This window comes from Thrips palmi, unplaced genomic scaffold (genome assembly GCF_012932325.1).
Source record: "Thrips palmi isolate BJ-2018 unplaced genomic scaffold, TpBJ-2018v1 HiC_scaffold_15, whole genome shotgun sequence".
NCBI lineage: Eukaryota > Metazoa > Arthropoda > Insecta > Thysanoptera > Thripidae > Thrips > Thrips palmi.
In genome coordinates this window covers 8,765,389-9,009,181 of record NW_023144624.1, presented here as the reverse complement: position 1 = coordinate 9,009,181, position 243,793 = coordinate 8,765,389, and the positions used below count along the sequence as shown (strand labels likewise).

General features: G+C 58.4%; 26 protein-coding genes and 6 non-coding genes across 36 annotated transcripts; 19 read left to right on the top strand and 13 right to left on the bottom strand.

The window, feature by feature from the left end:
* The first annotated feature begins 14,167 nt into the window (after positions 1–14,167).
* Positions 14,168–14,251, top strand: Trnal-cag. Its single transcript has one exon. It is a non-coding gene; the product is annotated as a tRNA-Leu (tRNA).
* Positions 14,252–16,834: 2,583 nt separating this feature from the next.
* Positions 16,835–16,918, top strand: Trnal-cag. Its single transcript has one exon. It is a non-coding gene; the product is annotated as a tRNA-Leu (tRNA).
* An 84-nt stretch (positions 16,919–17,002) lies between these two features.
* On the bottom strand, positions 17,003–17,074 carry Trnae-cuc. The gene has a single exon. It is a non-coding gene; the product is annotated as a tRNA-Glu (tRNA).
* A 1,397-nt stretch (positions 17,075–18,471) lies between these two features.
* On the top strand, positions 18,472–18,553 carry Trnas-uga. The gene has a single exon. It is a non-coding gene; the product is annotated as a tRNA-Ser (tRNA).
* A 292-nt stretch (positions 18,554–18,845) lies between these two features.
* On the bottom strand, positions 18,846–18,927 carry Trnas-cga. The gene has a single exon. It is a non-coding gene; the product is annotated as a tRNA-Ser (tRNA).
* A 2,547-nt stretch (positions 18,928–21,474) lies between these two features.
* On the top strand, positions 21,475–21,558 carry Trnal-cag. The gene has a single exon. It is a non-coding gene; the product is annotated as a tRNA-Leu (tRNA).
* A 46-nt stretch (positions 21,559–21,604) lies between these two features.
* Positions 21,605–23,561, bottom strand: LOC117641453 (probable cytochrome P450 4ac3). The gene is made up of 2 exons (XM_034378784.1): positions 22,349–23,561; positions 21,605–22,243 (listed from the first exon to the last, which is right to left on the bottom strand). The coding sequence occupies exons 1-2, from the start codon at positions 23,551–23,553 to the stop codon at positions 21,742–21,744; spliced, it is 1,707 nt and encodes a 568-aa protein (XP_034234675.1). The 5' UTR covers positions 23,554–23,561; the 3' UTR covers positions 21,605–21,741.
* Positions 23,562–26,675: 3,114 nt separating this feature from the next.
* Positions 26,676–30,544, top strand: LOC117641364 (gamma-aminobutyric acid receptor subunit alpha-1-like). Its single transcript, XM_034378620.1, has 12 exons — positions 26,676–26,743; positions 26,853–26,926; positions 28,053–28,120; positions 28,202–28,425; positions 28,502–28,584; positions 28,661–28,795; positions 28,879–29,031; positions 29,109–29,341; positions 29,417–29,668; positions 29,760–30,004; positions 30,103–30,251; positions 30,330–30,544. Exons 3-12 carry the CDS (start codon positions 28,094–28,096, stop codon positions 30,485–30,487), a joined length of 1,659 nt encoding a protein of 552 aa, XP_034234511.1. The 5' UTR covers positions 26,676–26,743; positions 26,853–26,926; positions 28,053–28,093; the 3' UTR covers positions 30,488–30,544.
* Positions 30,545–31,137: 593 nt separating this feature from the next.
* On the bottom strand, positions 31,138–31,899 carry LOC117641363 (cytochrome c oxidase assembly factor 4 homolog, mitochondrial). Its single transcript, XM_034378619.1, has 2 exons — positions 31,656–31,899; positions 31,138–31,382 (listed from the first exon to the last, which is right to left on the bottom strand). Exons 1-2 carry the CDS (start codon positions 31,761–31,763, stop codon positions 31,275–31,277), a joined length of 216 nt encoding a protein of 71 aa, XP_034234510.1. The 5' UTR covers positions 31,764–31,899; the 3' UTR covers positions 31,138–31,274.
* On the top strand, positions 31,885–33,858 carry LOC117641361 (elongation factor Ts, mitochondrial). Its single transcript, XM_034378617.1, has 7 exons — positions 31,885–32,017; positions 32,342–32,512; positions 32,582–32,833; positions 32,901–33,054; positions 33,132–33,275; positions 33,373–33,515; positions 33,594–33,858. The coding sequence occupies exons 2-7, from the start codon at positions 32,357–32,359 to the stop codon at positions 33,672–33,674; spliced, it is 930 nt and encodes a 309-aa protein (XP_034234508.1). The 5' UTR covers positions 31,885–32,017; positions 32,342–32,356; the 3' UTR covers positions 33,675–33,858.
* Positions 33,859–33,885: 27 nt separating this feature from the next.
* On the bottom strand, positions 33,886–37,406 carry LOC117641362. Its single transcript, XM_034378618.1, has 3 exons — positions 37,032–37,406; positions 35,352–35,535; positions 33,886–35,103 (listed from the first exon to the last, which is right to left on the bottom strand). The coding sequence occupies exons 1-3, from the start codon at positions 37,289–37,291 to the stop codon at positions 34,978–34,980; spliced, it is 570 nt and encodes a 189-aa protein (XP_034234509.1). The 5' UTR covers positions 37,292–37,406; the 3' UTR covers positions 33,886–34,977.
* Positions 37,407–38,499: 1,093 nt separating this feature from the next.
* Positions 38,500–40,676, top strand: LOC117641653 (PI-PLC X domain-containing protein 3). The gene is made up of 5 exons (XM_034379147.1): positions 38,500–38,814; positions 38,911–39,085; positions 39,166–39,358; positions 39,440–39,692; positions 39,774–40,676. Exons 1-5 carry the CDS (start codon positions 38,682–38,684, stop codon positions 40,022–40,024), a joined length of 1,005 nt encoding a protein of 334 aa, XP_034235038.1. The 5' UTR covers positions 38,500–38,681; the 3' UTR covers positions 40,025–40,676.
* Positions 40,677–40,795: 119 nt separating this feature from the next.
* LOC117641654 (28S ribosomal protein S14, mitochondrial) lies at positions 40,796–41,669 on the top strand. Its single transcript, XM_034379148.1, has 3 exons — positions 40,796–40,959; positions 41,096–41,236; positions 41,377–41,669. Exons 1-3 carry the CDS (start codon positions 40,885–40,887, stop codon positions 41,557–41,559), a joined length of 399 nt encoding a protein of 132 aa, XP_034235039.1. The 5' UTR covers positions 40,796–40,884; the 3' UTR covers positions 41,560–41,669.
* A 354-nt stretch (positions 41,670–42,023) lies between these two features.
* Positions 42,024–43,892, bottom strand: LOC117641655 (60S acidic ribosomal protein P1). The gene is made up of 3 exons (XM_034379150.1): positions 43,693–43,892; positions 42,928–43,183; positions 42,024–42,100 (listed from the first exon to the last, which is right to left on the bottom strand). The coding sequence occupies exons 1-3, from the start codon at positions 43,762–43,764 to the stop codon at positions 42,087–42,089; spliced, it is 342 nt and encodes a 113-aa protein (XP_034235041.1). The 5' UTR covers positions 43,765–43,892; the 3' UTR covers positions 42,024–42,086.
* Positions 43,890–47,286, top strand: LOC117641647. Its single transcript, XM_034379142.1, has 9 exons — positions 43,890–44,258; positions 44,363–44,484; positions 44,579–45,045; positions 45,218–45,460; positions 45,550–45,678; positions 45,749–45,856; positions 45,953–46,645; positions 46,724–46,926; positions 47,020–47,286. Exons 1-9 carry the CDS (start codon positions 44,058–44,060, stop codon positions 47,128–47,130), a joined length of 2,277 nt encoding a protein of 758 aa, XP_034235033.1. The 5' UTR covers positions 43,890–44,057; the 3' UTR covers positions 47,131–47,286.
* Positions 47,247–52,183, bottom strand: LOC117641648 (rab-like protein 6). Its single transcript, XM_034379143.1, has 12 exons — positions 51,894–52,183; positions 51,452–51,728; positions 51,264–51,370; positions 50,961–51,187; positions 50,722–50,862; positions 50,425–50,634; positions 50,189–50,336; positions 49,827–50,112; positions 49,576–49,744; positions 49,248–49,481; positions 48,940–49,165; positions 47,247–48,841 (listed from the first exon to the last, which is right to left on the bottom strand). Exons 2-12 carry the CDS (start codon positions 51,588–51,590, stop codon positions 48,653–48,655), a joined length of 2,076 nt encoding a protein of 691 aa, XP_034235034.1. The 5' UTR covers positions 51,591–51,728; positions 51,894–52,183; the 3' UTR covers positions 47,247–48,652.
* A 522-nt stretch (positions 52,184–52,705) lies between these two features.
* LOC117641186 (putative inorganic phosphate cotransporter) lies at positions 52,706–56,188 on the bottom strand. Its single transcript, XM_034378331.1, has 9 exons — positions 56,009–56,188; positions 55,674–55,892; positions 55,384–55,592; positions 55,149–55,266; positions 54,682–54,829; positions 54,439–54,573; positions 54,008–54,267; positions 53,397–53,532; positions 52,706–53,276 (listed from the first exon to the last, which is right to left on the bottom strand). Exons 1-9 carry the CDS (start codon positions 56,186–56,188, stop codon positions 53,182–53,184), a joined length of 1,500 nt encoding a protein of 499 aa, XP_034234222.1. The 3' UTR covers positions 52,706–53,181.
* Positions 56,189–58,688: 2,500 nt separating this feature from the next.
* Positions 58,689–62,582, top strand: LOC117641649 (esterase E4-like). Its single transcript, XM_034379144.1, has 14 exons — positions 58,689–58,832; positions 59,030–59,089; positions 59,181–59,308; positions 59,388–59,471; positions 59,552–59,692; positions 59,875–60,034; positions 60,290–60,475; positions 60,775–60,833; positions 60,917–61,069; positions 61,161–61,332; positions 61,404–61,576; positions 61,645–61,801; positions 62,080–62,218; positions 62,324–62,582. The coding sequence occupies exons 1-14, from the start codon at positions 58,799–58,801 to the stop codon at positions 62,517–62,519; spliced, it is 1,842 nt and encodes a 613-aa protein (XP_034235035.1). The 5' UTR covers positions 58,689–58,798; the 3' UTR covers positions 62,520–62,582.
* On the top strand, positions 62,560–69,300 carry LOC117641646 (prominin-1-like). Its single transcript, XM_034379141.1, has 16 exons — positions 62,560–62,586; positions 62,835–63,198; positions 63,713–64,007; positions 64,093–64,213; positions 64,488–64,554; positions 66,606–66,770; positions 66,849–66,961; positions 67,038–67,151; positions 67,234–67,421; positions 67,497–67,610; positions 67,692–67,910; positions 67,986–68,223; positions 68,298–68,390; positions 68,505–68,720; positions 68,813–68,971; positions 69,042–69,300. The coding sequence occupies exons 1-16, from the start codon at positions 62,575–62,577 to the stop codon at positions 69,129–69,131; spliced, it is 2,568 nt and encodes an 855-aa protein (XP_034235032.1). The 5' UTR covers positions 62,560–62,574; the 3' UTR covers positions 69,132–69,300.
* Positions 69,301–69,349: 49 nt separating this feature from the next.
* On the top strand, positions 69,350–72,087 carry LOC117641652 (retinoid-inducible serine carboxypeptidase-like). Its single transcript, XM_034379146.1, has 8 exons — positions 69,350–69,489; positions 69,645–69,871; positions 69,945–70,175; positions 70,852–70,965; positions 71,050–71,476; positions 71,554–71,631; positions 71,704–71,858; positions 71,937–72,087. Exons 1-8 carry the CDS (start codon positions 69,438–69,440, stop codon positions 71,997–71,999), a joined length of 1,347 nt encoding a protein of 448 aa, XP_034235037.1. The 5' UTR covers positions 69,350–69,437; the 3' UTR covers positions 72,000–72,087.
* Positions 72,088–72,209: 122 nt separating this feature from the next.
* LOC117641650 (gustatory and odorant receptor 63a-like) lies at positions 72,210–77,227 on the top strand. Its single transcript, XM_034379145.1, has 8 exons — positions 72,210–73,192; positions 73,394–73,549; positions 73,793–74,047; positions 74,232–74,423; positions 74,870–74,956; positions 75,054–75,125; positions 76,140–76,229; positions 76,308–77,227. The coding sequence occupies exons 1-8, from the start codon at positions 73,007–73,009 to the stop codon at positions 76,407–76,409; spliced, it is 1,140 nt and encodes a 379-aa protein (XP_034235036.1). The 5' UTR covers positions 72,210–73,006; the 3' UTR covers positions 76,410–77,227.
* Positions 77,228–78,585: 1,358 nt separating this feature from the next.
* LOC117641178 (proteoglycan 4-like) lies at positions 78,586–85,912 on the top strand (the record flags this gene model as incomplete). The annotated part of the gene is made up of 4 exons (XM_034378318.1): positions 78,586–80,074; positions 81,766–84,345; positions 84,437–84,822; positions 84,909–85,912. Coding segments are annotated over 4 exons (4,659 nt in total), but the record flags the coding sequence as incomplete, so codon positions are not given.
* Positions 85,913–87,572: 1,660 nt separating this feature from the next.
* On the bottom strand, positions 87,573–90,705 carry LOC117641127 (vegetative cell wall protein gp1-like). Of its 4 annotated transcripts, none has more exons than XM_034378241.1 (3): positions 90,675–90,705; positions 90,005–90,342; positions 87,573–88,800 (listed from the first exon to the last, which is right to left on the bottom strand). In XM_034378241.1, the coding sequence occupies exons 1-3, from the start codon at positions 90,688–90,690 to the stop codon at positions 87,769–87,771; spliced, it is 1,386 nt and encodes a 461-aa protein (XP_034234132.1). In that variant the 5' UTR covers positions 90,691–90,705; the 3' UTR covers positions 87,573–87,768. The 4 variants fall into 4 exon arrangements, 2 of the variants coding, with proteins under 2 accessions (XP_034234132.1, XP_034234133.1); XR_004587478.1 differs by lacking the exon at positions 90,675–90,705 and adding an exon at positions 88,977–89,115 and having other exon boundaries at positions 88,662–88,800; positions 90,005–90,143; XR_004587479.1 differs by lacking the exon at positions 90,675–90,705 and adding an exon at positions 88,977–89,115 and having other exon boundaries at positions 88,662–88,800; positions 90,001–90,139.
* A 910-nt stretch (positions 90,706–91,615) lies between these two features.
* LOC117641176 lies at positions 91,616–93,841 on the top strand. Its single transcript, XM_034378316.1, has 6 exons — positions 91,616–91,819; positions 91,893–92,051; positions 92,320–92,568; positions 93,137–93,256; positions 93,324–93,395; positions 93,483–93,841. The coding sequence occupies exons 1-6, from the start codon at positions 91,616–91,618 to the stop codon at positions 93,708–93,710; spliced, it is 1,032 nt and encodes a 343-aa protein (XP_034234207.1). The 3' UTR covers positions 93,711–93,841.
* A 132-nt stretch (positions 93,842–93,973) lies between these two features.
* Positions 93,974–95,155, top strand: LOC117641573. Its single transcript, XM_034379030.1, has 3 exons — positions 93,974–94,132; positions 94,221–94,483; positions 94,561–95,155. The coding sequence occupies exons 1-3, from the start codon at positions 94,076–94,078 to the stop codon at positions 94,931–94,933; spliced, it is 693 nt and encodes a 230-aa protein (XP_034234921.1). The 5' UTR covers positions 93,974–94,075; the 3' UTR covers positions 94,934–95,155.
* A 613-nt stretch (positions 95,156–95,768) lies between these two features.
* Positions 95,769–98,592, bottom strand: LOC117641062 (aminopeptidase N-like). Its single transcript, XM_034378165.1, has 11 exons — positions 98,535–98,592; positions 98,324–98,462; positions 98,171–98,252; positions 97,897–98,083; positions 97,583–97,814; positions 97,359–97,496; positions 96,946–97,276; positions 96,693–96,866; positions 96,454–96,600; positions 96,274–96,352; positions 95,769–96,195 (listed from the first exon to the last, which is right to left on the bottom strand). The coding sequence occupies exons 2-11, from the start codon at positions 98,427–98,429 to the stop codon at positions 95,821–95,823; spliced, it is 1,851 nt and encodes a 616-aa protein (XP_034234056.1). The 5' UTR covers positions 98,430–98,462; positions 98,535–98,592; the 3' UTR covers positions 95,769–95,820.
* Positions 98,593–98,821: 229 nt separating this feature from the next.
* Positions 98,822–100,468, bottom strand: LOC117641175 (endoplasmic reticulum aminopeptidase 1-like). The gene is made up of 5 exons (XM_034378315.1): positions 100,433–100,468; positions 99,755–99,943; positions 99,403–99,572; positions 99,172–99,321; positions 98,822–99,095 (listed from the first exon to the last, which is right to left on the bottom strand). Exons 1-5 carry the CDS (start codon positions 100,466–100,468, stop codon positions 98,822–98,824), a joined length of 819 nt encoding a protein of 272 aa, XP_034234206.1.
* A 917-nt stretch (positions 100,469–101,385) lies between these two features.
* LOC117640984 lies at positions 101,386–104,290 on the top strand. The gene is made up of 4 exons (XM_034378058.1): positions 101,386–101,406; positions 102,802–103,011; positions 103,102–103,496; positions 103,566–104,290. Exons 1-4 carry the CDS (start codon positions 101,401–101,403, stop codon positions 103,963–103,965), a joined length of 1,011 nt encoding a protein of 336 aa, XP_034233949.1. The 5' UTR covers positions 101,386–101,400; the 3' UTR covers positions 103,966–104,290.
* Positions 104,273–114,009, bottom strand: LOC117641174 (leucine-rich repeat extensin-like protein 3). Its single transcript, XM_034378314.1, has 4 exons — positions 113,900–114,009; positions 111,449–112,200; positions 111,260–111,371; positions 104,273–104,329 (listed from the first exon to the last, which is right to left on the bottom strand). The coding sequence occupies exons 1-4, from the start codon at positions 113,957–113,959 to the stop codon at positions 104,273–104,275; spliced, it is 981 nt and encodes a 326-aa protein (XP_034234205.1). The 5' UTR covers positions 113,960–114,009.
* LOC117641377 (calcium/calmodulin-dependent protein kinase type IV-like) lies at positions 104,604–127,798 on the top strand. 2 transcript variants are annotated; one of them, XM_034378641.1, is made up of 10 exons: positions 104,604–104,877; positions 119,069–119,175; positions 119,617–119,689; positions 120,818–120,886; positions 123,612–123,767; positions 124,966–125,110; positions 125,376–125,451; positions 125,564–125,723; positions 126,181–126,324; positions 126,522–127,798. In XM_034378641.1, the coding sequence occupies exons 2-10, from the start codon at positions 119,069–119,071 to the stop codon at positions 126,681–126,683; spliced, it is 1,092 nt and encodes a 363-aa protein (XP_034234532.1). In that variant the 5' UTR covers positions 104,604–104,877; the 3' UTR covers positions 126,684–127,798. The 2 variants fall into 2 exon arrangements, with proteins under 2 accessions (XP_034234532.1, XP_034234531.1); XM_034378640.1 differs by lacking the exon at positions 104,604–104,877 and adding an exon at positions 114,487–114,733.
* A 967-nt stretch (positions 127,799–128,765) lies between these two features.
* Positions 128,766–133,413, top strand: LOC117641416 (cytochrome P450 4C1-like). Its single transcript, XM_034378709.1, has 11 exons — positions 128,766–128,902; positions 129,856–130,060; positions 130,408–130,514; positions 131,014–131,293; positions 131,360–131,429; positions 131,520–131,646; positions 131,893–131,953; positions 132,025–132,212; positions 132,352–132,547; positions 132,617–132,796; positions 132,884–133,413. The coding sequence occupies exons 2-11, from the start codon at positions 129,901–129,903 to the stop codon at positions 133,054–133,056; spliced, it is 1,542 nt and encodes a 513-aa protein (XP_034234600.1). The 5' UTR covers positions 128,766–128,902; positions 129,856–129,900; the 3' UTR covers positions 133,057–133,413.
* A 47,601-nt stretch (positions 133,414–181,014) lies between these two features.
* Positions 181,015–189,251, bottom strand: LOC117641732 (cytochrome P450 4C1-like). Its single transcript, XM_034379310.1, has 12 exons — positions 189,030–189,251; positions 188,679–188,785; positions 186,756–186,846; positions 184,726–184,911; positions 183,860–183,932; positions 183,603–183,729; positions 183,181–183,346; positions 183,000–183,106; positions 182,815–182,883; positions 181,830–182,001; positions 181,576–181,755; positions 181,015–181,478 (listed from the first exon to the last, which is right to left on the bottom strand). The coding sequence occupies exons 1-12, from the start codon at positions 189,187–189,189 to the stop codon at positions 181,249–181,251; spliced, it is 1,668 nt and encodes a 555-aa protein (XP_034235201.1). The 5' UTR covers positions 189,190–189,251; the 3' UTR covers positions 181,015–181,248.
* Between the last annotated feature and the right edge of the window lie 54,542 nt (positions 189,252–243,793).

Here is a 243,793-nt window from a genome sequence, read left to right as displayed (position 1 = left end):
ACAAAGTAAACTCTATTCCAAAATTTGTTACAATCTAGTCCTGTTGGAAACTAAAGGGATGCTGGTGCAGGTGCTGCTGCTTTTAAGTGTGGTACAGCTGCAGTTGTAGTTGTTGATGCTTTAGTTGCGCCTCCTCGTGTACAGCCCTTCTTCCGTGACGTTGAGGGTTGATCTGTTTCTTCTTTGGCGTGCCGTCGTCTCACGGAGAGTCTGAAAACATCTCCACGCCAACGCCCAGGTCCAGAACTTCGTGTTCTTGGGCCCAAAATGGGGATCGGGATGGGGTCAGACGCAAACCAGAGAAACGCACAATAACGAATCTCATGGTTACACAGGGACAGGTCTATGAAAAGACACAGGTCTGACAATCAGGACTCAGAAGACTGAAAACACTATCACCTCGGTCCACAGAGAACCAATAGAGGTCAGCGGTCCTTGAAAAGCGAATGTACAAGCGAACCGAACTACTCGCTACCTCAGGCTTTTAATCCATGAACAAAAACACAAGCAATCAATTAAGCCAGGCTGATTTAAACTGTCTTTTTTTTTCAAAATCCAACGAACTGCACCCACTACTGATTGTTCAGACTTCCAAAGAAAACACACAACCAAAATCCAAACCCCAAAGAACATGAACGGTAGAGCCAGCATCATAAGCTGACCATGGGCTGCCCTGACCTTGCATGAAACAAGGTGTTGGGGTGGTGTCAGGACACCCAACAGACACGCTACATGATCCAGTCGCCGTCAGCTCACTCAGAATCTGCCGGATTGGTGTTGGCCGATTTGACTCCTACGTGCCACGCGTGTCATCCACTCACAACTAACTACAAATCTAGCTACAGGCCCTCGGCCTTGGACCGGCGGCACAGATGACGTCCTCTGTCCGCATCCACATGTGAGCGTGCCTTGCACTCCGGATACACCGCGCACTGAGCAATCGCACCACCCTTAACTGTACCTCACCGCACAGATCTGGGGGCCTCGAACATGGCTGAATTTTCTCAAACAATTGCACTCAACTGACAAGATGCAACAGACTAAATTCCAACGGAACAATCATCTTAACATTCGAAATCAACGGGTGAATAAAAGAGAATGCTGCCACTTTTGAGGACGCTAGTCCGTACCCAACGGTCCTCTCCCTCCTCCTCAATGAAGGCATGAAATCTGTACGTTTGAGAGCCAACCAAGAGGGTTGCAGACGGGTGGTCCATGCGGACACAGCACCGGAACATCCCCAGGTCACAACTTGGAAGGCTGGACAGATTCATTTGGCACTGTTCTCAAGTAACTACTGAAATAAGGGCCCATGTGTGTTAAACACATCAATCAGATTCGACATTAGCTTGATGGACCAGGCCGTCGACCTGTTGATTCAAGCGGTCCAGCTTGTCACTTACAGAAGAGTCACTATCACTAGATGAGCCAGAAGACGCAGAAATCGGCGAAAACGAAGATTGGCATTCCACTGCCAGCTGGGCAACCTTCAATGATGTCTTCCAGGAGGCCGGCATTCGCGCGCAAACCAACTGACAAGCCGCGAGGGCCTCTTGCATGGTCGCATACGCGACGCCAGCTACCGCACTGTGGATCTCGGGGGCAGTGAGACCAGTGATAAAGTGCTGGACGGCGTAGCTTTCCACGCGAGGAAAAGGAGTGTCAGGGTAAGCCCTGCGAGCAGCACGACTGACGCGTGCGCTCCACGCCTCCAGTGATTCCTCCGTCTTTTGCCGCATGGACACGAGACTGCGCATCTCGGTCCAGGCATGAACGGGCCGACTGTACGACAGACGCAAGGCCTCGTCCAATGCAGCATAGGTCCGATTAGAACCTAGGTCCTCCAGGACCTGTTGTGGCTCGCCATGGAGAGCGGCGGCCAGAAGTTGACACTTCTGCTGCTCAGTTAGTCCGGGGAAGGTGGCTGTCAGGTCATCGAACGTTGCTTTGAAAACATCGTAGGTGACCGTCCCATCAAACTGCGGGACGGCTTTGCGGAGGGCCAGCATGGTTTGAGGGGTCACAGGGTCAAACTGGACAATCTCCTCCAAAACCACACTCTAAAAAAAATTGTGGTAGAAATCCTATAAAAGTATCGGACGCATTTAACCTATTCGGTATAGGATTTTTCCCACACAGGACATGGTAATTTTACCATATGTCGATATGGCAAAAATCCTATACATGTTGTTAGGTTTCTACTATATTAGGGTGTGGGAAAAATACTACACCGTGTATGGTAAAAATCCCATACGAATTGTGGGATATTTTCGTTACGTGAGGTGGTGAAACTCCTATTCAAGCATAGGAAAGCTTGTTTAGTGGATCATCATTCGGAAGAACATGGCGGCACATCTCACAGGAAGGCTTTACCAAAAATGAAGTAGTGAGAGTGAGGACTCCAGCAGAAGTAATCTCAAACTCGGAAGACAGTTCAGACCTGTCAAGGTTACCCTTACACGAGGTGGACCGCGCAGCTAGTCATGAAGAAGATCTTGCGTGCACCCAACCTAATGGCCGACCGCAGTCGCCAGCGAGTGGCAACATGCAGATGCGTTTTTCTCGACTATAGTGTCATATTTTGTTTAAAACTGAAAGCCAACGGCTAGGGCTGACACTTACTTAGGCAACAGATGATATAGTTGTCGAAAATTATTTTCTTTAGTAACATAAATCGGAAATACTTATTGGTGAACGGGCACGGCGCTCCAAGCGCCACCTAGCGGCAGGTTTGTGAAACCTGGCGCCAGGCGGCTGACAGTGGACCATATACCCTAACCCACAGTTTACGTTTTGCAAGGTAACTTAACAAAAGACGATGTCAAAATGCTTTGGAGCGCTACGTTTATTTTCAGTCTCATTATAATATCACGTAAAATTTCGCAAGGATTTAAAACCATGGCTCATTTACATAAATAGTTCTCAGAGTTTCCGCGACTTTCAGAGACTTACCCATTTCAAGTTTTACTGAAGAAGTCGAAATAATCCAAAACCATATGAGATAATGGGGCAGAACAAGATACAAAATAACTTTAAACCAGTGTTAACGAATCGTCTACAGTGCCAATTTCTATACAACGGTTTGACACACATGAGCTTTGTTTACTTTCCTCTGGGCAGTTTTGCCGCCTTGGTCCTTGTGCAGCCTGTTACCAATATTGAATATCCGTTTTCTTCCCCTCTCTCCTCCAAAGATTTTTCAGAAATGTTTGGGATTCTTACTAATGCGTTGTAGGAAAAGCACTATACAACGGCCTGAAGTAATAGGATTTCTACTAAAAAGTGTGGCAAAAAACCGATCACGAGTACAGGAAATCAAATTCCTATACTCGGTTCGGATTTTTACTACACCGCATTGGCAAAAGAACGAAAAGCATAGGAATTTTCCAAATCATGTATAGGATTGTCATTTCCCATACCGAAGTTGGTACTTTTACCATACGACGGTGTAGTAGAAATGCCATTATTTTTTAGAGTGCAACGCATCGCGACGGGGACCGGCGTTAGCAGCTACGGTCGCACGAAGAGCCGCGAGGTCAGCCAACACAACCTGCTGCAAGTCGGGCTGTGCGGGTACAGGGCCCGGACCTCCGACCAGGGCGCCAGCGCCACCAGGAGGTGCGCCGCCATTGTCAGCACCGGCCAGCGGGCGGGGGCCGCCGAGCGCACGGACCTCCCAAGCGTCAACAATACGCGGCCGTCGTGGCGGCAGGAGGGGGGCTCGGTGCGGTCGCACTGGCCGACGCGGCCGACGTGGCCCACGCGCAGAGCCTTCACGACGCGGCATGGCCTTGTCTCCCGCGAAAAAATGATCATATATGGTCCATATATGATGAGTCATATATAGATCATATATGGATCATATTAATTGGGCATATATGTTTCATATATGTTGCATATATGAAACATATTAAAATCATATATGACACATATATGACCAATTAATGTGAATCATATAAGTTTTCATATTAAGTTCATATATGTTATGTTACATATATGAGCCATATATGACAAAATTATCATAAATCAATAAAAAATTGAAAATTTGATACTAAATTAAGGGTGTGAAAGGTTCAAGATCAAATACTTATGCATTTTACAACAAAAGTACAGAAAGAATGGCCGAAAAAAAATGTCACGGAGTAGGTTTCGAACCAGCGATCTTTGATTCCACAGGCGGTTGCTTTACTTACTACGCTACAACGCTTCCTGGCAGGACCAGGGCTCTGTGAAGGAGACCTTCTAGAGCTGGTCGATATCATATATGACACATATATGACTCATATATGGAGTATATATGGAGGGACTTAGAAAATAAATGATGTGGACGGCCGCGAACCTAGACATTGTCATATATGGTTCATATATGGTACATATATGACCAGACCATGTTCATATACGATGATGAAATCCTCATATATGTATCTAGGAACACCATATATGCAGTGGCACTGGTCATATATGGTACATATATGGTACATATATGACAAGAACATTTTCATATATGATGATGAAATCCTCATATATGTGTCTGGGGACTTCATATATGAAGCTGAACCGGTCATATATGGGCCATATATGTGACAATATAACCATATATGACCGTAAAAAAGGCATATATGTGCCTAGAAATATCATATATGTAACATATATGTAACATATATGGACCAAATTTTTGCATATATGATATCTAAATACATATATGATACATATATGGAGGATGGCCTTCCATATATGGCGTGCGTCTCGTCATATATGAATCATATACACTCATATATGTACCATATATGAAACATATATACTCATATATGTACCATATATGAAGCATATATGATCCTTTTCCCACGGGCTTAACCTCAAAAGTGCGGTCAAAGGTCACTCAAGAGGTCACGCGAAGTTTGGGACCGTCAAAACACGTCGATCACAGCAACGGTTGACACTTAAGACTCACTCAGAAACTCAAGGATGCACTCGGGGGTCAAGGGTCACACTGGGGTCAGCAATTGGGGAAGCGATGAGGTGACCACAGGGACTCCAGACGGGCGAGGGTCTGGCCAGGGACGCCTCAGGGACTCCTCAGGGAACGCCAGTCGCAAGGTCACAGATGAACGTTTCCTTACAGTGCACCAGAGAAAAATAATCAGCACAAATACGCTCCACTTCAGCCACCGACTGCGCCAATTGTAATGTTAGCTCTGAGGGTAGGTAACTGAAGAGAAGACGTAGATGTTAGCTGATTTAATGAGGCTAAGGCAGGATCCAATACAATGGCTAGAGACGATCCAAGCGCGGCGGGCCACCGCTTGCTAACAAAGCTACTGCTTCTGTTGAGGCCGATATGAGAAGCGCGCGCTGCACGCGGCTATGACAATGCCAGCTGAACGCTGGAGGCTATAATACTACAGTATTATTATGGCGTTCTTTTGGTGAAAAAACGAGCCTTTTTAAACTAAAAAAACTCCATAATAACGCCGCGTTGACACCAAATGCATTCGATGTAATTATGGAGTTATTTTAGCGTGCTTTTATGGTGTCCTTTTGGTGTTAATTTGAAGTACATTTGGAGTCCGAAGAACGCCAAAATAACACCATCTTTACCAGGTCTCGGGCCACACGGGGCAGGATGTCTCGCCGGCAAGCCCGGCAAGCCAGCAGCACGGCGATCGCCGCTCTCTTTCATTTCCGGGAGTCGACCTGTCACGCAGACAGACGGAGACAGAACCAGAGTCCCACGCCGGCCCGCACCGCCCGCACGCAGCGCGCACCGCACCAAGCGTCCGCGCGCTGCTGCCCGCCAGCGCTGCCGCCGCCTCGCCGCGTCAATCCCATCTCTGCCGGTCCCGGTGACGGCTGACGGCTCTATTTTCGGCGCCGTTACGTTGGTACAATGGTCGTTGGGCGGTGGGCACACACACTCACACACATGTACACGCACTAACGCACACACACAGTGCACCTGCTGGCGCGGCGTGGCGCGCGGCGGCCCGCCAAAAGCCCCGCGGCGCCCCAGCAGGGGTGCCAACAGTGCCGCCTCGGCCGCGCCGTCGCGCCCATGACGGTCGGCAGTGCCAACCTAACAGCGTAACCCTAACCTAACACGCTGGTCGACGGACTAACGGCCCGTCTTATCTTTTATTCGGCGGTCCCCGCGGCGTAACGCGACTGGGGCCCCGTGGCGTTAGCGGCGAGGCGGTCGCGGGAAACCTAGATGCCGCCGTAAAGACTAGAGAGAGCCAAACTGCGGCGGGGCGAGGGGGAAGGGGGGGGGGCGGAGAGGAAGTGGTTGGCGGAAGTGCGGCGCGCACGCGCCAAGAGCACCAGTGCTCCAGATGGACACCATCCAGGGCGGCAGGCTGGTCGGCCTGGTCGGCAGGCATGTGGCTCGTGCCGCCAGACCGGGTCATGCCTTGGGTCATGCTGCCAGGGCGTGCCAGGGCGCTGCCACGCAACAGGCATCTTCCGAGCCGCCCTGTCAGAAACATAACCGAAGGCACTCGATTGTTCAATGCCCGCTCGGTCGCGCTGGTGGTGCATTGCCTATAGCCTCCAGATGCGGTGCCGTGATTCCATAACTTTCACAGAACGGGCCATGGATCACAAACTTTGCGTGGCGCGGCGTGGCGCACATGGCGGTGGGGTTGCTTTATGAGGTTCGGGGCCCGCCCCGCCGCCCCGCCGCCCCGCACATGGCCGCGCGTAGCTGCTCGCCGCCGCGCTGCTACGTGACGTGCTCGCGGTGCCACGGCGCCGTTTGTCGTAACATTGTGAGGCGTCACGCCGTTAGGCAGTGAGGCCGTTAGGCGCTCCAGGCCGTCGAATCCCCGGCTATCTATAGAGCAGGAAGGGCAGCACAAGCATGAGATAAGCTCTCCAGAGCAACAGCAGCCAGCCGCACTTGACGCCTCTGGAGCCTCGGCCCCGGGTTCAAGTCCCCGCCGCAGGGTCCGCAGGGGTGCGTGTGTTTTCTCTCGGGGTCGCCGTCGACCGCAGTGGCACACAGGAAGGGGTGCGCAGGCGGTGGCTCGGCCAAACCAAGCCAAACCTTGCGGGGCCTGCGGGGCTGCGGCCTGCTGGGTGCAATTTTGGGGGCGGCTGGCGGAAAGGGGCCGCGGGCCGCCTGAGCCGGAGGGGCGCGGAGCCGGTGCGCCCTTCGCTAAGCCCCCGCCCCATGCAGCCCCATGCAGCCCCATGCAGCCCCCGCGGCCCTCCGCCCTTCCGGCCGCGCACGTGCTGCGGCTAGGGGGCCACATGGACGGCCAGTGGCAACGTGACAACCGCACCTAGCACAACATGGCCGCTGTTTTTGTGCCCCTGTGGGACTGTGCAGCTGTTCTGGATTAGCATGGAGACGTTTTTCGAGACATTTTAGCATTTTCATACGAGTTTTGAACGCCAGCGGCGGGCAACACAAGCATGCACCGTACTCGCAGCAGTTTCGCAGAGATGATTCGCGAGATGATTCTTGGCAAAAACAAATAAATTGGAGTTTTCAAACGTGATTTCTTCCAAACTTATTTTGCTGGCAGCACGGAGACCACTCCTTGGTACTTAGCCACCCCGGCGGGGCCCCCAGCGCGGTGACCTTGAGGCACGAGCGCCAAAATGCCTGCATGCCTTGCCGGCCTTGCCCAAACTGGCCGCTCGCAGAGTGGAGAATGGACAATGCCGCACCGCCGGCCCAAGCACTCTCCCAACATGGGCCGCCGGGCGCCGGGCCTGGGGATGAATACCTATCCGCGGCGTCCGCGGCGTCCGCGGCGGCACATCTTCAAAAAGCCGGCAGCACGCCCCCAGCGCCGCCAACGCCTCCGCCCCGCCGGTAGCGGATGCAGCGCAGCACATCCTGTCGAACCCTTGCGGCCCGTGCCTCGCGTCGCGCGCCGCGCCTCAAAGCCTGGCCACGCCAGCCACGCCAGCCACGCCACGGCAGCGCGCGCCTCAAGACTTCTTTAATATTTCCAGAAATGAAATGAAAAACATCCGATGGCGCTGCTGCCTGGTCGCGCCGAGCACGTGCGCGTCGTCGCGGTGAGGGCGTCCTCCACGCCGTCCGCCCGTCTCCCTTTACGACCTCTTCCTTCCGTCCTGCACCCTGCGCCCTACGCCCTGCGCCCTGCGCCCTGCGCCCTACGCCCTGCGCCCTACGCCTCCTGCGCCCTACGCCCTGCCTGCCCTCGCCCTGCGCCTGCGCCTGCGCCCTGCCCTACGCCTACGCCCTCGCCACGCCCGGCCTACCCCCCCTACGCCCTGCGCCCTACGCCCTGCGCCCTACGCCCTGCGCCCTACGCCCTGCGCCCTACGCCCTGCGCCCTACGCCTTGCGCCCTACGCCCTACGCCCTGTGCCCTACGCCCTACGCCCTGCGCCCTGCGCCCTGCGCCCTGCACCCTACGCCCTACGCCCTGCGCCCTACGCCCTGCGCCCTGCACCCTACGCCCTACGCCCTGTGCCCTACGCCGCCCTGCGCCCTGCGCCCTGCGCCCTGCACCCTACGCCCTACGCCCTGCGCCCTACGCCCTGCGCCCTGCACCCTACGCCCTACGCCCTGTGCCCTACGCCCTGCGCCCTCACCGAGACCACGACTGTGGTGTCCCTGCGGTGTCCCTCCGGTGTGCCTGCAAGATGGTCTTCCCCGAAATCGCACTTCGTGCTCGTCCTGGTGGCGCTGTTGCAGCAAGCGCCTGGCGCCTTCCCGCAGGACTCCCCGGGGAGCAGTTTGCTGCACCTGCAGCTTTGCACCGCTCGGGACCATGCCTGCGTCCCGGCCTGCTCGGCCTGCTCGGCGACCAACAGCGCGCTTTCCAGCCGTCCCGGGCGCCCCAGCCCCCACACCTCATCGTCGGGAAGGTGTCCGCCGGAATCTTGATGGGGCGGCGGGGCGAGCGGCAAGGGGCCGGGCCGACGGCCGGGACGCACGAGTCCCCCGGGATCCCTTGGTGTTGCTTATCCCTAATTTGTACGCCGTGGAGGACATCCCCATCCCGACACCCTTCGCCGCCCTGCGCGCGCAGCCCCGGGCCCAACGTCCACTTAGTCCACTCTCAAAAAGAATTAATTTGTACAGCTGCAGTCCGCCCTCTTCGCTTCAGGAGCACTTCGCGGGTACGCGTCGTGCAAAGCGGCCGAAAATCAGTCCTCATGGAAACACACATGATACACTTTTGAACCCAGAATCTCTCGGTCAGAAATCGACTTTATGATCCCACGTCGCTGAGTCGTTGCAACTACCACGTCATTTTAGAAAATAGAGTAATGGATCCGAAATTTTGTACTTTGAAACCCGATCTTTAAAAGGAAATTGCTGCAAAATATTATTCGAGGCCGGGCAGGATGCCATGCAACACCGGGAGCTGGCTGTTGCGTCGCTTTATGGTTCGGGATCGGATTTCGGCGGGAAGAAGCTTCTGGTGTCCCCGAAAGGCCTTGCCCCCGCCTAGCCCCGCCCCGCCCCGCCCCGCCCCGCTGGACCAGCATGTTTGGCATGTTTGGGTTGTCGTCCCGTGGACACGAAGCAGACGCGCTCCGTTCTGGGTAGCCGCTTTGCGCGCCAAAACACTTCTGGAGGCCAAACACCCACAGAAGCTTCTGCACCCACTCTATTTCATACTTTTAAAATTTTATATTTCGGTATGAAATCACGCGCGAGCGAGCAAGATTTGGAGGGATGGTGGGCGGGGGCGGGCAGTCGTAGTGGGAGGGGCAGGCAGAGGGGCGCAGGGCGTACATCTGGAACCATGTGTGGTTCCTCCAGGGACTTTAAAAATCCCGTCGGCTGACACACACACGCGCGCAAGCACACGCACACACACATGCTTGCGCGGCGAGCATGCCTGCCTCACATGCTCCCTGGTTACGCCCCCCGCACGTGGGGTAGGAACTATAGCGGGGAATTTGAGGGGGAGGGGGAAATTGGATGGGACCGAATAGTTTGACGACGACATCATAATCAGGGCGCCAGAGATGGCCCCTGTTTCACGGTTTCGAATTTTTGGGACTCTGAGACTTGGAGGCTTCTGGCACTGATTTTCCCTAGGAATTGAGGCGACAGAGACCAATCTAATTAATTTAAAATATGTCCGAAGAGTCGGGGGGCGTGGCAAGAGGCCTCCCCGACACACACAGACACGCACGCACACTGACACGCCCCCGCTTTTTGTCGGCTCATTTTCCTCCTGAAATTTCCTACCTTTCCAGATGGCTGCGACGGCGGCGGACAGCGCGCGCGGTTGGTGCGTCCCGGGGGGCACCGAGCCTGATTCCGAACCCGCTGCTTTCGGCGGTCTGTCTCTCTCGCGCTCGCGGTGAGTTCCAAAGGGGTGCGGCGAGAGAGACAGAGCGACCAAACACTGCGGCATCGCACTGCTGCTGGAGGGCGCGGCTCGCTTTTTCGAACGCGGCGACGCAGGCGGGCCCCGCGGGGGCGGCTCGGGTGGCGGGGCGGGGCGGGGCGCGGTGGGGCGGGGCGGGGCGGGGCCGGGCGGGGCGTGCACGTGCGGAGGGGCTGGGGGCCGCGCACGTGCACGGAAGGGGTGAGCTGGGTTATCAAGACCGCCCCCGCGTCGCCCAGCCGCCCCGGCCGCGCCGAGCCGCCTTGGGTGCAGCAATGGCGCAGCCTCGCACAGGATGCACTTGTCCCCCTACGCGCGCTACCTGCCAACATGGCGGCGGCGCGGAAAACGCGACCCCAGCGCGGGATTCGAACCCAGGCCGCTCACTGTGAGATAGAGGGAGAGAGAGAGAGAGAGAGAGAGAGAGAGAGAGAGAGAGAGAGAGAGAGGAGGGGGGGGGGTGTGGGTCGCGCCGCAAGCGAAGAAAGACGAAGACGAAGAAAGAAAGCAATGGCGATAAATCAGGGCCTTGACTCTTGATCCTTGATCCGAGCGCCTCGCCTGTATCACGCGCATAATCAGCGCGGCGCGGGCCGACCCGCCGACCCCAGAGGGGGCCGGGGGGCGCGTGCGGCGTCTGGCAGCCCGGCAGGGGCACACCTGGGCGAGCCCCCGCAGCCCCGGCAGCCCTAGCAGCCCGAGCCGGGCAATCAGGGACGAGGAGCCGAGGAGGTCGAGACGAGAGGGTTAGACGACGCCCAATTGGCCCGGCACCCGGCCGCCTCGCCCCGCCAGCCTCGCCCCGCCAGGCTCGCCCCGCCAGGGCCCTGGCCTGGCAGCACCCTGGCACCCGCGGGAGCCGCGCGGTTATCAAAACGCAACGCGCCCATGCTTCAAACATTAAAAATAGCCCCCACTTCGCGGAGTGGACCTGCGCGCGAGGTGCGCGACGACGCGGCGGCGACGATGCTTCGCGGCTCCGCGACGCCGCGACACCGCATCGCGGCGCTTGGGTCGTTTGTGGAAAAGCCACGCCCCGGCCCGCGTCCCCACTCATAAATTTCGTGCTAAAAGCGTTGTCACTTCTAGCGGCTGCAGGCTGCGGGCCCTACGGGCCGGGGCCGGGCGTGCACCGACGCTATAGCACGCCACTGCCCCGCTGCCAATCCCAGTCGCAACTCGGGCGTGGCGCGCCGGGCTAAACATAGCGAGCACGGCCGTGGCCAGGAGCGCCGCGAGGCACGCCACGCCATGGGCGTAGCTAGCGCGCGGCTAGTGGACTGCTGGTGGACTGCTAGGCTGCATCGTTGCGGCGTCTAACCTTGTTGTGGCTACAAAACGGCGACAAAGAGTTAGCGCGGATCGGCCATCGGCTGCCATCGGCTCGGATAACATCGGGTGGCACTGCGCCTCTGCCTCGCCTCGTTTCATGAATATTTGATGAGGTCGCAGCGCCATATATACCGGGCAACGTGCCGTGCTATGCGACTACCGTTGTCCGCCTGCCGGCCCGTCCGGCTGCCTGGCCCTCGGCCCACAGTGGGCCAGAAGACAGGTGGAGGCGGCCAAAACTCTAGACGCGTTTCCAGCTAACCAGGACTCGAACCAAACGTGTGACCCTACCAACACTGCAAATGCAAAGGCGATACTTGAGTACATTTTTCGGCGATACAATTAAGTATCGACCAATAAACGGCCTTACGGAAAAGTATTGCTTTCAGAACGGCAATACACAGAAGTATCGCCAAAATTTGGCGATACTTTTTGGTATTGCCAAAACCACGGCATTGAACTTGGACTTGTCCCCTTGATTTGTTCAACGTTTAATACCAAATTGTGGCAATACTCCGAAGTATCGCCAAATTGTGGCGATACTTTTGTGTATCGCCGTTTTGAAGGCAATACTTTTTCGTAAGGCCGTTTATTGGCAATACTGAATTGTATTGCCAAAAAAGGTACCAAAAGTATTGCCTTTGGATTTACAGTGAATGGATTCCTCGTTCGGAGAGCAATCCATTGGTGGGGTCACACGTTCGGTTCGAGTCCCATCTAGCGACTCTGGAGCTCAAAACGCGACTAGAGTTTTGGCCGCCTCTACCGGTCTTCTGACCCACTGTGGGCCGCCTCGCTGCGAGGCAGTGCGAGGCACCAGGACGCCCTTTGAAGGCGCAGGCCGGCAGGCCGCGAGGAGAGGGCGACTCCCAGGGCGCGTCCCGAGTCCCAGGACCATTGACCAATCCCAGTCAATTGAGACTGCTGGCCCCTCTCCCCTTTCTCCACCGCGCTAAGACGCTGCCCCCCCCCCCTTCCCCCTCGCCGAGATGCGTGGATGGATGCGGGGCCGGGCTTGACAGTGCAGTCAGGGCCTCAATCCGCTCAACTCCAGGATCGCCCGTGAGGCAGCGGACGGCGCGAAGCGCAGCGCCGAGGAGTGGGGATGCGACTCTCTGCTTCACTTGAGGTCACTGTGAATTGGGAGTGTAGGAGCGCGCTCTCGGTGAGAGTCCGCGGCGAGGCGCCTGGCGCGGTAGGCAGCCCGTCTCGTGGCCCTGCGCGCCGCGTGGCCCGCTTCTCGGGCGCTCGCCGGCGCGGCGGCGCGGACGTGATGTGCGCCGCTGTGCGCGCGGAGGAGCGGGGCTTCTGCTTCTGGACGTGTTTTTCTTCGCCCCGTTTTTTCCTTTTCCCGCTCTGCACCCCGGTTCCCTTATTTCTGTCCTTCCTCTTTTGTTTCGAACGCGCGTTGCGCTGTACTTCCTTCTCCCGCGTAAACGCAGACGGCTTGGGGCGACGCGGCGCAGCCTTGGCCGCTGCGCTGCGACCCAAGCGGCGAAAATAGCGAAAAGCCCCGGCGAAGAAATGGGGGACTGGTACTCGAACCCGCGCGCCCCGCCGGGCCGCGTTTTTACGGTTCTGCCATGCAGGCAGATTTGGGCGACGCGTGGCGCGTGCGGCGTGCGGCGGGCCGGAAGTGCTTCCGGCGCCCAGCAGAGCGATTCCGAACCGCGTGTCTCGTCACTCCGTCTCTCTCGCACCCCTGCGGCACGCCCCACGCGTGCGAGAGAGACAGCGCGACGAACCCCCCCGGACGTTGCCTCCCTGTCCCCGCTGCGCTGGCTGCGCTGCAGGTTGGGGCTGCACAGCCTCCCCGCCCTCCTCAGCCAATCAGCAGCGAGGGCAGCGAGAGGATGCAACGAGACACGCCGACGACGTGCAGCAAACGCGACTGTCGACTGCTGCCGATTGTTTTAATTTCTTTCCGAGGGGAGCGACGGGGCGGCAGCGGCGGATGTGACTGGGAAGTGTCAGCAAAGCGGTCCTAAAAAAAATTCACTTCCGAACCACGGGACACAGTCTGACACTGCCATGCCGGAGAAGGGGGGAAGCCAAATTTGGTTGCCGAAGTTGGGTGCCAAATTTGCGCGTTTCTCTTAAACCTGAAAAAATCAAAATGTGACACACAAAACAAACTTGCAAGAAGAAGTTACACCGAATTTCGGCACTGATGGGGCACCGACTATGTAGTATTTTGTGGCCGAAGACCTTGCCGCAAGAATTTCAGTAAGGATACTCTGCAATGAGATGTAGAATATTGCTTCATTCTTGCACGAAAATTCGTAGAGCTACTGTAAGTTGCTTCCCGTTGTGCCCTCTCGGCCCTAGACGTTGGATTCGATTGCTGTACTGGCTCTCTGGCACCGGCATGGCTGCCTGCCCCGCCCGGCCAGTCCCCGCCACGCCCCGCGCCCCGCGCCCCACAGTCCCGCTACGCTGGTCCCCCACTTCACGGCGTAGCCTCGCGAGCGGCATTACATCGTTAGGGTCACCCACCTCTCCTCAAGTGTCAGGATGGCCGAGCGGTCTAAGGCGCTGCGTTCAGGTCGCAGTCCACTTCTGTGGGCGTGGGTTCGAATCCCACTTCTGACAGATATTTTTGAAGCCCCAGGACAGTTTAATTACTTTTCCAAGAGTGTTTCATTTGCGCTCTGGACTCAGCGGCTTTTCCTTTACGGTGTGCCACGCGGCGTTGGACCTGTCAGGCCCGTCTTGAGATTGTTGCTAGTCTGGGTCAGCGGTTCGGTTCGGCGGTTCAGCCGAGGGTTCGGCCATGCCGATTGGCGCTTTGTCGGAGCCGGAGATGAAGATGCCTCACGAGATACGCGGCGAGATGCATCATGGACAGACACGTGCGGCGAGGCAGCGCTTGTCTGCTTGCCCTTCTTGTCGACGTGCGTCTTTGCGGTGAGGAACGCGTCACCGACGCGTCCGTGTCGCCCGGATTCGGAACCACTGCCATCTTGCATTGTCTAATGCCTGCAATCGGGAAATCCGATCTGTACCTGCGCCTTCCCTGCTTCGTCTTCCTCCTCCTTGCACACGGCGCTACGCGGCGCCGGCCTGCCCTGCGCCCTGCAGACTGATTCCGAGAGTCTTTTGCGTCGCTCTGCCTCTCTCGCACTCATCGGCCGCCTCGAGTAGGTGGGAGAGAGACAGCCACTGAGGGATCCTCCGAATTGCCGGGCGCTTCGGCGAGACCGCGAGGCAAGACAGGACAGCGAGGGCGCGTCTGCATTGTCGCCCAAAGGGCCATCGCGGTGTCGTTGTGTGTCGGCGCAGTGGCGGTACCGGAAGTTGGTCATTTCCTGGCGGGCCGCGCAGCCCCGCGTGGCTCGTCCTCGAAAAGGAGCATTCTATTCGCGCACTTACGAACAACCAGGCCGCGGAGGCGTGGAGGGAAGAGAGACAATGCGCACTACCCCACCCACTTACCTACTGCAGCAACGGCATGCATGCATGTTAAAGAGGGATGCACCCCCTTCCCCCTCCAACCCCAACCCCACACACACAACTCACACACAGCCTTCTCTCCGGCACATTAATTCTTCCCAAATCGCGCCGCGCTGCCAACGAAATTTGTCGCAAGGCAGTGAAACGAGCGCGAGACGCCTTCATTTTAAAATTATACCTCTAGCATCCGGCTGGCCCGGTCGCGCCATCAGGCCGCCCAGGAACCGCCAGGAACACGATCAACATCCCCATCCCCTTCCCCATCCCCTTCCCCTCCCCCTCCCCTCCCCTTCCCCCTCCCCTCCCCCTCCCCCTCCCCCTCCCCTTCCCCTTCCCCCTCCCCTTCCCCTCCCCCTCCCTCCGCGGCCGTGTCCCGCCCAGCCAGTTTTCCCCAGGAATCAAGAAAAATCAGCGTTTATTTTAAATTTGATTTATTCTGAAGGGTGACATATCCCCGCGCGGTGCGGCACGCCAGCAGACGCGGCGGACGTGGACGAATCCGAGTCGCGGCAAGGGGCTGACGTCCCCGCAGAGGGAAAGCAGGAAGGCGGCAGAGGCCTAGCAGCCTTGATGATGATGATGACGATGATGACAGAGGGGTCAACGGTCAACGTGTTGCTTTTCTCGTACCTTTCCGGCGGTTAGAGCGGTCAAGGGGGCGGCCCGAGGGCAATTGTCCTTCCCCCCCGGCGTGGGGTCCGCGTTTGCATGTCAACACTCGGACACGGCGCGGCCGTTGACGAATTAATTCCCATGTCGCGACCGAACACGCGACGCCATGGCGACGCGCACGCGGCACGCGACGGGCGGATAGAGGACGGCCCTCCCCCCTCCCCCTCCAACACTTGAAATAAAAACAATCACGTAACGGAAATCGCGGCACGGCGCGGCACGGCGCGGCACGGCGTTGTCGCCAGCCGCTCGGACAGGATGTTTCCGTGGCGCCTCGCGCGTGCCGTGTGCTGAGTGCGCTTGCAGTGGCGTGCCAGTTAGCCGGAGCGTCTTCCAATCCGAAGACAGTTTTCTCGACCATGCGGCCTCCCCGCCCCGCCCCGCCCCGCCCCGATGAGCGCAGCATCCCGCTGCATCCGGTGCAGCAGACGCGGAGAAAAAAGAGCGGCCAGGACGACGTCCCGTGCGCGCGCGTGCTCGCGGGGCTGCAGTGCTGCAGCAGGAGAAGACGTCTAGGACGCAGTCATGGACGCAGTCCGTCCGGCGGCCGCTTAGAGGCCGCCACGCAGGGGGGCTCATCAGGCATCGGCTGCAACGGGGTTGCGCATTCGGCGCCGCTCGGTGCACACGTGCTGCGCACGCGGCCGCACGCACGCGAACGCACGCGAACGCACGCGCGCAACAGGAAACTGTCGCCTAGGCGTGAGGCGCCGCGTGCCGTTCGGGTCGGGGGGCTTCCGGCGGCCGGGCTGCCCCGCCCACTTCACCTGTCGGCGCGTGGCATGGCGTGGACGGCGTCGGTGCGGTTCACGGGGGCAGCAGCGCGGTGGCGAGGGGCGGCCGTCCGCGCTCTTATTCTCGGACTTTGCACCTCGCCGGCCATACGCGAGGCTCAGCAGCGAGTACCCCTCCCCCCTCTTCTCGCTGTCCGCAGGCCCGTCCCTTTCGCTTCGTAGGGATTACCACGGCCCAATCAGCATTATACAGCCGGCGGACGCGGGCCTCGGGCAGCGACCACCGGTAGCGCCACGGTGGAATCGTATGACAAGTGTCAGGATGGCCGAGCGGTCTAAGGCGCTGCGTTCAGGTCGCAGTCCACTTCTGTGGGCGTGGGTTCGAATCCCACTTCTGACAGAACATTTTTGTCGCACAATCGACTTAGTTGCGAGGGGCGTGGAAGCCACTGTTAGCGAGACTTTGTGCAGCTTCACCAAAAAGTTCCGATACCGGGAATCGAACCCGAGCCTCCTGGGTGAGAGCCAGGTATCCTAGCCACTAGACCATATCGGATGTTGAACACTATTGGCCACAAGCCACCACCACTTGCACGAGGCGAGCCGGGGCCGGGGTCCCGCGCGGAGACCGGTTCGTCGGCCGCGTTCGCCGGGCGCCACGCTGCGCGGTGGTGGCGGTGGACGTAGTAGTAGCGGCCGTTATGAATGAAGTCCCTGAATGAATGAGAGTGTGGTGGAAAGGGGAAGGGGGAGGACGGTAGGCGGGCGAAGAGGTCGCAGCAGGTGCATCTGCATCGCGAGGCTGCGCGGGGCTGCGCGGGGCTGCGCGGGGCCGGGTTCGTTCATCATCGTCCTCATCCACATTCAGGGTCCGCGTCCATCCCTTTGGCCCTTATTTATAGCGACTGCCCTTCCCCTTCGGGCCCTTCGGCGATAGAGGAAGTTGTGATCGGACCGCCGTGCCGTGCAGCCGTGCACCGCGACGTATATATTAATAGGACGTTCTTGCAACATTCCCTTCCCGCCCGCATCGCGGCATCGCGGCATCGCGGCGCGTGACCGGCCGTGCGGGGCGCATTGTGGGACGTCCTCTCGCTCCCCAGTCGACTGCGTCGACGTCGCGCGTCGCAGGGCTCAACTTTTTCGGTACGGAAATACGAAAGCCCCTTCGGAAAAAGAGGCTTGCCGCTGCGCTGGGCCGCTGGGCCCGGTGACCTGGGGGGAGGAGCCTCGGCCGCGCCTGCCGCGCCTCCGCGTTCGTGTGCTTTACCGCCACGCGTGAGTTGCGGCGGCAAAAGACCGCGACGCCGCCGCGCCCAAGAGTGCCGCGTCCCGCGCCGCGTGCGGGACTGGCGAGACGCAGAAGGTCGCCTTACAAAGTTGTTTTCTAAGTTTACACAAGTTTGGGGGTTCGGGCTTAATGTGTCGTGGCAGCCAAGTGCAGCGCTTTGGTGCGGCGGGGGCGGCCGGTGACGGCCTCAGCGGGCCGCAGGCGGATTCCGAACAGTGCTTCCTCGCTGTCTCTCTCGCACTCATCGAGTGTCCCATCAGGGTGCGAGAGCGAGACGAAGTGGCGACGCCCGCAAATGTCGAAAGATGCAACATGCAGGCGGGCTGCCGCGCTACTGGCGCGCCAGGCGCCACCAGCCTCATTTGCAAGCCATTTGCACTTCGCGCGTGTGGGGAAGCGCTCCAAAACCCGAGGTCCGAGTTAGACGCTAGAAACACCACGTGCGCTTTGGACAGTTTGCTGCGGAGGCTCCCACTGTCGCGTTCCTCGTTGCGCGCGATGGCGTGGCTCGGGGGCCGGGTGAGGTGGGGTGAGGTGCGGTGGGGTGGGGTGGGGTGGGGAGTGGGGAGCAGCGTCGCTTCCCGACCGACGCGTCGCGCAAGCGGTTCCCCCACTCTCGGGCTTGGATAGCAAGCCGCTCCGGCTCGGCGGGAGAGCACGCAGCTGTGGTGTCCGAGTGGTTAAGGAGTTGGACTTGAAATCCAATGGGCTCTGCCCGCACAGGTTCGAACCCTGTCCGCAGCGTACACTTTTTGTCGCTATTTCAGCGAGTTTTCGCTTGTTTGTGAACTGTGGAGGTAGGGTATAGTGCACATGCGACCGCATTCAGTTAAAATCGCCTTTTATTCAGAAAAATAAAAATGTATAGTGGAAGGCACGACAAGCAAATTGGTCAATATTCAAACTTTATGTGAGCATAAAAATTTTAAACATTTTTATTGACGGGAAATTCAACTCAAAACGTGTGTTGCATTGTTGATAGCATTCCAGTGGAGGCCCTGCAGCTGAAACCCGTCCGAAAAATGGAGAAAAAAGACGCTGCGGACAGGATTCGAACCTGTGCGGGCAGAGCCCATTTGATTTCGAGTCAAACTCCTTAACCACTCGGACACCGCAGCAGAGTGGGGGAAGGCGGGCAAGACACGGTACAGTCCATGCGCGGCGCGCGCGGCGGCGGAGCCGCGGAGCGCGTCCCCACCAGTTGCTTCGCCCCCCACCACTCCCCTTGCGCCGCCGACGCGCGGAGATGCGTTCGAAGCGCCGCGCGGCGCGGCATGGAGCGCCTCGGCTGGCCGCGGCGCGTCGCACTCCAGCCTCAACACTTCTGGACGCAGCCAGCGCGCCGGGCGGGAGAATTCGAACTGCTCGAGTTTTTACTTTGCCGAGAGGCGAGACAGAGACAGGGCGAAGGGACTGCCCACCCATTGTGGCCCTGCTTTATGGCCGCTGCCTGACTGCAGCCGAGTCGTCTCGTCGCTCTGTCTCTCTCGCACGCATTGGAACGCCCATCGAGTGTGAGAGAGACAGAGCGACGAGAGCCTAAAGCGATGTTCCGGATCGCTCTTCTGGAAGTGGTGAATCATGACCGCGACGCCGCCTGATGCCGCCGCCCCTGTGCCTCGCCCGAGGTGGGGAAGGGCACTAAGTCTCTCACCAAGTCCCGCGGCGCGCATTGTGCTCGCCGACGCACGACCTCCACCTGCACGGCCTCCACGGCGTAAAGGCGTCGTCGCCTGCCTCGTCGCAATTAGCCGACGACCTCGGCGACCGCCACGGCCTCCACGGCCTCCAAGACCGGCGTGACAGCTTTATCGTGGCGTCGATGTCGTCGATGAGGCCCGAGGTGCGGCCGGTTCGGGGGGAAGGGGTCCGCCCTAGCTCCCCTCTGCCGGTGCAGGACTCTACCCCTGGGGGAAGGGGACGGGGAAGGGCACAGCCAATGGATCGGAAACGCGTACGGTATGAAGGCCAGACATGAGGCATATGAGTTTCCCGGGGGGAAGTTTGTCTCGGGCCGTCGCCGCGTGCCCCGGGGGCTTTCAAGACGCTTTCAAGCCCGTAACACACACACACACACACACACACACACACACACACACACACACACATGCACATACAAACGCGCCACACTTTCATACCGGAAAATCAGTGTCGCCTGAAAGGCACGTGACAGATGGCTGCGCGCTACGCATCCTCACGGCGGCCCCGCCATGGCAGCCCCAAGGCCCCGCCGCCACATCCGCGCATTCGGGAGCACTTTGTGTTTTCGTTGTAAATTTAGCCGGCAGTCATTTTTCCAGCTTTCTAGTTAGCGTGCAGAGTGGCCGAGGGGAGAGGAGGGGAGGCGGAGGGGGGGGGGGGGCAGCGCTGTTGGCCGAGGCTCGGCGCGGGGTTCACACAGAATATCAATTCATGACATTATTTTTATTTTTATAATCGCGCGGCGCACGGCGCGGCCAGCTTCCGGCGCGGCCGAGGGAGGCTTCGAGTGTACGTCCCGAACGTCCCGAACGTCCCGCGGAAGGGCCGGGATTTATGTCCCTCCGGTGTGACAGTGAAAGCATCCTGAGAGACAGCCCTGCCGACAGCACCGCCTGCACCGCCCCATGGCCGCGTAAGTCTGAATTATTCAACTAGATTTGTCTGGCCCCGCCCCGCCGCCTCGCCCGCCCTTGCTCGCGGTAGCAGCAGGGGCAGCATTACAGAAGTGGTTCCAGGTAGAGAGGGGCGACGCCCGTTTTCGTGGACTTAGTTGCAGTGAGTGGTCGTTAGCTTGCGCCGCGCTGCCCGGCGCTGCCCGGGAAGGCAGCGGCCTCCCGATAAGGACACATGCAAATGCAACACGCCGTGCAACGACGCATCCCCACACCAGTCCCCGTCCCGTTGGCCGCGCGGAGCTCGCTGCAAGCCAATGAGTGCCCAATCGTCGCACGGTGGAGCTTCCGAAAAACGCCTCGGTTTTAATGGAGGCTCGTTTTCATTCCCACCTTGTTAACAGTGTAATAAGCGGGCTGCTTTCAACGGCGGCGTCAGGTGACGCTGGGGTTGAAGGAGCATGGCAAAGTAGTGTGTAGTAGCGCGTAGGGCGGGGCGGCGAGGGCCTCTCTGATGATAGCGATAATCATGGCCTTTTCACGGCCACTCATTCAATTTTCGCGATGGGTGCGGAAACATGTCGCGCCCTGAATGGCCGAGGGCGGGGCGGGGCGGGGCGGGGCGGGGCGGGGCGGGGCGACACCCATCCGCGCGCATGACGGCGTGCACCTGAGGGTGGCACTCACTCGGCACCCCTTCCTTCTGTAAAGGAAATAATCCGAGGCAGACACGCTTTTTTTTCGCTATCGGGCTGATTGCTTTGTCGCCGTCGTCTTCCACCCCATCCTCGCCGAGCTCGTCGTCGTCGTCCCTCGCCATCCTGCAGTGCAGTGCGGCGGCGCGGGCGGCGCCAGTCCAATGAGTCCGCAGCCTGTTCGAGCCCAAGCATCACACGTTTATGACAGTGGCCTATCTGGCCCTTACAAGCAGTGCATTCCCCCGCCTCGACTCCGCAAACCTCATCTGAGCCACCGAGGTTTCCTTTATCTGTGTGCTCCGCCTATTGATAAATGTAACCGCGCCGCGCGAGTTTCATACAGTAGGCTTACCGAAGCCGCATTCATCAGCGAGTCAGGATGGCCGAGCGGTCTAAGGCGCTGCGTTCAGGTCGCAGTCCACTTCTGTGGGCGTGGGTTCGAATCCCACTTCTGACAGACTATTTTTATATGTAAGGAAAATGGTAAAAAATTAGAAAAAAGGTCAACTTTTCCTTTTATTCACTATTCCGTCATCTGGCCTGAACCAGCCGTCTCCCCCGTACTGGATTCGCGCATGTGTAATTTAAAATATTTTAAATATGCAACTTGAAACTGGACCCCGAAATTTCAGGGTCGAAGTCAGAGCTTGTATTCTTGCGAACTGTGTGACGCGGCCGCGAAGCCACTGCCTCGGCCTCTGGGCTGGAAGACGACCCTGGTGCCCCCCACGAGCCTGCTCGCCAGGTCGAAGGCCAGGTTGTCCAGGAGGCTCTGGATGTCTTCGTGGTCCCGCACGGGCAGCACCCTGTAGGCCCGGACGACGACGGCGAGGAAGGTGGTGGCCACCATCATGGCGTACTTGCCGCCGATGCAGTTGCGGCTGCCGATGCTGAAAGGCACGAAGGCGCAGCGGTGGCGGCCCTGGCTGTTCTCGGGCAGGAAGCGGTCCGGGTCGAAGACGTGCGGGTCGCGCCAGTGCCGGGGGTCGAAGTGCACGCCCTGGAGGTTCAGGATGACGGTGCTGTAGGCCGGGATGACGTGGCCGCACAGCTCGGTCTCTCGGGGCGACTGGCGGCCGACGAGCGGCAGCGCCGGGAACATGCGCAGCACCTCCTTGACCACGCAGTCGAGGTACTTCATCCTGGGGAGGAGGAAAAGCAACGACTTATGACATCATGGAGGTCGTTTCGAACAATCTGACGGTGCAGCCGCTCGCACTAGCACGCAACACAGGCCGTGTACTTACCGCGGCAGGTCCTCGGTGGTGACGTCCCTGTCCCCGAGCACGGCGTCCACTTCGGAGAACACGCGCTCCTGCACCTCGGGGTACATGGACAGCACCTTGAGCGCCGAGCTGAGCGTGGACACCGTCGTCTCCACGGTGGCGCTGAAGAACGTCTTGACCTCGTCTATTACGACGTCCTCCGAGATGTCGCCCCTGTCGTGCAAGTCCAGCAGGATGTCGGCGAGCACCCTCCGCGCCCGGTCCCGGTGCTCGCTGTCCCGGCATCTCGCTTCCTTCTTCTTCTGCGCGAGGCCCCTGCTGATGAGCGCGTGGACTCCAGTCTTCATTTTGAGCACCTTCTTGCCCGACGGCGTCATGTAGAACAGGCGGTCTGACCACAGCAGCGGGTTGAAGGCGCGCTGGTTGGAGGTGCGGAGGAACTGTTCGAGGAAGTCCATGTACGGCCTGGCCTCTTGCTCCATGTTCGTGCTCATGGAGGTCTGGAGGAAGTTCCTGGAGATGGCCTCCCTCAGGGGCTCGGTCACGTCCACGGGCATGCCGGTGACCACGCGGTCCACGAAGCCCTTGGCCTCCTCGTTGAAGGTCTCCATGAAGCTGTTGAGGACGTTCTTGTTGAAGCCGAGCTCCAGGGCCTTTCGCCGCGCGCGCCACTCAGCGCCCACCAGCTGCAGCAGGCTCAGCCGGTTGTCCAGCAGGTGGTAGGCGAACTGGGCCTTGCTCTTGAAGTCCGGGTGGCGCACCAAGCACTCGACGCCCTCGGCGGTGTTGACGAACACCACCAGGTGGTTCATGAGGGAGAAGCGGCTGAGCTTGTGCTGGCCGCCGATGCCGCCGGTCAAGCGGCGTACTGTCTTGAGCACGGTGTCGGGGGTCGCGTTCACGAAGTCCATGGTGTTGCCGAGGAGCGGCAGCGACGGCGGCCCGGGGATGGCGAGCTCCAGCTTGCGGAAGTGCCAGTACTTCTGCAGGAACAGGGCCAGCAGCGTGGCGACGCCGCCCAGGGCGGCCAGCACCAGGACGTCGGTCACCAGGACCATGGTGCGCGCTGTGTGGTAGTGCCTGTTGGAGGTAGCGCCCCTGGAGGCCGCGGAGGCGCAGAGTGAGACCCGGGCCACTGAGCAGTTCCCAAGATGTAAGCTCGGCGAACCGAACCGAACAGACTGGCGGACTGGGCGCATCCACTCCACTCTCCGAAATATGTGCATCCCAAAATGAGTAGATTCTCGCTCGGGAAACAAGGTGTCAGTCCGCGTCAGGCACAAAGGTGAACCCGTGAGAGACATGTCTTTCAATACGAAGAGTAGGCAAAAAGCGGGCACACTCTAACTCTCCACGGGCCTGCCAGCACCGGACGTGTTTGCGCATGGAATGTTTGAGAGGAGTACTTCTAGTTTTTGCTCTCCACGATATGCAAAAACTTTGTTGCAGTAAACGACTGTCGGCTCGAAGCGGGCCGTGCCATGGCGTACTACTTCTAGTGACGCTCAGCGAAGGCAGTTTTGCGCGTCCAAAAATTGCATCCCTCGTGGTGTACCCTCTGCATAGTCTGATTTGAGGGGATGATTATTTTTCCTCTCGCAGGACATTTTCGCGTTGACGTAGTCCGTTTGGTGTTGCTGCTGCAGCTGTCCAGACAGGCCTGGCTCTCACTCGCCTGTATCCTTGGAGCACCGCCGCGCCGCAGCGCATCTAGGCAAGGCAGCACGCTCTGTCCCGATAAGCCAAGGGGTGACTTCCTCGCTCGGCTCCACAACAGGCTCGTGCTGGCGGTGCTGGCAGTGCTGGCAGTGCTGGCCAGACCCAGGGCGTCTGCTCGCGCCTGAACCCTTCATGTTGTGTTCTCACCTGAGTGGCCATCGGTCAACAGCAGTCAACAAAGACCCTCCCTACTGCTGCTGGATCCTGCAGAGTGACTGACCCATCTTGGCCCGTGGACAGCCGCCAGAAAGGTAGGCAAAAAGCCAGGATCCGCCACTGCTGGAGGCCGGGCCGGGTCAGCGGTCATCATAACATAGCGACTGCGGGCGCTTGCACAAGACAAGGGCAATCATTACCCTTCGCGCTTGCTGCGCTTGCGTGTGTCGTTGCCGTGGTTACCACCCGCCATCTGCCACCCAGTGCGGCCGCGCTGCGCTGCATACAGATGGGACCTGTGCAGTGCATACCGTGGTGCGCAGTGGTGCGCCAGTGACGCGCTCAGCTCCCACCCTCACTCAGCTCCCCGTCGTCCCCACTTCACCCCGAATCGGGTAATTGAGCGATGATATACTCCCAAAAAGAGCAGTCCCACGCAAAAGTGTCCTCGGCCTGCCAGAAAAAAGCGCCCTTTTTTTCGCGTGTGTCGGAAACGTGGATGTCGGCGCGATGGCACACTGTAAAAAATCAGTGGTAAATATGTCTTCCCATTCCGGAGTAAATTTCTCCTCGTGGTCAGGGTATACGCTTCCGCCGATACATGTATGGAGACAAAGTGTTTACGTGTCCATCCGGGAAATTTGCATTGCCATTGAATAAGTAAATTTACTCTGTGGATAGGTAAGTTCTTATTCACGTTCATGATAGTAAAATCACTCATTCCATTACGCTGTGAATATCTGCGTTTGGATGTGCGAAACATCTTCCTCGATCCAAGGGGGTAAATTTACGCACGCGTGGACGCGGTGAATATCTGCGTTTGGATGTGTGAAATATCTTTCTCGATCCAGGGGGGTAAATTTACGCTCGTGTGGACGCGGTGAATTTCTGCGTTTGGATGAGTGAAACATCTTCCTCGATCCAAGGGGGCACGCGCGGACCAGGTTGGATAGGCTGACGGCGGGCCGGTCTAGTACCGCGCCTCTCCCGACCTTCGCAGGCAAGCGTCGCGGCGCAATGAGATGCGGTGCGGAGTCCGGAGCGAGAGGATCATGGTTCGAGACGCGGGCCCATCACTTCAGACTAAATGGATTTCATCACGTGGGATGTACTCTGAGGTACAGTTGTTCTCTCCCATCACTCTCATGCATACCCTTGGCCTCGTGATCGTGTAAAATTTCAATTTTGCCCCCCGCGAACCCACCTAACATATTTTTCACACCAAAAGGACAAATTTACCCCCGTGGATCGAGAAAACATAATTTACACATCAAAAGGACAAATTAACCCCCGTGGATCGGCAAAGTCACATTTTCAAGTCATGTATGCGCGAATTTGCTCTTACACAGTTTAGCATTTTTTCCCCAGTCATGTAGGGTTACTTTTACCCTCTAATGAGATGCGTGAATTCGCCAAGCCATGGACCGTTGACAAGCGTTGCGCGGTCCAGATTTGTAAATTTACCCTCGAAATTTTTTACAGTGCATCCAGGCCACTGTGCAGTGCACTGGGGGTGGCAAAGGCTAGCGCTACCTGACGCCGTCGGCGTGCCCGCGTGTCGGCCCGATCACGCCCGATCACCCGCACCACTTTGGCGCGGAAGAGATTAACTTCATCCGGCGACTCGTGGCCCAGTTCCCCCGTCCCGGCTTTACCTGCGACACTGCGAGGCGCGCGGGGACGCGGCAACCGTGCGAATCGTGTCAACCTCGGCCACCCTCGTACTGTACAGTGGCTGGGTCCAGGACCTCCGCAACGTGTGCACGCCGTGCGCTGAGCGGCGCGCTGCGCACGCTGCGGCAATCGCCGCGAGGGTAGGCATCCCAACGCACGCACGAGTGTGGCGGACGGACGCTGGCTCGGCGCTGAGACAGACTCGACTTGACGTGGGAGGTTCAAGGCTGGACGTTCAACAAACGTCAACCATGAGCCTCCCACTGCTGGAACACAAAGAAACGGACTGGGAGAGGTGTGGTTCAAATCTCAATCTAAGCTATGGGCCTTTTTTTTTTTTTTTGAAAAACGTAACGACACGAGTAGTTGTAACGTAGAACCGCATGGGGCCGGCGGCGTTCCAGTCTTAGAATTTTTTCTTTACAACCAAGAGGCTTCTCCCTGTGCAATTTTTCAAACCCGCCGTCGCCAGCTTCCGAAATCTATTTGCTGGGAACACGTTCATTTACTGCTGCAGCATAGCCCAGGTCGAGTTCCACCAACCAACACGTCTGGTATTTATATATTTCAGTAAGGTGAGCGAGAGCAGGAAAGGGGGGTGGTGGGTGGGGGGAGGTAGATGAACAGGTGCCGGGGCCGCGTGGCCGGCATCCATCCCACTCGACCGCAAGATCTACCCCTTCATCTACACCGCACGCCGTGGAGACGCCGCGGCCAGTGCCCCCGAGAGTCCTACAGTGCCGCGCAACCTGGCCGTCGACGCGGACCTCGGAGCTCCCTCCCTCCCAGTGGCCGCGAGGACGTCGCACAGTGCACGTGCACGTCGTGCCGCGGCGGAGTCCACCCGGTGGACAGGCGGGCAGCGGGGTATGCGCGGTGCGGTGCTCGTGGTGGTCCTGCTGCTGGTGCTCGGCCCGCCCGGCCTGCCCAGGGTGTCGGCCGCGCCCCGGCTCAAGGACTTCCGCCTCCTGTCCAGGAACATCTCGTCCACCCTGGACGCGCTGCTGGCCCCGGGGAAGTACGACAAGAGGATCCGGCCCGAGCTTGGCGGTAAGCAGCGAGCGCGGCGTCAGCAGGTGACACACTATGGGAGCGGTGTTTGGTTTGAGATCCCCGCCTCCCCCTGTTAGTTTGAAGAAAGCGAATGGTTTGGTGGCAATGAACAAACAAGAATTTCACTTATCGGGACTTCCCTCAAGTTTGCCTCAGAGAACCAAACACGGGCCATAACTTACCCCGCCTCGCAGTTTAGCAGGTTGGTAACATTCGTTAGTTTGGAGGTCGCTTTTCCTCCTGACAGACGCCCCCGCGTTTCCCGGGCGGTCCCGAGGGCGAAGGCTACAGTGTAGTGGCAGTCTGGCGTGACGAACTGACGGGCCGCGCTGGCCGCGCTGTCGCGCCGTGTTCACGGAGTGTCGCGTCACATAACCCGGGCCCATTCACGAACTCATCCCAGTTTTCCATCTCCCCGCTATTTCGGGTCCGCGCGCCACCCGCCGCCGGGGAAGAGGAAGACGGACAAGTCGATGATTCAAAGAATGAAACGTGGTCGTCGCCATGGCCCGCCTGACTTGCGAAAACAGGGAGGTGCCGGGATTCGAACCAGCGCCGGCGCGCTGCAGTGCGAAAATTTGGCGGCCAGACGGGAGCTCATTAGCCAGGGCACGGTACCAGTGTACCGGTGAACAATGAACCCTTTACCGCGCTCTGCCAGTGGGGCGGGCTGGGCGAGGCGACCGACTGGGACTTCCCCGCCAGCGCGGAGATGGCTCCTCGGATAGGCAGTCGGCAGCACGGCACGCGGAGGCCCGGAGGGTGGCGCCAAACTGCCAAGCCACCAAAAGAGTGGCCATTGTTTTCGGCAGGTTTTGACGGTTTTGACAGCAAATACGGTGCAGTCGGGGACCGCGGTGCGCGACTGCACTGCGTGTTGGCCGCCGGCTCGGTCCTCGCGGTCCTGTCGGTGTCGGTGGTCCGCGCCGGCCGCGTCGCCGCCCTTTTCACATTAATATTCGGGACCGCGATCACTCTAGAGCAGCGGGGCGTGGCGGCAGAACGCGCCGAACAGGTGGTGGCGGGGCTGCGCCGCGCCCCGAGGGGAGGACGGCGTCGGCGTCGTCGGAGGTGTCGCCCGACTTGGAGCCCCTCGCCTTTCCTTGCGTTGCTGCTGTTGCAGGTCCGCCGACCCTGGTCACCGTCAGCATCTACATCAAGAGCATGAGCTCCGTGTCGGAGACGGACGAGGTAGGTGGCCGCGCGCTCTCGCCGACCTGGACTCCCGCGTAAAGACCCTGAAGGACCTGAAGCACCTGGCCGCCCTTGCAGAAATACTCGATGGACACGTACTTCCGGCAGTCCTGGTTCGACCCCCGGCTCCGCTTCTCGCTGCCCGGTATCGACGAGTTCTCCATGTCGTGGCTGTTCCTGGACCGCGTGTGGAAGCCGGACACGTACATCGTCAACGGCCACCGCTCGTACCTGCACCGCATCACCGTGCCCAACAAGTTCGCCCGGGTGCGCTCCGACGGCTTCGTCACCTACTCCATGAGGTCGGCAGAGGGCGCCACACTTGGCGGCACCTTGGTAGGCTTTTGCACGCAACCTTCTCATGCACTTTTTCTCCAGGCTCACCCTCCAGGCCAACTGCCCGATGCACCTGCGAAAGTTCCCGCTCGACTCTCAGCGGTGCCCGCTCCTCATCGGGAGCTGTGAGTCCACCACTATCCGCCATACACGCGTTGCGTTAGCCCTTCCCAGTCCTAACACAGTGTCTCTTTCCCCCAGACGGGTACACCGCGTCGGACATCCTGTACGCGTGGCACCCCACCGGCGTGGGCCTGGAGCCGGGCGTGGAGCTGGCGCAGTACGACCTGGTCAACATCACCACCGTCAACGCGCAGCTCATCCGCAGGGGAGCGGGTGAGGAACACGCGACCGACGCGGTACGCCCTTTTGTGTAAATTGAAAGAATCTAAAATCAATAAATTCAATTTTTTCTGCAGATGAGTACTCCATGATCTCGGCCTCCTTCAACCTCAAGAGGAACACGGGGTACTACACGCTGCAGGTGTTCGTGCCGTGCGGGCTCATCGTGTGCTCCTCCTGGGTCAGCTTCTGGATCGACCCCGACGCCGTGCCCGCCAGGGTGTCGCTGGGTGAGTCCCGGGGGCCGCCAACGCCGCCGAGGCCCTGAAGCAAGCGTGCTTACGGCCCTCGTCTTTCTCCCACCCAGCGGTGACGACGGTCCTGTCCATGACGACGATGGGCTTCGGCGGCCGCGCCTCCATGCCGCGCGTCAACTACGCCACGGCGCTGGACTGGTTCGTCATCATGTGCTTCGCCTTCGTGTTCGCCGTCATGCTGGAGTACGCCGCCATCAACTTCATCGACAAGGTGACGGAGGACCTGCGCCGCCTGTTGGAGGAGCGGAAGAAGAAGAGGACGAGCGTGGCGAGCGCCGCCAAGGTAGGCTGCCTGCGTTGCCAGAGCGGCGTTACGTGATTTGTGGACGACCTTGTAACCCCGACAGTGTCGCCGCAGGTGGAGCCGCCACCCGCAGACGGTCGCGCTGGTCCCAGTGCCGGACAGCGGTCCCGGACGCCGTCCCTGGCCGCGGGAGTCGCTGGTGACGCGAGCGACTGCGACTCCGTCTACGCCCAGCCTGCTCCGCTCGCACCTCTGGCGTCCCCCGGACATGCGACGTCCCCGACGACGACACAGGGAGAGGGCGTCGAGGACGCCGTCGTCACTTCGAGAGCGGCCCCGCTTGTCGTGAACACAGCCTCAATTCCAGTGAGATCAGGGGGGAAAATTCGGCATTGAAGACAGACCTGGCGACCCCGACCGCCTCTAGGGCAACCTTGACGTGGACTTTTTCTCGCAGAACCCCAGCCAGCCCCCTTCCTCCACGGACGAGATCGAGTACGCCGACGACGCCGTCCTTTCCGAGGTCGTCGACGTCCTTACCGAGGTCGTGGAGGTCCTCGCCGCCAGCACCGGCAACGCGGTCGGCGCGGACTGCGCGATCCGCATCGAGGTGGACGAGGTGGCCATGGTGCAGCTCGCGGTCCCCGACGTCCCCGACGCGGACGGGGGAAGTCCGAGCGGGCCCAGCGCCACGTTGCGCAGGTCAGGCAACTCTCTCACTCGCACCGAAGTGCTTTCTCTCTCCCTCTCACGCACCCCCATGGAACAACCCCGCGCTCCATCTGTCTCTGCCATGACAGGTCCCCTTCTCTGCGGCGCTGCCTCTCGGCGCCGTACCGCCTGTGGGAACAGGCGCGCTTCCTGCCCAACGAGGAGGACGTCACCAAGCTCATGCAGAGCGACGAGGAGCCGGACAAGTTCTCCAAAATCGACATCGTCTCTCGCAAAGGTGAGTCGGAGTCGGGCAGCCGAGCTGGCTTCTCACCATTCACCTCGACAAGAGTGCAATGCATTTGCCTGGTTGCAGTGTTCCCCATCGCGTTTGGATCAATGTTGGTGTTCTACTACATCATGTATGGCTACTACATTTCCGACGTGGTCCCCGGAGACGAAGACAGAGTTGTCTTGTTTGACCTTGCTCGCCCACACAAGAGGGTCTCCAAGGGAAGTCCCTTGTTACCCTGAAGGGAAATTATGTTTTAAATTTAATGATGGAACCAGCCAAATAAATGGTAAAATCTATTCTTTAATTAAATAAATACATTCAACATGTTGCAGCACAAATGCATCTTCTTTAAGGGATACTCACAGCACATGTAACATTACATGATGTAACTGACTACATACTACTTTCACAAGCAAACAAGTTGTAACTTGGATGAAAAATAGGCACTATATCCACTATATCATTGGACTAGTTTTTAAGTAACAATTATAAAGAGATTGTAATTATTTATAAAATTGCTTAGTAAAATACTTAAATTAATTTTTTAATAAACTTTGAGTTTCCCTGTTACTTCATTAATTAATGACTCTGGCCCCGGCCCAATTCCTGCGACAGTTAACGTTCCTCTTCGGACTTGTGTGTGACCGGCATCAATGACAGTACTTGTAAGGAGGCCTTTGCGCTTTGCTTGCTGAACGTAGCTCAAAAGCGCTGCCTCAGAAGAATTGTCACACCTCAAAACCACCTTCTGTTGTCCTGTGCCTAGCCACATCTGGCACAACTTTGGTGCCTGTTCTTCAGCAGTGCGGTATGAAATGACAGCTGCATGTGCACATTGTGCTGCTACTTTGCCGGTGCTCATGCCTAAGTCTGGACGCACTACAATAACAAGTTTGATTTTATCTTGATGCTGTAGCACCTTCCTATGCCAAAGTGCATGACAAAGTCTGCGGGACGCAGGACTACCTAGGATAAGGCCAGCAACGAGTCCTCCCGCTCCAATAATAAACGCGTCCATCTTTGTCTTCACTTCAAGCTTTCTTTTCTCTTGGCGTTGTAAGCATCCATACAACTGCGGAACTTCTTCACCTCCTCTTGACACAATCTCCAGTCTTTCCGCTCAGCAATGCAATACTGCAAAAGACGTCAAACACATGGTTGAAGATAAGCCAAAGCTGACAAAGCAAAATATGGTGCGGTGCTTTAGAGAAGTTGTCCAAAAACACCGAAGAGAAATAGTTTAGTCTAACCTCTAAGGTATTCTGCTTTAAGTTTAAAGATTCAGAACGAAACATAAAACATCTTTCAAATCGATCTTATAAGATAAAACTATGTTTGTCCAGAAAACGGGAAGGCTACGAGCATACATCAAATATTTTTAACTCTAAAATGACAACAACGAGTTACCTGCACTTCGTGATGCAACTCAAGACAACCCGTCTGCTTCATTAGTCTCGTCACAGGGTCCTCGTCTTCGTCTTGTTTTGGTTCCTCTTTCCTCCAGAAATCTAACATGTTGCACAGACGAAAATGGGGAAAAATCAATATAAATTTAAATATTTACCCGAGAATGCGAAATCCAACTACAAGGAGGAATCTGAGACTGGGCGGCGCCGAATGGCAGTGCGTTCTGCAAACTTTTTCATTTGATGCAACAAACTAGCAGATGAGAAATTGGTGTATCAGCAGAAGCTGTCTGCTGGAGATCTAGCTGTCTTCTGTCTTGTCGACTAGTCCGCCTCAATTTTTTCCCTTATTTGGTTTGACAGGTACGTTTGTAAATATTTTCACGGAAAGAACATCTCTTTACACCAAATGCAGATATTGCAATGATAGTTCTGGCTTCACGTGATGCATTTATTCTTCTAAACAAAAAGCACTAGAATATACCTAACCTGTAGCGGCAACATGTTCAAATGATCGGAGTTTTAAATAACATTGAACTATCAATTTTAGCATTGAAATATTCGTTGCACAATCTTTAGCTTACCTTCGTTTATCTCCATGTAGTAAAGTTTACAAAGGTGGTCATCTGAATGGTGGCACATTGGTGGTGCTGAAATTTCATCAGCTACTTGGGATTTTTTTTTCAGATTCAGTTATTAGTTATGTTTGCTTCAAAGCAACTTGTTCGTTTCTTTGTGACGACACCATCCAGCTGGAATTCAAGCAAAGCGCTGCTAGCAAAACTTCGCAAAAAGACTGGTTACTCATTTGCGAATTGTAAAAAGGCCCTTGATAAGCATAACAATGATGCGGAACAGGTATGTGTTGTGTGGTACTTTTCTCTCGCATTAAATTTCTATATTCTATTGGTATTTGTTGCTTTTCAGGCAGAAAAGTGGCTCCACGAACAAGCTCAAGCACTTGGTTGGTCGAAGGCCACAAACGTAGGAAACCGCAAGACCACTGAAGGCTTGGTTGCAGTTATTGTTAATAAGAACCATGGAGCGATGGTGGAGCTTAATTGTGAAACGGACTTTGTTGCTCGCAACAGCTCTTTTCAGACACTTATTCAGATGATAGCAAAGTCCTGTGTGTCTGTGGTGCCTGAAGTTTGTGGCAGCAACAATTCAGTTACCAAGGTTTGTGTTCTGATTATAACCAATGCTATCTTTTGAAACATCTCATTAATAAGCACTTGAATTTCAGGAGCTCTTGGATGGTTCCAAACTGAGTTCACTGTCAGCCCCTGATGGTAAAACATTGGCAGACCACGTTGCACTTAATATTGGCCTTCTTGGAGAGAATATGACGTTAAAAAGGGCTGTCCTTGTCTCTACCAAAGATGATATCCTCTTGTCAGGTTAGTCTTTCATTCCCTCACCATCAGTAAAAATGTAGTATCATTTGTATCTTACATGAGTCCCATGTATTTTACAGGATACTCTCATCCTTCCCCAAAGGAACAAAACGAGGCATTGCTCGGGAAATATGGGGCAATAGTTGCCTTTAATAGCAAAGACCAGCAGCCATTGTCAGATGAACAAATTAAATTGGGTCGGCAACTGTGCCAACATGTCATTGGTGAGTCTAGTTTACACCCTTATGTTCAATGTTCATCCTTATTTGGGAAAAATTGCCCATTGATTCATCCTACCATCTTTTCATTCAATTTGCCAAGGTATGAACCCAAAATCTATTGGAAACAATGAAACAGATAAACCTCAAGATAATGCAGATGATGAGACAGTAATGATCTATCAAGAGTATCTCTTGGATCCTGAAACAAAGGTTGAGGCGGTGTTACAAGAGGGAAATGTGAATGTAAGTTTTTAAATCTGTGACAAAATTATCATCTATGAAGTTTAAAATAAGTCATAACGTTTCTCATCTCTTTTATAGGTTGTGGATTTTGTACGATTCGAATGTGGGGAAACTGATGTTGTTACTGAAGATGTCTCAGCTGCAAGGGCGCAAGCATGATTATTTAGTGAATATAGTGACAGTGTCACTTTGGTCAAGCTTCAAAGTGTTAAGAATTCTACTCATTGCAGCTGATAATAGTACTATACTGGTACCACCATTCACTTTTACTGTACAAGTCACATACTGTATTTTGGAATTTTCCAACATGTGAATAGAAGCAAACTAATATCATATGAGAAAAGAGGCATTTGAAATAATAGTTAGTACGTTTATCAAAATACACACAGTCTATTTTCTTTGCTCATACATATATACAGCTTGCACACCAAAAAACATAAAGAATTGATATTTTGATGGTACATAACATCAGTACAATTTTGCAACGTGACTTTAATATATTGAATAAATACCTGGACTCAGGACTTTCTTTTAACATGTGCTGGTAAAGGCCATTCTAATTTAGTGTCCTAAAAATATACATGGTATTTTAGCATATAAATTTAACAATGACAGTCTTTCACAACTTATGATGAACTGAATTTTGGACTATTATCAAAAGAGCTCACAGACACAAAGCCTTGCTACACTATTTCAAAAAGAAAACGGTTTGTAATGTAAAATGTGCTATTGGTACACTGAACAAAGCAATTTTGATTCAATGACACACAATTCTCTCAGTTCCTTTGTTTTTGTTACATATTTTTCTTTTCCACGGGTACTGTGGCTGAACAATTATGTTCTCTGAAGAGAAGTTATTGCTAGAGATTGGATAAACATATCAATACCCAACAAATCACATTGGAAACAAAAGTTAAAAGTTAATTTTTCTTAACTTAATATCTCATAGAGACCTAGATCAGTATTTTTTATCATAAAATTTCAAATTTTGCTCCTTTAAAAATCCTTTCTAACTTCACAACACACTATATTGATTTTAAGTTCATTATCGCTTGCTTGTCCAAGCATACTAACAAATTTATTTGTTGGTGGTGGAAGCCACTTATTAGCATGTTTTCTAGTTGGCACCTAACTGTACATAAATGCATGAATATGGTAAATATGTACTTTGACTAGATAATTATTCCCCCCAGTAGATGGAGCATGTTAAAACCACTTAACTAACCATTATTGATAATTATTCTTATGCCCATTGATTCAGATAGAAAATCACTTTGGCATTAGAAGTAAATGATTTAAACTCAAATCTTTCTCTTAAAATGCAACAGTACTATCTAAGTGCTTAATTTAGTGATAATTTTCCACTGACAATATTGGTTCAGTGTATCAGTCTCTTACACAAAGTAAAGCTGAGCATTTTTCTAAACTTTGTGGACCTATCACTTTTCAATTTTTCCGTAGCTTAGGAACTGCGACGATCCTTGTCACTAAGCTGTATTCGCTTTGGCTTCTCATTGGACTTCCACAGCCATGTTCGGCAGTCCTTCTTCCAGACAGGAGCAATATCTTCTGGACAGTAGTGTCGGCCCTGTAATCATATCCGTAAATTACATCAGGAAAATCCAATCATTAACGCCTCATTAAATGGATTGAGATAAGTCAAAGCGATGACACAAAAACAGTGCGTCACCAGAAATATGTCGGTGAGGAAAGGCATGTCTCAAGGTAATGTCACCCCTTGGCTGGCACACGCCGGCGTCACTCTGCTGCACGTGCGCTGTGCTCAGCTGTGCTGTGCATGACCGACTCTCCTAGGCCTTAGGCCGCCACACTCACCTGGTGCCGAAGAACCTCGAAACCGAAGGCACGGTCCACGGTGTCGACATGCGCCCCGTTGCGGGTCAGGATCTCCTTGGTCCTCATCCTGATGGAGTCCCTCTCCTCGTGGAAGTTCTGGCCAGGGCATCCGCAGGGGCAGCGGTGCTCGCGGTCTCGCTGATCCATTAAATCCAGTTGGTACCTGCAATGGCGAAGGCGAAGGCAGGTCAAAGGCGGAAAAGTACTGAAAAAGTGAGGCTCTGAGCCCTGTCTGGGCCTGGGCCGTCTGGCGCCGGGCCGGGCGCGCTGCGTGTGTGGTAACGGGTGGAATTGTTGCCAAAACCGCTCAACCGAGTGAATAGGATTGTTAACTTTAGTAGCTTGTGCACTCACGGACGCTTGGAGAAAATGCAGAACGGCATTATTGCGCCAAAGAGGTAAGCTGCGGCTGCACTTGAGAAACCATGCGACTCTTGACCATTCACCCTCCAACAGGTTTCTGCTTGTTTATCCCTTTCCCCCTCCTGCCTCTCCCGCCCATATTGCCCTCCAACCCCCACCCTTCCTTTCCTGCCCTGAGTAACAGAAACAGCGGGCGGCACAGTGCACGGTGGGTTGCCTGCCTCATAGGCGCTCGGGCCAAACTTCCTTATCCCGGCCTGAACTTTGATGGGCCCAGGATCACAAGTTCAGATAACCCTGACTAAGTACTTTGAAGGCGTTTCCTTCAGAACCCCCCACATTTAGAAGAATTACCGACAAGGGCGGACTCGCCTTCCCCTTCACCTACTTCCTCCCCTTCCCGAACCAGTACCACAGTTTTGCATCAATGCGTCAACTTGACCCTACTACTGGTATTTCGCTCTTTCATGCGGATCCCTCTTGATTCAACAAGCGCTTACATCGTTTGCGTTTAGCACCTTCAGATATTCATTTCACTCGTCTCTCCGCGATGACCCAGATCACCCAGATCGTTAACTCGCAAAAACGACGTTTTAACCTCAACTTCCGCGGGGCCCGGGGCCATTGACCTACACTACACTACGGCGGCGCCCTTCAGGTGGGGGTGCGGGGGCCGCGGGGGCAGCGTCGGGCCCAGAATCGGCCTCGGGGGCACAAAGCACCATACAGCATACGTAGTTACAGGGGAAAGAGTGTCTTTCTGTGGACCCTCAAAAGGCGCGATCAAACTTGCTTAAAGAAGGGTAAAATGGCCTGTTGCCCCCCCTCCCCCGATCTGCGCTCGGTAAAGGAAATGTATAGTTCTCAGTTCTTTTATATTTTAAGAAAATTCTGTTGTTTTTTCTCGGCAGTGCGTCGGCTGTTAAGGAACTGTGTAATAACCCCTGTAATTCCTCGTTCAAAAGGCGTGCGCTAGCATCAGCCAGGCGTGGACCAATTCTACTAGCAGATGTGGGATAGTCATTGAAGCGGGTAGGTGGTGGTGGTGGTGGAGGGAGGGCAGGCTCTTTCAAAACAATGCTCACCGCGGCGGAGCGGTGGACAGGGCGGGGTTTGCACCGTTTGCACCCTTAAGCCGTCACACCGTTGCGGACACTGCCGCGAGCAAGAGGGGCACGCAGTGAAGTACCCGCCGTGTTGCCGGAAGGGCTGACGCGCCGAGAAAGGGTCAGGAAGGGGCCGCGGCGGGTGGCGGGGCTCGGGTGCGGCGGCGAGGTGGCGGTAGTTAGTACTCACTGCATGTCCTCATCCTGGGTGAACACGGAGCTGTTGTTCTCGCTGCTGCTATCATCCGTGCTCAGGCTGCGGCTCAGAGTGTTCTGCGCGCTCTGCGTCTCGGCAGGGGCGTGTGTCGACCGCGTCGACGCCGCGTTGGACAAGCTGGCCGTGGCCGCGGCCGAGGCGGCGCAGCTGTAGTCCTTGTGGCTCTTCTTGGCTCGCTTCTGCAGGCGGAAGGCGTTGTATATGACGGTGGGCGTGCAGACGGCCCAGCCCATTTTCAGCTCGGCGATGAAGGTGGGCTCCGGCGCGATGCCGCGGTGCACTCCGGGCAGAGGGTCCGGCGCGTAGCGCGTAGCGCGTAGCGTCGGCGGGGTGGACTCGCGCTGGAGTCGGCCGCTCAGCTCGGCGTCGGTGCTGCGTCTTTGGGCGGCCGGGAAGGGGGCGAGGCAGGGCGAGGGCGACACCTCGTAGCCGGGCTGGGCTCTGGCTGGGGCTGTGCTAGCTGCGCCGTGGCATCGATCCGGACCCCCGGCCCCCAGTGCCGCCCCCAGCCCCCAGCCCCCAGCCCCCGGGCCGCAGCATCCACGGGGCCTAGCCCACCCTGCCCCCGCCCTCTGCCGCCCTCGGCCGCCCTGGCCCGGAACGCCGCGCATCCTCCACTATCCGACCATCCGGCGCAGCGAGCCACCCCTCTGGGCACTCTAACCACCCCACTAGCCACCCGCCACCCCTAGCCACCCCTAGCCACCCTCATCCCTATCCCGGCCGGCCCCAAGCGCCCCACCCTATCCCCACTGCTGGACTGCTGGGGCATCGCGGGGCATCGCGGGGCATCGCGGGGCATCGCGGGGCATCGCCCTGGCCTGGCGCCGTGAGCGCGCAGCACTCGGTGCAGCAATGGCGCAGCAGGGCACCGAGTGCCGCGGTGCTCACACCTGGCTCACACCTTCGTTCCGCGTTCTCGGTGCGCTGCACCGCACAAAACGTTTCGTCTCGTCTCTGCCACTTCGAGTGCTCTGCTCAATGAATCTCCTACCGCCAACTGACGTTGAAGGCGTTAGTTTGGGGCTAACACGGTCGGATTTTTCATTTCCCTCAACCATCATGAACACTCTGTCAGAAAGAAACAACAGACATCTGCACATTTTTGTTTCAGATTCATGAAAATCTCGGCGCAGTCGCGTAAGTTGAATGAACGGACGGTGGTGGTGGCAGCGCTGGGCATTCCCTTTATGTAAACGTCACTTTTTCATAGTCAGCACGTGGGCGCGGGAATCTATACTTGGAATGAAAGCGGAACTGGATAGGGTAACGAAAACTACCGACAAAAAGCAAGGGAGCTGTCGATTGGGTCTCTACTCTAGGTGCGGGTGGTGAGGGTAGTTGCCCGAGTTGCGCGTGGCTGCGTGCGGTGCGGGGAAGACGTGGAGTGTGAAGTGGAAGGGGGAGGATGAGGGCGAAAGGGAGGGGGAAGGAGGAAGAGGGGGGAGGGGGTGTGTCGTCTGATGCAGCTGCAGTGGCAGCGTCAACGACAACAACACTGGCAAACAGTAGCAAAGGGGGGCGGAACAAGTAACAACAACGTATAGTGACATTGCAGACTTACAAAAGACATTTTCTAGTAGGTTTTCGGTTTAGTTGTGAGAAGAGCACTGCCAAGACACAATGACTACCAATATGGAATTGGGCATTACAAAGTGGTGTGAAAGCATAGAGTCTTCCAGTAATTTTGAACGCTGGATGGGTGAACTGCCAGACTGCTTAAAATCCATACCAATCACTTATTTGGCTATACCAGGTAAGACATTTGCTCATCTGTGTCTTGCTTGATTGAAATTTGTAGATAGGTTATGTGTTGCAGCTTGTGATGCTTTGCCTTAACCTTTGTTTGCAGGAACTCACGATTCAATGAGCTGTGGAATTTCTAAGGCCTCAGGTATTTCACCAGATTCAACAGCCGTTGTTAAAGTCTTGGGAAAATTCCTTGGACCATTAGTGAAGCCGATTGTTCTCAAGTGGTGTGTGACACAGCACAGAGCGATGGAAGAGCAACTTATTGCTGGAATCCGGTATAAGATTTAATTTTGCTGCTTCTAGTATTTAATTTCTTGAGTCCTCAACCAGTACATACTTCTTAATTTATTTTCAGGTACTTTGATCTAAGAATAGCTGTCCACAAACCTAGTGGTCAACTCCAATTCGTGCATGGGATGTACGCCCAAGAGATAACCCAGCCATTCTTGGAAATTAAAAATTTCCTTTTAAGTCATGAGCAGGAAATTGTTGTTCTTGATATACAACATTTTTATGACTTTACCTGTGAAGACCACAAAAAACTTCAGGTAATTATCTTTTTGTTTTCATAACTTGTCAAATCTTAGGGTGCATCTTTATTTTTTGGTGTATTTTGTTTAAACTTTCAGAGCTTTTTTCACAACCACTTTGGAAATATGATGTGTCCATTAACCATGGACAAACACATTTCAGAGATTACTCTGAGATGGATGATCGAGCAACATTATCAAGTAATTATTATTTACCGCGATCGAATGGGACATGGAGATTCTCAGCTGTGGCCCAGTCAAAGCTGGCCCACACCCTGGCCCCAGACAACTTCAGTTCAGAACATGATTTCATTTTTACAGAATGGGCTCTCTCATCGGCCTTCAAATGCAGGTACAGATTAATTTATTTCGTGTTTATTCAAAACTTTTTCGCCCTTTCTTTGAACAATTTGTTTGGTGTCCTTTGTTGTAGGATATGTTACGCAGTGTGTATTGACCCCCAATGTGTGGTTTGTGATTCGTCATCCTCTTTCAAACCTGCTGAATAAATGTGCTGCCCCATGTAATTATTCTATTATTTCATGGCTGGAACAACAGCAACCTGGTCAAAAGGGTGTGAATGTTGTCATAACAGACTACTTTGATTTTGACCCAGCCAAGTTTCCATTTGTAAAAACAGTTGTCCTGCTGAACCGCAAACATGAGCTGCATTGTCACATATAGCAACTGGTATTGCAGATGAAGATTAAAACAGTTTGTGCGTAAATGCTCAATCTCTTTGGAAAATTGTAATTGAAGCATGTAGACCGACTTTTGCATTTTCTTTGTGCATGAATTTTTTTATAAAGTATTATATTTATTAATTTTAATGTTCAAACCAAAGCTTTGTACACACATTAATATTTCAGGATCTAAAATTTTATAAATTTAAGTGGGTATAGTATTTTAAGTTCAAAACAAGCCAAAGCAACAAGTTAAATTAGATTGTAGTCACTTAGCCATTGAATCTAATTATGGAATATTAAGATTGATGTAGTGACTGGTATATTGTGATAAAGCTGTTTTTTACAGTTTTCTTTTTTTAATGTGATGATTTTATGTGCTGTTTAATTGTCATTCCAAAACAGATTGTTATCTTATGCCTCTGATGTGTTTTTGTGGGCTTTGTGGCTGTGAGCTGTGATATAAGCCAGTTAGGTTTGGTTCACTTTGAGGTATTTTAAACTAGTGCTTGCTGATTCTTGCTAATGAAATGTGATAAACTGGCTTACAAGTCGATTTCATGTTAAAATACTGAATGGTGTTTTGATGCATGTATGTACTACCTTCACAAGAGGAAAGGATTCGTCAAATAAAAAATGTTTTCCTCTTTTGATTTATCATGACTTTTCTTAACCATTTAAACAAAAAACACGGGCATCATACATGTTCAAGTTCAAAATTAAGCGCCATGGAGAGTGCCTTCCCTGATTCTTTTGTTTCTTAGTTGTCGTCTGCGCTCGCTTCCCCAGTTTGACTCGAGATGGCGTCCTAGACGCTCCATCAAAAACGAGACGCAAAAATATCAAATTTATGTTTTAAACATGGCATTCTTGCAGAATGGTCTACGCTCCATGGCCTCCCTGTTATTCCGTGACACACCGCAAGCTCTGGTACAGGTAAGTTATGCCAAACCTTTGCAAGGTTTGTTCACCATTCACCGGAAGGGGCACGCAATAACCTAGTTTCAATGTTGTCTGCAACTGTGTATGTACCATTGTGAACTTCAAATTTTGATTACTTACCATTTGACAGTCCCAGCAAGTTCGAACCAAGTTTGTAAATAGAATGCAAATTAAGGACCAGAAAAGGCGAATCACTGTCAAGAAGTTTGGAAGAGAGAGGATGTTGTTGAACACTTTGTATCGGTGCAAAGGCCTTCCGCCAGAAATTCGTGTAAGTATATGTTCACTTCCTTCTTTGAGTGTTTGAGTGGGACTGAGAAGGTGTTGATAAAAAAATAAAAAATGGATTTGTTTTTTGTGTGGAATGGATTGCACCCACCCTCATTGATGATTTGTATGCTCTTTTGACAGGAAATTGCTCATGAAGATGTTAAAGCCCTCCCCAGAGACTCCAATTTCATTCGTTTGAACTATCGCTGCTATGCCACATCAAGGCCAAGGGCATGTATTAAAGAGTTCCGTATGAGCAGAATTGTGTTTAGGCATTTGGCAGACTACAATAATTTGGCAGCGATTCAAAGAGCTATGTGGTAACCCTGTATTAGTTTCAGTAATAAATTCTACGTCATGTAACATAATGTAGCATGCATTAATCCTGCTGAATGAAAACTTTTCATTAAATTTGTTGAAAGAATTATCCATAACTGAACTGCATTTCTCATAATTTTAATTTGGCATAGCCCACGTGAGAAGTCAAGTGACTGTTGGGAAAGGCAAATTATTAGACTAAATCCACCTGACAACGAAGCCTAATGCCAAAGTCGATGCCACTAGGTAACTTTGCCGGCAAGAATGTCAAAGACACTAATGTAATGAAAGTTTAATATATAAAACCATCTTTACTGAGCACTCTAAACAAATCTTAGTAGTGGTGGAGATATCAGTCAACATTGTTGCATTCTTGCCACCCTTGAATGCGAACATACACATCCAGTAGCTGGTCACCCATGGCTCTAGTGTTTTATTGATAAGTGGTGTAGGAATCATTAAAGAAGGCATTGATGTTTTTATAAGTTTAATTGCACATAAAACTGTACATGTATAGAAAACAGGAATGAAGTCTAGTCGAAGAGACCTGTAACAAACAAAAATGAAAGTTAGAGAAAATACAGACAAATTCTTCACAGCAACAGAAAAGCTGGTTGTGTAGTGTTACTATCTACAGCAATGACATCAAGGCCGAATGCCGTCTATCATGAACACATCACTCTTCCATGCTTTACCCAGTTAAGACGCCATAAAGGGGCGAACAACACTAATGTCATGGATCTCATTTCTGAAGGGATTTAACTTCCTTAACAGCTATGGAAGTGTAGTGCCCAATTCTACGGCAATGACACAAAGACTAATTGCCGTCTATCAGCGACACATCGCTTTTCCATAGTTTACCATGTTAGGACACCATTCATAGGCGAGCTACACTGATGCCATGGCTGATTTCAATCCTGTTCATATGTCTCAAGGACGATAAAGATCAGCCAATGTGCCTGACACTCCTTTGAAAAATGAGGACTACCCCATCATCATACACATGGTCAGAATTAATTTACCCACTCTTAGCACACCGCCTTGGCATGGAAAAGCCAAGCACAGCCGGCTTAATAGAATGGGGGTTTGGCTGGATAAATCATTATGCATAAAGATGTATCTAACACTCCTTTGAAGAATGAGGACTACCCCATCATCATACACATGGTCAGAATTAATTTGCCCACTCTTAGCACACCGCCTTGGCATGGAAAAGCCAAGCACAGCCGGCTTAATAGAGTGGGGGTTCTACTCCACATAGGGGCAGAATAGAATATCCCCTGAATGTATTGCAATATCGGGAATCACACAACTTCAACATGAAGAGGGTAGGGGCTACATGGTAAGTCAAGTAACAATGCAACGAACACCTACCGAAGCCCATGTCATCGTCAGTCTCAGGGTCGCTTTCGACCTTCTTCTTCTCCTCCTTTTTCTTTTCCTCAGGAGCACCTCCGGCGGCAGCTGCGGCGGGGGCAGCGCCACCAGCGGGAGCAGCACCAACACCAGCACCGACGTTGGTGATGAGGTCCTTGATGTTGATACCCTCCAGGGCCTTGGCGAAGAGACCAGGCCAGTAGGGGTCTACATCAACAGACGCAGCCTTGAGGATGGTCTGGATCTTCTCACCCTGCAACACAGACACAAAAAAATGCATTCTTTGTAGACTGGATTTTGAAGCAAAGTAAGGAAACGTGGGGCACATTACTTTAAATTGTCATAGTGACGCGGCTAGGCTGACACACAGACACTAGGCTTAGGTGCGTGTTGGATAAGGGCCAAATACGTAGTCGAAATTGCAAGCAATATTGCGAAATTCAGCAAAGAGCTTGGGTGTGATAAAAACAGTTCAGACAGTTGGAACTGTTTGTGCAACGACCAAAGCATGGTCCTTGCTCCTCCGCGTGTTGACACGGACAAGCTAAGCAAAGCGGTCGGCAAATGTGGTGACAAAGACACGCTTTCAAAAAGCGCAGCGACCAAAGTTCCGTTCCAGAGGGGAAAAAAGAGGGTCATGCAATTAAGACTCGCTTCCAATGGCGGAAACTATGACTTAGTGAGAAGACAGCAAGATCTGAGTGGAAAATTAACAGAGCAAAAGTAACACGTACACCGGCTAGGTTAAGTAGCGACACTTACCGTGACTGCGACATCGTCGTCAGCCAAAATCAGGGCGGAATAAACGCACGCCAATTCAGACCCGGTGCTCATGGTTGAGTTTTGTGGAAATATTAGGATGGATGCCTAATAAAATTTGTGCAAGTCGCCGATACGGCCTTAGCTCCGGAGAGAACAAGCACGGTGCAACTGATTCCAAACGGAAAGAAGAAGGAAGATGAAGAAGGAGATGGTGCAAGTTGAATGCACCCCACATCCGGTCCCATACGGCCCACCGCGGTCACTTTCAAAACACATTCGCTCTAGGTGGCCGTGCTTGGGCTCGGCTCGGCGGCCAAAACAAACTTCGTGTAGCAGACGACAGCAAACCAAGTAACCTAGTCGAAATGAGTGGAAATCCTTGCAATTTCTCAGTATTGCCATGGCACATCCCGAAGTCAATTGAAAACTTTGTTCCTGAGTATTCGCGCTTTTTCGTTTATAACGAGTACAGCCTGTTCTTTGCTTGGCGTTCTAATTTATCACTTATCTTAACCCTCCGTCGTGATAAAGACGTTTTGTCATCACAAAAACCACTACAAAGTCAGGTAATAAACCATTCTTTTCACACGTCATGAAAATTAATTATCTTTTGATGTATTCCATAAATCCCTCACGACAGCAATGACAGTCAGAAAATTTATGTTTACAGATTATAACATCAACAGAGCCCATCCTAGATATACTCCTCTTAGATAACTTTATTTATTTTGTAAGTTCTAGTGGTCTTTTCCAAGTTTTAAGCTCAACTGGAAAAAATAATTCTGCTACAGTGTAAGTTTTTTTTTTTTTTTTTAAAATTTGTTAACGAATCTAATGATACTGTTGACTGTTCTGTTATGCCGTTTGAAAATTTGTATCTGTTCAGGTTGAAACATCTGGACACTTGCAAGTCCTTTTCACTGAACACAGCTTTTAATTTATCAGCTGTGAAGAGGGTTTTAGCTGCGACCTCTATACCAAATCACTCTCTCCAGAATGGCTTTGCCGTCATTACTTGTGCACAAGACAATGGGACACTTAACGCAGAAATATACTCTGTGTCTCAGAACAGCACATCTCAAGTGGATTCACACCTTGAGTTTTCAAGTAACATCTACAGTGACAGAAGTCCTCTGGATGCAGGAAGATGCACCTGCCATTTTCTTGAGCAAAGTCAAGCCACTACTCTTTTCAGTGATTGTAAAGATGCGGATGTTCTTCTTGTTGGCCTGAGCTCCGGTCAACTTTTCTGCGTGCCTTTCCTGTTGACTGCTAAAAAGTTGGGGATAAGGTTGTCTCCAAGACTGATTTTCCAATCCCATTGGTCAATCATTGGACTCACATACTCTCCAGGTAGCTTTAATGATACTATATTTTCACTTTGAGGGTCGTACTCAAATATCAAGTGGAAGGCTTGGCTTGGCTTACTTGCATGTGAATGCAGGTGGGAAACCGCCTAAGGTCTTTCTGTTCTAAAATTTTCTATTTCTTTTGAACTTATTCAACAATATTTGTTTTTTGACAGATGTTTCCAATATATTTGTGTTCCTACAAGGTGGCACAGTTTTGAAAATATCACCTGTATTAAATAGGTCGATGAATTCAAATAGTATTCCACTGTCATTCAACTCTTTCACACTGTCTCATCCAGTGAAATGCTATTCTGCTCCCACATGTGAACAGTTAATAGTCTCAGATGGCTTTAACACAAGTCTAATCCACCTACTAGCACCAGATCAGACTCAAGTTGATATGATATCTGTCAAAGGTAAAATCTGATTATTTTTTTTTTTTTTGCTCTTTATGTTGCCCAAAGAAATACTTTGTATGATCAACATCAAATTTTCCACTCACCAGGGATTACTACAATGAGTTCAGTTCTTGAGGACAATCTTATAATTGCGTCATCTTCTCACAGTATATTCTATTTGCTGAACCCTGCAAGCACATTGTTCAAAGAAGAGCAAAGTCACTTCCCCTGGGCAGGTACAGTAAGTTTTGTTCTCACTCCTAATTGCTCGAGACTTTTTTCATTCTCTTAATTTTACCCTTGTAGGGTGTGACCTTGATCTGTCACTGCAGCTTGTACAAGAAATGCAGGCTCAAACAGCAATCCTCTCTGAAGTAAAAAACAAGCTAAAAGAAGAAGATGGCCTTATTAAAGGTCGGTTTAAAAATACCCACAACAAATCCTCATTTTATGTCTTGGTTAGTTATTTTTATCATTTTGAATAATAATTTCAATTGGATTTGATTTCAGCACTGTCTTCAGTATCAAGATCTCCTCTTATGGCCAAGTTTTTTACAATCGATGTCAAAGTATTTGGCAATCATGAAGAACAAAGTGGGCAAAGCTCAGAGACAACAGATTCTAATGACTTTCTGGAGAAAACTTATACAAAGTTTGTTATCTCAATTCAAATTAACAATAACTCACCTGAGGATTTTCCCTCTTCACTCTGGAAGATGAGTCTGGAGTTTCGAAGTGCAGATGGTTTGGCAGCAACAAGGCATATTCCTCTTACAAGGACATTTAGTAGTGATTTTCCATTTTGTGCCAGATTTAACATTCCATTTGCGGTTGAAATATCATCTTTACCCCTTGAAGTCAAAGCATACCTTTTGGCCGAGATCAAAGAAAATAAAGAGAAAAGGGAATGGCTAAAAATGAGCCTTGCAACTGCAGTTTTGGATGTGTCTCACTTTGTGTCTGCATTCTCTCAGGCACCTCAAGTTTCATGCATAGAGGCATATGATATTGCAGATTGTGTTAATCAAATTCATTCACCCATGTCTGGTTCTGATTCTCAGACAGATGATCTTCAGGAAAGGTGTTTAGTTTCTTGTGTGATCCCTGTCCCTGAAGAATTCCGTCAGCACAGTAAAATTGTTGATAAAATTTTGTCTAATTGTACTCATTGCAATAGTGCCATCAAGAACAAACATTTTTATGGTAAGTTTTGCAATTGCTCAACACTTCAGAGTGAAGATATGTTACAACAATATCATCATTTTCTTTTGTCTATTTTAGAACAAGGTGATAAAACTGTTATCTGGCTGAAGTTTTCACATAAAACTCTGAATATTGTATTAAGAAAGTCATGTTCCTCTATAACCATAAGCAGTGCTCATTTGGACTTCTTCCACTGTTTCAAGTTGCATTTAACGTCTATTTTCAAAGACTGCAAATCTGATTGTGACAATGAACATGATGTTGCATGTACTAAGGCTAAGGTAATGTAAATGTGAGATTGTATGGAACAAAACGAAAAAGAAAAATAACCTGTAACTTTTTCGAATCAATGATTTTTTACTTGTGTGTTGTAGAATCTCAATGCAGTACTGGAAACATTATCCCTTGAGGAAGCTCTGGACCACAAGAAGATACTTGCCATCTATCAAGATCTTAGAAACAATGTATCTCCTCAGATGTACTGACACATCGACTTAGATGTAAGTTTTTGGGCATTAAAGAAGTTTATTAAAGAAGTTATGGGGTTGGCGAGGTCTGTTCTCAGATGCTCTTTTGGGATTAAATGATTACCACAGAGAGATTAGCATAAATAAACAGTCACGTTTATTTTGAAAGAAATAGTAAATACTTGTTTGTTTTTTTCTTTTCTTTTTCTTTTGTTAAAGCTTTCAAGTTAAAAATGATAACAAGTTTAAAACAAAATGAGAGAAAGAGAGCAGATACAATAAACCTATTTTCACAGGGGTAGAATCTCACTGAAGCTCATCTTTCAACAAGAACAAATTTTGATACCTGCCATATTAATGATTTGCACACACTGCCTTGGGTACCAATTTAAAGCATAAACTTAAGCACACTTGTATAAAATTGGATACTAAGATGAATATTATGCTGTCAAGATAAATGATAATGTACCAAATTAAAAAAATTACCAAGAACCATCAGTGTCACTTTCATGTGATCTCATTTTGGGCAGGGGCAGATTTACATAGTCAATATGCAAGAACAGTAAAATGAAGGACTACTTTTAATAAACAAATATATGCCCAACAAAAATAAATTTACTGGCGCTGACTGAAGTAGTCCTTCATTTTGTGGATCTATTAAAAAACTCATAAGTACTCTTCAAGATGGGAAACATTAAAAAATACCCTTATAAACAACAGATTTTCTAGTCACAGCCACTTCTAACAGGTTTTATGTCAGGGTTCCTAAAGGCTGCTTCTGGGACATTCATCATTCGCAGAACACAGCTGGGGAGGAACAAGCTTTTGTAGAAGAAAAAATCACTTTATCAGAGATAGTAAAAAATAATTACTTCCACCAGCTCAGTTCTCTGTATCAATATCCATAACACAAGAAACCAGTATTAATTTAATATCAACAAACTCTCTGCTGTCTCTTACAATAGCCAAACCATTATGTACTTCTTAATGCACTTCAAAAACTTATTTTGAACAGTGCATCTGACTGAAATAGTAAACAGGGTCTTCCACCCCACATTAAAATTAATGAGATTTACAAACAATTGCACAGGTTTGGGCACATGATTTAATAAAAATCCAAAATTGACAACATCTGGCAATTCATTTCTCACACAACTGCTGAACAAGAGTGGAGTAAGTACAGAAACACCAGAGGAGATATAATTAATTTTCATTCTGGTCAAAACAGTAAGATAAATTGTACATGTCCAATTTATTATTATTATCAAGCAACAAGAAAAAAGTGAAATTGGGGATAACTGCTGAGTGATGATTTACATGCCTTGTAAACTGAAAAAAATCATCACTCCTCTTATTATGAAGTATTTTCGCTCGTAAAAGCAAATGTTTTGCCAGTAACTAGCAGCAATAATTATAGTAATACGTAAGTTCTATTGGACAGGAATGAAAAATGGAATATGTTTGAGCTTCATATAAATTGAAATGGCACAAACAACTCAGAGATGAAAGTCAATTTTTATAAGTAGTTTCAATATGGTACTCATAGGGCCTCATAAGCTGACTCCACTGGAGATGATGTGGAACCATTCAAAAATTCTTCCAACTCATCTCTACTCCGCTCTTCAGATTGAAGCTTCTTAACTGACTTTTTTTTCTTCTCACGTTCCTTTTCTTTGTCCTTATCCTTTGATTTTTTCTTATGCTTTTTGCTGCTCCCTTTATCATCCTCCTTCAGAAAAGAAACAAGCAGCAAAATTAAGAAATGCTCAGTAAGACCATACAATTTACTACATGCACATGCAAGTGGAGTGAGCAAAATGAACCTACCTTTTCCTGCTCTTTTTCTTTTTTCTGCTTCTTTTTCTTTTCAGATGTGTTAGAGGAAGGTGGTGTTGGTAAATTATCTCCATCCCTTGAGCCTCGAGACCCTCCAGAAGCTCTGGATCCGGTATCTTCTCCACCTTCAGGACTCCTTCGTAATTTACTGTCAGAACTGAACCAAGCATCAAGGGCATCTCCTGTAATTGTAGAGACTTCACCATCCAGCGATCCTCTAAAAGAAAGAAGAGGAATTAATGGGAGCCGATAGAAAAGCTTCCAATTAGTAAATCAAACAAAGAATTGAAGTCACTCACTCATCTTGCACAGACTTCTTTCCAGTGCTGGATGCTGTTGATAATTTTCGAACTGGAACTGGTGACTCGGATGTGGATGAGACATGAACTGGTTGTGGTACTTCATCATCAGGGTCGTTTTCAGTCTCAGCATCAGCAATAGTTACACCCGGGAGAGGTTGCGTCAGATCTTCATCAGAGTCTATATCATCCTGGAAGCCCGCAACTAGGGGGTTTCCATCTGGTTCAACTTCGCTGTGTAAAAAGAAAACACACACACACAATAAGAGACACTTTTGTTACAGAAAAAAAAATTGTTTTTTTTTTCACTGATGTAAGGGTTGCTAACCTATCAGAATCAACTGATTGTTGGGTGGTTGTATTCTGCACTGTTGGAGTTGAGTCTTCCAAAAACGACCTGTCAATCACACCGCCATCAGGTACGAATTCTTCCACACTAACAACATTTCCAGCCATACTTTTTGCTGCACCTTCCAATGATAAATCAAGCCGTTTATCTGTAAATGACAATTTACTTGAAGCAAAGTAGCATTCCAAATAATTATTTTCAAAACAAACTGAGTAGTATGAGATACTCACCAGTTTCCACAAGGTCCTTCTTTCCAAAAAGCTTAGACATTAACCCAGTCTGCTTCTTCCCAGAGTCTGCCATCCCATCGATAACATCACTACCCACACCCTTCTCAGGTGCACTCGGCACGGGGGGCTGTGATGAAGAAGTTGGACCAGAACTTGAAGGACCACCATTTATGGGGATCCCTCCCGGAATAGGTTGACCTCCTCCAATAGGTTGACCTCCTCCGATGGGGCCAACAGGACCTGGAGTCGAGGAACTTCGGCGCATGCCAGAATCATTTGCTTGAGTCTGCAAGAAATTTCAAAACATGTAGAGAAGAACATAAACTTCAATATAACTTCAACATGAAAATTTGAATACAAACCATTGGCGAAGACAGTTGTTGGGAGGTGGAAGAATGAGGCAGACCAGAGGGTGCATGGCCTACTCCAGAAAAAGATTGAGCTTGAGTTCCTGCAGAAGATGTAGACTCAGCCACCTGGCGGCGTTTATTCACCAGGTTCTCAAGAAATCTACAATATTAAAAGGGAAGTAGCGAGTAACTTAATAAAGACATTCAGAACAGGTTCAAATGGGAATTTAAAGCAAAATTCAACCTACTGGTTGTAATCAGCATCAGGACCAGCCTGGAAGGCATCAAGTTCTGCAACAGTGGCTGTTGTTTCATTGCCATTGGTTTCAAGCTGAGCAAGCAAAGTCTCTCGCTGAAGTTGCAAAAATGGTAAATTGAGAAACTTATGCAAATACTTCAATCCAAATCCATTACGCATAGAAGACTCGGCATAACGAATTTGGGCACATCCTTCAGGTCTGCAAGATTAAAAATGAATGTCCCCACATTTATCACAAATATCAACTTCAAAATGAAAATTTTATAAAAGAAAAGTTGTGACTTACCTTTGTTGGCTCTCGATGTAATATATAATGTGGTCTGGTGTGATAACTCGATGGTGGGACATATCACAGTGGTTTGCAAGAACTAGGACTGGAATGTGTGTTGGTACTTTAGGCAATTCTCTCTGAACATATTCAAATGTCCTTGGAAGCAGAAAAAAATTTATGAGTAACATCAAGTTGGTCCGCTTGACCATGGTCATTTAAATACATACATGCATATATACATAAATAAATCTCACCAGTTCTTTGTAATGTCCAAAACCATGATAACACCATTGGTACCCTTGTACACATCCAAAAATTCTGCATCAAGAACTGGCTCTTCCGGTAGATCATTGATAGGACCAGCATTGTCTAGCTTCAGACCGTCGATCCGTTTTTTCTTCTTCCCCCGATCAACTACGTCCCATACCTCAACCTTTACTACATCATCGGTAGCTTTGTAGCTCCATTGAATACTTGCAACCTAGTAGATTAAATTTTAACAAGTTTATGATCCATGTTAGCTGGATAGGTACAGAAATATTTTGCAAGAGGCATACCTGAATTTCTTCTGTAGGAGCATATTCTTCAATAAATTTTTCCCCTTTCAGTCGGTGAAACAGCGCAGTTTTACCTACATTTCGATCTCCCTTAATGATGATTTTCACTGATCAAATAAGGGATGCACATTAGTAAAACCATGCATGAGAGTAATAACTATCAGATCAAGTGTAATGAGCGATCTTACTGTTGTACTGAACACCACGTGCAAACTTGCGCTGCAGATTATGTGCCATAGACTGAAGACCTGGGCGAGGAGTTGCTGGCAAGCCTCCAAGGGTCGGGGTTTCCCCCTTCCCTGTCATTCTCTTTAAGGCAGCAAACATTGTGTCGTCTCGGTTTCTCCAGACAATAACTCAGAAAGTAGACTGGTATGTGCTAGACACCAAAGTATAGCTTTGACAGCACATACACAAGTCTATATTGACTTTCTTGTGCAGTCTACTGGTACAATAAGATGAGAGCTGAAATAAAAGAAGTCAATTACATAATATAAATAATACTTTTGCTTGAGTTGGGATCTTAGCTCTTTTTGCCTTTCCCCATTAAACATGAAAAGAGTTCTTGCGACCGAGCTTTTCAATACGTGCCATAAAACGAGCAGAACGTTAATCGTGTCAGAAGTTTACCTTTCAGATGGTAAGCAGTCTTTCCCGGACTGCCTGAAAAAATCCTAACCTAGGCGAACTGGCCATCATGGACTTCAACACAAGTAGCAGATGCGCATGTAAGATGGTTGACGATCAAATCATACAGGCTGATAAAACGCTAAAATTCAGGTCAAATAAAAAGGAGCTAAATGCACGAGTCAGGTATCATCTTCGCAGTTATTACACTGCGACATTTTGGCTGCTTGACAGCTGTGCAGCTCGAAGCTCGAGAGAAACTTGCGGCCGAGGGGGTGGGGGGAGAGGGAGTGGAGTGGGGTAGGATTAGGTTGAGGAGGGAGAAGGGGGAGAGAGGAGGAAGAGAGAAGAGTTTTCGGAGTGAAGCGGAAGGTGAAATTGGTGAAATATTTGACCCAAGAAAGTCAGGGCGAGGCCACCAAGTACCAAGGGATTGAAAGTATTGAAAGGTTCGTGGGAGCGCCCTTGCCGTGCTGGTGGCCTAGCCCTGTCTTTGCGGCAGGGTAGGCAGTCCCGCCACGCAGCGCTGCCGGCGGGACTGCATAAGAACGCGGCGTCGTCCTGTCCGAGACCATAGAGTGCTGCAGCCACACGCGCTAGGCCTCTGCGAGAACCCTGCCTTGCCCCCCCCCCCGGGGCGCTGCCGCAATCAGAACCAGTTCACCACCGCGAACTAACTAGTAACTGCCCGTGGGTGTTTTGGCGCGCAGCTCTGAAGAGTTGTTTTTTCTAGGTCTGATTGTGTTCATTCGTTTTGGTTTCTTTATTATTTTTGTGTATGTTTGCTTTTGTTCAGGGAAACCGATGGAAGGGAAAATATGACATAATACGATGTTTACTCACACAAATATCACAGATGTCATCGAGCTACACAGTGCGAGTGTCCAGGCCGACATGGCCGCACACTATAACAGCGAAGGCCCGCATTCGGGACGACGTTCACACAGGTCTACAGCCTGCACTAGATCAGTACAGTGGTGAACAAACTACCCATCGACACTCCGCGTGGAAGTGGCCCTCGGTCCAAGTGACGTCAGCAAGCTCGGATCCAGGGTGGGGAAGGAGGGTGAAGGGAGTCGTCCTAGACCAGCACCGAGAGGCGCTCTTTGGCAGGGAACTTCTGGATCCGCCGCCAAGACTCAGGGTGGGCATGGGGGCGTTGACGGCGTCCTCCACTTGCTGACTAGTCGCACTGGTGCCTCGCCGTCGCGCGCTGCTCCCCCCGGAGCGGATTGAGTGAAGCGATCGTTGCTTCGAGTCGCGCTTCTTGCTCTTGGCGCGAGTCAGGCAGTCAGGCCTGGCTCTTGCTGCTCTTGCTGTAGGCCTCCGACTTGGACTCCTCCCCGGCGGCAGGGTCAGACACCGGCAACGTCACCAGCCCGGTTCCTGCAAAGGGGAGAGCGTGTTAACTTGAGCGGCCTGCAGTCTCGTCTCTCTCGCACTCACACGATACGCCGCACGAGTGCGAGAGAGAGAGAGGCATGGACTCGTCGCAGCGGACGGCACCTTTCTCATCCGCGGGAGTCTGCGGCTCGTTCCAGGGCTGCACCGTGGCGCGGCACAGCAGCACGTACACCAGGTTGCCCGCGAAGTAGATGCACGCCGTCAGGATGAAGATCCACGACCACATGGAGGCGAGTTTCTGCGAGTCAGAAGGAACGCCGGTCAGGGAACTCGACGAAGGCACTGCATCGGCAGGGAAGATCGGCGGTGATTTTGGGTCAGCGAGACGCTCCTCGTGGAGGGGCACCTACTTTCCTCCGGTTGGGACTAGCTGTCAGTATAGCGAGTAGGCCTCCACGGCTCTGGCGAGCGACACGCAAGGGCTGCGCTAGCATTTCCGCTAGCGACGCGAGTTCCTCCATGAGCGCGGGGATTCAAACCTACTCGCTATACTGACACTAGCGCCCCACTAAGTGCACTATTTACTGAGTCACACGGTGTTTACCCCACACTCAAATTAGTGTGCCCGGAACACTGCCGCGGCACCCTATGATCATGATGCGTATCTCCTCCTGGACTTTGTCAGTAATCGCAGGGCCTTGGTACGGCGCCGCTACTCCGGACGAAGGCATGTTTTGGCTCGAAAAAAAAGTGGAGCAGGGGCTCTCACGCACCTCTTCGGACGGGTTGTGTTCATCCTCCAGGATGAGGCCCACGATGAGGGGCGCCAGGATGCCCATGACGCTGCCGCACCCGTTGGACAGCCCCATGAGCGCGCCGCCGTAGTTGGGCGACAGGTCCATGTGGCTGACGTAGAAGCCGGCGAAGATGCAGGACTCGAGGGTGATGGCCACGGTGAGCAGGGCCACGGCGCCGGAGCGGCCCGGCTGCAGCAGCGCCAGCAGCAGCAGCGTCAGCCCGGAGCCCCAGTGCGCTGCGGGGGAGGCATAGGCAGGCGTCTGCAGTGACTCACAAGTCAGCGACTGTACTTACAGTGAGGGCCACAGCTACCACGCCGCGCAGGCCGGCGCGATGGGCTGCCTGCCCGCCGGGCGCGTGGCGCGTGGCGCGTAGACGCCGAGGCCGAGACGGGGTTGACGATTACCGACGGAGTTGAAGACCTTCCTGGACACGGCCAGCGGCAGCACGCGGCGCTCGTTGATCTTCTGCGCCGACCAGCCCACTAGGAACGTGGCCGCCCACAGGCTGACGTAGGGCAGCGCGGAGAACAGCCCGTCCTCTGCGAAGCAGTCAACGAGGACACTCTTAGCGGAGTGTGTGCTTCAGCCCGGCCCTTTGCCCTGCCTCTCCCGTTAAATGACTTCGCCCAGCTCGCCCTGATGCCCACCTTTGATGTTGAAGTGCAGCTTGGTCTTCATGAAGTTGGGCATCTCCGTGAGCAGCATCCAGTGGCCGAAGTTCTGGCCGCAGTGCACCACGAGCAGCGAGAGCGCGGGCGGCGAGGTGAGGATGGCCTTCCACGGCACCTTGGACACCTGGCAGCGCCGCGGCGGCAACGAAGAGGGAGGGACTTTGAGGCCGGCCGCCTGCGAGGTAGGCACCGGGCCGTGCCGCCACGCCCGCGAGCGCGACGGGCCTGTCTACCTCGCAGGCGATTGCGATTGCGATTAATGGCTCGACCACAAAAGGCGCGCCGCTCTGTCTCTCTCGCACTCACGCGGCGTAGGGGTGCGAGAGAGACAGAGCGGCGACACGCCTCGTCGGAACCACTCGGCAGGGAGTGCCAATCAAGTTATCGGCAGTATCGATCTCCGCAATGAGAGCACCACGCCGTGCGCGGTACGCAGTACGCACCGCCTTGGACGAGGTCGTGGCCGAGCCGATGCTGCGCTGGATGTAGGCCAGCTCCTCGGCGGCGATGCCCTTGCACTGGGCCGGCGTGTCCGCGGAGAACAAGTACCACAGGACGCACCTGCACAGGGAGCAGGCAGCGGCGCGTGAGCTGTTGGCTGCGGCCACCTCGCCGATGCCGGCCGACGCCGCTGGCGGAGCCACTGGCAGTGCCACTGCACAAACCTTCCCGCCTCACCACGAGAGCCCCAGCGCGCCGGGGACGTAGAAGGCCGAGGGCCAGCCCAGCGGCGAGCCGCACAGCAGCCCCGCGCCCCCCATGGCCGCCACCGTGCCCAGCGACATGCCGCCGTACACGAAGGCGGTGAAGCGGGGCCGCTCCATCGGCGGCGCCCAGCGGCCCAGGATGTTGTGCGAGGACGGGAACACCAGCCCCGACAGCAGGCCCTGCGCAGGGAGCAACGCAGCACGTCAGTCGCACCACTCCGCCAGCCTGCCCTGCACGCCGTGGTCGAGGACGTCACCCACCTGGCACACCCGGGTCGTGATGAGCAGCGCCATGCCGCCCAGGCGCACGGCCAGGGGCGTGAGCACGGCCAGCACCGAGGCGCCCGCCATGGCCGCCAGCAGGAAGCGGCGCGGCCCGAAGCGCTGCACCAGCATGCTGCCCGGCACCTGCATCAGCGTGTAGCCCCAGAAGAAGGACGACTGCACCGTGCCGAACTGCTTCTGGTCCCACTGGTACACCTGCAGCAGCAACGCCGGCAACGCCAGCAACGCCGTCAGGGCCGGCAGCCTGCAGCTCACCGCAGGGCGTGCGTCGGCCGCTGGGCCGCCGGCCGCGGGGAAGGGAACGGGCGTACCGGGTAGCCGTCTTTGCGCTCCTGGTTGGTCATGGAGACGAGGGCCACGGACAGGTTGATCCTGATGCCGTAGGCCGTGGCGATGGCCAGGAACAGCAGCAGCACTTGCAGGTGGCGGCGCCCCAGGCCCCGGGGCGCGCCCGCGTCCGCGCCTGCAAGCAGCAATGTCTCTTGGTTCATGGCTCATGGTTCATGGCTCATGGTTCATGGTTCGTGGCATGGTTCACGGCGCGCGGCGGCGTTTCCTCGTTCCCTCCGCGCCGACGACGCAGCACCTCCATCCCGGGCAGCGCTCTCGTCGCACTGTCTCTCTCGCACGCATGTGGCGTCGTGCGGGGGGTGCGAGAGAGACAGAGCGACGGGGGCACTGGACGGGGCGGGGCGGGACGCGGTCCCCGCCAACCGCCACTTGGGGGCGGGGAGCTCCTCGCCGAAAGGGGCAGACGATGAGATGTTGGCGAACACGCGACCGGCGAGGCGACCTTCCGTGACACGTGGAGACAAAAGTAGCGAGTATCGCCCGCAAAAAGGCACTTTGTTCCGCGCGACCACGGCGTGACCCATTCGGCTTTCTCGAATGGGTGGCACGCCACCTCGCTTCCTGGACGCGCGTCTGCCCTCCTGCCCTTGCTCCGGGCTACTCCGGGCGTGCGACAGAGACAGAGCGACGAGACGACCTGTCGGAGTCAATGCCCTGCTACATGGTGTGAGGCTTGCGGGCTTCGCCTTGCTTCGCCTTGCTTCGGCTTGCCTTCCCGACGCGCGCTTTGGGCGCTTTCGGTGGAGTATGCCGCCAATGAGAGGGAGACTGAGGGTCCTCTGTCTAGGCGGGTCGCACCAACATGCCAAGGAGAGGCCGCTCTGCGGAGCGTGTTGATGCGATCCGCCTAGACGCGTCCCGTCCGCTCGGATGCTGCAGACTGATTCTGAGAGTCGTCTTTGTCGCTCCGTCTCTCTCGCACTCATGGGGCGTCCCGCAGCGCCTACAGTGACGCAGCGCTGTGCTGCGCCGTGCGGCGGCGGGGCGGCCTTATCTCTCTCTCCTCCCGAAACAGTTGAACTCATAATGTGCTCCCGGGGGTCAAGGCACGTTCCATTATTTTTACGCGGCCTTGAACGACACTTTGCGCGGTCGCGGCGGTCGCGGACTCGTGCCGATATCAGCTGCTTCTCCTCGCCGCCATGACCCTCGATTCCCGGCTCGCGAAAAATAGGAAAACACCCACGCCGCGCGGAATGGTGCGCAACGTCGAGCGCACGCTTATCCGCGGAAAGAATTCCCCGTTCAAACAACGCGCGAGTGGCAAGCGTGCGGTACGGCCGGGAAATGTACGAACTGGACGTACGCGCGTATGCTGGCAGAGATTTGATATTCCCACTTGGAGCTAATTAAAGAAACATCTGATTGGAAGTGAGTGCTTGGAAGGCCAGGAGGGGATGTTGCGGCATAACCTCACTTATCACCACTGCGGCGTGGATGGTGTGGACACGGTGTGGATGGCGTGGCGGGGCCGTTACTTTCGGCACCGGGCAATGCCGGAGTCCGCAGTCACACTGGTGGCGATGATAGTCCCATAGTCGGATAATCTTGACTGAATTACGGCTGCCGTTTGGACACACCGGCTCACACACACAGTCACATACACACACACACCCACACCGGAAGTCGTTACGTTGCTGGAAACCGCACGTGTGGCTTTAGGAGTAAAACAACTTTGCGAATTCAAGTAGCCTGGGAGTCGCGACGTCTTACCGCCGTCGCCGCGCGCCTGCTCAGCACTCGATTCCGCCATGCCGTGCCGTGCCGTGCCGTGCCGTGCCGTGGGTCCTTGCCCGCCCCGCCCTTCGCAAGTCGAAATGGTTTTCCGGCCGTCCGGACCCGCGACGCGCCAACTACCAACTACTGCAGCATCTAAGAGGCCGGCGGGGGCCGCCGGTCAGATAATGCCGGGGCTGGGGCGTTTCCTCCCCGCTCCCTTCGCCCCCTTCTCAGAGGCCGCCCCGCCCCGCCCCGTCCCGCCCCGCTCCGCCCCGCTCCGCCCCGCCCCGCCCCGCCCCGCCCGCCCAGCCCAGCCCCGCCCCGCCCCGCCCCGCCCCGCCCCGCCCCGCCCCGCCCCGCCCCGCCGTTCCCAGACACTGGCGATATCGCCGTCCCTTTCCATAAGTCACACGCCGTGCGTGATAAGCCCGGCCATTTCAATCTGTCGCCTCGCCTCGCTAATGTCTAACTCGATGTAATAATTATTAGCCATCCTCGATCGGGTCTGGGAGTGGGCCGCGGCGGCCTGCTTCCGAGCAGCGCTTTGTCGCTCTATCTCTCTCGCACGCACGGGCCGTCCCGCGTGGGCGCGAGAGAGACGGAGCGCTGCTCGCAATGGGGCCGCGGCGGGTGACACGGCGCCCGCACCGCGATGACCTCAGTTTCCATCACCGCGTCGCGCGCGGCCCCGCGGTCCCGCGTCACGTGCCAAACAGCAGTGTTTTCACACGGCGCGCTGTGTCCAGCGCCGGCCGCTCTTGTCTTTTTGTCTGTTTGTCGCTCTTTCTTTTTCCAACAACGACGCTGAAAAATGGCTTTTGTGGTGGCGCATCGCGGCGGCCGGGCATGGCCGGGCATGGCAGGACACTACAGTGACTCGTCATGGCCCTGCCTTGCTGCCTTGCGTCCGCATCCGAACGGCTCGCGTTTTTGGACAGGTGCGCACGCAGCCGTCGCGTGTTAGATGGAACCGGCGATGGCACTGCGAAAGCCAGTGTCCGCCCGGCCAGCAACACGTCCACATCTCCAGCATGGGCCTCCGCGCCGCCACCGCCGCGGCCATCGGTATTTATTCTCGTCGGCGGAACTTGGCTTGCCGCTTCAATTTTGCGTTACTTCTCCGCTCGCGAGACCGTCCACGGAGGTCTCGTGGGCACGGGGTATCGCCGGGGCACCCTCTGCGACCTCGGCGGCATTCCCCGTGGAGTGCGGGTGGCGACCGACTCCACGGCCCTCCACTGTAGCCCGTGCTTCTCTTTCAGGCGTCCTCCTCGCAACGTGCTCGGCAGTTTCCGGAGGATACGTAGCAACGCCAGATGACAGTGAGTGTGGCGTAAACCAAGAGCATCCAGTGAAAACGATCTCGCTTCCGTTATAATGACGATGAAAGCAACTGCTCTTGTTTTCGGACAGCCCCCGTTGTGCACAGTTTACAAGGCGATGTTGTGGGCGTCAAGAAGAGCACCGAGGCCGGCACCAAGTACATGGGCTTCTACGGCATCCCCTACGCCAAGCCGCCGACTGGGGAGCTTCGCTTCAAGGTAAGACCCGACGACGCGGAGGAGCGGGGCCCGCCGGAGCCCCAAATGATGCCACCTTGCCTTCCACCTTCTGCCCCAGGCCCCGCAGCCCGCCGAGAGTTGGGAGGGCGTGCGGACGGCGCGGGAGGAGGGGAACATCTGCCCGCAGCCCACGTCGCCGATGGTAAGTGCCAACGCCGCGACGACGCCGTGCCCCGAGCCCCGGGCCCTGTCATGCTGGAAATAATTGTCTTGCTGTCGCAGAAAGCATTCAGTCACGTGGCGCAGAAGATGAGCGGCGTGGTGAAGCAGCTGGCTGGACTGCCGAACGTCCCTCGCTTCGCGGCCAAGCACATGCTGGGCATGGGCGAGGACTGCCTCTACCTGAACGTGTACACTCCCGTGGTAAGCACTCGCCCTCGACCGTCCGAGGGCGCGGGCCCAACGCAGTTTGCTTCCGAACGGCGTTTCGTCGCCCTGTCTCTCTCGCACCAGTAAGGGACGCGGTCTGTGAGTTGATGAGTGCGAGAGAGACAGAGCGGCTAGGCCTCACTGCCTGACCCTTGGCGTTGCTCTGCGTTGCGTAGGAGGCCCTGCCGCCTGACTCGTTGCTGCCGGTGCTGGTGTTCTTCCACGGCGGCGGCTACTCGCTGGGCAATGCGGACTCCCTGTTCTACGGGCCGGACTTCCTCATGGACAGGGGCGGGCTGGTGCTGGTCACCCTCAACTACAGGCTGGGCCCGCTGGGTAAGGTCGCCCCAGGGCCCCAGTCCGTGGGCAGGGCAAAGGGCACCTGTTGCGAGGCGAGGCGCGGCGAGGCGCGGCGAGGCGCGGCGAGGCTGCGTGCCGAACAAGTTGCCTATGCTGCCGATGGCAGGCGCTCCCCGCTGCGCTGGCCGCTTTGCGCCGTCCGCGGCGGCAGTGGCGGCGGGTCTCTCTCTCCCTTCGCCCCCCCCCTCTCTCTCCCTCCCACTAATGCCCCTTTTGCCCTGTTGGGTGCAGGCTTCCTGGCCACCAACACGACGGACGCGCCGGGGAACGCGGGCCTGAAGGACCAGCGGCAGGCGCTGCGCTGGGTGCGCGACAACATCAAGGCGTTCGGCGGCGACGCGGACAAGGTGACGATCTACGGGGAGTCGGCCGGCTCCCACTCGGTGCACATGCACGTGCTGTCCCCCAGCTGCAAGGGTGCGTACCGCGGCGAACCGCGGCGAACCGCCGCCAGCCGGGCTGCCCTGCCCACCGCTGCCTGCATGGCTCCGGCAGCAAACTGAATCGGAGAGTCATTTTGGTCGCTCTGTCTCTTTCGCTCTCATGGCATGCCGTCTAGGTGCGCGAGAGACAGAGCGACGAATACCTCTCTTGGAATCAGTCTGCCGCGCAGCAGTCGCGCAGCAGCTGCATCCCAGGTCACATTGTCTGGAGGCCTGGTGGCTTGGGGGCTCCAGCAGAGCTCTGACCGCCAACTTCTGCCGACATGTCTGCAGGTCTGTTCCGCGCGGCCATCCTCTCCAGCAGCATGGTCCCCGACCCGTACGGCGTGCAGGTAACGACAGCCGCCGGCTTCCTTGGTGGTTGGGGTTGCGCCAGCGTGATCGCCAACGTGCCCCTCTTTGCCCTGCCCCCCAGAGGAACCCCAACGACATCAGCAAACGCGTGGCCGCGGTGCTGGAGCCGTCCGAACCGGAGGCCGTCGAGGACCCCGTCAAGCGCATCGCGTTCCTGCGCAGCGTCCCCGTCAAGGCCCTCTACGCCAAGATGATGAGCGCTATGACGGAAAAGGTACGCCGGCTTCCAGTGCGCTGGACTCGGACGACGACGGCCGCCTCGGCGAGTAAGTTGAACCGCTAATGATGTTCGCGATCGGTCCCAGGACATTCGGTCCATCTCCGTGTCGCTGCCCTGGGCCCCCGTGGTGGAGCCCCCCGGCAGTGAGGACCCCTTCCTCACGCGAAACCCCGACGACATCCTGGCGGAGGGAGACTTCGCCCGCGTGCCCATGATGATCGGCTCCAACTCCGCTGAGGGCACTCTCGTGGTTCCACGTAAGTCGACCGTCTCGCGCGCCGAAGCAGTGGCTCGCAGTGGCCTGTACCTCAAAAGACTTTTTCCACAGTTTTGAACGATGATATTCTGAGGAACATCTCGGTGAACCCCGTCCGCATGGTGCCGGACATCATGTACGACAAGCTGGACGAGGACGCGAGGCAGGAGTGGGCGAAGAAGATCATGGACATGTACTTCAAAGGCAAACCCTTGGACGAGGAGGCCACCGCGCCCTTCATTGACGTGAGTCAAGACTCGGTTATCAGGCTTCCTGGTAGTGGAAAGTTTTAATCCCAATGTTCTCTATGAAGGCTGCGGGTGACGAACTTCTCGGCCACGGGATACACGTCGGGACGCGCTGGCACGTCAAACACGCCACACCGGAGGCACCCGTCTACCGGTACATTTTCACGCTGGACGCGTTTGGAGTGGTGTCTTTCTTCCTCGGAGCAGCCAAGTACATCCCAGGCAAGCAACATTTAAATATGCAAAACTATAGTCGCTGAAACCTTGCAATTTTCGCTCCAAAGATTTTTTTTGAAGTTTTGCGGCGCATTTTCCTCATCTACCAATCTCGTCGCCTGACGCCGATGTCATCTACACAAGAGCCCACTCGCCTTGCCCGCATAGATGCGACAGCGACTGCAAGTCATCAGTCCCTATCCGCAACCCGGCGCCCGCACCGATCGGCTTGGAACGAAGAACGCAACTGGACTCGGACTGTACGTCACGAAACGATGTTGCAGGTGCGGCAGGCCACGGCGATGACTTGGGCTACGTGTTCAAACTGCACCTGCTGACGGGCCTGGAGGTCCCCGAGCGGGAGCGCGTCCGCAAAGGCACCGAGCGAATGACGCAGCTGATCAAGAACTTCGTGGTAGCGGGGTGAGTGGGCACGTTCGCTGCCCAGCTGCCGGGCGCGGAGCGGCGCGGAGCCAGTCCGAGTCAGTCGTCCTGGCCGCGTGCGTGTAACGAGTTATATGGCCGCAGGAACCCCACCCCTGGCGGCGCTGCCAACACGGACGTCATCGGCGTGGATTGGCCGGCCTGGTCGGTCGGCGCGGAGCGATATCTCGAGATAGGCGACGAGCTAATCGTCAAGGAGGGCGTTCCGCTGGCCGAGAGGATGGCATTCTGGGACCAGGCCGCCAAGCAAGTCATCAGGGAACCCGTCTACGACATGTGATTGTGGTCCTCGAAACACAGATTGTTGAAAAAATAAAGGAAAACCGGGCCGAGGTATGAGGAATGTGGTGTGTACTTAGTGAGTCACTGCGCCCCGCCCCCTAGACCCAGCATGGACTGAGATAAGACGGGAGGGAGGAAATGCTGCCGCGCTTCCCTGTCTGCTCCGTGGCACGGAGTGCAGTCCCCTTGAGCAGGTCGGCGCTCGCATTGTTTGCCCAATCCTGTTTGCATGCGCCAATCTGCTCGATAGACCGGCCGAAAAGTGTCTCCCAGGAAATTAAAAAGAACCGTAAATAGACCGTGACGTCCGCAGGTACTCGAGGCCCGGCGGCTGATAGCGAGTGATACCGTTGATAAGGATGCATCTGGTTGCCGCGAAACAGTCTCAACCGGTGCAGTCCCGCAGTGTTGGCCCGGCAGGAGCAAGCTTTCGCAGCGGGTCATGTCGGCTTCCTCCGTCGGGGTGCTCCTGGCACTCTTCCTCCATGCGTTGGCGCCGTTCGCGCCGTGCGAGGCGGCAGACGTCGCAGACGTCGCAGACCCCAGCTACACGCTACCAACGCTCAACGAGACCTACGCCTCGAACCCCCGATTCATCGCGCACGGCCTGGCACCCCTGTACGACTTGGTCGGTCTGTTCTTGAGGGGCATCCAGCAAAAGGACCTGCTGCCGCCAGGTCAGTTCAATTGGCAGACGACGTGGGCGTGCAAGGGCTTGTTGTAGGCGGCTTCAGTCAGTCTTTTCTAAGGTGATCTGGCAAATGTTGATGGGTCAGCGAGGGGATACCCATCGCTGTTAAATTGCCAGAGAGAAACAAGCGATAGCAAAGCAAGAGCCTACATAAATATTTTTCTGGAAAAGTAACGTGCGTAGTTAACTGTACCGGAAAGGCCGCTTTTCAAGCGTGAGAATAACCTTACGATAAGCTGCTTGTCCCTGCCCTTGCTGGGCAGTGCAACAGATAACACGGGTGGTGGCCACGAAGACGGTGAGACTATTCCTTCCTCAAAACAATGCCTCGGGCAACAATGCGCGTGGGTGGCAGGCTCCTCCTTTCATGACACAAAATAGTGCAAGATGCCCATGCACTAAAAAACCTTCCCATAATAAAGTATTGGTGTTTTCTTCTTCTTTGTCATAATTTATAATTTGATTGCCCAATGTTTATATTTTTCTTTGACTCTCATTAGATTTGTTGGTGGTAAACAATGGCACAATTGGATTGAGCGAGAACATTGACTACGGAAGCGTGGCCCAGTTTTACGTTGGGATTCTGGCAGTGTTGGCCGTTGGGCTGGCAGTGGCTTTGTTGGCACCCTGCATTGGCGTCCTGTGGTGCTGCTGCCGTTGTTGTGGGAGCAGCAAGCGCAGCGGACAACGACTCTACGATGACGACGACGACGGCTCTGGCCGGAAGAAAAAGAAGCGGTCTGGCGGCCCGGTCTTGGCGCCACTCGTTTTGTCTCTCGTTACTTGCCTTATTGTGTAAGTTAGGTAGTGCCAACTTTAAAATTTGTCAAATCACAGCTTTGTCAAGCTGTCCTGTGTACTGGACCGATCTTTATTGCAGGGCTGGGGTCGCAATTGCTTTCGCTGCAAATGTTTACATTGAAAATGGCGTTGTGGGCCTAGGAAAGCATATCACGTCTGGTACCTCAGACATAAGGCTTTTCATCGACAACGCAGAGACGGTAATCAAAAAATTGATACGAGACAGTTTTTTGTTCCACGAGTTATGCGATTTCAGACGCATTCAATGGTGATCCAATTTTGTGTTCGTCTGGATTTGCAGATTGTGCAATGCCTACTGCAAGTTTATTATGGATTTTCGTTAAACTATTTGCATCGCCAGATAAAAACAAAGTTGTTACACCGCCGGATGTACTTAAAATTGCATAACATAAATTACATAAAGGCAGCTGTTCAATGTAAACTGGCATCAGCTAATAAACTTTCTGCTTTCAGGAAGTTAACACAATTCTTGGTGTCAATTACAACGAGTTATCAACGGGACTCAACAGCGTCCTTGAAGGTATTCATAAAAACTAATAATCTTAAAGAAAATTTGAATTTATCGGTGGTTAGGCCCTTTCTATGATTTGTAAACTACTCGGTTAATGTCCGAGGGGAATCCAACGGCCTGTGGCACGTCTGGCGTTAGCGAAAGACCCAAATGAAGTGTCTAAGGCAGCGGTTCCCAACCTTTTTCGGTTCGCGACCCCAAATTTGTAACAAACAAAAAATTTCCGCGACCCCCAGGAAGAAATTTCGCGACCCCACGCGACCCCTCCTTTAGCATGCCTTTGATACAAAGTGCGATAATCCACCTTATTTTGGTCCAGTATTGCCGCAAAGTTGATCAAAACGGCCACAAATGTCTTTTAAAAATCGTGTTTTGGGCAGACTTTAAGCAGCCACTGCGTTTGATCCGAGGCGGTATTTCGTCCTCCCTCAACGGGCATTTGGTCTTTGGACCTTCCTTTAGCATGCCTTTGTTACGGAGTGTGATTATCTGCCTTAGTTTGGGAGCAGTATTGTCTCAAAGTTGATGAAAACAGTAAAAAATGCCTTTGAATGCCATTTTGATCCACTTTGAGACAATACTGCTCCCAAACTAAGGCAGATAATCGCACTCCGTAACAAAGGCTTTCGAAAGGAAGGTCCAAAGACCAAATGCCCGCTGAGGGAGCACTGTAAAAAAAATATTCTGAAATTTCAGACAAAATTTGACTGAAGTTAATTAACAGTAAGGGGTTCTGAAATTTCAGACCATTTCGGCGGTCTGAAAATTTAGAATAGGGTGGTCTCAAAGTTTAGAATTGGGTGGTCTGAAAATTAAGATTTAGGTGGTCTGAATTATTAGACACAGCCAGTCTGAAGAAAATTCAGTCAAAAACACAAAATTGTAACGTTGAACCTTCACTCCATTGCGAGAGAAGTCTTTGATACAACTTGCGCGTTACTTATCGGCCGTGCTCTTTACTCGGAAACTCCGAATATCTTGGTATTCGAACCATCGAATCCTCGCTCGTCGGCTTTGCGGGCTATCCATTACACCACGGGACCGCTCTGGGAGCACGGCTGCAGGATGCCGATGACTCCAAGCGCGCTCGCTGGACGCTGCGGGAGGCCACAAATAAACAAACCAAGCGCGTGTTGCGGGAGTTAAACCGCGGACAACTTGGGCTGTTCGTAAATATTTGAGATTTTGTATCGAGCTCTCAAATATTGCAGTTAAATTTGGTCAAGTGAGGCAACCAGTCTGACATTTCAGACCATACGTCTCCCGTTTCAGACCTATGGTCTGAAAATACACAACCAGTTTGAAATTTAAGATCAAGCGGTTTTTCTTTTCAGGAGAATAGTCTGGAAAGGCGATTCAGACTACATGGTCTTGTACTTAGTCTGAATTTTCAGTCACCCCTGTCAGACTTTTTGTCCGGATGGTCTGAATTTGCTTTTAAGACTGCGAAAGACTTAAATTTCATCCGAGGATTCTTCTTTTGCATACTTCTGGTCTTAATTCAGAAATGAGACCACTAGGTCTTACAAAATGGGTCTGAATTTTAAGATTTTTTTAAACAGTGAGAGCGAAATACCGCCTCGGATCAGACGCAGTTGCTGCTTAAAGTCGACCTAAAACACGAGTTTTCAAAGGCATTTTCGACCGTTTTGAACAATTCTGCCAGCCGGGAAACAGCCGCGACCCCAGGCGACCCAAACCACCTCGCCGCGACCCCTCGAAATTTTTTCGCGACCCCCTTTGGGGTCGCGACCCCAAGGTTGGGAACCGCTGGTCTAAGGCATCATTCAAGCTCTTGTAACGGACTCTTGAAAGACTCACTAATCTCGGGATCCCTTCATGAATAATGAAAAGCCAAAATACCTAAGCAAACATTTGAAAGATTTCATTTTACAACATATTTTTAGATGTGATTGGGTAGGTTTCATCGGCATACAGTTAGCAAAGCAAGCATCAGCAAACAGAAGACGGGTTATTCATGACTTCCCGTTTGTGGCGATTAAATCATGTGATTTCTCCTTTAAAGGTACCATTCAATTTTATCATGTAATTGTTTCCAGGTGCTAAAACAGAAACGAAAGGTATTGTTGACGGTTTTGTTAGCTCCTTGCCTCTGGATGAAATAGACAAAATGGTTTCCGGAATCGAGACGATACAGAAAGATCTCGACGATATCATTTTGAACATAAATGACTGCACGTCTTCTTCAAACGAAATCGTTACGGGTAATGCATGCCTCTTACTCATGGGCACAGTGCAAAAAAATCAAACAAAAAATGACAAAGGGTGTTTTTTGTTTTCAGATATAAAAGCTGTAATAAATGACCTGCAAAGCGTCTGCCAAAACCTTGGTCCAAATTGTCCACAAGAGTTACAGGACTTTATCAGCTCGTTGAAGACGCCTTCTTTTAATCCGGTAAGAAACTCAATTTTGCAAACTGTGGTGATTTTTTTTGTGAACTATCATGTAATAACTGTACTGTTTCGCTCAGTTAACAAGTGGGGATATAGAAAAAAGTATCACGGATTTATCGCAAATATTTACTTCGGATTTCAAAACGCTGATTACAACCGGTCGGAAACAAGTTGACAACATAGGAAGCCAGGTAAGAGCAAAGGTCTCCGTGATTGGCGATAGTCGAAGTACAATAATGTTTACCTCACTGAAACAGAAGATTGTTGTGCTAGGTCGAAAGAGTTATGAACGATGCATCAACCGAAATGAACACCAAAATCAATGAGACTGGGAAAGATCTGCAACAGAGAGCCTCAGAGCTATTACGAGCTGCTACCAACGCAAGTGACACGTTACTCCAAGTTGATCAGGAAATATCACATTTTCAAGATCGGTACAGTGCGTCTTACGGCACTTTCAGGTAAAACCGTGCTTCGCTGAAAAAATTCTGCAAAATACCGGCAGTTGTAATAAATGTTAACATTTGTGATTTTAGGATAAGTGGGTTTACTGCATATAGTGCAGTTATACTCATCATAGCTGCCTTAATTACACTGGGCCTGGTTTATGGAAGTTGCTGCTCGAAAACTGCCTATTCATTCCTTAATATGTGAGTAAGGTTGTTAGTCAGAATCAGCACATTCCAGTTATTTTATGAGTAGCACTTTTAAGAGAAGTTTTTGTGTTGCAGTCCTGTCCTCCTAATTCTTCTTACAATTTCCGTGTGGATGCTTATTGCACTGGTACTTTTCATTGCTGGTGTCGCAACGGATCGTGCATGTGAATTTCTACGAAAGCCAGGTGATCATCAGCTCACTCATCTGGTAGACGAATTGCTGCAAAAGTATCGTGCAGAGATAGCAGAAAGTTCACAGCTGCCTCCTTTGCACAGCATCAAGTACTATATTGAGTACGTTTGCTTGATTTAGAAATTGTTTGCGTAAATGTTTCAGTCATACTAACGTTCCCCCCTCAACATTAACAGGGAATGCCGCGCAGACAAGACTATGTATGAAGTTATTGATCTTGACTCCACTATTCAAATTGACAATATCCTTCAGTTCGTCAAGAACTTTGACTTCACACCATACCTTAAAACGATTGACGAAAACGTGCAAAACGTAGTCAATGTGAAGTTGCTTCCACAAGATATCCGAAATAAAATTGAAGACCTTAAAAATTCGGACTTGTCTAAGCTGGGTTGGGACAGAGTAACGAATGAGGTACCCCAAACACCATAACCTAATTTGATTTTTTTAAAATCTTATGTAAGAATACAATGTATTTTTTATTTTAGTTGGATTCATTTCAAAAGACAGCTCAACCACTAAGTGAATCAATAGCTACATGGGCACAAACATTAAGCCAAGTAGCAGCAAATTACCCGGCGGTAAGTTGTACATAGTTTAAAGCAAAATGCCAAAAATGCGCTCTCGCTGTGGCCTTTTTGGTAATCTAACGCCTTTATTAAAACAATATTGACAACTTTATTTCTTGTTTTCAGATTGATGTGAAAGATCAGGTATCAAATATAGAAGAAATACTTAAAAAAGTGGAGAGTTTGCAAACCTTGATTACACAGCTGATTGGCTTGATAAACAAATCTAGCAGTGATGTCATGCTAGGTCACAAGTCTTTCCCAGAAGCACTGCAGTGGCTTCTAGACCAAGCGTCAAATACTGACCAATTGGTTGTTAATACGGCTCCAGGCGTGACAAAAGTAAAAAAAAACAACTAAATAATGAAATATTTTTGTTTTATGCTGGTCTAGTGTCCTAATGTTCGTAAAATATTTTTCCCTGTTGACTCTAGCTTGCCAGTAACACTGCTGAAGGATTCCGAAAAGAACTTCAAGCTTACTTGCAATGGGCGGTCGACAGGGTGAAATCGCACGCATTAAAATGCAAACCGATCATCAACATATACGACTCAATGGTTATGGGAGTGTGTGACGAGATCATTTCCCCCTGGGTAAGCTATGTCACTTTCAATTTGTAAGTGCAGCCATGTACCTTTGTGTTAATGTGGTATTTTTTTTCAGAACGCGTTCTGGGCGATGTCTGGGCTGTGCCTTCTTCTTTTTATTCCTGCTGCGTTTGTGGCAAGTTCCTTAGCATCTCACAAGTCCTAGTTTATTATTTCAAAGATAAGACAAAATTCTGTGATTTATAAATTTTTAGTGATAATTTATGTTTCAAAAATAGAAGTGCCTTAGTTTTATTTTTTGTATTAGTAACCAAATTTGTTAAATAATTTTGGGATATGATTTTTTAAACAAATAAAAAGAGTTTGCGGGTCGATATGATGTTTGATTAGCCTTTCCCCCACCTTTCTTTTTGACGTGTCCACTCCGTCACTGTACTTCGGCGTTTCTATCAAGCATCGAGGAGACGGGTTATCTTCATTACTGTGCCAGATTGACCGTCCGCTCGGAGCCATGAGGGTCTTTGTGCTAACACTACTTCTACTGCTCAGCAGCCTGGTTCAGGGTGAGCTTTTCAAAAGAATATCTCAGAGCAGAGATCAAACAGCATTCTTAAGGCCAAATTTTTTGACTCTCCGTCAATGCTCAAGAGGTAGTGAGCGTCTTGTAACCTGCTGTCTCTACAAATAACAGCTCTTTTCTTTTCTGTAACGATCGCAGCAAGGCGTGGCTTTCTTGATGGCGGACAGGAGTGGGGCTACGTCGATGTTCGGGAGGGCGCTCACATGTTCTACTGGCTGTATTACGTGAATGGGGGCCAAGAGCCCTCGGGCAAGCCGCTAGTCATATGGCTCCAGGGAGGTCCCGGCGCTTCCTCCTCCTCGTTCGGGAACTTTGAGGAGATGGGGCCGTTGGATTTAAACCTGAAAAGGCGTGAGAAATCTTGGGTAATGCATAGAGCGCTTAAACGAAAAAACAGAACCTGCCAAGCTTCGTATGCACAAAGTAACGTGTTTGCAGGTAAATCATGTCAACCTCCTGTTTGTGGACAACCCGGTGGGAACGGGATTTAGCTTTGTGGACAAATCACGCTACCTTGCCAGAGACAACCAACAGATTGCAGCCGACCTTGTCCAGTTGTACCTTGGCTTCTTGCGAGAAAACCCCAAATTTAAGGGAGTGCCCCTCTACGTTTTCTGCGAGTCATACGGCGGCAAGATGACGGCCGAGTTTGCCTACGAATTGTACAAGGTGCGTGCCTGAACTCTCCCAGGGTGTACCTTTCAGAATTGCTCCAATGGATCCATTGCATTCCCTTGTTTTTTTGGCCCATTTTTCACCATTGGCAACGCAAAGGCAGTACATCCATGCTCTTTGGGGCATATCGACATTTGACCCATTTTGTGGCATAATTCATTTATACCCCTTCATAAGGACAAATGCATTAGTTTTAGGCCCTAAAATCTTTGCTGCTTTTTGCAAAGTGCTAATTGTTTGTGCGCAAAGAGTTCGGATAAAGGTCGTAAAAAGATTTTCGTCCCTACATACGATTTACGTTATAACACGATAACGGGCATTTGTGTTGCCCAATATATGCCGTCTTTTCAAATTGAACATACATATGTTTTTCGCTGGTCTCCCTTGATTTAATAGACAAAGCCACTTAGCCAAAAAGGATGTCTGCTGACTAATCGTTCGTACTCGTAGTGATGATAAAAACAGATAAGATTGCACCGATTTCATCTTGTCAAATGATTAATTGTTAGGGTTATTTGCTGTTCGCCAAGATAATCTATACGTATGCCATTTAATAGATGGATGATAATGTGAAAACCCTTGCTTATGAAACTGCCCGAAGTACGCTTAAGATCTTTAGACTCTGTTGAAGCAACCCAATCTGACTTCGCCCTCAAACTGGCTGCACTAGGAAAAACAGAGGACGAACAACACCGACATAAACATCAGAGGCGTGGGCCTGGGCGATGGCTGGATTTCGGGTCTGGACTCCACCATCACGTGGGCTCCGTACCTCAAGCAATACGTAAGTGCAGTGAAGCGGCCCAATGCAGGCTGGCGTTGTTGCCCGACGTTGCCTGGCGCTGCACGTGCACTTCCTGCCCCGTAGGGCCTCCTCGACGAGCGTGGCTACAACTCCGTGGACGCCGTGGCCCAGCGTTGCCGGCTCGCCGTGGAGGGCGGCGAGTGGGTTCGCGCCACTGCCGAGTGGGGCAACGCGGAGACCGCCGTCTCGATGGCCGTGCCAGGCTTCACGGCGGACAACTTCTACAACATCTACGGCGGCCGCCTCAGGCCGGGCCGAGGCGAGCTAAAAGCCGAACGCAACGCATCCCTGGCGGCCCTCACTGCAGCAAAGGGCATGCCGCTGTCGCTGCGTGCGTACGCCGTCCACGCCGGCTTGCGCAGCGTCGCCAGCACCATGAGGCGTGTGCAAGATGCCCTGGGACTCCCTCCGCGTGTCCGCCACGTTGCGCAGAGCACCCCAGTCTTCAACGCCCTCAAGGGTGACTTCATGAAACCCGTCGTCAACGTTGGTGAGCCCTCCTGCTTTTCGTTTGTCCTCTTTCGGCAACACACAACAGCTGACCCGTGCTCTCCACTCTTTTCGCAGTGGAAAGGCTGCTGACCGAGACCCCAATGGAAGTGAGTGTCTTCAACGGCGAGTGGGACCTGATCGTCGATGTGATCGGTTAGCTGCAGCACGCGCGTTTGGTCAACACCAAATCCTTCTTCATTTGATGGCACATTCTGCCTGTTGCAGGCACCCTCAACTGGGTAAACCGCCTGCAGTGGCCGGGTGCGAGTCAATGGAAGGCGGCCCCGCAGAAGCCCATCACAGTCAACGGGCAGGACAACGGGTACTCCCAATCCTGGGGCAACTTCACGTTCTACTCTATCAGCAGGGCAGGCCACATGGTAACATTTGAAGACTGAACTCATTGTTTCTATTGTTCGTCCTACGGAAGCGTGATTTTGAAGGAAACTTTTCACCAGGTTCCGTCCGACAACCCGGACGCCGCTATCGCCATGCTGCGGCGGATCACACATCTCGACTGAAAACTGCGGCGGCTGCATTGTTTTCAATCAGCTCACTTGTAAACAAGTCAAGCAAACAAATAAATGTTTCCTGATTTGGTTCATTGAATCCCTAATGTCTTTAAAATGGAGATACTCGTGATGCATTCAGAAGACCGACATTTCATTCCCCGAGGGTGCAGAACATCGGGCTGCTCAATTCCTGTGCAGTGGCCTACCTGCCAGGCGTGCAACCCCGTGCCGTTTTCTGGAGTGAGGCGGGAACCTGGGGAATTATAACAAAGTTCGAAGTGCGGCCCTAGGCACGTATTCAAGCGAGGCAAAGCACTCGCGTTTTCTTGTTTACAAGGGCTGTCTGTGTTATCTTTCCCTTTCGTTGAGCTCCACCTCCAAGCTAGCCGCCGTCCCTGCCTGTCCGTCCAGGACGATGGCCACACCCACGGGGGCGTGCCACCATTGCCACCCCGTCAAACGGGCGTTACTTGGCGCCAGTTCCACTCTGCATAGAAGGGGCGGTCCGCGGCAACGGGGCAGTACACAACGCAGGACTGGGCGAGCGCCGCCACATTCCACGGCTGCTAGTACGATGCTAGGGCGGCAGACGCAGACCATGGCGCCGCCAACGTCCTGGGGGTCCAGGTCGACGAAACCCGCCTCTCGGCCCGCTCTCGTCGTGCTGGGGCCGGCTCGGCCGTGTCGGCTGGTACCGCGCCACTCTACAACAACTTCACTACATGCCTCACATGCACGCCCCTTCTTTGACGGCCTCCAGCCCGTGGCCTACGCAGCGGCCATGTACGGCCTCGTCCCTATCGGACTGCGGCCCGGTGAGTGTGCGGTGTGACCAACGTGGGCATTCGAGTACTACTTACCTTGAGTGGCAGAATAAACTATGCCGAGGGCCATGGTCTCCCAGTGGATTTCCAACCCACCATAGTGACGCTCGTGAAGCCAGCCCCTAGGCTGGCAGCTAGAACCCGTAACAAAGTCAGTCAAAATCTCGACTTCCAATTCTAAAAGTGACTTTAATGGACAATCTGTGGAATAAATGCAAAAGGAACGTCTCAAGAAGGTCGCTCTATCGGAGATATTTTCTTGTAGTTCGAGTCTGCTTCGACCCCAGGAGGTCCACACTGCTCTACGCAGTGCTAGCGCAGGGTGTGGTCTTCTGGTACGTGGTGGAGGCCTGGCAGCGCAGGGTACCCGGCGTCAAGGTGGGTCTTTGCATGAATGCAGTGAATGCAGTGAATGCAATGAATGCAGTGAATGCAGTGAATGCAGTGAATGCAGTGAATGCAATGAATGCAGTGAATGCAGTGAATGCAATGAATGCAGTGAATGCAGTGAATGCAGTGAATGCAATAGAGATGGTGGGCAGAGCGTGTCTGGAGACTGCCTCATGAAGTAGTGTGCAGGAGCTGGCAGAGGACGAGACCAAGTTCGGAGACTGGGCGCACAAGTTCGTCGCGGCGCACTCCATGGTGCACCTGACGGGCTGGCTCATAGTGCCCACCATGTGGATTGAGGCACGCCGCATCGCACGGCTAGACGGTCTGTGCAAAGACCTTATGGTGAGTTGTCTCTGCCATCATTTTCTCAATCGTGGCTCTACATGTGCACTTCACAGTGAAAACGTTCCCTACTTAGGTACTGAAAACGTTCGAAAACGTACGTACTCGATGCCTACAAAGACATGTAAACGTGTACGGAAACAAGTACGGACGTTCCATGCAAGTTGTTTACCAGACTTGTTCCGTACTTTTTCCGTACTTTTATCTCACAGTGTTTGAAATTTGGCGGCCAACCCGTTGTAGAGTGACTTCGGGCACGTGCTTGCGAATACGGCCAGGCCACGGCGAGTCCTGGCGTGGATAGCCGTCCCCGTGGTCTTGGTGCCGCTCTTCGAGACTGGTTGGATGGCCTTCGTGGAGTATAGCTTCGCGGGGGCAGCCGATGCTCCCGTGCACGTCTACATCAACGGCCTGCTCGTGTTCGGCGTCGCCATACCCACGCTGTGCTGCTTGCGCGTGGCAAAGTTCGCCAACAATCTAGCTCAGGCATTACGCTGGGTACGTTGCGGAGAGTCAAAATGAAATGACTTTTAGCAGAGCATCCCAATGGCTCAAATCATGTTTCAGCCGGCACGGTCAGTTTATCTTGTTAGGAAGCACAAAAGTGCTTGGTGCGCGCTGAGGCTGAGTCCCTGGCCGATGTTGGCGCTGTGCTCCGCTCACTGCTTTCACATTTTTTTAGGAACTTGTGCGGGGCCAGGTAACGCCGCAACGCGCTGTGGCATACCGTGACGCCTGGATGCGCCTCTCGAACCTCAACGGCCGCCTGGTCGCCACCCCGATCAGCCTGTCCTTCGTCGTGGCCATGATCGTGTTCCTCGTCACCCTGCACCTGTACGAGAGCCTCGAGAAGCTCACGTCTAACCAGGCACAAGTTAGTGATTTCCATAAGCATGGACCTCGTGGTTCTCTGCTTTTCGGATCCGTGCAACGTTCAAACGAATGTGACTCATATAGCACTCAACGGTTTGCGGGACGAGGTCACTAAACGATTAGTGGTACAGTTACTCGGGATAGTCTTTTAAACGCCCAATTTACTTCCTATTTTTAAATTGAGATCGGCTCAAGATATCATGGGCTTTGTATCAAGAAGCTGAATTGCTTCAGTTTGAAGTATTCATACATGTGCACTTCATTTTTCACCTAGAGCTTACTTACCACCTGAAACTCGAGGCTGGAGCATGCCTCGCGCGCTCACATTAGTTGGCCGGTACCATCCCGTACACGCCAAGAATGCCCCAGGAGGAGTTTACACGAATCATCGGTGTAGTGGAAAGTGTGTTTGCTCATCGATTTTCCACGGCGCTTGTTTGCCCCCAGTCCGGGATAACGGAGGCCTGCCTCGGTTTGCCCTACTTGCTGCTACTCTTCTTGCTGTGCGACATACCCCATCGTTCAACTGAAGCGGTAAACAGAACCGCAAAGAAGTCGAAAGCAGTCAACTTTTGGTTGGTTCTTGGTCGGGCCTCCTCTCAGTTTGGAATGCTTTGTCAATTTGACGCAGGTTCGACAGCGGTTTCTCGACGTCCTGCAGATGCCGCACACACATTTGGTTGACCCTTTGACTCATGAGCAGGTACGTCAGGTACACAGGGACGGAGTGGGACGTCCGAACTTGTGTTTGCGAAATGCATTTCACTTTTAAAAATTAAATTGGAACATCATTAGTTTCGAAAAGACACTTTTTTGTACTAAATCTGCTTGAAACTCATTCAAAAAAGAAACAAGAGAAGTTTCCAATTTTTCCAAAGATCAAAGGCATTTTTTCCAACAAGCTGCCCGGGAATGTCCAATATTTTTTTAACAGTGCAGCAGCCCGAAAGGCGAGGATCTTCACAGTGCACCTCCGCTATGCAGTCGCGACAGTGCGCGGTTGCCGTCCCGCCGCGCCGCCTTGAGCGTAGCCGTGCTAGCCGCGCTAGCCGTGCGTTGGCGGCTTACTTGCCACGCCGCCGTTTGATGACGCAGACTTAGTTTTGCCGATCCGAAAAAAACGCTCTGCAGATAGAAACTGGCTCATCGGCTCTGTGCAAGAAAGGGAAAATTCCTGCTCTGAGATCAAGTAATTAATGATTTCAATAGCAAAGATACTTTTGTAACCACTGGAGCCTCAGTGAAGACATATTGCTATTAAATTGATAACGACAAACCGATGACAAAGTAACAAAGTGACCTTTGCAAGTTGAGGTGGGAAGAACAGGCCCCAAAGAAAATTAATCACACATTTGTCGCTACTTAAACATTTTTATTACCAGTGTAGATAGAGGGACTTACGAAGCAAGCTCTGTGAAGCGAGACTCTAACGCGCCGCCAGGTCGGGTTCTCTCGTTCCCGATGATACCGGTGGGAGCCAACGGCGTGCTCCGGGCAAGCACGCAGCCCGACTGGGACTGTTCCCGAGCAGGCTCGACAGGGGCGTAAGAGGGGCCTTACATTGGAGGGGGCAACCGAACTTCGCTCCCCCAATCCCCTCCGTCACGCAACAGCTGCAACGGGGCTTGCTGGCTATCAGCCGAAGGCGTGCTGGGGGAGACCTGGTATGTTCAGGACGGCGACGACGAAAACTCAGTTTCGATTTGCGTGTCAACAGCTCCATCAGTTCCTCGAGATAGTGTGGTGGAACACTTCATCTACGGGGATCGGTAACTACTTTGAGCTGAAAAGGGCGTCCTTCAACGCGGTGAGTGAAATGAGGGGCCCATGCGATGCGTGATGTGATGTGCCCGAGAGTGCCACCCTGCTATTCTTGTGTACTCAGATCATCGCAGTGGCGTTCACCTACTCCATGGTAATGCTGCAGTTCCACCTCAGCATCAACTCGCCCTGCCGTCCAATGGGGAACGTGACCAATCCAGTCTGAGTCGCTGCTCCCCGCCGCGGCGAGAGACTCCACGACAAGACTCCACTCGTCAAGTCTTTTCTCTACATTTTGTTCAAATTTGTATGCATCAAAGCACCTTAGTACCTTGAAAGACTCCCAAAAGTGCTCTTGGAACGAAAATTAGAGTGCCGCAGTGCCGATAAGAGACTTTGGAATCTCTTTAGGAGTCTCTCTGCGAGTCTCTACAGTCTCTCTACAAGTCTCTCTTTCCTCGAGTCTCTCTACGCCGCGCAGAGCCTGTTACGCGAGTCGATGTCGCTTGGCCTCGGCAGCAAGAGAGAGCCCCGCATACCGAACCCGCCGAGCCCTCTCCGCCAGCTGGCCCGAGTCTTGGCAACACTGCCGGCAGTACGGAGGGTCGCCGAACAATACAATGTTTATGACAATCACGATGCTCCGAACATGCCACATAGTGGCTTCACTTTTGGAAAAAGCGTTCGACTCAGTACAGTAGCGATCAAATCGTAAATGTTGGCGGAGACCGCAAGAGAGTCCGTTGTCTGCCACATGTGTTTATTTTTAGTCCTGGGATCAATAAATGCCAGTGAGGTGGGGCAGAGGAGTGTGAGTAATTCAGAGGAGTACCTGTCAGGCAATCAATTGCTGCACCGTCGATCGGAGGGTGGGGCGTGGGAGGTGGTACACTGCAAGGGGTGCATTGCAGCGCTGCAGTTGCTGCAGTGCAGCGCAGGAGGCGGCGAGAGCCGAGAGCGGCCGAAGTGGGCCGAAGGGAGCCGAAAAGAGATCGGGGGCGGGGACTGGCGAGAGGCTGCGTCCAGAGCGACTCCGGGGCGAGCAGAAGCATATCGATCGCTCTCTTTCGCTCTCGCGGCCGCGGTCACGCCAGAGCGACGGCGAGAGAGAGACGGAGAGGCCCGCTAGGCACGGATGTTGCGCAGTCGCCCCGAGCCCAGCCGAGCCGTGCCGAGTCGCCAGATCCCGCTGTGCTCGGCGCCGTGGCGTGGCGCGGCGTGGCACGGTGCGTTGGCCTCTCCTCGCCTCCCCCCCTCCCCCCCCTCGTCTCTGGCCGTCAGTTTGTGCTGCGGCACCGTCGAGGAAGCACGCTCACGCTGCGTGGCGTCGTGTGCCGTGCCGCCGCGCGACACCGCGCCCATGTCAGCTGCCGTGTTCTAAGTCAAAAGTCAAAACACCCTTCGCCGTTCGAGGACGCGATACGCCATGCAGGACGCCGTGCAGCACTCCGCCATCGCCTCGAGACAGCGAGAGGACAGCCAGCAGGGGCTCGCGGCGCTCTGCACTACCGTCAGGTGAGAAGCCTGTGTGTGTGTGTGCGCGCGAGTGACCTGGCTAGCTCTGGGAGTGCAACCGAGTTTTCAAACGATTGTTTCGACAGGCAGACGTGCTAGTTTCGAGTTTTTGGCAGTGTTTACTTTTGCGGCCGAAACCAAGTTAACGTCGGCAAGGAAAGGAGGTCGGGTTTTCCAATAATCCTGGCGTTTGTGTGCGAACTTCGACGCTCCTCTGCCACTCTCGGGCTCGTCCACGGGCACCCTAACCTAAATTCCGGCGGCTGTTTCCATCGCCTCTGGCCTCTGGCTTGCCTGCGACGCGGAAACAAGCCAGACGCAGCGCGAGTGCGTCCCCTGCCACCGTTTTCCACCTCCACGCATGTGCTTTATCTTTGTGGACTGGAAAAATACAAAACTCATTTCTAGTATGTTTGTTGTAGTTGTTTCTTTTCTGTGTATGTTTACAAAACAAATGAACACTGAAAAGTGTCAACAACATTATGAAGTTGAAAAAAATAAAATAGAATATCGTCTTGCCTTTTATAATTTGTCATTCAATTTATCATTCCCAGTAAAATTAGTTTTAAGGAGTTATGTGGTTTTTGGGGGCTTCGTGTCGAGCTGTCAAGCTGTCTGTCAGCCGGCAGCGACACGGTCGGGCAGCTGGCGCTCAACGAGAGGGTCACCCAGGCAGGGTCGCCCTCTGATAAAGCGAGCTTCCTGACTGGAAAAAATGAGTGCTGCGTGTTGCCACTGCGCTGAGCTGTCCTGTTGAAATGCGACCGTTTCTGTCCGCAGGTGCCGAGATTGAGGCAGCCGGGCTGCCAGCCAGCATGGTGCGGGTCCAGAAGAGGGCGGCGGCCAGGACCGCGGCGCCGCCCTGGCCGCGGGGGCGGCCGCGACGTGGGCCCGCGGCCGTGGGCCCCACAACGCCGCGCTCTCCCCGCCGAGGCGGCCGAGGCCCCGTGGGGCTCGCAGTGCAGGGCGTCACTCCCCAGAGGAGGGGGCCCTTCCGGAAGCCGTTGTCGCAGAGGAAGCTGGCCGTGCTGTTCGGGCGGGAGGGCTTGCCGAGTCCCGAGGGAGGGCACCCCGAGCTTGCCGTCGACGCGTCGCCCCGGTCCACCACCAGCCCAGCGCCCAGACCACTGCCCCCGACTCCGGACACCGCCGGGGCCGAGCCGCCCGCGCCTGCACTGTCTACACCGCCACCAGGACCGCCACCAGGACCGCCACCAGGACCGCCAGCGCGTTGCCCTTCTTGCCTGCGCCACGGCGTGCCGCGCGCCGCGCACGCCCCCTGCCCCTACGAGGCGTGCCGTGACTGCTGGCTGTGCCGCGCCGGGTCTTCTTACTGCAGGCTGTTGGAGGAGCACGGGGTGGACAAGCTCTGCACCGTGTCGCTGCGGGCCCTGCAGGTGGACTCCATCGTCGCCGCTCCGAAGCCTCGCCAGCCTGTCCTGGAGGACGTCCAGCCCTCGCACCAGGAGCCTCTACTTGCACCGTCGCTCGCCGTCCTGGAAGTACGACAAGAAGGTCGACAGCCTCTACGACCCATCTTCCGGCGGCAGTCGGATTCGGAGCTTTGCCGGCCGTCATGGCGGACGCCCTCGCCGCGGCTGGAGCACTCACTTCACGCCCAGAGAGGGGCACCCGGCTCGCCCGCTTCGAACCGTGCGACCCAGCACGCCCAGCACTCGACGGAGGCCCTAGAGAAAGCCGCCTCGCCCACGCCCGTGGACGTGCCCCTGACGGTGCAGACGGGCGGCGACATGGAGTTGCTGGTGAGCTCCGCGGTGCGCGCCGCCCTGGACTTGCTCAAGTCGCCCGTCAGCAAGCCGGCGGCCATCGTGGCGCCGCAGCCGAGGCCGCCGAGGCCACAGCCGGCGCCGCAGCCGCGCGTGCTGGGCCCCATCAAGGTGCGGCGCAGCAGCGGCGGCAAGGACCCCTTCCTGTCCAGCCTGCTGGTGCACAGCCCCAGCGGCCCCAGCCCTGGCAGCCTGGGCAGCCGCGGCGTGTACGTCGTGTTCAAGTCCAAGAGCGAGCCCAGGAAGCCTGTGCGGAAGGTTGCCGGCCAGAAACGCATCCGGCGCCAGTCGGCTTCCCCTTCGGACCTGGACCGCTCCGAAGACGTGTTCAGCTTCCCCAGCGGAGAGGAGAACGAGGCCGAGGGACTCAGGGCGCTGCGCGCGCTGCGCAAGCGGCGCCGGTCGCGGCCGCGCTGCGCACGCTGCTGCGTTCACGACGGCGCAGTGTTCGTGAGGCGCCACGGCGAGGACATGTGCCCCCACCGGTCCTGCACTTGCAGCAAGTGCGAGTTCCTGCAAGGCCTGTCCCAGAGCCTCATGCCCAAGTCGCCTCGCCCGCGGGCACCTCGTGGACTACACACAAGTCAAGGTACAGTGTAATGAATGTTTGATTGAGAATTGGCATGGATGGTAGAATACACTCAGATGGACAGTAAGACTGTCACTACAGTACCACCTTCAAATTGAAAATTGCGCTGTGTATTTGTCTATAAAACTGTTTAATTTTACTGTGTTTGTGGTTTCCGGTGATTGAAGTGAAAGCTGTCTGTCCAGATTTAGAGTTATGACCAATTCTCAAAGCCGCAACTGCAACTGCAACTATTGATTAGCTTTTATATAATTCCTCCCGGAACTGTATCAAAGAAAACTTCTCTTTTAGTGGAAACGGTCTAACATCATTGATTTTTCACAGCCTTTTATTATATTGTTACACAGTAGGGAAAAATGCACAAAGCTTAATATAGCTTTCAGTATTATGAAGTAGGTTAGGTGCACTTGTAACCACTTTCTAATTCAGTAATCTTAACGGTATTCACATGTTCGTTTTTGATAAAATTGACATGGGTACTGCTTAAATTATTTGAAAGGAGTTTTCTTCTCTATGCAGTTGATATGTAATTGATTATGTATAGGAGCAGAGACATAAATAATTTACAGGATGATTCAAATTGAGCCTGCGTGATTGACGACAGCAGTCAAGGCATATATAATTTCAATGAAATGAACCAACCGCAGTGTCCTTATGACTTGCTGCCCCTTTCCTAACAAGTATTTGTGGTGATCCGAGGCAACTTCTGTTAAGTTTACAGAAATCAGTGGTTTCGGTGAATCATAATGATTAGTTTGATAATTGATGAAGGCTTATTTTCCTAAAGAAATACTGTTGCTTATAACTTCTAGTATGTTTAACTTTTCAAAAGCTATTAGAGAATTCGAGGAGTCTTATTTGCTATTAATATCAAATCAACTGAATTGCCTTTCTGGTAATAAGTGAGCTGTTTAGCTGCTTAGTGAGCCTGCACTGCACTGTTTCAATAGGATCCTTCCACCGCCTTACCTTCTCATAGCTTCAAAGAGGGTTATTGTACTTTGAACTTAACTTACAACATGTTTAAAATGAACAGGCTAACTGCATAGAACATTATTATTTATGATTGCATTGAATCAGTAATCAAGTAGTAAAAGTATTTATGCTTACTCGAAGAGTAGTTACGTACTTTTTACTGTACATGAAAAACCTCGGAAAAATCCTTATGGTCTTCTGTTTCTCTGTGATTATGGCACATATTATGAAATAAAATGTATTACTTTCATGACAAAGCGGAACGTAATGCAGATTCAATCTTATCAATGTAATTGTGATGCTTAAACATTCACCTCAGAAATTTCCGAATTGCAAAAATTATGACAAAGTTGCAATTTGGTGTGAGTTCCAATTTTGAAATGAAGACTGTACAACTTAAGTTATCATTTTTAAAAGTAAAATCAGTCAGTGTTAATGATAATAATAATAACTCTCAAAATGAAATGGTCTGATTGTAAGTGCAAAATATTAATTTGAATTCTACCACAATGATCAGGCTAAAGACTTTGTTTTCTGTCATTGTCTGTTCAGGCAATTGCAATTTACGTAATATTAATGCATCGGATTGTTTCCAAAACTGCAAAGCCTGTCAACAGCTGTCATCTTAGTGAATAGGAGTAGCTATAAACAGCAACAGCTGCGTTTGCAATGCCGTCACAGTGCCTTGACCTGCCTCTCTGCCTTGCCTGTTTCAGGAAGAGATCGTGCGGCCTCCTCGCCACGCTCTGCTGCATTGGCGCTGAGGGTGTCCGCGGACAACGTGGCATCGGCGACGGTTGCCAGTGCAAGCGACAACGGGACGCTCTTCGCAGCCTGCCACCCTGCATTGCCGCCCCGGCTGGTGTCCGAGACGAGAACGGAGTCGACTCCGACGGCGACCGCCAGCCCCGCGCCGCCAGCCCTGCCCTGTCAGCACGCTGCGTCCCCGGGCAGCAACACTTACTCGCTTACTCAGCAGGAAACGGAGTCTCTGTCCGAAAACGTGATCCGGCCCTCGGCAACCGTCGAGCCATCTGCTTGTCCGATGCCGCCAGGTGGGCAGCTCGAGGTCGCTGGCGTGGATGCGAGGGTGGACGACGAGGAGGACGGCGCCGACGACGACCTCGTGCTGCACTTGGACTGGGAGGCGTTGATTGAGGCTGACGACCTCGTCGCCACCATGGAGGACGGTTTGCCTGCACCCACCGTGCAGTCCCCCACTGTGAGTGCTTCAGACGCAGACGAAGCCGAAGAACTCCCTGCCGACCCTTCTCCCGCTGCCTCACCCTCCACAACGGCCCCGTCGCCCCCCGCCGTGACTCCCACGACCCCCTTGCCGGGCCCCGAGTGCCCCGCTTCAACCATTCCTTGCCAGACTGCAGACACCACTTCCCCCGTTTCCCCCTCAGTTCCTCAAGCCACTGAAGAAGACGCCCCCTGTGCATCCCCCACACCTGCCGCGACTGTCGCGGCGGACGAAGCCACCGAAGCCACCGCCAGCGTCAAGGAAGAACATCCCAACTGCATGGTGGCCTACATCTGCGACGAGAACGCCATGGACGTGCACTGTTCGGAGTACACCTGCCCGTGGTGCGGCATGGCGTTCCCCAGCGAGGCGGCTGCCGAAACTCACGCTCTGAAGCACGCTCAGAGTGAGGACGACGACGTCATCGAAGAAAGTACTTTCACCAACCCTCTGACCGTCAAACTGGAGCAGGACGACGATACTGATGATGACGAGACCGTTGAAGTTGACGAGGCAGTAGAACGTGACGAGACTCCCGACTTAATCGAAGATTTTTGTTATCTTTCCGGCGTGAACCCTGTGCTGAAGTTGGAGAGCGACGACATAGTCGAGGAGTACTTTTCGCCTGCGGTGACCCCGGTGACCATCAAATTGGAAGAACCCGACGGCGGTGACCTCGGCATCGCAGAGCTGGAGAACGACAGCCTCAGCGTCGAGGATCACGTCATCAAGGAGGAGCCCCTGGTCGCGGCGGAGAACGCCAGCCCAAGCCAGGCAAGCGAAGCAAGCGGAGCCCCGGCCGCCGAAACACCGACACCTGCAGCCTCCTCTGCCGCCTCCCCTGCCGCCTCCCCTGCCGCCTCCCCTGCCGCCTCAGTTCCAGCCGGCGCACCAACCACGGCCATGGGCAGCACTACGGGCTATTTCAGGCAGATGCAGGCAGGAGTCATCCAGGTTCACCGGATTGTTCCACCTTCTAATGTCATCCCCCAAGAGAGATCCCTTGAACTCAATGACCAGCTGAGCCGATTTTCACCACGGATGCCGGGGCAAGTTCAGCTGCGCTGGGATGGCAGTAAAATGAACTGGGTGCTCGCGTTCCCGAGAGTGACAACTGCGGCGCCTTCACCCACGCCGCCCACATCGACGTCCACGTCAGCTGCCATGTCTGCCCCAAGACTTCTGCGTCGGGCAGCGGCCACATCGGCGGCTACATCGGCGGCTTCATCGGCAGCTTCATCGGCGGCCAAATCGGCGGCCAAAACGGCGGCTACAACGGCGGCTACAACGGCGGCTACAACGGCGGCTACAACGGCGGCTACAACGGCGGCCACAACGGCGGCCACAACGGCGGCCACAACGGCGGCCACAACGGCGGCCACAACGGCGGCCACAACGGCGGCCACAACGGCGGCCACAACGGCGACTTCAACGGCGGCCACCTTGGCGTCGACGTTGACATCTAACCGAGCCAGGCCCAGAATATTGTCTAGGGTGGCGCAGACATCTGCTTGTAAATCTGCGCCCGCACCTGTGCCCACGTCTGCTCATATCTCTGCCACCACTTCTGCGCCCACATCGGCCCCCACGAGGGCGTTGTCGTCTGCGGCGAGGGTATCCCAGCCCTCGTCAGCGGGCCTCTCGCGGGTGCAGCTGCCTGTTGTCGAGCAGCCCACGTGCGTCGACTGCCCCAAGTCCGTCTTCCCGTCCAAGGTGGCCCTGGCCAGGCACCGCCTGACGCGGCACGCCGTGGCGACGTGGTTTCGCTGCCCGTGCTGCAGCGAGTCGTTCGACTCGGCCACGGCGCAGCGAGTGCACGTGGCCACGACGCACGCCCTGCCCTCCACGTCGTGCCCCAAGTGCCTGGACCGGCTGCCCTCCACCTTGCTGCTGCGCGCCCACCAGATGCTGGTGCACGAGGAGACGGTCCCGGAGGGCCTTCCCTGTCCCGCCCCGCGCTGCCACGCCGTGTGCCGCACCCTGGCCGCCTTCAACAAGCACATGGCCTCGCACCCCGACCGCGCGTCGCTGCTGGTGTGCTACTTGTGCCGTAAGTTTTCCACCCGCACGCCAATGGGCCTTCGCTCTCCGTCCCCGCCTCTCTGTCCCGCCATTCTCAGCTGGTTTTGTTGCTGTTCCAGGCGCCTCGACCGAGACCGTGGAGAACTTGCTGCGCCACGTGCGCAGCCACGTGGACGAGCTGCGCGACCTCCACTGCAACGTGTGCGCCGCCTGGTTCCCGGCCGCCGACCTGCTCCAGGCGCACGTTCGCCACGCCCACGGCGGCAGGCCCGTCTTCCAGTGTCCGCAGTGCCCCGCCAAGCAGTACACCAAGGGCCACTTGCTGACGCTGCACATCGCCAAGTGCCACCCGCTGGCGGACTGCTCCCACAAGTGCGTGTGCGGGTTGGGCTTCTCCGCCCCCGACGCGCTGGTCCGCCACGCGCGCGTCTCCCTCCACGAGGCGTCCGAGGTGGTGAGGGCCTACAAGGAGCGCGGCGACGACGGTGTCTTCTCTTGCGGCGTGGTACGTGTCCCAATCTGCAGTGGACTTTCTGGAGGTCGTGCTACACCGGCTGTGCTGTGATTAAGTTTTCGTCTTGATGTCGGCAGGATCGGCTCGGGGTGGGGTCGCTGATGTCCATGGGCCGGGTCGCGCACCTGGTGACGCTCATGCAGGACGCGGCGTTGGTGCAGCGGGACCTCGAGGCCTCGCGCACGCCAAGGACGCCGACGGGGACGCCGACGGGGACGCCGACGGTCACCACGAGGGCGTCGACCTCTCTGAAAACGGCAGCCACTCTGACTCGGCGCTGAGAGCCACTGAAGCAATCCAGGCCTTTCAGCGACCTTCCACTCGGTCTTTTCAACACCCTACCCTTTCCAAGCAAGCCAGTTTGGATCACTGATGTTAAATGCATTAGCAGTTTTTGTTCATTTTAGACTGAACATAGTATTGTGGTTGTTACAAAGTTGCGCTGACTGCCAGACTGCGTGTCCTGTTGTACAGTATGTTTATGTGATTGGAAGTGATTTACTGTCTGGTATGAATCACCAAAGTAGACCCATCATGTTGATTTTTGAACAAGTAAGATCATATCAATAAAGTTGATAGACATATCTATAGTTGGCTTTAAAATTAGAGCCAAATATTTAACTTATTTTTTTGTTGACTAACAATTGTTAGAAATCTGAAGGCATTCCTCCATTGTGAAGGAGAATGCACCACAAGTCAAATTCTGTGAGATGAGGATTGTTTTATCTTGTTTTGTTTTTCAGGGTAAGAATTGTCTGAAAGTCTTAATGACTCTGGTTGTTAAGTTTCACACCGTTCAATGTTTCCCAATGAACTTCCATATAAGAGTGTAAAGATGTTTACCATTTTTGTTCTCTTTTGGTGTCTGTGATAAATTCTCTCATTGTATTGAATTGTACTGAAGTCATATGTTTTCTTAACATTTCTCTTTACTGACAAAATATTGCAGTAAGTAAGTCTGATATTTATTTGTATAAGTATGTATATTTAATTTATTAATTTGAGTTGTGATGTTATTTCTATTTTAAATGGTCTGGAGGAGATGTAACGAAATACAATGTTATTACAATTAGCAAACAAAGTTTCTTTTTTAATTCATATTATTTGGGTGGAAAGGGGGATACATTTTGAGAAGAATTGTCAGCTAAGCGAACATGAAGAAGCTCATAAAAACGGCGGGTGACAAGTTCTGGTGCACTTTCGGATCCTGAACTTGTGCCGGCAACAGCAGCTAAATCCTGAAAGTCAAACCAGTTCACATTTTTAAAATACTGGAGCTTGAGACAAAATGTGAATGTCTATGACAAAGCCGATAATGGCTTAAAACAGAACCATCAGTCAAGTTGAAAAGAAAATGATCGAGAATCGGTATTTGATTCAACATGCCCGTAGAACAATGTGTACGTATACACATTCACAAACATGGAGTCATTTCAGCAAATTCCAGGATTAATGTTAAAATGCTTAAAGGCTGTCTCATTACTCCTACGGCCCCATTTTTTTTTTTTTTTCAATAAATGCAAGCTTGCAGCTTTACAAGCTTTACAAAGTAACTGGCCCACACGCCTCAAACCTCAGGGTGACCCTGCATACTTCTCGTAATCAAGCCCAGTACTTCTTTCGTACTGCCCATGGGAAAGAAAGAAAGAGACGCGACGGTACCCAGCGCTCGCTCGAGAAACTGTCAATCAATGCCAGTAACCTTGGGGAGGACCTCCGAGCGCGGGGTATTGGCAGCACTTGGGCGGGACGCTGCGAATACCCTACGCGCGGAGGTTGGCCGCAACGTTGGCACGGAGTATGTCTGGTGTCCAGGCTCTTACCTGAACGTTATGGGGCCGTGGCTCTGGACTACCGACGGTCCTTCCGCTGTAGTAGTGGGGGAACCGCGCAGCGATCCGTTCAGCGAGGGGCGTTTCCAGATCGAGCGAAGATTCGCTCAACTCTTGTTCCCCTGCTCCGGGCTCGGCTCCGGGGGCACCGACATCGCTCCAACCCGCCGACGGGGAGGATCTTCTCGTTGAAGAAGAGATGGGAGACGCCAGCGCGACCGACCGTCGGTGACAAAACCCTGCAAACATGGACAAAATTAGTTTAAAAAGGAGGGAAAGGAGGGTGGCGCACACGAGGCGAGTGCACACCACACGTCAGTCGGTTCACACCTGTGGCCGTAGACGGGGACAGCACAGGCACAACGCCGAAGTCACAAACTCTAGCGGACACACCTCCGGGCGGCGGCGTTTGGGAAGGTCGGAGATGAGACACGTTCAAGAAGGCGGACTCCATGGTGGACGGCGAGGGCCTTGTTTGTGCGGACGGCGTGAGGGCCAAGGGGTCCCTCGGCGAGACGGAGCCCCACGGAGACGAAGCACCGCTGGAGTCCAAGTCCTCGAGGTAGAGGACGTTGTCCAGAGGTCCTGCGAACAATTGTGCCGGGCATGAGCTGCAGCCTTGACGGCCTTGACGACCTTGACCTCAGCGCTACGGCACACTCCAGGACATGCACCACACCGCACGTACAGTACAACCCTGGACACCATCAGCAAACACACTGCTCTACGTATATAGGTTGTCCGAACCAGCCACTGCCCTACAAAACACCACGATAACTCGGCGTGCACGCTATTACGGATTACTCAAACACGAATCAATAATTACCTGGCAACTATTTCAGTGTCAGTTAAAAGAAAAAAAAAAATGAGAGGATGTTTAATGGAATTTAAAAAAGCAACACAAACGGGTCATTCTTTGAAATTCTAAAATTCTAGGTTTTACTCAAAAGTCAATTACTTGATTACAAACGTTGGCCGAGCAATTTTGAAATAAAACATCATACTGAGTGAGCATGGTCAATACATCCATAAAAAAATCATAAAACATTGTCATAAAACATTGTCATCGACCTTACGATAAAATGTATCCACTCTCGTGCCGCCATCAGATATGCGAGAAAATGATGCTCGATAAGATGACGGCCTCACAACCATACTGGACCTCCTGCACTGGCGAGGTGGATCGTTGCGGCAGTTCCGAGGCCTGTGCGGGGGCGGGGGCCGGGGCTTCCTCGGCCGGGCAACCGAATGGGTAAGTCCCCGAAGACCCCGGCGAAGGTCCTGGCGGGTACTCTTTTGCAGGATGAGTCATTGCCGTTGGTTGGGCAGACGCTGCAGAGGAGTAATTCGGTGCTGCAGAGGGGTAATTCGGTGCTGCAGAGGGGTAATTCGTTGCTGCAGAGGGGTAAGTCGGTACCGTAGAGGGGTAAGTCGGTGCTGCAGAGGGGTAAGTCGGTACTGCAGAGGGGTAAGTCGGTACTGCAGAGGGGTAAATAGTTGCTGGAGAGGGGTAACTGGTTGCTGCAGAGGGGTAAGGGGCCGCTGCGGCGCGGTAAGGGTGCGATACCGCGGGGTAAGAGTAGGCAGGCGCTGCAGGGGCGTAAGGGTACTCTGTTGCTGCATATGGATATGCAAGCGGGGCAGAAGGGTAGGATAGAGGTGCTGCGGGGGTAGGTTGGGGCGGGGTAGGTTGGGGCGGGGTAGGTTGGGGCGGGGTAGGTTGGAGCGGGGTAGTGAGTCGCTTCGGCGGGGTAAGCAGCAGACAGCTGCGAGCTCCGACACGCCCCGTCGTAGAAGCTCTGGGTGGAGGCTGCGGGGTAGGTGTCGAAGGGCTGCTCCGTGTTGGCCCCGTACTGCCCTGGGTAGTACCCTGGATGTGCAGGCGGAGGAGCGGGCGCGTAGGCGGGCGCGGGCGAGTAGTGGTAGGCGGGGAGAGGGGCTTGGTGGGCGCGGCCCTCGCGGCCCGCCACCTGCCCGTTGAAGGCCATGGCCGAGGTCCCGCCGGTGGCCCTGGCGGGGGGGCCCTCCTCGGGGTTGCCCAGCAGCAGCGGCACGCGGGCACCGAAGTTGCGCATCGAGAAGAGGCGTTTGACGGTGATGCGCCGCGCTCGGACTGGGCCTGGACCAGAGCCTGGACCTGCAACAGAGATCGGCAAGGCCCGTTCAAGACAACCACCTGAGGGCAGGACAGGCAACACGCCGATGCGTGGAGGTCCTTCCCCTGTGTCTCTGTCGCACTCCATGCGACTTTCCGCGTGAGGGTGCGAGAGAGACGGAGTGGCGGCCTGTGGCGGCCCTCGACGGCCTCCCTACCTGGCGGGTTCGCGGACTCCTTGACCCTTTCGGCGACGGAAGGGGTTGGTCGCGACGCCAAGGACGCCAGGGACGCCCGGCGGCGGGAAAGAGGGAGGCCTATCCCCACGCCGATCGGCTCCAGCATGCTGCACGCCATCTGCAACACGCACGTGCAATTTATTCAACACGCACACGGACGGCCCCGACAAACAAAATGGCAGCCATCCGTCGCCCCCGCAGGCTCCTTCATCTTCGACGCCGCAGTATATTCACGTTTCTCGGTCGAGGGAAGGGTTTCCTGGGACTGGGAACGAACGCTCTGCTGACGAGTGCAAAGTGCTGGCGTGCAGGTAGGGGACAGCCTCTCTCTCTCTCACTCGCAGTCTCTTTCTTTGTTTCTTTCTCTGTCTCTCGCTCTCTCTCGGTACACGGGGCGGCGCGGGGGATTTCCTAGGTGTCCTTCCTTCCAGGGACCGAGCACCGGGCGGCTCTCCCAGCGTGTACCCCCCGGCCCACAAGCAAACACCTCGAAACCGGCAAAAACAAAAATATAAAACAGTGACAACAATCCCGTATTGGATTTGAGAGACCTAGGGGAGGGGCAACCCCTTTGCCCCGCGCGCGCTGGAAAGTGGGCAGAGAGTTTCACCCTCGGTTTCAATCGACGGCGTTTTACTGTGGCACCGGTCCTGCAGCTCGGTTCTCGCGTTCAGTGCATTACGTAGTTAATGAACCATCACAAAAACAACAACAAACGACAGTGTGACAGAGGGACGGCAAACAACAACATATACAAACAGGCACAACATCAAAGCAAACCCTCCCCTCCCCTCCCCTCCCCCTTTTTCTGGGCTTTCGAGCAATCCACTGCAATTCACACAGTGCGACTCAACCCTTCATAATCACCCCTCCCCCTCTTTTCCAACCCCCTCTCCTGTCAAGTGGTCGCCTCGCAGCGCAACGCGACGCCTTTCGCAATTTCAAAACAGTGCCAGACCCACAGACGCGCAGACACACTGACAATCCGCGTAGTAGTACTCACTCACTGTGGCTGTGGGTGTGGTGGGCGAGGGCCTCGACGGGGGCACGCAGGCACTGCTCCAAACACACGGCGGTAGACGCGCAGGGCGGGCGTGGCGGCACCGGGAGGACGGGGTCGGCGATGTTGTGGTTGGTTGTGGTCCCTGAGCGGCAACACACGACACTACACTGGCTCCGTGCTCCGCTGGCGGCGTGCCTCTCGGACTGTCGCAGCCTCCTGTCGTCGCGTCGCCGTGCGCGTGCCGCGTGCGTTCGTGTGTCGACTGGCCGGCCGGACTACCACTACACCACTGCCAAGGGACTGGCTTGGCTGAACTGGCTGGGCCGAGCTGGACCGGGCAGCCTAGGCATGTGCAGAGCAGACGACGCCGAGGTGCAGCAGTCGAGCGGTACTCGTCGCTCTGTCTCTCTCGCACGCATAGAGTCTGCCGTAGGGGTGCGAGAGAGACAGAGTGAGGAGTGGGGAATCGCTCGACAGGGCGCAGGTCAGGGGTTCGAGGCTGAGCCGCCGCCGCCGCCCCTTGGTCGCTGCAGAAATTATGGCGCGAAAGGAAACACACAGGAACATTGCCGAAAAACATTTTGGTTCCACTCTAAGTACTGGCAGTCCTAGAATGCTCTATTTTGACAAGCGCCTGCGACGTAAACGAGAGGTCACTAATCGTGCTGACTCACGAATTGAAATCGACATTGCCTGCAAACGATAGGCTGCGCCACGCGATGTAAAAACAAACAGTTGAAACCGATGATCTGAACGCAGAGGGAGACGCGAGGGAAGCCCTCCCAAGTCGCCAATGGACTGTCCCTCCCGTTCCCACATGGCGAAGGGCTGGTCGCGGCACCGTCGTTGACTGGTCGACGGTTGGCCGTGATTTGGGCTGGCGGCGCAGGGAGCGGGCACGGCACCAGAAAAAAGTCCCAGTGCGCCACCAATGATTGGGCCGCGTGGCCGCAGGACGCCGGCCGCGTCGTACTTGTCGATGGCTCGGCCCAAATTTGACCGGACAAACATGCGTGCGGCACGGCACTGCAGGATGATTCCGGGCAGGGCTTCCTCGCCCTGTCTCTGTCGGGTCCGCGGGGCGCCCGGTGAAGGTGCGAGAGAGACAGAGAGACGCAGTCCTGTTCGGACTCCCCCTGCGACGGCACGTGGACGACGGGCCGGGTGGCGAGCGCCACTGCGACACCACTGTGGGCCGCAAGGCCGCGAGTCTCGTCGCGGCGCCGTGACGCCATGAAGGGCATGAAGGCCGTGAAGGCGCACCGGGCCGTGGCCGTGGCGCCGGCCAAACCCACCAGGCCCGCCCGGCCCGGCCGGCCGGCCGCCAAGAGGATCGCCATCGCGCAGGAGATCCTGTACCTGTGGCGGTCGGCGCGCTGCTGCTTCATCCTGCCCGTGGCCTTCGCGGACAACGGGGTGATGCGCTTCGCCTGGCGCGCCCGGTGGACCTACTACACCATCATCGGCTGGATCCTCTTCGTGCCCTACATGATGTCCCTCGTGTGGCTCCTGTACAGCCGCACCATCGACAGGTGAGCCGGCCCGTCAGCCCGCCTGGGGGGTAGGCGGCCCAAGCTGCCGCCGCGCAGCGCGGCGCTGCCTACCTCCTGGGCGGATGTCGCGGAGCCTGCCCGTGCCATCTCCATGCCGTGCGCGTCCGTCTCGCCCCCGGAACCAGGGGAAGGCGCGCACCCTCCAGGAGATGGCGCAGCACGCCACCGTCACCGTCATCGGCGCCTTCACCATCGTGCTGCCGGTGCCCATGTTCGCCTCCATGCCCGGCTACGCCAGGCTCACCACCGGCTGGCGCCGCATGGAGGTAGCGTACCTGTTACAGTGTGGCGCTCTGCGCCTGACGCTTGAGTCGTGACTCCGTGATCGTGTTCCGCCAGGCGATGTACGTGGCTCTGACGGGCGGCCCGCTGGTCCTGGGGATCAAGTGGCTGGACTACATCTCCGGGCTGCTGCTCATCCACGCCGCCGTCCTCTCCGTCACCCTGGCGTACCAGCTCGGTGCGCGTTGGCCCCTCCCTGCTGGTGTCTGTCAGCCAGCCGACAAACGCTGACCGCGCTCCGCGCTCTCTGCCCGTCCAGGCCTGCCGGCGTGGACCCTGCCGCCGCTGGTGCACGCCGTGTACGCCATGTCCGGCCTGGCCCAGATCTGGATCAGCTGCTTCGTGGCCTTCGCCGCGCTGGCGGCCACCCTGGCGGGCCGCATGGCCGACGACGCCAAGGTCCGGGGCGCCGTCGGCATCCGCATGCACCGCCTGCTGTGGCTGCAAGTCGTCAAGGCAAACCGACCGAACCTTAAGCTAGAAGGCGCCCTCTGAGGCGTGCGGGGGGAATGGCGTACAACTCGGGCTTTTCCTCACTGGATGTTGGAGATTGGCAGTGGCGGGCAGAGGGCTGCTTGCCAAGGCCACGGTGGTGCAGATGTTGCAGGCGTTCTGCGAGTCGAACAGCGCGGTGCAGTTGCCGCACTTGCTGTCCATGTTCGTGCTGTGCGTCGCCTACTTCTTCAGCTTCGTCTACACGTTCCTCGGCAACTTCCAAGACCTCCTCAGCGTGGTACGCCTTCAGGCTGTCAGCGAGTTTGCAAGAATAATGAAAAAACTTGCCAATTTCTCAATATTTTACCCTTTTAGGGTTGTTTTTAGCCGCTTTCAAATCCCGACAATGCCAATCTTCTAGGACACTTGCGTAACAGCGTATGATACCAGCGTAATAGGCGTACAGGAATTAGTCTGGTCACAGCTTTAGAGAGTGCACAACCCCTCGACCGATATCCGATACAGAAGCACGGTGATCTTCCTGTCGCGCCGTCTCAAGTCCTGCTCCTTTTCAAGTGCTGGCGGCGATCCCAGGGTCCAACAGTCCTTGCCAGACCGGTAGTGGCTTTAGATAACACAATTTTGGCCCAATTTTGATGTTTTTCAGGGATCCTTAACTTTGCCATAACACACAATGAACCCTGATTAAATAACGTAACGTTATTCAAGTTATCATAAAAGTGTTACGTATCGTCCAAAGTTACGACATATAATATTAACCCTTTACACGACGAAAGAGACCTCAGGATCCAAGATTTTTTTTTTGTAGTTGTAACAATGAATAAGTGCCTCTCCCCGCTGTGTAGGACAAACCGGAACTACTGCAGGGCCTGTGGTCGAGCATGGTCGCCAACACGTTGCTCTACATCACCACCGGTGGCGCCATCTTCTTAATCTGCATATCCGCGCAGGTGGCCATCAACCAGGTGAGAGAAGCCAGGCTCAGAATGTAAGCGAGAACGAAACAAAGAATCTGTCTTTCCTTTTCAATAGATTTTCCTGAGGGCTCGCAAAAGTCTGCTGAGGATGTGCATTTCGGGCCAGAGCGAGGCGATGCGGACAGAGGTATACCGCATCACACGTTTTCTCTCTGGAATCGTGGTTGCTGAGTTATGCGTGGTTGGTTACGCACACTGTTCTGTATTCCGGCAGATTGTCTACTTCTTGGAAGACATCGACAGCAGAAAGCCCGTGGTCTCGTTGAGCGGGTTCCTTTACGTCGACCGCACCACCATCGTCAGTGTGAGTGGAGTGCTTCTTCGGCCGCGACAACCCCCTCCACTGCCGCCACACTGTGAACCCTCCAACTTGTTGCAGGCGGTGGTCATTTGCACGACGTACATCGTGGTCTTATCCCAGTTCACCATACAGTTCGCCTGACGAGTGGCGTCTGCCATAAACCCCATAAACATTGTACATAAAATAGACGCAAAGACCCCCCCCCAAACTTCCCACGTGGTGCTTAAATTCCCATTCGCATCCGGCACGCTACAACTGCAAATCCCGTCCGATGACCACACCGACATTCGCCGAGATCCGGTATGATTTGTGGCTGGGATTCCGCGGCTCGGCTCGTCAATCAGGATTCACCGCCTTAACCACTCACCCCAAGTGACAGTGGCAGCACGCCGCTCACGCCGCGGCAGGTGAATCTGATTAGTGCTTATCTGGACCGAGGTGATTTGGTGGACCCCCCTGCAGCAGTCCACCACTTGGTTTTCAGCACTGACCAGACCAACTCCAAAATGCGCGCCTTCCTGTCCCTGCTCGCCGTCTTCGCCTTGGCGTGTGCCTCGGCCCAGGTAAAGGATGTCACAGTCACAGCCTCTGGCGTTGCCAGCCCGCCGTGGCCGAGGTCGTGGCCGTCGCTCTAACGCTTGCACGCCGCAGGCTGACCTCGTGGTGAACGACCTCGTGGACGCGGTGCTCAAGCGCCTGTCCAACAACGAGAAAATCACCAGCCTGCCCGACCTCGAGGAGGACGCCTCCGTGAAGGTGCTCTTCTGGAACACGCCCGTCAAGATCGAGGCCGACGACGGCGCCCCCGTCGGCGGCGTGACCCTGAAGCGCTTCGGCAACGCCACCCTGGAGATCGACGAAGTCGGCAACCTGGCGCTCTTGTTGGAGGTCGGCATCGACGAGGCCGAGCTAACGTGAGTAGAACGAGGGCAGAGGGCTGTGACTTGACCCCCGCCGAAAACGAAACAAACAAATTGTGGTCTCTCTTCAGTTACGAGTACAAGACTGAGGTGGCCAGCGTGAAGGGCCCCGGCGGCCGCTTCACCGCCACCGTCGGCGCCACCAGCGTGCAGGGCAAGATCGCCTTCATCTTCACCGACTACACGTGCGACGTGATGCCCGTCGACGTCAAGGTCGCCAAGCTGGGCGACATCACGGTGGAGAAGGGCGGCAGCAACGACGTCGTCAACACCGTCTACCGCAAGTTCCTGGTCGACATGCTGGCCACGAAGAGGCAGAGCGTCCTGCAGAAGGCCATCGACGCCGCCAACGCTAGCTTCGGCTACGACTGCAGCAAAATCCTGCCCTCCATCTTGGCCGCCAGCAAGCCCGCCGGCAAGGCCGCCAGCGCCACCTCCGCCTAAGTGCCGTCTGCTCGACTTCGCCGATGTGTAATATCCTTCGGTGTGACGCCACTGGACTTCATGAACAATCCCCAGTCCAAATAATGTCCACGACGTGTCCCCGAGGACCCTTAGCTGCGGAAGACCGAACGAGGTGGGAATCAATCGCCTTCGTGGATCAGAATAGTAGTTCTTAAAGAAATATCGGACTAGACCACAATACACAGCTAATAATTCCTCGAATCCTGTCTGATCATTTCCTTGCCCCCACTGCATGCTGCATGCGCGTGCACACGAAGCAGAGCGCCGCCATGTTCACACCACTCCGTAGACACGACACAGTTGTATCAGTTTCCAAGTCAAGAGCGCATCTCAGTTTTTTCTGCCAAAAGATAAAGTTAGCATAATGGGTTGCAACGGTGTTGCACCCATTTATCAGGCGTATCAGGCAGGGCAACGCCTACAACAGTACTTCAGCTTCTTGTGCGTTACTACGTTCTAAATGGACAGCTTGACATAGCGCGAAAAGAGCCCTTACTTCCTCTAGTTTTTGAGCAGTTTAGAAATGATAACTAGACATAATTAGAGTTCTGATGGGGTCTTGAATTTCGGCACCCATTTTCCACGTCGACTCATACATTCAGAGGCAAAGTTTTGGAACATCTTTGGAAGATACGGCCCTCATCCAAAGCACACCCGAGCTCGGAGGGCGACAAACAAGTTTTAATAACATTGTTCTCGGCAGCACGGGACGGATCACTGGGCCGAAAAGGCGTAACAAAACATTGCCAAATGCATGCGGACTCCAAGGAGACGCACCAGATCTTTACGCGCAGCGCTCAATTAGGTTCCAGAGTACGAAAGTGAAGTAATTTCTTTTATTAACGTCATGCAACAAAGTTCTGTCCCTACACTCGAAGTAGGGCGAACCGCTGGCGGGGCGCGGCCGCGGCCACCGCGAGCAGCGAGACGATCCACATGACGAAGCCGGGGACGGGGGCGCTGCCGGCGCCGCGGGGAGTGGTGCTGGTGCTGGTCGGTGTGGTGGGGGGCGAGGGGCGGGCCGTGGTGGGCCTCGTGGTCGTGGTGGGTGCCGTGGCGGTGGTGGGTACCACTGCGGGGGTGGTGGGGGCGGGCGGCAGGTTGAGGTACACGCGGATCCAGTCGGCGACCAGGTCCGCGTTGAGGTTCGCCCAGGCCAGGTTGACGGCCACCTCGTTCCGGATGGTCGCCGCCAGCGTGGAGTCCTCGCTGCCTTGTGACGCAGCCACGGCCCGCAACAGCTATTCGGCAAAAACAAATGCATAAAACATGGCTCCGACGCGGCCCGGCTCTCATCGTTTACAGTGCACTGCGCCCACCTCATCGAGCTGCGACTGCGAGGTCGTTTTCGACGCAAGGAGCAGCGAGAGCCTCTCCAGCTCCCCTTCGTTCCCGGTTCTGCCAAAGTAATGAACGTTATGTAAAATGAATGAAGCCCCTGGAGCGAGCCTGCCTGCGCTTCTTTCGGGCGGCAGGGCGGCAGGGCGGCGGGGCGGTACCTCTGCTGGATCCCGGTGGAGTCCTTCTCGAGGAAGTCCGTGACGACGGCCCACCCGTGGGGCTTCCGCGCAGTCGCCGCCTCCAGCAGCTCGGCCACCTCGGACGACGTGAACGGCCCGCTGGCGACCAGGGCCTCGGACACGGCGCTGGCAACACGCGGCGAGGGCAAGGTCAAGGACGAGGTCAAGGACGAGGCCAAGGTCAGGGACGAACTGCGTGCCCTGTGACGTGCGCCTACCGCCGCAGCAGGTGCTCCGTGGAGCCGCACGCGGCGGCGCGGACGTAGCTGCGACGCTGTCCTCCGGCCAGGGTGTCGTCGGCCAGCGCGGTCAGGACGAAGCTGAGGGCGTCGTCACCCCGCGACGCCACCGCGCGGCACAGGACGGCCTCCACCATGTCGGCTTGCGGCGCCCTGGAACACGCCGCGGATGAGAGGCGCTGCAGCACGCTACAGCTGGCCGAAGGGCAACTTGACCTCGCCGAGCACTCACTGGCCGCCGCTGCTCCACTCGCTGTAGAGCTGGTCGGCGTGCTCCAGGCACTGCTGCAGCCCGGCCTCGCACGCCCAGGTCACCGCCAGCTCCCGCAGCAGCCGCACGTCGGGGTTCTGCCCCTCCGGCGCGCCGCCCATGCCGAACTGCGCGTCCAGGTACACGTCCTTGAGCAGCAGGGCCTCGAGCTGGTGCAGCCAGTCCAGCGCGTCACCCTGGAGGCGGTCCTCCAGGAAGGTGAACGAGCGGCGGGCCACCTGCCACGGCAAGAGGTCGTCCTCCCGGCGCAGGTACACCGCCAAGTCCAGCGCCAGCGCGTAGTCGAGCTCCCCTGGAATGAAAATGGAAGAAAGTCAGAAGGCCTGGGGGCGTCGGCGCCGTGCGTCGTGGGCCGAACGGGTCGGACGTCGAACCTGCGCGGGCGAGGGCGAGCGCGTCGCCGAGGAGGTGGGCCCGCGAGGCCGCCGGCAGCGTCTTGTCGAACTGCACGCCCAGCAGCTCCCTGGAGAGCATGCGCCAGTTGAACGTGTCGTAGTTGACTCGGTAGGGCGCTGGAACAAGGAGCAAGTCGAGTGGCTCAACTCAAGGCACGCTAGTGGACCTACCGCCAGCGCGGGGGCACCGCGAACGCACTCACCAGCTTGGTCCAGGTTGAAGTACACCCAGTCGTCGCTGGAAAGGTGCGGGATGGGGTCGAGAAGCATGTCGTTCTCGCCAGGCACCAGCCAGTCCCGGGGCGACAGCAGTCTCTCGCCGTCGTTCTGCTGCTCCAGGGCGTACGTGTAGGACAGGGGCACCCACCACTCGGAGTTCGCGTCCTCCGCGCCGAGAGCGCCCCGATCAGAGATGGACGCCCAGGAGAATTTCCTCTGTCGGCCGACAGCAGCGTTACGGACAGAAGTGAAGTACCACCGCACCGCGTTCTAAACCTAACCCATCGACGTGCCTTACCTGAGACACCGTGATGGCGTTGTTCTCGTAGTCCCTCATGACGGTGACGACGGGGTAGCCGGCCTTGGACGCCCAGGAGCTCCAGACGTTGACGACAGTCACGCCGTCGTCGAGCCCCGAGTCCCCGTTGTAGGCCGCGTCGGAAAACGCGTCGTACAGGTCGTCCACCGATACTGCCTTGCCAGCGCTGAAGGCAGTCACACCGAATTAGCATCAGCGAATCCACCGCAAACCACCACAGTTGACGGTCAGACACTCTAGCGCGCTAGTGTACCTGCGAGAGTAGAAAGTCTGCACCGCGCTGTCGAAGACCTTCGGGTTGAGGGCGTACTCCATCATCCTGATCAAGGCGGCCCCTGCAAAACGATGACGGCGTCATTGTCTTCATTCTAACAAACCCTCTCGTTACGTCATTGTCGACGCGAACCTTTGCCGGCGCTCGCCGCGCCGAGCTGGTCGCCGTCGGCCGGGGTCAGAGGGACGTCCGTCGACTTGGCGCCCTCCTCGAGCACGTCCTGCAGCTGCAGCGCCATCTGCTGGTCCACCAACCGCCAGCCGGCGGCGGCCTGGAGGGCAGCGAGGGGTGAGTTGGGGAGGGACAGCACAGAGTGAGGGAAGTACAGTGGCGCTGACAGTACCTGGTCCGCCAGCCGGTGCCGCAGATGCGCGGCCAGCCCCTGCAGTGCCCAGGCGTCCCCCCAGGTGGCCGGCCGGGTGGCGCCCCGCACCGCGGGCTGCGCCGCGGCCTCGGCCAGGCGGAGGAGGGCGTCGCGGTGCGTCGACGAGGGCGCGGCCGCGTGCAGCGCCAGCACGGCCTCCTCGGACAAGGCCACGATGCCGGGGGCGGCGGCGGCGTTGGTCACGCCTGGAAGGACACCAGGACCGCCATGGGCACTTGCTCCCACTCGCACCCTTTGTGACGTCGTCACGTCACGTGCCTACCTGGCAACGCCACCACGGACAGCGGGGACTCTGCGAGCGGCACCTGGCTGAGGTTCTCGACGAGGGCGTTCACCGTGGACACGTACTTGCGGGCGTCCTCCTGGGTGGCGGCGGCGGCCTGTTCGCGGCCCCACAGCACCACGGCGTCGCCGTCCGCGCTCTGGCGCTTCAGTGGGGCGACCACGAGGCCGACCTGGTGCGGCGCCAGGCGGATCGTGGCAAACGTGTCACTCACGGTTAGGCCCCCGCTGATGACCCTGAACAAAGACGAAATGGGTAAGCTTTCGGAAAAGTACAGGACAAGAAAAGCACGTCTCTGCTTCCCCCGCTTACTGCGAGTTGATGACGGGGGCGTTCGAGATGGCCGTGTGGGTGGCCGGCCTCCAGACGCGCAGGGTGACGTCGGCCTCCTCGCCGGCCTGGTCCACGCAGGGGAACACCATCCTGGCGGACGTCGGCGAGGAGCGGATCGCCGCCAGCCAGCTGGACAACGCCCCTGCTGGTTAGACTGGGCCCCGCACAGTGGGGCAACAACAGCACAAACCGCAAAAGCATCCCGCCCACCTCTTTCCGCTGTCGTAGGTGGCCTTGATGAAGCCCTCGCCGGACGGCACGCCGAGCACCCCCGTGGCCGTGACCGTCACATTGTAGGTGTCACCGACGGTGAGCTTCTTCCCCAGGAGGATCTCCACTTCCTCGCGGTCCTCGTGGAACACCACGTCGCTGACGGGGACCTGCGGGGCGTTGGCGGGAAAAATCACAAGTTGTCCTGTTTGTGGTTTCGACAAGCCGCCGGCGTGTTTGCCGATAAAGTAAAGGAGCTCCCGCCCGACTAATCCGAGTGACGGTCCGACCGAGGGCCTGACGGACTGGGCGATAGCTCGCGGCCAAGGATTCGAACGCATGATCCCCGTACCCGCACTGAGACGCCGTTCTTGTCCTCGCCGTCGACGACGACCTTCTTGGCGACGTCGAGCTGCTTGGCGTTGAGGACGATCACGTCCACTGCCTCCGTCGCCTCGACGGTGATGACGGTCGCGATGTCGAACGACGAGGCGGTGTCTTCCACCGTCAGGTCAACCACGTACGCGACGGCGGATATTCCCTGAGACCCCACCGGTGGCGCAGGCGTAGTACTCGTCGTGCTGATGACTTTCTGGTGGCCTGTTCCCAGCAAAAGGTGTTTCAGTTTCGGCCGCTGCCAGCGCGCCCGCCAGCAGTACGTCAGTACGAGACCTCAGGCACTGACCGGAGAGGGGCCAGCACTGCGCGAAGGCGACGACGACGACCACCAGCAGCGCGGCGACGCCCCACGGCCTGGAGGACACCCAAGGCGGCAACGGTGTAACAGTGGCTCATACCATTTCGGACGACGCACTCACCGAAACAGAGAAACTAACCGGGTGAGAGGCCCCGTCCCCGTCGGCATGGTGCGCTCGGCTGCGCTAGGCGGCGCTGTGCGGTGTCGCCTCCGAGTCGAGAGGCACTGGCGATTCAGGAGTAATCGCTCGGCCACTCGCAGTGCGGCACCGCCAGGCATCGCCTAATCTCTGCACTGCACCGCCACAAACATTCGTCAGGACAAGCGTCCTACCGAATTTTCGGCCAGCCCGCCCGCCGTGCCCGCCATGGAGGTCAAGCAGGTGGCCTTCCCCGCGTGGCACGGCGACACGGCGCGGCCGCGCGCGGACCGCTGGCCCTGGCCGGCCCTGACCCTGGCCGGTCCGCTCGGACACCACGATGACATCCATCTTGTCCGCCACGTCCACCTTGAGCCCGGCGACGACGCACCGGCCGGCAGCACCGCGGCGTCTTCTTATCGAACGGGTAGGCAACCCTGCCGGCGCGGGCGTCGGATGGGCGGCCTAACCTGCAGGGGCCGCGGGGCCGGCATAGCACCTCGCCGACGACGCCACCCATTCATTGCGTCGGCAAGTTTGCTTCGCCGTGCTGCAGGCCGGGCCGGGCCGGCGCCACTCCATCACTTAGGCGGGAGGCCTGGACGGGACGGCGCCGACTGTAGAACACACTGTGGAGCACACAGTGGAGCACGGGGAAACAGGTTGCACGGGGGCGTCCTTGGCCGTCGCCGGCGCGTCTGGCGCAGTGCGGCGTGCGCGGCGTCCGCACCGCAGGCTGGGGCCCGACTCGCACCGCCACGCTCACGCTCTGCCGTCTCGGACTGAACACAATTGAACACGATAAAGTATAACATAGTAATGCCTGCCATGTGTGTCCACATCTATCACCTTGGTAAAAAATAAGTGAGAAACATCGGAAGAAAAGCCCCACTAGAAGTTGCTTTTGGTTTCGACCTGTTTGTTGAAAGACACCTGTAATTTGCGATACCGTGACGTCACAATGTTACGAGTGGCGCTGCGCTCCAGGCGTAGCGCATCACTGTACGCGAATCGGTTGGCCGGGTCACGTGACGACTGCCGCCGGCGCCATTGGCCGAGCGGGATAACCCCGGCACGCTGTTCACTTGTTCCGCGGGTATAAAGTGCCGGCCCGCCCGCCTGGAGCCTCACTCACACGCCTCCGGACGACGCCACAAACGACATGCTGGTGAGTTTTATTTCCCGCTCCAGTTTTTCCCCGCCTGGAAACGGCCGCGGTTCGCGAGTGACACATTAACATAGGCTGGGGAAAATGCTGCGCGGACGCGGCGCGTGTGGAGGGAGTGCTGTCTTTGTTTGTGTTCGCGTTATCCAGTGGCTGGAAAATAGGAAAGGGAAAAGTTGTTTTACTGAAGCTTGGAAGAGCAACGAAAATGGACGGACGTCAGAAGCGACAGTCTTTATGAGTAATGCACGCTGCGGATGTCATTTCTGACTTCCGACGTTTGTCCTCTTTGTCCGAGCATAATACTGTACGTTTTTGTACAATTTATTATCTTCACTTCAATTTTAATAGTTATGCTGACCATTTGCTTTGTGACATTGTTTTCTCTTTACCTGGCCAGTCTGTCCCCAAAGAAAACCCCGATATAAAGTAGCTGACTGAGAGGAAGTAACATTTTAATTTTCACAGCCGTGAGTTTTCACACAGGTAGACCTCAAAAGCTCGCGCCAACGAGACCAGCGCTGGTCAGCGCCATTTCATTACTTCCTTCCCTCCGTCCCGCGGCGGCGATGCGTGCCGAGCCGTTCCGAGCCGGCCGAGCTGTCCGGGGATTCTCGCAATCGCTTCTCCAAATCTGGACGGAGATTAATCGCGGGCAGAGCGCGCCGCCCGCCCCGCCTGCCGCCCAGAGGCCGCCGCCCCACCCCAACCCCCTACCCCCAGCGCCCAGGCGGGCTTCGGCCGGCCTGCTCCACTGCCCCTGACCTTCTCCCCCCCTCCCCCCTCCCCTCGCACACGCCCACGCCTTGGCTGACGCACACACCCTTTGACCCCTTTCCTTCTTCTAACGCTGCGACAGAGGAAGTAGCCCAGTGAGTGGGTGGAGGAAGCGGAAGTGAAAAATGACACCTCCCAGAGCCAGCCGCACGCGGCCGCTGCAGGGAATCGAACCCGCGCCGCAGAGTCGTGAAGTAAACGGGCGTGACGACGTCCAAGCATCGCGCCGTAGCCGTCGAAGGAAGCACACTGGTGCCGAGGGTCGCTCTCCTGGCGCCGTCTCTCTCGCACTCATGGGGCGTTACGTGCAGGTGCGAGAGAGACAGAGCGACGAGAACGACCCTCCGGCAGCCAGTCTCCAGCCCCGCCCGGCCAGCCACTCTCGTCGTAAAGACGGCACCCGCTGCGGCGGACTCTGGAACGACCGCTGGAGCAGGCTGCGGGGCCTGCGGGGCCTGCAGGGTGAGGCGAGGCGGCGCCCCACCTGCGGCTTAGCCACCCGAGCCACCCCAGCCCGCACTCCAGCGCACCTAATGCGACTCAGCGCGGCCGGCGACGGCACGGCACGTGAAAAGGGGTGCATTATTTTTAGCGGGGTTTGGCGGTCTTTGGTGTCCGCAGAGCCGAGGCCCCCACAAGGCCCTGGCCGTCGCGGCGCTGGCCGCCCTGCTCGCGTGCTGCGACGTCCACGCGCGCCACCCCCGCGCGCGCAGAGCGGAGGCCACCACCGAGACCCCCTCCGAGACCTCCACCGAGGAGGTGGAACGCGCCTGCGACAACCTGACGGACGCCAGCACGGCGCAGTGGGCCCGGGAAACTTCGGAGGATGACGTAAGTGGCGCGGAGATAGTGGGAGTTGAATGTTAATGAAGCCCATGTAGTGTAGTACTCACTTGGTGCTCGGTTCTCTGTGATGCGCAGATGATGGCCTTGCTGATGTCGTACGGCGGGCTGCCGTGGCAGGGGGAGAAGGACTCCAAGTACCTGGAGGAGCCCGTCGCACTGCCTTTCCTGAGCCGTCACCCGGTCGAAGAGGTCGACGACGTCGAGGACGAGGATCACAAGGGCGAGAAGGACAACGACGAGGTCAAGGATGTGAAGGACAAGGACGTGAAAGACAAGGACGCGAAGGACGAGGACGGGAATGGCAAGGACGAGAAGAACATGGACGGGAAGGACAAGGATGGAAAAGACGAAAAGAAAGAGGACGAGCCTGAAGACGACGAGGGCGAGGACGACGACGATTCTGATGTGATAGACTACTTCCCTGACTTCTTTGATTCAAACCCAGATGAGTCCATGAAGTACAACTACAGGTAGGTGGTGCAGATGCTGTCTATCCATGTGTAAAAACCCGTCCCTCACGAGGCCGTTGTTCGTGGCAGCGCGTCGGACTTCTCCACCTTCATCCGCGTGGAGAGGGCCATCTCCATCCCGCGCGCGCGGCTGCTGCAGGCCGAGCCGCGGGTGGTCGGCGAGGACGACGACGTGCCCGAGGTGGTGGAGGGCGTGGTGGGCGAGCTGTGGTGGTCGCCGGACAACGCCTGCCAGCACGCGGTCTGGAACCTGGCCTACGTGATGCTGGTGCGGCCGCACAGCCGCCTCGTCACGCGCTTCCAGCTGCTGAAGAAGCAGTGCCTGTGGCCCAACGGCAGCGTCAGCCTGTACTGCGAGGGCCCCGACGCCGCGGCGCCCTTCGACAACCAGGGCAGCGACACCGGCCTGCTCATCGCCGAGCGCCTGCTGGGGCTGCCCGTGCACGTCCGCAACGCCACGGCCGCGTAGCGCCGCGTAGCGCACCGCTTAGTGGTGTGCCGATGCCTCGAAACCGAATCGAATCAATTCGAATCGGGGCACATTCGATTCGATTCGCGTTTTCGCGGAAACGAAGCCGCATTATTTTGGGCCAAATAGCAAAAAAGTGTCCATTTTCTCCCTTTTTTAATTAGACATGAATGGCGTTTATCAACTTCGATTCATCTTGGAATGGAATCAAATGTGCCCTTGTTCGATTCGATTCGAGACTGATCGATTCGCACATCACTATTGGCGCTTTCCGTCATTCTCCTTGTCATCCTTCCGCTAATTAGACTCATACTTTTGTTTTGTTTGAAGTAGTAATCCTCTTGAATCCCTCTTTATTTCGCAGCTGAAAAGTTTTACACGAAGAGCTAACAAATTCAGCACACAGACACACACACACACACACACACACACACACACACTCCACACACACAGTGAAGGCCGCAACAATGTGTGCGGTGCTGGCGGTGGACCGAGCGAGCGGGCCCCTCCCCTCGCGGGGCGTGGCGGGCGTGGCGGGGCGTGGCGGGGCGTGGCGGGCGTGGCGGGGGCCGCGGGGGCCCGCACGGCGCCGCCACTGCCGTCCGCGCGCCCGCGCCGCGCCAGTCTGTGTTCGCCCACGGAGCCGGTCGGTAGTGTCTGCCGCCTCTCTCTCCGCGCCCTGCCCCTGCCGCGGTTCCCGCGTGCTCGCGCGCTTTCCCGCCAAAACGGCCACGGCCGTGCGCGTGCTGGTGCAGCTGGTGCAGAAGCAGGCCGAGATGCCCGTCGTGGTGGCCGTCGCCCCGTCGTCGTCGTCGTGCTGAACGTCGCGCCGGAAGCGGAGAGGGTCGACTTCCTGTATCCCGCTCGTGGCGGCTCGTCGCGCGGACTTGGCGGCGCTGGTCTGATAAAAAGGTAGCGTTGCCACTGCCAGGCGAGCAGCGTCTAGCACCTGCCGCACGCCGCCGGGCGCGGCGGAGGCGTTCTCGGCGGGGCGGGCGGGGCGGGTGGGCAGATAGCGGAGACAAAGTGGGCCCCATTCGCCCGCGAAAACAATCGGCGGCAAACAAACAGGAAGTCCGCTACAGACTAAAGGGAGTGATAATTAACGATTTATGAGCGAGCGTTGCGGATGCTTTCGCCGTGCCTTGCCTTTTCCGGAAAGCCGGGCTGCCAGGCAGTGCGCGCCATTTCTGGCCATTTCCCGCATGTTTGCCCACGCCGCCGTCTGTCTGGCTGTTTGACTAATGTGTCTGTTTCTCGTCGTCTGTTTGTCTTTTTGTCTGCTTTTTCGGTTGGCCCGTCTCACAGTGGGCCAGAAGACCGGTGTCGGCGGCCAAAACTCTAGACGGTTTTTTTGGACTCGAACCGAGCGTGTGACCCCGCCAATGGATTCCTCCTCCGGAGAGCAATCCATTGGTGAGGTCACACGTTCGGCTCGAGTCCCTTTTGGTGACCCTGGAGCTCAAAACGCGTCCGGGATTTTGACCGCCTCCACCGCGGTCTTTTGGTCGACTGCGCGTCTGCGTGCCCATATCCCTTGACTCCGCGGCTAACGGCGTGGGCGTTGGATGCAGCGCGCCGCCGCCGCATCACCATACACTTATCGGTCCAGTTCTCGCGTATCGCTGCTGAATTTTTCATAGCGTCTTTTGCCGCGCGCTCCCCGTGGATACAGGAGAGCAGCCGGAGTCGCTCCCCGCCTGTGACCGTGCCGTGGAGCCACCCGCTGCGTGGCGGGGCGTGGCGGGGCGTGGCGGGGCGTGGCGGGGCGTGGCGGGGCGTAGCGGGGCGCAGGAGGAGAGGGATCCACTGGCAATGCACTGTAGCCTGAGTCCGCCCTGTGCGGCCGTGGTTCTATCTCTCTCGCACCGGTACGGAGCGCCCTATGAGTGCGACAGAGAGACTCGGTATCAGTCTGCTGGCGGAGTAAGGCGACTCTAGCAGGCTCCGGCAGCGTGCCTTCATGGTGCCTCCCCGCGGCATTCCGCGGAGCTGCACCCTCGGAGGAGCGGCGGAGAACAACCGGGAAGAGACAGAAAGAGAGAGGGAGGGATGGAGGGAAGGAGAGAGGGCGATGATTCAATAAGTAACGCGACGCGATCCGTTTTTCCCTCTCCCTCGCGATGAACCGGGCAAGAAAAGCAAAATCAATAAGTCGTTTAACGCTGCGAGGCAAGCTGTTGACTCTCGCGGATTAAGGTCGTCCCCACGACGCGAGCCGAGCCGGGCCGAGCCGGGCCGAGCCGAGCCGAGCCGGACACCGAAGGGAAGCGGAGCCGAGCCCGGCGATCCGCAATGTCAATCTGGATCCAATCCGCCCAGGCCTATGTCTACTGGCCGCGCTGTGGGACAACAAGGAGGCGGAATCAGAGTGGAAACGTGCGGCGGACGAGAGGCAAGAAACGGACCAAACACTGAAGACAGTGCGCTGGTCATCGTTCACCCCGCTACAGTGTGACGGATGAGGGGGTTCAATTTCGAGGAGCGATTGGTGGTTTTCCGAGCGGTGCGCGGCAAAACCGCCGCCCGGAATATGGAGCCAGGTGGCGTCCACGCCCAGGCTGTCCAGGTGGTGCCTCCCTCATCAACTTTGCAGCTGCAGCGCTCGGCAGCGCCGCTCCCAGACCCCCCCTCTATAATGAAGTACGAGTCTCTTTGCGCCAGCGCTAAGCCGGAGGGCCGCCCCGACGCAGAATGCATTAAAACGTCCATTTGGCTGTGTGCGCACACCCTCAAAACCAAACAAACTATTTAAGGCATCACAGAGAAAAGAAGCTGTCATTTACAATATACACAATTTACCAACTGTTTCTCCGCGTGTACTGTTTGCTTTCATTTCCCTTCTTGACGCGTTTCCGAGAGTGTCCCTTCCGACTCAGCGATGTCTCTGGAATGTATATTGCCTCGCAGCAGGGCTTGTGCCCTCTCTGTTTGAGTCTCCCGCGCACGGAGCGTGTGCCTTGTTTCCCTCGTGCCCGCGCGCCGGGGGGCCGGGGGCAGAGGGGGGCGGCGACATCCGCGCTGGACGGACGGCTGGCCCCGCCGGCCCCACTGCAATCAACGCCCCCTGCTTCCCTTCCTATTCCCGTTTGTTTGGCCGACACGGGGACGCGCGGCCGCGTGGCACGCCTCGCCACGACGGCCGGGTCCAGCGGGCCGCCTTCGGCCGCCTCGAGGGATCACCTTGGCGACGATCCTGTCCCTGTCGGCGGCCCTTCAACCTCGCCTTGGCCCCCTCTCCTCCTCTTTGGGAGCGGCGACGACGTGGAACCGAGAGCCCTGCTGATGTATTTTAAACACCGACCCCCCCGCCGCCACGGCGCGCCAGGGCAAGCGAGGGCTCGTCGCCACTATTGGCTGCCGGCTGGTGTCTGAATACCTGGACGTCGACCCTGCCCGCCCTGCTCGGGGACCCACCCCTTCACGCCGGAGTACCCTCTTTGCGAGGCCGACCCGCCGGCCAGCGGCCAGCGAGCAGAGAACCGTGTGTTAACTTGGTGGGTTAACGCGCCCCACCGTTGCCGACACAACAAAACCGAATCCGCGAGCTTGCTTCGCTTCGCCCGTTTTCGCTCAATACCGCGCCATTTCGGAGCCGCGGAAAGTACCTCTAATTTCACAGCCGCGCGCCCTCTAACAGTTTGGACGAAAGTTTTCGGTATGGCGAAACTTTTCCGTCAAGCTGGAGGAGCATGCGCTCGCGCTCCGCCGCCATGCTTCGCTGGGAAATAGCCGACGCTTTTTGCCGCCGCGCAATAACAAAAGCCGCCGTGCAGAAACAAAGAGGAAAACGCAGCGGAAAGCGATAACAACAAATTGAGAGCGCATTAAAGCCATTGTGGCGTTGTCGGCGAAATGCACGCGTCGAGGTATGAGAAACGCGCCCACACTGGTCCGGCCAGTCCATCCACCCCAATCGATGATTAGCCGCCTATTTTTGTCCCGCTTCGCGAACGGCGCCTCGCCTCGCGTGCCGCGCCGTGCGGAGTGCGGAGCGCGGAGCGCCCAAGCGGGCTGGAAGACGCGACGACGCGACGACGCGACGCGGTTGGCGTCGTTCGGCGCTTCAAACGCCCCCACCCCCATGTTCGCCTGAAAGCCCATGCACAGTCCCCTTGCTGACCATCAATCCACTCAATCGATAATGCTGCTGCACGGCGCGGCACGGCGCGGCACGGCCTCCCTCAAGCACCCTGCCGCCATGCACGGGCGTGGCGCCGTGCCGTGCCGCTGCCAGCCAAGCGACTCGGTCGTGCTGCTGCTGCAGGCTGAACACGAGCAAGGCCTGCATCGCTCCGTCTCTCTCACACCTACGCGACGTCCCATGAGTGCGAGGGAGACAGAGCGTCGACAACGCCGTCGCAGCGTCAGCCCGGCCTCCGTAACGGTTGGAAAAATGACGTCCGGGACCGGGTCTCGAACCCGCGGCCCTCCAGCCCGCTGACGCGGCGCTCAGTTCCGTTCGATACCCTGGTGTCGCCTTACAGTGGTCCACCGTCGACCTCGGGGACGTTATTTCTCCCCGGAGCACCCTCCCCTCTCTCCCTGCTCCCCCCGCGCACAGCGCCGCGGGCTGTGCGTGAGCGTGCCGAGCCGCGCGCCACCCAAACGTGCGTATCTGCGCACTTTGGTAATTTATCGGCCCCCCCCTCCCCCGTACTTGCGGACACCAGTAGGCGGGGCACGTTGAGCTGTTCGCGCGCCCCGATCGGTCTGCCGTCGGCTTGGCGGCGTCGGCACGGCGTCGGCACGGCGTCGGCTTGGCGTCGGCTGCCGTCGGCTCGGCCCCGAAGTTTGCTGTGGGATTTAATGTTCGAGGGGCGCAAGCCGTTACTGCGGCCCCCGGAGTGGTCCTGGCTTCAGGGGGTAAACGCTGCAAATTCGTCCGCCAAACGGCGAGGCCTTCGGGAGCCGTCCCGTCGTCGTCTCCGGCTCACGACGGGACGCAACTTTTTGATACCGCCATTTTTTTCCACCATTTTTTTGCGGCTCGCGGCCTCCCCTGCGATTATGCTGTCATTAGCTGGGAAAACGCAAAGTCTGCAGAGTTCGGGAAACTCTCCTCGCCGCCACCGCCACCGGGCTGGGACCGCCCCGCGCCCCGCCATCGACCTGTGGAAAGGAAAGGACTCTTGATTGACAAAGTGGTGGTCGCCTCGCCCAGCCTCGGGGCGCGTGCCGGCCTCGTGCCTCAGCGTCAGTATGTCCGTGGAGAGAGAGCGCCTTGCAGGTAGGCAACGCGCTCCCTTGCAACGCACGGGTGCGGGCGCATGGCCTACCTCGCAGGCGCTCTAGCGCCCGCCGGTTAGGCCACCCGCCCGCACCCGTGCGTTGCAAGGGAGCGTGTTGCCTACCTGCAAGGCGCTCTACCCGGGCGAATGGCTGGCTGCGTGCTACTTTTCAGGGTACGGCCACGGCCTTTAAAACCGAAAGAGTGTTTTTCCCGCGCCACAGTAAGCCCCTCCGTCCGTGGGCTGCGCATAGCGTGCGATCAAGTGCCAAGCGTGGGTCGCACGCCACCGCCAGCGTGACGCCGTGAAGGAGGTAAACTCCAACGAAACATACGCACTCATGTTTACTCAAAAAACTTCTTTTTTTTTAAATTTTCTTCTCAAATTTTTTGGACCAACTCGTTGCTTTTACTACTTTCTGACTTACCATTTTGTGGAATGCAAGTCATAAACGCGAACACTCTAGCCAGGCTCACTCGATGAAATGAAACAGTTCGGAGAGTGTCTGCGGAACAATATGGATCGACCCTGTCCGGTCCGCTTCTGCTTCACCAAACGGCAGCAACAGCAGTCGGCGAGGGGAAGGGGGAGGGGGAGGGGGTGGGGGAGGGGAGGGGCATCGCAGTCCCCGTGTGTCCGGCCACTGCATTGCTCTGCATTCGCTCGGTATCCCCCCCCCCCCTTGCAGCCGCTGCTGCGTCTCCTCCAAGCTGTTCCTTTGCCTGTTCATCACGGCCCAGCAGCGCCCAGTGGCAGTCCACCCGCGTCCCGGGCCGTCCCGTGCGTCCCGTCCGTCCCGACAGAGGGAGGACGCCCTGGGGACCGCCCGACCGCGCGCGACTTTGAATAAAAGTTGGACAAGGGTTAAACGGGGGCTGGGGCGTGCTGGGGAGGGTCGAGGCCACGTAGCACAGTGTGCGCCCTGCGCATCGGGGACAGGTTCGAGTCCCGGCGGAGGCTGAGGTCCAAGGGTCGGGTAGGCGATTGGCCTACTTCGGCGGCGGCGGGCAGTCCCGTCGGTCGGTCGGTCGGTCGTTCTGCGTGGTGGTCTTGGTGGGGCGGGGCGGGGCACCCCCAATGCGATTACCCCTCCGCAAGTTAGGCTCCAGCTACGCACGTGCGAGGCTGGCGCGGAAGCTCGCGACCGGCTTGTCCATCGCGAGGAGGTCCGGCCGGACGAGCCGCATGGCCGCAGGGCGAGCCGCAGGGCCCCAAGGAGGCCGATGGGGCTGCAATTTGAATTTCAAAGCCTCGCCGCGGCCGGTGGTCGCGCCTCGCTCCGCCACGCACGAAGGGAAGGGCGCAGGGCGAAGGGCGAAGGGCGAAGCGAGGGCCCGGCGCGTCGGGGCGGCTCTCGGCACGCCGCAGTGCAGCGAATCCAGCGCCACCTGGCGCCGGAATTTCTGCTTTTCGCGCTCGACGCGTAGTGCGCGGGAATGCCCAGACTGTCTGAGTGGAAAGGCCGCGCGGTGCTTCACGGAGCGCTTCACGGAGCGCTTCGCAGGGATCCCTTCGGCATTGTTTCGCCCGCGGCTTGGCCCGGCCCGGCCCGGCAGAGCGGAGCACAGCGCGGGGCTGAGCGAGCGGCGAGTTGAAAGGCGGAGTGGAGCGCCATCGAGGGCTGCGAGGCTGCGGCCTGTCCTAATTTCCCTGGACAACTTGCGCGGCTTGTGCGCCAAAGTTTGGAGGTGGTCCGGGCGGTTCTAAGTGATTGCTGCTTGCGTGCGGGGCACGGAGCGCTACTGGCGCCACTACTTCCCCGCTGCGGTCGGCAGGCGAACCACCGGGGGCCGCGACGTCCGGCCGTCCCGCCCGACCTGGACCACGGGCGTGTCCCCCTGGGTGTTGAGCACAATCACTCCGGGGCCGGCGGCGAGCGCGGGGGCGGCCGCGGGGGCCGCGGGGGCGCCGGGGCAGTCCACCGCGGGCTGGATCTGCGGAGGGCGAAGACAGACGGACCGGGTGAGCATACACGTTCCTTGCCACGGGTCGCCTTGCCTCACCGACACGTGGACAGGACTCGGCGTCCGGGCAGCAAAGTCGCGGGTTCGAATACCACTCACCTGGCTGTTGACGACGATCACTGGCGGCGGCGGCCTGGGCGGCGGCGGCCTGGGGAAGTAGCCGTAGCGGATGACGGGCTGCGGCACGTACACGACGGTCTTGGTCTTCGCGCTGGGGGCAGAAGCGAGTTGCCAGTGCTTTGTGTTGCGGGACACAAAGACAAGGGGCGAGCTGCACGTTGTACTCACGCTTGTGGAACACACGCAGTCGGGGCTGGCGGCGGTGGGGGTGGTGGTGGGGCCGGCGACGCAGCCGGTGGAGGTTCTGGTGACGAGGCAGGTGGTGTAGACTCTGGTGACGAAGCAGGTGGTGGAGGTTCGGGCGACGAGGCAGGTGGTGGAGGTTCTGGTGACGACGCAGACGGTGAAGGGTCTGGTGGCGAATCAGGTGGTGGAGGTTCGGGCGACGAGGCAGGTGGTGGTGGTTGCGACGAGGCAGGTGGAGGAGATTCCTCCGTAGGTGGGGCTGGCTCTGCCGGCGGTGGACCCGGCATTGTCGGCGTTTCATCTGGTTCGTCGGGAGGTGCTGGGGGCGGCGACGACGACGGCGGGCCCTCCGTCGGCGGGGGCTGCTCGTCGGGCGGCGGGGACGCGGAGGTCGCGGGCGGCTCTGCCGTCGTGGCGTTCCCGGCCGGGGGCAGACCGGTGGGCAAGGACGGCGGGAGCGTCGGCAAGGACGGCGTCGGGACTTCGTCATAGTAGTCGGTGACGGAGTAGTCGGGCGTCGCGTCGTAGAACTCCGGCGTCGTCTGCTCTTGCGGCGCCAGCACTTTGTCGTCCACGGCCTTCTCCTTCTGCTCGGCGTTCTCGGCGGGGAACAGGCGCCGCAGCACGGGGACGCGGTCCAGGATGCGCCGCAGGCTCCAGGGCGAGGACGGCGTCGTCGCCGTCGGCGGCGGCGTCGTGTGGATCGGTGATCGTGCGTCGCTGCACCCCGCCAACTGCGTTAAGAGGAGAAAAACCCCTCTTTACTGAAACTTCATCGGTCTTTGCATTGTAACCAAAGATTCTATCGATCATTTGGCAGGAGTAGGTACAGTCAGGCGTGGCACCAACAACGCCTCCCCTTCCCCTTCCCCTGGCAAACACCGCAGGCCGCGGCTTCGCGACGCTGCGCCCGCCGCCGGGTTCGGTGTTTGCTTTGCCAATAGGTACATCCATAATCGCCCCCCTCCCCCTTCCACTCCACCGCGCGCCCATTCGATTTCGAGTTCGATTGGAGGGCATTGTCGAGATAAAGCGGAGTATGCACAACGCGACAAACACGGCGCAGTCGTATTTCTTTGCGAATGTCGCCCTCCGCCGCAATCATCACCGCTCTGTGCCTGTGGGTGTAGTGACGCCGGCGACTCTGCCCGTGCAGGCCTATTGCCCGTGGCGCACAGCCCACGCGTAATTTGACTGCTGGCCGGCGATGCGAGGCGACAAGGTCACCACATTTGCGTTGGGGTCACTGGATGCGCGCTTGCGTAATGTAATGGGAGCGGCGGCGCCGACAGTGTCGCGGACAGTGTCGCGTCGCGTCACACCTGTGGCGACTGTACGGCACTGTATACCGACGCCGTGTTTGGACTGTACACAGCACAGTGGGCCAGAAGATCGGCGGAGGCGGTCAAAATCCTGGACGCGTTGTGTGGTCAAAAGTTGCTAAATGAGACTCGAACCGAACGTATGACCCCACCAATGGATTGCTCTCCGAACGAGGAATCCATTGGTGGGGTCACACGTCCGGTTCGCGTCCTGTTACGTGACTCTGGAGTTCAAAACCCGTCTAGGGTTTTGGCCGCCTCCACCGGTCTTTTGGCTCACTGTGCACTGTAGCGCACCCTCCCCCAGGTGCTCCCGCGTGCTCTCTCTACTTTATTTTCTTTCGCGGGACTGAACGCTAACAACAGAAGGCCCCGGGGAACTCTCGGGACCGGCGCGCGCGCCTCGACATGCACGCGTTGTAGTTTCCAGGTCTGCGCCTTTTCGAAACTTCGGCATCGGCCCCACGGGAGCGGGGTAGCAAGCCCTATGGCGCCACGGCCACGCCACGGCCCTGCCATGGCGAGCTATCAATTAGGCCGTCCAGCTCCAGCCGCGGCTCCAGCCCTTGCGAGGGCGCTTTAATTAAAACCAGAGGGTACTTAGTTCGCCCCACAGGTAACGCCCTGTGCGTTTCAGGGGGCGGGGCGGCGCGCACGGCGGGCTCAGAAGGCGCGCCGACGCGCCGCGCACCACGGCCACCCTTGACACTTCAGTGAGCTCGACTCAACAAGTCCTCAGACACGCTGCCGACAGCTGAACTGTGTGTGGTTTCGAACCACTGCAGCAACAGATAAGCGTGGCCGTTCACACGGTTGCGTTTGCCGAGAATGACTTTGAGGCAGACGCCTGATTGCGCCGTTCGAACGGCAACCCACCAGGACTGCGATTGTCATAACGTGATAGCAATATAACGACGTGATTTCGCGCTCCGCTTGAGGACTGCGGATCTCAAATACGAGGACAGTCATGTCGACCGAGACAAGGCCTCCGGCCCGCGGTGGGCGGCGGCGGGGCTACCTGAGACTACTCGACGCGCGCTATCTGTTTATCTGCGTCTCGATGGCGGTTCCCCAAAAAAATGAGCACGTCGTCGTCCTGGCCGCTACTCACCGCGGTCAGCAGCACGCACAGCACGGCGCCGGCCGCGACTCCAGTGTGCCGGCCGTCCATGGCTCGTGGCGGCCAGGGGGCGGCCTGCTCCGGGCGCTCCGGGTGCCGCACTCGCCGGACCCTGAATGGAGCGCATCACCGCCACACCGGCCACGCGCTGCAGGCCGCCCACGCACCCGCCTGTCTGTCTGTCTGTCCGTCCGTCCGTCCGTCCGTCCGTCCGCGCGAGGACCTCATCAGCACTGCCGCAAACTCCTGTTGGCGTCGCCGCCATGTCATGTCCGCCGCGGTGCCGCGGTCCTCAGGGAAAGGTCAAATAAGTTTGCTGTCGCTATCGCGCGCCGCGGGGAGTGGAGGGTCCCCTGGGGGGGGGGGGGGGAGGGCAGGTGCCCCGCGCTCAGTGCTGCACTTGATGGCGTGATTTGATTGCCGAGGTGACGCTGGGCGACGCCAAGACGGGGCCGCCCGCCGAGGCGTCCGAAGCCGAAGCCGCCGATAGAGGCGTCCACAGCCGCGGGACGGGGAGGGAAAAGGGGAAGGGGGGGGGGACATCCGAACGCCAGCCAGGCGGCCCTCCCACTTCCCGCTCGGAACAATCAGGCTCTTAGTGTCTGAACGGCTTGTGTCTTCGCTGCGTTCGGCTGCTTGCCTCCGTCCGACAGTGTTCAGATAAGTTTATTCAGCCGTTCTGGTTCCATGTGCGCCGGATCGACGGTCTTCGGACGCTGCCTTGGTGTGGCCTTTCGGCGCCGGGCCCCGGTCTGGTTCGACTTGCAGCCAGCGAGTGGTTTCGGGCCCCTGTCTTCTCCTCCCGGCGACCGTGATCGTTACACGGTAAAAACGGTACCTGGTTTTCCCTGGAAGCCTATGGTAGAGGCATAGGCGATTTCTAGGGAGTTCCTGAAAAAAAAAAGCCAGGAACCGTTTTGACCGCGTTCCACGCGGGTTCTGCGCGTGCGTCGTCTTTCTTTCCCTATCTCACGCCCGTCCCGTCACTGCACCGTTCGACGTTCGACGTGCACACAGCGCGCCACGCAGCCCGAACCAATTTGCCGCCCGATTTGCTTTCCCTCTTTCTTTCCTCTCTGCGTGGCTCTGCCGGCTGGGCTGGCCGGGCTCTGGCCGTGCCGCCGTGCGAGGCGCGCGGTGCGCGAACGGACCAGTACGGACCGAGCGATGCGCGGCGCAATGGAGCGAGATCGCGCAAGGCCGCGCAGGGCCGACCTGCCGTCTCTCTCGCACTGACTCACGGACGTCCTGGGAGTGCGAGAGAGACGGAGTGGCTCAGCACTGAGCAGCGAGCAAGCAGCAAGACGAGTCCGCCTAAAGCCCGCAGGCTGCGTGTGGGCGGTGTGGGTTCGAATCCCCGGAGCTGTGTTGCTTTGCGCAGCCTGGCCGTGCCATGCCCGGCCCTGCCACGACACCGCAGGGACGACCAAGACGGCCAAATTAATTCAAGCACGAGCGAGCTGGGCCCGCTGCTGGGCCGGACCGGCCGGGCTGGCGTCGTCCCCCTCGGCACCTGGCGACCCAAACCTCGCGCCTCAGTGCCAGCGATCCCAGTGATCAATCAGTTGACCCTGATGATGGAGTGCTTGTAGGAGGCGACGCCGTAGCGCCGCAGCAGCAGTAGGTCAGCCACCTCGGCCGGCCCGGCCCGCCGCCTGTGCCTCGCCGCGCCGCGCCTCGCCAAGGTCGCCGGCAACTACTGGCCGCTGCTGCTGCTGCCGTGCCGTGCGCTGGAGGCAGGGAGTCCCCTAGCAGTGCAGCCGCGCCCGAAAGCGCGGCCCCGTCTCCGTCCTCGCCACGCCACGCCTCGCCACGCGTCTTCCGCTCCGCCTGTCCGGCCAGACGCGTGCTGCCCTGGCTTCCGCCTGCGCGGGTTATCGCACTGCTGGCGTCGTTGTTGTTGTTGGTCTTGTTGTTGTTGAGCGGCAAAGCCTGCCGCGGCGTGATACAGCAAATGCGGCACTCAAATGCGTGCATGCTTCGCGCGCCATCACGAACCAGAGTGCATGTGCTTGGTACGCGCGTCTCTCTCTCTCTCTCTCTCCTCCCCCCCCTCTGTATGTGGGCCTATGTGTGCGTCTGTGTGTAATCCTTTATCTCTTCGCGCGCGGCCCGCTGTTAGCAGTGACACATTGTGGGACTGGAAGCGAAAATGTCGGCGCGTGTGTGCCCTCGGAAATACACCCTATTATCGTGAGGACGCCGAACCGCACGTGGCGTGGCGTGGCTTGGTGGTGGGCGAGGGCGCGTGGCTTACAGCGTTAACAAGGTTACGGACGCCGCCGGGCTCTCGGATTCCGTTCGCATTCCACAGCACTCTACTCTATTAGTTTGATACAAAGAGCTAAAGCGCGCGTGTACGCGCGTGTGTGTGTGTGTGTGTGGACGCGCGCTTGCGTGCGTATGTGTGTGAGTTGCAGTGCGTGCTCGTGCATTACTCAATAAAACTTTTCCGTTTATTCAAATTTTAATCAAGATCCCTCGTGTTGTAAACTCGTCATGAAATGGAAATTAAAGCCCGAAGCCGGAGCCAAAGCCCAGAGAGCCGGGAGAGTTCATTAATGTCGGTGGGCGACGAAGCGCCTGGTCCCGGCCACCAAGTGGTGCTGCCGCCCCGCACCGCCCCGCCCCGCCCCGCCCCGCCCCGCCCCGCCACCTCGCGTCGGGCGTGTCATTGTTCTTGGCGCGGAGTGTGTCATTCTAAAATAACGCGACGGAATAACGCGCGAAGCTCCCCCCCCCCCCCCCCCCCCCGCTGAGCTCTCAACTTTTAATGAGGCGGAAGTCCAACTTGGTCGACTTGGAGCCGAGCCGGAAATGCAGTGACGCAGCGGCCGGAAAGACGCTCAGCACGCCGACAGAGGAGCGGACGGTGCGGCCGCCGCCGCCAGGTGGGAAGGGAAAAAGTGACGAGGAAAAAGAAAAGCCCGCTCCGCTGAGCCTCGTTTAAGAAAGAAGCGCGAAATTAAACCGCGTCCCCGTCAGACGCAGGGCCTCTGCGCCGCAAGGTGCTTGCCCGGCGGCGTGCGTTGGGAGCCGCCGCCGCCGCGGAGCAGCGAGCTGAAGCAGTGTAGTGGCTTAAGTGGGTCGGCGGGGCCAAACGCGCTCGTTGACAAGTCGAGGAAGCGTCCAGAAGCCGCACCGGGCCGCACCGGGCTTGCATTGCCTTTCTCGGCACGCCGGGCGTCGCGTCGTCAGGAGAACGCGTCTCGCGTCTCGTATGCGTGCGTGTGTGTGTGAGAGTGTTCCCGACGGCCATGTCAGAGTGGCAGGCGCGACAGGGGCGTACGTACGTCGGCCGCCAGCACGCTGCTTGCACGCCACAACGCCGAGAACGGCGGCGCCGTTTTCGAATCCCAGACTGCGCCGCCTATTTTGAAACAGTGTCAAGTAGTGGGCTTCGGCCGCCTTTGGCCGCCAGTGTATCATATCAAGGACACGCCGCCTTTTATGCCGTCGCATATCGAGCCGATGGGGTGGAGCGCGAGGAGCGGGGCGCGGTCGGGGCGCGGGCGGGGCGCGGTCGGGGCGCGAAGGAGAGCGCCCGGCAGGTAGGCAACGCCAAGGCGGGGCGGCCCCCACGTTGCCTACCTGCCGGGCGCCTCGGGTCGGGAGGGTGACGCCGACGCCGAGACGCGCCGCGCCTCCTCCTCGAGTGTCGAGTGCCCCCTCCCCTGTCTGGCGGCGTGCACCACACCGTGCGCTGGCTGCAGGCCAAGCAGGCCAAGCAGGCCACCCTGCTGACGTGCTTGTTGTTGCCGCCAGCAGCACCCCAAACACACACACACACACACACACACACACACACACACACACACACACACACACACACACACACACACACACACACACACAGCCTGCGGCGACCTTGAGCTTGAGCCGCGCGGCACGGTACCGTTTGCCGCCGATCAGCCAGCCCGCTGTTGAGCGGCGCGGCCGGAGCGGGGTTCGATTACGAGCAGGGGCTACGGCGACGCGGTTTTGTTCCTGCCGTTTTTGATGTTGTTTTTGTCGCACTTTCCCGCGCGGAATGCTGCGCGGGGACACGGCACGGCCCGCACTCTACCGGCCGAATTAGCCACTCCACCGGCAGGCGCTGGCCGAGCGCGGTGCATACTGTACTCAGGTGTTAATGGGTTTCCCCGTGGTAGTTCTTTTTTTTTCCGCCGTCCGTTCTTTCTGGTTTCCATACACGCCGGGACGGAAAAAGAATGAAGGTCTGTGTCTGTGTGTGTCCATGTGACGCCGTATGCAGCGCAGCAGACACAGCCGGCGCCGCCCAGCCGCCAAATATGTCCCCCGATGACGCACGTGTTTTGTGTTGACATGCAGGCGTGCCTGCAGGGAGGGCCCGCGGAGGGGCCGGCCCTAATGGACGATTAAAAATAGAGTAACGAGCATCTCTCGCTTTCTGGCGGCAAACGGAGTGCCTGAGTGCTTTTACGCAAGTGAGAACGCGGCTTGAGGTGTCTGCATTTCTTAAACGGTGAGCGCCAGGGATACACCGCGTCGTCAAGCAACTTCCTCCTAAAATTCAACTTCTTTACTTTTTTTTCATCCAGTGCAACACCGTCGCGTGGCTCTCGCCGTTTACGGGAATTGGTCGCTCCGCGATAAACTTTTGCCAAGTCCGCGCTCCTTCACTTACGGTGTCGCGCCGCCGGGAGTCCCTTTGGGCTTCTAATTGGCTGCGTGGCGCGAGGAGCGCGAGGCGTGCGTTAGTTTTGGCAGTGCGGCGCGGGGCCGCGCAAATGGGGCGCCTCGAGCGGTGCGCCTCGAGCGGCCTCAAGGAGGGTCTCGGGGAGGATTACCTCGAGCCACGTCGCCAGAGAGAGACTCGTCTCCGCGTCTCCGCCACCGAGCTCATCACCCAAGCAGTCAACGTGTGGGGCATGCCGATGCTCCGACAAATGTATTTTACAGCTCTATCTCTCTCTCTCTCTCTCTCCTCTCTCTCCCCCTCCCTCTCCTCCTCTCTCTCTCTCTCTCTCTCTCTCTCTCTCTCTCTCTCTCTCTCTCTCTCTCTCTCTCTCTCTCTCTCACGCGTGGGATGACGGGGAGGAAGACAAATGTGGTGTGGCGGCCAGCGGCCAGCGCGTGACCATGTTTGCGGCGGTGGTGTCGGCCTGTCGGCACTCATGTTGTTCTCGCGGTTTGCAGATGGTGGAGCTCGGGTTGCCGCTCGGACCGCCGGCGGAGGGCGGCGCGGGGCGCGCCGCAACCCGGCACCTGCACGACAGCTACATCCTCGGGGAGCTGCTGGGCAGGTAAGCAGAGCGTAAGCAGAGCGTAAGCAGAGCGTCCATGAAGGCCATTTTTCGACTTCGTCGTCACGACGCGCGTGCCGGCGTGAAAGCGTGCCGGACTGGGTGACCACCACGCCCGCGGTCATTTTTTTTTCCAAGTTCGCGTGCAGAGTTTTGACGCTTGTGTTGCTCTGGTAACCGAGCCCAGCCTATATCCGTTGCTAATTTCTAAATTGGTGTGCACGACGTCCCCGCCGCCGAAATATAGCTCCGGCACGAGCGTCATGTTGAAACCAGACAGTGGCGCCCGGCGCCGCAAGGCCGACTCGCTCGCCGACAAGAAGGCCTGCTGGAGGGAGGCCCTCGTTTTGCACGGCGTCAGCGCTCCGCCGCCACCAGGCCGCCACCCCCAGCCGACGGCGCCACCATGATTAACAACTCTGTGTTTTTTTTTTCTGGCAGGGGAGCCACCTCCACGGTCTACAAGTGCCTGTTCAAGGGGAAGCGGGAGTGCGCCTGCAAGATCCTGAAGAAGGTAAGAGCGCGAAGCACGGGTCAGAGAGGCGGACACAAAGGGAGGAATCTTCTCTCCGCTGACTCGTCCGGCTGGGCTGGCTCGGCTCGGCGAGCGCGGAGGGAAGCCGTCTGCTTGTCGGCGCGTCTGCCCGCAATACGCTTCAATTAAATAATCCAGCCAGGGCAATCCCCCCACCCCGCCACTATCAAGCGTGGTTGCTCCCAGTTCGCCCGCCCCGGCCCGCCCCCTCAGATAATGAAATAGCGGAATTGGGCGCGCGGGCCCCAAAATCGCGACGTCATCAGACTGGTAATGGAATTTCGCAAGAATAAAAATCGAGATGGCTTGTTTGGACGGGGCGGTACACAGTGGAAGGAGCAGGGCGCTGCCCGCGCTGCCCGCGGGGCTCGCCAGGGTTTTCGGGGGGCGTGGAGCGGCGTGGGGCGCCGGAACGAAAAAAGTAACCACACAGAACGCGGCGACGCGGCCGCAGTACTCCCCCCTAATGGGACGTCGTCGCGGACCCCGCGGGCTGCAGGCTGGCACGCCGGAACGAGGTCATGTCGGTTTAATAATGCATCTCGTATTTCCCGTTCGTTCTCCACCCCCCGGGGCCATGGGCCATGGGCTGCAGGCCCTGTAGGGCGTGTCTGTAGCCACGGCCAGCCGGCCCGGAAGTTTCGGGACGTCGAGGAGGGGGGAGGAGGAGCCGGGGATGGGTGTCCGTGGTCCGGACGGACCTTCTGTCGGAGAAAAGTTGAGCCTTGCTGACCACGACGGTGGCCTTGGCGCCCTCCTCGCCGCCCCCGGGGCCCGGATTGGCCCGGACTCGACGCGTGTGGCGCGGCAAGGCGGCGGGCGTTAGGCGGCGGCAGTAACTCGCCACCGCCGGAGTACTCCCCCTCCCCCTTCATCTCCCTCGCGTTTACGGGGGCAGTTAAGGGTCGCCGCTCCTGGCGCTTCGAGGCTGCTGGGCGAGCGCGGCTCCAGCGGCTCCAGCGGGCTGCTCCTGGAGCGTCCAGGGCCTTATCCAGCGCCCGTCACCGGCAGCCCTGCCTGCCTGCCCGGCCGCCGCCTGTGGGCGGGCCTGCGTGTAATTAGTTTTACCTAAATCGTTTTACCGGCTAAGACTGTTTTGGTTTGCAGTCGGCGCTGGACCGCCGGAGGGTGGACAACGAACTGCCGGACCTGCGCGAGCTGCGCCACCCGAACATGGTGAGTGGAGAGTGGAAACACAAACGGGACGAGCGCCTTTTCCGCTCAAAAGTTGATGAATTCCAGGCATTCCAGCGCTGCGGGTTGAGCTTCTCCGCCCTCGTGGTTGCCGTAGCACCGCGTGGCACGGCGTAGCACGGCCCGGGCTGCCGCGCCGCGGCGCAGTAGACATGTGTGTTTACCACACGACGGGCACGATTGGCCCTATCAAGCGGCGACCTCCAAGGCCGCGACCTTGAGGGCCTGCCCGCCTGGCCGGGGGCCTGGCCGGGCCCGCGACTAGGGCCAAGGGCCGAGGCAGTGACCGCGGCGGGTCAGGCCTTCACGCCGCACAGTGGGCCAGAAGACCGGTGGCGGCGGCCAAAACTCAAGACGCGTTTTGAGCTCCAGAGTCGCTAAATGGGACTCGAACCGAGCGTGTGACCCCACCAATGGATTGCTCCTCGAACGAGGAATCCATTGGTGGGGTCACACGTTCGGATCAAGTCCCCTTGAACGACTCCGGAGCTCAAAACGCGTCTAGAGTTTTGGCTGCACCCCCTGGTCTTCTGGCCCACTGTGCGCCGCCAGGCCACCGGGCCGAACGCCCACAACAATCCGACCGGGCAGGGCATCCTGGCTTGGAATAAATCGAATACAGTCTCCCTTTGTGGCGTGGCGCGGCAAACTAGTCCCGGGTACTCAGCGATGCCGATCAGGGCGGCGGTCGCCCCGGCAGCGCCCCGGACAGCCGCGGGCCGACGGACAAGGGCTGAAGGGCTAACGCTTGGCCTGCTGATGAAAGTTTCATCGGCGCGCCCCCCGCCCCCCCCCCCCCCTCCCGCCCCGCCTTGTTACATCCGCCGAAAGCGACGGCAGCCTTCTGTCAGCCTGACAAAACCATCGTTCTGGACGAGACAAAAGAGTGAAATAGATCTGCGAGCACTGGGTGTTCTTTTTTTTTTTGCCACGGAGGGGCTGCTTGCCGAGTTTTGCTTTTCGAGGGGCGGCATCCCATCCCGTTAGGGGCTTTTCCTATCGGCGCGGCCCACGCTCTGCGGCCGGCTGGACGCTGTGCACGCGCGCGCACCGAATAAATCCCACGCGCCAGCCGAATCAAAAACGGAAATCCCCATAAAGCGGCGAAATATTGAAATGTGTGCCGGCGCGCCGGACTGAGTGGGGCCGTGGGACCACCTCGCCTCGCCGAGACGGGGGGCCGGGCCATCCGGGCGACACACGGACGCCCGACACGCCGACCTGCACAGCATCGTTATTCGCAGGCAGGAGGGCCGCATGCATTATTCACAGCAAGACAGCGTTATTAGCAGTCGGCACGCCAAACGAGTGGCGCCGAGCGTGGGCGTGTGTGCGGTGCGATCGGAAGAGGGGTGGGGGAAGGGGAAGGACACGCCCTATGCCAACCGGGTCACCAATCCAGGTTGGCCCCATCGCGCTGGAGAGTACCCCTCCCTCCGCCCCTCCCCGCCCCGCGCGACGTGTTTCCATTGGAGGTGTCCCATGAATCACCATGAGCAAGGCCCTCGCGTCCTCAAGGAAGGAAGAGGAGCGAAAAGGGAAAAAAAGGACACTTGCAAAAATATCCTGGTGGGAAGATAACCTGCCAGACTGAAGCGGCGATGAATCGGATTCTTTCCTCCCCGCCGTGCTTTTTGCCGCGGCTACTCGCGGGGAGTGAGACGCATCTCTCATTCATGAGGGGCTCCTCCTCCTCCAGGATCCTGTTTAGCCATTCCCGCCCCTTTTTAAGACGCTTGTTTACATTAATTTTTTAACGCCGCTCGTCGAGCCTCGCCGGAAGGCAACCCACCCCACCCCCACCCCCGAGGTGGGCAAGCGCGCGGCCCGTTTCATCCTGGCCCGGGGCGTCATTTTCTCGGCCGAAAAAAAAGGGCAAATACGAAAACAAAACAACGCGACACGACCCAAACCGAAACGACGGCAGCCTTCGCCGGCCTTCGCCCTTCCAAAGGACACCCCGAGGGGCGCGGAATGATGAATGCTGTTTGCGACACTGTGGGGCGTGGTAAGTGGCTCGCTGAAGCGGCGCTGCAGCCGCCACACTGCCGAGTGCCTGGCGTCTGGCTGCCCTGCCTGCCAGCCCCGCCAGGCCGCCACAGTGCCGTAAACGCGTCCCGGCAAATGTCACACCGCAAAGCGCCGCGCCATTCCGCTCACGGATTTCATTCGTTCTTTCTTTCCCTTTTCCCGCGCGAAAATCCATCTCCCTTCGCTTTTTGCGCGCGGTGCTGCCACTCGGACAAAGCGCGCCATTCTTTTCTGGCGCGGGCCGAACCGTCGCCGGCACCGGAACCGAACCGGAACCGAACCGGAGGCGGCCGAAGCCGAACCGGAAAGGCTCTGTGGACAGGGAGGGGGCCTGGAGGGTGGCTCTCCTCGAGGGCCTTGACATTAATATTCAAGTGTTGTTCCTTTTTTTAGACAACCCACTGACCCAACCGAAGCGCTGCCATGTTTCCCACGTAGTCCTATCCGTTTTCCCCTGACGCCTTCGAGTCCAAGCCCTGCGGGTCCCGAAGGACCGTCGCTCTGCCTCTCTCCCACTCATGGGGCGTCCCGCAGGAGTGCGAGGGAGACAGACAGCGTCGGAAGGGTCCTTCAGAAGGCTGGGGAGGCGCCTGGGGGCAGCAAGGGTGGCACGTGGACACGCGTGCACGGCACGGCCCGCCCCCAGGCGCCTCACGGCCTGCTCCGCTTGCTGCAGGTGGAGATCCGCGACGTGTTCGAGACGGCGGACGAGCTGACGCTGGTGCTGGAGCTGGCCGAGGGCGCCGAGCTGCTGGAGCGCATCGCGGAGAGGGGCTTCTACTCGGAGCAGACGGCGGCCAGGGCGGTGCGACAGATCCTGGGCGCGCTGCAGGTGAGTCCCATTTCTGTTTCCATCAGCCACGCCTCTGTGTGTGTGTGTACAAACTCGCAGGACTCACACATACCGACGGAGCAACAACCTTGAGGCGCACAGCCCGCAGCCAGCCTAGCCTCTCCCTGGTTGGTGTCTCACAAAGTAATGTGTGTCTCCGCTTCTGTAAACGTTTCATATGCGCGCATGTGAAACTCGGGCCGAGGTGTTTGTACTAGAAGTGACACATAATGTCTCGTGGCCGGCTCTCTGTGTTTGCAGGAGGGGTGTGTGTGTGTATATATATGTGTATGTGTGTGCGTGAGAGAGAGAGAGAGAGAGAGAGAGAGAGAGAGAGAGAGAGAGAGAGAGAGAGAGAGAGAGAGAGAGAGAGAGAGAAACGCGTTTACAGTGGCGGAGTGGTTGACCTTTCGCATGAGTAGGCCCCTCGCCCATTACCCCCCCTCCCCCTTCCACGGCGCGGGTTTGTCACAGGCGCTGATCAAAGGGCCGGATGGCGCGAGGCGCCCAGGCGGCCGCAGGTGGGACAAGGCACCGCGCGAACCGCCACACGGCCCGGCCGACGAGACGGGGCCGCGAGACGGGGTGACGGGGCGGGGCGACGAGACGGGGTGACGGGGCGGGGTGACGAGGCGACGCGACGCGGAGAAAGAAAAGCCCGGAATGGAGATGCGGCGGTGGAGGCGAAGAATGCAGCGAGGGCGGCGAGGCGTATTTCGGCGGTCGGGATGACAGTAGCCGTTTCTCGGCTCGAGACCACAGCGCCACAGGCGCCACAGGCACGCCGCGGCGCCGTGAGGCTGGCGGAGGCTGGCGGGCTGTGGGGCTGTGATGTGCCTCCCCCTGCGCCCCGGCTGGCCGGCGTCCCCGCTTCCGGTGCTAGGAAGTGCCGTCGGCCCGGGTAGGCCAGGGTTGGGGGTCGCGCGGCCCCGGCGCGGCCGCTGCGACACTGTCTCCATCTCGTCGAGGGACGCCCCCACCCCCTACTCGCAGGCCTGTAACGGCGGCGCCCTCGCCACTCTCTCTCTCTCTCTCTCTCTCTCTCTCTCTCTCTCTCTCTCTCTCTCTCTCTCTCTCTCCCTGTCCGCCCCTCCAGGCAAGCAGCACGACACCTTCCAGGCGACGAGATTGCCTTGGTGACGGTCTTGGTGACGGTCTTGGCGAGGCGCAGCAAGTTGATGTTCGTTGCTTGTCGCAGTGCTTGCATTCGCGCGGCCACGCCCACCGCGCGCTGCGCCCCGAGAAGCTGGTGTTCGCGTCCGAGGCCGAGGAGGCGCCGCTCAAGCTGCTGGCCGTCGGGCTGGGCGTCAACCACCTGCTGCCCACGGCGCCGCCGTACTGCGGTGAGTAGCCCCCAACGCCCTTCGCGGACTGCCGGTCGCTACGGTGAAAGACTTCGACGATACTCCGTGCTGGCGAGAGCGACCAAGTGGCCACCGACAAAAGCCACTCGCGCCTGGAGTATCGGGGGTTTGTCTCTTCAGCGCCTGGCGGGCCCGGCGGGCCTGCGCGGCCCCTTGATGATGGTGCACTGCTCCGGCCGGAGCGCCGCGAGGCACGTAGACAGTTGAAACGTGTGGCTTTCATTTCCTGCGTTTGTGTGTGCAGCCCCGGAAGCCAACAAGGGGGAGGGGGCGGGCCCCGCCTCGGACATGTGGAGCCTCGGGGTCGTGGCGTACATCCTGTAAGTCGAGCCAGCCGGTCGGCCGGCCAGGCCAAGGCGGTCAGCCTGCCCATTCTGCGACAAAAGGTCCCGCCCCATTGTCCAGTAAACTGTCCCTTTCCCTTCTGTGCAGGCTGTGCGGCTTTGAGCCCTTCGCGTCGGAGAACGGCGGTTCGTCGTCGGGCCAGCCCGGCCAGGGCGAGCCCACCGAGCCCCTCGGCCACCACGCACTGCACTTCCCCGGGCCCTGGTGGGACGAGGTGTCGGACAGCGCCAAGGACCTCGTCACCCAGGTCTGTGTCCGTCCTCAACCTGCCACGGCCGCACAGTGGGCCAGACAAAACGGACAAAACTCTGGACGCGTTTTGAGCTCCAGAGTCGCTAAATGGGACTCGTACCGTACGTAGTGACCCCACCAATGGATTCCTCGTTCGGAGAGCAATCCATTGGTGGGGTCACAAAGTTCCGTTCGAGACCTGTTTAGCGACTCTGGAGCTCAACACGCGCGTAGAGTTTTGACCGCCTCCAGCCCACAGTGGGCCGGCCGGGCCGCCTGTGGCGTAGGCAACACGTCGGACCGCGGTGCGCGCTCGCTGCCCGCCTCGCCATTACCATTACCATTAAGGGCTAGACCACACATGATCGTATGCCATTTCGGGCCCGACACATGCCCGCCTGCACTGCAAAACGCCGGCGTCCCGTCCGCCCATTACCATTGCCGCTGACAGTGTGCCTGCCTCTGCCCCGCAGCTCCTGCAGGTCGACCCCGCCAGCCGGCCCACCGCGGAGGAGTGCCTGCAGCACCCCTGGGTCCGCGGAGACACCCCGCGCACCCAGCACATGGACGCCACCGTGCGCTCGCTGCGGGAGTTCAACGCGCGCAGGAAGTTTAGGGTGAGTAGCGAGGAGTATAGCGACGGTCGGGCCCTCAAAGGGCACCCGAATCAAACACATCCTATGGCCAGGGCGTATGGCCCACCGCTGGAGTCCCTCGGCGACGGGGTAGCGGCGCGGCGGCGGCGATACTCCCCGCGTGGCCTGGAGGTGGTGACGATAACGCGGTAGTGACGTGTCTGACCGTTCTGCTGCAGGCCGCGACGCAGGCCGTGGTGGCGACGCAGCGCCTGGTGTCCCCCGAGAAGCGGCTGTCTCGCGTGCTGGGGCCGCTGGGGCCGCCGAGCCCCCAGGAGGAGGCCCCCGCCGCCCCGGCCGCCCCGCCCAGCGTCCACGACGACAAGCGAGGCAGGTGCTGAGCGCTCGGCCCTGCCAACCTACCTGCCTTCACACCTGCAGCGAGCGTGTGCCAAACAAATGATTACGAGTCTGTGATGAGGTTGTCGTGAGTGTGTGTGTAAATGAGCGCGTAAGTGTGTGCGAGTGCGAGTGTGTGTTTCTGGGGCTGGGGTGTGAAGGCGAGCCATGCTTATTCCTTCAACCCTTTTTAAAGATTTCTCCTCTCTTTTCGGAGTGCTGGCGGCGCGCTCTCGGAGGGCGTTCGTGCCGGTTGGGTGAGGCTGCCCTGGGCTGCCCGCGGTGTTATCAGACTGAGCTAGTCAAATAAGGAAATTGAGAGAGTGTGTGTGTTCTGTGTGTTGTTGGATGGTGCGGTCGCGGCCAAGCAATGCTAGTGAAGGTAAAAAGACGTTGCCTGGAACGTGAACTTTGTGGAAGCCAAGAGGATTATACTTCTTTTTTGCTGATATAAATAGCCTTCCATATTTTACCCATCTCTTCTTGTCATTCTTTGAGGCAATTTGGCTCATATCTTTATTTATGGTTGTGTGTAAAAATTTAAATTTTATTTATTTACTACTAGAATGAATGAGGCTGGAAGAGCCATATCATTTGCAGAGGTGGTTTGTCATTCTGAAAATGTCCCCATAGTCAACAATATTGGGGGAGTAAGTTCAAGAAAAAAACAGTCCCATTTCCATAATTTTATTTCTTGAGGGATGCAAGACAAAATTTTACAATTTGTAACTTCCACTTCAATATTTTTTTTGCCACAACTTTAGTTTTTCTTGTTGTAATTGAAGTCTTTCAATGTGTGTATTTTAATGTAATTGTGATTTTATTCTTAATTGAAGTAGCGTTTTAAATGAGTATTCATTTAGCGTATCTCAGGTACATTTATTTTATTTATTTCTGCACTGCGTGCGCTAGCCAAAAATACAACGGTGTACCTACAAACGCACCAAGATCTCTAATTTAATCGTGTGTTACTTTTCTAATGTTGCCATAATTTTTGGATATTCTAGTAGGCCCTCTGAATGATAATATTCCAATCCTAATATTTCTCATCAAGCTTTCGATGTATTTTCGTCTCAGTGTTTCCCATTGTATTTCAATAAACATATCCTGATCGTGAGGTAGCTTCGTTCTTTGCGTGAATACCCCCCAATCCAAGAGACAGTGCGAGCCACAGTGTCTGCGTGGCGTGGGGTACGTCCTTTCTCAGCAGGGAGTATCCGCACAGCAGGCCCCAGGTCCCCAGGTGCAGCATCCAGTTCCGTGTTCTGCTTCTCGGCACAGAGCAAAATAAAACGAATTTAGGCCAAAGATGCCATAGAACGCGCATCAGGAGATCAGTTTGATCGCAACCACTTTACTTTATTTATTATTCCAGTAAAAAAAGCTGAGTCCTAAAATTGCACCAAAACTCCTGAAGATCGAGTAACTCTATGCACTTATATGTCCGATATTGCAATGCAAAAAACAAAAATACAAAATTACGTTTCTTAATAAAAGCCGAAATACACAGTTCGTAACTGCAGGGGATGGGACGAGAGGTGGGCGATGTTCACACGACTATCAACGACGCGCCTTTATTGTGTTATTTCGTTGTTTTCTTCGGCGCGCGTGGGAATACACTTGCGATGACCCACGCTGTTTTGGAACTCAATACCAATTTATCTTGCGGCCTACTCAAACGCTAGAGGTCTGCTGAGGCCTACAGCGCTGATGATGATGATGATGGTGTCTAGTCTTGGAAACACGGTTTATCGTCGCTTCGTGGACTTGCCCTCTCGTAGTAGTGTCCACGCCTAAGGCAGTGGATGAGTGGATACTCAAACGAGTACACGCTGAGGAGAGTGTATGTATACTCAAATGCGTACACTTATGATTTTTCAGGAAGAGTACCTCCAAAGTATACTCATCAGTACACATCCACGGGACAGTGCTCGAAAGTGTACACCCACGAGAGTGTACTGAAGGGTGAGAACCACTGATGACCCTGAGGTACTCATTATCGAGAAATACTTCTGCCTCTTTGAGGCCGGCAAAAGTCGAGGAGCGGCCGGCCAAGTCGTGCCGAGAAGATAAACAAGCCGTGCCCCCACCACATCCCGCCAAAAAAGTTAATCGGGGGCCGCGCGGTAGCGTGACCGCATCAGTTCGGCGTGGCTTCTGGTAGACGTGAGTGGGCCGCTGTCCCCGGCAGACATCGCGACGCACCGCAGCGCGACGAGAGGTGAGTACCCCGTACCCGATGACCCAAGGACCCTAGGAATGTTTGGAAGGGCAACAGGGCTTAGAGCCCATGTCTGAAAAAGAAAAATGTAAAAAAAAAGAAACGCATCGCTTGGACACTGGCAGAAAAAGTACGGCCAAAGCCGGGGAAGTGAGGATAACGATTTGACGGTACAGTCCGTGTGCGTGTTTGTTTTTCCCTTTTAGCAAAGGTTTACTATTTGGAACAGATCCTACTTTTTGTCAAGTTTTCGTACTGTATTCCTCTGTATATTTTGCACCAAACTAGGGATCTTTTTCACAGCTGTTCACTAGTGGAAAATCATGCATATGTGCCGTGAGTTGACACGTTTGAAACCGCGATGCGCTACAATTTCCGTAAGATTTTAGGTGATGTGCCACAAAAGAAAGATACTTATTTCAGATTCCTGTAAACGAAAAGTCGCATTTATTAGTGCAGACGTAGCAGTGATAGGGATCCATTTTTGTCACCCTTATCATGACCCGAAACAACTAGCCGGGGGAAGACCTACGGCCCTGCTGCTGACTTTGCTACTGAGTAGCTTGACATAGCCCGTTCTAGAAGGCTTTTCAAACGAAGCTCGTAAAGCTAAGCATATATAGCTCAGCCTGTATGTCCTGTACTGCAATTTTGTTTTTATAAACTAAAGATTAATAATTCTACCCCTCAGGTATTTTGTTAGACTCACCTTCAGATAATATAGGTCAGTCGAAGGAAGTTCAAGTGAGTGAGGATGTTGATAAGGCCCGGTGCACCTGCAAGTCAGGACGGGGCCAAGAAGGTCAAGAGTGACACGAGAAAATTGGCGTGACAGTTTCACTGATGGATTGATTACACTCGATCAAACCAACAGTCCTCTCCGTGAAGAAATAAATTGAGGTTTTATTTACTTGGGGAAATGAATACTTATCAGGCGGGGCGATGGTTTCTAGGACCAAGGCAACACGCCGCAAACGACTGCAAGAATCGTCGGCACCATGGACCCCGTACTCCTGGCGATGGTGGCCCTGCTGGTGGCCATCGCCGTGCACCTGGGGCTCAAGAGGAAGGCCTTCGTCGACCGGGTGAACGCCATCCCCGGGCCGCCGACCACGCCATTGGTTGGGAACCTCTTCCGCGTAGCGCAGCACAACTTTGGTAAGATCAGCCCCGTTTTAAAAGATAAAACAGTTAAACAGTCTATTTCTGAGCGTCCAAGATAAAGTTCACGTCCCTTCGATACAACTGTCACGTGCCAGAAAGAGATAAGGAGAAGTTGCACCGCTCTCTCTCGATTCCGGTTTCGGCTTGATCGTGGGCCGGACTAGGGTGTTAGGGCATCGCATCGGCACGAGGGCTGCCCCAAGCCCTCTCCAGGAGTGACACAGCTTGATCTACTGCCTGCAAGGAGCAGGACAGCAAGCAACTGAAACAGTCTCAGACGCAGGCACTATAGCTGCATAAAAATGTGCGAACAAGTAATAGGCCCTGCTTGTGTTTCCCAGAGGTGCTCGCTACTTGCCAGGACTACGCCAAAGACTACAAGGATATCTTCCGCGTGTGGATCGCTTCTTTTCCCTACGTCGCTCTCAACACCGCCGAGTACGTTGAGGTAGGTCATTGTGGAGACTCCCACTGCGTATGCTGGTCCCGCCCGACCAGTTTGGTTTCTTTCAAGGACAAACAACCGGTAACCGCAGCGATTCAGAGGCTGTAGAAAATAAAGAAGTTTGGGTCAGGCGGCGTGCAAATATCACGTCATAACTTGAGGGGGGGGGGGAAATACTGCCTCTGATGGTGGTCTTATCTTAAATACATGGGGACGTTAAACTAATGAGGGACAGGGATCCGGGGAGTCGAAAAGCTGCCAAAAAGAGGTGTTTGCACGCCACCTCAGTAAAGGGAACCGACCATGATTTGATTGTGGCGTATGTTCAGCCGGCCGAAAGTAAGATTGCGTGTTGGCCCCGTATCGCGGCGGTTGCATCGTTTCCCAACTGCATAATCCACGGCCAAAAGTGCGTTATCGCCAAGGCCCCAAGCCGGCGACCTCCGCGACCGCTCTGCACGGTCACTCACACTGCCATAAAGCGGCTCGTCTGACACCTCAGAGCGTGCTGAGCAGCGTGCAGCACATCGAGAAGAGCAACGACTACTCCACGCTGCACCCGTGGCTGCGCTTCGGGCTGCTCACCAGCACGGGCTCCAAATGGCACACCCGCCGCCGCCTGCTGACGCCCACCTTCCACTTCAAGATCCTGGACCAGTTCGTGCCGGTCTTCAACCGCAACGTGGACGTCTTGGTGCGCAAGCTGTCCCGCGAGGCGGAGCACGGCAAGCCCTTCAACGTCAGCCACCACGTGCACCTGTGCGCCCTGGACACCATTTGCGGTGAGTCGCTGACTTTGAGATGACAATCACTATTTCGAGCCCAGAATGACATCTTTTTTCTCGCAGAGTCCGCGATGGGCACCAAGGTGAACGCCCAGGAGAATGCCGAGTCCGAGTACGTCAACGCCGTGAAAACGTGAGTAGCCCCTTTGAAAACTACGCAAGAAGGAAGAAGTAACTTCATCTTCCCTCTTTGAAACTTATTTTCTTGTCGTGTGATCCGCAGCGTTTGCTGCCAAGCCTACTCGAGGCTAGTCAAGCCGTGGATCTACCCGAATGTCACTTTCTACTCCACTCCGGGAGGCTGGTCGTTCAACCGGGCGCTCAAAGTCCTCCACGGCATGACGTCATCCGTGAGTCCCACAATTAGCTCGTAGTTGACGACAACTTGGAAAATTTTGGACGTCAATTTATGACATAACCATCCTGAAGAGTGTCAGAGCACCTGTTGATGTTGTTACAACCTTGCAATAAGTAGGAGCGTTGATAAAACTGTCACCATTTTCAAGAGATAAAGAGTCATCCACGGTTTTTTCATGAAGTGACGCAAAATTTTCACAGTGCAAGCGGGCGCAGTGCAACAAGTTGGCGTGTTGCAGGTCATCAGCATTCGCAAGAGAGAATTCTCCACGGAGGACCTCGTCAATATACAAAACGAAGGTGATAATTGCAGTAATTATTCTCATAATAACTGTGGTCCACGCGGTCTGAACGTTGGCGTCTGGTTGCAGCGGAGGACGGCACCAAGAAGCGCGTCGCCTTCCTCGACCAGCTGCTGCTGGCCAACCAGAAGGGAGCGGACTTGTCGGACATTGACATCCAGGAGGAGGTGGACACCTTCATGTTCGAGGGCCACGACACCACCGGCACCGCCATCAGCTTCGGCCTCTACGAGCTCTCTAAGAACCAGGATGTCCAGGTAGTAAACAAAGCGAACGACAAAGTAGACTGGACATACACTCCCGTGTTTGCCGTCCAATAACGTCCATATTTACTGAATACTGATGAATCCAACTCGTCCGTGACGCCGTTTCATGACCTGTTTGTTCCTGACTCAGCAAAAAGCTTACGAAGAAGTGGTGTCGATCCTGGGCGAGGTCGGCGAGGGCCGGCAGGTGGAGACGGCGGACCTGGCCAAGATGAAGTACCTGGAGCGCGTCATCAAGGAGGTGCTGCGGCTGTACCCTAGCGTGCCCGTCTTCCTGCGGGCACTGCACTCGGACCTGGTGCTGCCACCCGTCAAGGGAGCCAAAGGTAAAACCAAAGGGGATTGGAACCGTCAACCCCGAAGCAGGGGCCTAACTCTCTCTCTCTCCACCTTAGAGTCCTACACCGTGCCGGCGGGGACGTCCATCTTCGTGAGCCCCTTCACCCTGCACCGCGTCGAGGCCCTGTGGCCGGACCCCGAGCGCTTCGACCCTGACCGCTTCCTGCCCGAGAACAGCGTGGGCAGGCATCCCTTCGCCTACATCCCCTTCTCCGCGGGGCCGCGCAACTGCATCGGTAAGGCTCGAAACGCGAAAAGAAAGGAAGCAAACTTTCCCGGCTTATCAGATGTTTTTAACAAGGCGTTCGGAATCTTTCCTCCAGGTCAGAAGTACGCCATTATGGAGATGAAGTGCATATTCGCCCGCCTGATCCAGGAGTATCGCTTCCTGGAGGCGTACCCGGGCTACCAGGCCGAGGTCGTGGGGGAACTCATTCTCAAGCCAAAGGGCGACGGTATCCTGGTCAGAGCCCAGAGGAGGGAAGTCCAAGTCTAGTCCTCCCCACTGCCCGTCGTTGGACAAGCTGGACCGAGTCGATGCTCCTGGTCAGGATAAAATACTGCCTCAGATTCGAACTAGTTTGGACCACGACACACTCCAAAAGTCTCATGGCGAAGAGCCTCCATATTACGATGAAAATTCTCCTGATGATGCAGCTGACTTTGTAGCTTACTTCTGACAGTTCCTTGTATCTAATGGTTATTTTGTCGAATTCCTTTTGCTATATGAAGAAAATCTTCACCGTAATATGTATGTTGTGCAGCCTTGTGCGGTCATGTGATAATTTAGGATAACGAATTATATTTTTATAAGACTAGTTCTATGTTAATAAACTCGAGACTGCTTTCTTTACAAACAAGTGCATTTGTCTGAACTTGGCCCTCGAGAGCAGACGCTTGATATCTTATCGCAACGTTCAATCAGTAGTGACGACCTTCAATTTCGTGCGAAGACAAAACCGATAAAAAGGGTGGAGCAACAAGTAGTGACCCGCAGTCGGTGTTTTCTTCTCCCTCGCCGAAAAACGGACATCTAAAAATGAAACAAACAAGTTCCAATGTCAATGTTTTAAGTGATACGTTCCCACGAAATTATGGCTCATTAATTAAGTTATCAGCAGGTTTTTTTGTGCAGTGCAGCAGTTTTTTTCCATTGAAGACGTCCTAAGACAGGAAAAACAATCACAAGAGTTCGTAAAAAAGATGTCAAGCCTCCATTCATCCTAAATGAAGATTTTCCAACCGACATCTCAATAATCAGGGGACGCGGAGGGTGAGAGGCAGGCCAGGCAGGCCAGGCACTCCGAACCGTATTCTGAACCTGAAAGTCACTTCACTGCTGTGTCATGCGCCCCGTGTACTCTCCCCGTCCTCCGAAGCGGTCCGGCGCTCTCTCTCGCACTCGCTGCGGGCGCGGCCCGGCGCGGCCGAAGACGCCTCGGCAGCCACTCGGGAGCCCCTCGGCGGCACAGACTTGTGAATGGCGCGCTGTGGAGAGACGTGCAAACAACGAGCCGCCCTTCCCCCACACGTGCATATTCGGATTCGGATTGCTTTCCCGCAACTTGGCGCCGTCGCGTCGTCGCCCCGCTGTCGGGTGCCTTGCCGGTACTATGAGAAATTGGCGGATGAGGAAAGGGCGCGCTTCGAAAATGAACGTTTTGGGCGCGCGGCGGGGCTGCGGGGTGGGGGTGGGGGTGGGGGCGCGCGCTGCGGCCGTGGCGCCGCGCAGTGGCAGGCTAGACTCGCTACGTGCCGGTTCGAGGGGCTCTGCCGCTCCGCTCGCTGCGCTGCCACAGGGCGCCACAGGGGCGGATCGTAGACGTCCTCGCGTCCGCCGACTCCGGCCGCGCCCCCCGCCCCCCGCCCCCGCGCCCCGCGCCATCCGGGCTTGCGTGCGTCCCGTGCGTCCCGTGCGTCCCGTGCATCCGCACCGCCAGCGCGTCGCCGCAACCAGCAGGGCCCAGCAGGGTGACCCTGGTGGAGGCCAGCACCAACGTGAGTCTCTTTGAAACCCCAGCACGGTGGAGACCCGCCAGTGCGGCGTCGCCGTGCGCCTGCCGCCCGCACCAAGGCGACCAAGGCCTGCACCGCGGTCCCCAAGGCCGCCGTGCGCCGCCGACGGCGTCCGCCTCACCGCGTCCCCAAGCCGCCGTGGCCTGCGCCCCACAAGGCGCCAGCCTCACTCGTAAGGTGCGCCGCCGGGCCCAGGCGCCGCCTGCTCGAGGTCCCCACAGGCCGCCGTCGCCTGCCGCTCCGCCACGCTAGGCCGCGCGTCCCAGGCGCACGACGGCACGTCCGCGCGCTGCACGATTCTACAGTGCGCCACCGGCCCCGATATCGGCGAATGTCTTAGTTCGGCCCTGCTGGCTTTGAGGCCCTCCAGTGTTTGCCGCGCGCTTTGAACTTGGCCTCTTGACTGGCAGGGCGGCAGCCAGGCAGGGCATTCAGCGCGCTCTATACTTAGGCCCTGCACGACCACCACCCGTTCTTGCCCGGTCTGGCGCGGCTGGTGCCGAAGGCCCGCCTTGTTGCTCTGTCTCTGTCGCACTCACGGAGCGCCCCGTGAGGGTGCGAGAGAGACGGAGCGGCTGGATGGGCTGGGCTGGGCGGGCTGGCCCAAGGCTCTGTCTGTGAGGCGGGCTGCACGTCAACCAACCCGCCAGCCATACCGCCAGCCCGCCAAGCGGCAAATTCAGATGGGAAAACTTGACAGGGGAAACGCTTTTTGCGTGCGTTGTCTTTGTCCCGGTCCTTAGGGGCGCGTGGCCGAGCGAGAGGGAGAACGCTCAAAGAAAAGTCCTCCGACCGCCGGGCCTCCGCCGGGATGCGAACCCGCGCCCGCTGAGCTCCTTGGGGCGAAGACGAACGAACCGTAAAAGCCAGAAAGGTACAAAGTAAACACACGACAAACAAAACGACAGCAGAAACGAAAATGCATGCACAGAGGTGGGATTTGAACCAGCGTCTCTGCTCTACTCCAGGCTGCCGTACGCCTCATCCGATTCTCGAAGGAGGCAACCGTGACGCGAAAGCATGTGGCTGAGAGAGAAAGGAATCTCGTCGATCTAGCGGGCGGGAAAGAGAGAGAGACGGGCCCCGCCCCCAGGGGGAGGAGCAGAGAAAGAAACACACAGGGGAAGGCCATCCGGCCATGAGCTGAGGCTCGGAGCAATCACAGGATGACACCTAATGGCTCTCTGTTATCTGATCACACACTGGCCGAGGCTTGGAGACTCCAAGAGGGGAAAGGGGGGGGCTGATTCGGCAGGGGCAGCGGGCTAACCTGGAATGGGCTGGCGAGACCCTCGTCTCGGCGACCTCGCCACGAAAAAGGGAACGAAAAATGGGCTCCTCGAAAACACAACGCGACAAACTTACAGGCAACCACTCTAGAAAGTAAACTAGGAGGTACACTGGAGTGCGTCTGCCTGGACCCCGTCTGTCCATTTGCGTTCCAGTCGCGCGCGAAGAGACGATCGAGAAACTGCGGGAAACAGGTGGCTCTTGTATTGGCGCCGCATCGCAAGGAATTGACTGCAGGCTGGTTCCGAAAGACAGAGCGGTCGTCGCTCTGTCTCTCTCGCACCCGCAGCAGGGGCCTCGGGGGGCGCCCCCTGAGTGCGAGAGAGGCAGAGACAGTGGTGCAGAGTGCCGATTAGATGCCCTTCCTCTACCCTTCCCAATCCCCACGCCAACCACTCTCAGATACGCTCATGCTCTGCTCTTTTATTTTTTTAACGTCTTTCTGAACAGCTGAGCTGGACTTTGCGAGTGATAGTGTGACGTTGCTGGAGGCCTACTAAGGTGCGCCACGGTCATCACTCAAGGTCTCAGCACTCTAAGGACCTAACTTGGTCATGCCCTGCCTCGGGAAAGACTTAACCGCATTCAGTTTGCGAGCACAGCCCTCACAAAGTTGTCGAAATTGAGGAGAAATCCGTGCTCAGTGCGTCCATATTGCGTGCCAGTGAGCGCGCAGTGTGCTAACCTCTCCCCAGCCACCACGGCCCATGATGATCACCAACTGGATGCACTCTGATTATCCCGAGTCGGATTCTCCTCGCCGAAATCAACCCGAACAACGCCTTTTGTTGTTGTTGTTTCGCCACGACTGCGGGCCGCGGCCAGGCGGCGGGCCGGGCGCGGCCTAATAGCGCCCTCTTTATGAACCATAAGGCCGCCGTCGAGGTGCCCACTATAAAATGGCTGATTTATCGAAGGGCGTAGCGGCGCCCCGCACAGTGCAGGACGACGGCGTGCTCCGGAACGGCACCGCCAGCGCCCCGAGTCGGGCCCCGAGTCGGGCCCGGCCCCGAGCTGGCCGATGACGCTGCCGCAGTGCCGGCCAACGCCGGCAGTGCTATCCGGACGGAATTCCGATTCCGCGCCGTTTCCGTCGCAAGGGGAGCGCATTAGCAGTAAGTAGGAGGTCCAAGCCGGGGAAACGAAAGAAAGTCCGCGTCGAGTCCACCGTGGGGGGAAGGGTGGGGGCGAAGTGGCACTTTTCGGCGGGGCAAAGTAACACTTTGTTCCTACTTACAGGGTCAAAGCACCAAGTTTTTGTCTACCTTTCAGGCGGCTTCCTCGGGTGAAAAAAGGGGGGGGGGCGGGGGTGCAGTGTGCATGCATTGCAGTGCCACCGCATGGGGCCTCTCTCTCTCTCTCTCTGGCTGGCGAGTAGCCGAATGGCGTTGGCACGTCGAAGGCCTGCGTGCTGCTGCCCGGACGTCCGCCCAGGACGCGGAGACGTCGTGCTTGAGTGCTTTGTGCTGGGCGACCTGTTGCACCAAGAAGAAGAAAAACTCTTATCGATGGCGAAAGAGGGAGGGGTGGGCACTGCGACACACCAAATCGCAAATTGGAGAACGGCACGGGCTCGCTCGGACCGGGGCTCTAGACTGCGGGAAACGTGTTATTTCGATCGACTGGAACTTTTGGGAGCTCTGCAGGCTCAGAGGAGTAATGTCCACTTGAGAGAGCTCTCTTCTTTTTCATCTTCATGCTTTTATTCTGTCCTGCGACAGCGATCGCGCGGGTGGTGTCCGAGACGGCCGGGGGGGGGGGGCCTCACTCGACTGCTGCGACCTTTACACAGAAAGCGCTAAGTGGTTCCACCTTTTCACTAGGATTTCGCCATAAATCTGAATCAGTGGCGTCGAAACCTTGCTAGCACTTTCGGCGCGAAAAAAGGTAGGAAGGGGGAAAATTAGCGGGCCGCTTTCTTACGGTGGTCGTACAATACCGCCAGGGGCGAGAGGGAGCGGACGAGGCGGGCGAGGCGGGTATGAGCAAAGTTTTTTAAGGCATTGACTGGCGGAACGGCGGGCGAGACTCCCTGTTATGTCGTTCGGCCCGGGCTAAGAGGATTACCCGCAATAAAGCAAACACCTCGGGAAGCAGCGCGCCGAGCAGCCGGCGCAGCGGCGCAGCCACCCTGCGCTCTCCGTCGGAGCGCCCGGCGGGGTGCGCTGCTTGCGAGTCACGGACGAAAAGCAAAAGCCACAAAAATACACCACGCGGGGGGAAACGGTCCATCAAGAATCGTTCCGGGGATTTCAAAATCCAAGTCCGGTAGTTCAAAATAAATGTAGTCACATTTACACCGGGCAGTGTCCAAGAGAATACAATCGCTTCCGATGAGACCTCGAGCTTTCTGAATCGAGACTGGCCTTTTTTTCTGCACCCAGAAAAATAGTTTCTTGATTTTTGATTTTCTTGTTTTTTGTAAGAAAAATAATCTTGACACAAGAAAAGTTTTCTTCTTTCAAAAAAAAAAAAAAAATTAGATCAAGAAAAATTTTCTTGCAAAAACCACGAAAAGTTAATTTTTCTTGATCCAAGAAGTCATTTTATTTTTGGGTGTGGGTGCGGTTTGTTGAAGCGACCAAAAGAGTGTCGCCTACCACTCCGAAAATCAGTTCCGGCCGCGATGGAGGAACGCTACCGTACGCGCCACACTCGAGCCGCAAGTTCCATCCCGGTAACGGTGGCGGGGCAGCGCGGCAGCGGGCGTCCAATCGGAGTAACAGGGCCTGGGCGCCTGCGGGACGCTCCCCCGACAGCGCGGGGAACGCCGTTCGCAAACGGCGAGCGATCCATTGCACTTCCGGAGGCTTGACACGACACGCAGCGCCAAGCCGAGGCGAGGCGAAGACGCGGCCATCCCGCCACGCTTGTAAATGAGCCCCGCCCAAACTTGCCCGCCCGCCACGCCCCGCCCCGCACCCCGCCACCAGAATGTTTTTAAAAGTTTGGCCGTACTACAAGTCTCGGAGGAGGCCCGTGTGCGGGGCATGATTTATGCGCGGTGCTTTTGGCGGGAAAGCGCGACACACACACACACACACACACACACACACACACATACACACACACACGCACACACACTCATGCACGCACGCACGCACACGCACGCAAACACAGACGTGTGCGCAGACGCTTACAGGTCACGCATTTGCGTTTAAATATGCGCATATCTAGTGTAAGCACTGGAACGGGGGGGCTGTACCGGGCCGCGCCTTTAGCCGAGGGAAGTGCCTGTTGTTCGAACGCGCGGAGAGGGAAAAAAAAAAGAATCGCCTGGCAACACGCAGGAGCCTTGGGGGCGGCGGGGCGGGGCGGGCCATTTGTTTACCTGGCTGCCGATCTCGCCTGCCAGTCAGTCAGTGGCCAGTGCCGCCAGTCCCGGCAGTCCGCGCGCGGTGAGCGAGAGCGACGCGGTCATCTGTCACGCTGCAGTCGCGACCGCCATCCCATCCCACCGCTTTTTTTTTTCGCCGTCTCGTCCTTCTGAAACGCCATATTTCCACAGCATTCAGCGCCTGTCGTCATGTTTGCGCGTCGAATAGCATAAAAAGAAAGAGACCAGTGGACTGAAAAATAAAATGTTTCGGAGTGAAGAGTCCGTATTCATTTTCCCTCGAAATTAACGAGGCCCTCGAGGGTTTTTTTCTCTCCGCCGCGCTGTTTCCATGCGCACGGCGTGTCGGCGCCGTGTTTCCAGTGCAGGGCGTGTAGTGATGCTGTTCGGGGTGGCGAGGGGGAGGGGGACCGCAGAACAAACTCCGCAATCCGTTCGGGCCGGTTCGGTTCGGTCCGGACGCTGCCACTGCTGCCGGCCCCGCGGCCCGATTCCGTCTCCTGGCTCTGTCTCTCTCGCACACCTATGTGGACATCGCAGAGGAGTGCGACAAAGAGAGCGCGATTTTTCGGAATGCTGCCGGGCTTTGCCGCCAGACTGGCCGGCCGTGCGACATGTCCTGCCGCTCGTCGTGCCGGCCACAGCGTGGCACTGCGAGGCCCTGCCCTGCGTACACGGGCAGTGCGCGCCCAGTTCGGACAGGCGGAACGTACACAAAACACAACATGTTACTCTGCAAACGCAGGCAGCTGCGCCGTCCTCCCCGGCCCCTCACCCTTCCCTCCTCGATGGCCGTGCCGGCCGTGGCCCTCGAAGTGACAGCCGCCCCGCCGCGGCGTGCTGCACACCAAGCCGAGCGCCTGCGGGGTAGGCAGCCCGTGCAGCAGCCCTGCGGCCGCCTTGCCTACCCCGACGGCGCGCGCCACCGCCCCTCGTCCTCCCCGGCGGCGTGGCGTGGCGTGGCGCCGACCCCGTGGAGGCCGCGCGGACCTCGACGGGGACCTTGCGGCCGGCATGACACTGCTAATTGCGTGGAGGAGGCCGTCGAGGCCGATCAATACGATGCGCCCCGTCACGCGACGTCCGTGATTGGGCAGCCCAGGGCCCTGCAGGGCCTCGACGGCGTGCTCCGGGAGGCCGGCAAAGGGTGGCCGACGGGCCGGCCGGTGGGGTCGAGGGAGAGGTCGACGGGGCGCCGACTGGGTGCTCGTCGGTGTGCTGCCGTCCGGGAGCTGCGAACCGCCGGCAGCCGCGCGCCTCTAATGCTACGACGCACCGTCATGAAACAATCATGCCTCGTGGATCGCGGCACGCGGCGCGCGGCGGCAGAACGCGAGGGCGGGCGGCCCACTGACCTTCCCGGAGACTCCGTGCCGGAATATTAGAGGCGCTTTGAAAAGCTCGCCCCACTGACACACACGCGGGCAAGCGGGCAAGCACAGAGTTATCGGTCGTCGCGGATGGCATCGGACTGCTCGCGTGCGGGAACGCCATCGCCATCGTCCTCGCCCTCACCGAGCAGCGACGTGAGCACCTGTAGCGCCGCCAGGGTGGGATCAGTGGAGGAGGAGGAGGAGGAGGAGGAGGAGAGGATCGGCGCCACGGAGGCGTCGGCGGAGGGTGGAGGGATCAGAGGCTGGCGATGGGAAATTCAGATCGGAACCCCGACGGTGGAGGCGCTGGAGCTGCTGGAGCTGCTGGAACGGTGGTAGGAGGCATCGAAGAAGGGAGAGGATCGCGAGGGGGTATGCACTCGCGTAATAGTCGGTTCACTCTATCTGTAATAGGACGCGTAATAATACGCGTAATAGCCAAAATTGTCAAAATTTTATCAATTTTGGTGTGTTTTAGGCCGTTTTCATCTAAATTCCGATTAATTTGTGGCGTAATAGAGCGTAATAGCGTAATAGTCGGTACACAGGTTCAGAGAGCGCATACCCCCTCGGAGGATCGGGCGATCGGGATCGGGGGTGGGGGGAGGGAGAGGATCGGGGCGGCGGTGGAGGCGGGGGCGGGGGCGGGGGGCGGACGCTGAGTGCGTGCGGCCAGCCGTAGCGGCCACAATGCGACCGCTAAACAGCGTTCCGTCCAGGCAGGCTGCGGCTTCGGCGCGCCGTCCCTACGGCCCTCGGCCTGGAGCCCGGCCTGGAGCCCGGCCTGGAGCCCGGCCTGGAGCCCAGCCTGGAGCCCGGCCTGGAGCCCGGCCTGGAGCCCGGCCTGGAGCCCGGCCTGGAGCCCGGCCTGGAGCCCGGCCTGGAGCCCGGCCTGGAGCCCGGCCTGGAGCCCGGCCTGGAGCCCAGCCTGGAGCCCGGCCTGGAGCTCGGCCTGGAGCTCGGCCTGGAGCCCGGCCTAGGGCTCGGCCTGGAGACCGTGGTACTCACTACCAGGATTAAATGGCCGGCCGTCTCTCCCTGCACCTCGCCATCCCTCCTCCATTTTCCCTTCATTTATTATTGACCAAGTTTGGCTGGCCTGGAACACGCGGCCCCTTCCCCCCCCCCCCTTTCCCTTCTCCGGCAGCCCACACGCGGACAAAGAAAAACGGGAGGTGTCTTGCCCGGGGCGCCGCTTTGCTTAAGCGACACACACACACACACACACACACACACACACCGTAGGCAGACGCCAAAAAATGTGTCTTGCACCCTGCTGGCCACTCCCCCTAGACAAAACTGACCCGTAGTGTTACGCCTAATCGTACTGGCGTCCTTGTGTCCCTCTTGATGCGTACGAGCAGAACCACCCCTAGCCCTCCCCTACCTAAATTCAAGACGCAGTTTTGGCTGTTCGCCTTAATTTTAGCAGTGGTTGCTCGCCCAATCGCTGGCCGCGCTGCCGCGCTTGCGTATCATGCCGGGAATCCGAAGCGGTGTCACCTTGTTGACTTAGCCCCGTTTTTTTGTCCCTGCCGCTGCAGCCTGTTATTCATTTTATGCAGTCGTGAACGTCAACAGGGCCCGCGCGCGCCCCGCTTGGCTTCGGGGAACTTGCTGCGCGTGCGCCACGATTCCTGCAACATTTTTTTCAGCCGTTCTTCACTTTTTGGCTCGTTTCTCGTGATCAGCATGTCAGATAGCATTATGTTTTCTGTGCAAGCTCGGCCGCGCCACGGCCGCGCCACGCATGTCGTTTGGATGGCACGAAGGGACGCCGGGCGCGCTGCAAAGTCAGCCAGCAAAAAGTTGGGGAAATATTGACACTAATGGCGTCCAGCCCGCTGGACAGCACGCGGGCCATGAATATGCTATCGGCTGAAGCGGGCATGGGCAAAGGCATGGGCAGAGGCATGGGCCAGGGGCCAGGGGCATGGGCATGGGCAAAGGCATGGGCAGAGGCATGGGCAGGGGCATGGGCAGATGCATGGGCAGAGGCATGGGCAGAGGCATGGGCAAAGGTAGGGCAGGCGTGCCCCCGGTCATCCCTCTGCCGCCTCCGGCCTCCGACCTGACTTCGGACCTGACATTCGACCAGAAAAAAGGCGGCGCTCACGGCGCAGTGTAGTAGTTTGGAACAGGATGACGCGGGATCGCGGACTGTCGTAACTTTTTCCCCAGCGCCAGAGGATCTCGATGCCAGGTGGCCCAGGGTTGGTCCAGGGTTGGTCCAGGGTTGGCACACGCGCCAGCTTCATCCATAGCCCGTCCTCGTCCCTCTCTCCTCGGGCCTCGGAGAACAGGTGCGGTCCATATCACGAAGCCCGGTGACGTTTCCAAATATCTAACTTTCAGCATTCGACACTGAGGAAAAAAAAGTTGAAAACAAAAATCTATGACAATGTTAGCATGACTGCGGCTTTCCACTTCACTGACACGATCAACCTTTAGGCAGGCCGAAAAACGTTCCAAAAAATGCCACCGGCTGCTCAAAAAATGAGGAAAAAAAAAGTCTGTGTCCGACTTTCCTACACGGCAGGGACCGCCCGCAAACTTCCGTGTACGCGGAAAGCGTTGCTTTCCGGCGGTAAACCCCAGGGGTTCCCACCTGATAATGGGCTGGGCGCGGAGTGGCGCGGAGTGGCGCGGAGCGAGAGAGGGTTGTGAGACAACAGAGAAGGGGGTGGTTTCGCTCGGCGGTTAATTCCGAGCCGAACGGCAACCACAAAGCAGACGAACACGCCGTGGGTTTCGCTCCACCTCGCTCCACCTTGCCATGCGGACCGCTTTCACTCACTTTCACCGGTCCTCTCAACGCCCTCCACGGCAGGGAGTCTCACTTGTAGAGCCGCTGCTGGCGGAAAATGAAGGAAAAACGAAAGGACCCGAACACTCGAACGCAGAGGCTTGAGGCAGCAGCCAGGTGGGATTGTGTGTGTGTGTGTGTGTTAGTGAGTGTGTTAGTGAGTGTGTTAGTGAGTGTGTTAGTGAGTGTGTTAGTGAGTGTGTGTGTGTGAGTGAGTGGTGAGTGAGTGGCGCGCTTCGTAATGCAACTGGAACGCCATACGTCATCACTTCTTCATGGGCCAGGCTTGCTTGACGGTGGTGGTGTCCATTAATTATTCCGTCGCGGGGATCGCGGTGGTCGAGGCCGCAGCTTGGCCAAAGGAGTGCAGGCAAAGCTCGGTCGAAAAGCAGCGGAAGCTCAGGCAAAAGTGCAGTGAAAGTGCAGCCAAAGTGCGGCAAAGCGCGCGACGAGACCGCAGCCCTACAAGCTCATCCGGAGGTTGGCGAAGGCAGTAGGCCTGGCCGCCAGGCCGGACAGATCACGAGACGAAGCTCGTCGTCCAACTTTGCGGCCCCACACGGAAAAAAATCCCTTAGTTGTGACAGCTAATGCATTGGCTGATATGGGGCCAGCCAAGAATCAGCAGTCGTGGTAACTAAAAATATTGCTAGCAGCATCAGCAATCATGCCTGGTCGCGACAGCCAACCACATTTGTTGTGCTAGCTAATCCCTCAGTTACAAACGCTAATAAATTTTTTACTCTCAGAAAAATACTGAGACGGGAATAGAACCCGGGACTACTGGCTGAGAACCGTGCTCGGAGGCACTGAGCCACGGAAGCACATGTGTGTGTCGTATGGCCTGCCCCAATGTCACTCCGGGTGGAGGGCCGAAAAAAATACTTCGCAACTTTGATCGCAGTTGAAGTAAAGCTTTGAGGGACTGCATGATTTGCGCGTGCAGCTAACCCCATTAGTTGTCTCAGCTAAGAACCCCACGCTGGATCAGTAAACGTGGGAGTGGCTCTCACGGTAAACACTATCAGTTGCGGTAGCAAAAGCATCATGGTTTTCATAGCTGAACCTCCTACTGTCTGCCTTAGCTAATTTAAAATTTGTAGCCACGGCAATGAGGGTTATGTTTTATAGCTAAGATAATGACTGCGGTAGCTGAGAACATTAGCTGGCGCCATATCAACTAACACATTAGCTGTCACAACGAATGCTCAGCTGTAACAACTAAGATATTTTTTTCCGTGCAAGCCGGCTTGGGCTGCCCCCGCCCCCCGTTCCATAATTTCTGTCCAGTCCTCGTGGTCGATAGAGCCACGTCGCCGTCGTCTCCCTCCGCGTACGCCTAGATGAATGGGGCCTGCTGCAGGGGGAGCGGCGCCATTCTCGTCCCAGCGTGTAGAGTGCGTGTAGCGGGACGTCAGGGCGGTGCGGCGGAGTTGCCAGCCGAGAACAGCAGGTGCGTTAGACTAATTACTGTTCGCGGGTTCGCGTCCCGGTGGCAGCGGCACCGCGGTTTGGCCTGCCCTTCCCGTCGTCTCGGGCCGTCACCGTCGTCGGCGTCCCCGGCCGCCGCAGCGCAGGCAGCACACGGAAAAAAATATCTTAGTTGTTACAGCTGAGCATTCGTTGTGACAGCTAATGTGTTAGTTGATATGGCGCCAGCTAATGTTTTCAGCTACCGCAGTCATTATCTTAGCTATAAAACATAACCCTCATTGCCGTGGCTACAAATTTTAAATTAGCTAAGGCAGACAGTAGGAGGTTCAGCTATGAAAACCATGATGCTTTTGCTACCGCAACTGATAGTGTTTACCGTGAGAGCCACTCCCACGTTTACTGATCCAGCGTGGGGTTCTTAGCTGAGACAACTAATGGGGTTAGCTGCACGCGCAAATCATGCAGTCCCTCAAAGCTTTACTTCAACTGCGATCAAAGTTGCGAAGTATTTTTTTCGGCCCTCCACCCGGAGTGACATTGGGGCAGGCCATACGACACACACATGTGCTTCCGTGGCTCAGTGCCTCCGAGCACGGTTCTCAGCCAGTAGTCCCGGGTTCTATTCCCGTCTCAGTATTTTTCTGAGAGTAAAAAATTTATTAGCGTTTGTAACTGAGGGATTAGCTAGCACAACAAATGCGTGTTTGTTTTACTTAAAGCGCGGGCCTGTTTGGCCGCAGGGGCCGCAGCAGACCGTCTAGACGCGGACGGTAAACTCGGCCAGGCGGCCAGCGCGGCCAGCGCGGCCAGCGCGGCCCAGCCCTTGCAGGCCGTAAAGCAGACGCTGCAGAGGGGGCGGCCAGAAGCAGCAGGAATGTTCCAGCAGCACGTTCACAATAAAACGGAGTGTAAGCCCTGTGCATTGTTTGTGCTGCTCTTTGGAGCCGCCCCGCCCCGCCTTCCCGGGGTGCCGCGAGGGCTTTCGGAGCCAGCCAATCCCCGGCCCGCTCCACCACGCCGCCGTCGTGAGGCGGTTGGGGCCGCAAGACACACTCGGGGCCGCGGGCCGCACCGCATCGCTCCACTCCACTACTCCACCCCGGCGGCGGGGGAAACGCAATCTGTGCGGCCGGCTCTATCAATGTTGGAAACTTTCATTGAATGCAATAAGCGAGTCGAGCACGATAGGCGGAACTAGCGCGCGGGGCCCCGCGAAATGGACCGGGTGGTGTCAGTTCTCCCCCCCCCCCTCCGCGTCACAGTTCTGAGTGGGCACGGCGGCACGGCGGCACGGCGTGCAGGGGCCCGCGACATTCAGCAGGCCGGGGCCCCCGCTCCGCCGTCGGGCCTGCATGGCCACTTGTGGCACCGCCTCGCCGCCACGCCACGGCCGTTGATGTGGGTCGACCCCTGGAGGGGCCCCGAAGGGCGGGGGGTGGGTCCCGGCGGCACAGCCCCTGTCGTGGCCCTCGGCCAGGGCCTGCCGAAATTTGGGTCCAGGAGACCGATCCGGGGGCTCCTTTTCGTCGCTGTCTCTCTCGCAGCTGCACGGGACGCCCCATGAGTGCGAGAGAGACAGCGACGAAAAGGACTCTCGGAAAAGCAGGGAAAAGAGGCGGTCCGGCGCGGAGCACGGCGGGCGGAGCCGAGGCCAGGGTCGGTTTAATTGGCCTTATGATCAGAGTCTCCGCGTTTCGTCCCAGCGCCCTCCAGCCCTGCAAGGCCCGCTGTGCTGGGCCCAGCCCGCGCAGCCCAACGGAACACCTCCGCTCGAGGTTATGTCGGTAAAACTTACCGCATTTCTTCTGCAATCTCGAACGACTTGTCTTCAACAGACGATTCGTCGGCGACAGTCATCACATAAAATAACTCAAACATTTGCAATTTTGTGACTTGTTGATGCCGTTCACAACAAAACACATGCTGCACTGTTTTACCGACGTGACTGCGAATACCGATTAAGGACTCGTTTCACCTTCTTTTGTCTTGGTCTTGGTATTCGCAGTCGCAAGCCGTAACCGCCGTACTGTTGAGATAGGCAGGCTGCGCGACACCTCAAAATTGCATTCGTTTCTTGTAATGTGATGAAGACTATCGCCGAATTGTCTTTGCGTTTGTGATTTTTCGTTTTCCGACGCGTGAATGCGCAGTGGACGTCTCTGTGTGCCCGGATTACTGTGGAAATCATGCCGTTTTCAACGCACCGTGCCTCCACCTTAAGGCTGCCATTGTACCACATCTTGCTCCTTGATTGCACAAGCCGATGTGTTTCATCACCTGAACTGTTGGATACCGTAGGAAGCAGTTACCCCATCCGCAATTTTTTTCATAGCTGCAGCTGCAGCGCCAGAGGTTTGTACTTGTCACCAAAGCAACTTGGTGTGAATGAACAACACCCAGCTTTAAAAGAAGACCGATATTATAACGCCATTTATTCTTATATACACACCAGCGGTTTCCCGGTGTGAATATAACTGTCTTTTTTCTTATAGAAACGCGGCGTGTCTATAATCACTCCGTTAAAAGAAAAGTGCTCATGGAATAGAAGTTGGTTGATATCTTTTTAGTTTCACTTTATGCTAGTTTTACCACCCAGTTTTTGTGTAAGCCGAGAAGGCTGTTGTTCAGCTGGATGGTTTTTATCTGTCGACTTTTCAATCAGCCCATTCTGTGTCTCCCAGTTAAGTTCAAATTGTCTCGTTAAATTTAGCATTTCATTTTTACATTGAAATAAATGTAAATATACAGCTGGCTGGTGTTGCACTTAAAACTTTTGGGTTAAACAATTTTTCTATTCCAAGTGACTTGTTTATTCTTTAATTTCCTCAATCAAAGAAAAGCCCACTTTCGGAATACCTGAATTCAAATTGATTTGGGTGCAGATGATGTTGATTTTTTGAAACTTGGCCACCGAAATTTTGCAAACCGCTTCAATTCCAAATTAACCCCGACTCTTAATTTTATGATGACCCGCTGACCAACATTTTCTATGAACTTCCCGGGAAAATGTTTTCTACGCCCCTTTCGCCCCGGCTTTTACTACAGAACCCCTGTTTAGAAATCCTCGCAGCTCAAAACTTTCTGAGGTCCCCTTCACAGTTTCCCCCCCTTTAATTTGCACCCTTTCCGCCGGGATTTGCTGACAAATGTTTTTGCGACATCACAAGAAAAGTTGCCTACCCTGCCACGGGATCCCGTCATCCCGACTCGCAAACCCCGCTGTCCACACTGGGTGTCGCTCCATATGGCTTCGCCATTTTATTTTATTTAATTTTTAGTTCGTTGGGCGAAGCCAATAATGTGGCCGTATCAAGCAAGCTTGTCTTGTTGTTTCCTAAGTGACTTGTTTCATTCAAAAATTTGGAGCAGTTTCCTCAATCAAAGAAACGTAACTTCGCACTTTTGGAATACCTGAACCAAAGATTGATGGATGCAAGATGGATGTGGATCTGAAGGTGGCGCACTGATTCTGCAATCCAAGCTTCAATTCTCTGAAATATTTAACCGTCTCCGTCTCTTACATTTTCTGAGTGACTTCCCCGCTGCACCAAAAGACTGGATTAATTCTGGAACTGTCCACTGGAACAATGTTTTGCAATGCCCTTCCCGCTGCGCCACTGGTCTCCTTGTACTACATACAGGCGGGGGCGCTGTTCTTGAAATTCCTCGCCGCTCGGAAAAACTTTTGGTCGGGACGCGCTGCGCTGCTCCCCCCCCCCCCCCCCCCCCCGTTCCCCCGGCTCCACGCGTGGCGCCGCTGGGCTGCCCCGGCGTAAGGCCCGGCCCGGCCCGGCCCGTCTGGCAGGCCTAATTAAGGGCGCGGCCGGCGATTTGCTGGCGCCTCGTCGTCGTGGCCGTGGTCGTAGCGAGACGGCGTCCGGGCCCGTGGCCGCGGGTTCAAGGCCGGTCGCCTCCCCTACAAGATTCATAACCGCGATACGCAAGGGGTCGGGCGCCGGGCTGTCGCGCCGCGCCGCCCCTTAGAAATACAACGACACGCTGTTTGCAGTGTGCCGGCCGCCCGTTCAAGATGACAACTTTTTATTTATTCTGCCCCTCTCTCTCCCTCTCCCTGCGACCCCGCGCCTCGGCGACTCGGCCTGCGCGTGCGGCCGTGCGGCGTGGTGTGGCCGGCCAAGCTGTGCCGCGCACGGCCTTGGAGGCTCAAAGCACCGCAAAGCACTGAGCAGTGAAAGCAGGAGGCCGAGCAGAGACAGGACCCCGATTTTAATCAAAATGACGGGGTGAGAGTGGGTGGGGGATGATCACTCTAATGCACCCGAAGACGTCCGGCCTGGCGCCGCCCATGGCCCAGCCGGCCCAGCCCAGGGCAGCCCGAGCGGAGCGTCTCTGAGGGCGAGGGTCAGGCGGCCAGTTAGTGGGGCACCCTGGCCGGGCAAGAAATGCTTGATCTCCATCATCCGGGACCACGGCTAACGCGGGCTAACGGCTCGCCACGGCTGGACGGGATTTGCGTAGGCACTGCTGTAATGAAGCGGGCCTTTTCGTGAAACGCGGCCAGCGGGCTGCGTCTCTCTCGCACTCCTTCGGCGTGCCGCGGTGACGGAGGGGCGTGAGAGAGACAGACTGTTGAGCCTGCAGGCGGGCGGCCGAAAGGGCTCGAGGCCGCCCTACAGTGGCCTACACAGCCAGGGCCGGCCTGCCAGGCCTAGGCAGGCCGAGGTGCTTCGCGGGGCTGGCCGGCGTGGCCCCAGCCCCTATGGCCCCAGGCCCAGGCCCGGCCCGGCCCCGGGCGCCGCCACGCCGCCTCGCCGTCCTGCTTGTTTTCTAGGAGCCGCTCGGCCCAAGACGAGGCGAGATGAACCGCGTGGCTGAAATTTTCAGTCGGCTGGGGCGGCCCCGCCTGGCCCGCCCGCCCGGCCAACACGGCCGTGGAGGGTCGGGGCCGTCGGGGCAGCGGGGTTGGCGGGGAGGGGAGGGGCAGCACGCGGTCCGCCGACGAGGTCGGGCGTCGGCGGACGAGGTCCCATCTCGGCGAGCAACTCACTCGCCATAAGCGCGGAATTGACCTGCCCCGCCCCGCCCCCCGCGCCCCACCCCACCCCCACCCCGCCCCGCCCCGCCCTCACAGCGCCACACCGCGAACCGCTGTGGTTTCGAGGACGTGCGATTCGCACAACATTACCTAATGAAGGGTACTGCCGCCCCGCCCCGCCCCGCCCCGCCCCGCCCCGCCCCGCCCGGCCACGGCACCCACCAAGCGGCCGCGCCCTCTCAGACCTGCGGGTCACGGCGGGGTCGCAAAGTCGCACTAACTGGGCACGGTTTTGATTGGCGAGGAGGTCCTTGCGGTGAGTGGTATGTGTGTGTGAGAGCGAATTGTGCAGGGCAGCAGCCCCTGCGGGCGTTGTCCGTGGCCGCGCTCCATTATTTCTACTTTTCACTTTCGAGGTCGGCAAGACGACGGGTCGGCCGCGACGCCGCCGCCGTCGTGTTTTTCATCTTGTCTGGCCGCCGTCGCGCGTCGCTCTTTCATCTCGCGCGCTACTTGCCCTTATTATTGCATTACTGGAATGGTATTATTCCGGCGGGCATTATCCCTCCTCGTCCAGCGCGACCTTTGTCCGGGAGAAAGGGAGGGAGAGGGCCTTCGCGGCCATCAGGCGCGGCCGCCACGCCACGCCGCCACGCCCATGCCCGCCCCCATTGTCTCGCGGGCCATCATCTCCACCGAGAACGCCATTTTCTGGCCGTTTGCCGCCGCCACGGCCCACGGCCCGCGCCTTGCCCGCGGCCCTCCTTGGGCCTGTCTTGGGCTTGTTGCGATGGGCCGTGACACGGCGGCGCCAACGCGGCTACGCGGCAACGACGCGGCCAACGCGGCCGACACAAAGTACGCCCTCGTCAGCCACGGCGGCACGGCGTGCCAGGGGCGTGTTTGTTACCGCGCTCGCGCACGTGTGTGTGTGTGTATGTGTATGTGTGTGTGTGTGTGCGCGCGTGTGCGTGTGCATACATGTGTTTCACCCCGTGGAATGAAACTCCTCCAGTGCCAGCCAATCCGCGTCGCGCACCGCAAAGCTTCGCCTGCGGGGGCAATACAACGAGCTTGGCGTGGTGGAGCGTCCTCCTCGCTGGAGGCGCGGTCGGCGGGCAGCAAGCCACGCCGTCGGGTTGGCGCTGTCGCCATGGCGACGAATGTGCCATACACGGCCTGTCGATACGGGCCGCGGGTTATGTACTGCGGCCAATTAGCGGGCCACTGCTGGCGCGACCGGCGCGACTAGCGCCCTAAGTGCTGCTGATGCATGGCGCCCCGGTGGCGCCGCGGTGTGTGGCGGCGTGGCGAGGCCGGCCGCCGCGATTCGGTGATTCCGGAATCCCGCGCGGATGGATCCGACTGCGCCGCCGCGCCACTGTCCTTTCCCCGCGTGGGAACTGCCGCCGCCGGCTCCGGCATGTGGAGCGGGATGAGAAATCGCCGACAAAAAGAGGAAACATCGCCGTTGATGTATTGACAGCCGCGGCCGCGCCGGGACGGCACACATTTAATTTAAATAAATGAACACGGGAATGGAGCGCGGGGCCCTCGGTGGGGCGACGGGGACAGGCAGCGGGGCGACGTGTCGACATGTCGAAGAGCCGAAACGGCGAGACGCACTGCGAGAGGGCTGTGGGTGGGGCCCTCCCGGGGCCCTCCCTGGGGCCCTTACGAGGGGCAAGTTAATCCATTACCGTGATGCACACTTTCGGAGCAGTCACGAAACCAACCACAGCGGAATCACTGCTTTCTCACCACAGTCGAATGGCAAATGGAATCCTAAGTTTTAGTGGAGCGTCCAAAATGCCCCAGAGACATCGTCTGCCTTTTGACCAACTCGCTGAGTGAGAGGCTTTTCGGGTATCTCTGCAGTGTGCGCACCCCTCGCATGTACGCGAAGACAAGGACGAGAGAGAGAGATAGAGTGTGTGTGAGAGAGAGAGAGAGAGAGGAGAGAGAGAGAGAGAGAGAGAGAGAGAGAGAGAGGAAAGCGAAAGGGACAGGGCGCTGGCCGGGGTGCGAATCGTTTCTTTATTCAGAAGGCGTGATTTAAAAGGAATGAGATGCTAGCCCAGGCAGCCCTGGCAGCGCTATGGCAGGCCGGGCAGCCCCTCTGCAGGCTCTGCAGGTGCCAGGGGGCTTGGGGGGGGGGGGGGGGGGCACGAGGAGGCTTTCGCTTTCAGTCGCTTTCAGCGAGAGCCACGTCGAGAAAAAGATGAGGCCGCCGCCGGGGCATTAAATAGGCATCGGACAGTGCACCCGACAGCGTAGCCCGGCGACCCCAGCCCCGTGTCGCGCCCATGCAGCCCGTTAGCACTTTTACGCGTGTGGGTGCACGCGACGCGAGCGGCACCGCGTCGCGACACAGTCGCACCGACCGCCAAGGTGGGTAAACATGTTGCTCGCAGAGCGCGCTGCGCACAGTGGGCCAGAAGACCGGTGGAGGCGGCCAAAACTCTGGACGCGTTTTGAGCTCCAGAGTCGATAAATGGGACTCGAACTGAACGTGTGACCCCACCAATGGATTGCTCTCCGAACGAGGAAGCCATTGATGGGGTCACACGATCGGTTCGAGTCCTGTTTAGCGACTCTGGAGCTCAAAACGCGTCCAGAGTTTTGGCCGCCTCCACCGGTCTTCTGGCCCACTGTGCGGCCCCGGGGGTTTATATGCGGCTCTGCGGGAGGAAAAACGAGTAAAGTATCGCGGTGACAAACCACCACCCCACGGAACGCCAGCTTGCCGAGACGAGCGCGCCTCTGCCGGTCCCCGCGGCCCGCCCACCGCTGCGTGCCCGTAATGGTAATCATAATACACTTGATGTAAATGCGAGCCGGCCGAAATAAAAATGAAAGGAACACGACCACACCGAGCGGGGAATGGCCAGAGCGTTTTACTCCACGAGAGAGCATTACATCCTGGGCGTGTTTTGGCGCGGCGTGATATGGGGGTGTCCTCTTTGTTCTGTGCCTCCCTCTGTCTCTCTCACTCCCCCGCACCAGCACCGCGGCACCCCCGCCCGCGCCAATCGGGAGCGCACGCCTCTTCCGCATGCAGGCCATGCAGGCCGCAGACGCCGCGGTTGATTCTACGAGGGAAGTTTGTTGTGTCTGATTCGAACAGAGATTGCAGAAACACCACGCCGGTGTGTGTGTGTGCGTGTGTGTGTGTGTGCGTGCATGCATGTGCATGTGTGTGCTCTAGGAGGCCCAGCCGTGTAGCCCCCCCCCCCCTCTTGCGAGAAGGACGTGCCCGGAGTCTCGCAGGCGGCGTTTAGAGGCAGAAATAGAGAATGGAAATCAATGGACCCGTGTATTCGATTTCAGTCACACTCTTTCGAATATTTTGGTGTCAAATTTGTTTCGACGGGAATCTAGTTTCGATGCTTCCAGGTCACCCGATCCACGCCACGAATGCCACTCGCCGAAACGCAATGTCCGAACCATCGTCTTGTCACATTTCTTCATTTTAAAAAAATCATTTTCAAAAGAATTTGGTGAAAGCAAACTTTTTTTTACCTCTTTTTATAACCGACGGCCGCAGTGCCATCGCCTGGCAGTCAAACAGTGGCCTGAGAGCGGAGCCCCGCAACAAACCGACCAAACCAGGTCCGTGGCAATGGTAATCGCGCGGTACACATCAAACACGATCATTTTTTTCCCGCGAGTTTTCGCACACGTGTGTGTGTGTGTGTGCCTGTGCGCGCGCGTGTGTGTGTTTGTATATGAGCGGGCGCGTGTTTGTGTGTTCATGGTATATTCCCGCCCCCTCCACCGGCAGCGCGCTCTGCCCGCTCTGGCTGCGGTACACTTCGGGAAAAAGGAGATTTCGGCCACAGTCTTGAAAAAGTTTGTTGCAAAATGGCCGTTCTCGGAGCCGGGCCGCAGACGCGCGAGGAGGTGGCCGCGCTGCGCCAGACAAACTGCGGAACGGAGCGCGGCGCGGCGCCGCTCGGCGGGGCGGGGCGGGGCGGGGCGCGGCGGTCGGGAAGCGAGCGAATCCCAAATTCATTGTCGTTGCGCGGGCAATTTTTAAGTCTGGGTGGGGGGTGGGAGGCGGCCGACGGCGCCGGCGCGGAGAGCGGGTGGGTGGCGGCAGCGCGGCGCGCGGTGGGTGGCGGCCGAGCCGCTGCCACATCATCATCGCGCGCCGCCGCTGCGGGTTCGAGTCCCGGCAGCGGCAGATCCAGGCCGTGCGCTGTTTGTTTATTTTTTGCGCAGTCCCTCTCCTCCGTACGTGCGCGCTAGTGATGAATTTCGCTCGGGTTGCCGTAATGGGGAAACTAGATGCGTCCTCGCTGCGCGTCTCGACCGTGGTGGCCCGCGTCCTACGGCACGAAGCCAGGCGGGCGGGCGGGCGGGCAGGCACCCACTCGGTGCCGGAAATTTAATAAGGTCCCCCGTCCCGTCCCCGCTGGTCCCCGCCGGTCCCCGCGGCCGTCCAGCCCGTCGGTTTGAAGGCTGGCCGCGCCCTTCAGGGCCTTCAGGCTTCAGCCCTTCAAGCCCTTGAGCGAGCCTCGCCGAGGGACACGTCCTCGGCGGCTGGAAGCGCTGGAAGCGCTGGGAGGACGGACGGGGCTGGACGGGGCTGGGGCGATCCCTGGGATGCCGCCTGAGCCCTTCCGGCGTGTGTCCACCGGGACGGCCGGGACGGCCCGCTCGGGCGGAGGGCTGGCTGCCCGCCGCGTCACCTTAAAAAATAGTTTTGCGAATAACGCATGACCTTGTGTCGGCGACCGCAGCGCGCGGCAGTTTCGCGTCGGGGAAACGGGCGGGAAAGGATACGCGGCGCGCGGAATGCGAAATTTTTCATCCCGAATATCGGTCGCTGTCGCGCCGTCGCCATTTCCCGGCTTTCCCGGCGCCATGGCCCTCTATCTGGCGCACTAGCGGCAGGGCAGGGCCACGCACCCTTAAAACCTTGTGAAGTATTTTGAGCATACATAGTTCGATCTAATTTACTTTGTTATACAAAGAAATAGTTCGTATTTTCTTTGTAAGCTTATATGCTGAAAATACTTTGTTATAACAAGCTGCTTTTCTTCAGAAGGCCCTTAAGGCCTTGAGAATCTTAAGGCCTGAAATAGTTTCTAAGGTTTTCTCAGTGCGCGCAAGGGGCGGCGTGGCACACTTTCCCAGTTGAAAACGTAGATCACCGAGAAAAAGTTCAATTCCTTCAAAAGAGTGGTTCGACAACACGCTTCCCAATGCTGCGAACCACAGGTTATATTACAGTATCAATCAACTTTCTCAGCGCGCGCCGTCAGTGGCGGTGCCCGGGCCGAGTTTGCGCGCGGTCGGAGCTCTTGGACCCGCGGGGCCGGCTCACAGTGGGCCAGAAGCCGGTGGAGGCGGCCAAAACTCTGGACGCGTTTTGAGCTCCAGAGTCGCTAAATGGGACTCGAACCGAACGTGTGACCCCACCAATGGATTCCTCGTTGGGAGAGCAATCCATCGGTGGGGTCACACGTTCGGTTCGAGTCCCATTTAGCGACTCTGGAGCTCAAAACGCGTCTAGAGTTTTGGCCGCCTCCACCGGCTTCTGGCCCACTGTGCGGCTGGGACGCCTGGGCTGCTGGAGGACTGCTTCCTAATGGGGCCTCTCGCTCGCACTCATGGGGCGGCCCGCATTGGTGCGAGGGAGACACACTGACAAGGGCCCTCCGCCGGCACCAGCTTGCTGGTGTGCCGGGCTGCCGGGCCGCGGGGAGCCTGAGAGCGGGCCAGTACAGGCCGCACCTGAGTCCCGCTGCCGGCCGGTGTGTCTGGTCGGAGTGGAGAAGACAAAGGAAACAGAAATGGAAAATTAAAAAGAATACTATAAAAAGGAATGAAAAAAAAATGGTGGAAGAAGACGGAAGAAGGGTTGGACCTGGCCGCGGATTTCTCCCCCCTTTCCTCTTATTTTTATTTTTCCATCGCATTCTTGGCGGTATTTTTCGTGCACGGCTTGCTGCTATTACTGTATTACCGCAGCGCCTCAAGCCCCCCCCCCCATTTTTCCCTCGCGATAATGCGGGGTGTATCGCTGGGCCGCCCCCGCGAGCCGCTGGGGAACGCGTCGACGCCTCTGTGGTTGACGCCCCTCCCCCCCCCCTCTTTGCCTTTTGCTTGCGGCTCGTGATCCTTTTTCTCGCGGGCCCCGATCACTTCCCCTGCTCTGCCCCTCATCATCCCTGCCCCCCCCCCTTCCCCTCCCCTCCGCCCCTCGTTTGTGCCATTGTTCGCCGCGTCCCGCGAGGCGCCCCGCGCCGCGCGCGTGGCGGATAGGTTTCGAGGGAACGGGATGGATGAAAGGCGAGAAGTGATGGCAAGAAGAAGAAGAAGAAGGGGGAGGGGAGGGACACATCTGCCTGGCATGCATGCGATGGGAGCCCCGATTTTGATTTCGGCGGTAAACCCCCCACCCTCTCAACGCGCACACGCGTCGCCGTCGCGTGCGATGCGTGCGGCCGGGTGTCGTGCGCGTGCCGGCTGACCCAGCCCTCCCCGCCGCGTGACGCGGGATTGCGTTCGAATTCGCGCCGTCCCCCGCACCGCCGCCGCCACCGCCACTTTGGAGTTTTGCGAGTTTTCCCGAAAGAGCTCGCCGCCGCCGCGCCGCCGTCGCCGCACAAAGGAGTAATTCAAAGGGAACCCCTTTCCGTCCGGAGACTCGCTGACGCCAGCAGGCACGGCAGGCACACTGCCACAGGGCCCGCAGGGCGGTCGCGGCGGCGGGGCGGCAACGCCGTGGTGCGCGGCTGCGCGGCTGCGCGGCGCAGTTCATGACCGTCTCCTTGCAGGAGCAGGGAGCAGCAGGCTGGCGAGGCGCTTATTGTGCCGCCCAAAAGCCATTCTTTTTCGGACCGAAAGGCGTGCCGCCGCCCCGCCCCGCCCCGCCCCGCCCCCCGCCCCGCCCGCCCCGCCCCTCGCTCCGAAGCGTCCTGGAACAAGCCAGCATCCTGCAGAGTGTAACTTGCCCCAACTTTCCGCCGACGGCCCTGCGCGGCCCTGCGCGGCCCTGCACCGTGACGGCCTGCACCGGTCCGCAGCGCCGCGCCGCCCCACAACGCCCTCGGTGCTCGGCCACAGCTTTGCGAAAGCAGGTCGCAGCCCTCAGCCTCGCCGCGCACGTGCAGGCCGTGGCCGTGGTGCAGGCCGCTTTTGTGACTCTTCCCCGGCAGCTTTTCCTGCTCCTCCGCCCTGTTTGCGCATCACCTGAACGGCCGGGCGGCCTTTTGTCCCTCCAAGAGCGGAGCGGTGTGGCGCCCCCCCCCAGGGCCGCACCGAGCGGGACCGAGTTAGGCGCAAACAGTTGCAGCAACAATTGCCGAGCTACCCGCTTTGCCGACGCGCCTACCTCGTGTGTGTGTGTGTGTGTGTGTGTGTGTGTGTGTGTGTGTGTGTGTGAATGAAAGCCACCCTTTACGAGAACGCGGCAACGCGGCTCGGCCGAGTGTCGCCCCGTGCACCGTGCAGTGTGGTGGTGCGTGGCGCAGGCGGGGCTGCTCGGCCGCAGCAGGCTCACCGAGTGGAATGCGATCCAGCGCCACCACTACTGGTGTACCGGTGCTGTAAGTAAGAAGCCGGCGGCCCGGCCCGCCATGCGCGCCCAGCGTGCACTATTCATGGACCGCGCTGAGCCACTGCAAACAAGCGCCCTACCCTACTCCGCCTGCGCGTGTTCAGGGAGTTCCAGGGCGGGCGCGGCGCCCACCGCGTGGTTTCGCCTTCGCGCCTCGTAGCTTTTGCTGTCCGGGGGAGTAGCGCGGCAGCACGGCACTGCTGCACGGAGGCAGGGGATGCCTGCCGGACGACTGGCTTCTGGGTCCTCGTCACCCTCCGGGACTCCTCCGGGACTCCTCCGGGACTCCTCCGGGACTCCTCCGGGACTCCTCCGGGACTCCTCCGGGACTCCTCCGGGACTCCTCCGGGACTCCTCCGGGGCTCCTCCGGGACTCCTCCGGGACTCCTCCGGGACTCCTCCGGGGCTCCTCCGGGACTCCTCCGGGACTCCTCCGGGACTCCTCCGGGACTCCTCCGGGACTCCTCCGGGACTCCTCCGGGACTCCTCCGGGACTCCTCCGGGGCTCTGCGACGCGGCGCGGTGGGCTGCGGCCACTCCAGCCGAGGGTTCCAGGCTTCCAGGCGGCTCCAGGGCGCCTGGTACCGACGGCGGCAGCGAGCCAACGCACCTCCCCGTACCTTTGCGGCGCACATGGTGGAGCCCTGCTTTCCATTTCATACGTAGTCAAGCAGTTTCTCCTCTTCCCTCCCCTCTCCCCCTCTCCACTCGCCCGGACCCCAAATACACCTCGGCGCAAGTCCGAACGGTCTGTTGATGCACGCATTGTCCGCCACACTGCTCACTGTTCTGGAACGGCCGCCCCGCCTGTGGGGTGGAGGGGGGGGGGGCACCGTCCCTCCTCGCTTCGGACATCGGCAGTGCGGGGCCCTTCCTAGAAGGCCGCCCTCGCCCTCGGCCGTGCTGTGATGTGCGAGCGGCCTGAGTGTAGGCAAAAAACATAACCCTACTCCCCCCCTCCCCCTTTTGCAGTGTGGTCTTGGCGGGCGAAATAAAGCCGGCCTCGCCATCAGCTAATGAACCCCTTCGGATGGATGTACGCAACAGCAGGGCCGCCGTCTCTCTCGCGCTCGCGGGACGGCGCGGGCGGGTGCGAGAGAGACGGCGCGACGGCGCGCGCGTCGCGGACACACTGTGCCCGCCCAGCGTGCCTGGATGGCCGGGATGGCGGAGTAACGTCGTTAGGAGGGGTCGGCCGGGCCAAAGGCAGCCCAAGCAGCCCAAGCAGCCCAAGCAGCCCAAGCAGCCCAAGCAGCCCGAGCAGCCCGAGGCGGCCCAAGGGCGCGGAGGGGGAGGGGGCGCCCAGGTGACCAGCTTGGCCGGGGCGGGGTCGCGGACGTCTCGAAGCCGCAGCCGGCCGCCTGTGAGCGGGGTGGAGGCCTGCATAACCCCCTCGGGGGGGATGTACTCCTTCACCCTGACTGGCCATACTGCGAGTGGGAGTCGTAGCCGTTGGTGGTTCTTCTCCGCCGGGATAAAGTGTCACCTTAGTAAGGACGGCCATGTCTCGTTTTGCAGTGCAAGCGAGCATGTGTCGGGCCCGAAATGGCATACGATCATGTGTGGTCTAGCCCTTAATGGTAATGGTAGCGGGGTAGGCCACCCGTTGCAGTGGCGTGCGCGGCGGGCCTGGCCGCCACACGGCGCCCTCCACGCTGACTCCGGCCGGAAGGCCTCGCCGTTGTTTCGGATTAGTTGCGCCCCGGGCCGCGCTTCGCGCTTTGCCCTCGGCCTGGCCGTGCTGGCCCCGCATCCGCCGCAGCGCCGCGCCGCGCCCAAATCGGGCCGCTCCATTCGACGCCCCGGTCATATTTCACCGCGCCGGAAGCGCTGTTGCCTCGAGAGCGGAAGGCGCAGTAAAAAGCGACGGACAGCAGCGAGCAAGCGCTTGTTCGCGCACGTCACTGCCTGCCTGCCTGGCTGCCTGCCTGGCCGCCTGGCTCGGTGGCTTTCGCGCCGTTTGCGGGACGTTGTAGTCATTACGACCAAGTGTTAACGCGCGCTGCGCCCCGCTTCACGGCCAGCTGGTTTTGTTTCGGAGGAGGAGGAGCAATTTGCCGGCCAGTGTGGACTGTATGTGTGTGCTTGTGCGCCGCCTACATTGCAGTGCTTGTCGTTGGCCCTTTTTTTCTTTGTTTTCCCCCTTTTTTTGCACTCTTTCGGCTCGATTCGGTGGAGTCTTTTGGCCGGGAGAGATTCTTCGTGATTTATGTGTGCGGAACGTAGAGGAGGTGCCCATATGGGTGCCCGTCCATGCATGCGCGCGGCTGTGTGTGTGCGTGTAGTGTGTGTGTGTGTGTGTGTGCGCGTGCGTGTTTGCGTGCGAGTGTGCGTGCGAGGCTAATGCGTGCCGCTCTGTGTTTCAGGTTGGGCGTTCGGCACGTTCGACAGTGCGCGACAGGCGGCCCCACCCTGCTCCAGAATAAATGTTATGAGAAGTTTCATCTCGCCCCGCAGCAGACGGCTCGGGGAATAAACCAGTTGGTAGGTAACCCTATGCGTGCCGAGTAGTTTGGCCGGGTGAAAACTTTCGCGCGGAGCGGACGACAACGGGGATTAAAATTTAAACGCGCCCCAGGCAGGCGACGGCGCGGCGCGGCGCGTGTGTGCGTGTCGTCGTCCTGGCCGTCGGGCTTGCCGTCGGGGGATCCAGGTGGCGCTGATTTCGGCTCGGCCGGGTCCGGCGAGGGCGGCCTCAAGGGCGGCCTTGGGGCAACCTTGGCGGCGGCCTTGGGGGATGGGGGTAGTTCCCTCAGGTGGCCCCGCGGGGCGCTGCGGCGCTGCGGTGGCGTCGCCAGGTGCGCTCCCCGTGGGTGCGGGTGTGTGCCGTGCGCGCCGCCGAAGCGAAGCGCCGACTGCTGAGGCCCTCGTTAATCACCGCCGAGTTCCGGGTCGCCGCGCGAGCCGGCGTGAGCCCCGCACAGCCCCGCCGCCCTCGTGCTCGTGATCCGGCGCGGCGCCCCGATCGGCGGGCGGGACCGCCACACAGTGGGCCGGAAGACCGGGGCGGGGGGCCAAAACTCACGACGCGTTTCGAGCTCCAGAGTCGCCAAACGGGTCTCGAACCGAACGTGTGACGTCACTAATGGATTGCTGTCCGAATGGGGAATCCATTTGGTGGGGATACACGTTCGCTTCGAGCCCCATTTAACGACTCTGGAGCTCAAAACGCGTCTTGAGTTTTGGCCGCCTGCGCCGGTCTTCTGGCCCACTGTGCGCCAGCCCCCAAGGGCCGCGGCTCATTACCGCTCCTCATGCCGCACGATGCACCTGACAGGGCCGCGCTAATGGACGCCCTGGACGCCCTGTCACCACGCCGTTAGGACCCTTTTCCTTATTCTTCCAGCGGCAGCAGCAGCAACAGCTGCCGAGGGATGATCCCTTTGTTGATCCGCCGCGCGGCCTCGCCCGCCCCGCCCCGCCCCGCGTCGGCGTCCCTGGGCCCGGCCTTCATCCCGGTGGCGGTAGCCGCGGTAGCCCCGGGGGTCCAGACAGACGCGAACGACCACGGCGTAGCGTACCGCGCGCACACCGCGAAACAAGGCAAAAACGCCGCGACCTGGATTTGAATGCAACGACGTGGCGCCCGCGTACACACACACGTACACACACACACACACACAGAGAAAGAGAGAGAGAGAGAGAGAGAGAGAGGGGGGGGGGGGCAGGGGGGATGAGCAATTCCCGCGGCGGCGGAAGGATAAGCTCACAGCGCGTCGCTGCAAAGCTGAGCGTTTCCGCTTTGCCGTGCGGTTGCGCTTCCGGGTCGGGTGGCCGTTCCCGTCGATTTTGTGTGTGTGTGTGTGTGTGTGTGTGTGTGAGCACCACTGTTTGTGCGGCTCGCGGGGCTCTGTCCCTGCCTGCCCTGGTGGGCGTCCTTGGCGGGGGCCGCCCCCTCCCTGCCCCACCGGGAGGCCCCCATGAAAGCGTCACCCGGCATCGCCCCTGTGAGCTATGCAGCTATGCAACCCGCAGGACGAACTTTGGCCTGTGGACGGACAGACGGACGCCGCGGCCACACTGCAGACAGTGGCGCTGGCGCGCTGGCGCCGTCCTCGCCTTGGCGGTGGCCTCGGCCTCGCTGCCCATCACGCCCACAGCCCGCATCGCGCCGCCCGCCACGCCGTGGCTGCGCGGGGGTTTTAATTTCACTTCCGCCCTTGCTGGCCTCCTCCCACGTCCTATCATTTTCTACAGGGCAACCAAACGAGCACTTGACTCCCGTTCTACCCCTTTTTTTCGGGTTTGGTACCATATGCAAGCCCGCCTTGGGGCCTTGCTCGTCTCTCGCCTCGCGCTGGCGCCTTCCTGGGGCCTTTCGACGGCGCCACGGGTACCATGGGCACCATGGGGTCGCAGCGGCAGTCCGCGTCCCCCGGGGCCAAGGCGACCTCCCTCCAGTGTCCTGGCGGTGCAGCCGGCCCTGCGCTTTGGAGGAAGATGGATCGGCGAGCCGAGGCGCCGAGGCGGCCACGCGGGGGCGGCACGCGGGGGCGGTACGCGGGGACGCGGGCGGACGCGGGGGCGGCACGCGGGGGCGGGCCGCCACCAGCCGGACCGGGCCGGGCTGACCGAACGGTGGGGAGGACCTCCGCAGCCTCCAGGACAGCGGATTGGATGGTGCTGGATGAATGATGCCTCGGTGTCCGTGGCGCGGAGTGGAGGCAGCGCTTCATCCGTGCGTGGCTGCCGTGGCTGTGCTGCTGTGCTGGCCGACGGCAGGCAGCACCCTTTACGCTTCCCCCAGCCGCCCGCACGCGCGGCGCACATGTGCCCACAGGTTGTCCAAAAAGGGCCACTTTGTCTGCGTGCGCCTGCACTGCCTCGAGGATGGGACGGCACTCCCGGACCGGCCTCCGCCTCGGCACCCGCGCCGCCGCCGTTCTTCCTGTTGTTTCAGCGGCAAAGGGCGACGTCTCGTCCGGGCCAGGCAGCCCTGGCACAGTGGGCCAGAGGACCGGTGGAGGCGGTCAAAATCCTAGACGCGTTTTGAGCTCCAGAGTCGCTAAGCAGAGAACTCGAACCGAACGTTTGACCTCACCGATGGATTGCTCGTCCGGAGAGCAATCCATTGGTGGGGTCACACGCTCGATTCGAGTCCCGTTAGCGACCCAGGGGCTCAAAATGCGTCCAGACTTTTTGCCGCCTCCGCCGGTCTTCTGGCCCACTGTGCCTGGGCGCCAGAAGGGCTCATTCCGAAGACGGCTTTCGTCGCTCCGTCTCTGTCGCACCCCTATGAAACGACGTAAAAAACCCTTGAGCGCGAGAGAGCTCTCCAGACGGAGCGACGCGAGCAGTCTTCGAAATGGGCCCCCAGGCGGCCGCGCTCCCTCGCCGAGTCCCTCGCCGAGTCCCTCGCCGAGTCCCTCGCCGAGTCCCTCGCCGAGTCCCTCGCCGAGTCCATCGCCGAGTCCCTCGCCGAGTCCATCGCCGAGTCCATCGCCGAGTCCATCGCCGAGTCCCTCGCCGAGTCCCTCGCCGAGTCCCTCGCCGAGTCCATCGCCGAGTCCCTCGCCGAGTCCCTCGCCGAGTCCATCGCCGAGTCCATCGCCGAGTCCATCGCCGAGTCCCTCGCCGAGTCCATCGCCGAGTCCCTCGCCGAGTCCCTCGCCGAGTCCTTCACCGAGTCCCTCGCCGAGTCCCTCGCCGAGTCCCTCGCCGAGTCCATCACCGAGTCCCTCGCCGAGTCCCTCGCCGAGTCCCTCGCCGAGTCCCTCGCCGAGTCCATCGCCGAGTCCATCGCCGTCCCGCGACGCCGTCTCCTCCGAGGACGAGGAAGGCATGCCAACTTGGCGGGACTCAATCTGCTTACACGGAACGGACACCTTGTCGTGTTTCAGCAGCGGCCCGCGCGTCGCCAATTTAATTTTCCATCAATTGAAGTAAAGATTATATGGCAAGTTGTGTAAAGAGTTGATGGAACTTGTCGCTCTCCTCGGGGACGGCGGCCGCCGCGCCGCGTGAGCGAGTTGGTTCGTTTTCGGGGATTCGGGGAACCGCGGGGCGTTCTGGGCGTTGGGTGGCCCGGTGGCCTGGTGGCCCGGTGGCCCCGAATTAGGCAGCACCAATATCGAAGGCGGCCCGGGGATTGGCGGGATTGGCCCTGTTGGTTCAGCTGATTTGATACGGAGCTCTCGGTCTCCTCGGTCTCAGCGGCGGTGGCGGTCTTTGTGGCGGCGGGGCCACTTTGTGGTCCGGGCGGGGCGGGGTGGGGCGGGGTGGGGCGGGGCGCAGGGGTCCCAGGGGAGCGCCCGCAAACAGAAAGGCTGGCTGGCTGGCTCTGCGTTTGGTCGGACACGACGAGACACGGACGCGACACGCGCCGGGATTTCCCGACAAAAAACTCATTAATGCCGTATGCAAATGGCCGCTTAGCCCACGCACGCGCGTGTACACACACACCACACACACACAACTCGCGGGGGGGTTGATTTCGGAGCGTGCATGCATTTGCTGGCCGCTGGCCGCGGGCGCGGGCCTACCCCTAGTCTCATGCGCGGGCTTTGCTTTTTAAATGTCACTCTGTCTCTCTAATCTGAGCCCTCGTCCCTGGGCCTCTCTGTGCGCTGCGCTGCGGCCGCCCGGCCCGTGGGGGATAAAGCCTGCAGATTTAGAGAGATGACAAATGAGCGACGCGTTACCGCCCGAAATGTCCCATTATGACGAGCGCAGTTTCGTCACCGCGCGCGCGCCGCGTCGCACCTCGCCTCGCGCCCCGGACGGGATGAGAAGTGGAGGCCTCGCACTTCGGTGAAGTTCGGGACCGGCCCAGGGGACGGCCTAGGCCTCTGGGCCGAGCCGAACACGGAGATCCGCACTATTCCACCAGTAATAGCTCAAGCTTTGATACGCTGGGCCGCGCTGGGCCTGGGAACCGAATTGCTGCGAAATCACGGCAAAGCCGAACGCGTCTTGCAGTGGCGTGGCGCTGCCGCGTCGCCGGGGAGGCAGGCCACCCATCGTACGCACCGGCGCCGCTCTGCGCCCGGCCGGCAGGCGGGCAGGCATCCCAACGCGCGGCCCGGCCAAGGTCACCCGCGGCATCTGCGGCCCCACCACGGTCGGGCAGGGGGGCCCCAACACCGCGCGCCCCGCGTCGCCATGCGTAGCCCTTCCAGCCCAGACAGCCCAGGAGGGACGCCAGAGAGGCGGTGTTTTTCTCGGTAAACTCTGTGGGGTCTGGGATGGTCGCCGAATTGGACAGGCGCCGTGCTGACATTTTTAGGCCGGACCGAGTATAGGACCGGGGGAGAGGGGGGGGGCGGTGGCGGGGCAATCCTGTGAGTGCGGCCCCCTCCCTGTGCCCTTCGTCTTCCTTGTCCTGGGCGACGCTGCTGCTGCATCCGCGTTCCGGCGGGCCGAACCGTAGGCTGTATTAGGCCCAAAACGTTTAAGGCGGATGTTTTTCCCGGAAAAATTTCGGATTGCCGAAGCATCCATTTCCTTCGTGCAGGAGCGGGGAGCGGGGGAGTCTATATCATTTCTCCTACCTAAATGTTCTCCTACCTGTCTATTTCGCCTACCTAAATTTCGCGAGTCTATGTAGCTTGGCCCACCTCAAAGTTGACCTACCTATATATTAATTAATAAAAATATTAATATAAATATTAGAATATAAATATGGGAATATAAATAGGAGTAATATAAATATTACCAAAAAAAGTTGACCCACCCCACAGTTGACCTACCCTATATTTTTGACTTGACCGACGAAGCGCGACGGCCTCGCGGCAGGGGAAGCGCGACAGTGTCGCGGCAGGGGAAGCGCGACGGCCTCGCGGCAGGGGAAGCGCGACAGTGTCGCGGCAGGGGACGCGCGACGGCCTCGCGGCAGGGGAAGCGCGACAGTGTCGCGGCAGGGGAAGCGCGACGGCCTCGCGGCAGGGGAAGCGCGACGGCCTCGCGGCAGGGGAAGCGCGACGGCCTCGCGGCAGGGGAAGCGCGACAGTGTCGCGGCAGGGGAAGCGCGACGGCCTCGCGGCAGGGGAAGCGCGACAGTGTCGCGGCAGGGGAAGCGCGACAGTGTCGCGGCTGAGGAAGCGCGACGGTGTCGCGGCAGGGGAAGCGCGATAAAAATATAATAAAAATAATAAAAAAATTAAATAAAAATATTCAACAAAAAAACGAAAAAAATCGGCGGCAAAAAGTGGCAATACGAAAGTCTCAAGGAGACCCGCCGATCAGCTTCGGTGTTCTTATGGGAACCGGGCCTTCATCCGACGCTCCCTGCCGCGCAATTCGACAGATTAGTGGGTTCGTATTAGGCTGGCCCACCCGAAGTGCGCGCGGTTTCTGTGGTACAGTGAGAGTCCAGATTCAGAGGCCTTACCTCAGAGGGGTCACATTGGGTATTTGAACCCGCGACCCCGAGTGCCGAGTCTAGTCAACTCCTCTACCCTGACCGCTCAGCCACCGAACCAGCTTGTCGGCGGCGATGTCGCAACTCCTCTTGAGCTGCCGTTCGAGAAATCTGGTCCCGAAAAAATGGTACTTTGAGCGGTCTCGAACCCGGGACCTGCTGCTTCCCACATCATGCTCTTAACCACTGAGCCCCCGCGACGCCATGGCACCCGCCCTGCCTGCGCTGGTACTCAATCTTCTCTGGATATACCTCCCCAAGCAATTGGTCGCCGAAAAAATTGTGTATACTACCGGTCCCGAACCCGGGACCTGCTGCTTCCCACATCATGCTCTTAACCACTAAGCCACCGGGACGCCATGGCACCCGCCCTGCCTGCGCTGGTACTCAGCCTTCTCTGGATATACCTCCCCAAGCAATTGGTCGCCGAAAAAATTGTGTATACTACCGGTCCCGAACCCGGGACCTGCTGCTTCCCACATCATGCTCTTAACCACTAAGCCACCGGGACGCCATAGCACTCGCCCTGCCTGCGCTGGTACTCAATCTTCTCTGGATATACCTCCCCAAGCAATTGGTCGCCGAAAAAATAATGTATACTACCGGTCCCGAACCCGGGACCTGCCGCTTCCCGCATCATGCTCTTAACCGCTGAGCCACCGGGACGCCATGCCACCCGCCTTGCCAGCGCTGGTACTTATTCCTCTCTGGATAGACCTCGTCAAGAAGTCGGTTGCCTCTGCCGAAAAATATGCTCATGGCACTAGCCTCGAACCCGAGACCTGCCAGTCAGGAACGCAGCACTCTAACCACGGCGCTACCAGGTTGGTATGCACGCCACTAACCTAGCGCCAAACTTCAATAGCCACCCATCTTGCTTGATGCTGGACAAATAATAAGTTCGGCGATGGGGTGAGCGCTGTGCGTAGCAACCAAGTAGCGCAGTGGTTAGAGTGCTGCGTTCCTGACTGGCAGGTCGGGTTCGAGACTAGTACCATGACCATATTTTTCGGCAGAGGCAACCGACTTCTTGACGAGGTTTATTCGGAGAGGATTGAGTACCAGCGCTGGCAAAGCGGGTGCCATGGCGTCCCGGTGGCTCAGCGGTTAAGAGCAGGATGTGGGAAGCGGCAGGTCCCGGGTTCGGGACCGGTAGTATACACTATTTTTTCGGCGACCAATTGCTCGGGGAGGTATATCCAGAGAAGATTGAGTACCAGCGCAGGCAGGGCGGGTGCCATGGTGCCCCGGTGGCTCAGTGGCTAAGAGCATGATGTGGGAAGCAGCAGGTCCCGGTTCGGGACCGGTAGTATACACAATTTTTTCGGCGACCAATTCCTTGGGGAGGTATATCCAGAGAAGATTGAGTACCAGCGCAGGCAGGGCGGGTACCATGGCGTCCCGGTGGCTCAGTGGTTAAGAGCATGATGTGGGAAGCAGCAGGTCCCGGGTTCGGGACCGGTAGTATACACAATTTTTTCGGCGACCAATTGCTTGGGGAGGTATATCCAGAGAAGATTGAGTACCAGCGCAGGCAGGGCGGATGCCATGGCGTCCCGGTGGCTCAGTGGTTAAGAGCATGATGTGGGGAGCAGCAGGTCCCGGGTTCGAGACCGCTCGAAGTACCATTTTTTCGGGACCAGATTTCTTGAACGGCAGCTCAAGAGGAGTTGCGACATCGCCACCGACAAGCTGGTTCGGTGGCTGAGCGGTCAGGGTAGAGGAGTTGACTAGACTCGGCACTCGGGGTCGCGGGTTCAAATACCCAATGTGACCCCTCTGAGGTAAGGCCTCTGAATCTGGACTCTCACTGTACCACAGAAACCGCGCGCACTTCGGGTGGGCCAGCCTAATACGAACCCACTAATCTGTCGAATTGCGCGGCAGGGAGCGTCGGATGAAGGCCCGGTTCCCATAAGAACACCGAAGCTGATCGGCGGGTCTCCTTGAGACTTTCGTATTGCCACTTTTTGCCGCCGATTTTTTTCGTTTTTTTGTTGAATATTTTTATTTAATTTTTTTATTAGGTAGGCGAACTATAGGTAGGCGAAAAATAGCAATATTTTATTGAATATTTTTATTCAATATTTTTATTAGGTAGGCGAAATTTAGGTAGGCGAAATAGACAGGTAAGCGAACATTTAGGTAGGAGAAATGAACAACTCCCGAGCGGGGGTCGGATTGTTTTGCTGACTCCTGCCGAGGCCTAGGAGCGATTCTGATTCTGATAATCTCTCGTTTTACCCGATTTACTCAAGCGCCTGCTGCCGCTGGTTTCTTCAGGTTTGGCCTGTTTTTTTTTTCGTTTTTTTTATAGTTTTCGACGGTTTTCCCGCGGTTTTTACCTGGTTCCATCCGGTTCCACCTCTGCCTTCGCCCCCTGCCTTCACCTGCTTTGGCGCCCCTCCCCGCCCCCGGAGAGGACGCCGTGCCCGATGAGTAACGCCGTGCTTTCTGCCAAGCCGTTATCCGCGAAGTGCATTAGTTGGCCCGGCCCGGCGAGTGAGCTCTGCGGCCGGGCTCACGCACAGTGGGCCAGAAGACCGGTGGAGGCGGCCGAAACTCTAGACGCGTTTTGAGCTCCAGAGTCGCTAAATGGGACTCGAACCAAGCGTGTGACCCCACAAATGGATTCCTCGTTCGAAAGGCAATCCAATGGTGGGGTCACACGTTCGGTTCGAGGCCCATTTAGCGACTCTGGAGCTCAAAACGCGTCTAGAGTTTTGGCCGCCTCCACCGGTCTTCTGGCCCACTGTGTCACGTCAACTCGCGGACGACTCGCGTCCGAGCGATTCCACCGCCCGCACTCTGTCTCTCTCGCACTCATGCAGTGTGCCGGGGTGTGCGCACGCACTCGTTTTTTGTTTCAATTTTCACTGGTATTTCTTTTCGATCTACACTCTGTATAACAGATAAACTCAGATAAACTAGAGTATCCGCTACTTCTTCTTTCGTTGTGTGCCGATCCTCGGGCTGCAGGGTGGGAGGGGAGGCGAGGCATCCCTGCGGACAGCCCAGACTGTTCGGACCGGTCAGTTCGTCAATGCGAGATAGTTTGTGCGACCGCACGGAGCAGCGCCGCACCAGCGGACGTCCATTGTCATGGAAATGGTCCTGGCCGACTGGAGCCCCGCAGCGTTACCTGGAGCGGGGCGCCGCCCTGGAGTGAGCGTCGCCTGGAGCGCCGCCTGGAGCGTCGTCCGCTCGGCCCCTCGGGCCTTTTAAAAGCAGAAAAGAGAGGCATTTGCATTGAGTGCCTTGATGCCGCGTGGAAAATGTGTCATGTGTCTGGGCGGGGCGGCGCGGGGCGGGGCGGCGACACCTGTGGGACAAACTGCGCAACTCCTGCGCCATCGATAAGACTGTCACCGCGGGGTCACGTGCCGTCACTCAGCACCCTCCCCTTGCTTTATCAGCAGCGGGTCGTTCCCTTGCCGTCGGCGCCACCTGGTGGTGGCAGCGCTGGCAGCGCCAACAAAACGGAGGAACAACTGTGTCGCCGTGTCATCGCGTTATGGAGCGGCGTGTAGTGGAGGGCCCGCGCCACAGTGCGCCAGAACACCGGTCCATGGACTCTAGACCGGGTTTTGAGCTCCAGAGTCGCTAAATGGGACTCGAACCGAACGTTTGACCCCACCAATTGATTCCCCGTTCGAAGAGCAATCCTTTGGTGGGGTCACACGTTCGGTTCGAGTCCCATTTAGCGACTCTGGAGCCCAAAAAGCGTCCGGGAATTTGACCGCCTCCACCGGCCTTCTGGAAATCCACTGTGCGTGCCGGGCACCCTTCCTGCTGAGAGGGGTCGTGGTCTCTAGCTTCGTTATTCGCGGAGCGAGTTCGCGAGCGGCAGCGAGCGAACTCAGCGGAGCGCCACTCACCCCCTAAGATCTGCTCGTGTCTGTCTGAAGCCTTGTCCGGACCCCCCTGTCCGGGCCCCCCCTTAGCGCCCAAAACCCGTGTCTGTCTGAAGCCTTGTCCGGACACCCCTGTCCGGACCCCCCTGTCCGGACCCCCTGTCCGGACCCCTGTCCGGACCCCCCTGTCCGGACCCACCTGTCCGGACCCCCCTGCCCGGGACCCCCCTGTCCGGACCCCCCTGTCCGGACCCCCCAAACGCCCAAAAGCTCGTGTCTGTCTGAAGCCTTTCCGGCCCCCCCTGTCCGGACCCCCCTGTCCGGAGCCCCCTGTCCGGCCCCCCCTTAGCCCCCAAACGCTCGTGTCTGTCTGAAGCCTTGTCCGGACCCGCCTGTCCGGACCCCCCTGTCCAGACCCCCCCTGTCCGGCCCCCCCTTAGCGCCCAAAAGCTCGAGACTGTCTGAAGCCTTGCCCGCCCCCCCTGTCCGGACCCCCCTGTCCGGACCCCCCTGTCCGGACCCCCCTGTCCGGACCCCCCTGTCCGGACCCCCCTTAGCGCCCAAAAGCTCGTGTCTGTCTGAAGCCTTGCCCGGACCCCCCTGTCCGGCCCCCCCTGTCCGGCCCCCCCTCCCGGACCCCCCTGTCCGGCCCCCCCTGTCCGGACCCCCCTGTCCGGACCCCCCTGTCCGGACCCCCCTGTCCGGCCCCCCCTTAGCCCCCAAAAAGCTCGTGTCTGTCTGAAGCCTTGTCCGGACCCCCCTGTCCAAACCCCCCTTTAGCGCCCAAAAGCTCGTGTCTGCTGGCCTTGTCCGGACACCCCTGTCCGGCCCCCCCTGCCCGGGACCCCCTGTCCGGACCCCCCGTCCGGCCCCCCCTGTCCGGACCCCCCTGTCCGGCCCCCCCTGTCCGGACCCCCCTGTCCAGACCCCCCTGTCCGGACCCCCCTGTCCGGCCCCCCCTGTCCGGACCCCCCTAAGCGCCCAAAAGCTCGTGTCTGTCTGAAGCCTTTCCGGACCCCCCTGTCCGGCCCCCCCTTAGCGCCCAAAGCTCGTGTCTGTCTGAAGCCTTGTCCGGACCCCCCTGTCCGGACCCCCCTGTCCGGACCCCCTTAGCACCCAAAAGCTCGTGTCTGTCTGAAGCCTTGTCCGGACCCCCCTGTCCGGACCCCCCTGTCCGGCCCCCCCTAAGCGCCCAAAAGCTCTTTCTGTCTGAAGCCTTGTCCGGCCCCCCCGTCCGGACCCCCCTGTCCGGACCCCCCTGTCCGGACCCCCCTGTCCGGACCCCCCTGTCCGGCCCCCCCCTGTCCGCCCCCCCTGTCCGGACCCCCCTGTCCGGACCCCCCTGTCCGGACCCCCCAAAGCGCCCAAAAGCTCGTGTCTGTCTGAAGCCTTGCCCGGGACCCCCCTGTCCGGCCCCCCCTGTCCGGACCCCCCTGTCCGGACCCCCCTGTCCGGCCCCCCCTGTCCGGACCCCCCTGTCCGGCCCCCCCTTAGCGCCCAAAGCTCGTGTCTGTCTGAAGCCTTGTCCGGACCCCCTGTCCGGACCCCCTGTCCGGCCCCCCCCTGCCCGGGACCCCCCTGTCCGGCCCCCCCTTAGCCCCCAAAAACTCGTGTCTGTCTGAAGCCTTGTCCGGCCCCCCCTGTCCGCCCCCCTTTTAGCGCCCAAAAGCTCGTGTCTGTCTGAAGCCTTGTCCGGACCCCCTGTCCGGCCCCCCCTGTCCGGCCCCCCTGTCCGGACCCTCCTGTCCGGCCCCCCCTGTCCGGACCCCCCTGTCCGGACCCCCTGTCCGGACCCCCCTGTCCGGACCCCCTGCCCGGGACCCCCCGTCCGCCCCCCCTGTCCGGCCCCCCCTGTCCGGACCCCCCTGTCCGGACCCCCCAAACCCCCAAAAAGCTCGTGTCTGTCTGAAGCCTTGTCCGGCCCCCCCTGCCCGGGACCCCCTGTCCGGCCCCCCCTGTCCGGACCCCCCTTAGCCCCCAAAAAGCTCGTGACTGTCTGAAGCCTTGTCCGGACCCCCTGTCCGGACCCCCCTGTCCGGCCCCCCTGTCCGGCCCCCCCTGTCCGGACCCCCCTGTCCGGACCCCCCTGTCCGGACCCCCCTGTCCGGACCCCCCTGTCCGGACCCCCCTTAGCCCCCAAAAAGCTCGTGTCTGTCTGAAGCCTTGTCCGGCCCCCCCTGTCCGGCCCCCCCTGTCCGGACCCCCCTGTCCGGACCCCCCTGTCCGGACCCCCCTTAGCGCCCAAAAGCTCGTGTCTGTCTGAAGCCTTGTCCGGCCCCCCCTGTCCGGACCCCCTTAGCCCCCAAAAGCTCGTGTCTGTCTGAAGCCTTGTCCGGACCCCCTTGTCCGGCCCCCCTGTCCGGACCCCCTTAGCCCCCAAAAAGCTCGTGTCTGTCTGAAGCCTTGTCCGGACCCCCCTGTCCGGACCCCCCTGTCCGGCCCCCCCTAAGCGCCCAAAAGCTCGTGTCTGTCTGAAGCCTTGTCCGGACCCCCCTGTCCGGCCCCCCCTTAGCCCCAAAGCTCGTGTCTGTCTGAAGCCTTGTCCGGACCCCCCTGTCCGGACCCCCTGTCCGGACCCCCCTTAGCGCCCAAAAGCTCGTGTCTGTCTGAAGCCTTGTCCGGACCCCCCTGTCCGGCCCCCCCTGTCCGGCCCCCCCTGTCCGGACCCCCCTGTCCGGCCCCCCCTGTCCGGACCCCCCTGTCCGGCCCCCCCTTTCCGGGACCCCCCTGTCCGGCCCCCCCTGTCCGGACCCCCCTGTCCGGACCCCCCTTAGCGCCCCAAAAGGCTCGTGTCTGTCTGAACCCTTTGTCCGGACCCCCCTGTCCGGCCCCCCCCTCCGGACCCCCTCTCCGGACCCCCCTGTCCGGCCCCCCCTCTCCGGCCCTCCTGTCCGGACCCCCCTTAGCGCCCCAAAAGGCTCGTGTCTGTCTGAAGCCTTGCCCGGGAAACCCCCCTGTCCGGATCACCCCCCGGACCCCCCTTAGCGCCCCAAATGGCTCGTGTCTGTCTGAAGCCTTGTCCGGCCCCCCCTGCCCGGGACCCCCCCCCCCCCCCCCCCCTGCCCGGGGAAGATCTGTCACGAGTAGAAAAGATCTTTCACGAGCCCGTTAGGTTTCGTTAGGATTGGTTGGACCATTCAGTTTGAGAATAAGATCTGCCGAGAATAGGGTATGATCTGTCGCGAGTAGAGTAAGATCTGTCATGAGCCCGTTAGTTTGGTTAGGATTGGTTGGACCATTTAGTTTCAGAATGATCTGTCAGAGTAGGAAAGATCTGTCACGAGTAGAGTAAATCTGTCACGAGCCCGTTAGGTTAGGTTACGATCGCTTGGACCATTTATTTTGAGAATAGATCTGTCGAGAGTAGGAAAAGATATGTCACGAGTAGAGTAAGATCTGTCACGAGCCCGTTAGGTAAGGATTGGTTGGACCATTCAGTTTGAGAATAAGATCCATCGAGAGTAGGAAAAGATCTGCCACGAGCCCGTTAGAATTGGTTGGATCATTTAGTTTCAGAATGATCTGTCGAGAGTAGGGAAAGACCTGTCACGAGTAGAGTAACATCTGTCACGAGCCCGTTAGGTTAGGCTAGGATTGCTTGGACCATTTAGTTTTAGAATAAGATCTGTCGAGAGTAGGAAAGATATGTCACGAGTAGAGTAAGATCTGTCACGAGCCCGTAAGGTTAGGTTAGGATTGGTTGGACAATTTAGTTTTAGATTATTAAATAGCCTTCCGTGGATTCATGGAAAAACCAACCACTGTTGAATCACAATCCTTCGTGCAATCCATACTTCCTGGCTATAACCCCCCAAAAGAAAGGGGCCCATTTTCAAATAAACACATCCAAATTTACTACTGATAAAAATGCATTCCAGCAGAATCCAGCTCAGCATCGAGGCCGAAGGCCGTCCCCTGGCTAGTACCGCGAGCGAACGAGCGACGCGAACATAAAAAATGAAAAATAATTAACATGCTCCTAAGGCATACCAGATTGAACGAATTATTTATGTTTGCCCGCTGTTGCCGGTTTCCGGCTGTCTAGTTAGTGTTTGTTTGGCGGGCTGCAGTTGCCAGCCGCCAGCTGCTGTGTGTTCCTCCGGGGGCTGGCCGTGGGTGGGGCGGGGCCGGTGGCGGGCCGGGGGCGTGGCCGGGGCGGCGGGCCGGGGGGGGGGCCGGGGGGGGCCGGGGGCGGGGCCGGGGGCGGGGCCGGGGCGGGGCCGGGGCGGGGCGGGGCGGGGCCGGGGGCGGGGGGGGGCCCGGGGGCCCGGGGGCCCGGGGGCCCGGGGGCCCGGGGCGGCGGGGCCGGCGGCGGGGCCGGGGCGGCGGGGCCGGGGGGGGGGCCGGGGGCGGGGCCGCCGTCTGGCGCCCGGGGTCTCGTCTTGACCAACAGGCTGCACTTTGATTCGGAACCGCCGCGCGCGCCGCGTCCCTGCCGTGGGTCAAAGAGCCAAACGCCGCAGTGGCTCGCCCCGTTTGTCTCGCTCCACCACACTGGAAGCGGACTCGCAGCCAACACTGCCGGACGGCCGCGATGGATGGCCCGGCTGAGGGCTTTCCTGGCCCTTCCCGAGCGGGATCCGATGTGCCAGTGTGTTGGACTGCAGGGCTATGTGGAGCTCCAAACTCGTCCAGAGTTCCCGTCTCGACGCTCCGCGCGCCTAAACAGGCCTGCCTGCAGGCTCTCACTCTCTCGCACTCATGGGGCGTCCCGTGTGGGTGCGAGAGAGACAGACCGACGGGGCCGTGCTGCCGGTGGCCCGCGCTTCGTACTCCCTTCACCGCAAGCGGCGCGCTGTTTGCTGAGGACGCGGCGATGCGGGGCCACGGCGGGGCCACGGCGGGGCATCGATCTCTCTGTCTCTCTCTGTCCGCCCGTCCGTCGTGGGCTTGATTCGGAGCCCCGCCCGTTGCCAGTGTGCTGCGAGGGTGCTGCCTTGCCTGTCCACACAGTGGGACAGCAGACCGACGCAGGCGGCCAGAATTCTAGACGCGTTTCGAGCTCCGGAGTCGCTAAACGGGACTCGAACCAAACGTGTGACCCCACCAATGGATTCCTCGTGCGGAGAGCAATCCATTGGTGGGGCCTTACGTTCGGTTCGAGGCCTGTTTCTCGACCCTGGAGCTCAAAGCGCGTCTAGAATCTTGGCCGCCTGCGTGGGCCTCGCGAGCCACCGTGCTGAGGTCCGCGCGTCCGCAATTTCTCATAATGCTTTCCAAGGGCGAGTCCATCCGGGTACACACTGCCGCAGGAGCTACTGCCGAACGTGTGGTGGCCGAGGTGGAAGGTCAAGAGGGTGATGGAAAGCACCAGGATAAGGGAAAAAAACTGCGGAAAAAAGGCAACGAACTTGTGAACTTTGGAAGGCGGGAGGCGCGGCGCAGGCGAAGCCTGATGCCACTGCGCGCCCGAGTGGCGATGCCGGTGTAATGGCGGTAATCGCGTCGCCCTGGCGTCGCCCAGGCGTCGCCAGCCCCGCGCGATGGCGTCGCACTCATTAAGGAGTCTTTCGCGGAACCGCGGCGGCGGCACACGCGCCGACAGAGCGTTACACTGTGGAGCCCGTAAATAAATAGGAAGAGCGACAGCGGCGGGTCTCTGCACACAGTGCCAGTCAGTCGTTACTCCGCTGCGATGTGCGAAATGAAGGCACGCCGTCGATGCGAAGGCGCGAAGGCCGCCCGGGCTCGGTAGTCCGGCCTCCCGATCCAATCAAGTGGAAGCGCACACACCGCGCCCCGGCGGCCTGCGAACCCGTGCACTCGCCGTGCGTTGGCCGAGTTGGCGAGGAATGAATTGAAAATCAGCGCCGCCAGTCCGCTGCCACGAGCTTATTGCATTTTTCCGCCCCATTTCCATCAGATTAATTATTTCTCCAGTGTAGTGGCCGTGGCGACCGCGGCGCACGCACCCCGTTTTTGAACCCGCTTGAACCCGTATCCCAGCCCCGTTTGGGAACTCGGGGAGTCTTGCAACGAGACGGCGAAGGACGGCGGTAAATTTCAACCGGTAATTTATGATCGTTCGCCTTGATAAAAGTAAAGCCCCGGGGAAAGCGAGCGAGTGTGGCGCAAGGCGGGGCGGCGCGGCGGAATAAATTGCGCATAGCAACTGCTCCACAACATTATTGTTATCACGCTACCCCCGCAGCGCGGCGGCGCGACGCTCCGAAGAGGCGGGAAATAATCCCAGCAGGACGACATGGCCGTGGCGGTCGTGGAGGCGGCCGGGCCGTCTTCGGCCGCCGCGGCGTGTTTGCTTGTTGGTGGCTCCCCGCGGCCCGCTTGCCGGCCTGTCGCTCGCTCTGTCTCTCTCGCTCTCGTGGGGCGCCCCGTGGGAGTGCGAGAGAGACAGAGAGAGGAACGCGATGCCGATGGCGAGGCGGGCGGTATGCCGGCGGCGTGCGAGTTCCATTTTCCGTTTTGTTCCTCACGCCGGATGGAGATGAGGTAGTCCGCCCGCCCCCTCGTCGTCGGTGCCGCGCCAACGACTCAATTTGCTTTGTTCTCGCTCTTCTTGGTCTTCTTGGTCTTGGCGGCGTTGCTCGAGTCCCGCACGGGTCACGGGGTCGTCGCTTGCCTGCGCCCGCCTTCCCCGGCGCCAAAGTTAGTTTTTCGATCAAGTGTGTGTGTGTGTGTGTGTGTGTGTGTTTGTGTTTGTGCGTGAGGGAGCGCCTCAGCCTCATTAGCGGCAGCGTCTCATCACTGGCACTTCTGAAGTATGAAAAATTGTCGGCACGTCCGAGCGCAAGTGTGTTAGTGTATCGCGCGCGGGTCCCCCGCCAGGGCGGCGAGGGACCCCGGCGGCACCGTAGTTCCAGTTTACGAAGCGCCCTCGGCCAAGTTCGGAAATAAGTCGCGCTCGGGGACCGGGGCGGCGTGGCTCAGTCACGAGTGTGTGGTTGTTTGTGTGTGTGTGTGTGTGTGGGGGGGGGAGTCGGAATTGTCTGGAGAAAAACGATAATTATGATTAAGGAAAGTTTAATTATAACATTATTCGTATTACATAAATCACGTGATTATTATAGTGTTAGGATAGAATCACAGCTTCCTTTCGAATACATGTATCAGGATGTCCCTTGCCAAGGAATCGGAAAGTTGCAATCACTGCACAGGAGCTTTCCAGCCTACTGGCGCTGGCAGTAGCAGATGATGTCCATTTGGCACCTGCAGTTGGGCCCGCGCCTGGAGCACTCCGAGGGGTTGCACTTGGGGGGGCCGCGGCGGACGCGGAGCAGCGCGCGGAGGGGGTCCTGGACGCCCTGGGCGTCCTCGCCTGCGGAGGGGAGGGCGTGGTGAGAGGCACAGCAGTCGAAGAAACGCGACGCGAGTTGCATCAGGTACACCAACACCATACCACTTCATTAACGGCGAAAAAAGGAATGGGGTGTACAACTGAAGCTTACCTGGCCCGGTGGCTGCGACGCTTTGCACGGCAGGGAGTTCGTCGGCGGCCTCGGCCGGGCCCCACGCCGCCAGGGCGGCCAGCACGAGCACGGCGACGACGAGGAGGAGCTTCATGGTGGTGAGAGTGCGCTGGTGGAGTGCGATGCCTGGGGCCGCGCGCCCGCCGTTATAAAAGGGGCCGGGCTGGACGACAGGGGAACCCCCTTGCCACGCCCGGCCACGCCCGGCCACCGCCCGCTTGCGCGCTGAGAGTCCGTTTTCCTGTTTTGGCGGCAGCCCGATAACCTTGCGCACTGACCCCAGTCAAGTGCAAATTGGAATGTACACACTAGACAGTAGATGGTACACACCTTGCGATTGCGATAACGCTTCATTGTACCACATTTATTGAGATAAATGTATCATGCGCTGCCTTTCTCCTGTCGCCCTTTTTATTACCTCTCAGTATTATTTCAGTCGATTATCACGGGAGTTGTGGTTATTGGTGCAATAGAACGTAAAATTACTGCGGAGTGCAATTTTTTTTTAAATCTTTTCATCGCAATCTGGAAGCAAACAGATAACTGTCGCGCTCGGCTGAAAATAGTACGATGCGTTTTCCTCGTTCCTCTGAAGAGCGCCGCTTAGAGTGGTGCGTCGAACTGTCTTATCAAGGACGGGCGGGCCGGCACGGGCCCCATTCGCAGAATGACACTGATTTTCCTCCCCAACTTTCCTCCTGAAAGTCCTGGGAGGACCGAGGGCCCCGGTAAACACGGCCGAGGACGACGCTCCCCGAGCAGCACAAGGAGGTGGTCCCCCTGCTGCAGGCTGCCGCCGCGGGGTTCCCCGAGCGGCGAGCGGATGACGGTCTGCAAGCTGCTGTGTATGACGCGCGTGCCTCATCAGGGGGTGGAAACGGCGCTGATTTGGCGGGCCATGGCTGCGGCGATGCGTGCACGGCCGTTGTTTGTTGTTTTTTTGTGGTTCCTAGAAACCCACTTTCTAGCTAAAGTAGATATCTTATGCACAAATCCTGTACGTGTACTTCTAGAGTAATGTTGTCTCTTCGAGAAAATAAGCCCGTTTTGAAGATTTGAAACCCACAGGACGAGTCATGGACATGTTTGTAACTTGTTTTAAATGGCTCATCCGCGTTCGGGCGCGGCGATTCTGGCCTGAAAACGCCGAAAAAAATGTAAACAAGTTACAAAAATGTGAATATCTCATTTTGTAAGTATCAATTCGGCCCAAGGAGCTTATTTGCTGATCCTTTAACCTTACTCTTTAAGTACGCGTTGGAGTTTTGTCGTTAAGACGACTACTTCAGCTGGAAAGTGGTTTACCAACTAACGCGGTAAAGTGGTGAAAACGGCAAAAACGGCCGTGCACGCATCGCCGCAGCCAAGGCCCGCCAAATCAGCCCTGTTTCCACCCCCTGGCCTCATGCGGTGACTGCCTAAAGTCAGGCCAAGACACGATTTCTACACATTTGTTACCGTTTTGACAAACTTTGCTGCAATACTGCTCCCAAACTAAGGCGGCTAATCGCACTCCGTGACAAAGGTGTCCTTAAGGAAGGCCCAAAGAGTACCCACCCGTTGAGGGAGAGCGATTTGTCGCCTTAGATTAGACACAGTGGCTGCCTAAAGTCAGCCAAAACGACGATTTCTACACATTTGTTACCGTTTCGACAAACTTTACTGCAATACTGCTCCCAAACTAAGGCGGCTAATCGCACTCCGTAACAATGGTGTTCTTAAGGAAGGCCCAAAGAGTACCCACCCGTTGCGGGAGAACGATTAGCCGCCTTAGATCAGATGCAGTGGCTGCCTAAAGTCAGGCCAAACCACGATTTCTACACATTTGTTACCGTTTCGACAAACTTTGCTGCAATACTGCTCCCAAACTAAGGCGGCTAATCGCTTTCCGTAACAAAGGTGTTGTAAAGGAAGGCCCAAAGAGTACCCATCCGTGAGGGAGAACGATTAGCCGCCTTAGATTAGGTGCAGTGGCTCTTACCAACCCTTATCAGGTTTGACCAGAACTCCTTTTTATTGGTGTTTCATATCTTTCTTTTAAACCAGTTATGAAAATGGGAACACCTTGCAATGCGATTAGCATTGGAATTTTTTATCTGCGACTAGGCCGACGAGTTGCTGCTCCTGTGGTTGAAACCACGAGCAGGCCCAGAGTGGTCCGTCCTCACTGACGAATTCTTGTTGATGAACACGTGGTCTGACGGTCGCTCTGTCTTTTGTCTGCTGCAGGTCGTCGTCGCCATGTCCGTGGTGCACCCCCGCGGGCCGTCGCCGACCTCCGCCAGCGCCCCGCGCCGCGTCTCCCCTCGCCCCGCGTCCCCCCGCTGAGGCACCACGGCGTCCCCAAGCCCCTCCCCGTCCCCCTCCCCCTCCTCCCCCGTCCCCCGGCCCGGGGTGTCCCCGACGCGGCCGAACAAGCCCCTGGCGCTGTCCGGGGTGCGGCTGCTGTCGCCCAACCGGGCGTCGTCGTCGGCGTCCTCGTCGTCCGGCATCCGTCGCTCGCGCACCCTGCTGGGCGAGATGGAAGGGTGCGCGGGGCGGCTGTCGCGGCGCCGCGGCCGGCTGGTGCGCTCCGAGCGCGTGCACGAGCCGCCGTCGCCGCACTTCGCGTGGGACGTCATCATCCGGGACTCGCTGCTGCAGATCGCCTGGCCCATGTCGCTGTCCGCCGACACCGACTCGCCGGACTCGGGGGGCTTCTTCAGGACCAGGTAAGCGACCTTGGACGGCGCCCCGTCATCGGCGGGGCGCGCCGTCCCAGCCCCGCGGAGCCCCGCGGTGCGGGCTGAGTAATTATTGCGGGCCGTCGTACATCACAGGGATGCGTAGCCCTGCGTAGCGACACCGCCGCAAGTGGAGTGGCTTGATGGATGGGACCAAGATTAGGCCCTTCGTCTCGGGTCAAAGTGTTGGTCGCATAATCCGGGCGAGTGCGTTGCGGGCCGCGGGCCTGGCAGCCCGGCAGGCAGGCCGGCAGGCAGCCCGGCAGGCAGGCAGCCTCATATCCCAAGCTCTTTGTCGCCCCGAGTGGTATGAATTCGTTATGGGGCAGGCCGTGGGGCGCCGTGGGGCGCCTTGGGGCAGGGAACATCGGACAGTCGGCCTACAGCCAGCGAGACAAAGACGGCGCCGCGCCGACACAGCACGGACGGACAGACAGACAGACAGACAGACTAGGGAAATCCCAGGAGCTGGGTGGGTCGCGTGAGGCAGGGTACGGCGTGCTTCGCTGCCTCTGCCTCACTCACTACCTCGCGTCGTGGCCCACATTGCGTTTGCGGTTCGGCGCGTTGACTCGCGATGACCTTGGCATTGACTCTTGACTCCGGTGCTAATGCCGCCCCGACCCGCCGCGCCCCGCCCCGTCACGCCGAGCCGCGCGGCGTGGCGGCGACAATTGGAGGGGGCGGGCCGAACGCGCCGAACGTGAGGAGCGCGCCAAACAAACACTTCCTGCTTTTCGGAAGGACCAAGCGCCCCCTGCGCTCAAACCGTTCAGTCATCCACTCATTCGCCCGTCATTCATCCGTTCATTCGTTGCCGCGTTTAGTCTTTCATTCAATCGCTTATTCATGCACCCATCCATCCACCTACAAATTCATTCATTCATTCATTCATTCATTCATTCATTCATTCATTCATTCATTCATTCATTCATTCATTCATTCATTCATTCATTCATTCATTCATTCAATCATTCCGTTCGTCGCATTTCGTGTATTCGCCACCGAGTTTTAAGACGCGAGGCGGTTTTGTTGCGCCCGAGTTGGCCTTCCGAGCGCAGCGAGGGAGGAGGGGGCTGACCGGGCGATGAGTCGAACGGCCGTGGCCTCTGCTTCGACTTGCAACTTGTCGCACAGGGATCTCTTCAACTCCGGAAAAGAAGTGACTCTCAGTCCCGCCTTTCTCGTTTTATTTATTTATTTATCTGTAAAGTTTGATGTGCTGCTGTGACGCAAGGCTGGGTTTCGGGGACAGTTGAAACGACGATATAAAGTTGGTCGTTGTTCGCGCGAACGGTAACTTTATTGATCTTAAAAAGTGACAGTAAAAATAATCCTAACTAGGTAAGTGTGTGTGCTCCTTAACGCAACGACACGGGTAATGCAACTTATGTCCTACTTATTTTACGATGAAGGCCTTCACTCTGTCTCAGTACTCTCTCGCGTTGCCTAGCCTATGAACATCACAATGTCTCGGAGATCCAACGAACGCTGCGGCGCGGCTCAGGCCGTGCTCCTGGGCCCCATGCCGCTCGTGAAGGCGGGCTGGGCGTGCGGGCGCGCCGCTGCCTTCCGGTGGCGCCGCTCCACCCGCAGCATGACGCCCGACCGCGACTTGAGCACCACCTCGACGGCCAGGTCCAGCGAGAAGCGCTGCGGCGGCGGCAGCAGGCGGTAGTTGCGGACCAGCTTGGACAGGACTACCTTGAGCTCCAGCATGGCGAACTTTTGACCTGGAATGGACCAAGAACCCCTTTTAGACGGGCTTTCGCGGCTTTCGGCTTGGGCGGCGCCGCCACGCCCCGCCACGCCGCGCGCCTCGCCACTCACCGACGCAGTTCCTGGGGCCCGCGGAGAAGGGTGTGTAGTCGAAGGGGTGCTTGCCGTGCCAGTTCTCGGCCAGGAAGCGGTCCGGGTCGAACAGCTCGGGGTCGTCGAAGGCGTCCGGGTTCCTCCCCAGCATGAACATGTTGAGCGCGACGGTGGATCCCTTGGGCAGTGTGTAGCCGCCTGCGGCAGAAACACCTCTGCGTCAGAGCTGCGCCCGCACCGCCTCAACTCGAGAAACACCTCGCCATACTCACTGCCGAGCGTCACCTCCTCGCGGATGTCTCGCCAGAACAGCGGCACGCTGGGGTACAGCCGCAGGGTCTCCTTGATGACCCGCTCCAGGTACTTCATCTCGGCCAGGTCGTGGAACGTGGCGTCGCGGTCCGAGTCGCCGAAAATGCGCTGCAGCTCGTCGTGCAGCTTGTCCTGAACATGAACAACAAAGTCGCTAGTCTCCAAGGCGGGCCGCGCGGCCGCAAGTGGAGGTGACGGTGGTTGTGGTTGGCGGCGAACGGCGGCGAGGCGGTGTCAAGACCATCCCGCACCGCAGAGCCCTCGGCAGAGCCACTGCGCTGCCGTGCGCGGCTCGACCCGGCTGTGCCCTGCTGTGCCACTGCAGAGCAGAGCCGCCCTGATCCGCTTCGTTCGCCGCCCGTGTGGCCGATGATTCGGGTCACGCGGGACGCTCCGGGACGGTCCGCCACGGAGTTGGCCCGATGAGTTTGAGCCCCTCGAGGCCCTTGGGAGGCTCGGCGCCCGTCACAACTTCCTGGTCTTTTAGGCGCCGCGTCGGCCCGGACAGTCGTTTGGGTGGCCTGCCGGCCAGGCGCAGGTGGCCAGGCAGCGCCGCGGCAGCCCACCAACCTGCCACGCGCTGGCGCTGCCATGGCGCTGCCTACCCGCCGTCGGCGCGCAGGAAGGATGTTGGGTAAGCCGATCCGCCCTCATCCTCATCCCACGCCGTGGCCGTGCCGTGGCCGTGGCCCTTGGAGCCGGCCTGGCGTAGCCTGGCGTAGCCTTGCGTTGCGTGCCCCAGCGCCCCCCGGCCCCGGCTTAGTGCCCCTTCCCCTCCCGTTGTGATAATAAAGACGGGGTGTTTCGCCTTCGCCTCCTCCAGGGCCCAGGGCGGCCCGGGGCGGGGCGGGGCGGCCCGGCCCAACAACACATCAGCGGCAGCGCGCACGGAAGCAGGGAGTGGGAGGAAGGGCGTCTTGATATGTTTTCGGTTTTACAGCTCACCTGGACGTGCTGGTTCGTGGCCAAGGAGTAGGCGGCGAAGCTCAGGCAGGCGGCCGTCGTGTCGTGGCCCTGGACAAAGAAGAAAACTTAGCAACTGAAGAAATATGAACCCTAAAAAAGGATGAAACTATATTTTTGAACTTTAGAAAAATGACAATTCACGCCAGATTGGTACGCGTTCCCACCTCGAACATGATGGTGTCCACCTCCTCGCGGATGTCGTCGTCGCTCAGGTTCTCGGTCTCGGCCAGCTCCAGCAAGTGGTCCAGGAAGGCGCTGCGCTTCCTGCTACCTGCGCGGACCAAGCTCGGTTCAAACCACGCCCTGCACTGCAAGTCACCTGCCTCTCACTCCGCGGCCCCCCACCGTAGACGTTGTCCTCCTCCTGCGTGACCCAGGTGGCCGCCTCCACCTTGGCGGCCAGGTCCCCCGAGTCGGTCCTGATGACGGCCTTGGCGACCACGCCGTTGAGCCCCGCCGCCCTGATGCGGTCCTTCTCCTCCAGGTACTCCTGCCGGCGCTTCGTGATGACCTGGAAGAAACAGCACAAAAATGATTTCCCTCAGTGCCCCGCGGTTGGCTTGCTGTCACCGTAAAAACGCGGCCGTTTTGCTCCGCCGTGCTGGCCGTGGGGCCGCGCGATGGCCCGGCCTGGTCACGCACAATGCACCGGACGCCCCGGAAGTCCGGCCGCCCGAGCGGCTTATCAGTGCAGGCGAGGCCCTGCCGGGCCCTGCCCAGGGCTGTGCCCACCCCGAAGCCCCGCCGGCCTGTGCCGGGGTACTCACGTCGCGGGACATGGCGTGCAGCGCGCGCAGGTTGTTGTTGAAGAGCTTGCCGTTGGCGGTCCGGCTGAAGATGAAGTCGAGCAGCAGCCAGGGCCGCACGCCGCGGTAGTACAGCAGCCAGCACATGCTGCAACACCAAGGAACGGGCGGCGCGTGCGGAGGGTTGGCGGATGATTGGTGTTGACGCAGCGCCCGGGCTTGCCAGGCCCACGCTCCGCCACGCTCACGATAGCGCGAGGGCTTCCGCTACAACGCACCTGTTGACTGCCTTCACGTACGACGACTCTTTGGACTGGAGCTGCGCGTGCACTTGGGTCCCCATGGCGCACTCTGCGAACACATCGGGCGGTATTAGAGTGGCGCGGCGATTGGCCGAGGCCTGGCATAACACGGCCTTGCCCGGCCCTGCCCGGCCCTGCCCGTGCTGGCGCGTGACGCCCAGGCCGGCACGTGTTTGGACAGAGCAGCCCTTATTGCCCTGCCCTGCCCCCCGACGGCCGAGGCCGCACTACACTAGTGGGCACCGCTGGCACCGGCACACGGTAAACCGAATGCCTCGAAAACCAGGAGAGCGCCCCGGTTTTGGATGCGCTGTCTCACTCCCTCTCCACAAGATAGAAAAAGACAGCGCACCCAAAACCGGGGCGCTCTCCCGGTTTTCGAGGCATTCGGTTTACCGTGCAGAACCAGGCAGAGCGGCCCTGCTGGGCGAACCACTCTGGACGTGCTTTGAGCTCCAATACACTTCGGAATGACATGGACACGCAGCACCCGCCCACTCTGTACCCGCTAATCAACGCGTTGGGTACAATTTCACACGCAGAAAACTTGTACGAATGAAGTTTATTTTAAGTAATTTGCTAAATCACCAGGATGGGTGTGGCAGCTAGCTGCTCGCCAGCGAGCATGGCTCAGGGGAGCATCTCACATCTTCATGAACGATTTGGGGGCGAATTCTCCCAGGTCAAGTCTACTCGAATTCATGGATGCGTCCTGCGTGGAGGCACCGGTGGCGACCCCAACCCGTTCGTGCAGGCCACAGCCAGAGTGACTCGAGACCCTTTGAGGGAAATAAGGGCCAATAAACGTCCGGCGTTATGCCGCCGGCCCTAGTGGGGCTCACCGCAGATGATGTCCAGCGTGCACAGGGACAGGTAGTGGTGCACGTCGAAGGCGGGCTTGCCGTCCTCGCGCGCCAGGCTCTGCAGCATGATGTCCGAGTTGCGGTTGAACGAGTCCATGAAGCGGTCCAGGATGCGGAAGTGGAAGGTGGGGGTGATGATGCGGCGGCGGTGCTGCCACTTGGAACCTGCGCCGGATTTCGATTCTAAACCAGGAGGGTAGGCTTCCCACCACACGCTGACCGCGACGCGCCGTGCGGCAGTCGGGCTAGGTCAGTGGTTCTCAACCTTAGGGTCGCGACCCCAAGTGGGGTCGCGAAAAATTTTAAGGGGTCGCGGCGAGGTAGCTGGGGTCGTGTTTTGGTCCGATTTTAAGCAGCCACTGCGTCTGATCCGAGGCGGGCATTTTGCTCCCTCAACGGGCAATTGGTCTTTGGACCTTCCTTTAGCATGCCTCTGTTACGGAGTGCGATTATCAGTCTTAGTTTGGGAGCAGTATTGTCTCAAAGTTGACCAAAACGCTCAGAAATGTCTTTAAAAAATCATGTTTTGGGTCGATTTTAAGCAGCCACTGCGTCTGATCCAAGGCGGGCATTTTGCTCCCTCAACAGGCAATTGGTCTTTGGACCTTCTTTTAGCATGCCTTTGTTACGGAGTGTGATTATCAGTCTTAGTTTGGAAGCAGTATTGTCTCAAAGTTGGCCGAAACGCTCAGATATGTCTTTGAAAAATCGTTGTGCCTGTTTTGGTCAACTTTGAGACAATACTGCTCCCAAACTAAGACTGATAATCGCATTCCGTAACAGAGGCATGCTAAAGGAAGGTCCAAAGACCAATTGCCCGTTGAGGGAGCAAAATGCCCGCCTTGGATCAGACGCAGTGGCTGCTTAAAATCGACCCAAAACATGATTTTTTAAAGACATTTCTGAGCGTTTTGGCCAACTTTGAGACAATACTGCTCCCAAACTAAGACTGATAATCGCACTCCGTAACAGAGGCATGCTAAAGGAAGGTCCAAAGACCAATTGCCCGTTGAGGGAGCAAAATGCCCGCCTTGGATCAGACGCAGTGGCTGCTTAAAATCGACCCAAAACATGATTCTTTAAAGACATTTCTGAGCATTTTGGCCAACTTTGAGACAATACTGCTCCCAAACTAAGACTGATAATCGCATTCCGTAACAGAGGCATGCTAAAGGAAGGTCCAAGGAACAATTGCCCGTTGAGGGAGCAAAATGCCCGCCTTGGATCAGACGCAGTGGCTGCTTAAAATCAACCCAAAACATGATTTTTTAAAGTCATTTCTGAGCGTTTTGGCCAACTTTGAGACAATACTGCTCCTAAACTAAGACTGATAATCGCACTTCGTAACAGAGGCATGCTTAAGGAAGGTCCAAAGACCAATTGCCCGTTGAGGGAGCAAAATACCCGCCTCGGATCAGACGCAGTGGCATGCTAAAGGAGGGGTCCCGTGGGGTCGCGAAACTTTTCCTGGGGGTCGCGGAAATTTTTGGCTACAAATTTGGGGTCGCGAGCCGAGAAAGGTTGAGAACCGCTGGGCTAGGTACGACTCGACGCAAGTTGTTCTTGCCGACCTCAACAACTACCGTCGCGATCAAAGGCAATGCTGCCCGAACAGCGTACTCGTTCTCGGAACGGAGGCTGCAGGGCCGCCAGCTTTCCGTCTCGCGACCGCAGGAAAGGGCCTAGCTACAGTGCAGTGGCTTTCCGAGAACATCCCTAACGACGCTCGTGGCGAGGCTGTAGGCGAGGCCCCGCAGCCCGATCTCGAACAGCGTTCGGTCGCTCCGTCTCTCTCGCACTCCGACGGCGCGCTCCCCGCGAGTGTGAGAGAGACAGGGCGGCAGCCGGCTGTACAGTACTGCCAAGGACGCCGCCCCTTCCGCTTTCATTATATTCATTTTTTCAGCATTCCGCGTCTGGATCGTGCGCGGCGCGCAGCAGGCCCCACGTGACCCGCAGTGCCGGCCGCGCGCACGCACACGGCAGTGTCGCGACAGTGCGTGTCGTACCGGTGCTGGTGAGCAGGCCGGTGCCGAGCCACGGGTGCATGAGGCTGTAGTCGCGGCTCTTGTGGATGAACTTCTGGCTGCTCATGATGGTCTGCAACAAAGGGACAGGTCATGAGCGTAAATCACGTCGCGTCGCGTTGCGTCAGGCCGAGGCGCGACGACTGCGTGTCCCGGCCCGGGCCAGGCGCCGCCGGCGCTGCGGTCGCCGTCGTCGCCGCCGCGTCGCCGCCACGCCACGCCCCGCCACGCCCCGCCCCGCCTTTCCCTTTCTCCGGGAGGCAAAGAAGGGCAAGGGCGCCGAGGGGGAAGTGCGTGGCGGCGCCCTTGGCCTGCCTTGGCCTCGGGGGACGGCCGGCGCCCGAAGCCCGCCGCAGACCGCCGCGGTTCTGGAAATCCGTTCCGCCAAGTCGCGCTGCTCCGCGCTGCTCCGCGCTGCTCCCCGTTGAAATGAAACCGACGAGGCGCTCTGGGCCGCGCGCCGCGCACTGTAGAATTGGCTGCCCCACTGTTACGCGGCCGGGCCTGGGCGGGGCCTGGGCCAGGATGGGGCGGAGCGGGGTGCGCCGTCGACGCGACCGCGCGGGATGGGGCGCGCGCCCCGCTGCGCACTCGATTAGAAAAAAAAAATCACTGGGAACACGGCGCGCGCCGGGGAGGTAGGCAAACTCCGGACCGCAAATGCAATCTCACACTGCTATGTTGGTTCTGCGGCCGGCCAGCGCCGCGCGCGCCGCGGCGCGAAAGTGTGCGTGTGTCTGTGAGATTGTGGTGGCGATTGTGTGGGTGGGTGGTTCTGCTATCGCCAGTTGATCGTGACCTGATTAGTTCCGCAGAAGCCCGCTCGGTGCCGCCCGGTGGGGTGTCCGCAGTGCTCATTTGCATCCTTTGGATCGCGCTCGGAGCGGGGGCGTTGGAATATTTCGCGAGGGGCAGCAGGGCGGCCCAGCTGTTGATTCGCCGAGTCGCACCGCCTGCCTGTGCAACGCCCTCGGCTCCGCACTGCATGCCTCACTCGGCCCCACTGGCCGCGCCCTCAGAATCTCGCTCCCCTCAATCCCCAGCCAGTGGAGGATTAATGTTTAATGTTTGATTCCTCGTTGTTTACAAAGTTTTCCCCTAATGAGAGCTGCCCTTAAAAATTTCAATGGCCGCCTTTTGTTTGAAATAAAAAGTAAATAGAGAAAAACGCTTTGTTTCTGTGTCGGATTTGGCTGGAGCCGGTAATGAAGCGTGGATGCAAAGGCGCTGTTGCTGTCTTCAATCTCGCCTCGGGCCATTCCGGCGCACCGGCCCGGACGGGGTGGACGGGGCGGACCGACGGGTGGGACGTGTCCCATCGCGATCCCGCACCGCCAGGCCCACTGGCCGACGGGCCCACACCGTGAATCCAAAATGCGCCGCCACGGCCGACACGTTATCTAGCGATGCAAAATTACAGCTGCAGCCGGAGGGAATTTGTTCCCGTCCGGGGCCGAACCATTCCCCTCTCGCTCTCCACCGCGAAAATAATAAAAACGGCAACTTTTACCGTTCGCCTAAGCGGCCTGCACCCGTGCTGACTAATGGCGTACTGATGAAATTTTAATGCAGAAGCAAACTGCTTAGCACCCTCGCCTGGCCCGCTCGCCCCGATGCCTTGGCTGTTTGCGAGGTCCGTGTGGCTGTCCCGACGGGGGTGGCAACCCGACGGCAACCCGACGGCAGCCCGGTGGCGGGGTTTGGCGCGCCGGGGTTTACACTGAGTAGCGTTCCTGAAACTTTGATGGCGCGCCATCCCTCTATCTGCTTTGGCAAGCACCAGTGGCAACCTACAGATGAGCCCCCGAGGATGGCCAAGCCCCCGCCGGGGACCCCAATTCCGGCCCCGCTACATCGCACACGGGTTCGAATCCCGGCGGGGCCGGCCACGATTCGGCGACTTACCTCCACGTCCTTGGCCTGCGAGAGCCCCACGTAGCACAGCGGGCCGAACCAGATGCGGTAGATGTGGCCGTAGCGCGAGCGGTACACGTACACCATCTTGATGAAATCTGCGGCAGAGTAAACACTTTTTGGTGTCGTTTTCGTTTTTCGGTGTGGGCGCTGGAGCCAGTGCACAATCTGCCCGATGGTTTGAGATGTTGACAACGTTGTGGTAATTTTGTGTACAGCGATTGTCCGCGATGCATGAGTTCCTAAGGTCACTTCTTTAACTTGCTTCAGCAGCCTGGCGGAGGAACACACGAGACACCCCCGCACCAGGTGCCATGGCGCGCCCCCGCACACTCCACTCACCGAAATTGCACGCCAAAATGCTGAAGAAGTTGCCGATGACGGGGAACCAGCTGGGCCCCGGAATCTGGTTGCACAGCTTGAGCAGGCGCCGGTTCCGCAGCGTCCAGATGACCTGCAGCACGACCAGCGCCCCCAGGCCCCACAGCACGCCGGCCAGCATTCTGTCAATCACGCGGTCTCGCAATCGGCGTCGTCAAGGGTGGCGTGTATTTCGCGGACGCCTATGAGTGACTGGCGGGGCGCGGTGGCCCGGTGCGGCCGCGGCGTCGCATCCTCGCCCCCACCGCCGCCCTCCCCTCCCCGTCGACGTCGTCGTCGACGTCGTCCTGCGTGATCCCGATGACAGCCGCCGATTCCCACCGCTGCCTCCCCCTTCCGCGCCGTCTTCTCATTACTCGCGCCAGCAAAACAACAAACACAAAGTTTGATTGACTTTTTTGTTATTTTTCTCGTAAATATTGACACGCCCTCCGGCGAGTTTGTCCCCCGAAAGCCGCTCGCTAAAAGCATCAGGCGGCGGCCTTGGCGGCCTTGGCCATCCAGTCGATATCGCAGTGCAACTGTTTGGCCATCCATTTGGACGCGTCCGATGAGTGACCGTATATCCAAAGTGGCTGTGTGCCCAAGGCCACGCTGGGCACAGTGCGTTGTCATCAACGTGTGCATGCGTGCGAGTGTGTTTGCGTGTGTGTGTTTTCATGTGTGTGTGTGTGTGTGTGTGTAGGTGCGTGCGTGTCAGTGCCGCTGCAGTGCGATGCCAGTTCACCGCCAGGACCGCACTGCTTCCACTCGAACAAGGGCCGCGCTGTCCGCCCGGCCCACCAGACGCCCAGAATCGCACTGGCGAACGGTCGGTGACGCGCGACCGACGCGCTGCCGTTTGGCAAGCGGCGCCGCGCGACCGGTTCCCGCCTAGGGCATTCCTGTTTCAAGTCGGACCCGCCACTATTAATAGTCTTTGTTGAGCAGATTTATTGAAAAGAAAGTAGCTATTTTTTTTTTCATTCCGCCTCCTCGCGAGACCGTCATCGTAGAAAACGTGACGCTCTGCCGATTCCACAAATCGTCCGCAACGACGGGCACGCACCACGCACGAGACCATTCATATCGGACTCGCCTTCCGGCTGCCCTGCACCGCCTTGTCGTCGCTCAATTAGTGGCAGGAAACGGAGCCACTCATTTGGCGCTGCATATCCAGCGCTGCAGGATTTGCGGGCGGCGGCCGGGCCGTTGTCGTGCTGCGCGTGCACCGCTTGTCTAGGCTACTTTTGGCGCCAGCGCGCTGCTGCTACTGTGTGGACGCGCTGCCTGCGCTGCAAGCGGCGGTTACGCTCCGCAAACACGGTGCGCAAGAGAAAGGCACATAAGGAGCAGGGCACCGTATTTTTGTTTGTTTGTTCGTGTTGGCTGTGTGGCGTCCAACACGGCCGGTGGCGCTGCAAGTCCTGGGCCAAGTTCACGAAGCACCGAGAGGCACCTTCAAGCTCCGCGACGCACCTCGACGCACCACACCGCCGTGTACACGCGCGCAGCCATGTAACATGGAAGTGCCACATCGCGGCGCGGCAACTGGCGGCCCCGTGGAGGAGTTTTCGGGAAATTCTGTCTGGGCAAGTTCCCCGCGCGGAAAGCAAATTTGCCTGAGTGAGAAAAAGCTTTCTAAGGAAACCGTAGTGTGTGTGTGTGAATTCCGCCTATTGTGCTGCGACAATTGTTGCAGATTTTAAAGACAGTTGTTTTGGAGAAATAAAGTTGCTTTTTTTCTCAAACTGTAAATGAATATGCATTTCGGTCCAACATTGCAAATCAGTGCCACTTTGAAACCGTGGAGTATGAAAGTGATAAAACGCTAAATCTAGACCACAGTTGATTTTCTCTAGTTTAAATACAATGAAGTGCAACATAAAGCGAATAATTGGCTTGTGGCCTCGGTGTCTGCAGGAACTAGCTCTGTGATTAATCCCGTGTTTTAGTATGGGAATGCGGGCCGGTTCAATGCGTGTGAACCAGGCGCGTGGTCGCGGACCCTGACCCTGCTCCTGCCGGCCGGGCAGCCCAGCCAAAGCCCGGCCGCCCCGGTACACCGCATGAGGCGGGCCAGATCGACGATTGCTTATATTGGAAACGACTCGACCAAAAGCTTCAGATCTTGAGCGGATACCAGAGCTGGCACGCCGTCCTGTAACACTGTTCCAGTGGACGGAACCGCGTCACAGCCAAAATAGTCAATCGCTTTTGGCGCGCGTGGATCTGTCAGAAGTATGGCACTTTCTCCGGCCGGTTCGAGTTCCAGGCTCAGCCGGAATTGTTATCGCACAGGCCGGCCTGGGCCGCCCCACTGCCTCGCCAGCGCGGGGACAGAGCGCTAATGAGACGAGCTAACTGTCGAGTGTCGAGTCATAAACGCATCTCCACTATGTATGCAAATTCGAGGGCGCCCCGCACCGCGGAGACGCGGCGGATGGAGTGCCCTCCACCACCCGCGGCGTTCAGTGCTTCGCTCGACGGGGAAGCTGCAGCCTCCGCCCCTGTTGAACCTTCCGGCTCCACGAGACACCGCATGCGTGCAGCAGGTACCGGTGGAAATCCAAACGGAGAATCGAAATTGAAAATAGATCTCCCGGCTGCGCTGGTGTCGTTTGTTTTGACGTGATCGGCACCTGCTTCGAGGCCCCCGGGGCGCTGCGTTCATGTTCCAGTGCTCTCTCGGTCACGGTCCGCTAGTGCACAGACCAGGGCGCCCCGCCGACTCCAGTGGTACTCGGTCGCACTCCCTAGCATCTGCACGAAGAAGTGAATCGAATTAGTCACTTCATCTGGCCAGGCACCTGCTGTGCGCGCTTCCCAGGCGGCTGCGCGCTGGCGGTGGCGCCCCCACTCGGCAGACCGCGCAACTAGCGGCACGCTACTGGAGCGAACGCTGGAGGCGGCCGCCGCTAGATGGCGCCTCCTGCCGAGTCACTGGAGAAGCGCCTGTTGCCTGCGGCCGCGCCATGGCTGGGCCATGGCCATGGCCACACGCTGCCTGCTCCCATGAGCCCCCATGATGACGCCCCATGAGCTGCCCCCCGGCGGGCGTGAGGCTTGTCTTACCGAACCAGCGGACCTGTCCGGCGGAAGAGCCCGAGGTGGCCTGCTGATCCGAACCTGACTTGACGGAGATGTATTCCGGCCCGATCTTTTGGGCGTCTGCTCACCCAGAGAAATAGGCAGTGCAAACACAAGTATGATCGAAGTGGCCGCATAATTTCATCAGCAATAAACGATGTTGACACTGTTACCCAGAGGGTATTTGAATTTCCAATAAATATGTCTAGAAAAATTCATCCTCCTCCCGCTTTTAAAAATTTGACATTGAATTTTTTAACTCAGTTCATTGAAACGCCTTTTTGGCTGACATCATATTTTCCAGAATGTTTCATTCGATTAAGTGACCATAATGCAAATCTGAAAGATACGAAACAAAAGAACAAAGCAACACGTGGTGAATAATTGCTCGCATTGATGATCAGTAATATGTCCTCATGCGTAAAAGATTCCAATCCTCACGAAGATTTGCAGGAAGGCGACACAGTCGCCGCATAACCCTAACGCTCCGTCTGCCGCCTGTAGAAGTTAGTGAGCGAGCAGAGCGCCGAGCCCGGGGCGGGCCGCGTGTCGCAGCAGAAGAGAAATGAGGGAGACGATATTAGCGCCGCATTCCAAAGGCACCACCTGCCTCCCGGGCTGGAGGCCGCTGGAGGCCGCTGGATGCCATGACCGTGGAAGCAAGAGCCCTGCAGGGATTGATTGTTGGGGCCAGATAGTGTTTCAGGATGCCCCGGGCTGCCCCTTTCCCTCCCCAGCCCCTCGCCCTGGATGATGCGGTGATGGGAGGGCCGTTTTCAAGCGACGTGCAAACAGAGGGGGCAGCTTTGCCTTGTGCTCCGCGGAGCACACCGCTGCCGCTGCGCCGCCAGCTAGCGACCCCCCGCCTGGCCCAGCCGGGCGAGCCCATCGGGGTTCATTCACGCGCAAATTATCCCCGTATCGGACCTCCACCCACCTCACCCCCCACACCGCCCTCGCATGCCTGCAGGCGCAGTTCAAATAAATTAGCATGCAGGGGTGAGGGGGCGGGGCCGGGGCTGTGGGGCCGGATATTATTGTTTTGACTGCTCAGCGCTGCAGCCCCGCAGCCTTGCGGAGGGCTGTTGACATGAGGCCCAACGATCTTCGAGCAGGCCCTCATCCTCTTTTTCGTTTATGACCATTTTTTTACGAGGCCCTCTCCGGATTTATCGAAGGCCGTGGAGGAGGCTGCGTGCCTAGACGAGTCATGTGTCGTCGTTGGTTGATGTTTTTTTTTGGCGAGGGTGGAGGCGGCCGACATCGGCGAGGCTGGCTATTGTTTGCAGACGGGCTGACTTTCTACCCGTGGATTGGCCGTCCCTCCGCCCGAGCCCTGCGTGGGCCCAGTGGCCCCGCAGCCGGACAGCCGCAAAAGCAGGCCACGGCTTCATCCAATTTTCCGTTTGGTCTGGTGATAAGCCGAGGCGTCTTTGGCGCCGGCAGCTCGTCAAACGGTGGCTGAGCCCCGCTGCCGCCGGTTCGGCTGCCTCACCTGGAAGGAAGTACCACTTCACCAAAGAAACTATAAAATGCCCACTTTACACGGGCACTTAAAAATGTCCTCCCACGGAACCGCGGATGGTCTGCCAATCGCATGAGAATGTTGTGTCGTAATTTAATCTAGCTCGAAAACTTGGTTATGCCTTGCCCAAACGTGCTTGCTCTTTATTATTTTTATTTACGAGATAAAGGAGACCTAAAGTTGTTTGTTGCTCAACTGAGGTTAACACTCCATTCCGCCAGGCCACGAAGAGGCGTGTGGACCGCGCCATTCTTCGCATTGGCACCACAATAACAAACTGTGTCGCACTTGTACAAAATTGGTTTTGTTTTATTGTGTGGTGCTGCCGTGGGACTTCAAAGAAACGCCATGTTTCGCGTCGGCTTGTCCTTTTGTGGGCGCGCGAATGTGGTTGTTACGTATCCAGCATTCCGCGCACGGTGGCTCTAACTACGTGCGCCCGTGTCTGTGTGAGTCTGCGCGTGCGTGTTCGCTGATTTCCTCATTCAGTGCGCCCCCATTGCCGCCTCTGATAAAAACTGTATGGAAAGTCTGATAATCTTTCCAATGACTAAAAAGCCCGGGGTTGTGAAAATGTGGGCTGAGAGAGAAGCACAAGGCCCTTTCAATCCGTCTGCCGCCGCAGCTCGCACATTTCAAAACTAAATTGCCGCAAAGTTCTATATGGCTGTGACAATTAATTTTCGCGACCCCCACTTTATTTGAGCGGCGAGTATTCGAACCGCGTCCCCACAGGAAATAAAGGGATGCAGATTGCGGTTTACACTGGCGCGGCTGCCGAGTCCGCGGAGTCCCAGATCCAAATCAGTTGGCGGCGGTGGGGTGGCGCACGGCGCGGCGTGCCGGCGGTGGCGGTGCCCCGGACGGGGCTGTGCTGCTGATGCTGCTGCGGGAGGCAGACTGCCGCCGGGGCAGAGCCAGGCAGAGCAAACCGAGAGCCAACCTCCAGGCGCCTCCTGGATCTCGCCAAATGGAGACGCCGAGACAAAAAAATGTATTAATGACTCCGCCGCGAGCCGAAAAAAATATAATAAAGGGAACACCATTTCCATAATAGATTGACTGGAGTAATTTGCAGCAGCCGTTCCAGGAATGCAGAGGGAAGAAGGTGAGCCACCCAGCGAGGGAGGGACGGAGGCTGGCCGCTGGATTAGGGAGGTGGAGCGAACGTGCCCATCGCTATCCACTGCCGAAACTCAAAGACTGCGAAGCCTGAAAATGAGCAAACTTGTTTCGACAAAGTTTGTAGCCCAAAGATTTTTTTTGGGCCCTGCAAAGCAGCAGCGCTGAACAAGCCTGTCATTCTCTTCAGGGTCTGCGCGCACCCTACCCTGGCCCACCCTGCCCAGACTCCCAGACCGATGGACCGCGCGGAGAACTATGGCCAGCCCGGGAAGGCAAGCAGTCGCAATCGAAAGTTTGCATCGGGAAGCAAAGAAGTTGCGGGCGGTGCGCGGCGCTCGGTAGCAGAAGGTGGCCCGGCAGGCAGTTCGCTAACTCGAGTTACAAAATGGCTGGCGGGTCCGGGCCAAGACGGGCCATCGCGATACGGCGACGACTTCACTTTATTCGTCACGTCACGGCTCGCTTTGCACATCGTCGGAAAGAAAGTAAGGAAAGGCTCAGCCGACCAATGCGACGTTTTCGGCACGATTTTACTTACATGGTGAGGGTAACTTTGTCGGAAAATTTTACCCCCAGCTGGTAGGTTAATCGTGTGCCTTGTGTATTATTTTCACCCAGATTTTCCCACCTGGACCGTTCCTTGGCTCAAGGTTTTAGAGCTGAGATGGTGGGAAAGAACTGGCGACTTTGAAGATGATAAGATGTCTGTTTCCTGGAACCAAGAACCGTCTTTATTTTTAGTCATTCCCTTTTCCACCAGATCAATAATTTAGCTAAACCCATTCGACCCGAATAACACGTTCCTCCCGCGAAGCCCAGCCGGGCCCCGCTGCGGGGAAGGCCTAGCCAGATAATTGCACAGCTGCGCATCGGAAGGGAATGGGCCTTGTCTGCTGCATCGGGCTGCATCGGGCTGCTTCGGTGTGCAGGCCGCACTGAAGACCGGAAGGGGGCGGCGCTGCACGGCGCTGCACGGCGCTGCATTCACTGCACCCGCTGAATGGCGATCGGACCGTTGCGCAGTGCGACGCGGCCCGATGCAAAGTGCCCAGCGCCGATTGGGGGCTCTGCAAAAAAAATAAATTAAGTGGGACTTTTGTAAAAGACTCAAACGGTTCTATTTTTCAAACAGTTGAAACCAACAGGTTATCGTCGTTAGTTTCGCCTTACTTTCGAGCCCTCGCTACTAAATGGTTCCTCCGTCCGCCCCCAAGTGTAATGGGTGCGTTCGATTCGCACCAGGCCGACTCTATCACCGCGAGGCAGCTCGCCGAGGCGTCGCGACGCCCATCCAGGTTTGTAATTTTACGCTACACGAGCCAGCGGGGGAGGATGTGGGCGGGTGAGGGGACCGGGGCAGGGGGCACGGCTGCGGGGTAAGGCCCGGGTGAAGGAAGGGTGAAACCACTCAGAAAATGCGCCGTGCGGATCAGATGGGGCAGCATCGGCCAGCGAAAGGGTCTCATTTCGACTTATTTCGTCCCATTTCCCGTTTAATTAATGTCACCTGAGTCCATCTCGACCCTCTCCACTTCTCCTCTTCCTCCTCTCCTTCCACTTTCTCCCTTTCGTGCCTCCCTGTCTTTCTTTCCTCTTCTCTCTCTCCCTCACTGCGTTGTTTTTCCATTGACTCTCTGGACGTCGTCCTTCTGCGGGCGACGCGGAAGAAAGTGCCACCTCTGGCCTGGAGAGCGAAGCCCTCTGGGACCACAGCACCTGCGTCCAGTGTGTGTGAGATAAGGTGTGTGCGTGTGTCCACAGGCGCCGTGTGCTCCCTGATGGTTCTTGTCGTGGCGGTGATTGCTATCGGCTTGTAATGAAGATCGTGTGGCTACACTGATTGCCGCGGCCGATTCCTTTCCGTGATTGAGAGCCTTTCGGTGCACAGTGTTTTCTTGTGTGTGTTTTTTTTTTCACTGCGCACGGGAATGGCGGCGCCACGCCCGACGCGCCGTCCTGGAAGCGCGGCAAGCGCGGCTTGGCGTGTCGTAACAACACGGGAAACGTAAACAGACTGTGTGGCTGTTAATCCGAGCGTGCGGACCACACGGCAACTGGAGGGAGAGAGAGGCCGGGGCGGAGAAGGGGCAGCAGGGCAGGTGAATCAATATGGCCGCCTGCTATTTCTGGCAGCTCCTTTCTGGACCCTTCGGTTGGACCTCTCAATAACCTTCGGCCCGCAAATTCAACACGTCAGCCCAGTGTCTGTGTGTGTGGAGTTCGTTCTTTGTGATGTTCCTTTGAATCTGCATATGCATTGATGGCTTGATGGCCCAGACGCAAGATTAAAGGCGAGGGACGGCGCGATGCTGAGTGCATTAGTGGGCCCTCCCGCAGAATATCTCACTCAGGGCCTGCCAGCCCATTCGCCCGCCTGCCTCCACAGGTCCGGCCGTCGGCCCTGGCCGGCCCGGTCCGGTCCGGTGCGATGCTGCGAATAGCCAAAGCGGCTGGAAAGCGCCTGCGGGCTGCAGTCAGAACCGCGTCCCCGCCACACCGACCACGCCGACCACGCCGTCCGCGGCAGCGACTGGAGAGACACTGTGGACTCGAGTCTCTCTGGCCGCCCGACTCGCCAGACAGCCGCAGAGCCAGCCAACCGCCGCCGCGGGCGAGGCTGGAGAGTGGCCTGGCCCGGCCCTGGCTGGAGTAATATCCAAAAGCCATCCATTCCACAGACAGTGGCGCGACAGCGGCCGTGCGAGCGGCGTGGCTTCTATCCCATTTATCGGGCGCAGCCAGGCCGTGCCAGGCAAAGTGTCTCGCGGGGCGTGGGGGCGTGAGGGCCTCGGTGAGGGCAGCAACCCCGCGTAACTCACGGCAGACACGCGCTCCCACGCACGAGTCGCGCACGGCCGTGCTGGCGTCGAGCGAGTGGCTGTGCCGGCTGTGCCGCGACGGCAGGTGGATTAGACGCCAAGTCGCTCCGTCTCGCCACTCGGCTGAAGCAGGCCGAGGCTGAAGCCGCCAGCCCGATCGGCGTGCGCTAAGGGCGCGAGCCGAGCCGAGCCGAAGCGGGCCACGGCCGAACCACGGAGCCGAGCCGGGCCGGGCGGGCGGGCTGGGCGCCCCTCCGCGCGGCATGGCCCTGCAGACTCACTCAGTGCGGCCTGGACCGCGAGGACGCGCTCATCCCCCTCGGGCCGCGGGGCAGCGCCACGGCGCGGCGTGCAGCGAGCCTGCGTGCGTGAGGCCGAGCGTGCGTCTGTGGCACTTTGCACTAGGTGTGTTGGTGCGACCCCTGTGCCGCGCGCCCGCGCCTCCGTGTGTGTTGCTGAAACGTCTTTCGTTCCAACGTCGTGGGAATGGCCCATTCCCCGTCTGACCCTGCTGACCCTTCCCCGGCCCGCCTGTGTCTGTGGGCAGTGCGGGGCAGTGCACCTCTGCAATGTCATTACCTTGCCCATCACGATGTGCACGCCGGGGCCGTCATCAGGGTCATGACAGTGGGACTACCCGCCCGTGCACGCACCGATTCCTGCGCTTCGGCCCGGCCCGTGGATCGACCCCGTGGGATGGCCGTGGCCCTGCGGACTGACTCCGAGAGTCGCTCTGTCTCTCTCGCTCTCACGGGGCGTCCCGAACGGTGCGAGAAGGACAGCGCGACGAAAGCGACCGTCCGATTAGGCGGACTGGCGCACGCGCCGCTTTGCGGTGGGCGAGACGGGCCAAGGGCTTGCCGAGGGCTTTCGACGAACCGCCAGACGCGCTTGAGTGACGCGTGGCCGCGCGTGGGCGTCTGGTCGAAGCGCGGGTTAATAATTCAGCCAATCGATGGGCTGCACTCGTATCCGGAGCGCCGACTGCCGAGCACTCAAGAGGACCTGACGGGCTGATGGCTGAGGCACCGCGCCACGCCGCGCGCCAAGCGCCTGCCGTTCGCGGGCTAGCCTGACCCGCCGCGCAGCCGTGCGCAGCGGGCGGCCTACCCTCGACTCGGCGGGCGCTCTGCCTGCGCTCGCCGGATGCAACCGTGCCGATTTATGAGATGTTGTCAATGCTGCCATACGTATGAGGAACTGCTGACGCGGTTTTGTTCTCTCCCCGCTCGCCTGGTCAGTTCACAGGGCCAACGCGTTGCTGGAAAATGGAGGCGTCAAGGCGGATTTCCCTAGCAAGCAGAAAGCACTGCGGGGCCGCTTGGGCCACCTCAGCCGACAGGCGGCCGATGAGCCGACGGTAGGCTAGTTGTTTGCTCGTGAAGTTTATTCTTGCCCCCCAAAAAAGGAAGAAAAAGAAAAGAAAAAGTATGTGGAATGCACAGCGCGGTGCGGCCACACCGGCGTCGTCAGCACTTAGAGGAAATGCGGTGCGGTATTGTGAAACTTTTTCCCCCAAGCAGTGCACGGCTCAGCGCGGCGCCGGGTTACCTCCTTGATACAAGCCCCCGCCCCGTTCCTCACCCGTTCTGCTGATGCGCGCTCCTCGGGGCTCCGGCCCCACTGCTTGCGGCGCGCGAGGGGCTCCGTGCGCATCCTGGTCCGGCCGAGGCCGCCGAGGCTCGCGTCCCTTCGGTAATAAATAAAATAAGGCGTCGGCCGTGCGGGCCGTCACCCTTGATCCCTTGGACGTCCTGCAGGAAGGCGGCGCTCCTGGAAGGCGGCCTGTGCCCCGGCAGGCAGGCAGGCAGGCCAGCGCGTCGGCAGGGGTGTATTTGCCCTCCAGCCTTGCCGCCGGGCCGGCACCGACTCGGCACGCTGGCCGAGCAGAGCGCCGCCGTGGACGACCTCCGGCAGGGAAATTGCTGGGATTGTGCGACTCGTGCGAAAGTGACGAAACAAGGTTCACTTTCACTTTTGTGCGACGTGTTTGTGTTTGCTCGGGACGCAGGGCGAGGGGAAGGCTTATATCCAGTAGCAAGCCAGAGGCCGCGCCGGGACGGGCCGGGACTCCGGGACGGGCCGGGCTGGGATTGTTGTCGGAGGGGGGCTCGAGCCGTAAGAAAACAAACAGCCGGCCTACAAAAAGCAGCGCCCCGTCGACACCGTGCCTCCACCATAAACTTGTTTACGGAGGTAGACGAGGTGACGGCGACGGGCGGTGACAACCCCGGCGACAGCCCCGCCGACAGCGCACCCCGAGTCCCGGAGTGCTGACCGCCAGTCGGGCGAGGGCGGCGGGGGCCCCAGAGCCCCGGGGACCGCCGGCAGCGACGCGCCGACGACGCGTCGTGTGTCTGTGCGGCGGGCGTGGCGGGCTGGCGGGCATCCGATACGTTTGACATGCGAGAGGGCTTCCTTCGCGTCAAAAGCCTTTCCGCGGCACTGTGGTGGGATGGATGCGCCGGGGATTTGTGTTTTGGCGGGGCTGGGCGGGGCGGGGCGGAAGCACGGGGATATTACGCTGTCGAGGGCGGAAAAGAGCGAGATATGGCCAAACAAATGATCGGAGACGCTCGCTTAGTATTTTTTGACGGCGGCTCTCGCTTCTCTGCAGCGGAGGCGCGCGCTTTGCTGCCTCCGGCAGCGGAAGTGGGTCCGGAAGCATTACAACAACCTTTTTATCTTTTTTTTAGCTTTTCGCTCACCGGCGCTTGATTTACAGTGCGACGTGACGCTTACGCTTCGGGCCCAATATGAACTGCAGCCATTCTCGCGACGGCCGCGCGGCTAGCCCGTTTGTTCCCGGATCGACCGATCCGGGGTTCGAGTCTTCCCGCGACCGTCCCCGTTCTTCTGTTGATTTCCTCCTCCGCCTTTCCTTAAACTTTTGTTTCAAAAGAAAGTGAGCCATGAAGCTTGTTGTGACAATGGCTGACAGGGCGCCATCTGCGCCCCGCCGGCCCCGCCTCGCCCCCGAGGCACAGCGGAGGCGTTATTTGGCGGCAAGCGCGTTGATTCCCAGTGTGGGGTGGGGCGGGGCGGGGCGCTGTCGTGCGGCATTAGCATCGCCTGGGCAGCGAGCCGCGAAGGCGCTTCGTTTGTTCCCACTACTTCCTAGCTGCCGCGCGTCTTTTTCTCTCCCTTTCTCTCCTCACTTCCGTGTGCTTTTATCTCTTTTTTTATTTACTGCTGTCGTTTAATTGCGCCCTCTCGTTGACTCGGCGAAAACGGCGCGGTATTGTCAGTGTGAGTCTGTGTGTGTGTGTGTGGGTGGGGGGGGGGCTGGTATCAACATCAACAATGAGCCTCGTCAAGGCGAGCAGCGGGGGGGGGGGGGGGCGCAGATGGACACTGAGGCAGGAAAGAGGAGGGGCTGATGAGTCCGCGCCGCACCGCCGTGCCTCCTCGCTGCCCCAGTAGTGCCCCGCCGCGGCGCCGCGGTTCAGAGAACGACAACGCCAGGATGCCACGCGCCTTGTCAACGCCAGAGGGCCCGGGATTAGGAAAGCAGTGCCAACCGCTCTTTCCCTGTCCGTGTGCACTGTCTGTCCTGCTTGTCTCTTTCTCTCTCTGTGTCTGTTCTCTCTTTCTCTCTCTGTCTCTGCTCGCCCCTCTCTGCTGTCTGTTCCGAGTTCTGTCCGCCCGTCTGCTCCTGCTGTCTGTTTTCGTGTCTGTCTGTCTCTCTCTCTCTCTCTCTGTTGGCCTGCCTGTCGCCTCGTGCCGCCTGTCCTTGTCGCACCCGTCACCGGGAGCATCCGGTGCTCGAGATAATGGAGAGGGAAAGGTGTGCGATCGGGTCAGGAAATGGAGAAACGGCTATTTGCAGTGGAGGGGCGGCCCCCTCGGACGGCACGGCACGGCACGGCGGGCCTACCCCGCAGCCTGCCCCAGGCAGCCGCCGGCGCATCGCGTTACCATGCGGCGGTCCTCCTGGTGGCGCCGAGTGGTGCCCACACTGTGCCTCGCCGTCCTCGACAAAACCGTGCTAATTCGCGGACCCCAGTGACAGAAAACGGAGCACCACTGCTGAAAAAAATAACAACACTCATGTACAGAATAATTGGTTTTTGTGTGCTGTTTAGAGATTAGCTGAACGCGGTGTAAACCTCACGAACTGGCTCAGCAAAAAAATAAAATAAAAGCCACAAGCCATTGTTAGTCCTATGCGGGTGGAAATAATAATGCGTTTGCCGTCGAGCCTTGACGTCATGCCCGGTCCGTGGGATTACGGCCCATGGTGCTGCTATGCGCTGCGCCGCATCGCCCCGCCCGCCCCGCCGGCCTGCAGCCAGCCTGTGATCCGCCACTGCTAATGACTGCTTTGCGTCGCAGCGCCGCGGCCGCGGTCAGCGCGGCAGCCCGGGGCGGGGCGGGGCGAGGCTCCAGCCGCGGCGTGGTGGAGCGAGCCCGTAGTCACGCAGGCCGCTGGCCCTAGCTTTAGCGCGCATGACGCCAGAAGAGACGGATTCCGGGAGTCGTTTTGGTCGCTCTGTCTCTCTTGCATCTATGCGACACTCTGGACGGGAAGAAGTCCTCCGCATTTCTCTCCTTCCCCGGTGCCCTGCCGTCGTTATGTCCTGGAGGGCAGCCACCTATAGCCCTGTCCTAAGACCGCCCCGCCCCGATGCCGGCGGACAGCGCGTAGGAATTTTATTCATTCGACGAGATGAAAGGAGAAATTGAGTGCCAAGGACAGCGCGGCGCGGCGCGGCGTTTTGCGGGTGGACGCGCGCGAGGCCGCGAGGCTCGAGGGGGGGTCCTCGTCCTCCGGGGAGAATGGCTGCTAATTGTCGGGAAGGTGGCGGCCCGAAAAAGGCGGGGGGGGGGCGGGCTGGTCCTCGAGCCGCCCTGCCCTAGCCAGTGGCGCCACCCGGACATCTGGTCAAGACACGGAATGAGGCCAAACGAGCGGGCCTGGCACCGCGGCACCGCGGCACAAAGGGCGTCGCGCTGCCCGGCGAGTCGGAATCTTTAGTTCCGCGGGGCTCTCCGGGAAGATCCAGGCCCGCCGAGGCCCCGCGGAGGGACGTCTGCGAAGCGGGAAAAGCCGCGAGTGTTTACCGAAACAGACGACGCCGCCGCGACGCGCACGGACACTCGTTCCGCGCGGGAGCGTGTTTCTGTCGTCGACGCCTGGCGACGTGTTCGAACGGTTTCTCGGGGACTTAGCGAGCAGATTGTGTATTTCGCGGGGTGTGGCCGTCTGGTGGCTGGGACTGCGCACATTGCCGGCCGCGACGGCGCCCCTCGGCCAGGCGGGGCGTGGTGACGTGCGCGGGGAGTGAGTGCCGAGTGTTCAGCACGGCAGGCTATGCGGCGCGTCGAACGGGCTCGCCGCCGAGGGACTGACTGAGCGCCGCCACGCAGCGCGCCGAGGACAAGCCGTCGCCAGTGACCGCCATGCCCGGACGGCCGGGACGGACAAGATGAGCGTCAAGCCGCGGGTGGCGCCCCTGGTGGGCCCCGTGGCGCCGGGCGGGCGCGTGGCCAGGGCGCCGGGCTCGCCCACCGGGATGGGGCTGGCGGCGCGGCGCGGCGGCAAGAAGCTCCTGCTGCAGCACCACCTGTCCCTGCAGCACCACATCAACAAGTACGAGGTGCGCTCCTCGTCCTTCGAGGGCGCGGGCCGCATCATCCCCTGGACTCGGTGAGTGTTTCGTGGAGCCTGCCACCCACGCCTTGCGGGCCGGACCTGGCCGGGCCCTCGTCGGCCGGCCGTTCAATCACTTGGTTGACGTGCCCGGGCCGCGCCGAGCGACCCTGCTCGCCGTAGCGCCGTGCGATGCTCGTCCTACACCGCCACCGTGCACCGCTGCATCGCCGCTGTGCACCACGGCGGCGAAATGTGCCGACGCGGTGGCTACGGGTCGTTACGGCGCCTTGGAGAAATCCCCCCGCCGCCGCCGGCGCTGGCTTTCTTCCCTATCCTTTTCACGTGTGTGCGCTTATTTATTTTTTTCGGATCCAAAATATTCGCGTAGTCCCTCCAGGGCCTTCTTCGCGTGGGGGTTCCACGCAGTAGAGAGGCTCCCCCCGCGGGTCCCCCTCCCCGCCTCGCTCCCCGCCAATCACACAAACCATGCCAATCGGCGGCGTGTTGACACGGCGCTCGCAACGCTCGCCGCGCCGCGACAGATTTCCTGCAGCGTGCGTGCCGGCCGCGCCGCGGGCAGTGTTTCATTTATCCGTCGCGATTGATGGTGGAGTGGCGTTGCGACCGGCCTCTCAAGCGGCACGCCCCTCGCTCGGCACCGCGGTGCGCGCACTGGCGGTGGGGTGTGGAGCGCCTCTCCAGCGGACTTCCAACAGCCGTCACTCTAACGCCCCTCAAGCGAGACCAAACGACATTCTCTCCAACGATACTGGCAGGTCTCTCCAACGCCAATCAGGCGGGCTGTACCGTGGCCTTGACAGTCCGGTAGCAGTCACTGTTCTCGTCTGTTATTAGTTCCATCGGAGACGAAGCCTCTTCCCGGTCGGCGAGTCGCGGACGACAAGCGCAGTCATCCGAGAGAAATTCCTCTGCCTGGCAATCATTTCTCTGACGGTGGAGTGAGCCGCCTCTCCAACGCCACTTCCCCGGCTCGCCTGGACACCGCGTCGATACTCCGGGCCGTCCAGCAGCGCGGCCAGCGCGGCGCCGCGCAAGGTTGTTGCGACGTCCCCCTTTGTCGACTTGGCCTGATGTATACGCGACGACGGCCTGTCTGGCCCGCCTCGTGGCGTCGCTAAGAGGATGTCTCCATCTTTTATGACTCCGCACGCCCCGCCCCGCCCCGCCCCGCCGCGGTCTGAGTGAGATATGTGGCGGGGTGGCTCCGCGACGCGAGGGCCGCGGGCGAAGGACACGCGGGCTCCGCGGCGACGGAAAAATAGGGGCGTTCTTCAGGCGGAAGCGGCAACAAGATTCGCATCGAGCGCGTTTGTGTGGACTCTTGAATGTGTGGTGTGTGCGTGTGTGTGTTTGTGTGTGTGTGTGTGTGTGTGTGTGTGTGTGTGTGACAGAGAGAGTGTGTGCGGCGGGCTTTTGTGCCCCATTATCGATTCGGCGACGCGTGGCGCGGCCGCACCCGCATGGCCGCATGCACACCGGTATGTGGGAGGCGTTTGCCCCTTTACGCTGTCTCGTCCTTCCGTCCCCTTCCGGGCCGCCGCCCGCCGCGCAGAGGGCGCCGCGCTGCCGACACGCGCTCCTCGGCGGCCGCCCTCTCATTACGCACCTGCAGACCTGCAGCCGCATGAATATGGAGATGGGCGAGCGCGCGAGCGCAGCGGGTAATTCCGAGTTAGCGCGGGGGCGGCTGGGGGCGGCTGGGGGCGGCTGGGGGCGGCTGGGGGCGGCACGTGTACAGCCGCTCCCTCACCGCCGCGCTGCTGTTCTTGTCCTGCCGCGCCGCCGCTGTCATCGCGCGGTGTCGTCCTCCGGCCTCCACGTCGCTCAAGCAGTCGGCATGCATTAAACATGCCCGATGGCCGGCCTGCCCGCCAGCAGCTTGCTTCGGAGCCCTCGTCGCCGTGAGTGCGAGCGGGACGGAGTTTTTGTCGGGATCTGCATGCCGCCGTGTCCGCGGCCGGCCGGGTGGGGATGGAATGGTGCCACGGACGAGGCCTGGCGAGTCAAGCCTCACCTCGCGGACGGGCGCCTCGATCACGGACCGGTGGCGCGGCGGGGGCACCTCTAAGTCCGACTGCGTAGTCGCCGCCAGCCTCCCCTCTCCGCACGGCCTGGCCAAGGCGGAGGCCGAGGCGGAGGCCGCGGTGCTGCTCAGTGAAGCGGCGGGAAAAGTCCCCCGGAAGCAGCCGGCTGCAACAACGGGGGTCCGGGGTACTTTGTTGTGTCGACGCCGGACTTCTGTCCCGTCAGCTCAAATCCCCGTGGCGCCTGCTCACCACGGCCACGGTCACGGCGAACGCCGAGGCCTCCACGTTGCACCCGCCACCACCTCGGCCACCGCCTCGGCCTCTACCAAAGCCTCGCCTCTTCGACGCCCCCTAGCAATAGAGGCCTATCTCTCCCCGCAGGTTACAGAAAGGCCTCTTTTGCTGGAAGGCGTCGGCCTCTGCCACGTCCCCATCGGCCGCGGCCTCCACCGGCGCCGAGGCCCGCCGCTCCTCCCCCCGCCCCCGTCTCCGGATCGGGGTGATTCCAGATACGGAAAATGATTCACGGTCCGTCGGGCTGGCTGGGTTGGCCGGGCTGGCCGAGGCCGTGCGCCGCATCCGCCTCGTAAAGCGAGTTGCCGCAACTTTAGTTTATTGTTTACTGCAAGTGCCACTTCTTGAGGTGCTCCAAAGCGCCCCTCCTTTACAGCTTACCGGAAGGCGCGGGCCGCGCGCGGACGGACGGACACCCTGCGGGAAATGAAACGGCGAGGACGCTTTTCGGAAGTGCCTCCCGGTCTCCGACGGCGCGCCGCGCTTCCACTCGTCAACTGCAGTGACGTGTCTGAGCCGCTGGGGTCGGGCTCCTCCGGGACTCGTCCGGGACTCGGGACGCGCCGCCCGACTGGCCGACGCGCGCGCTCGCCAAGAAGGTCCTGGAATAGGGGCCGGAACGTCACTAACCAATAAATTGTGTTGAAATTCTGGTTTAATTGAATTCAAGCAGCCACTGCGTCAATTCTTCAAGGCGGGGAATCGCACTGCTTCGACGCTCGGATGGTCCTTTAGTAGCCAAGACCGGAATGTACCACGGGGCCGGAGAGGTTAACAAGGCCTTCCTCATTGCGAGTTTCAAGGCAGAGTTTCAATTTACTCGGCTAAGTTGTTTGGCGGGCCGCGGTAATCAGGGTGAGTTGGCTGCGGCGCCGCGCCTGACCGTCCGTCCGGACGCACTTGTTGAGGACGGCGATGCGAGGCGGCGAGGCACGGGCCATTAGACGCTGCCCGCGCCGCCCGACACGTCCAGCTCGTCGTCGAGGCCCTCTCCTTGGACTTGGAGTGGCAAGCAGGCGAGTGACCCCGAGCTGCCCGCGGCACGCTCACGCGGAACCGGAAAACGCGTTCGCGGCCGCGAAAGAAGGGCACGACAAATCCGCCACTTTGCCTGAAGCCCCTCGAATCCGGAGAGCGCGAGCGCAAAGCGTATTTTCTCCCCTCGGCGACACGGGGCAGCCCGGCCGGCCCTTGTTGGATTAGGAGCGGAACGCTCGCCCCGCTGCCCCGCCACCGCGCCCCGCCACCAGAAGTCGCCACAAACGGATCCGGAAGGAGATAAAGACCGTCGCGGGCGAGGCGAACGCTTGACGGGGCGGTGGAGGCCTTCGGCGGCCAGCGCGTGGCCCGGGCCTCGGTGCGGCAGGCCCGCTTCAGGGTGGACGTCTCGTGAGGGACTCGTCTCCGGACCGCCGTCCGCCCAGTGAGCTCGAAGGCCGGCCGCGCTCATCGTTTGACCGACCTCTCTGCCGCCGACTGGCTCAACTTCCCCTTCGCCCGCACCGAAGATATTTCTGTCCGACCTCGGTTTGTCTCACCGGATTCTGTCCGCTTTTCGTCCGATCCGCATAAAACTGTGTTTTGGTGCACCATTTTGAACAATGGAGGAACCGTTCGGGTGCACCTGTGTCACGCTTGTTTCGAGGCCTGTGAGTGATGCAGGGCTCGCGAGTTACGTCCACCCGGAGGAGGCATTCCGGGCGACGCTAGCGCCCCGCTGAACGCGCATGATGTCTTTGTGACCCACTTTCGGTGATGAGAACCTGACGCAAACTTCGCGCGCCTGCTGTAAAATATGGAACTCTCTAGCCGGGCCTCGTGGCCCGCGTCTCCGCCTCGCCTTGCCCCCGCCTCGCGTCCCGGGGGCTTTGGACGGGCGGACGGGGAAGGATGAAACTGTAGCTCGACGGGACAGGAGAGGGCAGGGCAGCAGCGCCAGGCAGCGTGCGCGGGGCGCGGCGCCTGCGATATCGCGTTTCAAACAGTTTGCCGCTCGTGCTGACGTGACGCGGCCGCAGTCGGCTTGCAGTGCTGCCACGCGGCCGCGCCGTCACCGAAGCTTTTTACGTCCTCATTCCGGGAGTCCGGGGGCAGACCCTCGAGGAGCCGCGTCGCCGGGCGTCGCGCGCTGAGCGCCCTTCAATAATGTAGCCGCCTGGAATCGGGCCGCCTCGCGCATCGCCGGGCCTCGCCGGCCGGCACGGCGGGGAAACGGCTACACCCACTGGCACACACAGACAGACGCGCGCACGCACGCACGCGCGCGCGCACACTCACACACTCACACTCACACACACACTCACACACACACACGCAGGGCCCGTGTAATGGAAGTGTGGTAGGCGTGACCGCGAAAGATGAAAGGCGCGATTCAGGCGAGGAAATGAAACGAAATGGCGCTTCGAGGCGAGGGAGGCCAGGCGAGGTGGGGCGAGGGGACTGATTCCAGAGAGGGGTCGCTCTGTCTCCGTCCCACTCGCAGAACGTCTTGTAGGGGTGCGACAGAGACGGAGCGACGGGGACCACTGTTGGGGATGGCTCGTCCCAGCGCAGTGAGTGACCGACTGGCTGCGTCCCACGCACGTGCGTGCTTGCCTCTTTTTTCGGTGGCTCACTTTGTCCATTTTTCCAATTAGCGAATAAGAGAGATGCCGCTGCGAGCGGTGGGGGGGGGGGGGGGGGGGGCATCTTGCTGGCGGTCAAGTCCTTGCTTCGTGGACACCGTGGGGCCAGCCCTATCAGAGGTCGCCGCCGAACGCTCGGAACGGGTGGGCGAGGGTGTGGTGGAGAGAGAGTGGGAGGGACGTCGCCCACACCGCTTTCATTAAAAACGTGCATTCGTCATGGAAGCGAGACAGGCAGTCCTTTTTTGCGCGCGTCATCTTCATTCGGCCATTCGGGCCGCTCCGGTGCATACCAAACGGGCAGCCGACGTGTCAAATTCAATCACCGCGTCGTGTGTGTGTGTCGGCGGTGATGTGTGTGTGTGTGTGAGGGGCGAAGGAGGGTGGGGGAATATGAGAAAAAGAATGGGTGTCGGTGTGTGCATGCGCGAGCACATGCATGCATGCAGTACGTCAGCTGCTATTAGCTTGACAGTCCAAAAGAAACAAAAGCAAAGAAAAAAACCTCCAGCAGTCTGCTGAATTGTATTTTCCCGCACAGTATTTTGGCAGTCGGTGTTGTTTTAGCGGCTCTTGCCGGCCTCGTTTACTGCATCGAGATGAATACTTTAATATTAGAGCGTCGTCGGGGTTGCGCGCGCTCCCAGGCGGCTTGCTCGGCCGGAGCTTCTTTTCTGTCTGGATCGTCTCTTCTTCTTCTTCTTCTTCTTCTTCTTCTTCTTCTTCTTCTTCTTCTTCTTCTTCTTCTTCTTCTTCTTCTTTATTCTTTATTCTTCTTTATTCTTCTTCTCTTCCTCACTGTTCCCAACGATGCACGCGCGATGAAGCGATCATCGGGAAGATAGGCGACTCGGGGACGTGCGGAATAACGTGGTGGGGATATTTCTCTCGTGTTTGCGGGAAATCTCCCGCACCCGCCGCATCATTCGCGCCTCGTCCGCCTTGAGCGGTGGAACGAAATCCCTCCGGCCTCTCCATTAATTCCCTTAATGACGCCTGGTTTGATACGCCTTAATGATCCGCTGCACTGTCGACCCCAACTTGTCGACGGGGTCGCTGGATTTATTGTTGCCCGCCTGCCGACCTTTCGGAGTCTCTCTTTTCTTTTTCATTCAGCCTCCGAAGGGTTTCCTTTCCCTTTTTTTTTGTTTCCAACTTCCCTACGGCCTTGATCGACGAGTTGGGTGATTAGCAGTGCCCTGGTGGTGGCCTGGCGGCGCTCCGGCCAGCGGCGGCGCCTCAACCCCAGTCCGGCGGAATAACGCGTCGCGGCCTTTTATTGACAGCCAGGCCCGGCGGGGATGAGAAACGCCTCCACCGACTTGGCGGCGACTTGGCGGCGACTTGGCGGCGACTTGGCGGCAGTGACGCCGGCAGTGCGCTTGCCGAAATACTACTCCGTCCGCGGCCCGCACACGCGGCAAACTACTCGGCAGCGAGAGAGAATGGGTTAAGTCGCTTTAGTAGTGGCGGAGCGGGGGGAACCACATTCACGGGGTGCATTACAAGCTGCTCGCGGCTCCAATCTCGCGGAGGGTGTTGCCCCTGGGGCGAGGCCGGCGAGGGAGGAGGTGGAGGAGGAAATCGGAGCGGCTGAGGATCTTCATTGCGGCGTTATGAATAAGACGGGGTGGCGGGGTGTTGGTGCTGCACCTCGCCATTGGTCGTTGACCGCTCTCTCTCTCTCTCTCTCTCTCTCTCTCTCTCTCTCTCTCTCTCTCTCTCTCTCTCTCTCTCTCTCTCTCTGTCTCTCTCTCTCCCTCTCTCCCTCTCTCCCTCTCCCCCTCTCTCCCTCGCGCCAAAAGGGGAGAGGCCCGCTCGGCTGGCCGGGCCGTATTAGCGGCCGCAAAGCACCGCCAAGTTGGGCGCGGCGTGTTGCCTGCGCGTCCCTCAAGTTTGCAGTGCGGGGGGCGCAGGGCGGCCGCCGCGCGAGTTCGCCTTGTTTTGGCCGTTTTTTCTGGTGTGCCGTGCGCCTGCACTGCTTTACGGCGCGGCCGGGAGCTTCATCAGGAAGGACGTGGACGTCCAGGTGCGCGGCTTGCTGACCCTCACAGTGGCCCCGCCCCGCTCCGCCCCGGTACTAAAGGGCGGCAAAAGTGGCCCTTGCCGCGCGGCGCTGGACCGCTTTTTTCACCCTACCCCGTACCTCTTGTTCTGCGGCCCTCCCTCGGCCCTCGGCCAGCGCGGCTAGCCCTTTTGCCGGCCCGCTGAACCCTCGTTAACCACGCGGCCCGCCGCCGCCGCCGGGCAGGGAGTCACTCGTTTGGCCCGGAATGGTCGGCCTGCGGCGTCGTGACCGAGACGAGGCCCTTGTTTGCGGGGCCCGCGCGGTCCACGTCCAAGGGGCGGCGTGCGCTGCGCGGAGTGCGCGCGTCCGCCTAACCCATGTCAGGCCCCGGGGGGCGGCGGCCCGGCGGCCCCGCGGCCCCGCACTGTCTGTACATATATCTCCATTCCCGGTCGGCCCGAGGCCGGCGAGGCGGGCTGCTGATAATAAATGAAAATATATATCAAACAGTATGGCGGCGGGGCCGCGGGCGGGGCTGCGTCGCGGCGTGGGGCCGCTGCGACTCAACAAGTGGGGTTTGCTATAGCTGGCCGTGGGCTGCTCCCCGCCAGCGTCGTGAATCCCAAATCAAGGGTCCGGGCTGTATCGTCGTAATGCGCTTTCGAATTGCCCGCAAGAGGTCCAGGCTGCCCTGCGGGGTGGGGGGTCCGGCGGGCACTCGTTGGTGTCCCCGCGGGGGTAGCGAGGATTCGAGCGAGGCATCCCGAGGCGCCCCGCCGGGGCCACCGCGCCGCCGCTAGAGGCTGGGTGGGCAGTCGGCCCGGTGGACAGTATTTTTGGAGCCACAGTCCGTGTACACGTCCGGGGCCTTGGGTGGGGCGCGGCCCCACCCGTTCGCACCGTGTCGCGTTTCCTGGCGCGTGGTCGGCAGCCCCGCCAGCCCCGCCAGCCTGCTCGGATACCGCTGGTCTCGGGTGTCTCCCTAACGGGGCTGCCGTGTCATGCGCAACGCAGTGCGCAACGCAGTGGATGCCTGCGCGGCCACCTTGGCGTCGCTGCGCGGTGCCGCGCGGTGCTGCGCGGTGCGCGTTGTCTGGTCGTTACCGCCGCGGCCCTCCAGCCTCCAGACTCCGGCAACCTCCATGCGCGCCCTAACGGCGTAACGGCCCAGCGGCCCAGCGCGGCGGCGCATTCACCCCCTCCACCTGTCTCGCTCTCACACTCCATGTCCCTTCCCCTTTTTCTTCCACCCCAGCGCCCCTGGTCACAATAATAGAAAACGCAGGCAGAATCCAAAATGTGGCCCCACCCCCGCAGCGCAGACGACACCCCGTTCCCCCCGGCGCCCCACCGCCGGGGCCAGCCGGGGCCAGCCGGGGCCAGCCGGGGCCAGCCGGGGCCACCCCACACCGTCATCTGGTGGCCGGCGCCGCTACAAAGCGGTTCCTCTGCTGGCCAGCGCCGTGCCCGCGCACTGCTTGGCCGTCCGGGGGAACGGCGCTGTGCCGCTGGTGCTTCTAGCAACAGCAACAACAACAACGTCTTTCCGATTGCCACCCGAGCCACCCCGCTGTAGCTACTAATGGAATGAAGGCTGTCCGAGAGTGGAGCCTGTGTCTGTCTGCTTGTCTGTCTGTCTGCCCGCCCGCCTGGCTGTCTGCCCGTCAGTCATGTATGTCTGCCTGCCTGTCTGTCTGTCTGCTGCGTGTGTGTCCGTATTTTGGATGCAGCGCGGTAGCTCATAAGTCGCAGAGCTTTTTCATTTTGGTAACGAAGCCACCCCTGCTGGCATGTTTAGCACACTTACCATGTTTTCCCCTTCTTGTTCTTACTGCTCGCATGGGGGAAGTTTCCACTGGTTCCCACTGACTTGGGACTCGCCGCGACGTCCGACGGACCCCCTGTTGCGTTCCCTGCTCGCGCGCGGCATCTGGTGGCGGGTCTTCGAGGCAGCTCCACCGGCGCTACCCCTTGCTCGCGCTGGGGGGTAGCGCCGACGCCGACCCTGCTTCCCACCGCTGCTCGACCGGCGCCAGAGGGCGCCACGGTGCACAGGGGCGGCCAGAAGACCGGTATGGAGATGGTCAACATCCCGGACCTGTTTTGAGTCTCAGAGTCGCTGAATGGGACTCGGACCGAGCTTGTGACCCCACCAATCAATTGCTCTCCGAACGAGGAATCCATTGTTGGGGTCACGCGTTCGATTTTAGTCCCATTTGGCGACGCTGGAACTGAAAACCCGTCCCGGATTTTGACTTCCTCCACCGGTCTTGCGGAGGGCGCAGGGGATACCCTGGACAGGCTGCTGGGGACTGGACGGGGTTCCGGGAAATCAAGTGCCGCTGGGAAGGGCATCGCCCAGGGAATGTCTGGGGTCGCGCGGCTCGGGTTTCGCTGTTTGCTGGTTCCCGACCAAGCACACCGCACACTGTTTGCACTCCTGTTTTTCATCAACAAAGAGACGAGCTCCGAAACCTGACGTGCCGGCGGGGAGTCTGCGGACCGATACCGACGAAATACCGATAACGTTGGTCGGGGAATCCTCAGATGAAAACACGCTATTTGCTCGACGAACGAAAAAAGGAAGAGTACAAGCTGTGAGAGCAAGAGGCAGTAAAATCAAGTCTGTGGAAAATACAAAGCAATAAACTGGACTCATCGTCGCCGCCATGAATATTAAGTTCGAAACGGGTTAGAGACACGGCGCCACGGATCAAGTTCCTTTGAGTCGAGCAGCCTGAGTGAGCCCCAACGGCCCCGACCCCGGCCTGGATTCTGGATTTCCTTTTTCTTTTCTTTGAAATGGTAACCAGCGATGCCGGGGCACGCGGCGGCGAGCGGCCACCTGAGGAGCGGGTGGCGCGATTATTCAAAAAGGACAAGGAGGCCAGAGGGCAGGAAAAAAGCTCGCTAATTATGGGCTGTCGGTTTGCGCACAGCCACCCGTCCCACTTGCGGGGCCCAAGGACAGCGCCACGGACAGCGCCACGGACAGCCCTTCGGAAAGGGCGAAATGGCAGAGAAAAAAGCCGGGGGAAACTGAAGCTTCGCTAGCGTTACCGGCAGACGCTATCAAACTTTTAATTAACGTTGCCAGCCGGCTAGCCCCTCGCAGGGCTCGCAGGGCGCGCGGGGGCGGTCAAACAGACGAGCAGACAGACAGACAGGCAGACGGCCGGACTGCGGCACATTCGTGCAAGGGCGGAGCGGGGCCGTCCTACCCCAAGGGCTGGCAGAAGGGGCAGCTGATAAGGGAGCCTGTCGAACTCACATCCCTCGACTGACCGTGTTGGCCGGCATGGCGTGGCGTGCAAAGCCCTGCGATGCAGAACACAATACGAGACACTGGTACTCTGCAAAACAAGGTCAAAGTCGTCGGAGAATATATCAACAGGTGAAACACACCTGCGCCGGCTGATGTCCAGTGGAGCAAAATCAGCCTTGCCAAAGCTGGTCCTGCCTTGGTTAGGCCATGTCTTTCGGCCACAGTCCCCTAGAGCAACAGTCTCGTAAATCCGATGAAAAATTGGCAATTTTTGTTCATATTGCTGATCAGCTAATATTGCATCCAATATAGCTTTGGGCAAAGCCCGCCCGCAACGCTTTGGTACTTACTCTCAAGAAACCTTCCTATGGAGCGCCTCGGTTACGCCTCAAGCAAATCCAGACTCTACTGCGGTGGCCGCTCAAAGTCGTCAAGTTTCTCAAACATACTGAGATTTAACTGTGTTTTGGCCAAGTCTGCATGGCCGCTGCAAGGGCGGCGCTCGACCTAAAACAACAACAACAAAACCAGCCTGGCGGGTAATGGTATTGACATCGGCGAAGCTCGTCGGCGAAGCATCCGTCCGCACAACGTGCCTGTCGTCCGAAAGCGCCTCGTTTTTGTACTCCTTGTAATTGGATTGAACGCCGCTTGGCTGGAAGGGGATTACCGTGTGCGTCCGGCCACGTCCCGCTCGGAACACACACACACACACACACACACACACAGTACACGTGGCGGCCGCGGACGCCTCAGGCCGTCATCATTGCCGGTCTGACTGGCCTCATTTCCGGCCGTGTCATCTGTGCAAACTCATCTTCGCCTGGAAACACGTGTCCGTGTGCGGGCTGTGCATGTGTGAGTGCGCACGTGGGCAAACAGCGCGTATAATTGGCCGACGGCGTCGGTGGCGGGGAGACTCGCTGTGAAGGAATCGGCAACGAAGGCGCGCTCCGGGAAACTTGGATGAGACGCTTCGAATTTCAGCGCTCTGCGCTCGGATTGGCCCAATGGGCCTGCCTACACCGTTTTCTCCAACAAGTCGATTTATGGGCCGAGGTTTTCTGTTCGAGTGTACTCGTGGGGCGTCGGGCGGGATGGACCGAAGTGGACCTTGGCGTGTTTGGCGCGGCTCAAACAACGTCCCCTTGCCCTCGGCTCGAGTTTCATGCAGTTCAAACAATGGCTCCGCTACGCTGTGAATCAGTGGGGATCAAAAACGGGGGTGCGGCACCTGGGTCCCTGTCGTCCTGGTCGTCCCAGTGGTCCCGGTGAGCCGGACCTGGCCGTCGGGAACAACGCCAGACGTCCGGGCCGCCCTCGTCCCACCTCACAGTTAATCGCAGTTGATGGAACCGGTGAAGCAGGCGGGCAGGCGGCACTCGGGTTTGGCTGTCGGACCCAAATCAACGCTCGTTACGTTAAAACCAGCCCCTGGAGCCCGCTGGCGCCGGGGCGTGGGCCGCAGCCCCGCAGTGGCCACGCTCTGGAGGACCTGGAGGACAAACACGCACGGCACAAAGGCGGCGGCCCCAGCACTCGCTCCAAAATGAGGCTTTTTTCCGCGCCCCTTTCCTCTTTTTGCGCTGGCGTGGCGCGCGTCTCGTCGCCGAGTAATGTGTTTTCGGGGCGCGACCCCGCGCGGTGCCGCGTTGCCCTCGCAGCAGCCGAGGCGAGGCCGAGGGCGGCCGCCACATTTTTCTGCCGTATGATTGAGGTGCCGTGTTTTGTTCAAGGCGCGTCCGCAAGGTCGGCCATCTCTCACCCCGGCGAAAGGGGCCCGGGCGAGGCATGCCTGCCAAGCCTGGCGAGGCGGGTACGTACCAGCGCGACCCGGCTCGCCCTTTGTCGAAGCCGCCCCGCGCAACCCTCGCCTCGGTCCGCAGGGCCCGCGGGGCCCGAAGGGTCCGCGGGGGGCTTGACTTGTCCCATATGTCCGAGAGAGGCGCGCCGGCCGGCCGGATTCGTGTTGCCGGCGATGCTGCCCGACTTGCCTCGGCTCGCCGAACGCCCGCCGCCCCGCCCCGCCCCGCCCCGCCCCGCCCCGCCCAGGGCCGCCAAAGTTCCCACGTGCAGAAGACGGATTCCGAAGGGCGCCATGTCTCCGTCGCCCTCAAGGGGCGTCCCGTAGGGGGCCGAGAGAGAGCGCGTCGAAACGGAGTCTTCGGAACCGCTCGTCCGAATAACAAACGACTAAGGAGCCTCGGCGACGACGCCGGCACACTTTCACGCCCGTTTGCGTTTCAAAGGGCGCGCTGCAGTTCAAAGGGCTGCGGAAGCAGCAGCGCGAGGAGCAGGACCTGCTTCAGCAAAAAATGAACTCGCCTCTTTTCTTAATGTTATTCTTCTTTTATTTTGCCATGAAAGGAAGGATACCCGTTTCGTGGAAACAGGCTGGCTGCAGCGGCCGTGTCGCGTCTTGTACCGTCTATCCTTTTTTTCCCATCAGTGTTTCCATAGAGAACGGCTCCCTTTTTTTTCTCTCAGCTCAACTTTTAAAATATGTTCGAATTAGAAAAAAATAATTGAGAATTGTGGTCTAACTGACTTAAACCGTCCACGTTCTTTAGAGCTTTTATAATTCTTATTTCACACAGAAATGAGTAGCAAAATATCTTTCTGCTCTTGAGGAAGGCCAAGCCCTTTGATGTAACTAAAAGAGAAAATCGGCAGCTCATCTCACCAAAGTCTATCGACCACGAAAATTTGAACCCGAACAAAACAACATCGCCCCCTTCGACAGAGCACTCAACAAGATATTTTCGATGTTTGGCAGCATAGCGCGGCGGGCACGGCGGGCGTGGCAGGCGCGCTCCCAAAGCGCTTTGTTTGGTCCAAAGGGCGGGCGGCGCGTCGGGGCGCGCGCCTGCGATTGGCTCCAAGTTTTAACAAGGTCCGCGCTGCTCGACCGGGCGGGGCGGGAGGGGGGGGGCACACCGCGCTAATTAGCGGGCCGATTGATGGCATGCACAGCCTGCAGACTGATTCCGAAAGTCACTTTCGTCGCTCTGTCTCTGTCGCACTCGTGGTGCGTCCCCCACAGGTGTGAGAGGGACAGAGCGGCGAAAGCGACCCTCGGAATGATTGCTACAGCTGGCGACAGCGTGGCGGCGGTGGTGCCACCGCAGAGCACAGGGCAAGGGCGCGCCCTTTGCGCAGCCCGCTAGTTTTGGTGTTGTGCTTTGTGCTTTGTAATGAGTGGCGTTGTTAGCGAGGCCGCCAACTAGCACGCCAATCGGGTTGCGCCTCGGCGCCTCGCCGCATCGGCCCGCTGGAACGCGCAGGGCGTGGGAGCGAACGCGTGGCAGGTACGCTGGGGCGGCCGCGGAGGCCATGCGGCTGGAATGCCAAAAGTGATCCGTTACTGACGCACCGTGACCTTTTAGGAGCCAAAGGTCCTTAGATTTAATAAACTGTACTGGCTTTAGTTGAAAATCGTACCCCCTTTCAATGGTATATTTCGCGCTTGAAGCTTAATTGTTTCCGCACTTCCGCGGGAGTTGTTCATTTCTCCTACCTAAATGTTCGCCTACCTGTCTATTTCGCCTACCTATATTTCGCCTACCTAATAAAAATATTGAATAAAAATATTCAATAAAATATTGCCATTTTACGCCTACCTATAGTTCGCCTACCTAATAAAAAAATTAAATAAAAATATTCAACAAAAAAAACAAAAAAATCGGCGGCAAAAAGTGGCAATACGAAAGTCTCAAGGAGACCCGCCGATCAGCTTCGGTGTTCTTATGGGAACCGGGCCTTCATCCGACGCTCCCTGCCGCGCAATTCGACAGATTAGTGGGTTCGTATTAGGCTGGCCCACCCGAAGTGCGCGCGGTTTCTGTGGTACAGTGAGAGTCCAGATTCAGAGGCCTTACCTCAGAGGGGTCACATTGGGTATTTGAACCCGCGACCCCGAGTGCCGAGTCTAGTCAACTCCTCTACCCTGACCGCTCAGCCACCGAACCAGCTTGTCGGTGGCGATGTCGCAACTCCTCTTGAGCTGCCGTTCAAGAAATCTGGTCCCGAAAAAATGGTACTTCGAGCGGTCTCGAACCCGGGACCTGCTGCTCCCCACATCATGCTCTTAACCACTGAGCCACCGGGACGCCATGGCATCCGCCCTGCCTGCGCTGGTACTCAATCTTCTCTGGATATACCTCCCCAAGCAATTGGTCGCCGAAAAAATTGTGTATACTACCGGTCCCGAACCCGGGACCTGCTGCTTCCCACATCATGCTCTTAACCACTGAGCCACCGGGACGCCATGGTACCCGCCCTGCCTGCGCTGGTACTCAATCTTCTCTGGATATACCTCCCCAAGGAATTGGTCGCCGAAAAAATTGTGTATACTACCGGTCCCGAACCCGGGACCTGCTGCTTCCCACATCATGCTCTTAGCCACTGAGCCACCGGGGCACCATGGCACCCGCCCTGCCTGCGCTGGTACTCAATCTTCTCTGGATATACCTCCCCGAGCAATTGGTCGCCGAAAAAATAGTGTATACTACCGGTCCCGAACCCGGGACCTGCCGCTTCCCACATCCTGCTCTTAACCGCTGAGCCACCGGGACGCCATGGCACCCGCTTTGCCAGCGCTGGTACTCAATCCTCTCCGAATAAACCTCGTCAAGAAGTCGGTTGCCTCTGCCGAAAAATATGGTCATGGTACTAGTCTCGAACCCGAGACCTGCCAGTCAGGAACGCAGCACTCTAACCACTGCGCTACTTGGTTGCTACGCACAGCGCTCACCCCATCGCCGAACTTATTATTTGTCCAGCATCAAGCAAGATGGGTGGCTATTGAAGTTTGGCGCTAGGTTAGTGGCGTGCATACCAACCTGGTAGCGCCGTGGTTAGAGTGCTGCGTTCCTGACTGGCAGGTCTCGGGTTCGAGGCTAGTGCCATGAGCATATTTTTCGGCAGAGGCAACCGACTTCTTGACGAGGTCTATCCAGAGAGGAATAAGTACCAGCGCTGGCAAGGCGGGTGCCATGGCGTCCCGGTGGCTCAGTGGTTAAGAGCATGATGTGGGAAGCAGCAGGTCCCGGGTTCGGGACCGGTAGTATACACAATTTTTTCGGCGACCAATTGCTTGGGGAGGTATATCCAGAGAAGATTGAGTACCAGCGCAGGCAGGGCGGGTGCCATGGCGTCCCGGTGGCTCAGTGGTTAAGAGCATGATGTGGGAAGCAGCAGGTCCCGGGTTCGGGACCGGTAGTATACACAATTTTTTCGGCGACCAATTGCTTGGGGAGGTATATCCAGAGAAGATTGAGTACCAGCGCAGGCAGGGCGGGTGCCATGGCGTCCGGTGGCTCAGTGGTTAAGAGCATGATGTGGGAAGCAGCAGGTCCCGGGTTCGGGACCGGTAGTATACACAATTTTTTCGGCGACCAATTGCTTGGGGAGGTATATCCATAGAAGATGAGTACCAGCGCAGGCAGGGCGGGTGCCAAGGCGTCCCGGTGGCTCAGTGGTTAAGAGCATGATGTGGGGAGCAGCAGGTCCCGGGTTCGAGACCGCTCAAAGTACAATTTTTTCGGGACCAGATTTCTCGAACGGCAGCTCAAGAGGAGTTGCGACATCGCCGCCGACAAGCTGGTTCGGTGGCTGAGCGGTCAGGGTAGAGGAGTTGACTAGACTCGGCACTCGGGGTCGCGGGTTCAAATACCCAATGTGACCCCTCTGAGGTAAGCCTCTGAATCTGGACTCTCACTGTACACAGAAACCGCGCGCACTTCGGGTGGGCCAGCCCAATACGAACCCCCTATCTGTCGAATTGCGCGGCAGGGAGCGTCGGATGAAGGCCCGGTTCCATAAGAACACCGAAGCTGATCGGCGGGTCTCCTTGAGACTTTCGTATTGCCACTTTTTGCCGCCGGATTTTTTCGTTTTTTTGTTGAATATTTTTTTTTAATTTTTATTGGGTAGGCGAACTATAGGTAGGCGAAAAATGGCAATATTTTATTGAATATTTTTATTCAATATTTTTATTAGGTAGGCGAAATATAGGTAGGCGAAATAGACAGGTAGGCGAACATTTAGGTAGGAGAAATGATATAGACTCACTTCCGCGAGACTTTTTCGTCCTCATCCCCGGCGCGCAGGTTGTGTTCGGTGCACGGGGTGCCGGACGGTGTAGCAATAGCAGTGCGGCAGCGAGCTGTCTGTTTTCGCGGTGTGCTGACGTGCGCTGTACCTTGTTCCAGGTGAGTGACGCGTCGGCGCTCCCTGCCGCGCCCTGCCGCGCGTGGCGGGGTCGGGGCGACAAAGGTAAGTGACGCAGTGCTGTCGCCGCGGTCGCCTGCTGCCGGGAGACGTGTGAGTACACTGTGACAGTCGAGTTGTTGTTTCACGAAGACGCACCCCGACGCTGCCAGCTCGTCGTCCTTCACCGCCTGACGGGATGCTGCAGTTGGAAGACCGCCCCGATCCGCTCCCCGGCGTCGCCACTCGGAATGCAGCGGCGCCGGCAGTTCCCCAACGGATGCCAGGCATCGTTATCGGAGAACTCGCGGCGCCAGCTCATTAGCGTATCGCTCGCTGAGAGCTGCAGAGCTGCTGGCCGTCCTGCCACCGACTGGGGCCTGACCGCGCAGGGCCCCCGTGTGCGCGTGGCATTCCCGAAGAGATGCCGGCCGCGCTTCCCACGTGGTTCGGGCACGAGGCTGGGTTACTCAAGCCGTTCCTGCACGGTTTTCACCCGGGGTTTTGATTACCAAGGGTTATGATGGGCTACTCGTGGTTTGGGTTTCTGGTTTCCATGCACAGTCTTACGGTGAAAGGCTGAACCAACATATTATGGTGGAGATTTTTTTCCATAATACCAACGAAATTCGTCAAAATATCTATAAGGTACAGTGAATTCTCAGTGGTATGTTACGAAGTCAGCTGCTCCACCATAATATGGAACATTTTCACCATAATATGGAGAATCTTCACTGTAGAACATTTAGAGTGGGGTATCGAATGGGCTTTTCGGCTTTGACTACTTGTCTTTTCCTTTGGTTTAGGCTTTGCTCTGTCTCCTCCTCGAGGACGACCCTGCTGGCTCGCTGGCTCCTCGAACCTCTAACACCACGCCACTGTCCGCCTGGCTCTGGCCGGCTGGAGCCCTATGCTATAGCGCCTGCCTTACGGGAGGTAGGCCAGCGCGCCGCGCGCGTGCCGCGCGGGCGGCCTATCCCCGACTCCGCGGGCGCTCCGAGCGCTCCGAGCCGAGCGTGACCGCCGCCCGGTCCGTCTGCCTGCCCTGCCCGTCCGCTCGCCCGTTCAGTCGGCTAAGAAAGGGCGGCGCCCAGCCAGGCTCGGAATGTGAGGCGTGCCGGGCCGCCCCGCTAGGCTGCCAGCCGGGCCGGGCTGGGCGACTGACCGGACGAGTTCGGCATAGTTGGAGCTGTCCGAGCGCGCTGGACGCGCCCTGGCCCTCCGTGGAAAATAATTTGATTCCAACTTTCTGGCCGGCCCGCCGTCCAGATTGGCAGGCGTCGTTAGCGACCTCGGCCGGCCCGGTGGACCGCAGATGCATTCTGCAGCACTCATCGGGGACCCTCCTCAGCGCGCCTCGCCGCCTCGCCCTCGGTGCTGTCAGGACGGCCTCACTAATTCATCTGATTGGACGCCAGCCGTACCGGTGCTACCCAACGCGCCCCGCCACGCCCCGCCCCGCCACGGTGACGGAGCGGCAACCTTGGCTCTTCCGCTCGGGGCGCGCGCTGGCCGCTCTCCGCCACGGCGCGCCACGCTCACGCTCCGGTGGCGCCATCCTAATGAGCATGGCCGAGCGTTGGGCCCAGCCGAGCGATAATGAACTAACGACTCGCCGTTGGCGCGTGGCGGCGCGTGGGCCGCGGTTCGACTCCCGGTGCAGGCGCTATTTGGGGCACCACGCCGTCCTTGTCGCCTGAGCGCGCGCCGATCGGGACGGACACCTTGCTCAAGGCCGCCGCGGCGTACAAGGAAATTTATTTATTTATTCATTTTCACTGCTCCACGGGGTGCTGGGCACGGCCGGGCACCGCTTTGCGCAAAAAGGGCCAGCCTTTTGGCTTCGTCTTGCGCTCGGCGCCCCGCCCCTGTCCAAGACAAAGTGCGCTGATTTCGCCGGGGAATGGGATTTACTTCCTTTCAATATATTGCTAGTGCGGGGCCCGGCCGGGCGGCCACATCGCCCGAGTGAGAGAGATACAGTACCCCGCTCAAGTCCGGGGCGCCCTGCGTGCGTGCTGGGGAGGGGGGCAGGGGGGAGGCCGGGTTATAAGCCATCTGCCGTCACAGCCGCAGGAGAGCACTCTGAGTGTCGCGTCACAGCGGGACGGCGTCATACAGGCCCATCAGGGCAGGGCCGGCAGGGCCGGCAGACCTTCGGGGCAGCGCCCAGACCGCAGAGCGGGGCTGCGTCTGTGTGACAAGGATAGCTGCTTCGTAGTGTTCGACAAGCGAGCTTCTTACCGTGAGGCTCTCATTTTCATGTATGCAACGTCAAATCATCATTTGCAGTACGGCTTAAGGTTCTCCATCTAAGTATTGACTTCAAGTTTCTCATCAATTTGTCTTTGCACGTCCAACCAATGTCCGGGTCCGAACTAACTTAGCACCCCAGTTTGTGTTCTGTTTTCCTCTTATTTTTCCCCACTTCCAGGATCATACTTCCCCAAAATGCACCTCGTCATCTCTGCTGATTCACCCTCCCGGAGCACATTTCGGAAAGGCCGGTCCGAGATTGATGGCGCGTGCATGGCGCGTCGTCATTATTTGCTTTCCATCTTTATTTTCAAAGCCCCGTTTTAGAGCGTATCGACCGTTTGGCTGCAGGGCCGCTAATGGATTGACGTGGCCAAGCGCGCCGGACAATGACGCACTCACTGTGCCATTTTTTCGTTGTTGTTGTTGTTTTTTAGTGGGGTTGGTGGCGCGCTCTTTGCGGTCGCCAGAATCTGGCGCGAAATGCGTCAAGGCGATGTCACGTGGTGGGCTATGGCGGCACGCGCCGCCGACGCCCAACTTTCGATGGGGTTTCGCTGGGAGCTCTAGTTGGCCTCGCGCGCGTCAGGGAGGCCGCAAGGGAGAGGTTACAACACGAGCCAGACTTCCGCCTAGGCGCGCCGACTCTCTCTCTCTCTCTCTCTCTCTCTCTCTCACACTCTCTCTCTCTCACTCTCTCTCTCTCTCTCTCTCACTCTCGCAGAAAAGGCAAAACACACCCGCGGCACGTCAAAAAAAGAAGAAGAAAGCCAACGAAAGGAAGAAAAGTCTCAATTAGCGTGACGTGTGGTTTCCGGGCGGTCCCCGTCGGAGCAGAGCAGCCCCGCGCAACAGTGGAGAGGGGGTGAGCCATTGTGCCGCCGTAACACGAGCCGCGTGTGAATCGAGGAGTCCCGCAGCGAACGCGTGCGTGTGTGTGTGGGTGGGGGGGGGGCGCCATGAATACAGTGCCGACTGGAAGGTGTGCACCACACTCGCAGCGTGTCGCGGCGCGGTTAATTGAGCCAGCCGGAGTGCCACTGCGGCGCCGCGTCAGTCCGAGACGGTCTCCCAGCCCGACGTGGTCCGACGGTCCGCCGCACAGTGTGCCAGAAGACGCGTCCGGGATTTTGGCCGCCACTGCGGTCTTCTTGCCCACTGTGCGTCGTCCGATAGGAAGACCCCGCTTACCCCACACTCACCTCCATACTCTAAGCCTGTCTGTCTCTCTCGCACCCTTACGGGAACGCGTCGTGAGTGGACGAGAGAGGGAGATGGACCTTCCACTCGGAATCAGTCTACTGCATCCCTGCTGCCTCCCTTCCCCCCTGCACCCCCTGACAGCCCCACCGCGCTCTCCCAAAGATGGATTGGCCGAGGATTTAGTGGGTGGCGCGTCGCCGCGGCGCTCGGCGTTGGCCTTGGCGTCAGATGAAACAAAGTTTAGCACATTCAAGCGAAATGGTGTAGTGAAACCAGCATGCTGAAGTAAGCCGCGGAAGTGCCACCGTGCCCTGCGCCTCGGAGCGTTTCAATATTTTACGACGTGTTTCGCTGTTGTCGCTTCCATTTTTGGTGCTGGTTAGAGATGTAGATAGTGGTGCGACGAGCCTCGAAGTCCACAGCCAGGACGTCGACGACGGGCTGCCCACCGAGACGACAACAAAGCGGCAGCTGTCGACCGCCGCCCCGAGCTCCGCGCCGCCGGTCGGCCGGGCCGGGCCGGGCCCCATCCGGTGGCCGCCACCCACCCCCACCAGGCCGGGCCGCCCCCGGCCGCCCCCGGCCGCCCCCGGCCGCCCCCACCCCGGGCCGCTCCGCGCCGCGCTGGAGTCTCCAGTCCTCGCCGAAGCTCGCTCGCGGCTGCTCGTGCCCGCCAAGACCCCGTGCACCGCGCCCGCGCCCCGTGCCGCCCCAGCGCCCTGCGCCGCCACGGCGAAGTCGAGCACGATCTTGGAGGCCCTGGGCAAGGCCCTGGGCAAGGCCCTGGGCAAGGCCCTGGGCGCCGCCACCGTGCTCCGCCGCGACGCGTCCTGAGTGAGTGTCAGTCTCGTCGGCCTCGGCTTTATTGCTGGCGGTTTCCAAAGTAGGCCCGGTGGGTGACGGCGCCTCGGCGATATCATTGGCGGGGAATTCCTCTCGGAGGCTCGCCGAGACGCCCCCGTCCCCCTCCCCCGGCATTCCCGGGATGCCCCGCTGCATTCGCGGTGCCCGCGGGGCCTCGTGGGGCCGAGCCGAGCGGGGCCTAGCGGGGCCTAGCGGGGCCCCACCACATGGCGAGGCGAGGGCGCTTCGGCCCGGCCGCGGCTCGTCATGAGAATGTTTCCGGGTCGGCCGATATGAAAAAGTTTGCGGCATCGGAGAATCGATGTCCGCCCGCGTCGATATGCAAAGCAGATTGTTCGGCCCGGCCGGCTCGATGCGGCGCCACATTCCCCCCCCCCCTCCGGTTTCAATGATTGAGATTCCAGGCAATGCCGCTAATTTGCAAGCTCCTCCCTGCAGGGCGGGCTGCACCAACACGCCCCGCCCCGCCTTCTCCGAGTTTGTTCGCGTCTTGTTTGACGGCCGCCGCGGAGCGAGCAGAGTGCCGCCGGGCCCTTGGCCGGGCCGCAGCGAGGACCTGGAACCGCCAGCCTTGCTAAGTAGCCTACCCCAAGTACCCCAAGTTCCCTGCCCCGCTTCGACCCGCTTCGACCCGCTTCCGATTCGCTGAGCTGTTTCAGTCCGTCCCGCCGATGGTGGGCTGACGCTGACGGCAGTTTGCTTGCACCGCAGCCCGCTCTTTTGGCGGCCCGTACATCAAGCCGATTTTATCCATGGCCGCGGCGCGTGCGGTGGCACGGTCCCGCCCCCGACAGAAATCAAGGGGCAAAATGGCGGTCGTCACACCAGGCACCCATTTCGCGTTGCCCGCCTGAGCTGGCTTGAACCGCCACTGATATGATCCGCCGTGCGCTGGCGGCGCGCTGGCCGCGCCCAGCTTGTTTACAACTCGCCAAAGTGGCATTAGGCCGGCTATCCGAGTCTCCAGGCGCGCGGCCTGCGCCTCGGCCTGCGCCTCGGCCTGCGCGGCCAGGAAGGGGACCTCGAAGGGAACGCGCCCCGCCGTCTGGGGAAGCCTTCAAGCCTGGAGAAGCCTGGCGCGGCCTCCGCGGAGAAGTTCCGCTGATTGGTTTGTGAGCAGAAACTCGGGCGGCTCGAACGCGGCAACGCGAGCCAATCAGGGCCGCAACTTCTTAACGAAACGGAGTCCGTATCGCGTAAACGACGCCATAGCCAGCCAGCGAGGGGCAACTTTGCAGTTATTTTCAAATTTAAATTCCGACCTCTGTTTCCCCGGCCGGCAACGCCGCGGGCTCGACTCGTTTTACGCTGTGGCGAACAGGCCGCCGTGTTGTCGTGTTCGACAAAGCGGTGGAAAACAAGAACAAGAAATAAAAACGATATTTAAAACAAGAAAAAAGGGAAGCCTTAGTTGCGTTACTTAAAAGTCGATCCAACTCCGACTTCTGGCCGTTTGACGCGGCATTGCGCGGCACTGCGCTGCGTTATGGCTCCGAGGCCATCGAGCACGCTTTGCAACTCCACCAAATACCACCGGTCTCGCCGAGTTGGCCGAAGCCGCCCTTTTGCTGTCGTTCTTTTTTCTGTTGCGCTATTTGGAGGGCTCACACACACGTGAAATTCATGCTCCGCCAGGTCGAACCAGGCCCTCATCATGGTCAGCACGCTACCTGCAATCTGGCTTGGCTTGTCGAGCAACCTGGCCCCGCAGCGCCGCACCCCGCGTACGAGCATGAAGGCTCGGATTCATACAACAACGCAGGCCCGGACTGGCCCGGGCCGCGGGGGCGCGATCGCGCCCGGGGCCTCGCGCGAAGCGCGGGGCCTTTCCACCGCGGGGCCTTCTTGGCCGCGGCAAAGTCGCGGTCTTTAACTATTTACGTACTTAAATCAAAGGGGTACCCATTTGAAAATTTCTCAAGATTTCGCAGAATTTTGCGTCAAAATTATGCCGGATTCCGCGAGATTTTGTTGGTATTCCACGAAATTTCTGCCGATTTTACGCATGATTTCGGCAAATCAAGCGCATTTTTTGGCCAACTTTGGTCCCAAAATCGTTGCGGTCAAAGGCAAAATTGTTGTGGTCAACGTCTTCACGATACAGGGCATGAAAGAGTGGGGTCTTAAGAATACTAGAACGTCGAGGGAGGTCTTTTACGTCAACTAGATTGGACACAGTGGCCGCCCAAAGTCAGCAAAATCAGCAAATTTCCGAGACTCGACCACTTTTTGACCAACTTTGGTCCCAAAATCGTTGCGGTCAAAGGCAAAATTGTTGTGGTCAACGTCTTCCCGAGACAGGGCATGAAAGAGTGGGGTCTTAAGAATACTAGAACGTCGAGGGAGGTCTTTTACGTCAACTAGATTGGACACAGTAGCCGCCCAAAGTCAGCAAAATCAGCAAATTTCCGAGACTCGACCACTTTTTGACCAACTTTGGTCCCAAAATCGTTGCGGTCAAAGGCAAAATTGTTGTGGTCAACGTCTTCACGATACAGGGCATGAAAGAGTGGGGTCTTAAGAATACTAGAACGTCAAGGGAGGCCTTTTACGTCAACTAGATTGGACACAGTAGCCGCCCAAAGTCAGCAAAATCAGCAAATTTCCGAGACTCGACCACTTTTTGACCAACTTTGGTCCCAAAATCGTTGCGGTCAAAGGCAAAATCGTTGTGGTCAACGTCTTCCCGATACAGGGCATGAAAGAGTGGGGTCTTAAGAATACTAGAACGTCAAGGGAAGCCTTTTGCGGCAACTAGATTGGACACAGTGGCCGCCCAAAGTCAGCAAACACGGCTTACCCTCCCCTGGCTAGTAAATTTAAAACAATGGACGCATATCGGAAAAGGGGGCCCTTGACGTCACACTGCGACCGGGGCCCTGACTTAGCCAGTCCGGCCCTGCAACAACGGGGTTCTGCCGTTCGGGGGGCCTCTACTGTCCGCGCCAGCTAGTATGCGAGTCCTGCTGAGTCATCTGGCTGCTGCTGATGTGTGTGTGTGTGTGTGTGCGTCTGTGTGTGTTTGTGTGTGCGTGTGTGTGCGCATGTGTGCTCCCACCCTGAGCCGCAGGGGTTGCCGCGAGAGAATAGTTGGCCTCGGGCCGTTGACTCCGGTTGACACCGTGGCTGTGGACTGGCGTTGGCAGCGAAGCTCGGCGCTTCACTTGTCCCTTCAGGCTGTCCGCGCTCACCGTCATGGACGCCGTCGTGCGCGCGATGGTGATACATCATTAAAACCGGGTCCCGCTTAATCCTCTCCACTTTGGCGCGAAGCCTCGGCCCGCGTGTCAAAGACTCGGCGCCGGGCGTGCCGGCGCGACCGCGACGAAGGCCGCCCCGCCCCACCCCGCCCCGCCCGGCGACCGCTAAGCCGGCGGACATCATTGTCATCAGCTGTCAGCATGGGGCAGGATTAAGTTTCCGGATGAGAGGGAGGGAGGGGCGGAGAGGCGAGGGAAAGGGCCGCCGGCCCCCGTAGGGTTCGATGTGTCGCTGCGATTGGGGGCGGCGGGGGCGGCGGGGGCGGCGGGGGCGGCGGGCCGCGACCTACCCCACACGTGGCCCCCAAGACGGGGAATGAATCTCTTTGATTGCTGTGCCGGCGGTCGATACCGCCCTCCACCCCACCACGCCCCGCCCCGCCACGCCCCGCCGCGCCGCCGAGAAAGGGAATAAGAGAAGAGCATATCGGTGGAAACACGCGCCGCGGTTTGGCACACCACTGCTGCATGCAGCAGGTGCACCTGGCGGTCGTCGCGGCCGACGCGGTCGTCGCGGACCCGGAGTCGATGTGGTGGCGCACGCCATCGCGCCATCTCCCTCCGCGACACCGCGGCACCGCGGCTTGGTGGCGCACACGTGTCCCCCGGAATGCTCAACCGGCCTCCGCCACGGCCTCCACCCGGCCTCCACCTGGCCTCCGCCACGGCCTCCGCCACGGCCTCCGCCACGGCCTCCGCCACGGCCTCCGCCACGGCCTCCGCCACGGCCTCCGCCACGGCCTCCGCCACGGCCTCCGCCACGGCCTCCGCACGACGACAGCGGGGTCGATGGCAAGGACACCCTCTATCATTACCGCCGTATTTCGCGCCCTTGTCACCGATGTTGTTTTTGTTGTTTTTGTTGTTTTTGTATACGTGTGTCATGAATCATCATGTGTCACCCCTGTGAGCATCGACCTCTCACATTCGACGCCGTGGCCGTTTTTCCGGTTTGTTTTTGGTCTTGTTTTTGCTGTTGCTGCTTTTTCGTCCCTCGCGTGATGGTGGATTATGTTGTTCGGTTCGCGGCGTTGCGGCGTTCGCGGTGCGGCCCGCGCGGTTCGCGAGTGGGCCTTCGTTGCGCGGCCCGGAGGAAAAACTATCGACCGCCATTCGAGTACTCTCTCGCCTTTGCTCGCCACCCCGCGCGGGCCTGCGGGGCCTGCGGGCCGGCCAGAACTAACACGGAGCAACAACCCCGGCGGGGCAGGCGGGCACGCAGGGCACGCAGGGCAGCCTGGCTGGCTGGCAGCACCCGTATGGAATTGGAAATCTGGAAACGGTCTCTTAGAGGTCTTGTTCTCGTCTTCCCGGGAAGACGAGTTAGCGAGCACGGCCAGACCGATTGGAGACTATAAGTAGACTGATGTAAGACGAGTGCCAGACGAGAACGCGGTCCGTGCAGCCGTCTTCCTCTGGTCTTCCTGCAGTCTGACCGTGGTCTGTCTGCCGTCTGGATTTGGTGCCTTTCCAGACCAGATCCAGACCAGATTCAAACGAGATTCAGCCGCCTACATAAAAACAAACACGCGAGTGGCGGACACTGCGTATCGAACACAGACTGTCCGCGTCGGAAACCGGTGCCCCATGCCGCTGGGCCAGAGCGACATGGTTGAATAGGGGGTCGAGCGGAGCCGTAGTGTATCTGATTCGACCGGCTGGGTGGAAAGAGCAAGTGCCGCCCGAACTCTGAAGTTCTTCCCGTCTTCTAGTCAACAACACTACGTACGCACTCTATTCAGAGGTTCGTCTGTGTAGGAGGGACGTAACAATATTTTTTTGCGCCTTAGTAGTAACCGCGATCACAGATCGCGATGTAGGGGGAGACGTTGTTTTAGAAGACGGGAAGAACTTCAGAGTTCGGGCGGCACTTGCTCTTTCCACCCAGCCGGTCGAATCAGATACACTACGGCTCCGCTCGACCCCCTCTTCAACCATGTCGCTCTGGCCCAGCGGCATGGAGCACCGGTTTCCGACGCGGACAGTCTGTGTTCGATACGCAGTGTCCGCCACTCGCGTGTTTGTTTTTATGTAGGCGGCTGAATCTCGTTTGAATCTGGTCTGGATCTGGTCTGGAAAGGCACCAAATCCAGACGGCAGACAGACCACGGTCAGACTGCAGGAAGACCAGAGGAAGACGGCTGCACGGACCGCGTTCTCGTCTGGCACTCGTCTTACATCGGTCTACTTATAGTCTCCAATCGGTCTGGCCGTGCTCGCTAACTCGTCTTCCCGGGAAGACGAGAACAAGACCTCTAAGAGACCGTTTCCAGATTTCCAATTCCATACGGGCAGGGCTACCACAGTAATTGAGCCACGGTCCAGGTAGCACTGCTCGCAGCGTTCGTTGTTTGTTTTAACCGTCCCGAAGCGACTGCCTGTGGAGCGCGCGGCCCCGACCAGTTTTTCGTCGTTCCGTCTCGATCGCACCCCCTACTGGATGGTACAAGCGTGTGAGAGAGAAAATAGAATGGAATAGAATAGGCAGTTCGGTGGTTTGGCAGCGTAGCGCCGCGACGGCCCACCGTTCCGATGGAGCGGCGCAGCATTCTCCTTCTCCGTCGTTTTCTGTGTGCGCGAGGGCGAGGCAGCGAAGGAAACAAGCCGCATTAAAATGATTGTCTGCCGAGGAGACGAGACAGGGGCCTGCTGGGCCGGGCCGGCCCGGCCTGGGCTCTGCGGCCGACAGGAGACACGGACCGGCTGGCCGATGACCCGCGGGGCGGGGCGGGGCGGGGCGCGGCCTGGCTGCCCAGGGGGTGAACTCCCTGCCCGGGGGATGCTGCTTTATCGGCACATAAAGGCCACTGGTCCATGCGCGCGGCGCAGGCCAAACCATGAACCGTCATCGTCAGTCTAAAGCACTCCAAGTAATGGCCCTGGGCCAGCGGTCCGGGGTGGAGAGAAGCGGGCCGGGGTGGACGCCGTCGCGGTCCCCGAGGCCTTGCCCGAGGCCGAGGGCCTGACACTGGTGGACTTGTGGCGTCGTCCCGATGCCTCTCACCCTGCAAGGCGACGGCGCGGCGGGGTGCTGGAGCGACGTGACGGCCAAGGGCCGTACGGGCGACTCGGAACGGAGAGCACTGAGGAGGGGCCGAGGCTGTTACCCGACGGTTTTTGCACTGTTTGTGGGGCCGCGGGCTGCGCGGGTTGCGCGGCCGGCCGCCAGGGAACCGCCCGGCTTTTGCTTTCTTCCGCTCCCTTTTGGCTTCCTTCCCTTTGCATTAACATTAATGGACGAGAAGAAAGGGAGGGAGAATGCAGCGGCAGGCTCTGTGTGCAGCCGCCGGTGTTTGAACCCGGGCCAGCGCGGGCCGGCGCCGTGGCGGGCGAGTTTTCCGACTCGCCGCATGAGATGATGCAGCGCGCCGCACATAATACCCTGGCCTCGGGCCGCACGGGGCCGGCGGGGCCGGCGGGGCTGGCGGGGCTGGCGGGGCTGGCGGGGCCGGCGGGCAGGGCAGTATCGAGTCCCTCATTACTGGCCTCGCCTCGCCCCGCTGTGCCTTCGTTACGACTCCTCCTCGCCGCAGGGGAGCGTGTGGACGACGATGCTCTCCTTGAGCTGCTCGCGGCAGCCCCGCCACGCCGCCATTGGCCGGCTGCGGCGGCCAATCAGGACGAGCGAGGCGCAGGACAAAGCGAAAACGGCGAGGAGCAAAAGGCGAAGAGGGATGGGGGGAAGAGATGCAACACCTCCAATGCCTGTCCCTTCGCTTTCGACGAAGAGAGAGAAAGAGAAAGAGTGAGAGTGTGTGGTGGGTTCTTGCATGGCCGTGTGCGTTTACTTGCGTGCGTGTGTTTGGTGCGACCATGTGTGTGTGTGTGTGTGTGTGTGCTGCGTACGTTTCGCTGCCTAAATAGAAAATCCCCCGAGCCCCAGAGGGAGAGACCCGGCCTTTTTTCACGGTGAAACGTTGAGCCTTATTAAATGAAGCCCCCCGACGTTCGTGGCAAGTCACACGTCCGTCCGGCCGGCCGGCCTCTGGCTGCCTCTGGCTGTCTGGGCGGCCGGCTCTGCGGGCACACAATGTAGCGTGACAAGCAGGTGGCGGTGGGCAGCGCGCAGCAAGAGTGTCGCTGCTGCTGGCGGTGCTGGCGGTGCTGGCGCGGTGGGTCCGGGAGTCTGCGCGGGGTCAAGCAGTGCCTGTATTTGCCCGTACTTCCCCGCCGCTCGAGAGCGGTTTCGCCCGCCCTGGCCTGGCCCGGCTGGCTGGCTGGGCTGCGTGAATAGAGCGCGTCCCAGGGGGCGGCACGGCGCACTCGGGTTTCCATGAGCAGGATCCTGTGGATCATCAAGTTGCCCCGGCGGCGTGCCCTAGTCACCTCCAGGATCCTTCCGCGCCGCCCCCCCCCCTCTAGTGCCCCCTGGCCTGCTTTGCCTTTGGCGCGCCGTGCCGCCACAGCCATCGACGCGCACGTCGGCGTGCTCTTCGACTCCGCCACGCGCACCGCGGGGCGCCGCAACCTGAGCAACCTCACACAGGCCGCAGGTCGTAATCAAATTCTGCGACCCCCCCTTTGCGCTCGGTTGGGATGACGCCGCGCTGCCGCGCTCGGCGGGAACGATGACACACCGGTCCAGAACGGCGCGGGGCGGGGCGACGTGTTTGCGTCGGTGGTCGTTTTTTCTTCCCCCAATTTTTTTCCATCCGCCGCGTTCGCCCCCACTTCATTGATTCCGGTGGTGAGTGAGGTCAGTGATCTCGCGGCGTGGGCGCCTCGGCCTGGGCCACGGCACGGTCTGGGCCACAGCCGCGGTGCGTGGGCTGTGGTGGCCGCCACTGGTGCCGTTTGCACAGGCCGCGGCCCTGACGCTAATTTTATTGATGGCCCAGCCCCGGCAGCGAGGCCTGCCTGGCCTGCGAAGCCTCGCACTGTTTTGTTCCCTTTGTGTGTTCGGCACGAGCGCCTCTTCGCCGCCAGAGTCCACGCAGGGTTCCGAACAGATACTTTAATCGCTCTGCCCCCCCTCTCTTCCCCCCTCTTCCCCCCATCTCTCTCACTCTGCCCCGGACCACCCGCGCGTGCAAGCGCGAGAGACGGAGAGAGCGACGAAACGCGTTGTTCGGATGCAGCCTGCTTCGGCGCGCGGAGGGAATTACGGTTTTCTCCCACCGCGCTGCACAGTGCCTGCACTCGGCCAAGTTCCCCCCTCCCCCCCCCCCTTCCCCTCGCTCCGTTTAGCGCCGCGGTCACTGCCGCTCAATCTAGAGGGCGCTGCGCCTCGCCTCGCGGCAATTATTTACCCTCCGGGACCCTCCGGGGCAGCGCATCAGCCGCAGACCCCACTGGTGGTGCCTCTAGTTGTTGATGCCGTCCGCACACAGACACACGCCGCCCGCCCGCCTTTTGTCTTTGTTGGCCGCGAGCCGCGGCGAGCGGAGAAACTCGGGGGAGCGAGTGGCGTGGCTGATTGAGGCGCCCGGCAACAAATCGACGAGTGTGCGCGCGTGCGTGTGGTGTGCATGCATGTGTGTATGTTAGTTTGTGTGTGTGTGTGTGTGTGTCGCGATGTGGGCGCGCGCGTGTTTGCGTTTTCCCCCAAGGAATGGATACACCGCGCTAATGGGGTCTCCGGGAGCGGCGAGTTCGGCGGCCCGCGACCACCGCGTCGACGACACACCGCCGAGACGCGGTCCTTGGGGCCCAACACAGCGCAGGCCGCGTCGCTTGTAGTCCTGCAGGACGCGGCGCGGTGGTCGGCCGTATCATTGGAGTCCTTTGAGTCCGTCCGGCCTGACGGCGCCTGACGGGCTGGGCGGTGGTTTCCGTGGTTCCCGGCGGCGTTGTTTGCCGTGGCCGCCTCCAGGCTAGCAGGCTTCCAGGCCGCGGCGCGCGGCAGGCCGACGGCAGGCGGAGGGGGCCGTGTTTGCCGAGGTGGCCGTCGGAGACAAATGTGTGGTCTTCCTCCGTGTAATGCCGCTCGAGACCCTCGTCGGCTGGCTTCGTCGGCTTGCCTTATCTTTGTCTCCTCGGCGCTGCCGCTCTCGCCGAACCACTTCGGGGACTTCCAGGCTTCCACCGCTGCCGCGCTGCCGCTGCCAAGTTGTTGGTACACATGGAGGCGCCGGCGTGGAGCGGGAACGTCGCGCGCGCCAGCCCCGCCCGCGTCTCTGGAGGGAAGGCCCTGGGCCGCCCGGCCGAGCTCGAGGCCTTGCCGACGGGGAGGGGAAGCATTCCGTCACACCACGCGCCGACACACGCTTGACCACTTTGTCGGCCGATATTACTCCTCCAGCTCGCCAGCCCCGCAGCCCGCCCCCTCCCCCTTCTCCCCCCCCCTTTCCGCCGGCGCCCCGCTAGGAAGATATCAGCGAGTTAATTACCTTGATCGTGCACTGTGATGTGCCGCGCTGGCGCGCTGCGTGTTCGCAGGGCGTTAAATATTGAGCCGACGGCGCTGCCGGCGCTGCGGCGGCGCGCTGTCTGTGGCGTCTGGCGCTGAGCCGCCTGAGCGTTTCGTCGCTCTGTCTCTCTCGCACCCCTACGGACCGGCTTGTGAGTGCGACAGAGACAGCAGACGCTGGGCGGAGCGGCTCGCCTGGCCCTTCGCCTCGCCTATCTCCGCCCTGCTCCTTTGACGGGCCATCACGCCGCATCGGAATCTAAACCGTCTTTCATGTCCGGCGATAATCACGGAATCCCCGCACCGCTCGGCACACTCGGCTGGGCACGGCCTGCATCGCCAGGACGGGGATGGGATGGAAGATCGAGGGGTGCTGGCTGAACGCTTCGTACTCACAGCGGTACTAGCGCTTCTCGAAGCCGGCTGCCGCGGCCGCACTGCCGCACACGTGTTGGTGCACACAGTGTCCCCAGACGCAGGTGTGCCTCGGCAGAGCGAGGTGGCAAGTTCCCCCCCCCCCCCCCCCCCCTTCTATTAGCCGTCTGCGCTCTTACCTGGAGGGGCGGGGGCGTGATAGCCGAGTGCCAAGCCAGCGGCCGCCTCTCCAAGTTTGTTTCCCAACTAAGGCCGGAGGGCAGGCGTGAGCAGGGTGACGGACCCGCCAAGCCCGCGGCGCCGTCAGCTCGAAGAGCGAGGCGCTACGAAACAAAAAACAACAAGTACAACAACAAAATCAAAAGTAAGAGAAAAAAGAGTAAGAAAAAAACAGCAGGTAGTCGTCGTGGATTGAACCCGGAACGGACGGGGAATAACGAGGTTACTGTGTGGTTAACCTGGCGGGTTGGCCCTTGGTCAGGCCGGTGGGGGTCGGGCGGCCGCTGGGTGCGTAGATAGCGTGGGGGCGTGCCGGGCGGACGGACCTGTCGGGGGGCGATAAGGCGCTGCCAGCGACACGGGCCGCCCCGCCCCGCCCCGCCCCGCCCCAGGCATCGCGACATGCGCACACACGCACGCACACACAGGCATCACACAACCAACTCAACTAGTTACTCGCCCAGTACGTACTCCGAAAGCTCTAAAAAGGTTCCAGGCGCTTAGTGCTGCGCGGTGGGCGGTCCGTTAAGTACTCTGCGAGCCGCGAGGTTGTGTTTTGTGACTGCTGCCTCACCAGCCTTGGCGTGGCGCTGCGCCGCGAGAACAACTTGGGACAGTCACCGCGGCGCGAGGACTCTGCGGGGCTCGTTGGCCGAGACGGGCCGGGGAGGGGTGGGGCGCGGCGAGGTCGGGCGGGGCCGTATTGTCCACAGATCGCGGCCCGCCGGCCGCGCCGACCCGTCCACCGGATAAGACCCATGATTGAAATGTGCGCCGAGCCATGAGGACCGCAGCGGGGCCTCCGCATTGCGAAGGGGCGCCGGGGGAGGGGAGGGGGGGCTGCCCACAGAGACAGACCGAGGGGCGAAAGAAGGAAAAGTCCCTCCCGCTCGCGACCAAACAGGTGGAAGTAACTTTTTCCTAACACAATGGAGGAGCGGACCGACACGGAGCGGCGAGAATTCGCGTCCGCTTGATCTGCTATTCCTGTCAGATTTGCCGGTGGAAGGGGGGGAGGTGCCTGAATGGGGGAACTTGTTGAAAACGGTGATCTGGGAAAGTTTCTTTGACGCTACTGTACAATGGGGTGCACGCCACCGCCACGCCGCGGCGCTGTCGGCCCCGTCTGCCCCGTCGGCGCCACCGCGCACCGGCTTTGTGGAATGTGCCAAAAGTGGCGCCCCGGAGCGTGGCGGGGCGGGGCGGGGCGCGGTGCTGTCGAGGTGAGTCGCTTTGAAGCAGCGATGGCGACTCGCCCGCGTCTCGCGCCCCCGTCGGCCTCGGCAAAAGTGTTTGCCTGGAGGTGAGGTACCCCTCGGAGAGAAGCGGCGCAGAGCGCGCGCAAAGTTTCGTCGTCGGTCACTTTCGGGCTGGGGCCGCGCGGCCCGGGACGGCCGGCCTCGGCCTCGGCCTCGGGCGTGCGTCGCAGCCGGACCAACTTGGCCGCCGTGACTCCGGACTCCACTCGGCCCATTTCGGCGCGAGCGGAGCAGCCCTCCTCGTTGACGGCGTCGTTGACGTGCAGCCGGACGCCGCGCGCCGTCACCCGAGTGGCGGACTGCGCATGTGTTTCCGCGACCAAGTTTGGATTGGCGGAGGGCGCCGAGGCCTGCATGCCAAGGAGGCCGCGGGGGCCGGGCAGCTCGGCGGTCGGCCTGCGGGGAAATAGGCGGCCGGCCTCGGCGAGGGCCTCGCGGGACTGCAGGGCGGAGTGGGCCGAACGCGGAGCCTCGGTGCGAGCCTTGCCGCCGCCACGCCGTGCGTGTCCCGGCCCAGCTTCCGAACGCGCCTCCGTCTCTGTCGCACGCCTCCGCGGCGCGGCGGGGGGCAGTTTCGGCTCAGCGAGGGAGATTAAAACTTTGCCTTCGGCAAGCACGAGACCGCCGCGGTCCTGCCCCGCACTGCTCGACCCCACTCGGCCCCAGGCAACAGCAGAACGATTCCCGGAAAGCCGTTCCGTTGTTCTGTCTCTCTCGCACTCCTGCGCGACAAGCCGTGAGTGCGAGAGAGACAGGGCGAACCGCTCGGCACAGCAGGTGGGGGACAAATCACGACCGTGCCTTTGGCCGACACAGAATTATGCCGAGTGCTTGCGAACTCGGAAATGAGTTTGTTGTGTACTGCTCGGAACCGACAGACGTGTCACAGTTCGATTTGTAGTTTTACGCGAGCTATGTCTGTCAATTTTGTATAGTTCGAGTTTGTGTGTTGTGAAATAACAAACGGTACGTAATGAGAAAACTGTCGCAACTACCAGCGCTCAGTCGAACGAACGCCAAACGCTTCTGAACTTCACCCAATCGCACGCCAGCGAAATTCTCGTATGCATGCGAGGGAATTGGTTTCATGGAATCTCTGCCACCTCAAAAGTCCGCCCGAACCTGCCCCCGCGTCCCTCCTCCCCTGTGGAGAGGTTATATGCAACGGTCGCAAGAACCCCTTTTTTGGCTTGGGTGACTAGCTGGCCGCGCTCTGTCCTCCGGCAGTGTGGGAGCCACGCCTAGCCACGCCTAGCCACGCCTAGCCACGCTTCGCGCTAGGTCTGCATGGTCGGAGGCGGCACATTGTGCTGCGAAATCCGTCCGAAAGGGAGGGGAGGGGGCGAGTGCCTTTGCACGCCCTTTTTCTATTTCCGGCAGACGGCGTGCTGGCCGTGATGAAGCAGAGCGAGGCTCCGGGGGGCGACGCGCGGCACTGCTGCCGGCCGCCTCCAGCATCGGCACGCGCCTCGACAGAGCGAGCAACTCGCAGTGCAGCGCGTCCGATGCACTGCAGGCAGTTAATGCCCCGTTACGTCCCGCTCCGCGTGCGCCGTGTTTCTTTTTGTCTTTGTTGTTTTTGTTTTCCCCTGCCCCCCCAAAGCGTCGGGTGCACGCCAGGTAATTCGGCTCGTCCTGATGGTCCTGGAGATTAAGCGTCCTTTGAGGACAACTGCCGGGTGTAGGGTAGCGCAGAGCAGCCCCGGGCCCCGCCGGCCGAGCCGAACAAGCACGCAGCGGGGCGCGAGAGCCACGGTAAGAGAACTTCCCAGGCGGGGGCGCGGGGCCCGGGGGAGGGCGCCGTTCAGGAAGATTCGAGCGCATCGGACGGCCGGGCTCCCCGAGATTCTCTTTCTTTGCTTGTACTTTGTCGCTACTTCGACCTCCCGCCGCGCGAGCGGGTCAGCGGAGCGGACGAGAACGACCACCCACACAATAAACAGCAACGCCCCCGCAAGCCCGCGAGAAGGGAGAAGTGAAATCCCCCGACCAGGCGCGCGGGAACGGCGCAGGAGGTGGCTTGATTCCCCGCGGGAGGGTCGAACGGTCACCTTGACAGTTATTGAGCCCCCCCCCCCGGCCTGCCCCCTGCAATTAGAAAGCGAGCAGCGGAAATGAAAACTCCGTGCACCGATGGCTGCTGCGCCGCTCCGCTCGGACCGCCCGATCACCGGATTGCCTTTTGACTGCGTCTCTGCTGCCCCTTCCCCTGGGATTGCAGCAGCCGCAACACGACTGCAGCACCACTGGCCGGCTCGAAAGTCCGGACCCGGGTTCAAATACCGCCGCCGTTGGCTGCCGCAATTTTTTTTTCGTGCCGGCGATATGGACCGCTGATGGATGAAAATGAAGAGCCTGCACGCAGAGCGCTGGCACACCGCCCGCCGCGGCGCCAAGCGGAGCCGGCGGGGCGGGCGAGGCGCAGATCGGATTAGCTCCCAGCGATTTAGCCGGTGCAGGGCGCCGGGCGGGCCGGCAGGCTGGAAGGGGAAGGGGGGGGGCTGCAAAAGGGGAGTCACAGTGCGCTGCAGCGTGGCAGTGCCGGCAACAACGCGCCCTGTTAATGGAACGACATGGCGTACAATGCCCAGCCCGCCTCGCTGCCTCGCACTGTCTCGGGGCGTGCCGGGGCAGCCCAGTGTAGCCAGCAGAACAACGAGGGCGATCGAGCCTCGCTGCTGCAGTCGGCTGCCTGCTGTCGGGACGGAGGCCCTGCACCACAAGGGGGTAGCCCCTGCCCGGCACCGGCCGGCCGGTCTGCCTTTAGCGCCTGGGGGCCCGAAATGGCATACGATCATGTGTGGTCTAGCCCTTAATGGTAATGGTAATGGAGGGTAGGCCAGCATCCTGGCGCAGCGCACCGGTGCCTCGCGTACCGGATTCCTTGCCTACCTCCCAGGCGCTCCAGGCTTCGAGCCGAGGCGAGGCGGGGCCCGCTCCGGCCGCGGCGTACGGATGGAATTCGCCGGGCTCCTTGACTGATGATCTGCACGGACGCGCGGACGCACTGGCTCGGCCGGCCGAACCCACCACCACTTCACTCACTGACGGCCTGACCGCTGCACTGTGGGCCTGAGGATCAGTGGAGGCGGCCAAAATTCTAGACGCGTTTTGAGGTCCAGAGTCGTTAAATGGGACTAACGGTACGTGTGACCCCACCAGTGAATTGCTCTCGGAACGACGAATTCATTGGTGGGGTCACACGTTCGATTCGAGTCCTGTTTATCGACTCTGGAGCTCAAATGAACGCGTCTCAGGGTTTTGGCCACCTTAGCCGATCTTATGGCCCACTGTGCGCTGGGCGCAAGAGCGGACTATAACACTGTGTGCACGCTGCTCTTCTATTCGCAGGGCAGTGCGTACGCACCACCCCGCTCCGATGTATGCGCGCTGAAACGGTTTCAAAACACCCCTGCTCGGCGCGCCTCAATGGGCGGGCTGTGTTTTGTCGTCACCTTTTTGCGCGTCGTCAGCGCCACCCAGTGATTTACGACCCGCGGAACTTTGATTGTCGCTGCGAGGATCGCGATGACTCGCCGGCGACGCGCTGAAGTGGAGAGAAGAGTCAGAGTTTCCCCGTCGAACCACCGCCGCAGCAGCTCGCCTGAGAATATCAGTGATAGGAAAATGCGGGTTGCTCTTCGTCCTGAACAAAGAAAAAGGACAGATGTTTGGATAAAACTTTACCCCCTTGTGCTGAGTTGGCAAAAAGAAAACTTGTTCAAACAATAAGTTTAAAAAAATCTGTCCGCTAAAAATTCTCTGTCGAAAACAGCAGTTTCGCTTCCACGACACAGATTCATTTTCTTCGCGTCTGCCTTTTTTTTTCGTTTTAAAGGGGCAATTACGGAACATTTTAGCTGTCAAAACCACATTCGCTTTCGTGTGCTGCGGTGGCTGCAAGGACGGACAGCTCGCCGCGCACCCCGTCTGGGCCGGCCTTTGTTTTGATTGCATTCCGGCGAGGGCCTTGGCAGTGGTGACGCCTTAGCCGGGCGGGGCGGGGCGCAAGGACTGGGTCCCAGGGCGGGCCGCGTAACCCCGACGCGAACCCCGCGGGGCTCCGGGACGAGTGCCCGCCCGGATTCGGCACAATATTTTCCCAGGCGGTGCACAGCGCGTGTCCGGAAGGCCAGGGAAATGAAGAGGGAGGGGAGGGGGGAAGGGAAGGTGGCTCATGCAGCAGCAGAGAGAGCGGGTTTTATAATGAAAGTGCTCTCGCACGGCTCTCCGCTTGCGCTCGCGAGGCTTCGCCAAAGAGAATTTGTAAAGCGTTCGACTGAAACGATATGCCGCACCTCTGGGGCCGTACCGGGCCGCACCGGGCCTCACCGGCGGGGCGGCGAAGGGGCCCGCGATGACAGCAGACGACACGGCGCGGCGCGGGACGCGCCATTTGGGCCGGATTATTGGGGGCGGCAGGCTGCAATTCGAATGGGATATTGCGTTTCGGCGCGCCTGCACTGCACTGGGCGCACTCCACTCGCTCGCGGACCCAAGGCTCCGCAGTCCACCCCGCCCCGCTGCGACGCCCTGGCGACGCCAAGGTGAAGGCGTCCCTCTGGCCGGCGGCCGGCCGCCACGCCATGTAGATTGCCATCTGCTTGATGTCCCGGCAGGGGGCGGGGTGGGGCGGGCAGCACACCCTACTCCTCTCACTCCGGCGCGCATTCAAGCGGGGCGTCGTCGCTACAAGTTTGCATGGAATTACAATTTCCGTCCCTCGGCACTCCCCTTCATCCTGGTATTTCCGAGGGTTTTTTCCAGGGTTTCCCCGCTGCAGCCACGCGACGCTGCCAGTCTTATTCGAGCGCGCTTTGATTGTGTGTCGTTTTTCTTCTTTTTCTCGCTTTCCGCCCGTTTCTCCGCTTCGCGGACAAACGGCGCTAAATGCGGCTAGTAGTCGCGCGTTTCGTCCTTCCCGTCGGGGAACTTTGGGCCGCAACACGCTCGCTGAAACTTTGATAAGGACCCCCGCATGTGGGGGGCCGACATAGCTGGCACCACGGAGCGTGAGGGAGAATTCCGCGAAAAAAAAGGAGTAGAAAACACAATCAGAGACTTCGGCGGGTTTGCCGCACGGAGTCGTGCGTGTGCAGCAAGCCGGGGATAACGGTTCGGAAGCCCAGCCAGTGTAGCGCGCGTGTCAGCTTTCCGCTCCAGGTGCCCAGCTGCCCCAGCTGCCCCAGGCGCCCCAGGCCCTGGAGCTGGATGTCTGTAATTAAGATCCACGCCCCTGGAGTCCTTGGACCAATTATTTTCTGACGCGGAAAAAGACTGCCGTTCGTTACGTATGACAACCATGCGCACAGTGGATTCATCAGAAGACTGGTGGAGGTGCTCAATCCTGGATTCTGGTCCCGCCGGGTGAGGGGATTATGCACTCTGTACCCTCCTGCATTAGTACTATTTGTGGGGCCAATGAGACAAAATTGGAGCTTTTTAACGGCGTAATACGTGCAGTACCACTGTAGTACAGCTTGATACCGAGTTGTGTGTACTGCAGGAGTTCTCGAAGTGCAAACCTCCTGCTTGCCGCCGCGCCTGTGGCGGCTGGGCTGGAGTAGTGGTTGCTCTATCGTGCTGCTGGCGGCCCTGGCGGGGCCGGCCTGGCGTTGCGTGCAGCGCGTGGGCCTGTCGCGGGCGACGTATGAGGCCGCGGGCCGCGGTGGACGGGAAGAAGGACTGCGGCGAGGAGCGCGCTCGCTGCGCGGTTGGCGTTGCGTTGCCGGGCGTTGATGAAGGATCAGGGCTGCTGCCTCCCTCCTCTTCCTTCACCTCCAGCACTCCAGCGCTCCAGCCTGCGACACCTTTGCAGGCGGCTCATGTTGCACAACGGGAAACATTCTCGGGTTCCGTCGACGCCCCGTCCCGGCCCGGCCCGCCAGGATGCCTGTTTCGTCACCTGGCCCGAGCCAGAACCGCGTCCCCCGCCCCCGCCCCGCCCTTCGCGTGGAGCGGTGCCCTGCCTGCCCTGCCTGCCCCGGGGTTGGCTTGGCTTGGTTTGGCTGTGTGCTCAGGGACCACAGAGTTCCGAAAGGCTCCCCCGCAAAAGAGGATGGCGGGCGACACTAGGTTAGTGTCGCAAGAAGAGCCGTGAATAATAAAACAATCTGCCAAAATGGCCGTGCAAAAAGTATAAAGGGAGGAACGGCGGCACTGACTCGCCGCGCTAAGGGTCCTTACCTTGGTCCTTACTGCGGGAAAAATGATGTCGTTTTTTTGCTGAACGCCCCTGCCGTTTCCCTCGATTTAATTTCGTGGTGGAAAAAAAATGCAGAGCCGGGTAAACAGTAAGACCGGCGTGCCTCGACGCGCACGTCGCGTATTTCGAAAGTTTTCCCAATTTGGGCGCAATGTTGTGTTGGTTTCCATCAGCGGGGCGGGGGCTTGGATGGGCCCAATCACGTCCACGAGCTGTCCGATTCGGGCCGGGCCTGATTCATCGCAAAGTTTTGATCCGCGCTGCTCAGTGCTGCTCAGCCCGCCCGGCGCCGCCCGGCCCGTGTGGACATTGGCTGCGGAGGGAAGCGGCTGTCCCGCCCCGCCCCGCCCCACCCCGCAGAGCCAAAAAGCCCGGCGGAAAAGGAACAGGCGGCCCTCCTAGCCTACCGCCCTGCCGCCACTGCCGCCCGTTGTTGTTCCAGCGGTTCCAACGCCCGCGGCTCGGCCGGCCTGCGGGGCAGTGAGGCCAGCTTAGGCCAGCTCTCTCTCCGGCGGCACCGGGCAGGACTGTCGCTAGGCCGCTGCTTTGTGTGCCCGCGCGCGTCGCCAGCTCGGCCTGGCCGGCCGGGAAGGCGGACAATTAAGGTGAATAATCACCCGGCACGCTCGGGAATATGGAGCGGGCCGAACGAAGGGGCTGCCGCTGCGAATCAACCACCTCGAGGCGCTCTCACCGTGTCTGTGTGTGTGTGTGAGTGTGTGTGAGTGAGTGAGTGAGAGCCGCCCCCTCGCCCCCTAATGCGCCGCGTCTCCGCGCGCCTTATTCGGGGACCAGGCTTTTCCTCGAGTAGCTTAGTACTTGGCCCAGGCGGGAGGGGGCGGGGTAAGGAGGGGCCGCTAAAAGGCTAGAACGACGGCCCGGAGGAGGAAAAAAAAGAAAGGTAAATACAATCTATGAAGAAGGGAAGCCGAAAAGAAGGGGCAAGTGAGAGGGGAATTGGAATTAGTTGTTGTGGGCTCGGCGGGCCGCGGCGGCCGTTGTGAGTGGCGTGGAGAGGAATCATGGACCGCTGTTGGTTCGGGGGAGCGTGCGGTGTGGCGGTGCCGCGCGGTGCGTGGGTGGTGTGTTGCCTGGCTGACAGCTCGGGCGGGCTGCCTCGCCGGGGATGAAAATTGCAGCGCTACAAAGGAAGGTGTCGGAGTGGTTCGGAGAGGGGCCGAGAGGGGCGAGACGAGCCGGGCTTGCTTGCGTCACGAAAATGACACGCGGTGCGCGTCCCCCCTCCCCTCTCTCGGGAAGTCCTTTGCTGTGCTTCACCTCTTTGGACGTGTTTATTTTACTTTTTTATCGTTTTTATGTCCACGGTGTCGGTCAGGAAGGGCAGGTTAGGTAAGGGCGGGGAGGCGCACGGACACGATACCCCCTCGGCCTGGGCGTGCACTGCCTGCCTGCTGAATAACAAGGATCTCTCTCTCTCTCTCTCTCTCTCTCTCTCTCTCTCTCTCTCTCTCTCTCTCTCTCTCTCTCTCTCTCTCTCTCTCTCTCTCTCTGCGCCTCCCCCTTTCGCTTTTTTTTCCACGACTGGCCCTCAGTGGCTGGGCCGGTCCCGGCCCGGCGGCGCTGCGCTGCTCTGCGTCCCCGGCCCTCTGCGTCACCATGGTGCGTGACTCCAAATAAAGTTTCATTTATTTTTATGGCCTCTAAATGGGCAATTCAATGATATCCACCCCGCGGCTGCCGATTCGCGGGGCGGCGCCGCTCTGACGCGCCCCGTCTGCGCCCGTCTGTCAGGCCGCCACCCCGCCCCGCCCTGCTGGCTCGCTTTCCCCGACTCTTCCTCCGGAGATTATTTAACCACTACAGCGGTAATAACGTCGGCCGGGCTCGGCGGAGGGGCCGAGGAAAAAAAAGGCCGGCTTCGTGTCTTCATTATCCTTTGCTGTCTTAACCTGCAATTATGGCCGTGTTGCCGCAGAGCGATGATTTGGAAAACACTGCGGGGCTGGAGAAGGCTGGAAAACGCGCAGAGCCGAGGAGGTTCAAATTGAAAATGGCTTCCGTCGGCAAAAAAAAAGGTTCTGGCTGGAGGAAAGCACAGCTGTAAATGGTCGCCGCTACAGAAGATCCTGAGTGGAGAGAGAAGGCCACCACCACTGGGAGTGGTGTCTGCTGGAGAAGGCCTCGGCTGGAG

Bases quoted from the DNA above. Each gene is read 5' to 3' on its own strand.
- LOC117641573 (XM_034379030.1), top strand. From the start codon at position 94,076: ATGCGCGCCTTCCTGTCCCTGCTCGCCGTCTTCGCCTTGGCGTGTGCC. The intron at 94,133-94,220 runs GTAAAGGATGTC...TGCACGCCGCAG, and splicing joins TGGCGTGTGCCTCGGCCCAG to GCTGACCTCGTGGTGAACGA. The intron at 94,484-94,560 runs GTGAGTAGAACG...GTCTCTCTTCAG, and splicing joins ATCGACGAGGCCGAGCTAAC to TTACGAGTACAAGACTGAGG.
- LOC117641364 (XM_034378620.1), top strand. From the start codon at position 28,094: ATGAGCTCCGTGTCGGAGACGGACGAG. The intron at 28,585-28,660 runs GTGAGTCCACCA...TCTTTCCCCCAG, and splicing joins CCCGCTCCTCATCGGGAGCT to ACGGGTACACCGCGTCGGAC. The intron at 29,669-29,759 runs GTGAGATCAGGG...TTTTTCTCGCAG, and splicing joins TGAACACAGCCTCAATTCCA to AACCCCAGCCAGCCCCCTTC.
- LOC117641655 (XM_034379150.1), bottom strand. From the start codon at position 43,764: ATGAGCACCGGGTCTGAATTGGCGTGCGTTTATTCCGCCCTGATTTTG. The intron at 43,184-43,692 runs GTAAGTGTCGCT...TCTGTGTTGCAG, and splicing joins ACGACGATGTCGCAGTCACG to GGTGAGAAGATCCAGACCAT.
- LOC117641650 (XM_034379145.1), top strand. From the start codon at position 73,007: ATGGACAATCTGTGGAATAAATGCAAAAGGAACGTCTCAAGAAGGTCG. The intron at 73,193-73,393 runs GTGGGTCTTTGC...AGTAGTGTGCAG, and splicing joins GCAGGGTACCCGGCGTCAAG to GAGCTGGCAGAGGACGAGAC. The intron at 74,957-75,053 runs GTAAACAGAACC...AATTTGACGCAG, and splicing joins CCCATCGTTCAACTGAAGCG to GTTCGACAGCGGTTTCTCGA.
- LOC117641416 (XM_034378709.1), top strand. From the start codon at position 129,901: ATGGACCCCGTACTCCTGGCGATGGTGGCCCTGCTGGTGGCCATCGCC. The intron at 130,515-131,013 runs GTAGGTCATTGT...CTGACACCTCAG, and splicing joins ACACCGCCGAGTACGTTGAG to AGCGTGCTGAGCAGCGTGCA. The intron at 131,954-132,024 runs GTGATAATTGCA...GTCTGGTTGCAG, and splicing joins CGTCAATATACAAAACGAAG to CGGAGGACGGCACCAAGAAG.
- LOC117641652 (XM_034379146.1), top strand. From the start codon at position 69,438: ATGAGGGTCTTTGTGCTAACACTACTTCTACTGCTCAGCAGCCTGGTT. The intron at 69,490-69,644 runs GTGAGCTTTTCA...TAACGATCGCAG, and splicing joins GCTCAGCAGCCTGGTTCAGG to CAAGGCGTGGCTTTCTTGAT. The intron at 70,176-70,851 runs GTGCGTGCCTGA...TGGCTGCACTAG, and splicing joins TTGCCTACGAATTGTACAAG to GAAAAACAGAGGACGAACAA.
- LOC117641648 (XM_034379143.1), bottom strand. From the start codon at position 51,590: ATGTTTGCTGCCTTAAAGAGAATGACAGGGAAGGGGGAAACCCCGACC. The intron at 49,482-49,575 runs GTTAGCAACCCT...CTTTTTACACAG, and splicing joins CAATCAGTTGATTCTGATAG to CGAAGTTGAACCAGATGGAA. The intron at 48,842-48,939 runs GTAGGTTCATTT...TCTTTTCTGAAG, and splicing joins AAGAAAAAGAGCAGGAAAAG to GAGGATGATAAAGGGAGCAG.
- LOC117641127 (XM_034378242.1), bottom strand. From the start codon at position 90,580: ATGTTTTTCGGCAATGTTCCTGTGTGTTTCCTTTCGCGCCATAATTTC. The intron at 88,801-90,004 runs GTGAGTGAGTAC...TCTCTGTTGCAG, and splicing joins CCACCACACCCACAGCCACA to GTCCAGGCTCTGGTCCAGGC.
- LOC117641176 (XM_034378316.1), top strand. From the start codon at position 91,616: ATGTCGCGGAGCCTGCCCGTGCCATCTCCATGCCGTGCGCGTCCGTCT. The intron at 92,052-92,319 runs GCCGACAAACGC...TTAAGCTAGAAG, and splicing joins CTGCTGGTGTCTGTCAGCCA to GCGCCCTCTGAGGCGTGCGG. The intron at 92,569-93,136 runs GTACGCCTTCAG...CCCGCTGTGTAG, and splicing joins TCCAAGACCTCCTCAGCGTG to GACAAACCGGAACTACTGCA.
- LOC117641654 (XM_034379148.1), top strand. From the start codon at position 40,885: ATGGCATTCTTGCAGAATGGTCTACGCTCCATGGCCTCCCTGTTATTC. The intron at 40,960-41,095 runs GTAAGTTATGCC...ACCATTTGACAG, and splicing joins CACCGCAAGCTCTGGTACAG to TCCCAGCAAGTTCGAACCAA. The intron at 41,237-41,376 runs GTAAGTATATGT...CTCTTTTGACAG, and splicing joins GCCTTCCGCCAGAAATTCGT to GAAATTGCTCATGAAGATGT.
- LOC117641363 (XM_034378619.1), bottom strand. From the start codon at position 31,763: ATGTTAGATTTCTGGAGGAAAGAGGAACCAAAACAAGACGAAGACGAG. The intron at 31,383-31,655 runs GTAACTCGTTGT...CGTCTTTTGCAG, and splicing joins AGTTGCATCACGAAGTGCAG to TATTGCATTGCTGAGCGGAA.
- LOC117641362 (XM_034378618.1), bottom strand. From the start codon at position 37,291: ATGGGCTGGGCCGTCTGCACGCCCACCGTCATATACAACGCCTTCCGC. The intron at 35,536-37,031 runs GTGAGTACTAAC...TCGCCATTGCAG, and splicing joins ACCCAGGATGAGGACATGCA to GTACCAACTGGATTTAATGG. The intron at 35,104-35,351 runs GTGAGTGTGGCG...ATATGATTACAG, and splicing joins TCGAGGTTCTTCGGCACCAG to GGCCGACACTACTGTCCAGA.
- LOC117641647 (XM_034379142.1), top strand. From the start codon at position 44,058: ATGAGTGGAAATCCTTGCAATTTCTCAGTATTGCCATGGCACATCCCG. The intron at 44,259-44,362 runs GTAATAAACCAT...TTATGTTTACAG, and splicing joins AAAAACCACTACAAAGTCAG to ATTATAACATCAACAGAGCC. The intron at 45,461-45,549 runs GTAAAATCTGAT...TCCACTCACCAG, and splicing joins TGATATGATATCTGTCAAAG to GGATTACTACAATGAGTTCA.
- LOC117641186 (XM_034378331.1), bottom strand. From the start codon at position 56,188: ATGAACCAAGAGACATTGCTGCTTGCAGGCGCGGACGCGGGCGCGCCC. The intron at 53,533-54,007 runs GTGCGTGAGAGC...TCTGACTCGCAG, and splicing joins AACACAACCCGTCCGAAGAG to AAACTCGCCTCCATGTGGTC. The intron at 53,277-53,396 runs GTGCCGTCCGCT...TCCCCTTTGCAG, and splicing joins GACTCCCGCGGATGAGAAAG to GAACCGGGCTGGTGACGTTG.
- LOC117641646 (XM_034379141.1), top strand. The intron at 67,422-67,496 runs GTAAAACCGTGC...TTGTGATTTTAG, and splicing joins GCGTCTTACGGCACTTTCAG to GATAAGTGGGTTTACTGCAT. The intron at 68,972-69,041 runs GTAAGCTATGTC...ATTTTTTTTCAG, and splicing joins ACGAGATCATTTCCCCCTGG to AACGCGTTCTGGGCGATGTC.
- LOC117641377 (XM_034378640.1), top strand. From the start codon at position 114,596: ATGTGCGCCGGATCGACGGTCTTCGGACGCTGCCTTGGTGTGGCCTTT. The intron at 120,887-123,611 runs GTGAGTGGAGAG...CGCTTGCTGCAG, and splicing joins AGCTGCGCCACCCGAACATG to GTGGAGATCCGCGACGTGTT. The intron at 125,724-126,180 runs GTCTGTGTCCGT...TCTGCCCCGCAG, and splicing joins CCAAGGACCTCGTCACCCAG to CTCCTGCAGGTCGACCCCGC.
- LOC117641175 (XM_034378315.1), bottom strand. From the start codon at position 100,468: ATGGCGGGCACGGCGGGCGGGCTGGCCGAAAATTCG. The intron at 99,573-99,754 runs GTACGGGGATCA...AACGCCCCGCAG, and splicing joins AGAACGGCGTCTCAGTGCGG to GTCCCCGTCAGCGACGTGGT. The intron at 99,322-99,402 runs GTGGGCGGGATG...GGCGTTGTCCAG, and splicing joins ACCTACGACAGCGGAAAGAG to CTGGCTGGCGGCGATCCGCT.
- LOC117641062 (XM_034378165.1), bottom strand. From the start codon at position 98,429: ATGGCGCTGCAGCTGCAGGACGTGCTCGAGGAGGGCGCCAAGTCGACG. The intron at 97,277-97,358 runs GTTCGACGTCCG...TTTTCATTCCAG, and splicing joins GCTCGCCCTCGCCCGCGCAG to GGGAGCTCGACTACGCGCTG. The intron at 96,353-96,453 runs GTACCGCCCCGC...TTACTTTGGCAG, and splicing joins TCCACCGGGATCCAGCAGAG to AACCGGGAACGAAGGGGAGC.
- LOC117641649 (XM_034379144.1), top strand. From the start codon at position 58,799: ATGGGCCTCCGCGCCGCCACCGCCGCGGCCATCG. The intron at 60,476-60,774 runs GTGCGTACCGCG...ACATGTCTGCAG, and splicing joins GCTGTCCCCCAGCTGCAAGG to GTCTGTTCCGCGCGGCCATC. The intron at 61,802-62,079 runs GCAAGCAACATT...ACGATGTTGCAG, and splicing joins AGCAGCCAAGTACATCCCAG to GTGCGGCAGGCCACGGCGAT.
- LOC117640984 (XM_034378058.1), top strand. The intron at 103,012-103,101 runs GTAAGTGGCGCG...TGTGATGCGCAG, and splicing joins GGGAAACTTCGGAGGATGAC to ATGATGGCCTTGCTGATGTC. The intron at 103,497-103,565 runs GTAGGTGGTGCA...TGTTCGTGGCAG, and splicing joins TCCATGAAGTACAACTACAG to CGCGTCGGACTTCTCCACCT.
- LOC117641361 (XM_034378617.1), top strand. From the start codon at position 32,357: ATGTTTGCTTCAAAGCAACTTGTTCGTTTCTTTGTGACGACACCATCC. The intron at 33,276-33,372 runs GTGAGTCTAGTT...CAATTTGCCAAG, and splicing joins ACTGTGCCAACATGTCATTG to GTATGAACCCAAAATCTATT. The intron at 33,516-33,593 runs GTAAGTTTTTAA...TCTCTTTTATAG, and splicing joins TACAAGAGGGAAATGTGAAT to GTTGTGGATTTTGTACGATT.
- LOC117641732 (XM_034379310.1), bottom strand. From the start codon at position 189,189: ATGCTGGCCGGCGTGCTGTGGGGCCTGGGGGCGCTGGTCGTGCTGCAG. The intron at 182,884-182,999 runs GTGGGAACGCGT...TTCTTTGTCCAG, and splicing joins TGGACACCATCATGTTCGAG to GGCCACGACACGACGGCCGC. The intron at 181,479-181,575 runs GTGAGTGGCGAG...GGTCCATTCCAG, and splicing joins GGGCCCCAGGAACTGCGTCG to GTCAAAAGTTCGCCATGCTG.
- LOC117641174 (XM_034378314.1), bottom strand. From the start codon at position 113,959: ATGGACGGCCGGCACACTGGAGTCGCGGCCGGCGCCGTGCTGTGCGTG. The intron at 112,201-113,899 runs GTGAGTAGCGGC...CTCTTAACGCAG, and splicing joins TGTGCGTGCTGCTGACCGCG to TTGGCGGGGTGCAGCGACGC. The intron at 111,372-111,448 runs GTGAGTACAACG...TTCTGCCCCCAG, and splicing joins ACTGCGTGTGTTCCACAAGC to CGCGAAGACCAAGACCGTCG.
- LOC117641653 (XM_034379147.1), top strand. From the start codon at position 38,682: ATGACTACCAATATGGAATTGGGCATTACAAAGTGGTGTGAAAGCATA. The intron at 39,359-39,439 runs GTAATTATCTTT...TTAAACTTTCAG, and splicing joins AAGACCACAAAAAACTTCAG to AGCTTTTTTCACAACCACTT. The intron at 39,693-39,773 runs GTACAGATTAAT...CCTTTGTTGTAG, and splicing joins TCATCGGCCTTCAAATGCAG to GATATGTTACGCAGTGTGTA.
- LOC117641453 (XM_034378784.1), bottom strand. From the start codon at position 23,553: ATGCACATATTTCGGAGAGTGGAGTGGATGCGCCCAGTCCGCCAGTCT. The intron at 22,244-22,348 runs GTAAGTACACGG...CCTCCTCCCCAG, and splicing joins ACCACCGAGGACCTGCCGCG to GATGAAGTACCTCGACTGCG.